This window comes from Homalodisca vitripennis, chromosome 3, assembly GCF_021130785.1.
Source record: "Homalodisca vitripennis isolate AUS2020 chromosome 3, UT_GWSS_2.1, whole genome shotgun sequence".
NCBI classification, from domain to species: domain Eukaryota; kingdom Metazoa; phylum Arthropoda; class Insecta; order Hemiptera; family Cicadellidae; genus Homalodisca; species Homalodisca vitripennis.
Window position 1 is genome coordinate 118271870 of NC_060209.1, and position 234269 is coordinate 118506138.

The following is a 234269-nucleotide window of genomic DNA, read 5'->3' on the forward strand; positions in this document are numbered from 1 at the left end:
AGGGATGGTGAAGTTGATAGTCGATCCTGAGTTGTGCGAATAAAAGTCATGTCCCCTCCTTATGCTTTGATTTAATGCATACATTGTAGTTTCAACAATATTTAGAGACAAGGTGGTTAGTATTTTTTTACTGATGAAGGCTGCTCTACACAATTCTTGGGGGCCAAGGCCTGTAAGTATGCGAATGGTTTTTTTATACATATTTTTTTAACACTTCTAGGAAGGTTTAACAAGATAAAGATTACATCATTCCTTTAGCTGGTCTTGAAGCAGCACCAGTACTTAATAGCAAGTCCTAGTGGTGACCATAAGTCATAGATTCCTCCAAAAACTTTCTTTTGGCTGTAAAGCCAGAGAAAAATACATACTGATAAATAATGTGTTGAGATGAAATTACACATGGAGACAATTATTGGTTGTACTATGCAGCAAGTCATAGGAAGATCAAGTTACATATTTCAGAAATATGAACAAATCCTATGAAATAAAATATATAGAACTAGCTGATTCAGAATATTTTGTTAAAAATACTTAGTATGTACATGAAAATAAGGTATACAATAAAATAATAGTCTGCCAACATTTTCCTATTTATTCAGCAGTGACAGTGATCTATGCAGTACGACATATCGTACTGGACAAGCCAAGCTCTGTGCAAGCCTGATTAGAAAAATAGTAACATTGCAAAATTTATATTACAGAAGATTTTTTACACTTGTAACATAATGTAAACAGCAGTTTTGACAAGTAACAGCAAGTGTATAATACATCTAACAAAACACTCTGAGAAAGTTATATATGAAAAAATCAAACAGTCTTATTAAATGTTATATAAATATGTATATTTTAAAATATTTAACGTAAGAGTAATGTCGAAGAACTCTGACGGAAAATAATACTACTTATAATACTGATAGAATAAAATAAAGAATAGTATACTAAATACAAAAATTAATATTTAATTGGCACAAAAACTGAATTATTGCAACGGATATGTTTGCTTATAAACATTAACAGCAAATCTAATTATTACATTGTAATTTGATAAAAAATGGCACCATAAAACTATATGTAGTACATCACAAAGTACAATAATTAAATAAACTTCACATAACTAATGTAGTATAAAGTAATACATTAACTCTTTGTGCTTGTTCATGAAAGACAGTATGAACTTAGACAACCATTACAGTATTTTATTACTGTACAGTTTTCTTGTAAACTCATTCTACCAAATTATTTTGTTTATTTCAAGCCACAACACCTTTAAAAGCCTTCACTGCAGAAACTGATTATGTTTTGTTTTCATATGGAGGGCAGTTGAGAGATTATGTGATCATTTATTCATACAAACTTGAGCAGATTGTTACAATGGTTGTTTCACTATTAGACTGGTAAAAATGTACAGTCCGTTAATATATATTGTTGATGGGTCTATTCCGATACTTGATACTACGTCTCTTTTTACTCGAATCTGGTAGCAATACTTTCAACGTATTTTATTACAAAATGACAAATAAACTCAACAGACATGTTTAGTATAAATTTGAAAAGTCACAATATTTTATTCATATGTCTTTAATTTGTAATAAAAAAGTACATAAAACACTAAAATCCCCTGTAGGAATAAGAACAATCATTACAACTGCACTAAGACTGCAATATAGCCAAGTTGCATTAGAAGAATAAACACTTCTCTTGTTACAACTTCTTATTTTAGGTGGCTAAAACATAAAACAAGTCTTGGCTTTCAACCCACTTTTAAAATTTCAAATATTTTGTACGTTAGGGTTAATTTTTTAGTTGATTCTACAAGAAACCCCCATTTTAAATATTCATAAACATTAGTATATGGGAACAACATAGATCATACAAATATATAACAGTTTGTACAAATTTAAAGACTAGATTTACTAGATAAAATAAATTCAGTTAATTTTTAATATATTCCACTTTAAATATAAATTATTAACTAGGTTATGATTTTCATAAGTAGTAAATGATGAAATCTATTCTGAACTGAAACAGTACGGATGGTGAAATACGTGATCAAACATATGGTAGATTAGCTGGTACCACTGTCCAAAAGCAAATGCTACAATCAGCATTATATAAGAGAATCAATGAAATGCTTTAACTCTGATTTATCAGCCAAATATCTGAGCTCATACAATCACATAACAACCACAAAAAGCTTAATGTACATTGTAAAACTAAACACAATTTAATCAACAATGAATAAACTTAAAATGAATACATAATTACAAAGTCCTGGTTGTAATTAATAATGATATTTTATTTTTTTCTACTTCCAAATATTATGCTTAATTTATTAAGCTACATATTTTTAATAACCTTTATATTATTTAAGAAAACATCTATTAATCTGATAAGAAATGATAATATAATATATTTTCTGAAAATAAAATTCTTTTGTATAAAAAACTGGTTGGAGGTAAATAAGACATGATTGTAAAAATATGCGTAGTACACATGCTCAACAACATTTAAGGTTAAAAATCATGAATCACTAAAACTAATTTTACTGTCAATTTTAAACAACTAATTGATAATATTAATAAGTAGGAATGGATTAAGTGCTTTGCTCTTCCTTAATTAAATGCATTTTTAGCTCCATGAGTGTTTGTAACCTTTAGTATGTGATAATCTTTTAAAGAAATATTCCACTTCCTCAGTTTATAAATTTGACAATTTGATGAAATCACTATATTTAATCTGATTAAGGTATGTTAACATATTAATATGAGGAAGAACTAAAAATGTGAATATAGTACCTTACATTTGAACTTACATAGCAATTATAACTGAAGAAAGTGGTTTACATAAAGATGTAATAAAAACTTAACTAGGTACAAATAAAACCATGTGAAACAGCATGATTGAAATATGAAATTCAGAACATTTTACATTTATAACAGTAAATGATCTCTGGTTAAAGATTTAACGATTAGAACAGTCACAACTTATAAACTACACACATTTTAAATAATAATATTTAACATTAAAAAGTATCAGGAAATCATTATAAACATTACCAGCTCATGATTGTATTCTTACACGTAACTGAAACTATGCTTGAAACATTGACCAGATTATACTTAACATGTCTTTGGTGTAAAATTAGAAAAATAAAAACTAGTGTATTATGAAACTGAATTATTTACACAACAGCTTTATCTAACTACTGTACTCCTACATTATATTCACCACATACTTAGCTTTGATAAAGAAAATTGGCTGCATAGAATTTTAATTGTGAATAGCCTACACTATAACAACAAACCTACGAGTGTTTGTGCTAGGTCAAGGTATGGTCGCTGTACACAGGCGTATTTACATTAGAGATTTATGATTATCAATTACTTACTTATGATTCCTCCTGACTTACTTCCTGATGTATATCTTAGTATTTATAAATATTAGATGATAACTACAGTCAACTTTTGGTAATCCAGGGTAAGCTAGTTGAGTGGAAAAATCTGTAGACACACTTTAACTTTTATTAAGAGATACTGCAGTGAATGAGAAAAAGGTTAAGTACTAAATAAATACTTAGACAACTTTAAGTACAAAACAGTAAATAACAGAACTAATCTCTCAAACCATGCGTTGTTGGTTGGTGAGTTATTATGCCAATGCAACTGAAAGATTAATGTTGGGTTTTTTTCAAGTTCATCTACTGCCAGCTGAGGTTATACCATCTGCTCCCTACTGCCACTGTCACAGTCAGACGTTATCATTTACCCACTCGCCTACTTTAAAAAATATAGACCACACACACATCTAACTGTGAAAAATAACTGAAAAACTTACTGTATATTGTTCACAACGTATAGTGGAATTGCCTGATTTTCACGATGCCTCACTCACACACTGCAGGTGAAGTACACCGACTCTGACATGCCAGTAAACCCCAGTGTCGGTGCACGGTCACCCAGTATAGGTTACCATCGACTTGCTGCTGAGAATCATAATAATTGAACATTGTTATGTCAAATCAAACATTTTGCTATCTGGCTTGTTTGCTTTAGTATTCCCATGTGGTGAATTAACACTGAGGTTGTTTTGGTGCTATAGTAAATAATTTAGTGCCATAATAATTGTCACTATACAACAAGTACTAATTATTATAGACAATACTTTAACTGTGTTTAAAAAAGGTGTCTAATACACATAAAATATTTGCAAGCCAGTGTAAACAAAACAAAGGTTATTGTGATATATCTCTACCTTTTAATTAGATCTTTAGAATAACTTTATAGAATTATTATTTAGTAATAATAATGTTCATGATATTTTAGTACTAAAATTTGTTTTTAACTGTTAAAATTGTTTAGCTTCCTTCTTGTTGTTTTCAGCATATCTACTCATACACTATGCAATCAGCATTATCAATGAATGAATATATGATGCTTGTATCAATAATTGTAAATAAACATTGCGTTGGATTCCCAAACTAATTCATTAATGATTCTTTTTACAGATCATATACTTGTTATTTTGAAAATATGCATGGCATTACCAAAATATGTTAACGAATGTTAAACATTTTAATAACAGGCGTACAATGATTTGCCTTGGTATTATATTTACAAATTTGATGTAAAAAGTTTAAGCTTTGAATACAAATAAAATTAAAATAAAAATATATAAATTTTATTACATATTTGTGGTGTTCCAGCTTTATCATCGACTATAGAAGTAGATAATATTAACCATCATGTGTTGAGGTGGGTAGCCTAGATTATCTGAGGCGCAGGTTGGGTAATGTGATTATGACCTTCATTTATTCATAGCATACGTTCAAAGCTAGACTACGAAATCTTGAACATTGACTGATTAGTATTTTGTCATGGATAACCAGCAATCCTGGATTAGCAATATTTTACTGTAATGACTGTAGAAAACCTAAAATGCATGCACATGGAATAAAGCTTTCAAAAACTGAACAAATATACAATGTCATTAAAATGCAATATTGAATTATTTTTACACTGTACTAACAAAAGACATATTGAATTATAATTAGGTTATTAAAATCATTAAAAACCTATAATTTCTAATAAATACTTAACATTCTTCTAATCTTAGTTTTAAAGTAAATAGTCAGTGTGTACCAGGGAATCAAAAGAGGAGATTGAACCATATATCCCCATTTTACGAAGGAATGTATAAACATACATATACAAGCTTGCAAGCCCATCTTTCTCATACATGTTTACAAAATCTGTGATTTTGAGAAACACCTTGAAGTTTACAAATACACCCATAAGCATTCATATCAAAACATTACACATATCTGGTTCAAGTAGAATATTGTTATAAGTTTGATCATAAGCTGTGCATTAATTCTACTTACATTGCACATTCCATCATACCTAACATAGCTAAATTATACCCTACTACAATAATAATGAGTCAATTTAAATTTACAAATTACAAATAGCAATAAATGGTGAAGCTCTCTGTAAATATGGTTCTCTTTTATTTACATCCCTAAAAACGATCATATTTACCATCAAAATGTATTCATTCTTTAAATGTTTTATTAAGAAAGAAATCAATAGTAAATTGTAAGAATCAAATTTGCATATTCAATCACAGTTTGGAATGTTGATTTTCCTCAATACAAAATGTTTTACAGTAGACAAAACGATTATTTAATTTGTAAAGAATAATTAATGCAATATAAATATAATGGATTCTTACAAAATAAATAAACATGTATGAGTTATATAAAGCAACAAAAAATTTTACAACACATTACAATTTTTAGAGTTAAAATTAACTTTTAACTTTTGGTGAAAAGAACAGTTCAGACAGACAGTCAATACTTGTTTAAAAACCGATTGTTAGGAAAATCATTCCTACAATGAATATAAAGCTGGAGTAGTGAGATTAGTACTCCCAGGGAGCAGCAGCAGCCGCGAGCTGGTGTAGTCTACGAGTATCCAATGAGGGGGACAGGAGAGACTGCAGGCTAGCCGACGGACTGGTGCCACTGCTGGGACTAAAGTAGCGCGAAGTCAGCGGTGACTGCAGGTGACGATGGGGGATCACCTCTCGCTCTGCAGACTCTGCTCCAGACCACAGTTCCTATCAACAGTTCAGGTACGGTAATAATATGGATCAGACACAAATTATCATTTTACAGTTTGGATATGGAGTGGACCTCTTACAATAAAAAATATTAACATTGTGTATGAAAAAATGTTGAAAGGTTATATTTGTATTTGACTGAAAATATTCATAGGGTAAAATAGAAATTAGGGATAATTGATTCCTCATATCCTTCTCGGTATGCTTGTGTCTATAGTAAGTAATCTGTACCACTCAGGATTGGGAGTGTCTTCTCTCATGGAGAATATTAAGTATGCGGCCACCTCTCATCTTGTTACTCTTGAGTGCAACTGTGATGAAAATTCATGAGAGCAGGATTCATGATAAAATTCTTTCTAAGGAATTTCCTCAAGTGTGTAGGTCTGTTCTGTATAAAATTATACTGTATAATCTATACAAAACTTGTCAAGAGATGAAACATGGATTTCACATATTATTACCCCTGAATCCATGTAACAGTCTATGAAATGACTGCACATAACCTTTCCTGTCAGAGTCAAAGGCAATAGCTGTTACATTACAAGATCATGGTAGCTGTGTTCTGGAACAGGTGTGGTGTTTTGCTAGTGCACTTGATGCCAAGAAAAAATGACTTAATATGGAAGCACTACTATGCAACATTTACCAAGTTTCATTGAGCAGTTCAAAACAAAAGACATGTCATGTTGAAAGAGGGGACCTTGCTTCTCCACAACAATGCAAAACCTACACTGCTGTCCAGACTCTGAAAATTATTTACTCTTTCGGCTGAAAGTTTGTGGATCATCATTTCCCTGACCTTGCAATATACCACATTTTTTGGCATCTGAAACATCATCTAGGCAAGAAGCACTTCAATGAGAATGAATAAGTGGAAGAGACAATTCACTCCTCGCTTTCAAAGCAGGTAACAAATTCCTATGGTAAGAAGAATTAAAAATTGTAATTTTCAAGTATTGCAAGTACTTAAATAAACAAGACAACTATGTGGCAATGTATAATGTATATGTAGTGTATGTATACAGTATATTTAACTATCTATATATGTAAAAGGTAAAAACAAAGCCAAATCATCTATTTGTGCGTTAGATATTTCCATGGTACAATAAACACTAGAAACAAAACCATGAAATACTCAAAGTCGAGGAACATGTAAAAAAAAAAAACACATAGTAGCTGCCTGCACTGTGCAACTACAGCGAACTCGTAAAGGTTCAATCACGACTAGGAAGTGCTAACATCTAGTAGAAAATATAATATAATAGTATGGTGTTGTACTACCAAACCTACTTGCACGACATGCTGTTGTAATATAAATTCTTCTTGCGCAATATTACTTAAACAAAAGAATAAATAATACAAGAGCAATATAATGATGCATAATATTACATCAGTAGCACTTTTACACAATCGCTACGAACATTACATTACAAAAAAAAAACTGTGAAGGAGTGCAGTGGTTCCCAAAGTATGCGCCGCGGTTGAGCGACAATTTTTTAGTAAATATCATATTGTGTGAAAAAATTTAAAATATACATTTATTATTACCTTCACGCTGGACTAGATTTATAATTTCATATTGAATTATTGAATTAACATTAATATACCTAAAGCTCCACAAATTAATTGAAATTACTTTTATATTAAAACAATTAATACCCTCAGGAATTTCAGAATTTTGATATCACTAATGGTATATACAGGATCATGTACGATCAGTACCTAGGGTTCCAAAAAATAAACTTCAGAGACAATTAAGTGTTATTAAACCTGAAACAGTTTATTGATAACTCGCCTTTGGTTGTAATTGACACACATCTACATCCACCAACAACAGAAAGATCTCGAAGTGACATTCAGATTGAATTAGATTTTGTAAAAGCGATTGCATCTCCCCAGGGAAGCAGCGGCACCACAGCTTATGTTGTTGTTGTATCTGAGCCACATTTCTCGTATGTCATTACTCGGAACATAATCAAATTCATGTAAAAACAAATAAAAAAAAACAAAAAATCAAATAAAAAATTATATTTTTTTATTATTGGGGGCAATTATTGTTTTCATGTCAGTGTAATGTATATAAGAAAGCGTGTATGGGAAGTCAGTATAAGTACACCATAGAACCACCACCACACACACACATCACTACCACCCACTACACTCTCACCACTATTTCTTGGAACGTGTTGCCTTGACACTACACATTGCTCCACTCACACAAGCCTATAAGCACGGCATTGACTGGCAAAAACGTGTTGTAATATGTAGTTTACTGATAGTGGCAGTTCAATGGCGGGTCAAAAAGGTGGCTTCAAGCTCCGTTCCAGCGAAAGCGACCATTGCGATTTGGACCCATTGCATGATTTATAGAGAAACATTAGCCACTGATCATCTCATTAAGGAACCTCACGTAAAAATCAGCAATAGTGAATAGTACATAGTTTTACATAATTTACTCGGATTTAATTGATATTTCTATAATGGCTAATATACAATAGGCATGCAGGCAAACAATTTACCGATGTCAATCAATTATTATGTGAATTATAAAGTCATATACTTAATTGTTACTCTTCATTGACTCTATTAAGATGAGCTGAGGGGGTGGGGCCCTGCAAAAAGTAGTACAGACCTAAAGGGAGCCTTGGGTCTAAAAAGTTTGGGAAACACTGGATTATTGTAAAAAAGATCCTTACATAAAAAGATGCCTTTTAAAATAACTGTCAAGAATCAGAGAAAGATTTAATCAAGTGATAGTACCTGCAGAGAGAGTGCTTCTTCTCAGGAGTCTGCGGTGCGTGGCCGGCGGCCGGTGAGCCCTGATACCAGTGACTTGATGGTGGCTCCCAGCCCCTTGCCTTGGCCAGCAGCAGTGGCAGCAGTACGACCTGGATGTGCATCCAGGCACTTCTGGTACCTCAACTGTACACAATGCATTGTAATATCAGATTAGCTAATGTTATATACATTAGTGGTAAGTAAGTTGTCACAGTAGTTTTTTTTTTTAACAATATCGTCTTTAAATTTAAAAATTGTAACTATTGCTAATCTTTTTGGATAGTTGTCCCATTTTGGTATTGCAACAGAATGAATATCTACCTCCAGAAATAGAGAAAAAAGTATAGTGTTTTATTGTATGATTTTATCTGTGATTTATGGATAAAGAATATTAAGTTTGCATCTCAATTATTATGCACCTTATCAATAAAAAATGTATTAAATTGAATAATTTTAATTAAGTGCAAGTTTATAAGTTTTTAAGAGTAAATAAATATTCTTTCACACTGTTTTATGACTGTTTTTACTGACTATTTGCAGTTGTGTAAGAATCTTTAAAAAAAAAAAAAAAAAAAAAAAAAAAAAAAAAAAAAAAAAAACAACAGATAAACAAAAGTGTAGCCTGATGCTGTAGAAGAATAGTTGGATAAAATACTCCATTTAAGGTATGATATGAAGGTGTATGAGGTCTGTTCAAAAAGTATATAATGTGAGTTGGTATAATATCTTTGCATTGTTGTTATTCTTCGTCATCAGGGCCATGGCATCCTCCAAAGAACCACACGCCAACTGTTCTTCCACATCTTAAAGCAGTCCTTGAATGTAGATTTTAGAATGGCATTCAACTCGCATGTCACATTACTTTGAATCGTCTCAATGTTGTTGAACCACTTTCCTTTGAGCCCCATTTTCAATTTTGGGAACATCCAAGTCACAGAGAGCTATGTCGGGACTGCATGGAGGCTGGTAAAGCTGTGCAATTTGTGTTTTGCCAAAAATTGCTGCATAAGATTCGATGAATGCGCTGGGGCATTATCATAGTGAAGAAGCCAATCACCGCTTGATCAGAAACTCGTCATTTTCTTCTCACAGCATCACGTAATCTTTTCAAGACTAATCTTTGTAAGTATTGTAATGTGTTAGTATTATTGTTGTTGATTTTAGTTTTTCATTTTCAATAACAATACCTATATCCATACTATTTAGAGAACTACTGTTTAGAATCCAAGCTCATTAAAAAGTTATATCTATATACATATATTGTTTCTCGGAGATAAATATTTAACTCCAATTTTGCATTGTTAACTACGTCGTGAACAGTAAAATTGTGTACTTGGTGCATGATATACGAATAATTCCACTTAAAAAATATCATAGGACCCTATCGTACTACATCACAAGTGCTTTCACTATGAAAGTTATGAACTTCGACTTTGGAATAGATTGGTCTGAAATAGTTCAAGTATTTCTGAAATCGTGGGAGCTGTTCAATCACATACACAGAATGTTGCATAGAAATTGCGGACGAAGTCACGTGTTTATGCTAGTATTAAATAAATTGTACCACAATAGTAATTGCAAAGGTATGCAAAATATAAAACTACACATCGAAAAGGCTACCTTTTAAGAGAAAAAGTTATATAGAAACAACTTTCATCTTTTATATTGTAAATAATATGAACTTTTATGAAACAAATTACACCAAAGAGTAATATAAAATGAAAGATTACCTTGCAGGCTGCCTCAATAGTCTTGCAGAGAGCCCCGGAGCTCGGTTCACAGTGGAAAACATGTGCTATGAACAAGTCCTGTGCTGTGTGCATGATGAATGCACAGTGTTTCACATTGTGGCCAATGCCAAGGAATGACAGGTACCGAACTCTGCACTCTGTCACTGGTTTACTTTCGTCCTAATAAAACAAAAAAGTATTTGAAATTAACATATGATCTTTAAGAACAATTTTGACTATAACTACATCCTGCACTTTGTTTCTGATTTTCAAATACCCTAATAAAATAAAAATATTTAAAACCAAACATTTTTTTGTGTAATTTGCTGTCTGAGAAGAAAGCTATAATATTTTTGAAATATTTTTCTTCAATTCCACAATTTAGGTAAACACAGTTTAGATGATGGATAGGTCTTTAGATTTTGCACTATATCTATTGATTATATCATTTATGTTATTGTAGTTGATGGAAGTTTAACATTGATCATATTATAAAATTAAACTAGAGCAATTATTAAAATTACAATACTGTATTTGTGATTCCTACATATATTGGTAAATACAACATTACAAAATTACATATAGTACTAATTAAAATATTGTTTAATGAGGAAACAAAATCATTGTTTAATAAGGAAACAAAGTAATTTTTATAGTTACAATATTTGTTAGTTAAGTCAAAGAACATTACATAATAACCTTATGGTTTATTTCACTTTAAGATGTTTTAATAGTGATTGGGCAATTTTTGGAATCAATCCTAAATTGGAAGTAGAAAATTATTCTATGGTCTTAGTAGTGCAGATACGTACTGTAATGAAATCGCCTAATCTGACTGTCCCACTGATAGACCGATTTACTAGTCTTCTATGCAGGAAGTTCCAAGTTCCAAATCAAAAACTTGTCTAAAGAGTACTTTCTGTCTATGATATTTTATAGGTGAAATTATTTAGATTAAAATTGTGCCATATATTAAGTTTTATATCATTAAAAATTGTTGCCTATGATGGCCTTGTTATATTGTGAGGAGATGCACTTTAAACAATGACAGACTGAAAGTAACCTACACTATACGGCAATCTGATCCATCACATCAGAGTTCTGTGCTGGAAGGAAAACTAGCCCATCATTATACTGCTCTTTTAGTTTTGTTTTTCATGCCAGCATAGCATATGATTAAAATTGTACTGATAATCTGAGGTCTAATTTACGCTATGAGTAATTTGTAAATTCAGCAAATAAATAATACTGAATTCAATTATTATATTGAATTATAGAATAGTGTTTAAATTAATTACTTTCAATACCAATCATATTGGAAAAACAGAATATATGTAGATGAAAAGTCCTGTTGTGCTAAGTTCATAAATTAACATTAAAATTATTGTTAATAAGCAAATAAAACTGTCTGACATGAAAATTTATTTAATATAATTTTTATAACAGTTGTAGGAGGTTTTAGGAAAAATGTTAATAATTAATTCAATTATGTTTTTGGTTAATTTCACAAGCCACATTTGCTAAAAAATGTAGAAATATCATTTTGTTCTTTTCGAAATATACAATGGGGACCCAAACCATGTCCCAGAATAAGCTTTCAGGAATTCTTTGGTTTGTGTAGAAATGGCAAAATACAATAGCAGATATGTAATGGTACCAAGTTTGTAACAAACTATTTATTGTGCCACTTACTTATTTTTTGTTATAAACTGCCACTATGTGTTTCTTTAGTATCATGTATTAAAGCTAACTGATACTGTATTATTGAATTATATTGGTAGAGTATGTGCAATTACTCGAATACTACAGTTGGGATGATTTCATGTTTACTACCTTGGTCATAGATAACCTACATTTATACTCAAAAAACAAAATAAGTAGTTTTTATGTGAAAGGCTGAAGTAATAAGAAAAAACCAGCACAACTATGCACAACTGTGCAACTTGGTACTAATATGATTCTTGCATAGTATTAATATCCATCATAATACTGTTCATATATATTTTTAAGCAGAGTGCATTGCTCTTTATGATTATTTATTCCTTTTGTGATACGTTATGTATGAGCTCTTTTAACAGAAGTGAAAGGGAAAACCACTCAAATAAAGTTATTTTTGTTATTAATTTACAAATTCATCCTCAGGCCTTATTTAGGTACAAACACATATTTAATATAATTTGTTACTATACTATTTGTTAATAAAACTATTCACTATACTGAGGATAACATATTAAAATATGTTTATTATTTTTAAATAATTTAATTCTTTGTAAAAATTGATAATTTAACACTGAAAACCGGGACAAAAACTGGTAAACAAACAAGTATAATTTATATATTCTGAAAAAAATTATCAGAACTTATACGAGATTGTAAAAGAGAACTACTGACATCTGCTTGTACAATGGTGATCATGGAGGGGGCAACTGCTACGTTGACAGGTCTCCACTGTTCCACGGGGACTGTGTTGACTATCTGGTCTATGGCATCATTGAGCACATCCATGCCAGCAGCTCTGGACACTTGTAGAGAACCCAGGTAGTCAGCCCGCAACACCTTCTTGGGCTCCTCCATTGGTGTCGGAAACGACTGGGCTGTCATACAAACATCATATATTAAACCTACAATCAATCATAACATTAACATATATATTTCGGTTCCATCTCATCAATAAAGGCTGAAGACTATGTCGTTCAGTAATTTTTGAATGATAGATACATGTTTTTGTTTTCCTCCAGATTGCAAAGCAATGTAGTCTGTAAAGTCTAGGAAATATATTTTATTAACTGGACTCAATTCTTATGGAATGGTTCAACTATGTAATGAAATTCATAGTTGGAAGAAACGATCGCCAAATTCAGAAGAGCCCAAAAACAGCATCTCATTGTCTGCACATGTACCATGGGTTTGATTTTTTTAAATGAAACAAATGATTTTGAATTGTTTTATTACATGGATGTGATTTTATATTGTAGATTATTGAACACCCTGCATGTATTTAATTGATTTTAATGTAGATTAGCATAATTTATATAACATAAACTGATGAGTCATATGTCTACATAAGCACTTGTTAAAATATAAACTCAAATGATTACTAATTAAATAAATAAATACATTCCTGAAGAGAAATGTTGCTTGTCTTACTGTACAAACAAAATAAAAATGTAATGTAAAAAAATCAACCTATATGAGTTTACTACTAAAATAGAATTACAGTAACAAAACATTTTTACACACAAAAGGTGTTGTCTCTTTTAGGAAAACAAAATATGGTGTATAGGTACATAATATGGTGAATTGGTTCATATAAATTAAGTAATAAAAAACTATTTAATTTAAAGTATCAATACATGCTTTATAATTATAAAACCAAATTTTAAGTGATACAATTAATTGCAATGACTTATCCCAGGAGAAGAATGTTAAGTTCGTTTTACTGGCTGTTTGAGAAGGGTGGGGGTACCATGTAGAACTAAGCCAAATGATGGGTGGAAGGAAGCACAATTAATTATAGAATTTTGTTATATAAAGGATAGGTTGGTTCCAAAAATTGTCAATTTCTATTCCAATTTCAGAATTGTATACTGTACTGCATTTTTGCTATAATAAAGTGAACTTTGATTAATTATTTAAAAAATAAACTATTAGGTATATTAACGGCTGTTAAAAAATACATACATGGCTTGACTGACCATACAGTAGTGGATAGTAGAAACAACAGCATTATAAAAAATCATTTAATAAGTTCACTGTGGCAAGAGACGGGTAAGGACAGTTTGATAGTGGGTAAGTACATTCACACAATGTTAAACACCATAAAATTAAATGCAAGAATAAAATGAATATTTCAAGAAAACAACAAGAAAAAATTCAATAATACAGTAATGAATTTAATGATACATTGACTCTAAAAATCAAAACAAAAATTACTTTTTTATACAACATCTATATGACACAAATAATGATGTGAAATAAATTGTCACTCAGTTTACTAAAAGTAGAATTTTATATTGGTGAATGTTGTAAAATTTAGATTACAGGGTGCACTATGAAAGTAATCCGCATGATTTTATTGTGATGCGACTATTTATTACAACACGCTCAGACCTGTCGGATAATGTTGTGGGAATTCTGCCCTTCCAAATTCTCAGTTCACTAAAAGGAATAGAAGTGGTAGAACATGTCTATGTCTTTGCACAAAGTCTGTTTTTCGCTTGTGTCAAGGCATGATGAAGTGCTCGCTGGAACAAGCGGTATGCGATTAAGTTTTGTGTGCAGCTTGGAAAGAATGCAATGGAAACTTATAAAATGTTTCAAGAGGCCTTTGAAATGCCCATCAACAGCGAACTGATGAAAACGTCCAGCGTGTGTGTGAAGTTTTGAGTTCAGACTGTCGGTTAAGTATACAGGTAATCGCTGACACCCTGAATTTATTAACACTTGCAGTACATGGGATAGTGATGGAGGATCTGCAAAAGGTGTTTGCAAAGCCTGTGCCAAAGGTGTTGACGGACACGCAGAAAGAAGTTCGAGTTTTGTGTAGTGAAGAATTGTTGGAATTTATTAGGAATGATCCAGACACATGTAATCTCCTAGCTGGGATGAATCTAGGATGTTCAAGTATGTTCCAAAATCTAAAAAGCAAAGTTCCAAGTAGCACGCACAATATTCTTCCAAACCCAAAGAAGGGCGTTTGAGCAAATCTTGCGTCAAAACAATGCTGATTGTCTTCTTTGACGTCTGAGGAATTATCCATTTTGAGTTTGTAACCCAAGGACACACTGTCAATGCAGCTTTTTACCTGGAGGTGCTTAAGAGACTGAAACGCCGGATCGCACGTGTCAAGCCTGAAATCACAGACGTCTTTAAGCTCCACTATGACAATGCCCCCAGTCACATGGCTTTTGTCGTTACTAACTAGTATTATTTTTTTTATTAAATGTACTGTTTCGATCAAATTTACCACACATACCAAGTTATCTAAGCTAGTGCCTGCCCTAAACCGCCGAATTTGAGTTTATAGTTTAGTAAATTAAAAGAAAGTTAAAAGTTGAATATTTGTATCAATGTATTCTATATACTTTTTTCAAGTGGTCCTCACCGACCAGTTTTGTTGAACTTGGTGAGGCCAAGACTATGTAAAACAACTGTTTATAAATAAAATAAAAAAAAATAAAAATAAAAACTACCTAACCCAGAATAAGACCCCCATGGAGCCCAATCCTCCTAACAGCCCTGAGTTGGCTCCATGTGAGTTTTATTGTTCCCCCTACTGAAGAGAGAGTTGAAGGGAATGCACTGATAGTCAGTGGAAAACACCCAAATTCACGTTACTTTCATACGCACCATGTATTTAAAAACTGTATGATATTCATTATTTTCGACACTTTTCTAATACCTAACCCCTCTCCACCCTCTGAATACTTACTGACTAGAGTCTGTCCATTACGATGGAAACGTCTGTGTTCCATGGGTAGATTGGTGGGTCTAGTAGCAAGTCCAGCTCGACTACTAATACCACTGCCATCTGTAACAATATTTACAACTGTTCAGTGATACTGATAATTTTGTGAGCAGTTCTTACTATAGGGTTACCATTAGTGGTATTGCATTATGTTTCTAGCCTCTTAGTAATAATTGTTTGTCTATAAAAATGAAGGATCGTGAAAAAATTAGTGCAATATATTTTATATGATACTAACAAAGGTTGGATTTTTGTAAATTTTATTAATATTGGATACTTGGTAAATTCAGTGTATTAAAATAGTTATATTATAATGGTGGTTAGCCCATTCGATAGTAATTGGCCAGATAGTTGTCAAGACCTTTTCCTTGTGACTAAATACATTATTAGGGATTTTGTAATGAATATTAAACTGGAGTCATTACTATCGTATTGTGATGTGTGGCCTAACTGTGTTCTAAAGTAATAGCTTTAGACTTTGATTTTTAAGAATTTAAACCTAACCCAATATAGGGGGGGGAGTGTTAAGTTGAGTAGTAGAGAGGGCTTGATAGCCCTAACTCTGCCTCTTTAATAAAGGCATTTTTCATTTTAATACAAATAAAACAAGCCTATCATGACAAAACTCATATCAGTACAGGAATCCTCATAGTGAATAAATATCTATGGAAGTGGCAACTCTTAACCGATGAACAGAAAAACTATATCACTAAACTTTAATAGTTCATAAGGTGAGTACCACTTTTTTTCAGAATAACACAAACTGTTTTTTGTGCAATCAATGAAAGGAAAGTCCCTTCAAAGGAATTTCTCTATATTCATCATAGTCTTCGCTATTATGGTGGGGTCAAAATAAGAGGATATGGAAAGGGTTAAAACTAATAAATAATAATACAGTTTACACAGATTTTTTAAAGTTGACACGTAACCATTAGACATTGCATAAAAAAGTTGTATCAGCATCAATCAACCAATATAATAAAGAGGTTGAAAGTTGCCATTTTTATTTAGTAATCCTGTGTCTTATATTAATTCACCATGCCCAGTCAATCCTAGCATCATCTAAGACAGATTATCTTATGGTTTTGTGTGAACATATGGATACAAATAAGATCATGTATAACTCTTGTTTAACCCTAGTACTAGTGAAGCAATACAAGCTTCACTTGCTAATTTAAGAAAAAACCTCTGTACAAATTTTTAGCCAAGTTTTATATTCTGCTTACCTATTACCCTATTAATAGTAAGAACAAAAGAATTAGAATATAAATTCTTTAAATGTGTTCACTAAATCCAGTATTTTTTTGTTTAGACAAGTATTCATAACATGTATTTTAGTCTTAAATTAAATAAGACACAGATGTCTGATGTTGACTTATCAATGTCTGTTACTGTGTGATTAACAAACATAACGAGAGTTGAACTAACACTGGTTCTTGTTTGTCATTAGTGTTTTTGTAATAACAACAAAACTAAAATATAATTCAACGCTAACGGAATAGTTGGTCATATTTGTTTAACCGTTGGGGCCTGTTTACAAGTAATTTAATTAATAATTTAAATATTTGACTTCAAAAGTTTTTATATAATATGAGGAGTATCCTATAAGTACAACAAATTGTAAACACAGTGTGATAAAAATACAAATATATGTATTGTACACAGCCACATATATTATATATATTTGCAAAAAATTAAGCTATTCATTGTAAATTTAGTTTCAAAATAATTCATACACATTACGGAAAAATACAAAAATATATGTATAAATAAAACAAATTATGTAAAATGGTGACACTATAGTTATCTTACTAATGAGTATGTGCTTACTAATATCAATGGGTTTTGCTAGGTTTTGTTGGAGACTGCGTTCAATCATAATCTTCTTGCAGATGTCTCGTAGTGTGTTGGCGATTGTGCGTGCCGGTATGTCACATCGGAACACGTGGCACATGTGTTTGCGTGTCGTTCGGTCACGTGCCACGTATGCAAAATCTCTGTAAAACAAAACAATTGTTTGGATGTTAAAAATGGATTTAAAAATAAAGTTATTAGCCTCATAAAAATATATGGTTAATCCAAAATATTATTAATCCAATATTACTATTGACAGCTTAAAAATGTAAACTTAATATTTATAGCTAAACTATTGTACTGTTTTAATTATCAAAAATTAAGAAATTTGTATGTCTTTTACAAACTTTTGGTGAGAAGTATAATAAAACTTACTAAATTAAAGCACTTATTTTTGAAAAGATATTGTTCCAAATTGTTAACACCATTAAAACCAAACAGCTACAGTTAGCAACATGTCAGATGGCTCAAGTGAGCTTTATACACAACAAGGACGTTATCAAAATGGCCAAACAGTTCAATGCACTATTTCTCAGATGTAGAGCAATAGTAAGTATCTGTCATAGGCTTGAGTACAGATTGTATGCTTGAGAATTCTTAGATCTAGTGCACTTGTTTAACAATCAGTAGGCAGGAATATACGAGGGCTTAGTAATAACATTGGTATATTCTTGTAAAAATGTCAAGAACACTTCTTTAATATTTTGAGTTACATATAAAAAAAAACTCTATATTTTATCGTTTTGATATTATTTGTTAAATTCATACTTACAAATAATATAACAATTTACTACACATGTCAACAGTTTAGTTTAATACTAATAGAGATTGATAAACAAATAGTACTGGCTCTGATGGGACTCGACATGTATCACTCACTTGCGAGTGAGAACATGCCCTCATTTTTTCACAACCAGTTACTTTGTATTTGGTTGTCCGTCACACATTTGTTTAAATAACCAAACTGAGATGTGACAGAACACCAAAAAATACATCTCAAATGACTTTTAATATTCATTTTTTAATATGCTTTTAGTCGTGACAACTGGCTACATTTAATATTAGTACAAATAGATTAATATCTACACATTTATTTTTAAATATCGGGTGAAAATAAAATAAAACGATAAATAATTAAAAGTTTAACACGTTCGCTACCGACTCTAAAATTGGACTTTTTAAAATAGACCGACGTCACGTATTTGTGACGCACCGATTCATACCATAGACCAACGTCACACATGTGTGACCTCTCGGGGCACAAACTATAGCCCGACGTCACGTATTTGTGACACACGGATTGTATTACTAAATGTTTTTTGGTTGGCAGTCGGTCTACTTTTTCCAACTATATTATTGCATGTTCGGTCAGTGGGAATGTCCGTCACATATATGGTCGCATGGTCTGAGCGTGGGATTTTTATTTTTGTCATGCGGGAATCGTATTGGCAAACCTGGGAATCGTATTGGCAAACCTGGTTTTTCTGTGTAATATTTCCAATCCTCGTGTGTTGTCTAACCTATAACAGTGGAAGATTTATATGTGTGCTTTTGTAGTTAAAACTGAACTGCTTTTTTGTTTTAATCGTGGGATGGGTGAAAGGAAGAGACCTTTTATGTCTGTGAGCGAAATCGATCGTGAGATGGACGAAGATGACAGTGATGAATTATTTAGTTCTGACGGTGCCTCTGAGTATGTTCCTGACTCAGACATTCCAAGTTCATCTAGTGATGAGGGTGAGCATTTTGAACCAATAAATATGTACGTTGACCTGGGCCTAAACCCAAATAGCCCTTTAGCAGATGACATAGAGGTTCAATTCGAAGAAGTACATGATGATGTAATGAATCTTGAAAACATTTCCAATGATCCAAACGTGTTGTTTGTTGTTTCAAACATCCATGATGATTATCAGAGTAAACAAGGTGTTTGGACTGACACAAAGAATGAACCTCAGGTCCACAATTTTACTGGGCAAGAACAGATACACATTCAATCGACAGATCCTGTTGAAATATTTTTAAATATATTTGATGAAGATCTGTTAAAGAAAATTGTAGCTTGGATAAATACTCGTGCCTTATTTGTTCAGGGAACTCCTACTACCAAGCATTCAAACATGCGATGGTGGAAGCCTGTAAATTTAGAGGAATTTAAGAAATTTTTAGGCCTCTCCATACTGATGGGAAACTTGCACTTCCCTTTCCATGAAGCACTGCTGGTCAACTTTGTGAGCTTTATGACCACCCCATCTTTGGTAAAACCATGTCCAGAAATAGGTTTGAGGCGATACTTAGATGTTTTATGTTTTTATAACCCTAATGTTGATTCTGCAGATGACAAACTGCATAAAATAAAAAATGTACTGCAGCATCTTTTGACGAATTTCACAAGAGCCTACAGTCCCTGGGAAGAATCTGTCACTTGATGAGGCCATGGTATTGTGGCGGGGAAGATTGTCTTTTAGACAATATATCAAAAACAAGCGCCACAAATATGGCATTAAGCTTTATGAGCTTTGCACTCCAGATGGATATATTTTAAATATTCTCGTATACACAGGCAAAGGTACGATATCAGATCCCGTAAAAGGACATTCCTTTGAAGTTGTTTACTCGCTTGATGCAGGATTACATAGGTAAGGGACATGCATTGTTCCTAGACAACTTTTACAACAGCGTGGGACCTTGCAGAGCACTTGATGCAGTGCAAAACCAATGTTTGTGGTACTTTACAAACAAATCGAGCAGGAAAATCCGCAGCAGGTCATCACGGCAAAACTGAAGAAGGGTGAATGTATAAGTCGCCAAAAAGGAAGTGTAACCGTTATGAAATGGAAGGACAAAACGCAATGTTTTGACAATTTCCACAACCCATGGACCCGGAACAGAAGAAGTAATTAACAAAAGAGGTGAAACCATAACCAAACCCTCAATGGTACTTGCATATAACAAGAACATGAGTGGCATTGATCGCTGTGATCAAATGATTTCATATTATAGTACTCCAAGGAAGTCACTTCGTTGGTATGTCAAAATATTTTTCCACCTCCTTGATGCATCTCTCTGGAATAGCAAGTACATTCTATGCAAGAACCGGGGAAGTAAGATAACCTATTTGGATTTAAGAAACACAATCAATAGCACACTTCCTTCAAGTACAGCCAAACGCCACAACGCCCTGTTCGACCTAGGCCTAATGAACAGCACAGACTCGTGAAGGGGGGACCGAAGAGTAAGATGTCGTCAGTGCTTTCAAGACTCAGAAGAAGAGGAAGGCAACGATTTACTATTGTGAAGTTTGCACAGATAACAGTGACAACAAAATTGACTTTGCGCAGCCCCATGTTTTTGGAGATTGGCATAAGGAGTAATCAAGAACTAAAAACTTGTTCTTTTTTTATTCATCTCGTTTAGCCTATATATGTAGTTTGTAAAATAAACACAAGTTTTTTGTACAATATCGTTTTTATTCAAACAACAACAAAAATAAAATAAAGATGGCAATATAGATGTGTAATAGATTTTCTAAATACACATTTTTCTTGACAGTCACACATATGTGACGGTCGGTCTGCAGCAGATTATCACAACGCTGTGGCCCGACGTCACGCATGGCGTGACGTAAAAAAAGAACCTTAGAACTAAAAAAAATGGTTAATATAGTAAATTAAGCATTTTTTAATTGACATAAATTTGAAATATAAATGAGTTTTAACAAAAAAAGAGTTTCAGTCTGAGGTTATGGTAGTTTACTTTTGCACTGGCCTGTAGTGAAACTACACGTTTCGTATTTGGTCCACTAGAAAACACCCATGCGTCACACATACGTGACACTTGGTAGCGAACGTGTTAAATTTTATTATTTTACTATGTTAACAAACAATTAATTAATATTTATACAGTTTTTGATATGATTCTTTATGTAAAATGCAAATGCATTATTCATACCAAACAAATAATATACTTTACTGGTATTCAATGCCAAAATTTGATGCTGGAATATTGTAAATACAATGGTATTCACACTATATAAATGGACATGATACAAGAGTATTATAATACTAAAATATTTAAATATATTCAAATTATATTAATAATGGTTACTTTAAAAGCAATTCAAAAATCTTAAACTCAGATGCAATAAAAACTAGTAGATTACAACAACCAAGCCATACAACATAAACAAATCAATTGACATGGAAAAACAAACTATAATTATTTTGTTAGCTGAAAAACACAAAAACACCTTAATTGTTTTTATTTCATTTATAAAATTTGTAAAACCAAATAGCATGTCACACCACTAATTCATGTATCTGCAAGTCAGGCTCTGTGTACTGCTGCAGTGAATCTGCGCTCAACCCTTGAACAGCAGAGTTTAGTGCCCTCAGTGCTACTATTGTGTTTAAACCAAATAGCATGTCACACCACTAATTCTTGTATCTGCAAGTCAGGCTCTGTGTACTGCTGCAGTGAATCTGCGCTCAACCCTTGAACAGCAGAGTTTAGTGCCCTCAGTGCTACTATTGTGTTTAAACCAAATAGCATGTCACACCACTAATTCTTGTATCTGCAAGTCAGGCTCTGTGTACTGCTGCAGTGTATCTGCTCTCAGTACTACTATTGTGTTTAAACGTTTTCATTTATAGTTAGCTATTGATTACTTTTGCTATTCCAAAGGGCATTCAATACTTCCTAGACGTGATTTTCTGTATGTACTAGGAGGACTATCTGATGTGTGTTGCACTAGTACACACCTTTATAACTATATCAAAAGAACATGTTCACAGCCAGTGATCACCATCTCTACCTCAGTTTTGTAGCACAATTTATAAATCACTCACGAACTATTAAAAAAAATACTAAAAGATAGCGATGACAAAAAAATCAAGGATTTTACATTATTATTCATACTAAACTTTACTGGCAATATTTACTATTCGAAAAAAAACAATTGAGAGTTGTGTAAATCTGCTTTTAAAGAATTAGAACTTCTGTCCTTGCCTTGTCTACATATTTTAAAAACTATATTGCATTTAAAATTTAAATGTAAATCATTTGAGGGAAATGATTACCATGATCACAGCACATGATATAATCAAATTCCTAGACCTCAGCAACACAGCTGAAATTTATTTAGAAACCCTACATCTAATTAATGTTGTATATTTTTCAGTATTTGTCAAACATATAAAAGTATTTTTTTTACACATCTATAGGTATTTCTTAACAATTTACATTTATTATACATTTGTAGGTAGTGACATCTTTTTTTTATATTTTATTTCTACTGTTTATCTATATATGCAAGGGTGTTTTAAACCAGAAATCTCACGTCTAGTAGTCAAACAGCTAACTGCAGAGGTTTAGTTTAAGCAGATTCCCCACTAAATCGATCCCAAAGAATTTGTCTAACATAATTTCTACTTTGTAAAAATACAAGATGTTCCAAAAACAGAGAATCCCATGTTTTAATCTAAAACATTTCAAATGCAAACACACGTCATGTGTACATAATTTTAAAAATTTGTGTTTCTTAAACATTTTGGTGAAAATAAAATTTAATTATTTCTATTCGTTTTAAAATGGTGGTGTAAATTGTATAAAAATAGTGTTTTTTGCTTTTTATTGCCACTCATGTGATCCACACTAAAATAAGGATTGTTTCTACACTTCATGCCACAAGCTTTTAAATAATAATAATAATAATAATAAATAAATAATAAATAATAATAATAAATAATAATAATAAATAATAATACCTTGCATGTTTTGTATCACAGAGTGGCAAAAAACACTTTGAAATGCGAGATAGTTAAATGTTTTCTTCCAATATGTTTAAAATACAAAGAGCTTTTAAATTATATACAACATGACATGTTTGCATTTACAATTTTTGAGATTTGAACAAGGGACGCCTTGTGTTTTGGACACCTTATACTTTTACAGAGTTAAAATTATAATACACACATTCTTTAGGGTAAATTCAGTAGGAAATCTGTTTAAAATAAATGTCTGCAGTTTCCCGTTTGAATGCCTTTGATCACGTTTGACTGTATATCTTTGAGATCAGTGGTCTGAAACAACTTGTATATGTTTGTATTTGTATATTTTGTTGATTTTTGCTATAGTGAAAGTAAATAATTTAAATATATTAGTATTATAGATGAGCACAAAATGTTTTTGACACAAAATGTTTTACCTTTCTTCATTTTTTTGTCTTATATTATAATAAAATATTTTATGTGTATATTAAATAAAAGAAATAAAACTATAAAATTATCTCTTGAAATAAATATGTCATGAGTTTTTAAACTACTGCATTGTAAGTAAAAATAGCACTCTTGGGTATGTCAGTAGGCCCAAGACTGTAACACTAAAAGAGTTAAAATAGCAAAACAATACTGCATGTATCAATACAGAGTATATGATCCCCAGTCCGAGATTTGATATGGGGACACTTTATATTCACATATCATGCATTCTCAATAGTTTGTAGCATTAAAAATGTACTCTCTCTATTTCACATAAACACTTGAAAGTAAAATAAACCACTCAGTTTCATATGAGTAGCATAAAATCTTTCAAAGCTGTTTTAAATAAGTTTACCAGAACTATTCTTTGCCAATATCTGTGCAAGTTGTGTTTGTTATTAAATGTTGCCACTGCTGTAAGCCAAATATACATGCAGAAGCTTGTGATTTCCCATTAGCAAAAAACAGGAGCAATCTGCAATAAATTTAAAACAGGAGCAATCTGCAATAAATTTAAAAATGTATCATGTGGTAGGGTGAGGCCTTTTTCCAAGTAATTATTTTATCATAAATAAATTAATACAATCATAATTTTTACAAAACACCAATTTTTATTGATTTTTATTTGGAAATCAATTAAAGAGCATTTTTTTTATTTATAGACACATTTATTAAATGTAGTTAAAAACCTAAAACATATTGTTTTAATTATTGAGTAGTTTTTACTTATTAGAATCATTTTCCATATATCAAAGAAAAATCCCATTTTAAATTTTGTAAATGATTACTATTTTTACTAACTAATAAAATATTACAAATTTGTGATGTGATTTGACATAAATGTATAATGATAAATTTATGTCTTATTTCTAACACGAAGTAAGGAATAAAAAAACTATTATATTTTAAATTATTTTACAACGACCAAGGTTTAGGCACTTTTTTTAACCGGTGGCCTAAATCTTCTACGAGAAACACCGGAATGCTGAAAACAGCCATATCCATATTGCATCTTCCACTCTCATATTTCATGTGCAGAGACATGTACCAGAGGGTACTAAGTCTGAGCTGTGTAGTGGGTGAGTGTACTGCACCCAACTGAACTGTTCAATTGAGTCTTTGAGAATCACCAGAAGCATGTTATGCAGAAAAATAATTCCTTTACTAAGTATTCCTCTACGTTTGTTTTGAATTGCGTACCAAAGTTTCCTCAAAATATGACAGAAACATACCACGTTAATGGTTTCACCTTTAGGAAAGAATTCAACACGCAAAACCTCTTCCTTATCCCAAAACACAATGCACATGATATTTTTGTGCTGACATAGTTGTTTTGACCTTGCATTTCCAACCTATTCTAGCACTTTCACCATAAATCTCTGCAATCTAAATGAATTTTGGCCTTCTTGATATTAAACAACCGCAGTACACGAGACTAACCAACCATATTGATGTCATTACAGGGCTGATGAACTAGTAGTGCTATGGCGAAATGGCACTTATTTCCGTAGATGCCACGTATTTGGGATTAAATTGAATCACAAAAATGGTGAGCAAAAACAGTAAATTATTTGTTAAAAACTATGAGCGATTTTTAATTAACAGTATTATGACAAGTTTTGCAGATTTGAGTGTTGAAAATATTTGGAACACTAAAATATTGCTAAAATTTATATTTTCTAGACAGTTGTAACTTGTATCTCCTTATTAATCAAGAATAATTATATAAAAAATTAAAAGTCAGATTTGTTAAACAAAAATTCCATCAAAAATTGCCCCAACTTATAAATTCTAATCCCCCCACTTTATTTTCTAACTGATCCTGTTTTACCAAATAAATATTAATTCCTTTTTATATGGAAAGTATGATTCATTTCAGAATATATCAAGTAAATTATCTTGACATTAGGTACATTTCACAGATCCCTTAGGGAGACAACAAACTAAATGACTTTTATCCTTTATAAATAGTATACAAATATTTACATACAGATATTTGGAGATGTTGGCCAACATTGGTGTTCCTGGGCAATGTTTTTCAGTTTTCAGGTATTTAATTTTCGTAATTAATTGTAAAAGGCAAAACAAAATCTAAAATCTCCAGTATTTATTGGAAAGTATTTTTGTGATTATTGCTAATGCTAATACACCTAACACAAAGACATTTTGATAAGTTATCCCACTTTAAAGATATTTTTGCAAAGTTTGTTATTTTTTAACTCCTCACATTAGGGTTATAATGCAATGAATGAGAAGCAGTCAAATTAGTGATAGTATGTACTACACCATACATACCTTCAATTATTTTATATAAAAATATATAATTCTTCATCTTAAAAACCCTCTGTCTTTAGCACTTTTATCTGCTTTAAAGAACTTCTGGTTCTTTGTAAAATTGTTATACTGTGCCAAATAAAAGCAGATTGTGTTGCAATTTGTGCTATTCCTTCATCTTTAATGATTATAGAACCAAACATTTGTAATTTTAGTTTTTACCTGGATACAAACACTTTTTAAAAGGCCTTAATTGCATACATTGATAAATGGAATAAAACTGATTAGAGGTATGTATTATGTAATACTACAAACTGTTGCTTGATCTTTAATTATTCTAGAACCTAGAAATGTGTGATTTTCCCCGCAACATAGGTAAAGCCAACTTATGAATGAGTGATTTGAACTATTTCTTCCAGGGACTTTAAGGATGTCTGTCATTACATGAGGTTACAACAGTTCACAAATCCCAACATGACAACAACATATATTACAATAGACGAACAAAAATAGTACTAGGGGGATGGATGCAAGGAGTTTGAAAGCATTGAGTGTACCATGCAGCAACCAACAATCACCATAATACAGTACAGTAGAGTGATTACCTCTCCCTGGACAGCAACCGGGCAGGGAAACAAACAACACATTAGCTACAGAAGGACAAACTAGTAACAGCAATAACTGTTCACTAATCCACTAATATAAAACAGCTAGTACTGTACATTTAATCTCACTAATATTTGTACAATCTATATAAAAAGAATTAATATATATATAATTGTAAATTAATACAAAACAACTTATCTTGTTTCTTTAACATGTGAAATATAAAACACATTTTTATTCCTGAGATACAAATTTTAGTTCCAACTTTACAACTATATTTTTAAAATTATAAATTATGGTAAAATAACTAGACGTGTCAAATGTGGATCACTGAGAAAAATATATTTATGAAATATATTATTTTAAAAGAAAGAGCTCAACTTATTATTACTGTTAGAATTTATTATTGAGAAATAATGTATTACATTTCCCTTTGTATGAGTTTTAAAAACATCATCCATGTCTTATTACCAGCAATACAGATTACCCTAACCATAAAAAATAAGCTTATGAATAATAAAACTTATATAACACAATATCAAAACTTTTTACTTGGTATTACACACTTTGATTTAAACCATTTGTGAAATAGTTAAAAATTAATTAAATATCAATAAAAAATTATTCTTTGAAAAAATGTTCAACTCATCCCATTCCACCCTATTATACCTACCAAACATCTAGCAAATGATCCTATATACTAGACTACCAGTTCTAACATGCAGTAGGGAGAGGTACTTATTCTCTGATATTGTAGTTACTCTCTACAACATAAACAAAATATTCTTTATTTACATAACTGATTTTTGTTACCTGCATCATATTTCAATAGTGACAGAGTTTGAGTACAGATATATCATCTTGGTAGTAACAAATGGTTGGTTTGTATTAATATTACAGTTTTGTTCTATGTATATTATTAAATAACTAAGCATTTTGCTGTCTACATCTAAATTGTCCCAGAACATATAGAACATTAATCACCCACCTGCCGTTGTCTCGGCCCACGCCCCACACTCGTATCGTGTGGATGGGCTGAGTGTTGAGAGTAGTCAGATTCTCTGGATCTATCAGCTTCAGGGCTCCCTCGTCCAAGTCCATGAATAGATCCTTGCCCTACAATCATGCAAACATATGAGGTCTTGAGCCACTGCAGTTTATGTTACTCATTGCAGAAGAAAAACACCTTTATGAAATTTGCAGCAAGAGTCAGAAACAATTCAAACTCTGTTAAATAGTTGAATAAAAACAATTATATAAAAAGTGTGGTATTCTTTAACCCTTTGAACCCCAGACCAAAATATTGATGGTGGAAAAAACGTACCAAAATCATTTGACCTAAGAACTACCGAGAATCCCCGGAGCAGAAACAGCTGTTTTGCATACTATTTGTAAAAAATTAATACTTTTGCTATTTTTTATGCTATTGTCTTGTATTACACACCAAAATATCCAGAATGAAATTGTATACACAGAAAAAGATTAGTCTGAAGTATAAAAAAATGTTTAACAGCATTAAAATAATTTTAAAATATATGTATATAGATTTTTAGGCAAAAAAAATTGATTTTAAGATTTTTTCATTAAAAAATAAGAAATATTTTTACTATGGGCACCCACATTTTATTTGTCTAAATTTAGTTTTGTGTATGTAAAAAAAATTATATTGATATCTCTAAAAATAAACTTTTTTTGAATTTTTATATAAAAGTATGCGACTTGTAAAAACCTCTAGGCATACAACACAAAAATCACTGATATTACCTAAATAAATAAATTAGTAAATAAAAAAATTAGTATTTTAATAAAATACATATAAATATGTATTAATACTCATAAAATAAGTATTTTACGATTTCAAATAAATATGTATTAAACGCATATACCATGGCGACGATATTACGTTGCCCGGGGATTCTCGCAACTTCATTGGCGACGATACATCGTCGCCGCGGGGATCTTCGCATATCTTCGCGGCGACGATATTTCGTCGCTTGGGGTTCAAAGGGTTAATTTGTCACGAGATTTCTTAAAAAGTGTTATGTCAATAGATATAGTTTGAGAATACTATATCACAAAAAAGCCTAGATTGGAGTGCAAGACTTAGTGCTTCGGAAGCCATGTTTATCTCACTGTTCTATAAAAGTTTTGTAGTTTCCATATTACTTTTCATAAATTGTTGATTCAAATGTATTTATAACCTAAGAATAGGGAAATTAGTTTGATACACTAAAAATAATAGAACACAGATAGAAACATGAGTTAATAATCACTAGTCACTTTCATTATTTAGATAACCATCTAAAATTATGAGCCTACATTATTTGGATATTTTTAATATATAACGGTTTCTGAATGTATCTGAAAAATAAATAAAGATCACCATTGAAACATTGAAATAAATAAAGACTAAAATAATAAACATAAATACTTAATAAACATTTATGATTTAAATCAAAATCTTTTGCTAATGCTATGTATATGTAGATAATTGAAATTGTAATGAATATTTTTTAACAATCATCTTGCAAATTTTATTAAAAACAGACTGGTTTTAAAATAGTCAGATTACAGGGTATTATCCTAGTAACTAAGATAGTATCTTCACTCACGTCTCCCCAACGGCCAACATTGTCTATGAGATCGTTGCGGCCAAGGGACAGATCTACGATGCACTTGTTGACAGCTTTACTGCTGCGCTCAGGAGTCAGATCCTCTTCTGCTATCTCCACCCAACCCAGTGAACGCACAGCAAACCGTATTGGGCGTTCCTTGCACTCAGGTTCTGCTCTAGCAGGGTAGCTCCTCCTCCTGACATAGTACACACGCATTACTACAATGTTTTAAAGTAAATGATTTGTCTTTTCATTTTCTAAACTACTGATACTAGTTTATTTGAACCAGTAAAATCATAAATAAGTAATACAAAAGTGACTAGTGGATTAAAAATTACAAATCTCCTTGAATTCCTTTTTCATATCAGAGCAAAACACTGCATGTATTGGATGTAGTGTCATATAAAAAAAGGCAACATACAAATCCACCAAGATAATTTTCATTCAAAATTGCAAAAAACAAAAGTTAAAATAGATATCTCAGAAGTGTAATTTATGGGACACTGCACTAAATACCACTGATCTGTCTTATTTTATCAATAAAACACAAGAACTTACTAAACATTTACATTTATACTGCTGTTTACAGCAGCAAAAAGTTGGAAATACAATAAAATTAGATTTAATAAATCAACTTTTTCATGTGATAAAATAAGAGAAAACAATCTAAAGTAGTGAACATTACTTATAAATAAAATTTAGCCAGATAAATCACTCTATTAGAAAGTATTGATCTATTTAGAGGCAAGGATGTGTAAAGTGAGCACTCAGGCGGGAAGTGACAGGTCAATGGTTTGCTGCTCTTCCTGTCCATGTGGCATTGTTTAATCACTTTGTTCTTGTAACAAATCTATTTATAAATATTAATATGGCTAAAATAAAACCATTTTTATAATAAAATCTGAACAGAATTCAATAATTATTGTTTGGAAGTACATATATTGCAGACACACGGATAAGCTAAAGGTAACATACTTGAAGGCCAGTTCCTCCTTCTTGCGAGTATCGAGATCCTCGAGAGCTGAGCTGGTGTTGCTCCGTGTCACCAGGCTCACAACTCCACTTTGCTGGTATGAATTTAACACCTGCAAATCAGCATTCTCTCATTCATCTTACATAACATAACTTCATTCATTACTCTTGAAAAAATAATGAGCTAAAGATGTATAAGTACAATAAAATGTGGCATTTAATAATAAAATACAGATACCAACAAACACTTACTTATTTACACAATTGAATACAGTTTTTCAAACAAATAACATTTATTTGAAACTCATTTCTCTAAGTTTGTTTGTAAGTAAATATTCCAGTGTTGCGGAAACTTTGGTCCACCCTGTAGCACTATATAACTGACTGAACTCAAGAATAACTGTATCGTGTCTATAATAGTAGCCCTTAGGAAAGAGTTTTTTTGTAATTTAGATGTTTGGAATGAAGTAAACAAGAAGGTTATTCAGATAATAGAACTATTATTATTTTATATAAGAAATATAAATTTAACTTTTGTAACCATATTCCTTATGAACAAGAATTTCTTACCCAAATTATTGATAATTTGTAATTTATAAATTAAAGCATAAATGTGCATAATTGAAACTAAAGGTAAAACATTATTCGATACATACCGTCTCAGCCTCCTTGACGAGGGGAGTGCGAGGCTCATGCTTGCCGCTTCCATCACACTCCGGCGGATCTCGTTGTATAGTTCCACTCTTGATATGCCAGTAGTAGGGCCCATCATTATCTAGAAATATGTCCATCCATTACACAGAAACTTCAACAGTTTGTTAATATTTTAACTGTGAAGAGCAAACAGAAATAACAATGATCAATTTCAAAATTAAATAATCTTCTGTATGAAATATTTTGTAGATTTTCAAATAAATCATCTGTACATAATTTACAAATTTAACCTTCTAATATAATTGTTTGGTTACTCATTGGAGGTAATATCAACTTTAAATTGGCCTGTTAACATCTACACAATATCTAAATAAGGGGCATCCAAAAAGTGTTTCACAATAATGCCTATTATGGTTGATTAGTCTTGTGTTTATTGTGGCTGTTTAGTGGTTAGGAAAGTGAATTAGAGAATTAAAAAGACCAGATGATTTACAATTTCTACAAATTTGAAGAATGGTTTTGTATGACAGAATTAACCCAATTCTTCTGGAAAAAATGTGCACTGTTTAACTATCACAAAATATAGGATGCTAAAATTGACAGGTTTTCCTCTTTAAAACCTAATGAATTCAACAACATTTAAATTATTGACATCTCTTTGACACAAAGGCAATTTACCATTCTACCCAAAATTATTTTATGAGATAACTAATAATTGTAGAAAAATAACTAAAAAACTAATTTTTTAAAAACTTTAAATAATATATAATGCACAAATACATTTTTACATTTAGGGTCTTTAAAAAATGGTTGGTTGCATTGAATGAAATCTCAATCACTTTTTACAAAACTACGCACTAAAAATGTAATAATACTCAAATGGTGTTTTACATTTAAAATTGTTTATCAGTTCACTTGTCCCTGCCACATGCTTCGTGATTGGTGGCACAACAAGTCCTTTGAATGTGATAATGATGCACAAAATAGAATACAGATAGGACTGTATTTACTGGTGGTATTGTTAGTTGTGATAAGCTTGTCAACCACTACAAGTACCTGGATAAAGGCAGAAACTATGTTGAAAAAAGTTTAAGATACAATCTTCATGTAAAAATAAAATCATCTTAAAAGACGTTAATTTATTTAATTTCACAAAGTTATTTACTTTACAGACGTATCTCATACTAATCTCAATACCTTGTCTACACAATCACTAACTCCTATAAGCATACCAACTGAATCGGTATATACAGGATGTTTATTAGATTGATATAACATTCAAAACAATATGTTGCAGTCAATTATGACACATAATAACGAATCTAATATGATATTTAGTATTTATTTTGAATCCAATAAAATATAGTATTAAGTTTTTTCCTGAAATAAATACATGTGTTTTAAAATGAAATTAAATGCAATAATTACTATAATTAGCTGAGTAACTTACCTTCATGTCTCTCCCAGCCTGCAGGCAAATCCTGGTCACAGGGGGATGGAGGAGCAGGTGCAGCCTTGGCAGGGCTAGACGGAGGTGACCGTCGCTTCACCGGTACAGCGTACAGGTCATTGTTCAGCTGCCCGGGCACATGAGGGATGGCACTTGTCTTTTCAAAAACACTAAAAGAACAATAAAAATTAATTGAAACCACACAATAATTTTGTTTATTTCACAACTAGTATATATAGTTAATGCATATGCAAGTTCTGACATGTATACACACTTGTTATGCTCTGTAGTTTCTATGAGGTCAGGCTTGGAGAGGTGTAGAGTGGCTGTAAGGTCCAGTGGTCTACCGCTGCGGTTCAAGTTCACATTCACAGAGTTGTCCAACACTGCAGAACTGCCCCTGCAACAGATTATAGCCCATTATTGTAGCTATTGACCACACAAACAGCTCCACCTAAGTTCTCAATCATTACAAAAATAATTTTTTTAATTATGATAAGTGGGCATTAATAATCTGGACATTATCTGTTCAACCCGCTAAAACATGTAAACAATATTACAATATTGAACATGAAATGACAGGTTACAAAAAGTTTTATACTAGACCAATTCCAGACACATTAGTAAATAAAATTTGAGAAAATTTTTTTGAATAATACAAATATATACAGATGTTTATTTATGTATATTCATAATTAAATAATGAAAACAACATATTATTAGAATATTAATTGAACTGCAGATTTCTCAAAATATACAAAAAGAAATACACTAGCTTGAGTTACAAAATAATTTTGTTTCAATGGTATTATTTGTGTGAACAGGTAATCAACCATATAAATTCTGGATTATATGCAATTCATTTCTGTCACATATATATATAATCATCAGTTTAAAAAATGCTTCTATGCCCATATTTAATACGACATTGCATATGGAATTAAAGTGTATGGAGGGACCACAAACCAAAACATAAATAATATTATTCTGCAAAAGAGAGCACTACGAATAATCTTGAAAATGAAGAAGAATTCTGCAAAAGAGAGCACTATGAATAATCTTGAAAATGAAGAAGGATGAATCAGTTAAAAATCATTTCACAGAACTAAATATTTTAACAGTGCATAGTCTTTATATTCTACAATATATAATGTATATCATGACTCACCAATTTAAGTTCAAAATTGTTGTGAAAAACATACATATAATACTAGGAATAAGAATGAAATAATAATACCTAAACATAATTTACAATATTAAAAAAAAACTTCTTATGCTGGAATAAATTTTAAAAATTCAATCCCAAATACAATAAGAGTTTACACAATTAAGACATTTAAATCACTGCTAAATGATTACTTAATTCAAAAGGCTTTTAATTCATTTGAAGAATTTTTATTTGATATCATGAATTATTTACGCTGTGTTGTTATATTACATGTACATATTAATTTCTAATTGGTTTTAATAGTTGTATAAACAATTTAAAAATCAGTGTTCTTTATATTATAAGAAATGATTAAGTAATTTTAATAATCCATTTTAATTGAATAACGTAACAATTAATGTTATGAAAGTTATTATTACTGTACAATTAGTATAATTTTTACATTACATAACCTAGATATAATGACACTATTTGATGTACCCATGTGCATAAAATATAACTAAAGATATTTGACTATTGCACCACTGGAGGGTTACTTTTCAAGCCATTGCCCAATACATGAATTAATATTATTCAAAATGCATCTCTAAAGGGGAACTCAAAAATATGATTAAGATTATTATACTTTATTGCAAATTAACTTCCAATACAAAATATAAGACAAAGTTTCCTATTCTACCAAGGGGTATGGGGGCATATTTAGGGTGAACTCTACAACACATTACAGCAAACAATTATCATAATATGTTTTTAAGTAAGGCTCCAATTCAACCTTATACCTCATCAATCCTTCCCACCCAACCAGTAAAACTATTGGAAATCAAGTCTGAAGCACAACCAGCAACACTTGAGACCCACTAAACTCGCCAGACTCTGGAAGAAGATTTGACTGTGAGTACTCCTTTGTGACCTGCAGACCATTATATGGAGTTCAGGGTATAATAAGCCAAGTGTGGAAATGGGTCACTCAGTCACAATACAAATGTCATATACACGCTTTGTAATAACTTACCAAAGTCATTACAAGAAAATTGATGACAAGTGTCTGCGATGTCAATACTGTACATCTGTTTACCAGACAATACATTCTAAATAATGATTATCGAATGGATCTCTCATACAAAAGGTATATATCAGACCTACAATTTCTCCTTAATACATAGTGACCATACAAAACTCAACAGGAAAACAATAAATCTATTACCGTACTATGAACTGAAGGAGCAGAAAGTCAAAACTCCATCACACATGTACTTAAACCAGTTCAGGAAATTTCTAGTCTATCCGTACATTAAAAAATATATTTAAAATTATATTACTATATTTAAAAAATATTTCCACCACAATAGTGAAGAATATAAACAGTACAACTCAATAAACTTAATCAAAGTTTATCACTACGAAGCTGGGTTAAATAACTCAATATTTTAAATAATTAATTTGTACTGACTGAATATAAAATTATTCTGTAATTATAAGAGGTGTTGTTTGTTTAAAAACTGAAAGCAAAATAACTTCCATTTTGATAATGTACATATTAAGTTTACTGAGTACATTTTTTTATTTCTTGTAGAGTTTTTAATGTTAAATAGATTCAAATAACATCCAAGACTTAACATTTGTAATTACCTTTGAGAATAAATTTTAAACAAACACAATAAAAATTTCTAAAGCTAGAACAATAATTTTAAAATGTTCAAAAAGTACATTAGAACCTCTAAAGAGTAAAGAGACTGACTGCTATGTACCTAAAAATGAGTATTGAAATAGTATTTTTATTCTTTTAAATGAGATTTAAAATATCTACATTCTTATGTAGTGAAGAATATATTTAAATCAAGTTCTTACTTGTATCAGTCAAGAGCTTTAAAAACATTATTAATAATGTTAATGGATACTTTATTTTATTTCAATTACATAATACAAAAAGTCTATTATTGGTGTTTTGAGTACGTTTGGGTAAGGGAAAGAGTAAGCAGCTGTCAGTTACCTATAGAAACACCAACACATCACCCTGACCATGGTAGCAAGACTGAGGAGGAACCAGGGTGGCAGAGGTTATAAAACTGTCACCTGGTTGCGTCAATCTCACTTCCTGGAATGTGAAATGATGACAGCCACTGTTCTCTCAAGTGTTGGAGGGTACTTACAACACAGGAGGAGGCTATTTTCACCCTACAGGTTCAACAGATACCACTAAATGAACAACGTCACACCTCTTGAGTTTGCCTTTTTAGTACCTCTAATAATAACCTATGTTGGATGATGTATTAATACACTTTATAGAGACTTTTTAATATTTAAATAATTTTTCAATTTGCATAATACATGTATATTCTTTGCTCAATACTTTGTTCATTTATAGAAAATTATATATTCTTAAATATGAAATTCTTTGCCAACAAGTACAGTATATTCGCAAAAACATTTTAGTCTTATAATTATTAGGTATTTTGAAATTTACTATTTGACTCTCTTATGTTTTATTTAAAGTTACTTGCTAAAAGTCAAAATTTAAATATTATTATTAAAATTATATACCAGGCTTTCCAAAAGTACCACAACCCAATTTTCTTAATATACTAGACTTTCACAATAAGGGGTTCATATCTGATCATTTATAATTTATAATTTCGCTTTGTTTGTAACCATGATTATACTTCTAAAACAAATTAAAATTAGTAGTAATACATATTCTCACTTCATTCAAAGTACTTTGTGACATGCAATTATAAACATGAGTCCTTTTGCAGGATATATTTTAATGATTTTAATTAACAGTTTGCTCTCTTGTTGTATGGTTTATAACTGTATTATATTCAGTTATTTACAATCTGAAATGTTCTGTATGGGTTTGGGGAATCATTATAAAAAATATGTTTTATAGAATACTTATAATATACCAAAGTTTAACAATTATTTTGTTCAAACTTATGTTTTAAAAATGGGTTTACAGGTAGCCAATAAAAAATGTAGTTTGGAATCTTTTAATAGAGTAAGAATAGATTTTTTTTCTTTTAATACATTGTAGATTTGTAAGGATACAACAGTATCGCCATTTCAGGTTTTAGTCAACCTTGGTCATAAATCAATTTTGGATTTTGATTTATTCTGTGTGTAATGGTCATAATTAAAAAGATTTTTATAAAAACTGGATTTTTAAGAGCATAATTTAGTGTGTCAAATAACATAAGAGCATAATATACAGGTGTATTACAGTTTTAATTTCAAAGTAAAAAATATCTATAATGTGTTGGAGGCTTGATTTTATACGAGATTCTTAAAAGCTTTTTTGAAATACTAGAATACCCTCCACTATTGAACAGTTTCCAAAAACAACTAACCCATACCTGACAATAGATTTAAAGTAAGTGAAATATGCTGTCGTTAGGTAATTATGGGGTGTATTATCATTAATTCTACTTAGGAGAAATATCATTCTAGAGAGCCCCCTGCATAAATAATCTATGTTGCGCTCAAGTGAAATATGCTGTCGTTAGGTAACTATGGGGTGTATTATCATTAATTCTACTTAGAAGAAATATCATTCTAGAGAGCCCCCTGCATAAATAATCTATGTTGCGCTCAAGTGAAATATGCTGTCGTTAGGTAACTATGGGGTGTATTATCATTAATTCTACTTAGGAGAAATATCATTCTAGAGAGCCCCCTGCATAAATAATCTATGTTGCGCTCAAGTGAAATATGCTGTCGTTAGGTAACTATGGGGTGTATTATCATTAATTCTACTTAGGAGAAATATCATTCTAGAGAGCCCCCTGCATAAATAATCTATGTTGCGCTCAAGTGAAATATGCTGTCGTTAGGTAACTATGGGGTGTATTATCATTAATTCTACTTAGGAGAAATATCATTCTAGAGAGCCCCCTGCATAAATAATCTATGTTGCACTCAAGTGAAATATGCTGTCGTTAGGTAACTATGGGGTGTATTATCATTAATTCTACTTAGGAGAAATATCATTCTAGAGAGCCCCCTGCATAAATAATCTATGTTGCGCTCAAGTTAGTCAGTTACAGATCAATATTTTGAAAAACTTAAGTTTTGGACAAGTCATGAATTTGTAAATTGTTACCAATATGTCTTGGTGAAATAATTATTAATGTAGTAGGAATATCACTGTCATCCTTGATCATGGCATCATTATTTTATCACCTAATATTTTTAACCAAATATTGTACTAAGGTTCGTTGAAATCATTGTCGTCAGATCCACTTGATAGACGCGTATGATTAATTTCTTCATTATTTGGACTCGTATTACACGGTTTCTAAAAGATTCAGACCTTTTGTTATTTTATTAATAATAATCGTCATCAATTGTACGTAAAATGAAATAGTTCAGGAGCCAAGAGCTAATTTGAATTATATGAGCACACATTGTTTTTTGTTGTTGTGAAACTGATAGAAAAATGTCCTGTAAGAAAGAAACTGATCGTTAGCCACATTAGTTTTGGTGGAGATTGAAATGGGGAGGGTGTTGTTAGAAATATATATTAATAATAAGACTTATATTCCAATATTCACAAAATTATTAGTAGTACATATCAAATTGGCTGTATAGAGTAAAATAAATACATGTAAATATTTCCACATTGGTTACACAATAGCAAAGTGTATTATCAAATTACAATTTATTCAAAAAGACAACACTGTCTGGCTGCATGAGAGATATTGTCTTTGATAAACTTCATAACAAATAATATATGGATTGCTAAAAGTATGAGTTTATTTTTACAGCAATAGTAATAGATTAATTAGATGAAAAAATGATATCACACATTGAAAAATGCTATAAATATTTACAGTTCTATCATAATTAATATTTTAATAAAAATGATCAAATGAGATGTTTTCAAATATAAAAACAATAACATCAAGCATCATTACCTGATCTAAATATAAATACACAGATGCAACCTGTGTTCTTATTTTCCCATTGATACAGTTTTATAGTCGATCTCTTATACCAAACCTCTACTACTTGTAATGGAAACACACTTACCCAGAACATTTGGGTGCAGTATCCATCTGGTGATAAACATCTTAAAACTGACTTTACTCATCTAACTGGGGCGAGTTTTAAAAGTTATTACAGGAAATTAAAATGTAACATGTAACTCGATGGCACCAGCCAACTGAAGGGGTACAGGCGGGACTGTGGCTTATATCCGGTGACAGATTGGCAATTATAGAGAATGTCATCAGGGTGACTGGCTCGTGATTACAGCTCAGTACCGGCACCCATCTACGGCACCAGCTGATTGGATTAATCCTCCAGGAGGAGGCATTACAAAATATATAACTCATATGTAAAAACAACTTATAGTAATAGTAAATACTTGTATATAACCAAGACATCTAATGTACTCATTGAAGCAGCAGTTACAAGATTACCTTCTAGAGAATATTGACTCATATCTTCAGAAGCTGGTGGTCTACAGTCAAGATTGCGAATAGTTAATATTGTAAAAATGTATAACAATAACATATAATAAATGAATACTTCCGGTATTTTTATTTGGATTCACACTCTTATCTGTAAACTTAAAAAATTTATCAAATTTGGTTATAAATTTGATTCTATAAATCTAAGATTAATTTATTATAAATCTCCTATATATAAATGAAAATTTGTATATACTGTATTTATTTTACTGAATTAATTTGTAAGATTTACCATTACTTGGTTGCCCACTGCATTTTCTACATTCAAGGTTTTCACTAATTTTGGTGTGTTGTTTATTTGTTGTAAATAATTACACATATACATATATTTACATTTGGTAGCCTACTATTATGAACTGTTACAATATTTAAAACATTGTGTTTGTCTACAATACAGCAATTCTTTGTATTTATGTTTGTAATGTTTCCTGTTAGTTTATTACACAATTGTTAAGTTATTGAATATTGTTTATGTCTTATAATGTAATGTATTAATGTTTTTGTTAACAAAATGATATATTATATTGTGTATTTATTTGTGAATTTTAATTATAGTGGAGTCTTGAAAAACACAAACATTTATTGGTAACTAATTCATAACTTGGAGGGTTAATTATGTGTTAAAAATTATTAACCATAACTACTAACTTCTTTGAGACAGTGAGTTTAAAATAAACATTATTTTCATACTGTCACTCAAATTAAACAGTTCTATCTTAAAAAGCTCAAACTCATTTTTAAATAAATCTGTTTTAAAAAGAGATTTGAGTTCACAGCTGTTGATAGCAAATGATTTCATGCACCACTTGTTAGGCAAATTAGATACTGTGGTATTAATTCAGCAACTAATGAGTTACATGAGAGTATCAAACACACACTGCCTCATTAGCAGCTATGGCACCGTTGCTACTTGTGCTGATTAAACTACACAGTTTAAAGTAAATTGTCATCCATCCGCATTAACGTATTTATACCGCTAGATTTAATTACGATTGCTCTACAAAACTTGCCACTAATGTAATCTACACTGTAAAAAAAGTGTATTTCTCATATAATTTCAAATGTATTCGAAAATCCCCCTTTACATGGCAAGCTCAGTTAACGAACAAGACAAAAGTATGTAAAATGTAAAAATGGTAACTGTGTTGAGTGTTAATTCTTACAGCAATTGAAGTGCCAAACGAAGATTAATTATTCCTATTATTACTTCCTGTTTTCTTTCAGCCATTCTGTGGTAGACTTGTTTTTCTATAGCGTTCTACATAGTCTGGACCTATTACAGGAAAATATTGGTATGAGAATTCTAAAGAATATCTTTTGCATGAGAATTCTGTATGAAGTTCCTATTTTATATAATGTAATCCAACATTCAGATGCACTGGGTTACATTTATGACAATTTAAATTATTTCAAAAACAACTCTGGTAAATTTTTACTGGCTGTAAAAATGAAAAATGAACTATGATTGTGTGACATAATCTCACACTAAGCTTATTTTTAGTGAGTGTCATTTTTTTTAAATATTGTATATGCTAGGGCTTCATGGCTGTTATGGGTACTTGAGAGTGCTGGGAAAACTCATAATATTTGTTATAAATTATTGAAGTTAGTTTTATGTAAAGAATATCATTTACTAATGGAAATGAAGTGTTGTACAAATATTTGTACAATCATACAAAATAATAATTTTGTATCCATAAATAAATATATTTCTGTTTAATAAATTAACAAATATTAGGATATACAAGGATTAAGGATATACAATACCAGATAGACTTCTCCTCAAATTTATTGACTCATGTTTAAAATATTCTGTTTTGTTACTGAATGGAAATTTAACTCAAGTACTCTCAATTAATCATAATAATTAGAAAAAACTTAGCACTTTTAAGTTAAACATAATTTTATTTACAAGTACCAGTTTATTAATTTATTCTCTCCTTACTTACTATTGCTAACTTACTGCTACACAAAACTTCACATTCTTTTACTATGAGAGGATTATTTCTTATATGCTTGAGTAATCTGCAAATTCATACAAGTTAACTGTGTAACCAACCAACCAAACATTCTTAGCGTAAGAAAAGTATTCTTGTAAGTATACGACACATCATACGATCTTTTAAAATTTATTTATTTATAAAACTATATTAAATAGTCCTTCCGACTCAGTTGGAAGAAGTAGGTAGATTGTGTGACAGCTGAAATATTATTGATTTATTCTCATTTCAATTTCAATTTCAATCTCAATCTTTTTATTGTTGTAAACATGTATTACATGTATGACAAAAGTCAGTAGTACATTATTAATAAATAACATATAAAAAATACAATATTTGTATGAAAGTCAAGCTGAGTAGGAACTAATTTTACATTAAATAATAAAAGAATACAAATGATTATTAAAATAGAGTTTTAGGCTAGGAAACTCCCCAACCGAATAAAAATAACCCTCTAATAGGTATTCTTTTAGTTGTTTTTTAAAAATTGTTTTTTTTTCAGTTATATTTTTTTTAAATGACTAGGGAGCTTCCAAAAAAACCTAGCCACCCGCCCGAGCCGAGCGATGTTGGGTTTGTCGCAGGTCTACTCGGGCTCGCGTGTTTGTGGTCATGTATAGCAGCTCCATCTACATTTGCACAATGAAACCTGGCATAGATAATGGTCTCGTAAAATATACAAAGATGGAAAGGTCAAAATGCTGTGCTCCTTAAATGCATTTCTGCATGAACTTCTGCGAGATATGCTAGCCACAACGCGCACAATTCGTTTCTGTAAAACGAAAACCCTTTTTAGTAAGTACTGAGGTGCCGAGCCCCAAACAAGAAGTCCATACCGCAACCGTGACTCTACCAAACCAAAGTATATTATTTTTAATAACTGAACATGGCGATATTTTGCAAACTGGGAGATCAGGAAGGACGATGAAGACAAAGAGGCACACACAAGTTTATGTGGGATCGCCAAGTCAAGTCATCGTCCACCTGAAGTCCCAAATATTTTACTGATAATTGGTGTTCTATTTTTCTTCGTTTATTTCAACACATGGAGGCTGAAGATGATTATTTTTTTTTTAATTCTGTAAATTGTGTTTTTTTTGAAATTAAGATGTAAATTCAGATTATTTAAAAAATTGATAGGCCTGTGATAAGACTACGTTACTGTTAATTTCAAGTTCTTCCTGTACTGTAATTAGAAAATATGAAGGCAATATCATCAGCGTACATAACGGTATTTTCGTGGTTTATAGTGAGCACTAAATTATTTATGTAAAGGGTTAAACAAAATTGGTCCAAGTACTGATCCTTGGGGGACTCCAAATTTAATCTCAATCAGTTCCGAGCAGTGGTTATTGAGTTTGACAAATTGTTTTCGATCCCTAAGATACGACTCTAGCCACCTCAGTATCTCATTTGCAAAAACCTAGGCGTTGCAAACCCTCCATCAGTCTGTCATGACTGACACAGTCGAACGCCTTAGTCAGATCCATCATTACACTAAGTGTCCGCTGTCTTCTCTCCAGTCCCGTGACCACATGGGATATAAAAGTCGCCAATGCCTCACCAGTGGAGCGGCCCTTGACAAAAACCGAACTGCTTGTCTGTTAGAATATTATTTGTAAGCAAGTACGGTGATAGTCTATTTAAAAAAAATAAGTTCAAATACTTTTACTTAGACTTGAAATTTTTGTAATTGGTCGGTAAACAGTCAAGAGACGTACTGTCCCCTCCTTTGAATACAGTATCACTAAACTAGTTTTTTAGTAAAGATGGAAAAGTAGCTTGCTGGAAAGAAGAGCTTATTATAACAGACAGGGGTTTACATATTGCATATGAACAAGCCTTCAATAATCTATTGGATATGTCATCAGCTCCACTTGAATTCTTATTTTTTAACATTTTGATGGCATTTACAACCTCAGCAAGGACTCACAGGATGTAAGAAGAAGGGATATTCCAATCTCGCCAAGAAATGATCATTATTAAGTGGTGGTTCAGTTGATTTTTTCATTTAAATTAGCTCCAATTGATACAAAAATGGGTTATTCAATATATTAGGATACTTTCCTGTTTATCTGATTCTATTCTGTCGTTGATACGTACAGAAATGTTATTATTAGCATTGCTACTATTTGTACTTTTCCTTTATTAGCTTCCATGCATCCTTGCTTTTATTAGTTGATTGCGATAGTATGTTTTTTAAATAGTTAGCTTTAGCCTGCTTAATTGTTTTAGAATATACGTTCTTATACTTTTTATAATGAGCTTTATTCGCTTCACTGTTATCCAATTTTAAATTTTTCATGTAATGTTTTCATTGTTTGACTTGACACTTTAATACCTGTTGTTACCCATCCTTTATCCTGGTTTCTTCGACCTTTGCGTATTTGTTTCTTAGGGCAAGCAAAATCAAGAGCATAATTAATAACACTTATGAAAGAATTAAACTGCTCATCTACTGGCTCGGTAACATCGATAGCGTCCCAAGTCTCCTGACTTAATATGAAGTTCAGAGTAGTCAAGTTACTGGATGTTAGACAGCGCCTAATACACGGAACCGCTGCGGGCTCCATTCAGGAGGTTCATGGATATGGAGACTAGCTGAGCGAAATGGTCAGATAACCCAGTACCCAAGACATCAACACTTACATCTTCGTCGACTATGCCAGTCATGACCCAGTCCAGCAATGATTGCGACCAGCAATAGGATCCACTCGAGTTGGGGAGTTAACTAGCTGTCTTAAGTTAGAGGAGGCAAGAAGGTCCTGCATCTCATCTCGCGCACTTGAACCAGCCAACCAATCAATATTTATATCGCCAGTGATAACAGTGGGGTTTATATATACTCAATATCTAGAAAACTAAAAATATAAAAAAGTATTGCTCATGAAAAAATATCTAATAAACTGATAGGCATTCTAGACAATTTTTGTTTTTCTCTAGGTTCATAAATAACAGAGTTATGAATTTTTTAGTTTGAACGACCGCCATATTGAAATGAAATGGCTTACTAAGCTGGCCAGGGAACTAGTCCAGATATTTATAAGATCAATTTTTGTACCAAGCAAGTTTAAACTTGTTTGGGCTTTTTGGGACAATTATTTTTTCCACAAGGAGCATTATTTAGCATATTATATATAGCTTTCAACTGCTGGTTTGGGTGGTGATTATGAATGGGCTGGGGATCATGTTCGGTCAAGTTATGCTGAATTTATATATAAAATCAACTTAAAATGTTATCTGAAAGCTGACACATCAAAACTGCAAAATCAAAATCTATGGGACAATCAAATACTGTACCTACATATTAAATGAATAATTCTTAAATATATATATATATATATATATATATATATATATATATATATATATATATTAAAATGGGAAATTCATGAAACTAAATCTAAGTTAGTTAATTCGCTGTTTGGAACACTGTGTGTCACACATGATCTCCAGACTGGGCCTGAATGTCACGAGGATACTTGCAACTACAAGATACACACAATATATAAAACTTAAATTCCACAGTGTTTTAAAGTTAATGTTAAAATATTACAACTTTTTTACAAATCTTCACTTTTTAAGCCTCTGGTAACAATCTGGCATACAGTATAATTATTGCTCTGGATCCTAAGGGTTACCATAGGCTACATAAAAGTTAAATCAAGATGTGTTACCAATAACATAGAATAATATTATACCTCAAGAAAACAGTTCATAAAAAAACACAAAAACTCTCACTGCCATCAAGGATTTATTAAATGTTAATTTTATATATTTAGGTGGAGCAGGAGATTTTAGTCTCAAGACAAATTAATGATGGTAAAGACTGGCAATTTTAACAAAAGTAGCACGAACATTTACCAGTTCATATAATCATAGATCATGACCAAATAAATTCCCTAAACAAAATCAATGTTCTGAGAAAGTGAGTAAGCTAATGTCCTTTTTGAGACATACAAAGTATTATAGCATATATATGCTATAAATAAGTATAAAAAGTCATAGCCAGGGTTTTTCTTTAAACCTAAGCAGACAAGAGAAAAACCTGTTCATTCTTTTATAGAGGCAGTATTGTCCTCCAGTGTAAAAAAAACATTTTAACAAAATAAAATTAACTATTAGTTCCCAATTTATGTCATAAGTATAACATTTTTATTAAAAGTTTTCAATAAATTAATGCCAATGACTGATGAATATCCTAACTTAATTTGAAGAAAGAAGCTTTAATGGTGGTTATTGGTTAATCCTTTCTACAGCCTTCAAGAGTTGTTTGGAGTAGTTAAAATTGCTTTTTGAGAATTGTTTTCTCTTTGATGTTATTAGTCTCAACTCTTTACTAGTGGTATTTCCTTGTTATTTCAAATTGTTAGTCTGTAATCTCTAGTTGTTATTTATTTGTTGTCATTGTTAGTTAATTCATAAATATTTGAGTAATTGTTGAATTTTAGTATAAATTGTTGATTAATTACACTGCTATAATAATGTTTTAATTATCATGTAATCAAAGTAATTTATTTTAACTAATTAATAGCATTGTTTTAACAACTTTTTTAACACCTTAACATACATCAAATTATAAAAGAGTATGAATTTCAAATGTAACATTTTATTTGTAATTTATAGTTATAAATACATCTAGACTTGACGTTATGCTGCAATACTGACGTTAAGACTTGTAAAAAGTCTTATAAGAATAAATTGATTGATTGATTGGTATAATCAAACAAATCTGGACCACCATAGTTAGTTAGTTACTGTATTTAATTGGATTTAAAAGACATAATGTTTTATTGTTATAACGTGTTTAAGTCAACGCATGTTGGAAACATTTTAAATAGCTTTGAAGTTATATATGTAAAAAATTACAATAATCAATTTAATTAATTCTTTAACTATTAAAAATTAAAATAGAAAGAATACATGAATGAGGTTATGGCTCCAATGTAAAGACTATTTTCATATTTTCCACGTAAGAATTAAATGAGAAGCACCTAGGAACAAACTGTCAAGGTTTAAGTTAGCATATATCAGAATGCAAATAGCAAAACGAGCTGAGAGTGAAGCTGAAGCCACATTCCAGTGTATGAGTACTATAAGGTCGAGGTCACTGCCACGCCTGCAAACCTCTCACACATAGCCAGGTAAGATTTTTACAAAATGGTGGATGTTGTTCATAAATTGGTTATTATTCCATAATGTAACTAAGATGTGCCATTAGTAAGTGACTGTAGAGCGAATTCTAATATTTTAAATGAGTAAAGAAGAGCAACAACCAAAATTACAAAGAACAAAACAAATCTTTAACTTGCATGAGCAAAAGAAATTTTAGAGTAGTCTCAATTTAATTTTAAAATTGAAAAGCTCTTTATGGTTTTGAAAATTAAGTTTTCTTCATACTGTGGTGTACACTTCAGTAAAATAGATTCATTGTATTTTCATATTCAGCAATAAAATGATGTCACTACACTAGGAAATCAAAAGCTTAGTTCCTACCCACACGCTGAAACATATTTCTTAAGCAATTAATTATGTATAAGTTTCTACACATATCACAAGTTGTGTAGACTACATCCTGATACTGTTTATGTTAATGATATTGGTGCAGAGTACTTTCAAATATTCCCAATTTAGTAATGAATTATTCTACAAGTAATGAAAAATGTAATTATCAAATATAAATTTACTTACCTGTTCTGGCTTAAATATTTGTAGCAGATTATAATATTTGTAAATTAAGACTATATTTAATTAGTTATAAAATTGATCCTTTGTGTGTGTATGGCTACTAAAATTACCACACTCAGATACAGACTAAACAATTAATACACTAAATTATCAACATAATTATATGATTCCAAAATTAAGCTACAATTCAAAAGTAGCATCCATTACAACCTAAAAGAATTAAATAATGAATTTTCAATTTTACAATGCAATATCACCAAATTTATAGAGGATTATATATCTTAAAACATAATATTTCTTAAGTGTGTGCTATAATGTAATATACCTTCTTAAAAATAGATGTACATAATTACAAAACAATACACTATTAGACAAGTTTTTTATTATAAATCTTTAATTAAAAATACAGACATAATTTCAAATAAAGATGTTTATAAAGAAAAAAATAAAACGCATTAAATTCAACAGCTGGTCAGAATTGCAAATAATTCATGCAATGCAAAAGTCTACAAACTCTTCCCCCACACCTTAACCAACCCCTGCCACAGTCTAATCCCCATCTACCCTCTTGTAATTACTTTGGGGCTGTTCCAATCCCTTCTTAATGCAATTCCAGACATGCATGTCACAGCCACGAGAAGAGACACAACTTCTTACAACACTAACATAGTTTGTACAACAAATTGCTTTTCTATACCATTCTTTATTCAAAGATTTTCTTCGTACTCCTTCAATACATTGTTTCCAATTATACAAAAAATTGTTATTCACATTTATAATTACAAAAAAGAAAAAAAATATCAGAGACTGTATCATTTCTCAGAGATTGATTAATTCTCTTCATAATGGCAATACATTTGAAATAACTAAGACAATATTATTTAATGATGTTTCTAAATAAATCAACCCAAAGTGGGTTATTTGAGATTTTTCTTGTTTTTACTAATTTTCTAAGTTAATTTTTTATAGGAACATACATTTCATTTTGTTCTTGTAGATACAAATTTCCTAACAATTATATATAATATACAGTATTTATATAAAAACCGTTATTTTTACTAAGTGCTAAACTCAAAAATTTAGTTCAGTTATCAATTTAATTTTTGCTTATACTCATGATGTCCACCAAAATATTAAAAAATAATCTTTAAAGTCTCAAAAAGCTTTTGTTTTTTTATGTCCCCACTAAATCGCATCGTGCAGTTTGATATATATGTATGTAATGGCTGATAGGACATTAATATAATTATTTTTTCTATTATATTTGTTCTATTTAATATTACTTAGATACATCATGACATCTTTGATGAGGTTATTAAAGTTAATTAATTTCAGACCTAAAAAAGTTGCAGCTTGTTAAATATATAACAGTTGTTTGAAAATAGAAAACTACAATCCCTAAAGTTTAATACATACTTTAATTATACAACTGATTACAGAAGAGAAAAAGTAATGGTGAGATAGATGGTTCTAAACTCCTTAAAAATTACAACAAACACAAATAAGTAAAGATAAGTTTTACAGAAAATTGTTAATTACCTCAAAATTGGTTTCAAAAATTTCCCAATTGACTACATGTAATCCAGAGTTAACATTAAATAAAGATAATACTTTCACAGTATGTGATGTCGAGATAGTATTAAAATTTACTAACTGGAAGCTAAAATTCATTTAGTTTTAAAATGAAACTGATACAAAATAACACAAAAAGATCAATCAATTTTGAACATACCGCTGATAACTGCAAGAAAACACAATGATAACCAAAAGTATAGAAGAAATTAGATGCAGAAATAGATGAAGGAATACAATAATAAATATGCACTTGAAAGAGGAGATATAAACACGAAGCATTGCACAGAAGAGTGTGGAGGGTGAACAGTAGTGCAGTCTCACCCCACAGTCTGAGTGACTCATGGGCCAGGGCGGTGACTGTACGAGTAATGTGAGGGTAGATAGATGAATTGATACTTTGTTACGTGTAGGAGGTTACACTTTAATTAAATATATTTACCCATTGCTGAGTAAAACAATTTACACTGAACAGTTATTACTGCTAGTAGAACTGTAGTACTTGCCACTGCTAGTTTTGCTTAGATAAATATTTTATAACTCCATAATTCTTAAGGCTAAACTCATAGTCTTTATTTAATAATTAAAAATAATTGTAAAGAAACCGTCTGTTCTTTCAAGAAAGTGATACATCTTTTCTATAATTAACCTGTATCTGACAGAAGTGAGAGTACCAGGCCTAGTATACACACTATTGTGTCCATACGGATACATTGTGCTAATATGAGTTATGATTTTATTATAAATAAACAATTTTCAATTGATTGTATAGAGATCAAATTTTCTAAGAATATGTAGCCAACAAACACACTAGATATATGTCACACTGTGTATATGTCTCACTAGATTTATAACACATAGGATGTTACACCATTTTTTTATAATAATAAAATATAACTCTACTTACATAAGCTGAAAGAGTATACTTTATTGTTGAATTACACCTTTTTAAGCAAATCAAGGAAAATCTCTATGTCAATCATTTATATATAAAAATATTTTTTAAATGACCTAAATGTAAACATGGAACACAGAACATTTGAAGACAATTGTTCCACCTGAAATATTTGTACTTGAAACAAATAAAAAATAAAATGTGTATCAAACAGCTAAATATATATTTACAAATTAAAAAATTATATATTAATACAATTATAAATGTTCAAACAAATGACAAAATGAATATAAAACTTAAGATATAAAAGAGGCAATAATATAAAAAAATGTGAAAATGAGAATGTTTGCACTTTTTGAAATTACACTGATTTTAGTTTGTAGCAGCTCCTCATAATATTTACCACATTATGCAAATAAGATAAAGTGCAAAAATGTTAAAAAAAGATATGTAGTAAAAATGGGTTTTTACGTTTATACAAGTAATTATTCAAAGTGAACAAAATAATTAAGTATTCATAATTAAAATAAATGATTTATTACATAATTTTAAGAATGTTTAGAGGTAAATTTATTTTTTCCCTTTTTAATCAGATTTGGTTTGGTTCACCTGAAGTTTTGTTGTAAGGGTCAAAATATTTCTTTATTTAGTAAATGATTAAGTTACATAAAATTGTATTACAATATAAGACCTAAAGTACATATTATACATTATATATGTATTTAATGGAAAAAAACAGGCAAAACATTTTAAATTGAAATTCTAAATGTTGATAAAACAAATAGTTCCTTTTTATGTTAGTGTATTGAACAACTATACTTACTCAATAACCATTACATACATGACTGTTGTATAAAAATGAGTTTGGCCTGCTTTTTGCTCCACTTTCAGAGCAATTTACTAACCATTCTTGACTAGTAGTTGTTCCATACAACATTCATGGCAATTTTCATCAAAACCTATTTGTCTAAAGATTAAATTGCTAACCTAGCACTTAAGATGCTTCACAACTGTTTATGGACAAATCAATATAACTCAGTGTAGTGACCTCGTTACACCTTGTCGCTAGTTTTACTTAACAGTACTTATAAAACGATTGCACATCTCGAGGTTAACTCATCTATCCCAGGCCTTCCGAATTTAACAAAAATATTTAAAACCGTCTCAACTGTATCGGTTTTATTGAATTAGTGATAAAAGGAAGGAAGCTTCAATACTTTAACAGTTTAACCCATCTAATTCAATATTATACTAAACATCATTTCAGTCAGCTAGAACTGTTTGTTTTTTTTTCTTTGATTTAAAAGATTCAGTAATTATAATAATAAATATCCCTCTTGGCACATTTAAAAGAAAGGTAGATTTTGTTTGCAGTCGTCATCTCGAATTAATAATATCAGACGAAGATGTATTAACAGTTTTGAAGGTTATCTATATAATGTTATTAGTATGATAATTTTGTAATGACTGTCATTTCAATATATCTTTAAAAAGTTTTGAAGCCCTGCAATCCTTCAAACCTTATAAATAGTAACTGCTCTAAATAACTCCTTAACATGAACACATGATAAAATTTAAGCAATTCAAATTTTATTGTTTGAAAATTTTATGTTTCAAAAAGAAAAAGGCACCAATAATAATTTTACAGATATGTGTTCTAGACTGTATATTATTCAACTACAACAGATAAACTTAACTTCACTGATGTGAAGCTTATAAAAAATGGGAACAAAATAATTAGCATATAAATTATGAAATTTTATTAGCTTTACTTAATATGTGTGTTTAAAATATACTCAAAAGTTAAACCGTGGATGGTTCATAAACAACTAAGTAGCAAAATTTTAACTTGAAACTAATAATGAAACAAATGGTTTACAAGTGACCCATAAGTACAATACTGATTTAAACTGGAGCCTTATTTTCCTGACAACAACAAGGATTTAAGAGAGAACTCTGGTCAGCTGCCTCGCTTTGAACATGGGACTAAAGTTTGAAACTGTGTTATAATAAGGAACTCGGCTCCAAATCTATAAAGGTTTCACTCCAGAAAACTTAGATTTTAGTGTTTAAATGCCAATGGATTGTTAAAAAAATACAATCATCTGTTAATATAAATGGTTCATAATTTATAATTAAATACAGTAGAGTTTCTTATGTGAAAATCCATATTGAATATAAATGATAAACAATTAGTATTAAGGTAATCATATTTTTAACAATGCATTAGCATTTAAATTTTAAAATCTAAGTTTCTATTTATGCCACAGTTTTAAACTTTTTTCTTCATGTTAATAGTGGAGCCTCAAGTGCTCGGCTGACAACTGAACAGCATTCTCTTTTAAAGCAAAAACAGTTTACAGACTCTGGATCTTCTATTTGTGATATTACAATATCTCATATTACAGTTCTGATATTGTGTTACATACAGTTCTGAAACTTAAGTTTTGTACAGATAATTAATGTTGTATGGTCAGTGTATCAGAGTAATTAATTGTCAGTATTGAAAGGTTTTTATTTCACAAAGAAATGTTTTTAGATAACGATAGTATGGATTTGAGGAGGGGAAGACAAAATGAAGATGTTAAGTGCTGGGGCTTATTGCTACATATGGGATATTACTGTTCCAAAATCCAAAGTTATCTGGTAATTATATTAACCCTTTCGGGACTCATTAAAAAGTGCTAATTTCTTTATTCTCTTGTATTTAAATGTTCAGTTAAAGTACAGTGTTGTATATTTTTTTACTATTTTGAAAAAAAAAAACATGATTTGTTTATGATTAGGCTTTAAATGTAGAGTAAAACAATGGTTTTAACCCCCGGAAAGGATTAAGCTTCAATAAGTTAAACACTCAAGTATGTCATATAGAGCTTTAGCATAATGTAAAACTCATAGGATCTAATTCAAATGCTGGTGATAATGGTTTAATAGTGATAAAAAACATGTAAGCGTGATATAATGTGCCAAAGAGCTGTGCCATACCTTCACCATAGCATAAGAGTAAAGCTGAAGAGAGGCTAACTGAGAGGTACATGTTTCAATTCCCCAGGAAGTGAATAAAAATTTACTAAAAAGTTTGAATTGTTTTCTTTGCAAAACATGTAATGCAACTGATTGAAATGCTACAGGCATAAAAAGAACCCATTAAAAATATGTCCAAAATAAAATTACTTGTGAATTCCACTGATAACATAATATTAAATTATTCATCCAAAAACTCTTTGGTTAAGTGTACAGCTTCTCCGGTCCTACCTTCAAGAGCTGTGAGATAACTATTTGATACTTACAGGGTTAACAAACAGGAGATTTATTGTTGAAATTGGGCTACTAATCTAATTCTGACTAGAAAAATCCTACCTAGGCTAGGTTTCTCAAAAAAGGACATATGAACTATAAGGAAGAGGAACCAAATAAACACAAGCTGATGCTGATGGGCCGGGGATTTGTCCAAACTATTTAATTTCTGTGGGAATCAGGTGAGGTGAAGGTCGTTACAGTGTCATTCTCAGTCAATCACATCCTCTTCATTTTATTGTATTATTTAATATTCTGAAAATGTAAACAAAACAGTAGCAGATAGAATTTTCTCTGTGTACCTGAGGTGTCTGTTGTCTGTGTCGAGAGCAGTGACAGGGCCAGTGGTGACATCCACACCCATGCTGCCGATGTCGAGGCTAGCGTACTGGCGGCGACCGGTGTGAGAGTGTTCACGCAGACCTACCACACTTCCCAGCTCTCGCAGCAGCAGCTCACTGTACAGCGGATCCTCCTCCGTGTTGGAGTTGAGGGCGTCATCCAACCTGGATGGATCCAGGTGATAATTGGGGTTCTCGTAGCTCAGCAGTCCGTTTTCTAAAAATAACAATACACCAATGTCACCATTTATAACCATAGGCACAACTCTGTACAGTGTACTATTTGTTTAAATATTTGCCACAGTTTTAGTGTTTTAACCAATAATATTTAAAATATACAGATTTACCACATTGATTGTGGATAATTTAATTTACAACAATTATATAACAATTTTGAATAAAAATGGAACAAAAAAACAGTTAATCCAGTCAGTGTGCCAAGAGATAGTAGCAGAAAAAACAGTCCAGGCACTAGTTTACATGGAGTGTGCACTAAAATAAGTAGATAATTTAACTTTTAGTTATTGTTGAGAGGTCATTAGTGAATTAAAAAAGCATGTTGTTGACAACAGGTGTTGTCGAAAACTTAAGTGTTGAGGAATAGGTCTTCAGAAATGTCATTTAGAACATTTCTAGCACTAACTCATCATTAATTGAATAACAAGATTTCTTTTTTTTAAGTTTATATAAAATTATCATCTATACAAAATTTATTTTCTTATCGGTTCTGTCGTAAATCAAGTAGCACTTAAATCTTTTTTAATTAAAAGATAAAAGAACACAAAGAAAACACAAGAAAGGGCCTCACAGAAAAGTTAAAAATTGCACACCACTGTTGGTCCGAAGAATTGGGATGAAGCCAACGTAATACATCGGGAACCACATTTTGTTAAAAGGAAATTGTAGAGGCAACACACAGTAAATTGGCAGACCAACCTTTCATTCTGTTAAAATCAGTGAACGAAACAGAACAAGATTAAGGAAAGAAATGCAATAGTACATAATCAAAACTGTTCAAACAAGAATACTAAAGTTCCTGGTACCAAAACTTTCACTATAACTAGATGATTTAGTGGCGATACTGTTAGCATGGTGAATATAAATAATGAGTTTCCATAACAGTTTAATTACAAAAGAGTGGGTATATGCCAATATAATACTGTAAACAGTGCTACAATTTTTTGTCCAGATTTTTAGCTGTTTCACCCCACTGAGCAGAGTGGTGCTGCACAAAGTGTAAAGCATATATAAACACATTAAGTAAACTACTATCTATATTGTTTTAATTTATTTTTAACTGAAAAGCATTATGTTAATAGCTAAATAAGGTTCACTTGATTCCAGTACAAATAACTCTAATACGTTTTGTGACCTCAAATAGCTACTGCTGTTGTGTATCTTCATATATTTTTTGTGAATACTGATAAATATATCAAACTTGTTTATAGAAAATTAATTTTATAAAATATTACTATAATCAATTAAAAAATTGTGTAACATGCACAACAAGAGAGCTAGAAGCATTATTCTAAACAGTGTTTTTCGCGACTCCAAACCCTTTTTTGACGACATGCCTTTTCATATTCACTAATGACACCTCAGCAATAAGAGTCAAATTCTCTGCCTCTTTCAGTGCATATTCAATGTAACAATCTAAGCTCAGACTAGGACTAGGAGGCATTCAACTCCTAACAATCAAGTTAGTTGTTAGTGTCTGCAGAGTATTCAACTTCAGTCGATTCTCATTTCACCTTGTCAGTGTTTCTGCTACTTTTGGTGAATTGTGGAATCCACCGTTAATGTCACTAACACGCGTAAAATCATTACAACCAAATAGAGTTTCTGAATAGAAAACTGTGGAAATTTAAAATTAAGTTATTCATATAAAAAAGGATGTCAGAAGTCAAGACTAAATTTTAATATAATAACATGCTACACTGTTTAATATTTTAAATTAAACTGTTTTGCCTCTAACTTTCAGCCTAACTGTTGATACAGTTTCCAAACTGAAATATGAGTGATTTAAAATGAATGCTGTTCAAAAGTAAACATTTAAGGCAACCCTAACACATCTATGTTTAAATGTTTGATAAAAAGTGTTACTAAGTTTAACATAATAATTTCCTATAGTATTATTTTGTTAGCTTTGGTGTTTACAACTTGAGTGCAAATATCTCACAAGTGTTATAACATCCCACTTATTTCTGTAGGATTTTTTGGTTACTTAAATAAAGATTCAATAGAACTTTCCAATTAAAACAAAATTAGGAAATAAAAACTAGTGTCTGACTGGCTTGATTTTTAAAGCAACATACTATTTCTGGACTCCCTTTATTGTGTTACACTAAGGACGTAATCATCCGAAGTTTATGGGACCAAACTTATTTCTGATAATCCAAATTTTCGATATGGCAAGCTGCCATTAAAAACTTGCCTCCGGTTGGTATTGATGTCCAAAAACAAAGCAGCTGTATTACGCTCTTCGCGCCTCATTACTCATAGCCTTAGAATGTAGTCAGTCAATTTGTACCGGAAAGGAAACTAATAGCGTCATATTACAAACAGCATAAGTATAATAATTCTTATAATATACTGCGGATACTCCGGAATGTCAAATAACTACGTTCGTAATAATCGAGTTCCTAGTTATCGTTCGAAAATAGTACGTAATACGCCAGCAACATTTACGTACCGTTTCATTATTTTTATTGCCTCCGGAAAGAGTATATTCGTTTAAAAGGATACGGAAATTTGCCACCTAAGTTAAAATTACCTCGTTTTTGTCATAGCATTGAATTTAAAACTGACTGCATTGTTGCTATGTTGTAAAGTCCACTGAATTCCTTTATACGTGGAAGATATAAGTAAAACTAGAAAGACAATTTAGAGAATACGTGAAGATTTCTGGTTAATCAAACTAAATTATTTTTCATTCTAATACACGGCGAACACGGTTTACTCAGGTGGTTTTTAGTTAGTATGCCAATCTGTAATATATTGTGGCGAACGTCGTCATGACGTCACACCAGTATGCACGTGATGCTAGCGGGCAGAGACAGCAGAGACAGTATAACGCCCACAAGGCGAGCAGTCGACTCACTTGTACGGCTTGAAGTTGTCAGTCTTCCTGTAAAAGTATCTGGGATTATAAACTCACCTCCCCTTCTTTTTCTTTCTTCCCTAATAAGCCCGCATAAAGCTGGTTCGGAACTCAATCTGATTACAAGCTTAGGTAGATTAAAAGATTAATATTGCGGCACAAGATTGTATCTTTTAACTACCTACATTTTTGTGTATAATTTATTGTCAGGTTTAGTTTTCGGTTTTCTGCAATTTAACAGTTGGAGGAATACTATTGCAGTCTCACGCTCTTGCTATTGTCAACGAAGATCAGCAGTGGTAAGACGGCGTTCGCGATCCTGGGCAATTATTTCGTCAATACAACTCTTCCACAGCGCCGCGCCGCTTCCTCCAGTGCCGGAACTGTGAAGCCATTGTACTCAGTACAACGTATAAATTGTACAATGTACTGTCACTGCCGCTGAGACATTTCTTAAAGTGCTGCGAAAATGATGGTTCGGGCCTACTCATACGTCTACATAAAAATATGATGTAGAGTTGTGTTTATAAGCATATGACTAGGGAAGCCGAGAATATAAGCTATTCATATCAATGAATTTTAAATATTACAGAAAATATTTTAAATATTTAACAGAAAAATTCATTGATTTGAATAGCTTTGATTATTAGATCACGTGTTTTATCAGCGAGTGTTATGGAACCTATTGAACGTTCACAATGGCTATGACATAAGCTAAAATTCTACGCAATGTTTATAAAAACACTAAATCTATCACATATAAAAGTTATGTTTTATTTTATTAAATTAAATTAACTGAAAGAAAATGGGTTTTTCGTAATTCTTAAATTACAAACGTTTAAATATTTGTTAAATTTATTTCCAAGTATTTGCATTAATTGTTAAAGCTGATAAAACAATGCGTTACACACATTTTATCGCCTTATTACGAAGCAGTCAAATCAACAAAGTCTTTAGAATAATATTTAAGATAGCGACAATTTACTATTTTTGTTATCAACAGTGGTGCTCATTGTCATAGCAGAGTGAAGTTGGTTCTACCACTGAAGTAAGTTTTTTATAACATTTTTGTAAACATTATAATAATATCCTGTCTCAAATCATTTTTACCATTTTATTTTTAGTAATAACGTTGTAGTGTTTTATTAAATTACTAGCAGTTACCGGTAGCTTTGCACGCGATCTCCTATTGAATAGCAGGTACGACTCAAGCTTTATCTTTTTAAACGGCATATTAAATACTTCTGAAAATATGCGATTTATCACTGGAAGATATTCCAATCTCCTAAACGAAGTGTTGGGGCTCTGAAGTTGGACAGTGAAACAGTTTTTATGACTACCAATGATATACACAACATTCCCTGCAACATTCCATGAATATTTGAATGAATAGCTCCAACAATGTCAACAACACTTAAACTATTTTAGGCCAAAGTGGAAAAATACGAAGTACACAGTAATCTTAGCAAGAGCACCTGTAACGTAATGTGATGGTAGCCCTATTAATCGGAATCAGAGGTACACATGTTTTAAGGTACAAATTATTTCAGTGTTCACTATTAAGGGGTTCAAAAATTAAACAATATTACCATCCCGGTGCTGTATTAGTGTTTAAGTTGTTGCCTTGTTCTACAAAATATATAAAAACACACGTTTGCAGTCTTTTTCTGTGAAAAGCGCCTATTGGTCTAAGTTATTTCGCGCGCCATAGTAGCGTTTGTCTTGTTGTCCCGATCAATACATATGTGTCTTACATACGTTGGTTGAAAAGTAACTACTTTCGACCACGGTAATCTACTTCCGGTCTGATGTATTTTCGGTACCGGTAGTCTGTTGAATGCACAATACACTGTGTCAAATTTCCACAGTTCTAAGACAGCGGAAAGTTGAAAACCAACTATAGTTCTTTCTAGTGGATTAATAACATATTTTAGTTGCTAACCTACTTCAACCTATATACCTGTATGTAGTGGATATCAATGCATTTTGTTTACTTTGACAGTTGATAGCTTAAGCAACGTGTATTTAAATTTTCAACGTTACATGCCATTGAGAGATTATAAACACAAATATGATTTTCCTGAGGAATTTAACCCTTTTAAATCCCTAAGGGTGGTCGATATCCATGAAAATCCTTGTTTTTCTTTGCAAGGTATGAAGCATGTTTGTGTCAAATTTATTTTTTGGGACATTGGAAAGTTGAAAAATACAAAAATATACTGTAATTATTCTAGAAGTTGCAACCCCATATCAATCCCTATGAGTGGGGTATCTTCATTAAAATGCTTTCGTATTCTGTTGTAAGTCACGAGGAATGTTTGTAACAAATTTCACAATTCTAGGGCATCGGGAAGTTGGAAAACAAAAATATAGTTATTCTAGGAGTTGGAACCTAATTTTAACCTCTTTGGGTGGGCGATCTTTAAAATTCTTTTAAATGCTTCAGTTTATCTTTGTAAGTCATGACGCAAGTATATGTCAAATTTAATCTCTCTCTAGGACATTGGGAAGTTGGAAAAACAAAAAGGTAGTTCTTCAAGGGTTGCAACCCTCAAAGGGGTTTTTCTGGAGCATTTCGTTACTAAATTTCACATATTATTTTTCTGTTTTTTTGACAACATGTTTAATTATTCTGTACAATTTTAGGTATTGTCACTTATGTTGTAAAACTCTCGCTCCAAAATAATTCCATATTAACGTTTTGAATATTTGTTTCAACTGCATTCAACAAGTCTCACTAAAACCCACACCAAATTTCGAGTCACAAGTTATATCGATAATTTTAGCAATATTAACATTTTCCTGTGCTTTTTATGGCAGTTTGATAATCGAAGATATGGAAAAAATTCGTTAGAAATAAATCAATGATATTCTAAGACATGATAACTGTTTTTAAATTGATGTTATTTTTCTGTCTAAATTGCACATTTACATCAAATTCGGTCCACCTTTTTAGTCCAAAATGTTCAGAACTCTTATTTAAAGATACTGGACTTGAATTGAAATGTCTTCGGAGTCACAAGAAAAAGGTACGAGATATGACGCCGTTAGATCTGCTGTCCTAACCCTTATAGATATACAGAGGAAACGGTAACAAATTCCAAAAGTTCTTCATAAAATCTCTTAAAATCCTTTTCGTGATATTGTGGCCTAAGTTGTTATGTGATAGTCTGTTAAATCCCAAACCAGCTAAGCTGAAACCCACAACACTGAAGCACACCATAAGACATGTGTCAAGTAATTGTATTAATAAATTTTAATAAAATAATAACTATACCACTGAATGATTCTGAATTTTATTAAATGAACAAACAAGCTGTCATTCCAGGATTATGATTGGATGCTTTTAATGACTTAATTGAACAGGAGGCTTGAATGAATAACTAAGAGAGACTATTTTCAATTAGCAAACGCTGATAAAAATCTTTATTTCACAAATTTATTGCTAAACACTTTTTATATTGAACAAGTAAATTATCCTTACTTTCAAGGTATCGCTGCCGCACCATTGTAATCCAAGAGGTTCACTTATACAACTGTCAGTTAAAAATTGTGTTTTCAACTCAAGCTCATCGAGCTCTGATCCACAACAATTATCAAGTATTTGACATACGTAAAAATTAAATACAGTAAAAACAAAATGTCGATTTGGTATTTTAGAAATAAATTATGGAACCCTTAAGAAAATAATACTGAACGAATAACACTATGTATACGCTTGATAGATAAGTATCCTCATATCACTCTACTCGAAAGTGGGAAATATTTAATATCGTTAGTATGAATAATTGAAAAAATAACAAATTTTGTAAAAGTAATGATTATAACATTATTTGTTATACAAAATTAAATAATGCTGATTGTAATTAAGAGGTAAATGAGTGAAATAGTTTGGAACGAACACGACAGCGCACAACACGAACACTGTCCGCGGCCCGATCACTATTAACTACACAACAGACAGACCGAGTGACTGGGGAAGGCAACAATGCGATGAATCGTGAATCAGCTGTAGCCCCTGTCCCCCTCCGGCCCGACGTCATTGGCCAGCGACTCCTGGAGGGGAGGGAGGGGGTCTTCACGTGACCTGCCAGACGGTTCCGTTTAATCGGTAACATCTGGGCTAGGGCTTCCCCGATCTGTGTCACTGCGAGAACCTCAAGAATGTCAGGGTAACATAAAAATGTTACGTTATAGAGAGACATGAGGTTCCTAAGTATTAGAGAGTTTTGAAAAGATCGGCAACGCACTAAAAAAATTAATAACACCTAATACAGTTTAAAATAAAAATTTAACGCTTTTGTTATATTTGGTCTCTATCTTAAACAATCCACAGCGCTCGTGTCTCAACCCTAACCTACAGTAATCGCCAAAGTCAAGTATCGTAATTGCAGATCTTGTTCAAAACTAGCAAAAACTATCCCTCTCATCGATATTATAAAGTTCACTTAGTGTGACATTAAATTGAGGTTTTTTACAATTACTTTAAAAATCCAAACCTTTTTGAATTTTAAAAAAGTATAAAACATTACATACGAGAAGCGCTCAAGGTTGTGTATCCCAAGTTCGTATTTTGAGGATGAGTGTACTGGCGGGGAGGGGGAGTAAGATGATGTTAGTTTTTACCGAGTGGACTGTTTCTCGAATGTTTCACGAGTACATAATTATTGTTCTCAAACAATAGTAACTGAAGTACTACACACGCTTCTTGTATTTTGTAATGACTTTAAAATACGGTTTGTATATTCAAAATATGTAATAATGTTAATATAAACATTTGTAGGGAACGAAAAATATTTAAGGGATATATTTAATATGTTCATAACCAGAGGCGCATAAATGTTCAGTGGCAAAGTTGAACAATGTATGACACATAACGTAGGTGTGACGAAAGTGAATGCTGAGTGTGTCTCCAGTTAACCTTCCGCATAGTGCAGCGTCTGAAATCTGACGCTGTGACAGACTTGACTCTTGGAATCTGGCTGGAGTCATGTATGGCTGAAGAGATCAAAAAATTGTCGGCCACAAAGAAGATTAAAACGAACTCATTTTCATCGTTTCGACAACAGAGAGACACCTAGACTACAAAATCCAGTGTAATCTAGGTGAAAAGGTGTTTTCATTACCTCATCCGATTTTGCAGTCTAGGTATCTCTCATGTCGAAACGACAATAAAGAATTCATTTTGAGCTTCTTCATCGCCGAATTGTTGGGTCTCTTTTGAATCCAGATTCCAGAAGTAAAGTTTGTAACAGAGTCAGATTTCAAACGCTACAGTAAGCAGAAGGTGAACTGGAGCTACACTTAACATTCGCAATGTGTAACAACAATTCTGACTTGTCAATATGAAAAAAAATTGTTAATTATTGAACGAACGAATCTGTTCGTTATGTACTAGAGTATATTTATTGCTTATTTGGGCAGGAATAGTAAAAATAAATAAAAAGCACTACAAACTAAGGACTCGGCCTCGACCATACCACAACTTTGTTGCGACGGCGTCACGATATGGCATAAAAGTGTAATATATTGAGTTTATACCGAGGCGACCATATTAGGTAACCTGGGACCTGCGACACAATCTGAGTGCGTCCTTGGGACTTTGGTACTGTGACTTTTACATCGGCTCGGATTGGCCGCTGGTAAATGATGAGTATGACATGAATGCTCTAGTAGTAGTTGTTGGTCGTTGTGCTAGTATGTTTGATGACGCGAGCATTTCTGTGTAACAGTCGAGGGGGGTTTACGAAAAAAATAATATCTCACTCATCCCAACTAAAATTTTACTGGCCTAGGTACTGTTTTATCACAAGACAGATCTTTATTCTATGTGAAGAAAGTCGTGTACGATCTTTACAGACATAAATTATCTCAGAACTCCCGACGTTCTAACTCCACGAGTTGATCGCGTAGTTCATTAATTAGGTGTACGAAGATTGTATCTAAAGGATATAGTAGACAAGTTTAGCAGATCTGTTCAATTATGTATACCAGACGTCATTTCAGCTAAAACCGACAGGATATTTTAAGAACGAATGTTTTTGTTTTCTCAGTAGCATCTAAAACTTGCAAGTAGCTAAATACTGTGAGGGAGTTGACGGCAACACGCGCGACAGCGGGAACTGAATGCATTGTAGGCCACTGTGCTGAGGTTAATGTCAAAGGGCGAAGGGAATAAATAAATAAAAGGAATAGTTCCCGCACGGCACGATATGCCAGCCAGACTCCTGCAGCGCATGCGGCATGCCACTTCAGTACACCTCGGACTTTCCCAACACAACTAAAAGTAGCCACAAAATCATTTCATTTTCTAATCTGCTTTACATGCAAACGAGTTTTCATTAAAATAAATGTCAAGTGCTATTTTTACAACTACTGAAGGTCTTAGAATTTCTTAATAAAATGTTATTTGTACGAGACACGAGGAAATGCTATTTTTCCGGTTCTGAATGTTTGAATCTCACACTCATATTAAGACCAAAAAAATCAAACGATCCTTTCTATAATTTGCTCTTTTTTGAATGTTTTTAAATGTCTCACCAAAGACGTGCCCGTTTTGGACTCTCATAGCAAGACGGATTTCGAAGCAGCAATTCAAGAAAAGTGATTAATTTTAAACGACTCTCTCTCTCTCTCTCTGTGCCAATAACCACGAGAGAAACCTTGCACCGATTCCTTACGAGGGCCGGTCAGCCGGGTCGGGTCGCGCAGGTCGTCAGACGCCTGCCTGTACAGTCAGTTCCGTTCGAGTTAGAAAGCCGGTCTGCAACATCATCAGCAGTGTCGTGCCGTCTGCCTACATTTGTGATTTGGACAACGTGCTGCAACATGTCCGAGGGCATGATAGATCAATAAAGAAATCAAGGCGTTTTGTATTAATACCAGCGAGGATAGAATAAGATTAATACATGCATTTCACCGACTATCTCTAAACTACTGTACTTCCGATTCTTAATAGCTGAAATCAACTGTTCCGTTAATATTGCAAGCATTCATCATAAGTTCCTATCCGCAAGATATGCATTTACTTGACTGGTTTGACATTGTTAATATTCTGGCAGCCTACAACTGGAGGTATTGTCAGTTTGTTACTGGGCCACAATATAATATCTAAGGGACACTGGGCACACATCTGTCCTTTATTTGCAAACACTTGTGTAACATAAACACAATGTTACTCGGTGATTTTTAGACGCAAATATGTGATAATTTGATATAGATGTCACTGCACAACGAGTAGAGAATCAGAATTTGACAGCTCCTTGCACTTCAGTACTGTGACATAGCTTATCAACTATTTTTCCTCTGGAAGAAGGAAGGCCTACTCCTAATAACGGGCGAGCTTCGAAAACATATTGATTTCTCGCCCGTGTCGGACGATGATGTAAATGTCACATCTATGTTATCCAATAGAGTTATGCCTGACATGGGAACCTCGCGACCCATTTCCCTCTATTGTTGAGGCCATAACGAGCGTTTCTACCACGGGAACCCTACCTCGCCATCACACTGCTTATAGTTCCCATCACGGCAGCTGTGGATGCCGCCACTTTGTATTTCTCAGAGAACCTCCAGTTTGAACAGATATAACTAACAATGTTTATGGGCGTGATTTGATTCAGTTAGTTCTGCGCCACCAAGATTTAGTCAACAATGAAATAGTAGGTTTTATCACTAAGAGTAAAGTGATAGGTTTCGGTGTGTAATTGTATTTTACAAACTAGGCGAAGGCAAGGAAGGGAATACGATTTAAAATGCCTAACGCAGTTTTGCTCTGATTAGTGAACAACGTAGTACACATCGCACGGATAACAAGATCAACATTTATACGTTTTATTTAATTTTGATTACATCATAACTCAACACAGTCGTATTGTTACGTTTACATGCCAGTTAATTGTGCAGCATGATACAAAAACAATTTCACGGACTTAAACCTGCAGTTAACAACTTCTGTCTTGGAGTAGTTATTTTTCTTTTGACCAGCCAGGCACATTGTCAACCACTAAAACGGTGTACGCAGTTTAAGTATCATAGAAAGTACATGCATGTTTACATTGTATTTTCAATCCGACATTAATACGGCGATACTAGCGACAAAACGTGAGTTCGTTTATGCCGTGTTAAATGTTTTATCGGTGGCCTTACATATTATTTGTTCGCCTTAAAACGTTTTAAACGTTTTTATTATCAACTTGTGTCCTTTAAATGAGAAAATAATGAATATTATTGTTTTTCACTTTAAGGCTTATTTAAAAAAATTCCTATTTTAAGATTCCAGGAAAGGAGCAAGACAAAATGTACTCGTCAATCGCAAAATAACAGTCATTGTGTGTGAGAGAGCCGGTTATGCATAATTCGAGAGAGAGTACTTCTTTTAGTGCAGATACAACGTTGTTTTAAAAGCAATTACGCAGAATAATTTCAGAATCATTGCTCTCACAAACCAGTAACAGTTAGCTGTAGGGAAAACGTGGCCTCCATGACACGGCACACACGAGCGTTGCCAGGTCCATAGTAGTTTAACTGCGGAGATAATGGCTAATGAATGACTAGACTATATACATCAGCAGAGAAAGTGGATGCGGGGACTGTAAGCTGGCCGGTCAGCCAGGGTGCTAGCTAGCAGGGTGCCCACGCAACTGCCGTTCTGTCAGAAGAAAGCCTGCTATTGACCATACCGAGATCCGCCAGTAAAAGTAGCGTCCCGACCTCTGCACAGACAAATCGAGCAATATTCATGTTCGCAGCCAAAAATACGAGTTAGTGGTTTTCAATTCGTTTCGACACCGGTTCTGGGTTAACGTTTCCGTTGGGAAGCGGCTCCTAAGACAAGTAATCTAGTGTTCCCTCGACACGAGAACAACCGTTGAGTGAGCAATCAAATTTCTATTTTATTAGAGTGGACGTTCAAACCGCTGGCTTAGTTTTACTTTACCGCACTACTAACATCTAGTTCATATTTCAGAAGTTTTCATTCGTGAGGTTCACTTCATATTTTTTTATTTTTGTTTAAAGCATAAGAAAAAACCTAAGTTTATAATGTCTTCGAGGGAAGTGAGCTTCGGGTCATGGCATATACCTCTTCACAGCATGTATATAAGTGTTAATTACAAAATGCAAGTTCTATGGCACTGACTTCATGTAAATTATATTTTCTTGTAATCGTCTTTAAACAATTATGCTGAAGTCTTTTAAATAACTGTTATCAACTTTGATAACAAACAATAAAATATGGACATTTTTATTTAAAGAACACTATTTTAACGTTTAAAATTATTTAACAATATTGAAGAAATATACATGGGTACTGAGTTAGGTGACTGAATGCTGAAGGAGCTTACACGCTTCTGTATATAATTGACATGGAAATTTCCCAAATTCAGAACACTACAGGATACGAGTAATTAATATATTCTAAAACTGTATTATATTGAGCAATTATTTACATAAACGACTAAGAAAATAAAATAAAATATCTAAATAATTTACCTCAAAGAAGGTAAGATAAATTAAAGTATACAATAAATGGAGAAGTATGGGGGCTACTTTGAATTTGCAAATATTAATGTTCTTAATTTCAATAATTCCGCAAGTCAAAAAATAAAACCAGAGCTAAATCAAAACTTTGCCGAAAGAAATGTCCAAGGGAAGAAGTAGCATCGTATTCGTTGATTTAAGAAGATTCCCTCAGAACTTTGTTTGTAAACTTGTTAAAACAAGCCACGAAACTGAATTTATGAAAATAAAAGGCAACTCCAGAAATATGACATACTCTTAAAAAATATTTTATCGTACTGAATAAATAACTGGTGTTTTAGAAACTTAGTTGGCCCACAGTGATTGTTTTTGTTTCCTTACAACAAACATCTGAAAAATAATATTGCGCATAGTTCAAATTTTTCACTGCGCTAACCTCAAATTTTGTTTTTGTTTCAGTAGAAGTAAATGTAAAACACAGCTGTTTTGATATATTAGGCTAACTTGACAGCAACACTATGTTGAGTTATTATGTACATCAAATTAATAAAATGTGTAAGTTTTATTTTTATTTCAAATATGATAAAACCTTTCTTCGCTGTCTCTAGCCGCTTAATCGTATTTCCAACCTGGGCTTCGCCTCGTTCGTAAAACATGACTGCACGTCGATAGCAATTACTTTTACTCGTAGTGATGAGAACTACAATGTAATGTTTGTAAATATATGTACAAATTTAGTTGAATGGATTTTGTCACTGTCATTGTAGTCTGCACTTACGATTCCCATTTCATAGTTTGTTTTTATTGAATAATAATAGTAACCTTACACTACGAACACTGGTGGTACTCAGTGAGAAGCACTGTGCATAGTTCTGTACAATGAAGCTGTGTGAATGACATCCCTACGCACGTGTAAGGCAACACCGAATGAGCATAACTCGACAGGGGACTAGTCCACGGGCAGTTAATAGTAACCTTACACTGCGAACACTGGTGGTACTCAGTGAGAAGCACTGTGCATAGTTCTGTACAATGAAGCTGTGTGAATGACTCCCTACGCACGTGGTAAGGCAACACCGAATGAGCATAACTCGACAGGGGACTAGTCCACGGGCAGTTAATAGTAACCTTACACTGCGAACACTGGTGGTACTCAATGAGAAGCACTGTGCATAGTTCTGTACAATGAAGCTGTGTGAATGACATCCCTACGCACGTGGTAAGGCAACACCGAATGAGCATAACTCGACAGGGGACTAGTCCACGGGCAGTTAATAGTAACCTTACATTAGGAACACTGGTGGTACTCAGTGAGAAGCACTGTGCATAGTTCTGTACAATGAAGCTGTGTGAATGACATCCCTACGCACGTGGTAAGGCAACACCGAATGAGCATAACTCGACAGGGGACTAGTCCACGGGCAGTTAATAGTAACCTTACACTGCGAACACTGGTGGTACTCAGTGAGAAGCACTGTGCATAGTTCTGTACAATGAAGCTGTGTGAATGACATCCCTACGCACGTGGTAAGGCAACACCGAATGAGCATAACTCGACAGGGGACTAGTCCACGGGCAGTTAATAGTAACCTTACATTAGGAACACTGGTGGTACTCAGTGAGAAGCACTGTGCATAGTTCTGTACAATGAAGCTGTGTGAATGACATCCCTACGCACGTGGTAAGGCAACACCGAATGAGCATAACTCGACAGGGGACTAGTCCACGGGCAGTTAATAGTAACCTTACACTGCGAACACTGGTGGTACTCAATGAGAAGCACTGTGCATAGTTCTGTACAATGAAGCTGTGTGAATGACATCCCTACGCACGTGGTAAGGCAACACCGAATGAGCATAACTCGACAGGGGACTAGTCCACGGGCAGTTAATAGTAACCTTACATTAGGAACACTGGTGGTACTCAGTGAGAAGCACTGTGCATAGTTCTGTACAATGAAGCTGTGTGAATGACATCCCTACGCACGTGGTAAGGCAACACCGAATGAGCATAACTCGACAGGGGACTAGTCCACGGGCAGTTAATAGTAACCTTACACTGCGAACACTGGTGGTACTCAATGAGAAGCACTGTGCATAGTTCTGTACAATGAAGCTGAGTGAATGACTCCCTACGCACGTGGTAAGGCAACACCGAATGAGCATAACTCGACAGGGGACTAGTCCACGGGCAGTTAATAGTAACCTTACATTAGGAACACTGGTGGTACTCAGTGAGAAGCACTGTGCATAGTTTTGTACAATGAAGCTGTGTGAATGACATCCCTACGCACGTGGTAAGGCAACACCGAATGAGCATAACTCGACAGGGGACTAGTCCACGGGCAGTTAATAGTAACCTTACATTAGGAACACTGGTGGTACTCAGTGAGAAGCACTGTGCATAGTTTTGTACAATGAAGCTGTGTGAATGACATCCCTACGCACGTGGTAAGGCAACACCGAATGAGCATAACTCGACAGGGGACTAGTCCACGGGCAGTTAATAGTAACCTTACATTAGGAACACTGGTGGTACTCAGTGAGAAGCACTGTGCATAGTTTTGTACAATGAAGCTGTGTGAATGACATCCCTACGCACGTGGTAAGGCAACACCGAATGAGCATAACTCGACAGGGGACTAGTCCACGGGCAGTTAATAGTAACCTTACATTAGGAACACTGGTGGTACTCAGTGAGAAGCACTGTGCATAGTTTTGTACAATGAAGCTGTGTGAATGACATCCCTACGCACGTGGTAAGGCAACACCGAATGAGCATAACTCGACAGGGGACTAGTCCACGGGCAGTTAATAGTAACCTTACATTAGGAACACTGGTGGTACTCAGTGAGAAGCACTGTGCATAGTTCTGTACAATGAAGCTGTGTGAATGACATCCCTACGCACGTGGTAAGGCAACACCGAATTAGCATAACTCGACAGGGGACTAGTCCACGGGCAGTTAATAGCTGGTGTCATATCTTTCGAATGGGTTTACTTTCTGTCAGTCCGGCTTTCACTGACCAGACCACATTTCACGCATCACTACTTATCCCATTTGCCTTTTTCGTGCCGCCGGAAATACTCACTGAACATTTAGTATCAAACAATGGTTTGCAGAGTATTTAAACAGTATTGATGTAATTAATTAACTAACACACCTCGTGAACATCCATCGTCATGCGAAGATTTTCTAATTGAAATTAATTTCACCGTTAAATGACTCAAGAGGGCGGTCCCGGCCACCCCTCCCACAATCTCGGCCAACAGTGTATCGATCATGGCGGCCGCGGCCGGGTGGTTATGTTAAAGGCCATGTACTGTCTGATGTACTAGGCCTTGAGTCAGTTGACTGCGTTGTCAGGATCGCTTTTCATGGAAAAAAAACTCTAACGTTTAACATATAAGTAATATCATTCGGAGCGGTTAATTTTTACATCCCCTGTCAGACAAAAATTCTATCAGCCTACCGAGTAAATAGGCTTCAAGGCCCGTCAGCCAGTTTCCTTGATTAGAAATGCGTCATCATATAACTCAGTGTAGCCTTAAAGTGTACCGATGACATCTTTCTCAGGATATCTTGCGACACGGTACATTCACATTTTTGTCCATCGAGTTAGATTTCATAAGCGTGTTTTATATAAGAAAAGTCCCGGTGATGTAGGGAAGAGGGTACTACAATGAAAAAGTGCGCTGAAATAAATTTCTCACCGACTTATACTATTCATTTTCCACTCTAATGAGTTTTCTTTTTACCGTATGAATAAGCTGTAGTAATATGTCAGTTGTTAAAATCTTATATGGTCGTACTCAGCTCGTTTACACATTTATTTACTCTACGTTTTCCTTCTTGCAATCATGGTTAACCATAAGAGCAATGTAATTGTATTAACTGTTGTTCTGCCAAAACCAAATCAGCGAGCTCAGTGTTGCCTGTGACAACTGTGCGGACAATCACAGAATGAAATTTGTCCAACCCCTCGAGTGATAGATAGGCTTCACTAACTCTGCTAATATTATGAAATCATATATATTGTTAGTATTGAGTGTAAAAGCTATACTAGTGTTAAAATTTCTGTAATTGAACTAACTTTTTAGTAAATAGTGCTATATTTAAATATGGCTAAAAATATTTGCTGTTGTAGACAATAACAATACTATCAAATGCAGTTTAGGATAAGCATACTATGATTATTGTCACTAATTATTACGTAACCTAACACTTGTAACTCATACAAATGCTTTCATATAAAAACTAATTAATATAGATGTAAAAACACAGTATCCTCAAATTTCGTAGATTATTACACTAAGCTTTCTATATGTCAATTAATAAAGTATAGACTTACAATAAAGTTAATACAAAGGACCCACGACCCCCTTTAGAAAATATTAACATAAGATATACATGCAGATTTAATATACATAACATAATATTAACAGATTTCTATACATGCATGGTGTTTCGTGAGAGATTGACAAAACTTATAAAAATGTATTTCACATACAAAAATATCCAACGATTTCTTTAACACAATTGTTTTTAGGTTTGTTAAATTTAACGTTTATGTTTTCTATTAATTCTTTGTTTAATCTAACCTATTCATAATGATAAATACTGATCGCCAGTAAACTGAGACACACAAAGCAGCGCCTACCGTAGTCTATTATTGAACTACATCACTACGGATCTATACAAAGAGATACTGATCGTCAGTAAACGAAGGTAATCTGAGACACACCAAACAACACCTACTGTAGTCTTGTATTGAACTACATCACTACGGATCTATACAGAGAGATACTGATCGTCAGTAAACGGAGGTAATCTGAGACACACCAAACAACACCTACTGTAGTCTTGTATTGAACTACATCACTACGGATCTATACAGAGAGATACTGATCGTCAGTAAACGGACGTAATCTGAGACACACCAAACAACACCTACTGTAGTCTTGTATTGAACTACATCACTACGGATCTATACAGAGAGATACTGATCGTCAGTAAACGGAGGTAATCTGAGACACACCAAACAACACCTACTGTAGTCTTGTATTGAACTACATCACTACGGATCTATACAGAGAGATACTGATCGTCAGTAAACGGAGGTAATCTGAGACACACCAAACAACACCTACTGTAGTCTTGTATTGAACTACATCACTACGGATCTATACAGAGAGATACTGATCGTCAGTAAACGGAGGTAATCTGAGACACACCAAACAACACCTACTGTAGTCTTGTATTGAACTACATCACTACGGATCTATACAGAGAGATACTGATCGTCAGTAAACGGAGGTAATCTGAGACACACCAAACAACACCTACTGTAGTCTTGTATTGAACTACATCACTACGGATCTATACAGAGAGATACTGATCGTCAGTAAACGGAGGTAATCTGAGACACACCAAACAACACCTACTGTAGTCTTGTATTGAACTACATCACTACGGATCTATACAGAGAGATACTGATCGTCAGTAAACGGAGGTAATCTGAGACACACCAAACAACACCTACTGTAGTCTTGTATTGAACTACATCACTACGGATCTATACAGAGAGATACTGATCGTCAGTAAACGGAGGTAATCTGAGACACACCAAACAACACCTACTGTAGTCTTGTATTGAACTACATCACTACGGATCTATACAGAGAGATACTGATCGTCAGTAAACGGAGGTAATCTGAGACACACCAAACAACACCTACTGTAGTCTTGTATTGAACTACATCACTACGGATCTATACAGAGAGATACTGATCGTCAGTAAACGGAGGTAATCTGAGACACACCAAACAACACCTACTGTAGTCTTGTATTGAACTACATCACTACGGATCTATACAGAGAGATACTGATCGTCAGTAAACGGAGGTAATCTGAGACACACCAAACAACACCTACTGTAGTCTTGTATTGAACTACATCACTACGGATCTATACAGAGAGATACTGATCGTCAGTAAACGGAGGTAATCTGAGACACACCAAACAACACCTACTGTAGTCTTGTATTGAACTACATCACTACGGATCTATACAGAGATACTGATCGTCAGTAAACGGAGGTAATCTGAGACACACCAAACAACACCTACTGTAGTCTTGTATTGAACTACATCACTACGGATCTATACAGAGATACTGATCGTCAGTAAACGGAGGTAATCTGAGACACACCAAACAACACCTACTGTAGTCTTGTATTGAACTACATCACTACGGATCTATACAGAGAGATACTGATCGTCAGTAAACGGAAGGTAATCTGAGACACACCAAACAACACCTACTGTAGTCTTGTATTGAACTACATCACTACGGATCTATACAGAGAGATACTGATCGTCAGTAAACGGAGGTAATCTGAGACACACCAAACAACACCTACTGTAGTCTTGTATTGAACTACATCACTACGGATCTATACAGAGAGATACTGATCGTCAGTAAACGGAGGTAATCTGAGACACACCAAACAACACCTACTGTAGTCTTGTATTGAACTACATCACTACGGATCTATACAGAGAGATACTGATCGTCAGTAAACGGAGGTAATCTGAGACACACCAAACAACACCTACTGTAGTCTTGTATTGAACTACATCACTACGGATCTATACAGAGAGATACTGATCGTCAGTAAACGGAGGTAATCTGAGACACACCAAACAACACCTACTGTAGTCTTGTATTGAACTACATCACTACGGATCTATACAGAGAGATACTGATCGTCAGTAAACGGAGGTAATCTGAGACACACCAAACAACACCTACTGTAGTCTTGTATTGAACTACATCACTACGGATCTATACAGAGAGATACTGATCGTCAGTAAACGGAGGTAATCTGAGACACACCAAACAACACCTACTGTAGTCTTGTATTGAACTACATCACTACGGATCTATACAGAGAGATACTGATCGTCAGTAAACGGAGGTAATCTGAGACACACCAAACAACACCTACTGTAGTCTTGTATTGAACTACATCACTACGGATCTATACAGAGATACTGATCGTCAGTAAACGGAGGTAATCTGAGACACACCAAACAACACCTACTGTAGTCTTGTATTGAACTACATCACTACGGATCTATACAGAGAGATACTGATCGTCAGTAAACGGACATAATCTGAGACACACCAAACAACACCTACTGTAGTCTTGTATTGAACTACATCACTACGGATCTATACAGAGAGATACTGATCGTCAGTAAACGGAGGTAATCTGAGACACACCAAACAACACCTACTGTAGTCTTGTATTGAACTACATCACTACGGATCTATACAGAGAGATACTGATCGTCAGTAAACGGACATAATCTGAGACACACCAAACAACACCTACTGTAGTCTTGTATTGAACTACATCACTACGGATCTATACAGAGAGATACTGATCGTCAGTAAACGGAGGTAATCTGAGACACACCAAACAACACCTACTGTAGTCTTGTATTGAACTACATCACTACGGATCTATACAGAGAGATACTGATCGTCAGTAAACGGAGGTAATCTGAGACACACCAAACAACACCTACTGTAGTCTTGTATTGAACTACATCACTACGGATCTATACAGAGAGATACTGATCGTCAGTAAACGGAGGTAATCTGAGACACACCAAACAACACCTACTGTAGTCTTGTATTGAACTACATCACTACGGATCTATACAGAGAGATACTGATCGTCAGTAAACGGAGGTAATCTGAGACACACCAAACAACACCTACTGTAGTCTTGTATTGAACTACATCACTACGGATCTATACAGAGAGATACTGATCGTCAGTAAACGGAGGTAATCTGAGACACACCAAACAACACCTACTGTAGTCTTGTATTGAACTACATCACTACGGATCTATACAGAGAGATACTGATCGTCAGTAAACGGAGGTAATCTGAGACACACCAAACAACACCTACTGTAGTCTTGTATTGAACTACATCACTACGGATCTATACAGAGAGATACTGATCGTCAGTAAACGGAGGTAATCTGAGACACACCAAACAACACCTACTGTAGTCTTGTATTGAACTACATCACTACGGATCTATACAGAGAGATACTGATCGTCAGTAAACGGAGGTAATCTGAGACACACCAAACAACACCTACTGTAGTCTTGTATTGAACTACATCACTACGGATCTATACAGAGAGATACTGATCGTCAGTAAACGGAGGTAATCTGAGACACACCAAACAACACCTACTGTAGTCTTGTATTGAACTACATCACTACGGATCTATACAGAGAGATACTGATCGTCAGTAAACGGAGGTAATCTGAGACACACCAAACAACACCTACTGTAGTCTTGTATTGAACTACATCACTACGGATCTATACAGAGAGATACTGATCGTCAGTAAACGGAGGTAATCTGAGACACACCAAACAACACCTACTGTAGTCTTGTATTGAACTACATCACTACGGATCTATACAGAGAGATACTGATCGTCAGTAAACGGAGGTAATCTGAGACACACCAAACAACACCTACTGTAGTCTTGTATTGAACTACATCACTACGGATCTATACAGAGAGATACTGATCGTCAGTAAACGGAGGTAATCTGAGACACACCAAACAACACCTACTGTAGTCTTGTATTGAACTACATCACTACGGATCTATACAGAGAGATACTGATCGTCAGTAAACGGAGGTAATCTGAGACACACCAAACAACACCTACTGTAGTCTTGTATTGAACTACATCACTACGGATCTATACAGAGAGATACTGATCGTCAGTAAACGGAGGTAATCTGAGACACACCAAACAACACCTACTGTAGTCTTGTATTGAACTACATCACTACGGATCTATACAGAGAGATACTGATCGTCAGTAAACGGACGTAATCTGAGACACACCAAACAACACCTACTGTAGTCTTGTATTGAACTACATCACTACGGATCTATACAGAGAGATACTGATCGTCAGTAAACGGAGGTAATCTGAGACACACCAAACAACACCTACTGTAGTCTTGTATTGAACTACATCACTACGGATCTATACAGAGATACTGATCGTCAGTAAACGGACGTAATCTGAGACACACCAAACAACACCTACTGTAGTCTTGTATTGAACTACATCACTACGGATCTATACAGAGAGATACTGATCGTCAGTAAACGGACGTAATCTGAGACACACCAAACAACACCTACTGTAGTCTTGTATTGAACTACATCACTACGGATCTATACAGAGAGATACTGATCGTCAGTAAACGGACGTAATCTGAGACACACCAAACAACACCTACTGTAGTCTTGTATTGAACTACATCACTACGGATCTATACAGAGAGATACTGATCGTCAGTAAACGGACGTAATCTGAGACACACCAAACAACACCTACTGTAGTCTTGTATTGAACTACATCACTACGGATCTATACAGAGAGATACTGATCGTCAGTAAACGGAGGTAATCTGAGACACACCAAACAACACCTACTGTAGTCTTGTATTGAACTACATCACTACGGATCTATACAGAGAGATACTGATCGTCAGTAAACGGAGGTAATCTGAGACACACCAAACAACACCTACTGTAGTCTTGTATTGAACTACATCACTACGGATCTATACAGAGAGATACTGATCGTCAGTAAACGGAGGTAATCTGAGACACACCAAACAACACCTACTGTAGTCTTGTATTGAACTACATCACTACGGATCTATACAGAGAGATACTGATCGTCAGTAAACGGACGTAATCTGAGACACACCAAACAACACCTACTGTAGTCTTGTATTGAACTACATCACTACGGATCTATACAGAGAGATACTGATCGTCAGTAAACGGAGGTAATCTGAGACACACCAAACAACACCTACTGTAGTCTTGTATTGAACTACATCACTACGGATCTATACAGAGAGATACTGATCGTCAGTAAACGGACGTAATCTGAGACACACCAAACAACACCTACTGTAGTCTTGTATTGAACTACATCACTACGGATCTATACAGAGAGATACTGATCGTCAGTAAACGGAGGTAATCTGAGACACACCAAACAACACCTACTGTAGTCTTGTATTGAACTACATCACTACGGATCTATACAGAGAGATACTGATCGTCAGTAAACGGACGTAATCTGAGACACACCAAACAACACCTACTGTAGTCTTGTATTGAACTACATCACTACGGATCTATACAGAGAGATACTGATCGTCAGTAAACGGACGTAATCTGAGACACACCAAACAACACCTACTGTAGTCTTGTATTGAACTACATCACTACGGATCTATACAGAGAGATACTGATCGTCAGTAAACGGAGGTAATCTGAGACACACCAAACAACACCTACTGTAGTCTTGTATTGAACTACATCACTACGGATCTATACAGAGAGATACTGATCGTCAGTAAACGGAGGTAATCTGAGACACACCAAACAACACCTACTGTAGTCTTGTATTGAACTACATCACTACGGATCTATACAGAGAGATACTGATCGTCAGTAAACGGAGGTAATCTGAGACACACCAAACAACACCTACTGTAGTCTTGTATTGAACTACATCACTACGGATCTATACAGAGAGATACTGATCGTCAGTAAACGGAGGTAATCTGAGACACACCAAACAACACCTACTGTAGTCTTGTATTGAACTACATCACTACGGATCTATACAGAGAGATACTGATCGTCAGTAAACGGACATAATCTGAGACACACCAAACAACACCTACTGTAGTCTTGTATTGAACTACATCACTACGGATCTATACAGAGAGATACTGATCGTCAGTAAACGGACATAATCTGAGACACACCAAACAACACCTACTGTAGTCTTGTATTGAACTACATCACTACGGATCTATACAGAGATACTGATCGTCAGTAAACGGAGGTAATCTGAGACACACCAAACAACACCTACTGTAGTCTTGTATTGAACTACATCACTACGGATCTATACAGAGAGATACTGATCGTCAGTAAACGGAGGTAATCTGAGACACACCAAACAACACCTACTGTAGTCTTGTATTGAACTACATCACTACGGATCTATACAGAGAAATACTGATCGTCAGTAAACGGAGGTAATCTGAGACACACCAAACAACACCTACTGTAGTCTTGTATTGAACTACATCACTACGGATCTATACAGAGAGATACTGATCGTCAGTAAACGGAGGTAATCTGAGACACACCAAACAACACCTACTGTAGTCTTGTATTGAACTACACCACTACGGATCTATACAGAGAGATACTGATCGTCAGTAAACGGACGTAAGCTGAGACACACCAAACAACACCTACTGTAAGTCTTGTATTGAACTACACCACTACGGATCTATACAGAGAGATACTGATCGTCAGTAAACGGACGTAATCTGAGACACACAAACAACACCTACTGTAGTCTTGTATTGAACTACACCACTACGGAAACAGAGAGATACTGATCGTCAGTAAACGGACGTAAGTCTGAGACACACCAAACACCTACTGTAGTCTTGTATTGAACTACATCACTACGGATCTATACAGAGAAATACTGATCGTCAGTAAACGGAGGTAATCTGAGACACACCAAACAACACCTACTGTAGTCTTGTATTGAACTACATCACTACGGATCTATACAGAGAGATACTGATCGTCAGTAAACGGACGTAATCTGAGACACACCAAACAACACCTACTATACTCGCTATATATATTATAATAAAATACAATACTTAATACTCGTAAACATAGGAACAATGTAATATTTTTAAAACTGAACACTGTAAAATATCGATTATATCATGTCGTAATTTAGTTAAAGACAAATTCAATGTCATTTAATTATTCATTTAATAACAATAAGTAAAATTGCCATTTTTATACTTCCTTCCGATCTTAACTGATAAACAAAACTAATAAAGCATTTTTATTATTTCTATCCATCCACAATTAACCAAACGCCCTTGCACTTGGGAATTTGACGCTGTCACAGACTTGGCTCCAGGATCTGGAGTTTTCATCCGTCTGTAGAGATAAAAAAGTCGTTAACGAAGAAACTTTCTTTAATTTTCTTGATCTTACTAAAACTTTTGACAGATTGGTAGACAGATTGAAACTCGTTATAAAATAAGTTTGACTAGAATTAAATGTAAAGCTTTAGAATGGTTCATTATTTTATCAATCGTAAACAAACTGTGTAGGCCTAAATAATAGAGAAGCAGGCAACATCGATTATGGTGTTCGACGTGGCAGCACACTGGACCCCATACTTTTCTTATTTATATAAATAACACAGAGTTAATATATCTAGCAAAATTATAATTTTTATTGATAACAAAGCTGTAGTTACGACTGGTCACACGTGAGATGATTTGGTTAGGCATCGGAGGACTTCACGAAACTTATAAGTCTGGTTTGACCAAAATGAACTAATAAAGATTCAATTGTTCAAAGTGTTCAGTAGAGACGGAAGTAGGATTCAATCGCTATATACATGATTATTTACGTTGTAATATTAATACTTGCTATCTATTCTGAGCGTGATGAGCTAATATTATAGATTTTGTTTATATTAGTTGTTATAATGATTGTTGTTTTATGTATATTTTTCACCATATAACATGTATATGCTAGGTTTAGGTTAAACAGGCGAACGATACCTTTTATTCCATACAAACAATTAGAACTCTTTCCACACTCAGACTTTTTTTTTTTTTTTTTTTTTTTTTTTTTTTTGAGAATATACAAGTTTTGATCTGATCTGATAGTTTGTCATCAGAGACACCTAGACTAGAAACTCAAGTGTAATCTAGAACTGGTGTTCTCATTGTCTCAGTCTCTAATCAAACTAGCTTAATCAGTAACTAATAATTAATAATCAAAATCAAATAATGCATTTTTGACATTTCTATCTGATTACAACTTATAAAAACCAATTTTAAGTAACGTCACTCATTTTGTACTTATCATTACCGTTCAAAATATGTTTTGTGTAATGTGATAACATTTGGAATCAACATTTCCCGATCCGCAATTATTTATAAACTGGCAACAATAACTGTATGTTGATGTACAGTAAGTTAGTCAAGTTACATTAGGTGTATTGGTGAATTTGCATGCAAAATAAAATCACTGCAATTTAAATTATTTTAAAGGCAGAAGACATTTATATCTGATCAGAACTAATCAGAAATCGATAATACATTTTGTATATTATTTCTACTCAATCATAACTAATGAAATACCTACCATCATTAAATTTTTTATATTTCTATCCGATTATAGCTTATCAAAACCAATTTTGAGACACGTCACACATATTTTTTTTAGTTATTATTACTTTTTGAAATATTTTTACCTCATGTCGTACGTCATAACACGTTTAATACAAATTTCCAGATCCGCAATTATTTAGAAACCGACAACAATAAACTGTAGGTTGATGTGCAGTAAGTTAGCCAAGTATATTGTGTGCATTGGCAAATGTGCGTGTAAAATCACTTCGCTACAATTTAAATTATTTTAAAGGCATTACACATTTTTAGCGGAAGAATAATAATTACAGGCATGCTTAAACTAAGCGACAATAGGATTTGTTTTGATTTCTTGTGTTTAATATAATCTTCCACAGTTGGGCAACCTCTAGCGGAACACCTGTACAATGTGAACCCAGGCCCCGGTGCCTCCAGTACCGTACCTATTAGGAGAGTAAACCCTCGAGTGTGTAGGCTACATATCCTGTATGTATGACGACGACGCGACACACTGTCAGCTCGCACTGCACGACACTGCCTGTCAGCCCGTACTGTGCGGTATGGTGTAGCGGCGCGGCGGGTCGATGGCGTACCAGCAGTACACAGTGCTCGGGGTCACCTCAGCAACCGACGGACGGCGCCACACCTCCTTCTGTTCTCTCTACAGTTACGTCGATAGTAAACTAATTGCATAGCTGTGACGGAAGTACGTATGTTCCGTCACATCTCGACGTCAAATGCACAATGTCATATCACAACACGTGACAATATGGATTTGTCCCCATCTCCGGTTAGTATTGAGCGGGTCAGCCTGGAAGTATGTCGTTTCAAAGTAGTACTGAACCACATTACAAACTGGTTTCATAACGATCTGATTGTTATCACAAACCGAAAGCAGCCATCTCGTTTTTACTTTACTTACCGTGCATAACAATTATTATCAACCAGATTGACCAAAAGAATGTAATCATAAAACACGACTACAATACTTAATAACTACGTGGTGATTGTTGATCCTAGATTTCATAAAAAGGAAGTGAATTGATGGTTGTTTTATTTTTACTAAAAAGTAAACTGCATTACAAAATATAATAATTTTGATTTTTATATTATTTGTTAATGCTTGCTTTTATCTATTAGTTATTTAAATGGTTTACGTGTTACATAACCCTAGCACCGTTACGGTTGCATTGCTACTCTTTCTCCACATTAAGGTACTTACAGTTATAAACGCCAGTTGAATACGATTTTAATAAACATATGCCAAATTTATGAAAAGTCAACCAGCCATCGCGACCTCAATATGTTGTTCTTACTAAATCCAGCGTCCACGATGTGTCACCTTCCGGATGACAAGGTTAATTGAAAATATGTGTACCTTGTACGTAGCGACAAACTCCTAATTTGTCGAACGACTTCAGGCGGTTGTAGTTCCCACAGGAGAGTGGCGTAACCAAACTAAACTTTCGGGAGAAGGAATAGAATATCCTGGTTTAGAACTAGTTCTCCCCCGGAAGATTTAGAATTGAAAAATTCCAAATTTTAAACAAAATTAAATTAAAGAGGATATTTTGTATTTTTATGAGTAAAGTAATTGAATTTGAAGTAAACAATTTGTATATCAAGTTAATAACTCATTTAAGTTGATTTAGAATATTGTAGGAAATTCTCAAAAACAAGAAGTCAAAACACAATCATGTAAAAAGTTCAAAATAAAAAACAAGTTTACTTATATTTAAAATATATTACGAAGCAGAAGTTGAAAACTCGACTAACCAATTTTCGCGAAGCTTGACACAAGCAATGTCAAATGGGGGAGGAGGAATGAGGGATATATCCTAAGATTCCATTTGGCCACACCAATATCAAGCATGCAATTGCAGGCACGTGTTCATATAAGAAAAAGCCTCAAAACTTGACTCAAAGAATACGCCCTGATAATCCCTGCAATCAATTTTAGCACGCCCGATGTAGAAATAATATAATCTTCGTTCAACTGTAAACGCAAATTTCTGTATCGCCGATGTGTAGGAGTATATTTTTATTGTTGAAAATATTCTATCGACATCAAATATATTTGAACCCAAATCCGGAGTAAATGTGTATATAAAGCATTAGCTCCATAGTTACGGTAGCAATAATCTTGTATTCCTGGGAACAAACAAATGACATTTCAGAGCGTAGTATTAAATCTTTTAGCGACTTGTCGATATAAGAACTGCGTGGTAAATCGAAACAGAACGATTCCAATATGGAGAATGTTTATCTTATAAGATGACGTCAACTCCGCCTTGCGAGTATTGACGATTCGCGGCGGGACATTTGATTGCTGGCGTCGACTGTTGGAATCCTTCCAGACGTACTATCCTAGACCAGATTGTACCCCGTCAGACAAACAGCGTTGTTTATCAGCTGCGATCGACTGTTGGAATCCTTCCAGACGTACTATCCTGGACCATACTGTGCCCTGTTAGAAAAACAGCGTTGTTTATCAGCTGCGATAGACTGTTGGAATCCTTCCAGACGTACTATCCTAGACCAGACTGTGCCCTGTTACACAAACAGCGTTGTTTATCAGCTGCGATAGACTGTTGGAATCCTTCCAGACGTACTATCCTAGACCAGATTGTGCCCTGTTAGACAAACAGCCTTGTTTATCAGCTGCGATAGACTGTTGGAATCCTTCCAGACATACTATCCTAGACAAGATTGTACCCCGTAGGACAAACAGCGTTGTTTATCAGCTGTAATCGACTGTTGGAATCCTTCCAGACGTACTATCCTAGACAAGATTGTACCCCGTCAGACAATCAGCGTTGTTTATAAGCTGCGATCGACTGTTGGAATCCTTCCAGACGTACTAACAGACGTACATCCTAGACCAGATTGTGCCCTGTTAGACAAACAGCGTTGTTTATCAGTTGCGATAGACTGTTGGAATCCTTCCAGACGTACTATCCTAGACCAGACTGTGCCCTGTTAGAAAAACAGCGTTGTTTATCAGCTGTAATCGACAGTTGGAATCCTTCCAGACGTACTATCCTAGACAAGATTGTACCTCGTAGGACAAACAGCGTTGTTTATCAGCTGAGATCGACTGTTGGAATCCTTCCAGACGTACTATCCTAGACCAGGTTGTACCCCGTAGGACAAACAGCGTTGTTTATCAGCTGTAATCGACTGTTGGAATCCTTCCAGACGTACTATCCGAGACCAGATTGTACCCCGTAGGACAAACAGCGTTGTTTATCAGCTGAGATCGACTGTTGGAATCCTTCCAGACGTACTATCCTAGACCAGATTGTACTCCGTAGGAAAAAACAGCGTTGTTTATCAGCTGTAATCGACTGTTGGAATCCTTCCAGACGTACTATCCTAGACCAGATTGTACCCCGTAGGACAAACAGCGTTGTTTATCAGCTGAGATCGACTGCTGGAATCCTTCCAGACGTACTATCCTAGACCAGATTGTACCCCGTCAGACAATCAGCGTTTTTTATCAGTTGTAATCGACTGTTGGAATTCTTCCAGACGTACTATCCTTGATCAGATTGTACCCCGTCAGACTAAACAGCGTTGTTTATAAGCTGCGATCGACTGTTGAAATCCTTCCAGACGTACTATCCTGGACCAGACTGTGCTCTGTTAGACGAACAACGTTGTTTATCAGCTGAGATCGACTGTTGGAATCCTTCCAGACGTACTATCCGAGACCAGATTGTACCCCGTAGGACAAACAGCGTTGTTTATCAGCTGAGATCGACTGTTGGAATCCTTCCATCCTTCCAGACGTACTATCCTAGACCAGATTGTACTCCGTAGGAAAAACAGCGTTGTTTATCAGCTGTAATCGACTGTTGGAATCCTTCCAGACGTACTATCCTAGACCAGATTGTACCCCGTAGGACAAACAGCGTTGTTTATCAGCTGAGATCGACTGCTGGAATCCTTCCAGACGTACTATCCTAGACCAGATTGTACCCCGTCAGACAATCAGCGTTTTTTATCAGTTGTAATCGACTGTTGGAATTCTTCCAGACGTACTATCCTTGATCAGATTGTACCCCGTCAGACTAAAAGCGTTGTTTATAAGCTGCGATCGACTGTTGAAATCCTTCCAGACGTACTATCCTGGACCAGACTGTGCCCTGTTAGACGAACAACGTTTTTTATCAGCTGAGATCGACTGTTGGAATCTTTCCAGACGTACTATCCTGGACCTGACTGTGCCCTGTTAGACATACAGGGTGTTGTTTATCAGCTGCGATCGACTGTTGGAATCCTTCCAGACGTACTAACAGACCAGACTGTCTTCTTAGACAAACATTGTGTTGTTTATCAGCTGAGATCGATTGATAGTTGTGACTAATAGGAGATGTGGGATGAAAAAGAACTACATTTTTCGTGTTCACTTGTTTTTGTACTACATATAAGGTAGGATTACGCCACACCACGTGTTGCATAAGAGGCTTCGCTGAGGTTCATGGAAAGTTTTAAATGTCCCATGTTATAATGCTACATTACTGAACTTAATTTTCTAAAATTAATATGTTTTGTGATTTTCTCGTTGTAATCTTGGTTAACCCTGAGACGAATATAAAAATATATACTAACGCTAAGACAAATCCCGCTGAATGACATTACCAATTCGATATCATTGAATTCGATTTCCGTCATATATAATTATTATTGAAGCATCATAAAAAGTTTCGAATTTGTAGGTGAATTCGATATCGAGATAACGTGCGGACAGGTTGACAGACAGACAAAAGACAATCAGAAATAACATTTTTCCAGACCCACGAGTGGATAAGCTTCGCTCTGCTACTCCTCAGCCAAACACATTTCCATCTTCAAATTGAACTATTAATGTTGATTCGAGTTTGGAAAACGAGTACATTATTTTTCCGGTCTCACATTAATGTTAGCCATAGTATTATAGGCGGTCGTTCGAAATCATACAGCTAGTGTCCGTGGATATTACATAGTATGTCACATCGATACTCTCACACCTAACATAAGCTATATTTAATTGTAGGCGCGTAAACTTAAAATATCCTTTGAAAGGGGCTCTGATTATAAATTTGGTTATAAACGCGTGTCTGTAAATTATACAACGCAATATACGACTAAACTTGGAATTACCTGTTAGGATGTTCATGCTATAGATATTAACAATTTATTAAAATAAAACTGTTGAATAATAAAACAGTTGTTAATAATAACTACAGCACAGAATAATAACCAATGAAGATAAAGTTTACGTCATGGTCTATGAGTTATTTTGGTTCCAAACATAATAATTAGAATGGAACTGCTTTAATATTTAACAATATATAACTAGAAAAATAAATATAAAATATATAAATACGTTCAACACTTAGAAAGAAAGATATGTTTGAATTAGAATGTATTTATGTTGTGACATTTTGGGATTTGATTTTGTTTTATCCCACTGTTACGTTTGTTCGATGTATATAAACTATGAGCCTACAATTTTTTTTTTTTTAAGTTTAACAGTTATAGGAGTCTATAAAGAACGCCAAGTGGAGGACTGCTGTAAAGATAGTAATTTACAGCTCGATGGAAAGTTTTCTAGATATGGATTTATTGTTAGTTTTTTGGGTTACCTAAGTAAAATTGTTAATTATTATTAATGATAAGTCAGCAGATCTATTTTCAACATTTCTCGGATCTTAACTCATATGAAGTATCATATAGAATTAATTAGCCAAACAGTCACAATCCAACCTCGATGCATTTCAAGGATTTCGACCAATAGATAAGTTCTTAAAAGTATGAAATGAGACGAATCTCGTGGGTGTTTGTTTGGTTACCTAGGAAGATGTCCTGGTCGTCTCCAGGCGCAGGCGCAGTGATAGCGGCCATCCCCTGACACAGGGCCAGTAGAGCTACGTAGGGGCTGCGCGGCGACGAGTGAAAACTGAGCGGGGATCTGACCAACTCCCCACACAACATCAGACCTGCACACAAACACACATTAATACTCTAAACAATGACCTCATCATATGTAGTCTATGTGAATGCGAACCAATAAAAACATACATAAAAACATCATACAGTACTATGTTTCCTATTAAAATATGGCTTACTATAATGTTCTAGCTGAGAAAAATTAATGTACTAATATTGTCGTCCATCCTAACCACGGTAAGATAAATCAGTCAGTTTTATAATTAGAGGTTTATGTGATTATTGAAATTTGTGTGGATTTCAATGAACTAGGAAAGTGATTGTCTAAAAGGCGGAGTATGTAACACTGTTCTACGAGACCAGTCCTGGTGATGTACATGTGTACCACCACCCACCCTATTTGAACGTTATCCGAGGATATAGCCTATGTCATGTGATTCCTACGGCAATGTGGATACTACACAACAGTTTGATGGTGTCATTTGGAAAACGTGATTGATCAAAGCATATCAAATAATCTCAAGATCATTTAATTGGTTAATTAATTTATTAAGATATTACTATTTTTTATAATACCACGCATATAGATTTAACGATGAATCGTACTGGAAATGCATCATATTACGAAACCCAACTTTATATATTTCATTTTTATCAATAACATTTTAAGTTTAATAATGGTTGCTTAATTTTAATATAGAGGATTTGAACTTTCATGGATTTTTTCACTTTTAAACATATAAAACCCAATTAAATTTCAAATTAACCGGGCCCGGATTTATTTTTCAGTCGGGTAAAAGTATGTAACACAACAGAACATCAAGTAAATAAGTTAAAACAATGCACTCTAACGCTTCTAAAAGTTGATAATCTCTCGTCACCTAAATATGTACAAATAACACCACCAATTACAACACATAAGTTCACTATTCGTAGAACTTATCCGAATAGAGAAAAATCAGAGTGTTGCCCTGGTGTACTTATGTACTTCCTTTTTCCGTGGTAAGTATATAGGTAAGTAAATTTTGACATCAATGATACAATATCTTACAGGTTTATAATGCATTAATGAAAATTGTAATAAATAATAATTACGTATAGCCTATGTTTGGCACTTACGCAAGTTACAAAACCTCCAGGTTCGAGCCATTTCTTAAAATTATTTACCCTTAAAAAACTTCTTACGAAAAAGATACTTGCTCAGGGAAAAGACATGTTTTATTTACATGTTATATAAATTGTTAACTCATGTTGTAGTAAAAATAAGTACTATAGAAATAATTTTGCACGCAACATAGAGTGAAGTAAGCTGGTCGCGGAACAAATGACACAGTACGTATGATAACATCGGGAATCTTACTGAATGCTCCTACTAACAGAGTAAGCCTTACTGGCTTTTAGGGTTGTTTATCTCGTCAAGTTTCACGAGTAAGCCGTTAACCATCCGTAAACTTGATTTTTGTTGATAATTTTAAAAGTAATATCGTATAGTGGGACAACATTATGATGATGTAATGTTCCTTGAGGACGTCGTTAACTTGACGTAGAATGTGAAGTATCTTCTGCCTGCTACAGTACATTAGGGTTACATAAGCTGTCAACTTACTAGGGTATAGAAATGTGTTATGTGTACAATAATAATTATGCTACTATATTTATTTATTAATTATATATTCAGTGATTCCAAAATAAGCCAACAAAGTACAGAAAATTGTTAAACATGTTACAAAAAGAGAACGTTAAAAAAAACTTATTCTTGATCTATTAAAAAAAATAATTTGCCTTGACAAAACACAGAACAGCGGCTCTTTAATAACTTCAATGTTACATTTTCAAAACCACAAAAATTACAAGGATGATTAAGTATATTTTTCATTTTACTCTTAAACCAGATTAACTTTATATTTTCAGTCAATTAAAAAATAAAAAAGTTTAACAATTCTAAATACATGTGAGCTAGTTGCATATGTATATAATTACATAAGTTAAAATGTGACATTTACATAAACATCTTAACCAAGCAGCACAATCACATCTTTCTTATATCTTTTAGATACTGTATACAACGAAAACGTTTAATTGTTGTAATAGCAGTATAAAACGTATACAATAACTAACCTTTTGAAACCTATGGGTAAGACTATCCACAGAGCATTTTAAAGTTAATGCAAGCCATGTGTTGCTATCCTACGCGTTAAGGGCAATTTACCGTACGCCTAAATAAACGCATTATAGGCGAGATCAGTGGTCGGGTTCAGATTTAAAAGAGTACAATGATAGAAATGTTTCTTTTCATAAAAGCTCTAATCAAGACAAAATCCCGATTGATCTGTTTGTTACTGGAATTCATTCATTGGTGAAACCAACCGAATTGAAGAATAACACTAGAATGTAAAAATGCAAATAAGTCTTCGTTAGCCTGGTCCATGATAAGAAGTAATTTTCATCAATATGTAGAAGATGTTCAGTCACCCAGATTTATCGTAACATACTAAAACATGTAAAGTTTGAACATACATTAAAAACACTGTCTAGTGGGGATATGAGAACGTGATATCAGCCTACACTTCTGGATAGCTTTACGTGGAATCAAAGTGGGACGCATCCTATGTCCAGTCCGGTTATTTATGGGATAGCCAATAACATTAGAGTGACATGCGAACGGCGAGCGGAGATCGCAAAGCCCCCCGTGCCGTATCCGTATACCGCCACGTGCCTTGTTTACAACGCAAACATCTGCTGTGTGCTATAGTCTCGGCACTCGTGTATAGCTTTACGTGGAAACAAAGTGGGTCGCGTCCAATGTCCAGTCCGGTTATTTATGGGATAGCCAATAACATTAGAGTGACATGCGAACGGCGAGCGGAGATCGCAAAGCCCCCCGTGCCGTATCCGTATACCGCCACGTGCCTTGTTTACAACGCAAACATCTGCTGTGTGCTATAGTCTCGGCACTCGTGTATAGCTTTTACGTGGAAACAAAGTGGGTCGCGTCCAATGTCCAGTCCGGTTATTTATGGGATAGCCAATAACATTAGAGTGACACGCGAACGGCGATCGTACAGCCCCGTGCCGTATCCGTGTACCGCCACGTGCCTTGTTTACAACGCAAACATCTGCTGTGTGCCATAGTCTCGGCACTCGTGTATATCTTTACGTGGAAACAAAGTGGGTCGCGTCCAATGTCCAGTCCGGTTATTTATGGGATAGCCAATAACATTAGAGTGACACGCGAACGGCGATCGTACAGCCCCGTGCCGTATCCGTGTACCGCCACGTGCCTTGTGTACATCGCAAACCTCTGCTGTGTGCTATAGTCTCGGCACTCGTGTATAGCTTTACGTGGAAACAAAGTGGGTCGCGTCCAATGTCCAGTCCGGTTATTTATGGGATAGCCAATAACATTAGAGTGACACGCGAACGGCGAGCGGAGATCGTACAGCCCCGTGCCGTATCCGTGTACCGCCACGTGCCTTGTTTACAACGCAAACATCTGCTGTGTGCTATAGTCTCGGCACTCGTGTATAGCTTTACGTGGAAACAAAGTGGGTCGCGTCCAATGTCCAGTCCGGTTATTTATGGGATAGCCAATAACATTAGAGTGACACGCGAACGGCGAGCGGAGATCGCAAAGCCCCCTGTGCCGTATCCGTGTACCGCCACGTGCCTTGCTTACACTACAAATAATAATTAGTCTCAACACTTTATTCCAAATTAAATTAATTGTATCTTAAAAATGATAAAATACGTGTTTAAGTTTTTATAATTGGGTACCGCTTGTAACAGTGCACTCTTGTATTGCCCCTCTCTCTGCTTTAGCGATGATGGAATGTATGTGTGGGAACTTGTGATCTGAAGTCAATTGTACAAAATGGATGAATTTTGCGTCAGTGAACGAACCACGAACTTCTGTCACTTTTATCAAAAGCGTTCGGATCACCAGCAGTTCCAGTTAGCTGAATTGAATCATCTCGATGAATACCTGAAAATAACTTCAACAATATCCGATGAAAAGTTTGAGAAACCGCGGATTGAATACGTTACGAGCCAGTTTGTTCATAATATGAATACATAAACGGATATGAGAAAGAAATAAGACAAATTGTTGCCTCTGTGATACGTGTCGCCCCTCTCCCACATGCCCGGATAATATTTCAGTGCTCACGTAACTTTACCGCTCTCTGGTGACTAATTTTAACACTACGCTCACTGCCGTCCCCACGGGACACAGCGACTTCATCCTGTTATTGGTCTTGTATACTCTGGAACAGTATTTCACTTTCAAACGTAATACGCTAAATAAATATTAATTAAAAACTGTCCCTGGATAACTGCTGAAGTACTAGGTCGTTATCCCGTACATCTTTATGTTAGAGCGAAACACGGGGAGGTACATCTCTACTGACCCAGTTCCTGAACTTTCGACCGTACCTGTTCAAGATGGGCAAGTTTGAAAGCTCGGAGTGTCCCTATGGGGACGCGGTGTAAGACGACGCTAACCATACATTCTTCTTCTGCAAGCGTCGGGAAAACAAGAGAACGGGGTCTCGAGATTGCCATAGGTCAATTCTCACCATACACCATTGTTTGGAAAATGGTCTCTGACATACAGAAATGTAAGTTAGTTAACTCTTTAATAAATTACACTGGTTTAAAGTTTGAAACATTTGCAATGTATGTCCTGTTCTAGGTGGTTTAATATTCTTGTCTTGGCTCAAGTTGTGAAAGTTAAACTTAGTAAATGAACACTGGACTTCAGAAATAGTTTTTAAGGTAGTTACTGACTCTTCACATCCCATGGAGAATGGTCTACAATGTATTCGGCAAAAGAATTAAACGTGTGAGCATAACTCAACGTGTTCATTATTTTAAACTAGCAATATTTGATGTGAAGCGTCAATAACTATTTCTTAGGTCCAGTGTCCATTTACTAAGTTTAACTTTCATAACTTGAGCCAAGACAAGAATATTAAACCACATAGAACAGAACCTACATTTTAAATGTTTCAAACTTTAAACCAGCGTATTTTTTGTAAGAGTTAACCTTTTCAGGTCGGATTTGCGGCATTGTACTCATTAATAGAGACCTTTAATTTAATGTACTACTCGACCTATGCTCTCATTTAAGATTTCCTTTTGACTCCTTGCAGCCCATTCCCTGGCATGACAAAAAATGGTAGTTACTTCAAGAAGTAGATTTATAGGAGCAGTAATGATGTACCAAGTTTAATTGCTTTACCTGTAATCGTTTGGGAATTATCAACCCCATGCGGGACTTTATTACACCCCGTATATTAATGCGTATATATTAAGAGTTATGCCATCCTTACAAAGGATTATGTGTGAATTAAATATCCATAACATGTTATACATCTTAGCCCATTCATTAGTAGCCTACTTGCTCGGTTACAAGATAAGCCATACTGTATTGCATTACATGAATCTACAAAGGATGGGAATTTTCAATGTCGAGTATAGGTACATACAACATCCTTGCAAGAAGCCTGAGTGGGCCAGAAGAACGGGGCAGTAAAGTCGCTGTGTGCTGCGGGTTGCATGTTTAGTGCGGCGGGCGGCAGACTGTCTGGAGCCTCGAGCCCCTCCCCACTACAAACACCCACCACCCACGCCAGTGTTTCACCACGATAACAACGACACCGGAGACCGGACACAATCAGATATCACTCTGCCACCGCCACATAAACTCTCTCAGATTCAACATTTCAAACTATGAGTTACCACATTATGACGCAGAATCCCATCACAACTAGATTGTCTGGATCCTAGAGCCTCTCCTCTCCTCCACAAACACCCACCACCCACGCCAATGTTTCACCACGATAACAATGACACCGGAGACCGGACACAATCAGATATCACTCTGCCACCGCCACGTAAACTCTCTCAGATTCAACATTTCAAACTATGAGTTACCACATTATGACGCAGAATGCCATCACAACTAGATTGTCTGGATCCTAGAGCCTCTCCTCTCCTCCACAAACACCCACCACCCACGCCAATGTTTCACCACGATAACAATGACACCGGAGACCGGACACAATCAGATATCACTCTGCCACCGCCACATAAACTCTCTCAGATTCAACATTTCAAACTATGAGTTACCACATTATGACGCAGAATCCCATCACAACTAGATTGTCTGGATCCTAGAGCCTCTCCTCTCCTCCACAAACACCCACCACCCACGCCAGTGTTTCACCACGATAACAATGACACCGGAGACCGGACACAATCAGATATCACTCTGCCACGTAAACTCTCTCAGATTCAACATTTCAAACTATGAGTTACCACATTATGACGCAGAATCTCATCACAACTAGATTGTCTGGAGCCAGAGGCCCTCCTCTTCTCCACACAATCCTGTAGTCCAACACAATGACTCTGTTGTTAGTCGGGGAATGTAAACAGATTTTTCTTGTATTAATCTAACATACTGTCTATACAGATATATCTGTCTGCAAGACATCTTGAGGAGAATAATATGAGCTATAGGTTTGAAATTGTACAATCTCAGTGAAGATCTATAACGCGAAACGTGGTGTGGCGTACTCTTGTATGACTATTATGCTGTATAAAAATACATTTATCTATAACATTCAATAAGCAGTTTTCAAAAAGTTGTAGCTGTGGCATTTCTCTCTGTCAATACGGGCAAGGTCCAATCGCCAAGGTCGTTACTTAAATTGATCTATTCGGCATTACGTTCTTCTAAACATAACATCATGGTTTGTTCATTAGAACGTCTCTGATACTTCGTCCTTTATTATATTGCATTGCATATTATTTTATCGTTCTATGCCATTCATATACTCAAGAGTTACTGTAATCAAGTAAGAAGTTAATGTAATCACGTTGACAAAAATTTTCTTAATCTATTTTCAAGTATGCAAATGCTTTTTCTCTTTTTAATAACTAATTCTCTAAATCAATAAACGAATAGTTGTTTTATTTTGTTTTGGTATCTGTATAGAATTAGCAGAGTTGCACGTTTCAACTGATGAAAAAAGCACAAAACTTATAGATGCTTTATATTGAGAAAACATAGGTTGTTTGAAACTCTGCAAAACATTAGGGGTAGAACAAAATTTCTTCACTATTACTAAACTTTCTTTCATTACAGTTTTCGATTCATTTATAAACCAGCCTAATGTTGCAAACGTAATCCGCTTAAAAGGGCACGACAATTCAAAACCTAAAACTACTGTCTAAAATTAATTACATGCAAAATCACTAGGAAACATAGTTTTCTATTAGTCTCAGTAATACGAAAAATAATTACGAGTATATACATTAGTGAAATAACACATGGCACCAATCAACACTGGTGATAAAAACGATACTTTATAGAGGAAAAATTTGGCAAATGCATATTTGAACTGCTTGAATAATGTTATATATCTTCGAGTATATTTGAGCAGTTTTAAAAGACATCTGTAAAACTACAGTAATAGTAAATATGGAGGAAGTTATGAATTCCCGGGATTGCAACGATTCTACTATTTCAATCTTCTGGTATAGGAACGATACTATATAATATTGTTTCTCTATTTTTTTTTTTTTTTTTTTTTTTTTTTTTTTTTTTTTTTTTTTTATAAGGGGCAAAAAACGCTGAGGTTATCATTGCCCTCAAGAAAGAATTGACACCTACTCGTATTTGGTGGTGTCAATTAGGTACATAAAGATTACATTGTATATAACAAAAATAGGAATTACAACAAGTAGTTGAGTAAAAATAATTTATACTTAAAACTAGGTAACAATAAATGTAACAAGGGAAAGACTGTAGAGAGGTCTTAACATATATAAAGTCTAAAGTTAAATGGAACATAAATAAGGACAAGGAACATAACATAAATTAAATAAACTGTAAAAACTTAACACAATATACTGCCACCAGGAGTAGCTGTAAAGGGGCTAATTAGGCAGCTGTCAAAATAATGATAAATAAAAATTAAATAACAAAATTTATAAATATTAACACCAATAGATAGTCTGAATAAATAAGTTTAACATTAAATTATATTGTACTAGTTCATCGTAATTTTTTTTCTTTGTTTAGATTACAGGGACGGAAGTTACCTTGAACAGTTTGGAACTCTGTCTGCATCTCCAAAGGGTCCTCAACCATATCATCATCAAGTGATAATTGGGAGGATCTGGACGAGGATGGATTAGTCTTTTTCACTAAGAATTTGGATCTATTTTCTGATTTTGCTTGTATGTTCTTTTTTAGTTTATCAGCGAGTTTTTTCCTCTCTTCCAAAGATAGGGCGGGTTTCGTATTTTGTTGCACCCTATCTCTGAAAGTAGGAGTAACTGTTGGGCGAGCTTGAATCTGTGTGTTGGACTTTGTATGGGGCGTGTGGACCTGCTTGGGAAGGGTTACTGGTGGATGCCAACGGATGTTGTCCAGTACCAGCTGCAAGCTGCTTAACTAAAGCGGCAACCTGTTCTGCTAAATTGCGTACCATACCCTCCAAGGCGGTACATGACGGGGCACTGTGCGGATTGGACTGGGGCTGAAGCAGCTTCGGAGTACGAGGACTCCCTTTTTAGGGGTTGGAGCGATTCTTCTCCTGTACTCTTTGCGGGCTTCGTTAAAGGAGAGTTTGTTAAGAGTAACGATCTTCAATACTTCCTTTTCCTCTAAGTAAACTCTACACTCCTTCGAAGTGGCCGCGTGTTTGCCCTTACAGTTCACGCATCTGACGTCATTCTTGCAACCTTCCTCTTGGTGGCCTTCATCGCCGCAACGAGAACAAGTCTCAGGTCCCGAGCACGTCTTACTAGAGTGCCCGAATCTCTGACAACGGAAACACCGCTGCGGATTTTTAAAATATGGCCGTACAGTCAGGGACAAGTACCCAGCCTTAATAGTTTTTGGGGGTTGGGGAAAAGCAAAGGTCAGAATTAGACCAGGAGTAGGAACCTTTTTCCCATTCTCCGTCCGAAGCATCCTGACCACATCGGTTACCATTTCACACTGCAGCTCGTCCTTGATATCCTCCTCACTACACTCCATCAGGTCACGGCAGAGAAGACGATCCCCTTAGAGGTATTCAGTGAGGAGTGCGGTTGAACAAACGACTTCCACCTGATCAAAAAAGCTTGTCATCTGAAGGAACTTCCTGGCTTTGGATGTAATTCGCAGCCTCCACCAGGATAGTTCCATTTCTCAGTTTGCTTACAGATTTAGGCTGACCGCTGAGGAAACAAAAGCTTTGTTTATAAGGAAAGGACTAAACCTTTGTTAGAGTTTTGCCCTCATCCTTATGACTCACGATTAGGTATAGTGGAGTTGGAACGTTCATATATTTCTGCGTTTACTTTTTCTTCCACTTTCCTTTGTTTTATATACGATTCATTTTCAGAATCTGACAACTGTCGTTTTTTCTCTGGATCATTAAGATCTCTTCCTCCGAATTCTTGCCCTAAGGGTGGTGTGGTTTCAATATCCATATATAGGGTAACCAGCGCATCGTGTTTAGTAGTGCGGGCCAATTCACCGGGAGCGGGCATGCCCTCGGGTGTCCCACAAACCGTAGCTTGGGGGACAACCCTACCTCAGTTCCCCGAGGCCCGGTTTCCATCGATTACCAAGTCGGGAAATACGCGCACAACTTGGACTCGCACGTGGCAAAACAGGGGCTCCGACACCCCTGCCTACTGAACACTTCCTGACCAAGGACCGAAGTGGCTGGCTTCTGAACCAGTACATGACTTACGCCTCGGCAGAGACAAGCTCACATCAGCTCTCACCGACACCAGATAGGGCACCTAGTGCCAGCTTAAGCACTCCCCGCGAGCCATGTACTGGAACGGTCAGAGGACGGGTACTTAAAAGACCCTGGAGGGGGATTTGGTAGGAATTAGGAAATGGGTAGGTGGGAAGAGGCAGTTTAACGTCATACCCAGGGACGGTATTGTTTCTCTATACTTCCGATCTCTTTCTTCATAACAAAAACGAATACAATCCAAAAACCTTGGAAACAGTTTTCATAAATTTTAACACATCATGCATGGGAAGTTTATGTATCGCTATAAAATTATTGCCGTAACAATACAATACATTTACATTACAATTTTATTTGTAAAAAAGTGCAATAGTATTTTATATTCAGTTGCATAGTCATCGGCTTTATTCTCGGTAATGTAAAAGTAAAGATGGATAACACCTGAAAAATTATTCCCAGATTATTAAAATCGAATTCATTTTCTGTATTAGTTTACAAAGTTTGAGACAAATTGCAAGCAACTCAATATCGGAGACGATTATGTAGTCAATAAGAATACCTCTTCACCTAGACTAAACTATATATTGTAGTCTAGGTGTCTCTGATATCGAAACTATGAAGATAGTTCGTTTTGAGCTTCTTCGTCGCCGATTTGTTTATGATCTCTTCAGACGAACGTAACTCCCGATTCCAGACGCTCATGCTAGAGGAAGATGAACTGGAGCTAAACTCAACATGCATACTGTATTTATGTTTCACACTATAATTCAAAGTGTGTTTCAATACCAAGAATGAATTTTAGTTTACGTAATGGATGTAGACAGTGGCGCTGCTAATCAGTTAATTAATTGAATGCTTTGAAAGAGTGTCAGTAATAACGTGGATATTTTGGTTGGTTAATTGATCACAACTAGACGATACTTTATTAACGTGTAATCAAAACTTTTAAGCTTACATTTTTGGAAATAGTAGTGTTTCCCAACCCTTATCTTTTAATCTACGTGTTTGTCTCTATTCAGTTCAGGATATTTTGGTTGGTTAATTATTGATCACAACTAAACAGTACTTTATTAACGTGTAATTAAAACTTTTAAGCTTACATTTTTGGAAATAGTAGTGTTTCCAACCCTTATCTTTTAATCTACGTGTTTGTCTCTATTCAGTTCAGGATATTTTGGTTGGTTAATTATTGATCACAACTAAACAGTACTTTATTAACGTGTAATTAAAACTTTTAAGCTTACATTTTTGGAAAAGAGTAGTGTTTCCCAATCCTTATCTTTTAATCTACGTGTTTTGCCTCTATTCAGTTCAGGATATTTTGGTTGGTTAATTATTGATCACAACTAAACAGTACTTTATTAACGTGTAATTAAAACTTTTAAGCTTACATTTTTGGAAAGAGTAGTGTTTCCCAACCCTTATCTTTTAATCTACGTGTTTGCCTCTATTCAGTTCAGGATATTTTGGTTGGTTAATTATTGATCACAACTAAACGGTACTTTATTAACGTGCAATTAAAACTTTTAAGCTTACATTTTTGGAAAGAGTAGTGTTTCCCAACACTTTTCTTTTAATCTACGTGTTTATCTCTATTCAGTTCAATGCAATAACAGTTACAGTTGATAAGATAGTTAATAATTTTACCAAGAAAATAAAATTTAATATTCACTCCTATTTATCGATAGTTATGCCAAATTTGTACAATTATGCTAATACCTGAAGACTAATTATCTACTTTTACATCAGTAATTTTAGTGTAAGCTTAATTTGACTGGGATCATTTAGTTTAAAGTTCAATTTAAGAAAGTGAACATAATAATTAATATTGTTTACTGCTGCTTAAAGCAATAGTCTCTTATTCCACAAAAACACTATAATATATTTTTCATTCATAGACGAATTTAAATTTTAAATACATTTAAATGTAGATATTTACTTAACATATAGAACGGCTAAATAAAAAAAAGAAAGTTCTTATTAACTTATATGACTTATATGAGTTGTATGTAGAAAACTCAGTTGCTCCAACGTGCTCAGACATCGTGTCTAAAACATCGTAGTACACGAATTGTACACCTGATAAGACAATAAGAATACCTCTTCAACAAGATTACACTATATTTTGTAGTTTATGTGTCTCTGATGTCGAAACTATGTAAAGAGTTCATTTTGAGCTTCTTCGTTTCCGATTTTAATTCGGATCTCTTCAGACGAACGCTGTCTCCAGATTCCAGGAGTCCAGTCTGTGACATCGCGAGATTCCAGATGCTGCACACAAGAGGAAGGTGAGCTTCAGCTAAACTCAACATTCACTCAGAATCAACCCTTCTTACCACAACTGAGTTATGTGTACAAATACAATATATTATGTGCGAGAGCTGATAGGGCTGTGGAAAGGTTTCATAAAGTGGACCGGCGAGTAAACAAAGCAGTAGAATGTGTTACCAGCAGACTGGCGGCTCGGGACCCAATTAACCCCTACGGAAATGCAATTTTATCCCCTCTCTTAGCCACCCACCCCTGGACCCTAGAGCTGCCCACTCTAGTCTACTGCCAACAATACAGCGACGCCTTTTGTTCGCTCTTTGTACTGGGTTATGAACGGGAAAACCCATTATTATATAAGCTTCTCCTTCTATAAAATCATTAGAATTCACAGCATAAAACAAAAATGTTACAAACAAAGTAATGCAAACAGGACATATTTTGGAAAGATTTTGTTTGACCTCGTATTTCACGTATCAATAAACTATTTAAGTAGTTTTACTACTCGCAATTTACTGATATCTCCTTTACTAGTTTGTTCTGTATGATGCAAGTTACATATTTTTGTGATCGATTCATTGTTTAATCATTAATGCATTAGTTAAAACTAAAAATTCCTCAATTCCCTACAAATTTCAAATCACACAATTAAATACAATAGTAAAGTAATATTTTATCATGTTATTTTATAAAAGGGAAAATGGTTTTATAGTTACAATATAATAGTATGATTTGAGCCTTACAAAATTAAAATGTGTGGTTGAAAGAACAACTGTTAATTAGACGATTCTCGTGACAGTTGTAAATTTTTGTTACATTAAAAGTACTCCAGAAACTTTACTATAGACTTAGATCCTAAATCTCAGAGTACCATCTCAAGGCTATCATGCTGCCCAAGTTTTCCTCTCGGCTGTAGTCGTTCGGATCTTAGATTCTATCAGTCCTCGAAAATCTTAAATCTATATACATCTTCAGTTCAGCATTGACTAACAATTTTGTACTTGCCCAATATATACTTCAGTCCTGGTGAACCCCTGAACGTTTACGCCAGTCTTCTTGATTTCTTGCTGTTCATCACCGATCAGTCAAAGTCTTACGTAAGTTTATACGTGTATAAGTCTGTAAGTACCCTCAGTTAAGTATATACTATACGAGTACAATGGTAAGCATCCATCCTCTTCTTGTTCGTTACGTCTAACGTAACATACATCATTGACAGTAAAACACGCTCGAACATAAATTAATTGTTTATATTTTAAGCTGTTTTATTTTGGCCTAAGTTTTATTTCATTTTAAAATCTACCTTTCTTAAGGCTGCGCCGTAAAGAATTTTTTCTAGGATTGCAATACAGTTCGTCCACATTTTATAGCACAATCTTATATTTTCTTATATTACGAGGTTTATATTTACAAAATGTTATTCAATGTAACACCCACTAGGATAGCGTTTCGTATTTATTATTATAAAATGTAATTGCTAACGTCAAGCCTGCTTTGCACGCGAAAACATGTCGACGGGCTACCAGAATATCAATGCTCTCGCCAGAATGAGAAGGAGGAACTCATTGGATCCCCCTTTATTGAAACCTGATACTGTGATGCCGGCACGTACCACTCGGTATTGTCTTCCATACCAGTGAGTACTCAACTACATCATGGTCTCCTTACATCACGGCATTCACTGTCCATACTGTACTGACACAGCCTCCACAGAACATACCAGCTATTAAGTGTTTTCTTCCGTACACGGCGTTGAACGGCAAAATACATACAGCTGTGTCACACACGAATTGCCTAAACAAAAAAGGAAGGCTCGTTAGAATGTTCTCTAATAGTTTAGTAGTTGCTCTAATCGGAAGAATTTCCAATAAAGTGAAATAACGGTAAAATTGTGTGTGAAAATCAAATCTGAACAATTAATTTTATACACAATTAAAAAGCAGACATGTTTCCGACGTCAGTGCAGTTCATTGATTCTAATATTTATAAAGTAACGTGCAAATTATTTATTTTAACTTTTAATAATAAAATAATTATAAAACTAAGTTTTGATATCATTATTTTTTTATTTTAGGTTTTATTTTCAATTAATTATTAGAATAATCTGGTGATAATAAATGAGACGCATTTAAAATACAGCGCTGAATTGTTGAAGATATACACATAGTCGCAAGTAACTACTCCAATCGAGTATTTAATGCAAACACATTAGGTTCTTTATTCCCAAATATCACAAAAAAATTAAAACTAGGCAAACTGTGTTTTAGAGTACATTAGGGAAACTTGATTCTTCATGTTTCACCATATTCTGGATAACCATAACGTGAAAATACATGAAGCGTTTTGACTACAAGTTTCAATCCTATCAAAGTTCTTATGCCGGACCAAAAGTATTTACAACTATTACAGTGTTCATATAAAATATGATCGAAGCGAGTGATATGTTCTTTTTTATAAAAAGTGTAATTTCTTTACATTATAACACGTTACTATTAATATTTATTTTTTAAAATTACATTTCATTAAAAGCTACTACATGTCATAAGTCCCTGACTCCCTGAGCCACATACGTACTGGAAAACATCATATTTGCGTCTACAGTTATTCCCTTGTGTCCAATTTCAAAAATTCCCAAAATTACCACTGAAGTACCTAAATATCCGTGTGGACTGATGTAAAAAAGTTATAATTCTCTGTATCAAGTGAACATGGCATATCTTAAATGAAAATGACTGAATAAAACATAACTCAATCAAAAGCCAAGTCCACTACGACCAGTCACATGTGAGCGTGTCTAATATTAAATTAAATTTTAAAGTATTGGTAATCACTTTATATTGAAGAGAAATTGCACGATTTTAAATTCATTTAATGCCACCGCCAGTTAAGTTTGCCGTACACTGTGCTGAAGCATGCACGACCGTATACCGTAATACTTACTGAGGCTGAGCTATTAGGCTACTTGTTAGACAGCAGCTTGACCGCAAGTTCCGTGCTATGGTTGGGCTCGCATGTTTCAACATAATACATTCTCATTATAATGTAGCAATACACATGAGCGGGGGTGTAAGTTGAAAAGGCACAAAGGTACAAAGTACGTTTTAGTGTAACGTCGGAAACACTAATATTTAAGATTTGAGCAGAATTTAGAAGGAATGCTACAAGAACTACGTAATGACAAATTGGAAACTCTTTTAAATAAAAAATACTACACGAAAAAGTTATTTGGATAGCGTATGTATTGAGGCTTTTCCAACTTAATTCAACGTAAACATCACCAGTACATGATAAATTACTATACTATAAGTAGTAGAGGAGGAAAGCGTATGAAAATGCTTCCATTAGTAAAAAATACTCATACATTCTAATATTATTATTAAGGACACAATTAAGAAACTTATGCTCTAAAAAATAACACAGCAACAAAACAAAAACACAAATTGTATTACGAATAACTGCAGCTATTAAGAAATCAACCTTTTTCGAGACAAAAATATCACCATGTCATTGAAAAATCAGAAACATTACAAGGTTAACTGTGAAAAAAGAAACTGCGGACATGCAACATGCGCGGTGTCTCGCAGCACGTGATGCATTTAACATGACAGGAATGTCGGCTATGTCGACCCTGACCCTGCTGACAGTTGACGATTAACATGCTTGTCTGCTAACAGGTCCAACATTATTTCTAAAAAATCAAACAAGATATGTTTCTTACAGACCGTTTAGCTGTAATCACTTAATACTGGACATTGAGTGCTTTTCATTTCACAATTTACACACTTTACAAATCATATCTTGAATGAATTCCCGGGCTTAAATTTACATAACCACGCTTAATTACTATCAACTTTTAAAAGCATAATTAGCTAACAAGAACCTAATTACCAATAAATTATGCTTATTTTTCGCTAATTAAGCGTTCAAGCTGTTACATGCGTAATGAAGGGGTTTGTGATATATGGTGTATCTGCCTTCAAACATTCGATTTTAAGCTGTAACAAACCGGTGACGTAAGGCGAGTGATAAGTGTCGCATATACATTGTCTATATTGGTGAGTTAAGGGGATTGATAATGTTTTAGTGTTGAGTGTATTGAAATTGCTGGGCTACCTGACGAACTGTGAATAATCGTTTTGAACTCGGAGAGCACAAATGTTATATCCTAAATTAAGGTGGGTTTACACGTAGTCTGTCGTGCTTCTGCCGTGCGATTTTGGCAACCGGTGACCGGTCGCTGCCGTGCCCCCGCCATACCACATTTTACGTGCCGATGCTCTAAAGCAGGGGTTCTCAACCGGTGGGTCGCGACCCCCAGGGGGGTCGCGGGACGGGTCTGGGGGGTCGCGAGATAGGTGATAAATGAAAAAAAACTAAAAAACTCAGGCCATATATACCATATGAGCGGCGAATATCAAATGAAGCGACCATGTACTTATTTAGAAACTGAGTTGAGTCCGTTTAATCAACTTTAAGTTTAAGTTAAGTTTAATTTAAGTTTGAGTTAAATACAATAAGTATATTTAATCAATTTACAATTAAACAATACTATTTTAAAATACAACTATAATTAACAAAAAGGAACAAATGGAGCTTTAAATGACTCTACATCGCTGCTAAAAATGATGGTGCCTGACGAGACGCTTGTATCGTAACGTAGGCCTTATTGTTGTGAGACAAAATTTGTTTATTCTAAAAAAGGCACACTACACAAAATACATTGCAAAAAATATTTTTTTTTTAAGTCCAGCAGAATGACTTAATGAGAAACTTGAGCTTGGTTTGAATTAACTAACTGTAGAATGTCTGGGTTGATTTTTGTCAAACACAAAATAATATCATTTTCCAGTGCCAAACGATTTCTTGATTTGGTTTTTAAATTCACCATTGTGGAAAATCCTTTTTCACAATATTGTATGAAGTAGAAAAAAGGTATCAAAATCTTCAATGCTACTTTGGTCAATTCTGTGTGTTGCTTCTTTATACTTAGCCAAAACTTGTCGGGACAAACATCGTCAAGAGGTAGTTTCAATGACTGATCACTTGATATATCTATCAGTTCATCGTGGAGGCCAGCATTCAATTCAGCTTTTTGAACAGCTTTTTCGGAAAATGGTTTTGTTATCCACACAGATCCACTTGTATCTTTAACAGGAATATAATCATTCAACTGCTTTATCAAGGCTTCAAGGTGTGATGATATGAGTAATGAGAGAGATGATGTGTCAATGGATGTGTCACCAATACTTGAGACATACTCCTTGAATTCTTGTGTAAGTTGGAAATTTTCAAAGTCTTCATCTTTTATTCTTGTATTCCAAAGAGTAAGTTTTCTTACAAATGCATTTACTCGATCTTGAGCATACAAAATAGTTGTTTCTGGTCCTTGTAGGAATGAGTTCAAAATGTTGAGATGAGAAAAAATATCAGCTAAGTAGGCCTAAGCAAGCTTTATTAACCATTTTTCATCGCTGAAAAAATGGGAAAGTTCATGTTTACTGTCCATTAAAAAAAGCAACATTTCTGATCTCAATTAAAACAGCCTACTCAACACGTTACCCTGGGACAGCCATCTCACTTCGGTGTGGAATAGCAAATGTTTGTGCAGGGCTCCTACCTCTTCACACAAGTTTTCAAGTAATTTACTCTGCAATGGTCGACTCTTGGCGTAGGTAACAACTTTGATAGCCTCAGCCAAAACTTGACGCAAGTCATCCGGCATTCCTTTAGCTGCCAAAGCTTGTCTACGTAAAAAACAATGCACCCAGTTTGCATTTGGCATTAACGTTTTCAACCTGGCAATCAATCCACTGTGTTTACCCGAAAGGTCTCTTGCACCATCACTACAAATTGAAACACATTTGTTCCAATCAATTTCAAATGGTTCAGTTGCCTCAATGAACACTTTAAAAAGACTTTCATCTGTGGCATGGTCTGGCTGTCTTTTTGCATACAAAGGCTTACTTTACGATGTTACAAGAAGGGGGTCGCCAAAATTCTCAACCTAAAAAGGGGGTCGCAGCGTTGAAAAGGTTGAGAACCACTGCTCTAAAGGATTCAGATGTGAAATTGGACAGAGACGAGGTGGTCGTTGTGATCGCAACAGCTGCTTATGTCGCGTTACGTAAACGAAAAAGTAAAATTAAACGAAAAAAGACGTATCGGGTACACAAAGTATTTCGGGTGGGAGACGAGGAGGGAGAGTTCCGCACTTATTTTCGAAGATTGAAGGATGGCCCGCTTTATTTTATGAGATACTATCGGATGGGATTTCAAAAGTTCAAGTATTTGATCGACCTACTTCCAAGGTCGAAGAAAAACACTAAATGGAGGAAATGTATATCTAACGAAGAAAGACCTGGCTTGATCCTTAGGTCACTGTAATTTCTTTATTATTAATATTAATATATTAGTTTTATATATTGTTTATATTATAATTATATAAAACACCCTGTCTGGTGACAAAATAACCGGTGAGGCGCCGGCTGAGCGCCGCATGAGCGCCCAACAGGTCATCTTTGTAACACGTTCCCTGCCCCTACCATGCCCTTGCCGTGCTCCTGCCGTGCCACTGCCGCCAACCGGCCACATGCCGCGGATCGCCCTCGCGAGCGATCGGATGAAAACGGAAGAGGCGCGTAGGAGCACGGCAGGAGCATGGCAGGCCATATGTAAATCGTGCATCTGCCGTCTCATGTAAACTAAATGGCAAATACAAAATAACTATTTTGACTAAAACGGCATGGCAGGGAGATAGCAGGCTATGTGTAAGTTTTGCTCAAATCTCGTGACGGTATAATGTTCACTTCGTTCTCGTCCGAATAAACTATTTACCACAAAAAGACAGCGTATATATTTCAACTACTGGAGCTGTAACTTTTTATTGGATGCACACGTGTACCACTACGTTGCCATTTCTGTATCCATGGTGGTTGTTTTGAGCTGTTATAAGACTTGCAACCATGCGATCTACCGCACAGTGTATTACTTGTGCATAAAACACAGTGAAAAAGGTAACACTCATAATTTGCTTCACACTATTAAAACATTGTTATCGTTGTACGTCTCACTGGCGCGTCTCAGTATTTATAAACGGTCTCATAACTTTTACCTGTCAATTGTCAGGTGTTAGTAGCAGTGTAGTGATTTTCTTCAGCTTTCTTAATATTGTTCATAGATAATTTCTCACGAATAAAATAAGGCTCGATTGTTGAGTTTTTACCTGACTTTTAAGAAGGCGCGTAACAGTAATTTCTTTGTTTATTTATTTTGTTATATAAACTATCTAATGTTTGTAAAACTACAATTTTTATAGAAAGTACTTTATAATTAGTTTAAATTTTCTTTTAACCCGCTGTAAGTTTTAAGCAGTAGTGAATGTCTTTTCTGAACTTGCTATTGCATGACATTTTCATACTAAACAATTTTTTTAATGTAGCAGTGTAAATAATATTTTCCGTATATTCTCGCAGCCCCTTATAAAGAGTTTTGGTCATCAGGCTTGACCAATACTGGTCCAGCTTTCGATTTTTTTATCAGACGTGTAATTTCATAGAATTTATGTTGAGTAACTAATTTTACGTTACAACAAAAGTTACAAACGAAACTATATAACCCGAATGTATGTACAATGACGAGTGAACATAAATACACTGAAATTCTTGTAAAGTTAAATCAGTGACTTGTGGGTGCTCCTCACAAGTCACCGGTGGAGACGCGTCACCAAAACCTGTGCCCTTAAAAGCCCGGATATAACGACCACGGTTTTCATTTTAATTCAGCATTACGTTTATGGTTGTAAATGTCAATGGACAATGAGACGCCAACAGTGGGGGTTACTGTTATTTGTCACAATGTTTACATTTACAATTATGACTAATTATTAGATTTATGCTGCCTAAACTTGGAACAAAGTATTTCATTAACTTATTAACATAAAACAAATAACAAGGTACCAATTGAGCCTTGCAAAATCAAAATGTGTGGTCGAAAGAACAACAACTGTTAATTAAACGATTCTTGTTGTAAAAATCTTTTTTATGTTCAAAAGTACTCCAGAAATTTGACTATAGACTTAGATCCTAAATCTCCGAGTACCATCTCAAGACTCTCATGCTGTCCAAGTTTTCGTAACCTAGGAAAACGTAACAGCTCTAGTCGTTCATCAAATCTTGGATTCTACCGGTTATTGGCACCTTCAATTTTATATTTATATCTTCAGCACTGACTAACATTTTGATTCTTGTTCATTGTATACTTCAGTCCTGGTGAACCCCTGAACTTTTACATCGGCCTTCTTGATTTCTCGCTGTTCATCTCCGATCAGTCAAAGCCTTAGGTAAGTTTATACGTGTATAAGTCTGTAAGTACCCTCAGCAAGTATATGCTATACGAGTACAGTGGTAGGCATCCATCCTCTTCTTGTTCGTTACGTCTAAAGTAACACACATCATTGACGCAAATCACACTCGAAAATGAATGAACTGTGTATAATTATAACGGGTTTGTTTTGGCTCCGAATTTCGCTTTATTTTTAAATCTACCTTTCTTTAGCAAGCATCATAGGGAATGTCTTCTACGATTTCAATACAGTTCGTCCCAAAGTTGATAACCCAATCTTATAGTTTCTTCTATGTGTAAATATATTACGAGGTTTATATTTACAAAATGTTATTCAATGGAAATCATATCTTATTAATGTCTCTAATATTCACTTTACAACACATAACATACAAAATAAAAACATGATTTATTTTAATTTACATTCGTTATTATTCAAATGAAAGCATGCCTTATCAAGGTCTCTACGGTTCACTTTATTATACATAACATACAACATAGTAATTTAAAATTCGATTTGTCAACCCGATTAGCCAAACCACATGATTGGTGCCGATACATCAGACTTGATACAAATATCGTTAATATTTTGTCTTAACTACCTTACTAGTCACTATTCAGTGTTCACGGCATAAACATGCATGTAAGATTAGTGTAGTACATGCAGCGTAGGAGGAACGACCTGTGGCTGTCAGGACTACGTCCGCATTCACTTCAATTTCACACAAGAGTCATTTTATCCAATTAATGCTTTGATTAATACGATGAACTTCCCGGATTCTCATATTTCGCTTCCAGTCTCGTAATATGCTAAATATAATTAAATACTATTTAGTTTCCATTTTACATACAATATAACGTTATACAGTTATAGTCTTGTCATATGGGTTTAATTGGTTTCATTTTTGATTACGTTCCTATTATAAACAATACAGCGTGAATCTTAAATATATCACACATTTTTGGTATAATTCTCACATATATCTATGACAGGCAATATTACTAGAACCAATTTTAAAACGGTTAGTGTATCTACCATTATTGTTTTTTGTTTGTAAAGATTAACACTCGAATGTTAATATAATTGCAAGCAATCATTACAGCTATGCATGTAAGTACAATACAAAATGTAATACATCTAACATTAATACTTATCCTTACAGTGTGTATGAGTGCATAATAAAAGGGATGCTTCAATATCGTGAGTGTTCAGTCCACGATCACTTATATAAACTACGTGTATGTCTAATAGTCATGAACTTTAGTTACTAATATACATTCAAGTATGAAGTGAAGGTAATTTTACTTGTTACACATCCTTAGTCTTAAAGTTATGATACAAACTAATAAAATATAAGCTTCCTAGACAGACTAAGTAAACTACCGAGACCATGTAAACTCACAGACCATGAGCTCATGCGACAAATTTAAATTAATTTCGTTGTCTTGAAATTGATGTAGCACATACCTTTACAGGATTCGCCCGATGTGGGACGTACAAGACATTAGAAACCCCGAAAAATTCACAGATAAACTATAGCAGAAGAAATCGACTAGGGAGGGCCCGCTACTAGCGCTCGGCGGCGACTAGCCAAACTAGAGCTATTGATTGAGGGGTTGAGGGTTGAGGGTACACGGCGGTCTGCCCTTGCCTTGGCGCGATCAGCGATACAGTACTACAGTTCCCGACACCAATTAGGCAATCGATTCTAGTGCTAACACTTACATCAATACGTGTACTGCTATTAAAATAAAATCAAAATAAAGCGCGCTGTACAACATATGTAAGTCGAGATTGTATGATTCTACACAACGTTGACTGTAAGATAATTAATGAGACATGCAAAAAGTTACATCGTTGAAAAAACTGCCATCCCGTTATAACCCGAAAGATCGTTAGTGACGGTGGAAATCATCTACAGTTCTTCAATTAGGCGAGTCATTAAGCGTGACACCGCTTTCGCGAATCTGTCACGATGGTATTTCCTGTGATGGTATTATATTGTGTCAAAGTGACGTAATACTACTCGGGAGTGCATTCTGCATTTAAATTATCACTCACTAATATAAAGCCATACCATTATAACATATAAACGGTCTTAAGGTCCAAAGCCGTCCCAAAAATCATCAAATCGTGTTCCTTGTCTCCGAACTGAAGTAGTAAGGGAAGTCGATGTGGCTTCACCGAGTCACCCGGCTCATGGAGACCCAGTGCCTCTGTAACCTAGAAAGGGAACGGATGTGATGTTCATGTCTGGTGGTTCTAACCGACAAGTTTTGACAAATGATCTAATGAATGTCAACTGCGCGGCAAGTACAAGCGATCTTTATAAGAACCAACAACAAATTGGTCAAGTTGTTGACCCCTCTACTTATTTGTTATATAAATGTTGAGAGTTTAACTGAATATTCTACTTCAGAACGGTTCATTTCTGGATGGTTTATATTTCAGAGTTGAACATTATACTGGGTCCAATAAAAACCGATTTGTCACTCGTATATCTGGGAATCCCCGTAGTGTCCAGGAGTAGCACATCACTAACCGCAAATGTACAGCTATTGGGGTTAATATGGGGTCTAGTGTACTGCGGAGGATGACGGTTTTCTGATGAAGCTCCCTTAGTGGTAAAGGGTTCCCGCTTGTTTGAACTGGATAAGGTTGGTAACCTTTCCTTCTTCAAAATTGATATGACTAAATATAATGCCCGCTTTCCTTTGTTTTAAGATGCCTTTATTATTGTAGCGGTTCTGGCCTGTTAAAATTGCAGTGTCATATATTAAGAACCAGGCAGTTCAAAAAGATGAGGCATGACCACATTCCCAATTGAATAATTTTATCCATATCCTAGATGAGGGATTTCAACTGGCCGCACATATCTATGTAGCTCCTACATACAGCCACCTCATACCACACGCTAATTTATTCTTTGAACCTTTAGACTTTTATTGCAATGTATCAAGACGTTTTGCCACACCCTGTATATTCGTCTGCGGCCCACGAAGGATATACCAATAACATTTTTACACAAGCACTTTTTTACAAAGGTCAAAATCTTAATGTAAACGATCGTCACCACATTACTTTAAGAGAGTGTACACCAATGAATCAATAGAGTTTGGCACCCTCACTGTAAAGACACGGATCCAACCATATCCACCAGAAACCACTTCTAAACAATTGAATTCAGCGAAATTTGTGTTATGTCTACCTGGAGATCGCTTACTTTGTAAAAATGATTATGAAATTAAAGACGAGGAGAAGGTGTGATACATTATGTAATTAAAGACGGCAGGCTATTCAGGAGGTCGAGTTTACAAACGCTCTGAGCAAGCCGCCAGCAGAGCTCGGTTACTCGGTCGCCAGTATTTGTCCCACCCCCTGAAGGAAGAGAAGGTGTGATACATTATGTAATTAAAGACGGCGGGCTATTCAGGAGGTCGAGTTTACAAACGCTCTGAGCAAGCCGTCAGCAGAGCTCGGTTACTCGGTCGCCAGTATTTGTCCCACCCCCTGAAGGAGGAGAATTGAATTCAGAGAAATTTGTGTTATGTCTACCTGGAGATCCCTTACTTTGTAAAAATGATTATGAAATTAAAGACGATGTGGTTTTCAGGAAGGCGAGTTTGCAAACGCTCTGAGCAAGATATCAGCAGAGATCGATTACTTGGCCGCCAGTATTTGTCTCACCCCCTGAAGGAGGAGAAGATGTGTTACATTATGTAATTAAAGACGGCGGGCTATTCAGGAGGTCGAGTTTACAAACGCTCTGAGCAAGCCGTCAGCAGGGCTCGGTTACTCGGTCGTCAGTATTTGTCTCACCCCCTGAAGGAGGAGAAGGTGTGATACATTATATAATTAAAGATGGCGGGCTATTCAGGAGGTCGAGTTTACAAACGCTCTGAGTAAGCCGTCAGCAGAGCTCGGTTACTCGGTCGCCAGTATTTGTCTCACCCCCTGAAGGAGGAGAAGGTGTGATACATTATGTAATTAAAGACGGCAGGCTATTCAGGAGGTCGAGTTTACAAACGCTCTGAGCAAGCCGCCAGCAGAGCTCGGTTACTCGGTCGCCAGTATTTGTCTTACCCCCTGAAGGAGGAGAAGGTGTGATACATTATGTAATTAAAGACGGCAGGCTATTCAGGAGGTCGAGTTTACAAACGCTCTGAGCAAGCCGCCAGCAGAGCTCGGTTACTCGGTCGCCAGTATTTGTCTCACCCCCTGAAGGAGGATAATGTGTGATACATTATATAATTAAAGACGGCGGGCTATTCAGGAGTTTAACTTGTTGCCACGATCACTAAAATCTGTAAAAAAGTGTAGTATATTTAAGGCCATTGCACTTTACTCAGTTCTCATTATTTTTCGTTCCATACTTGATTTTGCCTTGTTTCCCGATAAAGAAAGCTCATATACATACACAAGTCTCAGAAGCCTACTTCTGTCAAAACACAAATAATATGGGTTTTATAACACTCTTTAAATTTATAGTAAAATTCAGATAGTAATTTTGTCTTTTACATTTATATTACCTGTATACTCAATATTTGCTAAAAGTATATAGTTAAAAATATATTTTTAAAACAACTTTTAATTTTCTTATCTGGATTTTTTGTACTCTATGTTAGTGTTTTCAAGCTTATTCTATGCTTTTACACTATAAATGTAAGCAAATTGAAAATAGCGGTTAAATTAATTAAACATATGGTTGTGCTGTCATAAAACAATATATACACAGAACAGTTGATTACATATTTTAACAGCTCTTTCAATTAATATTTCGCAACTTTAGAGACCAAGATGAGATTTTTAACTGCTTTAGAAACCTGTGGGGCGTAGCCAGGAAGGATTTTCGAAATAAAAATAGGCCTACATTCATCCTAGGAACGTTAAGAATGTCCATGTAAAATTTCAGTACAATCGGCTGCATAGTTTATGCGTGAAAGCAAAACAAACAAACAACGGCACTTTCGCATTTATATTATTATTAGTATTAGAATTGTAATTATAATAAACATATCGAAGAGAGCTTGATCAAACAATTATATTAGTTAATTCTGAGTAGTGTGGCATATACATTTTCAAAGCCACGAAACAAAAAGGATTTCTTCACAAAATATAAGTTTTACTACCATATTTACAGTACTCAGAATGTAACTTTGACTTAATTAGTACTTAGCATCATTGTTACACGATTAAATATTCAGTTTTTAGATATACACTTTAGTAAACAGGAAATATAATTGGTTGCGCCTGTAGCGAACGTCTGTACGTTCGGCTGTATGCTCTTCTGTGTCACCTCCAGATGTGCAGTAGCATGCTGTTGGTACCGTTATATGTCGACGTCGTTATGTTCCGAGCACCTATAGCCAGCCGTAAGTATATTCCGAGTTTTGAACATATAACCTCAAAAATCCCCAAGACCGATGAATGTGATGGGTGTGGAGTAGACATTTATCGCGTTGTGTTCCTGATATAATATCTCTCTTGACCAATTTGGTAGTCCAACAACCTCTCGCCTCTTCAAAAGGTAACAGGACCGTACATTTTCTATCGTTATATATAAACTTTATGTTTTGCATCTGGTATCTTCTCTCTTCTTAAGGTCCATGACTGACGTAACCCAAGACATAAGATTTATAGCATGCACAATAATTAACAAATCAATAAAACACGATAATAAACTCGTTAAAATTTACACCAGTAATGTTTGTCATAAACATCAATTATACCCGAGACTCAACACCAAATTCGAAAGAAACACAAACAAAATACCACAAAACATGTCATAAGCACAATTGCAACACCGACGACAGCAGGTCAGAGGGGACTACTTCCGGAAAATATTATACAGTAGATAGTAGAGTCTGAATGTTGACCACAAACAAACTACTTGAGCTAAAACTACTAGAGTTGTATTCAAATTTGGCTTCTTTATTTCTGTGTTTAGATACAAATAGAAAATTATTTACAAACAATTATTTCCAAGTTTTAATGTCGGTAAGTACGAAAAAAGATACAGGGTTTGGGCGGTTTTCAACCAAACCGCAACTTTGAAAACTCATAACTCGGAAACTTTTGATCTTATAAAATCCAAATTTGTATACAAGAAAGTATGTAACTTTAGTTATGACAATTTCCTCTTGCTATTCAGACCATAGGAACGAGAGTAATAACATCGCCCTGGGCAGTCTGGCGGTCTGAGCGTTTCAACGAGCAGGTGAATTAACAAAATCTTTTTCAATTAAATCGATGTTAAAAATTAAAGTCTTAAATAGTGGTTTACAAAATTACACGTCTAAAATAATGACTAAGAGCTCAATGACGTGACCAATGCCGAATTTCTTGAGCTGCCCAGTGAGTAATAAAAATGGTAATTTGACAACACAACTTATTTAACAAAATTCTAAAATAACATACTCAAAATCAGTACATTTGTATACAAATGTGGTTTTTATATGATCACAAGTTTCAATGTTATGAATATTCAAATTTGCAGTTTGGTTAAAAACCGCAAAATATCGGTTTTTAACCAAACTGAACTTTTTTCGTTCTTAACTAATAATTTACTTAACACTATCAACATTTGTCAATAGTATGACATAACCTATAAACTCAGTTTCTCAACTTGTGTGTGTCAATCTAACAATTAATCAATCAATCATAGTTTACGATAATTAAATATCAGTGTACAATTATTTACCTTTATTGTTGTAGTTGTTGTAAATGACGAATCTAAGCACTCCACATTTTCACGAATAAACATAGTTATCTGCTTTATCCCGTGCGGCGGACCCACAGTTATCTGCTTTATCCCGTGCGGCGGACCCGTAAGTAATTGTTTTTGACGTGACAACGTCTTAAATTAGGTTGCGGCTCGGAGTCACTCATGAAAAAGTGTAACGCCCGGTAACGTTACGATGCCCGTCCAGTGGGTCCGCCGCACGGGATCCGCACGGGATAAAGCAGATAACTGTGGGTCCGCCGCACGGGATAAAGCAGATAACTATGTTTATTCGTGAAAATGTGGAGTGCTTAGATTCGTCATTTACAACAACTACAACAATAAAGGTAAATAATTGTACACTGATATTTCATTATCGTAAACTATGATTGATTGATTAATTGTTAGATTGACACAAAAGTTGAGAAACTGAGTTTATAGGTTATGTCATACTATTGACAAATGTTGATAGTGTTAAGTAAATTATTAGTTTAAATCACTCTGCAATCAATCGTAATTCAGTCGATTGAGAAGAAACAGCGCGTATTGCTAGTCAAACATTTAAAATAACAAATTATAACCTCTAACCTGTCATAACAGTGCGACCAAACAAACGAACTAAACCGACCAATCACCACGCGCGGAGTTAGAATTTAACTGTGTTTAGCAAGAATTTCAAATTCCAATTTTAGTAAATGTTTTATTCAACTTTACCATTTACAATAACAAATTTTAATTAATTTCAAATTATGTACAATGTTTTAGTAAACAAAATATATTTCTATAGTTAAAATTTGTGCAATTCTTATTTTCATTCAATTCCTTGTTCCTATTGTGCAATTTAATAATATTCATATCAATAAATATTCTACCGAGAAAAAGACGTTGTCACGTAAAATCTTCGCCCGTAAAACCGACTTTACAGGCAACCATAATTTTTTTTGCATAATTCATTTTATATTTTTAAAAGCGGAAATAAACAAGCTGTATTTTAATGAAACTTACGTAATTTTAGCTCAAATAGTTCAGCTTTGTGGTCAACATTCAAACTTGAGCATCTATACTTTTTGATAGAAAAGTGGGTACAAATTAACTCTACTTGTTAATAATTTGTGGTGACCGTTCAAACCAGAATATCTATACTTTTTGACACGAGAGTAAGCAGGAAATTTCATCCCAGCCCCATTGGGAGGGAAATAATAAGCAGACGCATTTGGCTTTTCCTTTTTTTCCCAACCTTCGCTGTTCTGTTACTTCGTCTGCCTAGGATTGGGTCACCATGATGCTGAAGGTGCTTAGTCCCCACTTATAGTTAGTAAAGACATTATTTTACCACGTCTATAACCTGGGGACCAACGGCTTAAAGGTGGCTACCGAACCACCACCAATGGTCGGACAGACGGGTCACTTGCTAGGACAGTATCGCTCCGCGGTCAAGGAGCAGCCACTCTCGACAATCCTTGATTCGGTATCATGCGATAACCGCCGTACCCGCCGGTATTTGCAGCGGTATAATGATACACTTATAATTAATAAGAGTTTGTAATTAATATGATTTTATAATTATACCTCGAAGAGCGTCTTTACGTTCTTTAAGTAATTGGGGTGAAATGTTTCAGGTAAATAAATGTTTCCCGTGTACACACGTCTCTGTGATGTAACAAATGCAACTGCCATCGGCACATGTAAAACGTTTAACTTGTATTTTTAGGGCGTTTCCAGTAAATATATTACAAAGAATGTAAGCAAGAGGATCTTGGGTGATACAATCTTGAAGCTGTCTGAAACCACGACTCTTGGCCAAGGTAAACGAATTGAGTTAAAAGTAAAACAAAATGTACTCTAATAGTAAAATATACAAACAAAGAGTTACAGTTTTAACAATTGACACCGGCTCAGCAAGTCAAGGGTTCAAATGTTCAGAATTTCAGAGTCTAGAACTTTACAATATTTTGGTGTGTATAAGGAGGCAAAAACCCGGGTCCGGCGGTCGCGGGTTTACGACACAAACCACTGAGTTTTTTGAGAATTATAATCCTCAATAAATAGTATTGCTGTTGTGTTGACATCAGTTGCTTTCCGCCATTTATATGAACCATTTGTGACTCAACTTTTTTCTAAATTTATTAGTAGGACTACTGAAGTTTTCTGTTACAATTTAATTTAGTTATTAAAAAGTTTATAACACTTTCTGTTTGCACCAAGATGCATATTTTGTTACCTTTTAAATATTTTTCCAGAAACTAAGCAACACCGTTATCAGGCGGTTAGTTGGTATAATATTATTATATACATTTAAGAGTGTAATAACTGGAGACCAATGTTTTATGCTTTATCTTTTATATAGATTGCACCTTTAATACAAAACGTGTACTGGTAAGTTAAATAAAAACTAACAATAAGAAAGCTGATTTTAAAAATTGCAAAATTTTTCTCTCGTGAATTCTTTAAAATATCTATGCCTGGCTTTACATCTTTTCAGTTAGTGAGTTAAAGGGTTTTTACTGTTATTGTTTTGCATATGAAGGACATTAACGCTCACTACTTTAGATAATCCACCTTGCTTTACTCACTGACCCTACCAGGATGACCAATGATAACTATGCTATGGTAAGGAGTTTAAAAACAGTTCATAATAGGCAAAAGTAAACCCTAATCTTTAGCTCAACCCGTGTTTCATAAATCTGTGACTGCCAAACCCATGCAGATATAATGAAACTCTAAAACATCATAAATCTCTTGACTCACAAAGTGAAATAGTAAACTGCAAAGTTTACCTAATGCTGTAAACCCTACAGTTTATTTCAATCCCAGAGTTTTACAGCGCCCAGACTGTCAATATCATTTCATAAAATTCTGGGTTAAAACCGGTTATTTTATACCGGTTATTAGTTAAACCTAGAATTTAACTAAACCCCTGACTGCCGAACCAGCTCTTGTATTTTAACAAAATCAATACACAAAACCGTTTGAAAAGTATAAAATAACTGGCTCCTCTGACTTGTATGCATGACCGACTTGCTACAGAAATGATTTACTATAAAAAATTTAAATTATTACGAAAAATGTTAAGTGAATTTTTTTATTTTTTAGATTGATACCTTTGCTGTAGCAGGCAAAATCCAAAGTCACTTTGTATAAAAAAAGTTGTATGCACATTCAGAACATGTATCGCCATCAAACTATCATGATTTTATTGTCAAGCAGCCTTAGCAAAATTGGTTCATAATGTAGAACATATTATTCTCCCTTGATTGTTGACTTAATTTGAGTCCAAACCATAAAAATTACACAACACATTGTAATAATTGAAAATACAAATTATTTGAGTTTATACAATAATACAGATAATTTTATGTAAAAAAAAAACGAAAAAAAACATTGTCTTCAAACAAAATGAAAAGTACGAGTATATTACCTAACATAAGATAATTTTCTTAGTCAATATTCCCCCTAGGTAAATATGTAAAATGCACACAATTCGTTTGAACACTAATAAAAAAACTATATAAAAATAAAATAACAAAAAACAGAGAAGTAATAATTGTTTAGTGTTACCTGGTAAATATTGACTTAGAGAAGGGAGGTGGGAGGGAGACAATAAGAGAAAAGCATTGTAAGAGCAGGTGGCTCAGCCTCATACAAGTTTAATATTTCATTTGGTCTCATGCCAACAGAAACAGAACATCATTGCTCTTCAGGAGAACAAGTCAATACTGACTTCAAGATGAGAGTACTACGATACTGAGTAAAAATCATTCTGTTGCCAGGAGCTCCATTTTAAATTTATTTCAGACGTCTAATTACACTAATTTTATTGGAAATACACGCATAAAGGTGGCGTTCATTTAACATTATATAATAATGTCGTTATACTGTACAACTTATTTATTTCACCAGTCAACTATTCCAAATCAATTTTGGAAACAACAATATATAATTTCATTATTTTATCAGTTTTTAATATAAAATCACCATACACTAAAATAAAACATCAATATTTAAATAAACAAAATAACATGAAATATAAGTATTTATGAAATTCTGCTGCTAAACTCTTCAACAACTTTCAAGAGTTCAAACAGAAATAAAATTCATCCATATTTACTGTTTTAGGATATTTTTACATAACAGTATTGTCTAGGGCTCAAAGGGTTAATATTCTGTAATTTGGCTTTACAGATAATTTATAAACGTCTAGACACAGAGAGACGATTATATATGAGTAAAACAGCGAAATTAGTTCTCCTGTCACACTAGATCGTCGGCTAGAGCTCAAAAGATTGTTATTCTGTACTTTAGCTTTTCAGATAATATCATATCACCATCTAGACCCAAAGTGAGGATTATATATAATACAGTAAATGAGTTTCTACTGTCACACTTAATCTTTGTATAGGTTTGACATTCCTGATTTTAGCTGATAGTGTTATATCTATAATATAAAAATGAATCGCAAAATGTGTTGGTAAGCGAAAATATTGATAATGGCTGGACCAATTCGGTTAATTCTTTTTGTAAAATGTCCATTAAAATCCGAAGAAGGTTTTTATGAAGACAAAGTTAAGAAAAGTTACCTGGAATATTTTAATTCAGAATAAATTGTAGTTTTTACGTTTCATAATTCAAATTAAACTGGCACTAAACAGCTGTTGACAGCTATAGTTCAACAAACTTTCTGGAACATCTGTTTACATTTAAATTTTATCAATAATAAGTAAACAGTGCTTGATCGGTAGTGTAATTGAGATAGTAAATAAAACATTAATATATAAATTTTACTCCAGATTGCGGCATTGACGAATTAAAATTATCTAATGCATTAAATACTGTTATAAAACTAATCTTAATGAACAAGACTTCCTTGACAATGTGATATGGCATTTTAACAGTGGCTTTTGGAAAAACAGAGAAATGAACACTAAAATGCCTCAACGATTCTTTCTTTCCCTGGCTACAATCCAAAAAACAAGTGTAACTCAAAACTTTAATAACGATTATTTTGGAATGTTGCATAACCTTAATAAGGATTTCCCCCTTATACCGAAAGTACATAAGAAGTAGGTAGGACTTCCCCCTAGGTCGTAATAGGCTTTTCAGTCCTACTTATGTGTGTATTTTCTTCATCAGGACAAGGCAAACTCAACTATGTCAACACGATTTTGACTAAAATAGATTTCCGAGAACTAGATAATCGAACGTATATAGTATTTTGGTCGAGGCAATATGGCAAGCTAAACTGTGACATAATAGGTAAGTGAATTTAAACGGTCTTAAGTAGGCACTTTTTAACCGAAGTAGGCATCTCAGTCCTACGTAAGTATATATATTTTTTCTTCGTCAGAACAACAAGGCAAACTCTACTATGGTACTGGAAATATCTTAGGCCTGAAATATACAACAAGGACTGGAAATATACGCTTTTTGACCGAAGTAAGTTTCCGAGACCTGTGTGATCCGAGATTTGTGTTTTTAAGTGAAACTCTGATACTATTTACTATGTACTTATATAATATCTGCCTGATGTATGTCTACTTACGTTTTAAAATTTTTATAGGACTCCCATCATATTACATCATAATTGCTTTTACTAAGTAATATAAGGACTTTGGTTCTAAATATTGCATGCGAAGCCGCGGGTAACAGCTAGTATGTATATATATATATATATATATATATATAATTCATCCTGGAAAATTTTTAGTGTCTCAGTGACTACATTATCTCTAGATCCAAGGTGACATTTTATACTAAATAAATGCAGTTCTCCCTTTAATCTAGATCATTGCCTCTGGCTCTCAGAGGATTGACACTTAAGGATACAAAACTAACACTTGTCTACCAAGTGTCCAGTTAGCGGCAATGTTGGGAGGTGTATAAACCCACTTCTAGAAGATGTGGCAGTGAATGAAGTAATAACAATGCTGTAATACAAATTATACATTGTTTTACAGTTATCTTTTTTAGACTATTAGTATCCCTGGATCACTAGATATTTTTGTAATGGAGAAAGGGATAGCAGCAGTAGATATAAAGTGTACCATCACATATTCACAGTACAATATAATACTTTTATTGTTGCTAATAAGCAACATAATTGGTTATCACAAGGATCAAAACATCACAAATACACATAGGATAGTCTGTAATTAAATAAATACCAATTGTCAAGAAAAATATAAAATATAAAATCACTGCTATGGCAAACCCAGTCAACATAAATAATAATTAACAACAAAAATAAAAAATATTATTCCAACAACACGCCAATTAAGTAAAACATGAACTATTTAATATTTTTCAAATGAGTTTTAAAGCAGTTATAAGCAGTTTATATTGTAAGTTTTCCATCAATCCTAGAAACAGAATTTTGAGGGAAACCGGTGTCAAGACATGTTGGGTGCAGACTGTTATCAGCAGCAGTGTTTGAATACACAGACTTACGTATACTGTGCATTTGCAATTGTGTAAAGTACTTCATTTGCACTGTTAAATTCTATATAAAATAGTGTTATAATAATATGTGTACAACAATTAGAGAGTTAAAATGCTGTATTTTTTTATACCATCCTGACAAGCGCATCTTAGTTTTAGGCCAGTTATTATTTACATTGTATTGTTGTTATTTACAATTTTGTATAAACACCTATAGTAATAACCGAAGATCTAAAATTCAAACACGAAGACCTTAAAAATACCTAAAAAAGTACTACCTTTGAGATACATTCATTTCAGAAAACGATTATGACAATAATGGAGATATTTAATGCATAATGTAAGAAAATAGAGACTGTAAAAGAAATTTCTAAATTAACGTGAGATTTTTAAGTCAAATCATCATCTATTACGTAGACATACACACATACATGTATCATGTTCTACAGATTTTCCACAGTTTATTTAGTTCATTATGTGACTAACGAAACACATCAACAATTCTGTGAGCTGGCATCCCATCTGGGACTTTCTGATCTTTGGACTTGAGGGAGTAACAGCAGTGCCCAATAAATGTCATATAATTGGACTTCAGGAATTTCTATACAATTCATGAAAATTGCATTTCTGGTCTCACACAAATAGTGCACTAACAGTGCAGTTCACTTTGTCAGAACGTGCCGACACTGCTACAGCTACATGTAGCTCATGCTACTGTGGTAAGGTAGTCATCAAACATTATCAACTTCCTTGCCAATCGTGTTCCAGTGGTCGTCTTGCTCACTAGAGAGGGGTTTTCTCTTTAATCTGAGTTGAGATACACTTCCCAGAGTTAAAACGGATTGTTCCCTTAAAAAACCAAGCTCTATTACTCTTAGTTGGTTGCTAAGGTCAACCACTTGCTATGCAACTTCGGCTCTCTAGGGAAACGTAGGTTGAACAAAGGAGTAAATAGTCCTAGTGAAGCTGTTTCAACGTTCTCTTCAGACAACTATCTGTCTCTTCTGACACAGATAGCAGATTTCACCTGTTATTGTGCTACAGCATACTCAGTTGAAGATCGAGAGATTAGATTTGTATGAATACAAAGTAACAGAAAGATTTGTAAATAAACAATTACTTATCACACTTACCTCAGAAGGAATTGAGATCATATCTTCTCCTGTAAAATAGAAAAAATCTTTTAGAAAAGGCAATGCATATTTTTTAAATAAAAATATAATTTTCTTAAATTAATAGAAATTTATTTCAATCAACAGTCAATTTAGTTATAAAAATAAACAATATCTTTAGTTTCAAAATTCTGCAATAGGAAATATAAACATATTTTAACATCCACCAAAGCTCTCTACAGGGTGGTTCAAAGTTAAAAGAATGTAGTGAGTTTCAACTGTAAGTCTTGTTAGAACGTAATTAGCAGCAGCAAGGCTGTGTAGAATATCAAACACTTAGTGTCTACTCTAGGAATCAATAACTTGTCATTTCTTTAATGTTGCTAGTTTCAACTGTAAGTATTGTTAGAATGTAATCATCAGCAGCAAGGCTGTGTAGAATATCAAACACTTAGTGTCTGCTATTCTAGTCTGCTATTTTTTCAGATCATGTACCACTTTTATTTTACATGTATTTGGTTGTGAGCCCTTCAGGAACTCAAAAAACCAATTCTGGATTCAAATATGTTTAGATTACAAAAAAAAGAACATGTTGATTTGTTTAAAATCTAGTTTAGAAAGAGAAAATTGGCAGATGATAAATGATTTTCAACTGAACAAAATTAATGTACAAACACTATTTGACAATTTTTTTTAAGACCTATGTAAATCTATGGCACTTTTGCTCTCCTTTTAATTAAAATTTTCTAACAAAACTAGCTCTAAAGGGTCTAACTGGTAGATTGGTATACTCCTGCCTTGAGAGAAACAAAAACTAAAATGTTAACTCTCTATACAATTTACAAAAATTCACTTAAGCGGGGGTCTGAGCACTATCAGACTGCCTATAACATTTACTTACAGCAAAAAAGAATTTACCATAAAGAATTGGAGCAAGCAAAAAGATTAGCAGTTGAAGGAGTATATTGGAAATTCCACTAACCCCTGCAAGGCAGCGTGGAAGGTGATCAGCAATGAATATTCTCCAACCCATAGTAGTGAGGTCAATCTTGATCCTAGATGAATTAAATACTTTTTTTTTTCTGGACTCTATTAATCAGTTATCTAACAGAATAGATCAAAGCCCCAACAATCCAGAACAACTATTGGGAAATATGGCAGGAAATCAACTGTCGTTCACTTGGTCAGAAATATCTTCATCTGATGTAATAAAAGTGGTTTCAAAATTCTCAAATTCAAAATCAACAGATTATTATTGGCTTCTAATTCTATCATTAAACAAACAATTCATCTGATTAGTGAACCACTTGCTTTTGTTTTCAACAAATGCCTGTGTGAGGGATATTTTGCACCCTCGCTCAAAATTTCAAAAATAACCCCAGTTTACAAAAAAGGAGATAAAAACTTGCCCCAAAATTACAGACCTATTTCAATTATTCCTATATTTTCAAAAAATATTTGAATCACTAATGTACAACCAGCTTAGTTATTTTTTTGAATCAAATAATTTACTTTCCACAAATCAACATGGTTTTCGGCAGGGTAAATCTACCACCTCTGCAGTACTTAATTTAATTGATTTATCTTTGGACGCTTTTGAAAAAAAAGAGTCAGTTTCTATAGTTTTATGTGACCTTACTAAAGCGTTTTTGATAGCGTTCCATTTAATATTCTGCTAAATAAACTCAAATTTTATGGCATCGAGGATAACTCCTTAAAAATAATTCCAATCTTATCTATTCAGTAGGAGTCAATTTGTTTCAATAAAAAATAAATGTTCAACTGTAAAGCCTGTCGAGAAAGGCGTGCCTCAAGGCTCAGTTCTCGGACCTTTCTTTTTTCTAGTATATATAAATGATCTACCTCAAATTTAAATGTTCATTCCATTATTTATGCTGATGACACCACTTTAGTGGCCCGTCACAAACGATCTTAATTACTTAAAACAGATTACTGAACTAGCAGAAGAGCAGGCTCTTTCCTGGTTTTCTTCTAATAAATTATCTTCTAATCCTGAAAAAACACAATACCTAACTTTAAGCCTTAAACAAGAAATTAATCTGGAATCTGTTAAGCTTCTGGGATTTATATAGATTCTAAGTTACAATGGTCCCTGCATATCGAAACAGTTTGTAAAAAAAATATCAAGAGTTAATTATCTACTATGGAAATTGAAAAACTTTGTAAGCTTAGAATATTTAAGAATGTCATATTTCGGTCTGTTTCAATCACATATACTATATGGTATACTAGCTTGGGGCCATTCTCCCCATATAAATAATATTCTTTTATTACAGAAAAAGGTAGTTCGTAATATTGCAGGAGTTGGTTCACTAGATCACTGTAAGCCACTTTTCATTGAACTTAAGATTCCCACAGTTGTCAATTTGTATATTTTTCAAGTACTATTATACACTAAATCAAACCTACAGAATTTTCCAATTAGGAATAATATTCATCATTATAACACTAGAGGGGGGAATAAACTCAATATACTTCCTCATAGACTGGCTAAAACTGGCACCTCTTTCAAGCTAAATTGTATTAATTTTTTCAATAGGCTGCCTGATGGTGCAAAGTCTGTTAGTTTTAGACCTTTTAAACATAAAATATACAATTGGCTTCTTCAAAACCCATTTTATAGTATAAATGAATTTTTAAATTGTAACATAGATGTTCAATTTTAACTAAATAACTTAATTTACTGTGCCTAAGATTGAATTTTATATTTTATTGTTACTATTATAATAATTTTTTTTTTCTTTTTTCTCTCTTTTTTATATATATCTATAAACTATCAAAGGGATGTCTAGGTTAACTGTTTCGTAATAGTTATATTTATAATGATATCTCATTCTGTACTTTCTCATTATTATTCTTGCAATATTTATATAACTACAAACTAGGTTGACTTTGCCTATTCAATGTAAATTGTCAATGGCAATAAAATTCTTGATTCTTGATTCTTGCTCCAGCAATTGATAACTTGTCATTTCTTGAATTTTGAGAGTTTCAACTGTAAGTCTTGTTAGAATTTAATTAGCAACAGCAAGGCTGTGTAGAATATCTAACACTTAGTGTCTGCTCTAGCAACCAATAACTTGTCATTTCTTTTAATGTTGCGAGTTTCAACTGTAAGTCTTGTTAGAACGTAATTAGCAGCAGCAAGGCTGTGTAGAATATCAAACACTTAGTGTCTACTCTAGGAATCAATAACTTGTCATTTCTTTAATGTTGAGAGTTTCAACTGTAAGTCTTGTTAGAATGTAATTAGCAACAGCAAGGCTGTGTAGAATATCTAACACTTATTGTCTGCTCTAGCAACCAATAACTTGTCATTTCTTTTAATGTTGCGAGTTTCAACTGTAAGTCTTGTTAGAACGTAATTAGCAGCAGCAAGGCTGTGTAGAATATCAAACACTTAGTGTCTACTCTAGGAATCAATAACTTGTCATTTCTTTAATGTTGAGAGTTTCAACTGTAAGTCTTGTTAGAATGTAATTAGCAGCAGCAAGGCTGTGTAGAATATCTAACACTTATTGTCTGCTCAAGCAACCAATAACTTGTCATTTATTTAATGTTGCGAGTTTCAACCGAGTTTACTCTAATATATACTGTAATAATACATTTAGCAATACATAAATTCTGTATATAAAACCAACTTAGATAAGTAAATTAAATGTTTTTCCAATACAATTATTTTAGGAATTTGCAGTGAATTTGTTTTACCAATATCAATATTATAAAACAAAGTTAATGACAAAATGTTTTCTTTGTACAAAACTTAAAAATGTTTAATGGTAATAAAAAGTTCAAAGAAGAACATGCTCAGTCAATGTACATACTAACATTAAAATAAAACAATAAAGTTTTACTTTTCACAACACAAAAACCATATAATCCAGTCAATTTATGGTTTTAAAGGAAACATTTATTATAAAACTAATGTTTCTCCCATTGATTACTCCCATGTAGACAAGTGTCTGGCAAAGTACCCTAACTCTCTTGCTCACTGTTCTATCCACTGTAAAAGATTGTGTTTGAAAACATTTAATTTACAACCAATATTTTTGTAAATTTTCATATTAGAAGTAAGATCTTGATCTATTATTCTCAAAACTTCTCTAAAAATAATAAGTTTTTTGTTTACTTAGGACAAGAAGGTGAGAAACATCTCATTGGACATAGTCCTAAAAGCTTCAGGACTGACAGGATATAGTACAGGATGAGTAGGGGCTAACTGCTCTCGAGATCCTATGAGTAGGGATAACAGGCTATATATCAGTCTTAATGTCACCTTAAAATAAGGGAAAGCCAGCTCTATTCTAGCATCTCCAATCTAAGCAGGCAGGGTACAACACTCCCTCATCTCCAGTCTAGTGACAATCTTTAACACTAAGGGAGCAACACCAACTCTGTCATCCTCCACACTAGACTAGACCTATCGATCCAGCCCAATATCTCAACATTTGTGGTTAATGATGTGCTGCTTCTAGATATCCATAGGGTTGCCCAGATACAAGTAACATCGGTTTTTGCTGTACACATTGTAGGTTAAAATAATATGTTATATTAATTATTTTGTTAAACATGATAATAACGCATAATTACCAAACAGTTAATATTTGAGTTTGCATTGTTTCTTTTTTTCATTGCACTAGCCTATAACCTTTTTTTATTTTGTATAGCAACTAAACTCTTAAACAATTTTTTAGCTATCCATACATACTAGTATTAATATAGTTTTATATGCTATTAAGTTTGTAAGATGCTTGACAGTAAATGAAGTATGTCTCAAACCTCTTTCTGAAAAATTTAACGTCTAAGTTTAAACGTTTCTATCTAGATTAAAAAAAGTTCTGAACATTAGACATTTGTATCTTTTAAAATATACAAATTTGAAAAAAGTATGACAAAATACACTTTACTAAAGGTTCATGGAAAAGCTCTAGAGCCTATGTCAACGTTTAATTGGATACTGTTAATATTTTTCATGATTTTTATAAAATATTCTTGCAAAACCAGGAAAAATATCCATTCAATCGAAGTTATCCAGTTAACAGTCAGCTATGTGTTTAGTATTATTTTTTTTTTAAGTCAAAAACCGCCAATTTATGAAAATTTTAACTTTTAGACAGTAGCCTACAAAATTTTATTTAAATTTAATATTCATAATAGAACTAATTTTAAAACATGAAATTCATATGTTATGTGATTTCTAACCATCACACTATGACAAAATTAGGTTAGTTTACAAGAGCAATAACAATAATTCTGTTTTCAGTCAGCTGACTAAAAACAGGGAAATCATTGTTTTCTTTACTTTTTAGTAAGACAATTGGTATATGAAATTTTCGCATAAGTTTGAAACAAAATACAAATTGATTGTAGTGACAGTCTCTCCTGTCCTTAACAGAAAAGGTAAAAAAGTTTAATTATACTCAAAATTAAAATAAGTAATTAAAACAAAGCATGGTGTATAAACTAATAACATATGATACAACCAAACCTGAAACTATAAACAGCTAGATGGCTTTTAATTTTTTATAACATAGGTATGTAACACTACCAAATTTGTCCTGTCCATAACAGTTACCTTTGAAAGATATGATATGTTCTAAATCTTTATCTTAAATCATTCTTAAATCTCAATGCTAGTCCAATAAATTGCAGGCCCAATATATTATGCGTTACTTATGTATATTAGTAATCTGCATATATGTTGATAGTTTATGCATAATTAGCCTATACTTTTATTGGGGATACTTTAATAAGCGGCATACATTCGTTATTCAATTGCTATTATCGAACAGTCCGATATATTATCAAAATTTGATACGTAAAAATCGTACACAATACGAATTACAATATACTACCGTAACAAGAAGAATATCGTACATTACAATTTTAAAAACTTAAATTTACCAACCACATTACAAAACAACAAAACTAACTATGGCCTAGACTTTATAACTTGCCCACCTTGATATCAATGAGAAACCGCCTTTGCAAAATGGAGGAAAGTATTCTCCCCATGTCTATTTACCAGGAGCCAAACCCACATGTTGAAGCCACTTAAACAAATTTCAAGTCTTCATTTTCAAAGTCTTAAAATATTAGTTACTTCTTGTTGTTTATTGTTTACATTAAAATTACTATAGTAAAAAAAAATACTATAGTAAAAATTACTACACTAAGTGTATGAAAATGTGTCATCTAAATCAGAAATATTACTGTAATTTTTCTATAATTTCAATAATTCATATTTTTAAAATTACAAGTATTCTAAAATTATTATACGTGAGCATTTGAACTGATGAATACTATGGGCAGTCTATTCTGTTAAAAGTTTCAGTACGAACTTTTTTTATAAAATGGTACAACATTACATATTTTTTGCTTTCTGATTTAGGAACTTATTACTATTATTCCTCACTAAACTATTTTTCTAAAAAACTATTACGATATAATCAAACATAAATTGGGTAAAATACACTAACCTATAAATTGACGACTAGGCCTACTGTATTGATATTATGGAATACTTTATTTCTCTTTCTCAAGACCTTACTAAACGTATAAAAAACACAGAGAGTTTTAATCAGACCACAAACTTTACAATAAGTACTAATTAAAATATTTCATTTTTTAAATTAAATCATAACCATCCCTACAAACTTTTGTACTTTTTTGTTTATGTAGTCGAGTTCGAATAATAAAGCATAGCATAACAAACTTTTTTTCAAACATGATTTTATTCACTTCAAAACACAAAGAGAAAATACAAGGCTACGCCTCGCTGTTTTACATTAATGAATATGTATAACTCTAGTTTTAAACCTTTTAATTTTGTACACTTCTTTAGACACCGTGAAAAAAATAGCACAACAAATAATAGTTCCAAGAAAATATTACAAACATAAACCGTGAATACTCCAAATAAATTTGATGGTGAACACATTGTGGACATACAGCATTCAGTGTTAGGTTTTTTCTTAGTTAACAAGATGAAAGCATTATGAAATATCAATTGAAGTGTAATGTATGTAATAGACATGCAATACTGTATCACCAGGAATTAGCATGACGCAAATTTACATTCGAATTCAAGCGGTATCACGTTAGTCGAGTTACTAGTGAACCGTCACTAATCATTATCATAGCTGATGGCAATTAGGACAACTAGTACAATTATCTTGAGTGCGAGCTTAAAACTTAAGAAAATATGCCATGCATCTATATGGGGATTTTGTGGGCACAAATTTTGTTTGGAATAGCTACTGTAAAATGACGCATAGATAGCGTCCCATGCTAAATTTTGTATTTTGAGTTATAATCTATTTTAATTTTCTAGTAATGGCCTTTATTATTATGATGAATCAAATAAAAATATTGAGTATGTTTCATAATTATCACAATTTACTCAATATAACATGTTTAAACGTTTGTAATATATTTATAACCACTCTTACTCTAGTTTGTCACTATATAGCACGCAACCGCGTTTCAAAAGACAACAAGCGTCAGCATTGGATACAATAATAATAATATCCTTTATTGCGTGAAACAATTACAATATTGCATGGCATGCGTCAACGTAACTATATAAAGTAGATAAGTACATCAGATAAATGATATTGGTCAAGGTAAATACATACAATGCAATACGATTCTTGTATGTACCAGAACCGGGGATTTCGTGGTTGTTAATTTCAAAAATTTTCATCCCAGCGGCCTATCATGAACTCATCAGTTGAGTAAAATGCCTTTGACATAAAAAAATGTTTTAGTCGAGTTTTGAATTTTTTTATTTCATTGAGTTGTTTGATGCCTTCAGGGAGCCTATTGATTAGTCCGACTCCAACTTGAGATGGTAAGTGTTCGAAAGCTGCCGTTCTGTGCTGTTCGACTCGAAAGTTATTCCTGCCTCTAGTCCCATATTGGTGGACATCCCTACCCTGCACCAACTCGCATTTAAATCGGCAGTACAAGGCCACCTCGAGAATATAGAGACAGGGAAGGGTCAGCAATCCAAGCTCCCTAAAGGCATATTTGCACGACTCTCTGGGGTTTAATTTTGAAAGGATTCTTACGGCTTTCTTTTGAGATCTGAAAACTCTTTCAAATCTGTATTTGGAACAGCTTCCCCCACAATCTCAAGCCATATGTCAAATGTGGATGTATCAGACCGAAATAGGCCATTTTTAATACATCCAACGAACAAAATTTTGCAAGATTGCGCAGGACATAAATTCCCGAAGCAACCTTAGAGCAAACGTTTTCAATGTGATCGTCCCATGTCAGCCCCCGATCAAGGTACATTCCAAGGAACTTAATGGAGTCTGTTTCTTCCAGAAGGAAATCGTCCACCATCACCGCGGGTCGAAGCTCTTGCTCTTGTTGTTGCCGAAGGCAAAAATGTATGACGTTTGATTTTGAACTGTTTGTTTTCAGATTGATTCTGGAGAAATATTCGATGCATGAATTCAACTCAATGAATGACTCCATTTCAAGTTCGTTTTTTTGATTTTGATCTGATGCAGAGAGTCGTGTCGTCAGCATATTGAATCAATTTTCCATTCTGGATTGCAGAATTCAATCTGTTGACGTAAATTAGAAAAAGGACTGGCCCTAATATTGATCCCTGTGGGACACCGTAGGGCATTTTAACAATGTCTTCTCATGGGCTGTTTAATAATCAAAAGTGGTATTAGAAGTTGTGTGCGCTGCGCGTAGGCAAGGCTACTTTACTGGTCACGACCCTCGCGAAACTGCAACGTCAGATTGTAACTTAAATTGATCGAGTCAAGCGATATAAATAAAATTGAGAACATAGTTGGAAAAGTACAGGTAGGTCGATAATGTGTTTTTCTTCAATAACCAAAAGTTGTAAACTAAACATTTTATATTTGTTAGCTTTTCAGAACATGTTTACAACAGGTACCATGTAGCGCTTCATCTAGCAGGGAAGTGTAACACTGTCATACAAAAACTCTCACAAACCCTACAACAAATCACCCATTATGTTGTATTAAAATGACGACTTTTTCGGAGAGAAGAGAAAGTGAATTTTTTGAAACTCTTTCCAAAAATAAGCAACCACAAGGAACAACGGTAACATAGTCCCTAAATTAACAGTTTCCCGACAAATAATATTCCTCTTTGGTAAGCGGTGAGCCGGTTCAGTCTTGAGCCCAGTTATCTTCCCGGCTCATGTATGTGTCTTTATATAGTACTTGTAAGTGTTGTTCGTTGTGGCTGGAGAAGGCACTGACTGTACTGTCTCAGAGCGCTCTGCACATCCCTTTCAGAGAGGCAAAGAATTTCTGATGTTCTTGCTTGTTAGAGGAAATACATGAAGTAAATTTTTGCTTTTCAAATTATTTATGTTATTTACTTTTTAATTATCCCACTAACATGCTGGCGTAAGTTCTACGTTTCTCACTGACGAGGTCCAGGAGAGGAACTCTTGCCTCCTGCTGCCTTTTTCATCATGGGTAGTCGCAGACACCAGATTCCAGGGTTTTCCTGCTCTGTCAAAAAACTGGCCTCCATGATGAGATGAATATACCATTAGTCAACATCTTTGATACCCTGATATTTGTTTAATTTATTTATCCTGTTATTGATGCCAGTTATTATAGTTTACATTTTGTTATTAAGTTTTTAGGTTTAGTTTAAATGCTATTTAGTTTTATTTCTTGGTTTTTATTATAGGAGCCCGCCCTTAGCCGAAGGACACCGGGTGGAATTGGCAGTTCTTGTTTTAAATTATGGCTGTTCCTAATTTTTTTAATTTATCCAGGTACACCTCAGACACATGAGTATTTTTACAAGTATTATTTCTAGAAACTGGTCTTACACGGAAGTTCTAGATATAAGATTTACAAACCATACTTTAATACCTACAATATGCTTACCGCATCACCGAGTATAATAATACAAAATGAACATAGTTTAAATAGAATAATATTAAATAGTGTAATCATTGTCCGAAGTTTGATTTTGACGATATAAGGATTGTGAAGGAAACAGGAGTTTCCGGACATTTGCCAATACACATTATTAAAGAATTTTGGAGCAATTGGAAATTTTTTAAATAGTACTAAATGATAAAAAAAACAAATGATATTCCAAATAATTTATTTTTTGGACGAAGCCTTTCGAAATCAAAGGTTTCATCAACAGGTGACCCCACTAATAAAAACATAGACACTATGTTTCGAGATCTGCAATCTGATCTCTTCTTCAGGTAAATGACTAAACTAATGCATGACTACAATCTAGGTTACATTAACCAAACATACCAGAGCGTTGTGAGCGTCAGGACCACAACGGAAATGTTTTTTTGTCTATTCGATGCAAAATAACTCTAAAAACATGCACTAATGCGATTCAGTCAGGAAATGCAGTGTGGAGTTATTATAGGCTTCTAGCTTTTTCCTGATCCGAAGCAGATGTTGTAGAGTACTAAGCAGTTGCAGCGTAGGTAACGAATTGACGAATGATTGCCCTAGACTACAGCAGTTTAGTCTTCTGAGAAAGGGGAGAGGTAGGCTTTAGCAGCGAGGAGACCGTTGCAAGAGGCTTACCTCCATTGCGATGCGAGCGAAAGCAGCCGATGTGATAGTCAGGGTATGTTTTAACACTATTCCCAAATATTAGGTTTTAGTGATCCAACATGCCCTTTCGCTGTGAAGCATATAGCCTCACATTTGGCAGTGTTAAACTTTATTCTCCACTTCTTGAGCCATGGTTCCAGGAGTTCGAGTTGTTCCTGCATAAACATGCACGATTGACGAAGATGTGCTGACCGCACGAAGAATAACGCATCGTCGGCGTAAAGTGCGAGGTCCATTCTAAAAGTCAGCGGGATGTCATTGGCGTACCACAGCTGTATCGGTTCCAAGGACTGATCCCTACGGTACACCGACACAGACTGGTCGTAACTTGAGATGGTCGGTCGCAACGATACAGCGAAACGACGGTCTTGAATATATGACGCAGTTGGAATATACGCCAAGAGAGAGGATTATGCGCGAGCTAGCCTGATGGAGCTCTGAACTCTGAAAAGGAATCCAAAATGGCTACCTGCCAACAACTACAGTGAAAAGTGTCTCAAGAAACAGTAAAATAGTGATGGTTTTAGGTTGACAACAATAAATAATCTATAATCAACACCTTACCGGAGTACCGTGAGTAAATTCACTAAAAAAACAAACAATTTCAACTAAAGATTAACAAGAAAATATATTTTTTTTAAACACTACTAGCTGACCTACATTTCAAAGGCAGCAATACGTTGTAAATCAGATTTTTACAACTAATCACTGATTTAAACCATGAGAATAATGCTCTAAGATAAAAATTATTTATTTGCAACACAAAGAAAGAGAGAAATTTTATATAACATATAACTGTGACGTCACAAAATAGTTTGACTACATAAGCTAGTGACGTCACTAACACTACGTATAATTCTTCTCAATAACAAGACAGCTACTAAGCCACCTTTGAGCTAGGCCGCTGACCTAGATAACAGAGTCAGCATTCCTCTAATCAGCATAACTCCTCACAGCTGGCAATAGTGCTATCACAGACTGTATTATATCTCTATCCTGATACAAATGCACAATTACATTACAAACCTGACCACACTTTCTGACCACTAAGAGTCTGACAAACTTAGTATAAATAAACAGTTTCTGAATGACATTACCCTATTTTTGACCACTAAGAGTCTGACCTGAGTTATCCAATTTTACCTTTAGTAAAAATCAGATATCTAGTACAAAACATATATAGACACATACAATATGGACCTCCAGAATAAATCAAATTTTACCTTAGGAGAATATGAGGTTGCAGCAGATGAAATCACTTCAGGATCATTCTAAAATTTTAGATTCATTGTGCCTGGCCAAATCATCTGAGACAAATGAGATAAATTCCATAGTAATGGAGAAACTATCCCACACCACTTAGTACAAGATTTTACTAAAAACCCCAATGAGGACTTGACCGGGAGAGTCAGTCAAACTCCAACAAAAAAAAAAAAAAAAAAAAACTGAACCCATTACAAACAGGGAGAGTTACACAAACTCCGACTAAAAAACTGAAAAACATGTTAACAAACCCCACTGCTTCATTTACAAACACAAACGCCAACAAAATGAGGAGGGATAATATGTTTAGCGTGTCACTGCAGGTTGCCAAAAGTAAAGCGCAAGTAAGTATACTCGCGCTTTACTTTTCCGCTGAGTACAGCGATGGTGCCAACCCCTCCAGTACTGGAAGTTAACATAACACACCCAGTATATCCTCATTTGGGCCAAAACACACAAATAAAGTCGCTTCTCGGCTTTCCAAGATCTCCACCAGCCTGGGCCAAGATCCGAGAGGAAGGGGAAAGTGTTCAGGAGTTTTTCAACCGGTACATAGAAGAGTACAAAATAATTTCTTTGGGAACCCAGCCTAAACATGAGGCTACATCAGGACAAGAACATTGCCCAGGAAAGGCCCACCTGTCTACAACAGCTGAAAACTCCAACTCCAATACAGAAAATGACAACTATCCTGACATCCCCGTTTGAGTTCAACACAACCAGGCCGATAGCCATCAGCCACACTTAGATGGGAACGACACCTCTCAAAGCACAAATCCACAAATATACTCTGACATCTCTACAGACATGAGCACTTTTTTAGATCTCAGCCCCAAGAAACAGGAAAAGCAAACAATTTAACAATCCTCCACCAGAGCACAAGAGGACTGGCACAAGAAGTTGACAGGCTAAATCATTTACTGCATGAAGTGTGCCCCAGCCTTATAGTATTAACAGAACACGGTCTCAAACAAGAGGAAGTCAAAATTACAGCAATTCAAGGATATACACTGGTGACTGAATTATGCCGGAAAAATCTCAGGCTGGGAGGTGTTGCCATTTACTGCAGGGAAAGTTTCCTGAATGACATAGAAGCTATAGAAATAGCTCACCTCTGCGAAGAACTTCAACTGGAGGCAGCTATGGTTCGCATTAAAGCTCAAGGAAAACACTTTCACATACTTGGAGTTTATCGACCACCTGGAGGAAACACAAGAACTAGTATGGACATATTATCACACATCCTGGATCATAATCAAGCTCAAAATAAATTATTTATACTTATTGGGGATAAAAATATTGACAATTTAAAAGAAAATAGCCCAGAGAGCCTGATTTTTAACACTGAACTAGCTACACATAATATGAAAGATTACCCCTCCCTCCAACCCGTATTACATCTGGGACATCAACATCTATTGACTGGGTTTGCACTAATTTTATTGACACAGACATTACTGCAACAGTTATAGTCTGGTCTGTCAGACCATACGGCTCAAATGTGCAAGCTTGGCTGCCACACAGATAAAAACTTGACCCAAACCCTTATACGACAACTGAGCAGAAAAAACCTCGATACTCTCAAGTCCTTGTTCTCGATCAAAAACTGGGATGCTGTATATCATGCAGTGGATACGGAAACAGCTTTTACCACATTCCAAGAGGTATTACAAATAGCCTTAGACATTTCCTGCCCACAAAGAAAGACCAAGAAAAGGAATAAAAGGAGACCAAGAAATTATTATGACAAGGAAACAGCTGACTTAAAATCCTCCTATTTAAATGCCCTAAAAAAATGAAGCTACAGGAAGTGTACAAGACAAAGTTACAATGGTGAGCAGAAAAATATTGTATGACCAAAAACTACGGAGCCTACAACAAAATGCAAATGCTTCGCTTATAGAAACATCTAATAGTAAGTCTAAAGCATTATCGAACCTAAATTAATTCAGAGAAACAATCAAGACAACCCAGCCAATTCTGTCTTAAACTTAACATTAACAATAAAACTGTATACAACCCAGTGGAAGTAGCTGAATATCTAAATACATACTTTGCCCAGATAGCAGAAATTACTCTATAGAAGAACAATCAACAACAGAGAGATAACGGACTACAAGAAAAACAAGCTCTCATAGTTTCTCCTATAACACACCCATTTCATTTGACTCCCACAACTATAAATGAGGTAAAATCTGTAATCTGCAGTCTAAAAAATAAAAAATCCAAGGCATAGACGAGTACGCACTGAAAATAGTTAAACATTGTACTGAAGAATTAGTCACACCTCTCACAGCAATTATAAACCAGTCATTTGCTCAAGGTCACTTTCCATCTGGACTGAAGGTTTCTAAAGTATACCCTAAACATAAAAAAGGATCACCATCAGAACCTGAAAATTACAGACCCATATCACTGATTTCTTCATTTCCCCAAATCATTGAGAAATTAGTTCTGACAAGACTAATGAAACATCTCAAACACCATAGCCTACTCACTGACTGCCGACACGGATTTCAGAAACAGAGGTCAACAACCTCTGCTACCATCAGCCTTGTTGATGAAAAATATGTTACAGCTCTATTTTTGGATTATAGCAAGGCTTTTGACTGCTTGGGGTACAGTCTGATCTCAAAAAACTTTTAACCCTGGGAATTAGAGACATTTCAAAAAAATGGTTTGTAAGCTATCTACATGGAAGATCTCAAGTTGTGGAGTTACAATCTACCACATCTGGTGTCACAAGCACAGTCAGATCTAATCTGCAACCAATTACCAGAGGGGTTCATCAGGGATCTGTGCTAAGCCCTATATTGTTCATCCTGTTTACTAACGACTTTCCGTCATTTCTTAAAAACAACAGCACTCACTGTCTAATATATGCGGATGACACAACCCTTTTAATAAAAGATGACTCAGCAGAAGAACTTTATGTAAACTCTTTAACATCACTGCAAAATGCTCTCATGTATAGCAAACTCAATGACCTAGCAAACCGCGACAAAACAACTCAAGTGCATTTCAGTAGGAAAAAAGACCAAACACCAAGTCTACCCAATACATCAGTAGGTAATCAGGTCAAGTTTTTGGGTATCACAATAGATAACAGGCTTTCATGGACAGAACAAGTAAATAACATCTGTAAAAAAGTGAGCACAGGACTCTATGTAGTAAAACGTCTCAAATGGATTGGAACTTTAGAAGCTGCAAAAACTGCCTATTACACATTAGTGGAATCACATATCAGATATGGACTGGTTGTCTGGGGCAGCTCTGCTGGAAACTTTAATAGAGTACTCCAGTAGCGTAGCCAGAAATTTCGTTAGGGGGGGTCCGAAACCGGGGGACGTTTTGTGTGTTATTTGCCAATGAGTTCACTGGTAAAAGGTAAATACCAAAAATATGGAGCTTTAGTAACTACGCCTTATAGAAAGTGGAAAGATGTAATAGGCAAATTCAACTCTTACAGCAACTCTAGTACCACAAATTTTCTTGTATAGCTACAGAAACTTTACGAAGTTCAATTCTGGCCGAAAAGAAGGCACCAAAGTGATGTTGGATTCACTGGATAAAAAAGAAAAAGAACAAAACAGAGCTTCACTCAAGCGTATAATTGACACAACTATATTCTGTGGAGAAAATTAAATACCCCTTCGGGGTCATTGGGCCAATGACGGCTTAAAAACCCTTTAGAAAAGGAGGGCAATTTTCGAGCGTTGCTCGGGTACAGATCAAACTAACGGTCGGAAAATGCACCGGAAAACTCTACTGATTAGAAGTTCGGCTACTTTGGATTTCACTGATTGAGGTTATTATGAATGAGTTATAATGACGATTTTTTGTATCATTACACTGTAGTCGAGTATATAATTATCGGAAAAAATCACTTTCGGTCGGAAATAAAATTCACTTGAAAAACTCTAATGATTAGAACTCCAGTTATTGAGGTAACGTGGTATTTTTTATTTAGTTAGGACGACTATTTTTGTTATCATTAAACTGTACTCGACTACCTATATAATTATCTAGAAAAAAATCAATTTCGGTCGGTAAATACCGAAGAAAAGCTCTCTACGGATTCAAGTTTTGTGGATCAAGTGAAATCCAAAATCGTCAAAACTTGAATCTGTAGAGAGCTTTTCTTCGGTACCTATTTACCGACCGGAAGTGATTTTTTTCTCGATAATAACATAGGTACATTGTACAGTTTAATGATAACAAAAATCGTCGCCCTAACTCAATCGAAAATACCACATTTACCTCAATCACTGAAGTCCAAATTAGTTGAAGTTCTAATTAGTAGAGTTTTTCAAGTGTATTTTCCGACCGAAAGTGATGTTTTATATTTTTTTCGATAATTATATACACGTCTACAATATAATGGCACCTAAAATCAACGTCGTAACTTAATTCTAAGCAGTCATTTTACGTCCTCAAGACGAATTTGAACGAAGTGGTCGCTAATTTAAACTGTTCCCTGTGTTACGGTTCAGGTTACTTTGCGACGTCACGTGACCGCGCCCTATAGAAATACCGTGATTACACTAGACTACTTTAGATACTTTATGATTTAAACTAAGGGACAATTATATTTTTAACAACGACCACTTTAATCAATTAAATCAATCAATTTAATGTTTGTAGACAAGAGTAATGATAACTCTCCTTTTTTTCTCCTGCTCCATGCTTTATTTTTTAATGTCTTAAAATTTCGGAGGGGGAGTCCGGACCCCCCCTTCGCTACGCCACTGGAGTACTCATTTTACAAAAGAAAGCAGTTAGTTGGAACCACTTCAAAGCTGCCGACAAGCCTTCCAGTCTCTGGGTATACTAACAGTAACGGCTCTCTACATATTTGAAAAAATCATACATGTTGACAGACTAAACCTCCAGACCAACAGTGACGTCCACACCTACCATACCCGTAATGCTTCCAGATACATATTGCCTCAACACTGCACTGCTCTTTTTGGTAAAAAAAAACCATCATACATTGGTTGAAAACTCAAAAATATGCTCCCAGAAAACATCAGAAACCTATCAGGAAATCGGCTCAAGAAAGGACTTCAAGACTACCTAGTGAAAAGACCAATATACACCCTTGAAGGGTTCCTGACAACGCCAAGCTGAGAAAGTACTGCACTAATATTGAATGACATAAAATATATTAACATTTTTACTTGTGTCATGACATACTCTCTTTGAATTTTGTATGACACTATTACTGTACTTCATGTTCATGTAATAAAGGAGAGAGAAAAAAAACTTGGTCTCGTTGAGGAGGAGGGTCAGGGCTTTATTCAGCTTTGGGGTACTTGGGAGGCCTACCACGAGGCTCTTGCACTGTACAACCGCAAGGTCCGTATGGCTAAGAGACTATAGCCTGGTAGAAACTCTGCACCGATATCGATAGTGTGCAGGGTTGTGCAAGGCTTCAGAAGTTATTAGCTAAAACTCCTATCTCGCCACTTGGTAGTCTCAAGGTGTTTACATTACTGAACCGGAAAGAGGTCTAAAAGTTATGATGGGAACACACTTTCCGGACTATATTGTCCATGACAGTGATCAACCATTCGACATTGAGGGGACACCTACGGGGCACGCCACTCATTTGCAATGGAGTCTGGCGCACTGTGTCGTAACCTTCAGAAGGATCGAGTGGGCGATCAACTCTTTCAGTCCCTACAAAGCTCCCGGGGAGGACGGGGTGAGACCGGTTTGCTTGCAGCGGGGGCTGGATATTCTCCTTCCCCAGCTGTGCAGACTGTTCAGAGCCTCCGTGGCCCTCAGGTACATTCCACTATCCTGGAGAGTGTCCAGATTAGTGGTTATACCGAAGCAGGGGAGGGCTGGCATGGATCGGCCGAAGTCTTTCAGGCCGATATGCCTGTCCTCCTTTCTTCTCAAAACCATGGAGAAGATGGGTGCTAGGTTTGTTTGGGAGGGATTTCTTTTGGAGCGACATCTACATCCAAATCAGCATGCCTACACTCCAGGAAGGCCATGCAACTCGGCCCTGCATCAATTGGTATGCAGGATTGAGAAGACGCTGGCAGCAAAGGAGGTAGCCATAGGTGTCTTTCTAGACATCGAAGGAACCTTTGACAACACAGCCACTCAGGCGATTATAAATGCGGTCTCTAGACGTGGTATTGATGGTCAAATATGTGATTGGATAAGGGCCTTGCTAACAGACAGGGTGGTTGTTACAACTCTCCTGGGAGCAAGTGTCAGTGTGAGGACTATGAGGGGCTGTCCGCAGAGTGGCGTCTCCTCTTCTTTGGAACCTAGTTTTGGACGACCTGCTAATTTCTTTGAATAGTAGCGGTGTCTGCACAGGGGTACGCAGATGATATTGTGATTTTTGTGAGTGGAAAGTTCAAAACAACAGTCACGGAACTGACCAATGCTGCTCTGAACATGGTGGGAAATTAGTGCGATGAGGTGGGCCTTACTGTCAACCTCACCAAGGCTGCTGTGGTTGCTTTTACCAGGAGGCGACAGATGGAGGGCATTGGCCCATTTCTATTCAGAGGCTCTTCCATTGAGCTGAAGTCCGAGGCCAGGTACCTAGGCGTGATCCTAGATAGGGTTTTAAACTGGGGACCTCATCTACAAAGGGTCATCGCCAAGGGGAAATGGCCTTTAATTCAATGCAGACGCGTGATAGGTGGGTCTTGGGGACTGAAGCCGAGGCTCTTGTACTGATTTTGTTTCCATAGTCAGACCTGCACTAATGTATGGAGCTGTTGTCTGGTGGCCAAAAACGGAAGCCAAGATGGTGGTAGCTCGTCTGGCGGGTATCCAAAGGATGGCCTGCCTTGCTATTACTGGAGCTTTTCCTAGTGCGCCAGGTGCAGCTCTAGACTGTTGTCTCAACCTCGCCCCCCTGGACATTGTTATTCGGGCTATGGCCAGGAGGAGTGCCTACTGTCTTCCGCAGATGGGACTCTGGTCGGGCTGCAGCAGTGGGCACTGTAGAATTAGCATCCTGATTCAGGATGATGTTCTGCACATGATCTCTGATCAGATGCCACAAAAGTTTTCCTTTGACAAACCCTTTCGGATTGTTATACCTTCTAGGGATAATTGGTCGGAGGGAAGGAAACCTCTTCCACCAGTGGATCTTGATGGGTTAACAGACGGCTCTAAAACAAAAAGCGGCACAGGCTCTGGAATTGTGGGAGTGCGACCATGCTGGGAGCTGGTGGTCCCTTTGGGTCCATATCCGACAGTTTTTCAGGCGGAGGTCGCAGCCATTATGGAATGTGCTCATGAGAATCTTCGTCTGCGATATAGGAGGAAGACGATTAATATTTTCACACAGATAGTCAGGCAGCACTGATGGCGCTGGACTCTTGTGTGATCAAATCCAAACTAGTTTGGGATTGCTATCAAGCCGTTTCCTCCCTTGCCAGAATCTACAATGTGACCGTTTGTTGGGTTCCTGGTCATGGGGGGGATCCCTGGGAACAAAAGAGCTGATGCCCTGGCCAACCAGGGCTCAGCATCAATTATGACGGGCCCTCAACCGTTCTGTGGTGTTCCATCCATCCTTTGTGCGGAACATGAGAGAAGGTGGAGGCTGTCAATGAACCCGTAACACTCAAAAATGGTAAAAACAATATTTACACTTAAACCAAGGATATAGTTATGATTTAACTATATCCTTAATTTAGTCAAAACACTTATACCAGCAATAAAGAATGTGCTGTATAATATAATAGTGAGTAAGGCATCATAAATGGCTCAATCTAATCTCTAATTCATTCAAAATTTAACCACTCTTAATTGAAATTCAAACGGTTGAAATGAAGGAAAAATGGTTTTTTAATCTTTCATGACCTGGCATAATATAGATATCACTGAAACTCAAATCATTTAACATCAAAATGAACGTATTAATATTCCAGGCTAATTTAAATACAGGAAATACAAAACTGTTCCTCATACATACGGGGTTTTGCAATTTTTGTTAATAGGCCTAAAAAAAAAAATTAGTCCTCACAGTATAGTTTTACCAAGACCTTTTTTAATTGAAGCAGTTGGAATCCCGCTTAATTTAGGTAATGGCCATAACGTCAACATTATTTCTACATACGTCACCAAATCGACGCTTATACCAGCAAGATCTTTTGAATTTATGTCATGGACATACCACAACTCTTATTCTAGGTGATCTTAATTGTAAACACAGTTTTGGGTCTGTAGAATCAATAACCAAGGGGGAGTACGGCTCCTTTGTGTCATTAATGATAATAATTTAACTATTTCTGCACCATCGGATCCTACACAATACCTATAGTAAAACAATTTTCATCCAGACATACTCGACATCATGCTTTATTTCATTATATAAGGTTATTTTCATTTATACAAATGTAATGATGATTTTATAATTTATACATATATTCGTAGTACGCATAGTTACATTGGCATATTAAGTGCCATCTCTTGATATAAAAAACTAAAAACTGAAAAAACAACTAACAGACAAAATAGTAACTCAAGTGGAACTAGAAAGTAACACTGACCTTGGAATAATATAGACTCTGAGCAACAAAGGATTTTTAACTCTAAACACAACACGAAAGTGCAAGACACCCTTAAGGCAGCCCCACATAGAGGACTTTCAAACAACCATTATCCTTCAGGAGTTGAAGTCTTGTAAAGAAGAAATAAAGAACTTGAACACTGTCCATAACAGTACTGGAACAAGATAAAGAAACTTTACAATACAAAGTAGCTGATTTACAAGCTCAAAGTTCCAGATGCTTAAACTGTTATCCAGTCTTAAAAAATACTACAGGTAACAAATGGCAGCAGAAAGTGCATATAAAACCCAACATTAATAAGTCAAGCAACATACAAATATTAAACAAGGTAATAAGAGAACCTGACTTCATCTCCGAGAATCGTTACAATCTGTTGCAAAATGACTGTGCATCTGACGACTCTGAAATTGAGGATTTTACTGATAAACCTAGTACTCCACTTAACTCTAAATTGAGACAAGCTTCCAACTTAGAGAAGCAAGAAACTAAAGAATTCTCTGAAATAAAGGAAAAAACTCTCCATAGTCATAAAAGGACAGAAACTATAAAAAAAGCCTAAAATGCTCATATGTGCTGACAGTCATGGTCGTGACTTAGCTTTTCATTTTGAACAAATGTCAAGATTCATTTGAAGCGGTTGGTTTTTTTGAAGCGGTTGGTTTTGTGAGGCCTGGAGGTTTGGCTGGGCAAGTATTAAACTACAAAAAACATTGACGGAGAGGACCTGAGTTCTGAGGATGTTCTTGTTATTGCATGTGGGTCTAACGACATAGCTCATAATGAAGCTGAGGAAATCAATAACTTTGATCAATGAATCTTTAAATAAATATAAAAAAAACAGAATAGTCTTAGTTGATTTTCCTGTTAGATATGACTTGAAAGATTGGTCCTGCATAAACCAAGAAATTAAATCATCTAACGAATCACTGGAGGCTTTGAGTAAAAAATATTCTAGTATGTCTTTGGTGAAAATTAGTACAGCTAACAGACAATTACACACTCAGCACGGTTTACATTTAAATTACAGGGGGGAAACAATGGCTAGCTAGAAGTATCTACAAAGTACTACATGAAAGCACTGAGCCTCAAGTCCCGTTGACCAGAAGTGCATGCAACACTCCGGTGACAGAGTTGAAATCACCTTCAACACAAAATGAAAGTAAAGGTTATGTAGAGCAACTCACTGCTGCACGATGTATCTGAACTCCATCGAGATGACCTGTGTCACTGTCCCTACTCCAAGCTCAGAGTCACTGGAAGGTGTAGTAATGAAACAGAAATCACAGAGTGAGTTTTCCAGTGTACTTATGATGGTGAATCCAGTTCTTTAAAAAACCGGGAGGTTTTGACCCTTTAATACAGAAATGACTCAACGGCTTAGTTTTTGTAGATGTTGATAACGTAGCTTCAGCCAGTGCAAACAAGTTCCGAAGTAAAATTCAACACAATCTACCGAGGTTACCTAGTAACGTTATAAATTACAGGCCTAATTTTAAACTATTATTTTGGAATGTTTGCAGTATTTCCAACAAGCTTCCTTTTATTGACATTCTAAATAACCAATACAGGACTGATGTACTTTGTATTGCGGAACACTGGTTATCCTCATCGGACATGAAGAAACTTGGTGATACCTGGATATGAAGTTGCTGATTTCTTTGCAAGAGAGAAACCATTCTCACGGTGGGATTTTTATTTGTGTTAAAAGTGGTACTGAAGTCATCAAATTTGACAAATTATCTTGTTTCTCGGAAGAACTTACCTGTGAGTTAGCAGCGATTGTATTGCCTACTTTCAACACAGTAGTGGTAGCTTTTTATAGATCTCAGCAAGTAGCTTTTGTCTATTTTATGATAAACTCCATGATATTTTTTCCCTTCTTGAATGGCAAAAAAATGAACCTAATTATTGCTGGTGATTTTAATGTAAACTTTCTCAGTAACCATGTGGAAACAAAAAGAACTCCTCAACTTGATCAATAGCTTTGGACTTAATATCACTGTCTCAGAAATAACTAGACCAGGGCTTGGTGATAGTGAAAACCTTGGGTAGCTGTATTGACAATCTACTGACTACTGTTCACCCAGACAGAGTACACTCGTCAGTAATTCACACGGCTGCTTCCGATCATCTGGCCATCCTCTTCGAGGCGTTCTTGGAGTATAAAATACCACAGACTTGTCTCAGAAAAGTCAATAATTAGACCCATTTGTGCCATTGGTACCTCATTTTTGTTATCCATATCTTAAGCTTATAAATTGGAATGATGTATACCGTTTGGAATCTGATATAAATTCTAAGTTCAAGCTCTTTCTAGATCTGTTTATGTGGGCACTAAACTGTTCTATGCCTCTTAAGACTAAAAAACTTAAAAGTAAGAATATTAATGTTTCCTGGTACCATGATAGCCTAGTTAAAATAAAATCTGAATTAGATAAGCTACATTATATAATTAATAACACCAACTCTGAGAGAGTAACATTGAATTCAAAACTAGGTACAAGAAACTTAAAACAGTGTATAAGAATGAAATTCGAAAGGCCAAACTTAATTATAATAATGGTGTAATTGACAAAAGCTGTAAATAAGAGTAAAGCTGCTTGGGGTTTAATAAATCAAACAGCCAGACCTAATAGTAAATCAGTGAGTTCTTCTGTGACACTGGAACCCAATAGTTTTAATAATTATTTTGTTTGTTCAGTTGAAGATACATGTAATAATATCCCCACTAGTGATAATACATTTTCTTTTTATCTTAACAGTTATTCCAAACTTGACCCTTCCATATGTTGATTTTAATTTTGTTGAATTTAAAGTTGAAGATGTCTATGCAGCTATAATTAGTTTAAATAACAGTTACATGCTTAGACTGTTTTGGTGTAAATGCTCCAATCTTGAAATTATGTGCTGCCTATATTTTGTGAAGTATTAACTTACCTATTTTAATGAATGTATTAAGTCTGGCATTTTTCCTGATGTATTGAAAGTTAATAAAGTTTATTCCTGTACATAAGAAGGGGCCTAAAGATCAAATCTGTAACTATAGACCGATTTCGATAATTCCAGTTGTGTCAAAGGTTTTTGGAACGCCTACTTCACAAGCAGGTAGTTTATTATCTGGAAAACTAATGGGTTTAATTAGTAACTGTCAGTTTGGGTTTCGGGCTAAACGGGAGCACTAATGATGCAGTTCAGTCTTTTGTAAATGATTGTTTTGAGGGTTTGGAACTGAAAAATGCTGTTAATTTTAGATCGTATGACCTTTCCAAGGCCTTTGACACGGTCGAACCATAGGATCCTAATAAGTAAGTTGAGCTACTATGGTTTCAGTCAACTTGCTGTAAATTTTTTTCAAGTCATATCTCTCCAATAGGAGTCAATATGTTTACTTAAATGGTTTCTATTTCTGAAACTCGCCCCTGTTAATTATGGAGTTCCACAAGGCTCCATTTTAGGTCCTACTCTATTTATTGCATATATAAATGACTTGCCTTCTAATCTGGGCGAGAGCGGTGTTGTAAGCACTTATTTATTTGCTGATGACCTGGGCTTACAGTCAGCTCTAAATCAGACGTTGAATGTAAAAGTATCGTTGGTTCTAAGACTTCGATTATAAACGATTGGTGTGCAGCTAACAAGTTATGTGTTAATAATAAAAAAAAATCCAGGATTTACAAATAACACTAGCTCATTAGGCCCAATGAAAATGATTTCAGTCTCAAGTTTCTTGGAGTACACATCCAGTCTAATCTTAAATGGCAAACTCACATTGATTATGCTGCTTCAAAGATTGCTCGGGGCATTTTCTTAATTAGATCTCTAAAGGGTGTTATTTCCTCAGACCTTCAGCTGCAGATATACTATGTTTATGTCCACAGTTGTCTAACCTATGGGATTGTTTTGTGGGGTTACTCACAAGCTGCAAGCAAGCTATTTATTCTACAAAAAGAGCTGTAAGGCTGCTATGTAATGTAGGAAACCGCGAACACTGTAAACCTCTTTTTATAAAACTTAATATTTTAACACTGCCTTCTATTTATATATTATATGTGCTCCTGTATGTAAAAGATAATTTTTAACTACCTCTCTAACCATAGTAATATCCATAGTTACTATACACGTAATAGAAATAACCTAGTATTAACAAAATGTAATTTTTCAAGCACCCAATCCAGTTTTAAGTATCAAGGAATTAAGCTGTTACAATGCATTGCCTTTTAGATATAAAAAGAATTAAGTAGAACTAATTTTAAGAACTGTGTTAAAAAAAATTGTTACTCAAATCTTGCCTGTACAGTGTCAATGATTTTTATACTGTATTAAGAGAAAATTTAGAATAGACTATTTTAGCCTAATATTTGACGTTGTTATATGTATGTACATTACATCTTGACAATAAATGATTTGATTTGATTTGATTTGATTAAAAACAAAAATGATAGAATGTAATAAACATATATTCTTAGTACGCATAGTTACATTGGCATATTAAAAACAAAAATGATAGAATGTAATAAGTATTATATTCATAAGAGAATAATACTCAAATATAATACTTGATTTTAAACTAAATGCCTAATTAGTTAAAGTGGATACAAATACTTCATTTCATATAATTTAAATTTTTAATTTTAGTTTGAATCATTATGTTTATTCTAGTGGGTGAAATGTAATTGTAATTTATATAATATAACAATAAATCATAATTAAAAAATAAATTTATTGAAATATTTACATTTTAACAAATTTTTAATACAATATGCACTATAATAATAATATGTTATTAATTTTTTAATAACTAAGGATACAACAAACCTTGCCAGGCTCAACAGATACAGCAAATTTATTTCATAGAATTAATATTACAGTCATCACTGAAACTCAACAAATTTTGTATTAACCCCTTGTGTACTAATGCTGGATATTCGGATATGTGAAGAAATACTGAAAAATTTTAATGTCCTGTTATATAGATTTGCCTGTAACTACTGAAAAATACTAGTTGATGTCTGGATATTAACATGTTTCCAATATTATTTTTGTATTTTTTTACTTTTCAATTAAATTAATTATATATACTTCATATGCATACATATTTGTGATTGTGAATATATTTCAAATTGTCTACATAAAAAATGTATGAAATATAAAACTTACACAATATTTTTAAAGTATCATAAATATTATACTTATAATGTAAAACCAATAAAAAATGGTGATTGTGTACAGTTTTATCAGCAGTGTCTAATGCAATAAAACATTTTGCATCTGAAATTGTTGTAAAGAACGTTCTTCTTACAAAAAAAAAGGTAAATCTATTTTTTATCTTTGGTAAGTACATGTCTAATTATTACTTTTAATTTTACATTTGTTGTATAAAAAAGAATCGTTAATTTTTACCAAAAAAATAAGGCTGTTACAGGCAAAAATGTAAAATAGTGCAAAACAGACTAAAAAGAGCCCATTATTATTCGGTAATCACTGGGTAAAAGTCTCTGGTATTCCTCAGACACAAAGACAAATTTTTTCTTGTAACCAGAGTGTTAAACATTATGTTGGTATATTAAACTTAGGTATATCGTATAGTTAGATGTAAGATAGTATGAGAAGTAGAATTTTAAGCAGCATTAGTGAGAATGTTGGAAAGCTGTTCCCATCATAGAATCCCATTTTCGTTAACAGGTGACAACTCCATAATTTTAGAGAATCTACTGTAAGAGTAAAAGTAAGATCATCTGTGGTTATGAAGACTCACTATCAAAGTGGCAATGATCTCTGATTGTTTCTCAAATGTCGTCAAATGTTAGATCCGTACCCATTTTTATGAGGACCATAACATTATTACTATTATTAAACTTAATTTTAAAATGGCACACATTGTGAATAAGTTTGACTGTAGCGATTAATATATCACTGCACAATGTTGCTGATTCATCATTATTTCAATTTATGAAATTAAAATAGTCTAATAATAAAATATATGATATTTGTGCATTTAAACTATATAAATACAGTAGTTTTAGTATTATTAACCATTCCTTATTTCTGGCATTGGTCTAGTATGAAATATGCACTTGTATATGACTATAATTATGTATAACCACTGTATGTATATATGACATATGACGCATATGTGACAGATACGGCCAAATACAAAATAATTGAATCGGAAAAAGTAAGCGCTCTGTGGTGTAATGGTAGCACATTCACCCGGCAAGTGAGAGATCCGGGTTCGACTCCCGGCGGAGCAAGTACTTTTTTCGATTCAATATATATTATATATATAACATATATAATAATATTATATATATAAATAATATATATAGATATATATCATAATAAATTTAGTAAATGATATGTTTTTGTATCTCATGAGGACATTGTTTTCATTTATATTTAGCTTTTAAAAATGACTATGCACTTTATGGACTCCAGATTGTACCCAAATTTCAGTGTTATAACCAAATTGTCATTTATTCGTATAAAAACAAAAGAATAAATATATTCACGAAATTAAAACTTATAGAAGAAGAAATTGTGTATTTTAGAAATCTGTTATTCTGGACATTATTACACCTTTGCACAACCAAGCTGTTCCCTGAAGGATACCAGGTAATGATTATACAAATATTTTTGTTTTTGATTATACAATTGTTATGAAAATATAACTTATTTTTAACGTAAATATAAAACATTTAAAAAAAGTTTACTGAACAATGTTTCCTATTGGTATAAATTTACCATTTTTTGTACGATTCATGGTCTTAATTTACAGTTTTATTGAATTTTTCTTCCATACAATATAGCATTATTAATTTTCTAAAACTAAATAAAATTTAAAACATTATGGCTATTTTAGATATATATTTTTATTAGTAGGTTGATTACCACATACATCATATATGTTTCATGGCAAATTTTCATTGAACTAAGTGAACGTCATCTATAGTCTGAGGCTGAAAAAGCACTTATCAATTAACTACTATCAATACATATAGGCATATTAAATATGTAGTCCTAATCTTTTGCTGTTATCAGAGATCAGTCAGACTAGTACGGGGTAAAAAATCGTATATATGATTGATGGTAGTTGAAACATACTTATTTCATGAGCACATTTTGAAACTATAAGTGTACATAACTTATGTAATATACAAGTACTTCCAAATTAATCTTCAATAATTTATCTGAATCTTAACCTTTTACATTATCATTTTTTGAGAAATACACACCATCTCTTAAACACATTTTTCAAAACATTTAACTAGGCAAATACTGATTTATAATATATAATGTTTTATACATCATAGCTATGTATAAGTGCTTGTGAAACAATTATTTCTAATACATCTAAATTTTAAGTAAATATATATTTTTTTAAATAAAAAAAAAATACTTTTGAAAAACGATAGAAAATGGCTCTTTATATCAGGCACTTTCAATTGGCACTTGAAGGGTTGAATGATACTACTTCACTAGGTACGAGGGTGTGATGTTAATTTTCTGAATTCTTGACGATAATGATACATAGAGAAGATGTTACATTTTCACCAGGGATTCAGGTAGTTAAATCAGCAAAATTTATTTAATCTGCAACAAATAATCAAGTTTGGAGACAAAAATTAGAGTGTGAGAGCACCCATTTTTATAATTTAATGTTTCTTACAGTATGTACAAAGACTAATGTATGGATAGACTCACCAACCATTAAAAATCATTTACGAAGTAAGATGCCACTCAAGATTTCCTTCATATTACTCGAATTATTCATGATGTTGCAAAATAGTTGTGGCGTGCTGACACAATAGCAATGATGCTTTGGTTTGAAGTAGTGGGTACTGATAGCACAAAAACATGTGTGTTTGCCGAGTTTCCACTTATTTGCATTAAACTTTTGTGAACCCAAAAATCTGGAAAATGATTAAAGGAATAACGTTTAGCATGATTTGTAATAATATACTTGTTAACTATACAGGTATGTCACTAACATACATGTGTATATTAATAAAGCAATTAATATTGTGTAAGTTTACCAGACAGTAAGGAATATGTGGATGTGATTCAGATGCACAGATACAAACAATTACGTTGTAATTAACACTTGAATGAGATGGACATAAAATTTAAAAATTATATAATTTTTATTTGATATAACGAACATTTTGATTTTATACAGATAAATATGGAATGAAACCTGAAAAATGTAGGTATATGTGTCTTTTATACCAGGCAAAAGTAATGCACAAATTGGAGTACATATACATTTTTCTTGATAGTAGTGATTGTGGTGTTGTCATCATCTGGCAATTCTCAGTATTGTTGTGCACCCTCTCACTTTGACACACCGTTACCAATCCACATCCCCCCTCCCTCACCCTATCCCTTTCCGAACATAGACTGACAGTTGGCAAGGGGGGAATGGAACTGGAGAGAGAGGAAAGTGGTAGTAGCGGCTGTTATCGTGTATGCAAACCTTATGCATCCACACAAATGATCCATTCTTACTGTCCCACTACTCTTCTTATGTATCCTTTTCTAACATCTATATTCTAAACTGTAAAATGTAGCTGAACTCAACATTCGCACTCTGTATATATCTGGTGCAGCAGTCTCCAACTAAGCTTTACTTACCTGTAGTACAGTAGAATACATTAACAGTTGAAGTAAGAACGGTAAACAAACAAAATACGGTGTTGCACATTTATGATACAAATATTGCTACTTTATTTTATATACAATATATTGCACATTCTGAAATCCATATTCTCTATGATGTTATTATTTTAGTATGTTTCATTTTTGTCATATAAATAAAGCAATAAAAAGGGACAAAATCTTCCTTTGGTTTATCTGAAACCAGAAATCTCACTTTAACTCCCATAATCTCAGGAAACACTGGCCAAAGAAAACGCTCTTATTCTGAAAATAAATTTCTTTTGTTATATCAATTTAATTTGTTAATGTGTACAAAATGTATGTTACACCATTTCAAACCAAAAAATCTTTCAAGGAGGACAAGAAGGGTGGTTAAGTCAACATTTTTCTAAGACTTATTTTAGCTAACATTAGCATAAGGTTTATAGTGTTTAATTTCTATTAAACAAACATTTTACAAAAAACATTATGTTTACTTATTTAATATACAATGTAAATCCTTCTAGATAATACAATACAATCTGAGAACATTTTTGTTAGTTTCAGAAACTTCCACTCGAAAAACAACTCAGTTTGCCTTTAACAAGTAACACATTAAGAGTCACACTGTAAGAAACAGCTCAGTAACTGATTGTATATACCATAAGACTCAATGGCTGTCATCCGTATCATCTGTACTAGGCTGTCTCTCCACCAGTTCCATCAGTGTGGAACAGATTTCCTCACTCATCTCTAGCGAGTTGGGAGCTTCACTCATCACCCATGCTTCATCGTTGTTCGCCTCCTCACGGCATATCGGACAAGTCTTGTGGTTCACAGACCTGGACACATGACTGCGCTCAAAAAACTGTTTTTGGTCAAAATTTTTGAACTGTCACAGCTCTTGTACTTATAATGGAACGGTTTTCACATGACATCCGCATGAAATTTCTTCTAGACTTTAACTATTATAATGAAAAATTTGTCAAGACCAGCAAGCAGGAGTTGTAGAGTTTAAGTGAAATTTTTTAACGCAACAACTCATTTTATACATAATCAAAAGAAAGTAGATATTTTAATGATTTCAAATGTACCATATATACTTTACTTGTGGGTTTCATCCAATAATTAATAAAAAACCTGTTTTTGTAAGGTTGTTTGAAGGGAATTTTAATATACTATTCAGATGGTTGGTAAACCCGACTGATATTACACTGCACGTAGTGTTGGAATCAGCTGTTTAGTGAAACATATAAATTATATGACAAGGTCGGTCTAAAAAATAATATTACTGACATTTTGTGACTGATTAGGTATGTTAGTTTAAAATTGTATCATATTTTATAAACTTATAAAAAATAAAAATCACTATATAAAAATAATTAAACTACCTAATTAAATTTGTAGTGCAACTTAAGTTTATCTAACTAAAAAAGAATATAATAAGTAACTTAATTGTTTTATGTACTAAAAATTTAAACATAAAGACAGTTTTTAAGTAGCTTTTAATTTACAAGTTTTGAATATGGCCCATACTCTGCATTACACTGATCCTACAATCTGAACACTGCGTATTGCTCTGCACATATTAACTTTGTTAGCACATTTTCCCCCAAAAACATCCAATGTACGTCAAGCCTATAAAGGTACGGGCAGCGGAAATTTCGGTACTTTGGGATTATACCGACCACACCCAGACATGAATCGTTATTTGACATTTTGCTTCTACTGATTACTAGATTAGCGTAGAACAATATTTCGTCAATATAAAACAGGAATTGTCTTATTGCAAACCCCTCCCCATCCTCAGACAGAGGTCAAAGTCGAGCGGTCTAGTAGATAACGTGATTGCAGAGTCTCGCCGCCCGTTCAGCTGGTTCGTCGCTTTGTTGTACTTCCGTGTTTTACCTCTACATTTCTCCAAACACAAAAATTCAACAAAAACAAACATTACCAAACTAAAACTAAACTCTTTATTGAAAAAACACTCAAAACTTTATTCTTGATCACATTCCGCCACCCAAAATGCGAGTGCCTCCGGCCATCAGCGCGGGGCAGCACCGAAGGAAAGAAAAACATCCCTCGAGATAGTACCTATCAGTAAAATATCAAATTCTAGAGGGGCTGATCAGAAATATAAATTGAATTGTAATGGAAAGGCAATTATGTACAGTGCAAATCATGTGATGCCGCGCGGCCTGCCGTAATCCGTAATCGGGATTCTCGAGAGAGATAAGATAACAGCGACATAAATACCGATCACAATACCTGGAAATGCTTGTAAGTTTGTAATTTTGCAATTAAAGAGTTGTTTTTTCGTTCTATCATGTCTATTTCTATAAATTTATATTTTTGTGTTCTTCATACTGGTGTGGTCGGTATAATCCCAAAGTACCGAAATTTCTAGTTGTTTAGTTATTTTTATTTTTTGTATCAATTTGCTGAATTTTATATTAAGTTCAAGACAAACTGATGGTCACTAAGACATAAATATATTTGTATGAAGTTCTGGCATGATTTTGAAAATGCCAAAAACTTATCTAACAATAATAATTCCATTTCTAGAAATAATTAAATCTGGATCCATCCTTAAAAATTGTTACATATATAAAGAGTGTTCAATAAGAATACTGACCACTGTTCGATACAAGGACGGCAGTACGCATGAGCGCAAGGTAACAGCATGTCTGGTCTCCGCTCCAGACAGATGCAACACTCAGCAGCTGAGTCAGATGTCTGGCCTGACACGTGCCTCAGCAGCACTGAGGTTGTCAGTTGTTTGATATCACTGGTAGATGGGTCAGCAGTAGAACCTTCTTGTGCTGCTGCACACTGACTGCTCATTGACTTGTACACCTTTATAAAATTAAAGTAATACAATATTAAAAGTACTTAGTCCACTATAGTTCAACGTATAGTGATTTAATTCACAAGTTTGTTCACCACAATTTCTAGAAGATGCATATTACTTGACTACGTGAACTTTTTCTGCGGCTCCTTGCCGTCCTTCAAAAGAGCTCTTCTCACCTTGTAATAAAGTGCTGCACAAAGATGATATCACCTGCCACTGTTGATAATTGTTTGTTTGTTTATTTTTATCTTGTTACTATTACCTGTCACTTATTTGTTTACTAATGTTAACTTATTTACTAATTTGCTGAAATGGTTTTTATCCATTGGAAATAAATGAAAATGAAAGATACAACCCAACCACAGTAAGATTAATAGGTGTTTCAACATCGTCTTACCTTGAATTTACTTACACATAATTTTAAAACATACAATCAGTGCGGATGGTCCGCATCAGGGCTGGTAACGATGACGTTAGAACCACAAAGCCTCAGGGTTATCTCACAACTCGCACTAAACAGTTTGTTCTCTGCCTGACTCTAGCAACACTTTTATTGTGTTTTTTGCATTTAGAGTATTTGTTTCCTTGTTATTGTATATGTTTTTATTTATATTTTTTTACAAAAATGGATATCGCTCAGCCTAGTACTTGCAGTTACAGCTGTACTGTGATTGTAGAAGAATATGACAGTGACGGATGTGTGGACTCAATACAATGGATTGTCAATGATTACTCTTTAGAATCATTATTTGATGAAGATATGAGCGAGGTTGAGGCTGATATTGAAGTTCAATGTCCTACAATGAGTATTTCTATCACTGACCTGTACATGAGCCAGTGCTTTGATGCATTTTAAAATAGTTTGGTATATATAAAGGCAAGTATTGGGTGGTTAGTACGGCTGTATATTATATGTAAAATGTATCATTATAATAAGTAATAAGAAATATTATTTGGTTACATTCAGTGGATCAGTGACACTAAATAAAATCTAATTATATACATAATAATTTAAACAAATAATTCTTGAAATATTTTTAAAATATTCAAAACAAAAATACAACTTCTTTATAAGAGTGATATTAATTTTATTTTAAATGTTCATAAATTTCACAGATTTTATTACGGATATTATGGTTATATTTTGAAATTCTTGGAGAATGCTTTTTCATTGTTTATCTTCAATTTCCACATCCATGTCTAGAAATTTGTTGGTTTGAGCAAAAAACTTTTTATTATTTTTGTAGAACTCTTTCATAGTATCAAGGGGAAGCCTGACAACAAGTTCTTGAAGAGCAATGTACTGGCTGAAATTTGGAGTTCCCTTAAGTAACACGGCTTGAGATAAATTCTGCACTGTATCTTCAATATCCCCTTCTAACAGGGACTTTTTGCATTTTTGTATCATAAGATCAAAATCTTTATCACCGGATAGCTTGAACAAAAACATTATATTTGTTGTTTGAAGGTTATAGTATTGAGTGTTAATTATATAAATGATAAAAATTAAAGTGATTGTGAAAAAATCAATTTTTGAAACATATGGTCATTATACTTGTGATAGTTCAGTCTAAAACACATGTACTATTGTACTTATTTACCAAAACAGTAATTGAAAAATTGTGGTAAGTAACATTGTATATAAATACTACACCTCACACAAATACTGCCAAGGAAAATTCTATAATAGTAGTTGACAAAACAGATTTCTCAGATTTCTACAAAGGACCTTATTATTTTCTAGGAAAAAATATTGAAAAAAGTTAACTTAAGGGTTTATATGACATTAGACAGTTATAGTATAGATGAAATTTAGTATGCAACAAAACTTAATAAATATAGTTAAAGTGCAGGTAGTTGAATGATTCTTAAAATGGTAGACAAATTATCTCATAGATAGACGATAACTTAAATAAAAAAATCAATAAATTTGATGATTTTATGTACCATTTGTAACTTATGAGGCATGTTTTTTTAAGTAATTACTGTTTTGATATATAATAAATCAAGTAAAATTTTTGTAACAAATTTATTTTTATATGAAAGCCTACACTTTTATCTACTTTTCTACATAATTTCTACCAACATCAACGACCCTTAAATGTCACTTAATTAACACCTGCAACCTGCTTTTGCAGTCAACTGCCATGCCCGTACTTTTGTCTGCTTACATAATGCCAGACTGCTGGACTGATTGAACATTTAATTGAATCTAGTGGTGTTTCTTTGTACTAAGTTAAACCCATGGTAATGCTGTTTGATTGCTATTATACTCTAGTGGCAAATTTAGGAACAATTACAAAGCCAAGTTGCAAATTTTATAACCTGTTTGTCAACAGAAGTGTTGTTGTTTGCTGCACGTTTTCAATTTGAAATCATGAGTTGAGTGTTTAACATTTTGATTGTATTTCAGTATGGTAGGAACTGCTCTAACTATTGGAAAGAAACCTTGAAACTCAGTTCAGACCCCAGAATAAAAGAGGAAGTCCATCACCTGGAGAAATGCCTCTGAGACTGTCTTAAAGCATTTCACTTTGCTTATACCGCAAACAGAAAAAAGCAGTACTTTGTAGACAGTGTAATGTTTTCCAAAAACATAACCAGGCGGGAATCAAAGAGGCGGTTGCTGAATCAATTATGTGCGCTGAGTGTAAAGTAGCTCTGTGCACAGTGCCTTGCTTCACTGACTACCACTTCCTCAAAAACTACTAAGAAGAGTGAATTTGTTGTAAGTAACGTTTATAGTATAAAGTAATAATACAAAAACTTCAATTTCGAATTTAATAGATTGTAAGATTACAAAGGTAAGAGAAATAAATATTTTTATTATTCCTCCTTCTGCTACCACTCACCATATATTTCCCTCCCCAAATTACAGTAACCACTCAGTCATGTATAATCATTTCTAATATACTTTCATGTGTTCATTGTTAGTAAATACCTCAAACAATACAAGTAGATTGTTTTTAATAGATCATAAAATAAACTTGTCAGAGAGCCATTGCACTACAGCTAAAACTTGGGAGTTACAGAGTTAAGGCACTTCTCATATCTAAAAGCAATATTTGTATAATATTGTCATAGAAAATTGCCATCTGATTTAAGAGCAACTGCAATACGACCATTTTGAAGCTACTATAGACTCTCACTAATCCGGCTGATACCAGACCATGGTATTGCCAGATTAGTAAAAATACCAGATTATTGGAAGGCCATCAATAAAAATGCTTAAAATGTCCAAAATGTGTCTTTTATTACATCGAACATTACTCAAAATTACTATTACAGTACTTGTGTACTAAATTTGAATGAAGGGCACTAACATTTTCTTTGAATATTCTTTTAAATATGTAATAATTGGTTTTTATCAGTGCTGTATCAAACTAGAAGTAAACATAACCTTAACTTAACAGTGCAGTAGGTCTATTCCATTAGATCAAAAGAACTTTGGATTTTCTTTTGTTTCTTGGCTTAAAAATAAACTTTCAATACTTTTTCTTGAAGCCTCTTTAAAAGAAGAATATCACTAGCAGACATGCCATTTTCTTCTGCCCACTTCACAGAAATTGCAAAAGTGTTCATCGCAGCACTGGGAAAAAGTTGGTAATATAAACCACTCTCATCAATGTTATAGATTTGATCAGAGTTAGGTCTAGTTCCTCAATGATTTGCTTAAAATTTCCTTGAATAGTTCAACTACAGCAACATCACATGATAGTTTTTTGCCCAACGTCCTTAACAACCAAATTCCGAAATGCTTTTTGAATTTTTCTAACCATCCTTCACTTGCTTTAAAATAGTTTTTCTCCATTATTTTCTCATAGAATAACTTTGCCTTTTAATTAAGAACTTCCCTTGAAATTGGCGTATTTTTCATTTCATTCTTTAAGAAACCAAGCATATCGGCTATCCTTAACCTGAGGAAATTCACCCTTTTTCATCGTTTTCCTGGCATTTTTTATATTGTCACTGCTTTTGAAAAAGGACTTAATCTTTTCACTGTTCTTCCATACGTCATGTATCGTTGCGCGACCAACACCATATTCATTTGCGAGGTTAGCAAGCATATCGCCTTTATCAAGTTCTTCTGAAGCAAAGCTAAGGTTTTGTTTTCGTTTACACTGAGACATTTTTCACTTACCGTCTTGAAATATAAATAAAGCATAAACTACAACACTAAGCACAGTAGCAATAACACGGATAACACTGGCACTGTTAATGTGAACAGTGAGTAAACCACTGAGTGATCGTAAGTTGTTTTTTAACACAGTTTTCATTAACATTTCTCAGCTTAAATCTCCCACTCCACACCCGTCAAAATACGCCTGATTACTAGAGTGCCGAACTGGCGCAGTGCTGGATTATAGAAGGTCTACTGTATTTTGTCGTAGCAGCGCTAAACTTCAAGTTGCTTCTTCTGATAACAAAATACACGATGATCACTGGACACTAAACTGGGACATTATCAAACTATTCCTAGTAAAATGATGTTATGAGATCTTGAATTGTGGACTGACATTGTCTTATAGTAAAACATGTGTCTTGATAAAAATGTCATAGAAAGCACTTGCGGAAACTCTTCTGATAACGAGGCAATTGTGAGATGTATGTTTCACTTCATCATTCACTTTCTACACGAAATTGTTGGTGATCACTGAGCGTGGAAGAAGGAAACACACCAACCGCAATTCTATTTGATTTCAGCAAAGCATTTGACTGCTTAGATCATACACAATTGTGTAACAAGTTGAGAAAAATTGGGATTAGTGGGAAAACTGCAGATTGGTTCAAGAGCTATTTAACTGGAAGAAGTCAGATGGTTGAACTTAAATACACTGAAAAGGGATCTACACAAACAGTAAGATCAAAGTCATTGCCTGTAGTGAGGGGAGTTCCACAGGGCTCTGTGCTGGGCCCCATCCTTTTCATCCTGTTTACAAATGATCTCCCTCGCTATTTGGAAGACTACAGCAGGACTCTAATGTATGCGGATGACACCGTACTCCTCCTTGGAGAAAAAACCCCTGAAGCCCTTGAAATCAGCTCGTTTGTTTCCATTAACATGGCAATACAATACTGCCAAAACAACAGCCTAGTAGTTAATGAAGAAAAAACACAACAACTGGTCTTTGGCAGGAGAAATGGTGGGGTAAGCAGGATCCCAGACATCGAAGGCCCAGAAGAAACCAAGTATTTAGGTTTAATAATAGACCAGAAACTGACATGGACCCCCCACATTGACAGCCTGTGTAGTAAGCTGAGTAGCAGCATCTACGTGATAAGGAGGATAAAAACCATAAGTGACACCAGCATAGCCAAGATTGCGTACCACTCACTGTTTGAATCACATCTTCGATATGGCCTTGAAGTATGGGGGAACTCGTCAGTAACCAACATCAGACGTGTGCTTATCCACCAGAAAAAAGCAATAAGAATATTAGCAGATATTGGAAAGAGAGACAGTTGCAGACCAAAATTCCGTGAACTAAAAATCCTAACGATTACAAGTCTGTACATCCTAGCTGTGACTACTTACGCAAGCAGGCTACAGCTCCAACGAGGTATGGATAGGCACGGCCACAACACCCGACAGGCTATGAATTACACACTTCCAGTCCATCATCTAACTCTTTTTGAAGAAAAGCCTTCCTACATGGGAGCGAAGTTCCTGAACCTGCTACCAGAGACAATAAAAGGCCCCAGCATCAGCAGCACCAGACAACGCTTAACGGCTTGGCTTGTGGAGAGACCATTTTACACAGTTGAGGAGTTCATGAACTGGAGAACATCACCGGTATTCCAGTGAGAGCTACACAACCCTCGTAGTCGTAACCATTACCACCGACAGCGCCTTAAAGCTCAACAACTATATATGCTTTTATTTAAAATCTCTGTAATGTTTTGACGCCTATTCTGTACTCTATGTTCATGAATAAAGTATTCTGATTCTGATTCTTGTTTCTCATCATGAACATTATTTGGGCGATCTCACCCCAAGAATTCTTACCCATTTGAATGTCATTCCATCACTCATAATATGTTTTCCATACACTTAACAATTATGACATGAATCTCAACTGCTTTCACGCCTTTAGCACCAAGAAAAAAAATAACAGCACTTACTTCACAGTCAACGGAATTTCAGAACGGTACTTACTTAAAAAAAACATGCCTCATATTCTAGTAATTAGAGAATCTAATTTAATATTTAGTTTTAAAAATATTTGAATATTAAGCTGAGAAACAAATATAGTAAGGTAAGGAACTAAAAATAACGACAATTTCAAATTTGTATGTTTATTATTGTTTAGTGAATGTTAAAGAATCATTATGTAATTTTTTAACTAGAAAGGAAATGCATAGTTATTTTACCAGAAAAAACCATATTCTAGATTTACCTACTGTCAAAGTTGAAAAAAGTAAGAGCAGCCACATATATATATGAAAATTAAGCCATTTAACAAATTACCAGAAACAGCTTGGTCTGTACCTATATAAAGATTTAAAATAGTAATGGAAAGCTGGTTAAAAGAGAATGCATTTTATTCTGTTGATAGTTTTTTAGCCTGTGATACTAGCACTATAAATTATTAACTACATTGATATATTGTTTTTTATTTTATTTATTTCTGTTTGTGTATTAAGTGTACATATGTGTTATTGTTATCATAGTTTTAGTATAGATTATTTATATATTTATTTAATTATTATAACTACATTGTTACCTGTTATCACCTTAAAGGTAACTACAGAGCATTTGACAACTGTCCTTTAGACAGAAATTTATATTTATATTAAGACAATGTTAATTGTAAATCTGACTTTTTCAATTGCACAATGTGTTTAAAGACAGTAAAAATTCTTGATTCTAGTACACATTTGTAAAAAACGTACTCACCTTTAAAAACTGATTGAGGTTCAAAAGGCGATACGTTTCAACATTCTTAGTTGCTGGATCAATTTTAACACAAGCTATTCGGATCGTGCCTTTCCATAAAACAGAGGCATCAGAACCTTCTTTCACAGCAAACACCAACTGCTTGCCTTCAGAGTCCATGCACTTCTGGGATCTGCCACAAACAACATCTCTGCAGTGAAAAAGCTCTTAAAATGGTATATTATGGAATTTTTACTCCTAGTTGGTTTACAGTATTAAAATATGGGGATATTAATACTAAAAAACGGTATATTATATCTCTGGCATTGGTTATAAAGATTCATGAAAACAAACATTTAAAGAACTCTGTATTATGATAGTCCCTTGAACTGTTGCTTTATATGGCTACGTCAAACAACTTGTCAAAACATCCACCAATATAACACGGGGTCCAATATAACATCCACAAAGGGTCCATAAAATATTGTAACTACTATATATTGTAAGCTAACTTCCAAACAATAATCATTAGCAAAATTATCTTTTGGACCAAAATATCAAAATATGGGATTCCCTGCTAAATAGTTTAAGATCACTGGCGTATACTATATTCAAATGACAAATTGGCTTTTTCCTCTTGGATCATCTATTTTACGAAATAGATTACTTTTTTGAGATTACTGATGGTGAAACTATTATTTTTAATCTTGTTAAAAGTTATTTTATCTGTATTATAAGAGGTTTGAATTCATAGATTTAATTTATTGCTTCTTTTAGAAAACTTGGACGAACTGGGGGATTGCATTGATAAATAATGTGTGTTACAAATTTTTAATCTTACCAGTAATAAACAAGTATTATTGCGTATCATTGAGATTATCTGCCAACAATGTGTCTTTAATACACTATCGAGTTATAACTACCATGTGTCTAAGTTTAAAATAAAACTAGATTAAAAATGAATGTAACTTAAATGAAAATAAAGCTTCCTGACTTTAACCAGATATTAATACGCTCATATAGACAGCAAAATTTACAATTTAAAACTTATTTTATATAACCTGTTAATGTTATAATAATGTATCTTTGATTGAATTGGTGCTATTCATTTCTTGTATTTTTGTTTAAGCTCCTCTATATTCTGCTGATCCTTCCCCAAGAAAAATGAAGTTATACAAACGCAAACATAATTATTTAATCACACATAATTTTACATTCTGCATAATAATTAATACTACAAAACTAATAAACGGCTTATAATGAGCAACAAAAGTCAAAGAATTGATGGCTTACAATCTCAAAACCCTTGAAACAATATCCAAGCCAATAAGGTAAAACTAAATCTAACTGAGATAAAACCCATTATCAGTTCAAGTCTGCCAGTTTGAACTGTTGAACTTCACTACAGAGACTCATCACCCATTCTCAAAATCAGGCATTGTCAGATCAGAATATCTTCATAGTCATCTTCAGCTCCAGATATCTCATATTTGTTCTTTAATACACATTATATTGGCTGAAAATCACTTTCTCCTATTCATGTTTATATAAGAGACTTAAAAAAAGTCTTTTATATACATCTCTGTATCAATCAAAATTTTTTTCATTGAGATACCATAAAGAATTAATACAAATATTTAATTTTTATTAGAAGTTTGACAGTTATAACATATAGTACTAGTTATTTAGAACAATAAATTTAAATTCTCATGAATTTTATCATATTTTAGTCTACAACACAGATAAATTATTGTATATTGTATAAACAATTAGAATAATGAATATTTAAAACTAAGATTAAAAACAAAATGTAATAGTTAAACATTTATTTACTGCATTAAATGTGTCTTATACACAAATGATCCCTGTGGAAATTAACAGCTCTTAAAAATTAATTTAATAATTTATGATTGAAATAGAATATGAATTAAAACTTTTAAATAGTTTAACTTATTGAAGTTTTTGTACATCATTTAAATACAATTCTTAATGTATACTCTATTATTTTGTAATCCATTAATCTTGATAAGATTAATAGGTAGATAATTAATAGATTATCAACCATTATAAATCGTAAAAATAAAACGTAAAATAACACTTTTGGCTTTCATTTAAAATAGGTCCAAGTGAAGACTCACATGTAAACCCTCTGTTAGACAAAGATATTTCATTCCCTCACAGTTCTATATCTGTATACTAACTTCTATTATAGATCTGCTCCTATAGGTATTTTGAACTAAAATAGAGAAGCTTACTTTCATTCAGGAAGTAGACACTAACCAAACTTACAATTCATTTAACTGCTTGAGATATTCTTGGAATTCTTCGTATGTTAGAGTAGCAACCTCTGATAAATGTCTGGCTTGGCGGAATAGCTCATCTGGTAGATTATCAACTGAATCAAGATCACTGCTCAAACTCTGGCCCATCACATCTGTCAACAATATTTTCTAGTGAGAAATGAAATGAAATGAAAAATGTCTTTATTAGAGGCGAAGTTAGGACTATAAAGTCCTCTCTACCATTTAACCTCATAAAAAATTAAACTAAGATATACTATATACATTTATAACTAAAATAAATCCATCTTTTTAAATTATATATTAAATGAACGTTAGCTTAAAAAACAAGCACCAATAATTAATGTAACTTTATATATATTTACACTACTACAAGACACACTTGCATTCATTCAACTTGCATTTCATTGCCCTAAATACCACACTCCAAAGCCGCCAACCGCTCTAACCCCTGAGCCCCCAGCATCAAGACCCTGACATCCGCCCCAGAGCGAGCACGCTTATCGATGGCTCTGATGTTTACAGGTAAATCATTCCACAATCAACAGGCAGAAACTGTAAACAACTTATGGAAGGTAGTTATTCAATGAATCGGGATAGATAATAAGGATGTACCCCTCCTTGTACTTCGTTCACTTATTTCAGACATAAATTGAAAGTTGAAAGATAAGTGGGACAATTTGTATTTAAAAGAGCGTGCAACAGAATGAGTGAGTGATAGCCTCAAAGATCTTGTAATTTTAAGATAGATAATTGTTTGAAGAAAGGTGTTACGTGATCATCATGCCTGAGATTGAAAATGAACCTAACGCAAAAGTTCTGAGCATGCTGGAGTTTATTTGAAAGCTCCATAGTTATGTCATTAATGACTATGTCACAGTAGTTGAAATGAGGCAGTACAAGAGTCTTTATCAACATTATTTTAACTTGCTGTGGTAGATATGAACCCAGCCGCTTGAGGCTGTGAACTCCGGCAAAAACCCTATTACATATCAAGGTAGCCTGAGTGAGTGGAGTAAAATTAATGTCATTCTTTACATTGACAATGATTTCAAATATAATTTCAGATAAACATTTCATTTAAAATAGATGTAATAAATTATTCAAAATAAATAAAAATGCTTTTATTTAACCAGCATATTTCAACTTACAAATTGCTTTCAAATCAACTGTTGACCAGTAAACTACAAATACATACACAGAAATTAAACCAAACTTAACTTAATAGATACAGAAATTGTTATGGTATTATAGTGAGAAAAAATTAATTAAAAAATTACATTATTCTTACTTAAGACATACAGTTTCTTGTGAGTGTATCTCTCAACTTACGTTTTAAAGTTCTCACACAAAACTATACTTCTGACTTATATTTGTTCAAGAGGAGGTTATTGAACAATTGGGGGGCGAAGTATGAAAAGCCCTTCCTCGCGATCTCAAGCTTCACTTTGGGAAAATGATTACGGTTTTGTTGAGTGATGCGTTCGGAGACCTCCTCTTGGTACAAGAGCCTTTCACTTAAGTAACTGTGGCTCTTAAAGAATAAGAAATTTGTGAATTATGCAACATGTCAGCATTCTGCATACCACTTCCATGACAGTATTTTGGCAGTCTCGAAAGGAGGAAACACAATCAAAGCGTTTCAAATTGAAAATGAACATTATCACTGAGTTTTGATTTCTTTGAAGTTTATTTATATCCACCCTTGAGATGTTGCTTCCAATATGGAGGACAGCAGTAGCAAAGAACCAACAGAAATAATGAATGCACGAGCTTAAGCTTTGCAGTCTCAAGCAATAGTGTTCTGAATCTATAAAAGGCCTCTACCTGCCAAGAGCAACGCTGGGAAACGTGGGTGACATGGTCAGAAAACGTACGATCACAGTCAAGTGCGACACCCAGAGTCTTCACCTTGTCACAAACAGCCAAACCCTCACCATCGAACATGGCAGCAAACCTACTCAGGCAAGGGCCTGGCCCGCATCAGATTGTGTGAAGCAACATACAGGACTGTACATTTGCTCATGTTGAGTTTCAGACCATTGTTAACGAACCAAGTGAATATGTCTTAGAAAAAATCGTAATACATGTACAGCCATCACAAATTTTCTTAGTGATACAATTGAGGCAAAAGAAAATGGTAAGTGTAGTATTTTGGAGATGTTCAATTATTTCCAAGCATTCAACTCAATCAATCATGATATGTTGCTAGCAAACATCAATAATTATGGTTTTGGTAAGGAGGCAGTAATGTGGATCAGATCTTATCTAGCTGAAAAGAAATGTGTATTTCTTTCCCAATAAAAAGAGCTTTTCCTTCAGTTAACCAACCTATTTTTCACATGACCCAAGGATAGTGTGAGATAATGAGAAAACACAAAAGATTTACTGATCATATGAATATAAACAATATGAACCTTAAAATAGCTTTGCATAATGTTCAGTGCTACTATATAATCTTCAATGTGGTGGGGCTGAACCTGATAAAGAATGATAATATAATATAATTTAAACTCTGAAATAGTCAAAACATTCTATATTTTATCTAGTTTCAGTAAATGTGTGATAATAATTTTTATTTGCTAAAAAAAATGCACAACATTATTGACAAAGTAATGTTATACATCTTATTAACATAGTAAAGGCAATGAATTTAAAATAGTAAAGAAATGAAAGTAGATACATCAAAAAATTGTTAATGATTAAAAATCCTAATTTTAGAAGTTGAAGAGTTCATTTAAAATGTAAAATTGAATTTCTAACAACCTAGAATAGAACTTATTTTAAAAAATATCAAAGGGATATAAACAAATCTATTTGTCCAAAAAGTTATTACCTCTTAAAGATACTGCAATATGACTTGTTAGGGTTTTGCTTAAATAATAGAGTCCAATTCCAGCACTGTTTCAATAATTACGAGTGTGTTTTTAATGAATTTTGTGTTTAAAATTTATATATATATATATACAAATATATATATATATATATATATATATATATATATATATACAAATATATATATATATATATATATATATATATATATATATATATGATGTAAGTGTGTAACACTATGACTGAAGTGAGGTTCTCTTGAGTCAAACATTTTAAGAGCCCTAATTACCTTCTTTTGTAATACTAATTTTTCTGAAATTCTGGTACTGTTACCGTGATTTTTTGTTTTGTCCTTATTTGGCATTTGTATAAAACCAATTTGATGCATTTTCTGATGTATCATTTTCTAACAATTCCAGATCATGCACACTTTGACTGACATTGAAAAGTTAATATCATCAGCAGATAATGTCGTTTTGAATTAATAAATAATTCCAAATCATTTATGTAGATTAAAAAGGGTGGGGGCCAAGAGCGGAGCACTTTGGAACTCCCCATTCCACAGGAGGTTCTTCTGACCATATACCATTACTACAAACCAATTGTTTGTGATTATTGAGCTGCAATTTAAATTAGGCCTATAAAATCCATAATGTTTTAATTTTGAAGTAAAAATGTTATTAACACACAATCAAAGGTCCTGCTCGGGACACAGACAGTGTCCTGAGCAAAGCCTTTGTCCTCAAAAGATGAGTAAATTAGTCTAAACAGCTGACCTAATGTATTAAAAGTTGCTTTAGCCTTTTCTAAACCAGAATTGTAAAGAATTTAAAACTTTATTACTTTCCCAGATAGAGGTAATTTGCTTAAAAACTAATGACTCAATTAATTTACCTAGTACACGAAACACAGTAGCTTCGAGGTTGATTCTGGGCCCCTTTAAAAAATTGGAAGTACTCGCTCGTGAGATTTTAAGTTGATTGGGGAAAATACCTCCATGGAACAGATGGTTAATGGACACTGCCAGAGGTTCAGCAACACTATCAATAATACTTTTCAGTAAATAGTCTAGACATACTATATGTATATGTCTAGACTATCAGAACCACTCATTCCCGGGCTTAGAACATATCTGTAGTTACAATTAACCACCACCACTTAAAGAGTACTAAACCATCATTAGAACTTAAATCTGTAAAATCATCAAAAGTAAAAGTAAAACTGGAATTAACAACCTTAATATTTATTTATTCTACCGATTCAAGAAAAATTGTATTAAATACATCAGGCTCAATGTTAAAAATATCTTGTTTGCTATTTGCTATATTATATCTGATTACATCCCACATTTGTTTTTACTATTTTTAATGTAATAAACATTTTTAGCATGTTTAGCCTCATTTATAGTGCTTGTATTTATATTACCTCTAATTTATATTTGTATTATTTTTGTCAACAGTACATTTTCTTAATTCATCCAAAAACAGCAGCCTTTCCTTCATGGTAGCTAATTCATGTGTGTACCAATTCGGTTTATTTTTGTGTTCTGTTCTTTCTTTATTTACCTTTGCAACAACTTTGTAATGATTTCAACTTTTCAGAATAACATAAAAAATCTTAGTAAACAGTATTGCAGAACAGCTTTCAGTATAAGCAAGGATGATCTATCATAAGACCCATGCTTTAAATGCTTTTTACACGTTGTGAGATATTTCTTCAATCAACCGATTTAGCTTTTTGAAACGTATTAACATGTATCTCCTCATAGTCTGAATAAGGAAATGACAAAATAATTACAGTAGAAACATACATTTTGATTAAAGATACAAACATTGTCAAGGTAATTTTCCCCTCTAGTTGCAATTTTATTTGAAGGGAAAAAGTTAAACAATCTTAAAATGTTAAGAATGTCTTTTGCAGTTTTGGTATCTTTTTTAATATCAAACTTGCTATTGCAAATTGTAATATTTCCAACTAATACAATTTATTTTTAATTTGCAAATAAAAATTCCTGTGGATTGCCATCGGGAGAGTGATACACTGAAACTACAACAGTTTTATATTCATCTAGAACTGTCGCTACTGCTTCAAATAAAATCTAATCAAAATATTCTTTATTCATCAGTATTACAAAAAATACAGTTGAATGATGTCATATCGTACAAATTAAAACCATGTATTTACGATCTTTTACTAAATTAAAATACAGTACCTTACATTATCCTCATAGTTCATTAAATGAATAAAGGGTTTTATTTATTAAATACATTTTTAGTTTTATTTTAGTTTTGAAGAAGAAGTTTCTGATTTTATATTTTTGGGTATTTTATTGTAAAAGTTAATTTCAGCATATTGTGTGATTTTCAACATTTTGTTTAATTAAATTCCTTTGCCTTTATTTTATTTTTAACAAATATGCAAGTTCCACCTCTTATTTGTTTCAATTTAGAAAACCAAGCATCATAGTAAAACCAAATTACGCAAGAAGTAATAACTTCAATTTATGACATCCTGATAAGCAGACCACTGAAACGTTTAAATCCAGTAAGAAGCTTTCCAAAACAAAAACTTTATTCTTTAGCCTTTGAATGTTTAAGAAAATTATATTAACACTAGCAAATTGTTTGTTTGTACATTTTGGTTTTGTACAACTAGGTGATAGGCTAAATTGTACATTGTCCTATTGAATCAGGAGACATAGATAAATTAATTTGACTTATATTAGTAATACCATTTACGGTTGTATTTACATTAATATAGATGCATCTCCACGGACTTTATCAAGCACGCACACAACACTTTAGCAGCTATATTTTCAGCTCCACTACAACTCTCAATTCCATTTTGAAGCACTGAGTTTGTTGATAGTGGCAGAGGAGTCATGGTCTTCACAGGTGTCGTTCTCAGTTCGGAGTCTCCTATGTCTTTTGTAGTTACATGTATTGTAAAGAGTGTTGCAAGTTTTTGTTGGCCTCATAATGTGACATACAATTATATAATTATCCAGGTTCTTCATCAAAAGATACAACTTTAATTATTGCTCCAGTGCGGTGCTGAAAATCCGCCAGCTTTTTAGCAAAATGTTCTACTCGAATATTGTCCCACACATAGCCCATTGGGGAGCAAGTGAACTGTTTCAATGTTTTTGATTGGAATCCTGCAGGAACTGGTCAAAGCTTGCATAATAGTACAAAAAATTTGGCTTTTGGTAATATCTAGTTTTAGTCACGAGACCACAAATAGTTGCTCCTTCACTTTTTTGACATATCAGGTGATTATAATAAAATCATTAGGTTGTGATTTATTAAATTTTCCCCTTGAGACCACTGTCACATCCTGACTCATTTGAACATCAGCTGAAATGCAGTGTGAGAAAGCTGCGGTTTATTCTTCTATGACATCAAACATATTTCTTTCAAGTAAACTAATTGGCAAATCTGACTATTTTTTTCTTTTAATTTTATCAGCTGCTTTATTGTGTTTGTGTTGAAATGTAGATACTGAATGTTGTAGACCAAGAAGGCAAGCTGTGCCCTCTTTTATATTAGCTTTTGACAAAGGGAAAAGAACTTCTTCATCAAGGTGACAAAGAAAAGCACTCCTTAGACATTTTGAAATTATAATATCAGTTTTCAAGAACATATGGATACCATAATCATGGTTAGTGGTTTGTTTTGGTGTTTGAATATTTTCAATTGAGGCTTTCCTAAATGTATTTATTTATTAGTTTTAACAGCCATGTTCTCTGCATATAGTAAGTTGTAGTCACCTTTGGAGTAAAAATGGCAAAATCAGTTACCAAATTTATCCTATAGTGATAAACTCCAGTATCATCCAGACTCTCCAATCTGTTGAACTTCAAATTGAATCATTGACAGGGAAAAATATAATTTTTTATTTTGCAACTGCAGAGGTTTTATAAAACTTTCATGGTCATCAATTAATTTTACATCCAGTGTCATTACTGGGTAAATAAAATAAATATCTCTTTAGACTTGGTTATAGTTCATAATGTTGGAGTAAATATTGATTATATCATCAGTAACCCATTTTGCTCCTATGAGAAACATAGGTTTGTTTTCTTTAATTCCTATCTCTATGTTTGGAGATCTAACTTTGTTTGATTCATCATTTAAGGCTAGCTTTTCAAGAGTCACTGAAATATTTCTCTTTGCAGAGTGTACAAGTATGATGTCGTAGTGTTGTACATATCTTATGGAAAAACGTTGGAATTGGTCCACAATTGCAAATAACATTTAAAAGACTAAAATTGTTACCATGAATACTTTAATTGGCTGAGGATTTACAGAGCCTATTATTACTCAGGGGGCTGGTAAAATTCCATACAATGTCTTGGAGAATGAACTGACCTATACTGCGAGCCTGTTATTCTGTACTTGCTCCAACTAACCATCTTGTTTGATGTAAGCTTAAGGCTTGGATCATCTGCATATATTACTACTTGGCTGAGGGCTAATGAAGTCTATAACTCGAGGGGCTATCACAAGAACAATTAACCTCTAGACTTGAAATTTTGTTTCAATTTATATTGACAACACTGTTTGGATTGAGTTTAACATTGATGCATGTTATTCCATGGTATTAATATATTTTGCTTTATCTTACTATCTGCAAGATATCTTGTGAAACAGTTAATCTGTAGACTATATGATACTTTATTTCTACAAGACATGAATAAGTTTGATGATGATGGTGCAGTACATCCATGAGATTTAGCTGAGTGTCATTGAAGCCTCCATAAGCTTGCAAAATTTCTTTTCTCTCTGTTTGGGGGCTGTAAACAATTCTTAAAGACATGTGATCTGGTTTAAATAATATTTTACTTTAATTTAATTTTTGAAATATAAATATGTAACTTACACGAAAATTTAAAGGGCAATACACGTTCCAAATAAAAAAACGTTATAAATCATAACTAACATTTAAAGACAGTAAAAACACTCCACTAGCCTAGATTATCAATAGCACACTACTCACTGAATTTTTTCTTCACAACGATAACTAATAAAAATAATAATTTCCAATAAAACCAAACAAAATACACCACTAAAATCAGTAATTCTTTCTGATTTCAGTTATATAAATCATAAAGGTATTGACTAATGCACTAGCTATAACAGATCTCTCAAACAAATGCATCTCTGATAATATTACTTAAGCGAATCCCACTTGGTGTTACACTCAGGTCAATATTATGAATCTAGGTGATCACCAATTGAAGGGTGTCACAAAATATCTCCTCAAAGGCCTACATGATGCAGACTATGACAAATTCTCATCACATACAATCTTTCAAATACCTATCTCCAAGCAGGCTACATCTCATTTAAATTCTAAACCTAGATTAACAGTAAACCTAACTTGATTATTGTTCATGGTACATGTTTACAAGTCCCATTTTTATAGATTTAAAACCTTCTAATAATATGAAACTGTCAAAGTATTTAGCCTAATCTAAGTTACAAATTATTATGAGCGAGGACTAATTATTTCTTTAAATTATCCAAATATTTCATTAGGGGTAGTTTGTATAGTTTTAATAGTTAGCCTATATGCCTTACCTGAATTTGATATCTGCACAAAAATACACCAAATTAAAATGATTCTAACTCAATAACTTAGTATATTAAAATCTCTAATAACAAACACTGAAATACTTCAATCAATTAAATATCGTAATCGAGAATAATTGTGAAATAAGATTAACATTAAAAATGTACGTGGTACTTTAAATGTATACACTAAAATGACAGAAAAATAGTAAATGCAGACGACGCAACGCGACGTGGTATTGTCAGCGATAGAACTCACAGCTGACAGTCATATGTTTCAAACATTGAATTCTTCTATTGGTCGATCTACAGAACAGACGTAGAAAAAAAGATTAGTTCGTTCAAGTCAAGTTTGTCTTTCAAGAAGGAGAGAAAAATGGCCGTCGTTGTTTTGCAGAGTAGTCTGCAGTCTGCAAGTAAGTTTCTTTGGTGTTAAAAATAGCTTAAAGGTTATTTGTGCAACTTTTATGCTATTTAGTTTAAATTTTAGAATTTCAGGATGGTATCTTTTAAATTACATGATTTGATCAAGATGTGTATATCATCTCTGGATAGGTTAGGATTTAGGATTTATAAAAAAAAAACAACTAAATTTATTTTATTAATTTGATTACACATCGATTTATTAATGCTATTCTTATTTTTAACACCAGTAATAATCTAAGGACAATGTGCTACATTAAAATACAGGATATTTTCTATTTTACCACTTGAATACTCTCCATACTTCATAATCATAACTTTTTATTCTCTATGGTAGACCAATGAAATCAAATTTAAATGTAGATGGTACATGTAACTTGTAATGTGCTCTTAAAATCATCATGTAAATTTACCCAACCTTAGGCTGTAGGATTGCAGTGGTGGCCTCTTATTATACTGCAGCCCAAATTACAGTATAGTTCAACTATTATTATATTCTAAGAAAGTAATGGGCAGTATAATAAGCGTCCAACACTCAAGTGATAGATAATTTTGAATCATCAATATTCATGAGCAAAGAATCCTCAAAACAACTACTTAAACCAAATTACGTTATATTTTAATTACGTAGTCGTTCAAATTACAATATAAAAAGTAATAATGTTAAGGTGAATAAAAAACAAATTATGATATGTGTATTAAGAATAACTGCTTTAGTAACACGTGTGTTCTAGTAATCAGCTGATTTAAACTTAAAAACTACTCTCATAAGATTAACATTAATTAGAACTTTATAAGCCTGTGGGGCGGAGTTCCTTTCAGGACTACAAGCAGAGACAAGTTCTTTCCCTGTATAACAAAAATTTTAAAAAATAGATAGGTTTAATTCGAAGTAAAACGTATTAAAGCTGTTTTTCAAAAGTAAGTTTGATCACTGTTATATGAATTGTTTTTATGTTTAGGGCTTTTGAAAGAGTTTTATCCCCCTCATCCTTTGTATGGTTATTCCACTGCAGCAAATGAAACAAAAATTAAATGTATCACTTTTTACAACAGTGTAGATATAAAGTATACTGTACATTCATGACACATAGGTTGACCTTGTTGACTTTTCTGACTCAAATTAATTTTGGGAGATATTCAAAATCCCTTTAACTTGTCATAATAAGCCAGAGTGGCGTATGTACTATATTAGAAAACTATAAAGAAATGGAGCAAGTTCAGAGGAAGCATTAAAGGAAATGAGAAGTTGGACTTACTTACAAAAAATGGGTCAGATATCTATAAATTTATTGTTGTTTAAAATGCAAACGGACAAAAACGTGAGTTACAAGTTTATTTTTTCTATTTTCATTAAATTTCAAATTTGATAAATAAATGTAGGCCTAACACGTAGGTTTATAACATTAAAATCAAGTATTAAATATAGGTGACAGTTGATATGTCTGTCAATTGAATAATCTACATTTTATTGATTGGTCTGTAGTGTGGTAAATATCTGTAACATTTGAATGAGCCTTGTCGAATGATCAATTTGGTGTATGGAGTTCTGGAAATGTAATTACATAAAACATATTTTTATTTTGCATAAAAAAACAGCTCGAATAATAGTTTATTTAAAACCAATGGATTTTTGCTAACAGTTATTCAACTCATTAAAAATCCTTACCTTTCCCTCAATTTAAATTTTTCATATCCTACTTTACTTTAAACAAACAAAACTCTGGACTTTTTCAACACCTTATGCCACAATCTAAATATCAGATCAGAAACAAAAACAAATTTAACATTCCACGTCAAAAAACTTCTTTTCTCAAATACCAAATGTTATTAATTCTGCTATATTTTTCAACCCCTTCCCTGACTATCTCAGGATGGAAATGACTATCAATATGTTTTAAAGTCTTATTATCGTGTTAAGGAATTTATCAATGCGTTTTAATTGTTCAAATTATGTTATATATTGGATAAAGTATAAATTATTGGCTCATGCCGATGCTTGTAATATGTTGAATGGCAGTAAATGATGATTTGATTTGATCAAAATATCAATTGATTGATAGGTTGTTAAACATTTTTTAAACCTGACCGTGTATTTGATATAATAATAATAATAAATTCGTTACATGTTACATGCATTGACAAAGTCTAATTCAGCTACAGACTAAATAGCATTGTCACTAAATAATATTTAATAAATATAATACAAAAATATTATATATATATATATATATATATATATATATATATATATATATATATATAATAATTTAAGACTGTAGTTCTCTAGTTGAGAATTATACTAATTATATCATGAATTTAACTTAAAACAGTCTATTTTGTTAATAGAAAAAAAAAACATCAATATTATAGAAAGGGTAAACTAGATAAACTATAAAGTAAAATTCCTGAATGCGATGGATTATAATATTATGTGTTGTAAGTTTTGTTTATCTAATAAACAAATTTATCTAAGGAAAGAATATTTCCTAAATAAAGAAGCGTAGGTGCAAATAAAGCATCTACTTCAGTTCATTGAATACTACGATATACAATTTTATAACTATTTTTTTTATATAACACTCTTTTTTAACTTATTTAAGTGTACTACTGGTGTAATTCCATTGGAAGAATAAATAAATGAATAACAAGTAACTTTATATAACCAAGATTTGAATGAACCCAAAGTCTTAAGCTCTATGAAATGTATATACATTGCTTTGAACTGATTTCAACAGGAAGCAGTATATTGCCAGCATTGACAGCAGGTGTTCAAAATGCCTCATATAGTACAGACAGTGATGTTCACCCCATCAAGAATGCAAGTCTGCCAGCTCTTAAAAGAGGAACTGGAGGCCGCAGTAGTTTCAACGGTGTAGTAGCCACTGTGTTTGGAGCAAGTGGATTTCTAGGACGCTACGTCTGTAACAAATTGGGAAAGGTTGGCAGCCAGGTAAGAACATACTTAAAAATATAAAATCATAGGATAGATCTATTATAGAGTTTCTTGCTTGATTTAAGTCATATAAACTTTATCCTTCTAGTTTTGTTAATCATGTAAGTACTTCATTTCACTAAATCTGATAGTTTTAATGCCCTTTATTATAATGTAGGTTCTATAATAATAAAGTATAAGCTACGATATACAAATGGTCCCAACACTATCTTCGCCTAATACCTCGTAAATAGTTCCCTATAGTAACTGAATAATTATTTGCTTGTAGGTACCTCAGTCATAAAAAAAAAAAAAAAAAAAAAAAAAAAAAAAAAAAAAAAAAAAAAAAAAAAAAAAAAAACTGAGCCAACAAGTGATCTGTTTAGTCCTGATGCTTAGGAGTTGAATTAAGCTTTCACTATGCTTTCAAAACAAAAATGACAACAGCTATGAGGTGAGACGAATTATCCATTAAATGGGTCACTTTCCATCACAGAAAACCATGCAGTAATTTCATCATTAGAATAAATTATCCAAGACAAATAAAATCGCATCAGCTTATTATATTATCAAATATTCTTATGGCTAAATCTGTGGTTAAATATTCTAATCCACAATCATGATACAAAATTTATAAAATTAATGTTCCCATCTACACATTTTTCTTAAGTTTGTAACAGGGTCAATCATATAACTTGCTGTGTGTGATAAGGACATTCCAATTGGTTGAAATCATATTAGGTACTGTACATGATTTGTCATAATTAGCAGTTAATATCTTAGATTGGTTCCTCTTGTGGCTAAAATTTGGTTAATACCCAATCGATAAACATTTAATTAAAGTGGAAGTGAAAACACTTACACAGTTTCAGAACAGCTATTCAAGAAGGAAAATATATTAATTGAAATAAACAAGTAGCTATACAATCTTACTTTTATATGTTCCTTCCAATCTCATTTGAATAGGATTCAATGGATATTATGAAGAATGTGTAAAGTAAAACTCTTAGAAATAGCTTTTACCAAATACATCTGATACCTAAAAAATACATCAGAAGTTTCAATAAAAAGCTTAAAGGGTTAGATTGTGATCTTTTACCTCTGGAGTGTTTAATTAAACATATCTAAATTATATTAATATGCTCAGAATACAAATGTGTTTCAGTTGATCATCCCGTATCGAGGAGACCACTATGATGTGCTTCGGCTCAAGCTGTGTGGAGATTTGGGACAGGTTCTCTTCCAAACTTTTGACCCCAAGGACATGGACTCCTATCGCAAATGTATTAAATACTCTAATGTAGTAATTAATCTTATTGGGCGAGATTGGGAAACCAAGAACTACACGTATCATGATGTCAATGTCAAAATTCCACGTACATTGGCTAAACTATGCAAAGAAGCTGGTGTTGAAAAATTCATCCACATCTCTCATCTGAATGCTGCTGAAAGACCAGAGGTAGGTTAAAGAGTATGATTTATTTATTGTAAATAAAAAGTTTTGAATGTCATAAATAAAAAAAATAATAATGACCATAAAATGTTTGAGAGTTTTTTTTTTATAAATAATTTGTTTTAAGGAGTCTTTACCAGATGCTTAGCTAAGAAAATACTTGATATAAAATACTAAAGACAAGCAGTGCTATCTGGTTTGAAAAATAAATTTAGCAGTATCGATACAAGAGTTATAACTACAGTATAACTATAAAGCTAACACTTGCAATATTGATTTGTGTAGACGAATCTATTCAAATGGAGCTGAGGAGAGGAAGCCTCTCGACTGGAAATTTAACAGACCGGCAATAAGCCGGGATCTGCTGTAGAACGGGAAAAATCTCAAAAACAATTTTAATGTTTCTAAGGACTTATGAAACCAAGAAATAATTTAATACCTCCTTGAATAATACCTGGTTAATCTCAAAACAACGTATTTTAGACAATGTGGTTCGTGAAATTGTGAATGATGATCAACATATTTTCACGAGCCCCATCTGACGCTGGTCGCTTCCACTAGTGCAGTGGAGTTTTATCTTAGTTAGTTCTACCCCTGTATCACAGCAAGCCCTTAAGCACTTGACAAATAAAGTAAGCCGACCGATCATATTGGGCCTTGGCCACTATACGAGTGATTACAGTATTATAATTGTTTGGTTTGAAAATGAACTAGACAATCGGAAATTTTAGACCGGGAAAACTGGGAATTTGAAAATAGGTTTTGAGTGGCCACCCTGTATATAGTCTAACATGTCTTTATTCAAAGAAAGGCCAAAATGTTGGTTGATTCTGGAGAGCCCTTGTAAGTCTATATTGTGACTATATTCATTGCATTTATTAAAAAATGTCTGAAGACTAATGAAAGTCTCAATTCTGTATGAAACAATATTTTGTTGTGTAATGTAATGAAAAGTGTTTTCTCTCATGACTTTTTGTTTGCATCTAATAAATATAAATATAAGCTTAGACAAATTCTGATGTAATAAAATCAGTTAAATGTGTTGTCAATCAAGTTTAATCCTTATTCACTTTTATTATTGAAAGTGTATTTTCAGCCACACATGCTAAAAGAAGGCTCAAAGTTCCTTGCAACCAAATGGGAAGGAGAGCAAGCTGTAAGGGAGGAATTCCCTGGAGCAATAATCTTCAAGCCATCAGACATCTATGGTTCTGAAGATCGATTTTTGAGGTGATTTATTTTTAACTGAAGTTTAAATTGATTAAATTATATCTATAATAAATAAATTTATTTATGTTACAGTGTAAAACTTATTTATATTTTATCATTGTTACTCTGCTGATAATTCACATATCATGATATAATTATGTGGCCTATCCAGAAAACAGATTACATTTTGCTTTGTGCCAGGGGCGGGATTATCGCGACTGTTTTGATGTCAGAGTGTTTCTCCATTCAGTTGCTATCAAACTGTGCTAGTGAGAGGTTGCTGTCGCCCTGTTGTTTTTTATGTGTTGACGTAGTTTAAAATGTGTGACGCAATTGAAAATCCCACTAGTTGTGAAGTGTGGTCAGTAATACGGTTTTTGTTGGTTAAGCACAATAAACCAATTGAGATTTATCGCCAACTCAGTGAAGTTTATGGGAATGATGTGATTAATGAAGGTAGAGTGCGTCGGTAAGTGCATTAGGCTTAAAAATGACCGAACTAATGTGCATGCCGACGAACCATGTGGACAGCCAAGCATTGTGACCGATGAAATTGTCTCTAAAGTAGATGAGAAGATTTAAAGTCTGCCGATTCACAATAACAGAACTCTCACTTAGTCTTCCTCAAATTTCAAGTTCATTATATAAAATTGTTACATAGCAGTTAGGTAACCATAAATTATGTGCAAGATGGGACTGAAAATATTAACAGAAACTCATAAAAATCAGTGTATGGATGCTCCATTGACATTTTAGAACACTTACAAAAAAGATGGTGACTCGCTGCTTGATCAAATCATTGCAGGAGACGGGACTACTACCTGTTTCCAGCAATGAACACCTGGCTTGTGACGCAGTGCTTCAATGACGACGTTGAACTGCAGGAGGGTGTGACTACCTGGTTGGTCTCAGACAGCAGAATTGTATAACGCTGAAATTTAAAAACTAGTTCACCGCTATGATAAGTGCCTAAATTTGTATGGTGACTATGTTGAAAAATAGTATTTTGGTGTCACATTCAAATGTATATAAAACAATTTTTTCTTGTACTTTGTTTTTGTTTATATCAAAACTCAATCTTCATTCTGGATAGCTCTTGTACAATATGTTTTCTGAAATTTTTATTTGATTTTGAAGTACATATACTGCAGGGATATTTCTGTTGACTAATAAAAGAACAAAACATAGTGGTGTGCTGTGTTCAAAAATCATGTTCTTGTGGTGTTTTATAATTCTATAAACATTTTAATTTGTTTTTATAAAGCACAAAATATGATTTCTATAAATTATTTACAGTTTAAAACTATAAAAATATGAGAACTTATTTTTGAAGAACGTACCATTTTAATGATAAAAAAAATTAAGTACACTTTTTGTAACAATTTTGTTTTTATATGAAATGTCACACTTTTATCTACTTTCTACATAATTTGCATCAATATAAGGCCCTTATCATATTATTAGAAACAACCTTTCATAGAAGATTACGCCTGATTTAACAATGATCTTTTTGACGCTATTGTCATCGTTGCGGCACTAACCTTAAGCCCTCCACGCTGTTGGATGGATATATTAGAATGGTAGTCTTCGACTGAAACGCCAAATACAGTTATATCCGATATTCTAGATTATGTCTCTTGGAGAGTTTTTTAGTTCACAAAAGGCCTTAGAAATGCCTGTTGTATGTTCCATGCTTATCACGGTTGCCAATAAAGTATTTATAAACGACCTTCACTCTATGATAGGGGGAAGGGAGTGCCCTTTGTCTAACTCCGACCACGTGCTCGTCAGTTCTGCATCTCCTAAAGAGCCATAACCAAACATATCCGTGACGTGTATTACTGCTTTCTTGGTTGTCACGAGCGCGCGTCTACTACATATCTCATTATTACTCTTCATCAAGTGGTAGTGTCGTGATTAGTTTGAAATATTTATCTTGTTTGATAGTAAAATGTAATTAAACTTTTCTGTTTGATTACATTTTAAAATGAAATTGAATTGAAATAAACAATTTTGTAAAGAGTTCTTTTTATTTTTATCAATAAGTAAGCTAATTGTAAGTAAAATGCTCCGTTTTATACCTTTTTTCTTTTACCTTTTATAATTTAGTTATAAGAAAAATTAGCTTTGAACTTAAAGAAACAACATTTTTTACTTGTCTTGGTGTTATAGGAAAGTTAATGGATTTATTAGTGGTGTGCGAAAGATTAAGATGCTTCTATAATGGGGCTAGTTAACAAATTGTTCCTTGTAAAATGCTGTGATGAGACCTTGAGTTTGTTTTGCCGTATGTGGAAGGATATTGTCATACAGCGGAACATGTCATAGAGAACACTGAAAACATAAGGAAACTCCTCTGACAGCAAAGAAATTTTGAAATGTCAGTTTTTTCTTTTTTTACACCAACATATTGGTGATCATTGAGGGTCGTTTACTCCATGAACATTCTTTCGGCCATCTTTTAAAGCTCTTACCCATTAGAATGCCGTTTCATCACTCATAATGTTTTGTCCATACACATCACAATTCTAATAGTGAAACTGCTTTCATGCTTTAAGTGCAAAAAGAAAACAATAACAGGTGAGTTCTCAATTGATGAAGGCATTCGAAATATGCATTAACATATGTAAAAAACGATCAATTTTTGCAATTCTAACATGTAATATCTGTAATTGTATATGTGACTTGCTAACAGAAGTGCGCGAGCACAGGACATCGACCACAGTATTGCAGCGGTGGAATTTCAAAATGGTACTTACTTAAAAAACCACGCCTCATAGCATTTACATTTTAGATCACTAGTGGTAATGTTAACTAGTGGATTAATTAGATTCAAAACTAGAAATTTTGGTTGATAATTTTCATATGTATGATTAATATTGTAATATTTATTAATCTTTTTCTGTTGACTTATTCAAAATTGATTTGTGTATATCAGATCATACGCCCATTTCTGGAGGCATACAATTCACTGGTTGCCTATGTGGAAGAAAGGTGAACACACAATCAAACAACCAGTGTTTGTGTCTGATGTGGCAGCTGGAATATCAGCAGTCTGCAAAGAGCGAGACACAATTGGTCAGACCTATCAAGCTGTTGGGTAAGAATCCATGCATTAACAAAGTTACATTTTATTCCTGTTTTCGTTGTGTGTACTTTTTTTCTGATCCTGAATATATTGTAAACTATTAAAACTAAGTTCTATTAACTATTAAAAAAGGCTTCAATTTTTACATAGTGTCAAAATACTTTGTTCAATCTGTATGGTTCTTTAACCCCTTCATGGTTTTTGACGTAATATTACGTTCTTAGTGATTGCGTAAAAGTGTGCTACTGATGTAATATTGCACATAGTTTTATTGTTCCTATTTTATTCTTTAGTCAGCTGTAATACTGCACAAGAAACATCTCAGAGACAAACGGGCTTCGGGCATGTAGTTATAAGGACTTCCTTGGTCCTCTGTCGTGAGTGTTTTCACCTTGGTGTGTTTGCTGCAGTCACACAGTGTAGACAGTTACTGTGTGTTTGCTGCAGTCACACAGTGTAGACAGTTACTGTGTGTTTGCTGCAGTCACACAGTGTAGACAGTTACTGTGTGTTTGCTGCAGTCACACAGTGTAGACAGTTACTGTGTGTTTGCTGCAGTCACACAGTGTAGACAGTTACTGTGTGTTTGCTGCAGTCACACAGTGTAGACAGTTACTGTGTGTTTGCTGCAGTCACACAGTGTAGACAGTTACTGTGTTGTTGCATGTCACCCGTCCTGGAGTATTTGATGGTTTTATTTCTATTGTTTATACCATGGAATTATCCGTTGCACAAAGAGACAATTGGCTTATTTACGTGATGACACGAACACAGATGGTGAAAATAACTTAGTGAAAAATATAATAAAAAAATAACAAAAATTTGAAAAAAAGACTTATTGCATGAAAAAGTACATATTTAAAACTCTACAAACCTCTGTAAAAAGAGAAAAAATAGTTTAGGGTTTAAGAATAAAACCAGTAAAGGATTAATAGATCATTAGTACGATTTTGGAAACCAAAATATATTGGTAAAAACAGGCCTATAGTGATAAAATTCTAGTTATTGTTAGCCTGATAACCATGTGTTGGTATCAAATGAATAAAGTTGCCTAGATCATTTGGAGGGTGTTGGCCTTAACTGAATTGGTAGGTAGCTAAAAATTTAGTTTCTTATTTAAAAGAGTATTCAATAGTTGATATATTCACAATCAGCATTTTATGGACCTTTGATATTTAGCCCTCGATCTTAAGCAAAATTAACATTTTATTCACCTTTTCCACTTTGATATAGGCTCTTTTGTCATGATACTTGAAACTTCTTATACAGGGTGTATATTATGTCTGGAAACACCCAAATATATCCTTTAATAATTTAAATATAAATTTGAAACCTCTTACAATCGTGATAGAGATTGGGCATCTACTTTTTGGAACAATGTTTTGTTATGTCACACAACGGGGGACGTCCTGCCGAGGGTATCGTGAATATTCTTAATGGAAGCCTATACCTTGTGATACATAATTTTAAAGGTAATAGCTTACTGAATTGAATGCCACAAACCGCATCTCAAAGGAATTATTTCTATCAGAAAATAGAGCATTTTTAGTATTGAAAATTTACTGATGTTCAACAATGTAATTTTAACATGGTTCTTGCCACAAAATGTGTTACACTAATTTTTTAGCATTTTTTAAATGTTCAATTAAAATAAAATAAACAATTTATTTTTAAGCTAGTTTCATTAGTACAAATTTACCAGTTTTTATTACAATGAATAAAAACTTATGAGTCACTTTCTCTGATTACTTATGAATCTGTACTTGGTGTTTTCCAGTCAGCAGGAAGGTTTAAAGAGACAAAGGTCACTAGCCTATGAGAAACATTATTGTGTTATTAATCATCTGGTCTACAGGTTTCAGTTTGTTGAGCATGGAGCTTTCACTAGGACAGGTCTAAGCTTGGGAATTACAAATGGACAAAGGTCATATCATTCCTGTCGAGTTAATCAGTGTCTCTGAAGCATTGCTGTCAACAAGTTATCTAATTACAGTAGTTCAGTTTTTTATTTGGCATTTTAATGGAATTGTTCTGAAAGAGAACGAATTACTCTGTTGATGATGCGAGGATATGGCGATCGTCAAAGATCTTATCGGGAAGTTTGTAATTTGTTTAATGACACTTTCCCAGAAAGGAATCCCATAAGTGTTTCAACAATATCAAAAACTATTGAGCGTTTTGAAATGACAGGGAGTGTACTTAATCGGCCAAATTCGGGTAGGATACAATCTGCAACAGATGAAGAACATGCACTAGATGTTTTGCAAACATTTTATTGAAGACCCACATACATCGCTCAGAAAAGCTGCACAGCAACATGATATGCACCCTATGTCTGTGAGTAAGATTTGAAAATTAATAAATACAAAACCATTTAAAGTTCATTTAGTCCAACAGTTAAGTGAGGATGATTACGACAGAAGAGTTGAGTTTTGTGAACTTGTGATGCGCAAATGTGATGACAATAGAGATTTTCTGACCAACATACTATTTTCTGATGAGGCAACTTTTTTCCTAAATGGCAATGTTAACAGGCACAATTGCCGTTACTGGGCTAGTGAAAACCCACATTGGATTACTGAGTCCCATTCACAGCAACCACAAAAACTGAACGTATGGTGTGGAATTTTAGGTAACAAAATTGTTGGACCCTTTTTCATCAATGGAAATTTAAATGCCGAACTTTACTACAATATGCTCCAAAATGAAATAATCCCAGCTATTCAAATTGCATCAGGAGAATACTTTGATAATGTATGGTTTTCAGCAGGATGGTGCTCCACCCCATTATGGGAGACAGGTAAGAGAGTATTTGGATTTAAGGTTTCCTCATAAATGGATTGGCCGAAGAGGAGAAATCGACATGGCCTCCAAGATCTCTGGATTTGTCACCAATCGATTATTTCCTATGGGGTCATTTAAAATCCAATGTTTATAGAAGAAAGCCTCATAATTTGGAAGACCTAAGAAACAGGATTATAGAGGAGATTGCTTTGATAACTGAAGAAATGTTAGGCAACTCTGTCGAATCATTTTACACAAGATTGGCTCATTGTCAAACCGTAGAAGGAACACAGTTCGAACAATTGCTTTGACACCAAATGCAGGTAAAACGTTTTGTTGTAAGTCTTTTCTAACAGCATACATTATTTTTTATTTGTAATAAGAAATCAATAACATAAGTATTTCCATAATTGTACTGTAATAAAAACTGGCAAATTTTGTGCTAATAGAAACCAGCTTAAAATGAAATTTTTGTTTTATTTAATTGAACATTTAAAAAAATGCTAAAAAATTAGTGTAACACATTTTGTGGCAAGAACCATGTTAAAAATTACATTGTTGAACATCAGTAAATTTTCAATACTAAAAATGCTCTATTTTCTGATAGAATAATTCCCTTGAGATGCGGTTTGTGGCATTCAATTCAGTAAGCTATTACCTTTAAAATTATGTATCACAAGGTATAGGCTTCCATTAAGAATATTCACGATACCTCGGCAGGACGTCCCCCGTTGGTGTGACATAAACAAAACATTGTTCCAAAAAGTAGATGCCCAATCTCTATCACGTTGTAAGAGGTTTCAAATTTATATTTAAATTATTAAAGGATATATTTGGGTGTTTCCAGACATAATATACACCCTGTATTTTCCTAGGGGTTATAGTTTGTGAAATGAATTGTAAATGACAGAATAAGAGATCGTACACACATATTTAAAATGTTAGGCTCTTAATTTGGCATGCAAATTCTAAACATTATCCAGTATTTTCATTTGTAAATACCCTAGAACATAATAATCTGTATAATGTTTGTCTCTCATTGTTGCTTTTTTTCTACTGTCAGGCCAAAACGCTATCTGTTGTCCGACTTGGTGGACTACTTCCACAGTGTGATGAGGAAGGACAAAAAGAATTGGGGCTATTGGAGGTACGACATGAGGTTCGACCCTTTCTTCAAGATGAGGGTGATGGCCACAGAGATGATGCCAGGCACACCGATAGCATCACTTGGATTTGACAAGCTTGAGAGGGTAAGTAATCACATAGTTAATTTTTCTGACTCTTGAAAGAGATGTAAATTCATCTTGAAAATAGAAATTGTACAATAAGATCGTTTACAGGTTGTTATAAATGGTTGTAGTTGGTTCATATGTTATTAAAATGTTGCCTAAATATATATATTTTTTTAAATATAAAGAATAATTCATATATTTGGTAATCAAACATTATTATTCTCAAATTATATTCAAGATCAATGCAGATAGACTTATTTTGTGTCAGTTAACAGTGTTATACTCAGTTATAATGTAGACAGACAATCTTGATGCAGTTGTATGTCAACTAATGATGTTTAGGTTAGTAGGGCCTCTCCCCCGTCCCTTGTGTCAGTTAACAGTGTTATACTCAGTTATAATGTAGACAGACAATCTTGATGCAGTTGTATGTCAACTAATGATGTTCAGGTTAGTAGGGCCTCTCCCCCGTCCCTTGTGTCAGTTAACAGTGTTATACTCAGTTATAATGTAGACAGACAATCTTGATGCAGTTGTATGTCAACTAATGATGTTCAGGTTAGTAGGGCCTCTCCCCCGTCCCTTGTGTCAGTTAACAGTGTTATACTCAGTTATAATGTAGACAGACAATCTTGATGCAGTTGTATGTCAACTAATGATGTTTAGGTTAGTAGGGCCTCTCCCCCTGTCCCTTGTGTCAGTTAACAGTGTTATACTCAGGTGTAATGCAACCAGATTATCTTCTTGCAGTTGTTCGAAGTCTGTTCAAAAAATATCACAACTTTTTAATTTCTGCGGGTTACGTATATTGCCAACAAGTTCGGCCATTTTGAATTTTCAGTTAATTTTTGATACCTGATTTGCTTGAATGTGTCATGGCTCGTGTTCGATTTGTGCCTATTCAAAAAAATGGATCAAAGAATCTGTATCAAATTATGTTGTTTTAAAAACAAAATTAAGTTTATCGGTGGTACAAAACGTTCTCAGAGGGCAGAGAAGATGTGAACGACGAACAGCGTGCTGGACGCCTCAGCATGTCAAAAACAGATGAAAACATTGATGAAGTGACGAAAATAGTTTTGGCCAATCGTCGAATCACCTAAGTTGTCAAGGACCTGAACATGTCGATTGGCTAGTGCCATTCGATTTTTACTAATGATTTGGGCATGAGATGGGTTATCATGAAATTCGTACTGAAATGACTCAATTTCGACCAAAACAGTGTATTACCATTGCTAATGAGCTGTTGGATTTCGTCTGCGATGAACCAAATTTTTCTCCATAGAGTCATAACCAGTGATGAATCATGGGTTTATGGTTATGACGTAGAAACCAAAGCTCAATCATCCCAATGGAAGCTGCCGCATGAGCAAGACCAAAAGAAGTGCTCCAATTTCGGTTGAATGTGAAAGTTTTGCTTTCAGTTTTATTCGATTGCAGGGGCGTGGTGCATCATGAGTTCTTGTCACAGGGTGGAACTGTCAATAAGGAATATTATCTGGAACTTATGAGCGATTTGCACTAAGCAATCTGCCAGAAACACCCGGATTTGTGGAAGAACAAAAATTAGCTTTTGCACCACGATAACACCCTTCTCACACATTGTTACTTGTGCATGATTTTTTTGGACAAAACAAACATACTAATAATGCCGCTGCCACCGTATTCTCCAGATCTGGCCGTTCGTGGCTTTTTTTTTCCTGAAACTGAAGAGGCCTATGATAGGAAGATGCTACGCTACAATTGACGAGATAAAGACGAAGGAGGAGCTGAACAAGATCACGAAAAATTACTTTTTGAAGTGCTTCGAGGATTGGAAGAAACGTTGGCACAAGTTTATAATATTTAATGGAGATTACTTTGAAGGAGATCAAATTGAGATTGATGATTAAATAAATTAGTTTTGAAAAAATAACAAAAGTTGCGATAATTTTTGAACACACTTCATATGTCAACTAATGCTGTTCAAGTTGTTAATTTCTGCTGATGGCAGACATATACATGTTTTATCTAGTTTATTATGTGTGTCAGTTGTATGCTTATACATTTATTTTAGGCATATTATTGTATTAAACTGATTAGTATTTAGTTCTCTCTCTCAGTTTAATACTTGACTGTCACCTGTTGATTTAGGCTGTATAATTATTTTACTTTATTTGAAATGTTCTATAGGAGTGCATAAGTGACTGTGTCATGCCCGGAGTGCCCACACTGGAGGACCTAGGAGTAACTCTGACTCAACTGGAAGACCAAGTCCCTTGGGAACTCAAGATGTACCGAGCATTTAACTACTATGAGGAGCAAGAGGGAGAGTTTGAAACCCCCATCCCACCACCTGCTGTGCCATAAACGCACATATTCAACACAGTAGTATATTCCTGTACATAACCTGTTTTGTGCTCATTTCTGCTTGGGGTCTGTGTATTTCTTAATTTTTCCTGATTTAATTTGTGTATTCAACTTGTTTGTTACATTAAATTATTACCCTAATCTGAATAATGCAATGTCATCTTGGATGATTAATAAAGTTGTTAGTTATATCTGAATAATTTTTTTACCTTAAATTTAACCTAAACTATAGAATTTTTACCTCAAAACATAAATCTGTTTATTAGGCTATGGTATGGTACAGAGTGTTATTATTTATTTCTGTTGTTTTCCTTTACATTTGTTTCTCTTAATCTTTATTTTTAGATCTACACACATGATAAATGATCTTGAACAGATGACTAGACTCCAACCTCAGTACTTGATAGGAATATGAATATATCAAGCCATTATATTTGATAGAGAAATATAATTCATAAATATTATACAGGGTGTTTGAAAAGTATGGGTACGGCTTAATATTTAAAAAACCATAGGAGATAACATCTATAAACTTTGCACAGTGTCATATGGCTATGTAAACTATTTTTCCTTGCTATTACCATGACATGCCAACCATGGGGGGACGGCCCACAGAGGAAAACATGGAAATCTTAAATTGAAGCATGGGTCGAGTGATACCTCATTTGAAAGAGCTCACTTAGTAGAGTTGAATTCCGCAAACCGCATCTCAAAAGGTTTATCCAATCAGAAATGGCGGCTTGTTTTAGGTACACATTGTGAAGTACATTATGCGCTGCCATTTCTGACTGGATCGTCGTATTCTGATGCGGTAGGCGGCGTTCACTCTACTAACCAATGTGTTTTCTGACTTTTAATTTATAGCAAATTATGTCATAAATTTATAACACAATAAATAAAACTAAAAAACAATTGGTATTTATTGGTATTTATTTTTATGTTTAAATTTATAATAGATTTTTGTTTCTTGTTAGCTTGGGGAGACTTATGTTAAGATTCAATTAAAGAGTTATAGAAACTTATGTCATATACATTTGAGATTGAAATAAAGTTCCTGAATCTTAGTATCAGGATCTTACATCTTCTGAAATAGAAAATCTTTTGTCTATTGCCATAGCAGTGAAATTTTTGATAAGAATACGAGGGGGTACCCAAAAGTTCCCGGAATTCTCACCGCTTGGCTCTTGTAGCGCTGCTTTTTGCCAGCTCAGTGCCCCCTGTTGCATTGACCTGACGTGTTCTGTCCCCGTGCAGTAATAGTTTTTGCTAGTGCTGTTTTGTGATTGTGCCGTTTTTTTCGATGACAAGTTTGAGTGAACAGCGTGCAGCTGTGAAATTTTGTTTTCTGCTTGGCAAAAACGCCGCTGAAACAGTTGAAATGTTGAAGACAGCCTACAAAGACGACGCTATGGGGAAAACCCAAGTGTACGAATGGTTATCTCGGTTTAAAAATGGTAACATGTCAATTCAGGACAAACCTCGTTCTGGACGACCATCAACTTCCTGAACAGACGAAAATTTTGTGAAAGTGAAAGAAATTGTGCTTGTAGACCAACGACAGACTATCGAGCAAATACCAGAGGCTAGTGGGCTGTCCTGAAGCTCAGTTCAACGAATTTTAACCGAAGACTTGAACATGAAAAGGGTTGCCGCCAAGTTTGTGCCTCGTGCTCTCACTGACTTTCAAAAGGAACGTCGATTTGAAGCAGCAACTTAAAGCCGATCCAGATTTCTTGTAAAAAATAACTACAAGTGACGAATCTAGTGCTATGGGTACGACCCAGAAACCAAACAACAATCCAGCCAATGGAAACAGCATCATCACCCAGACAAAAAAAAATGCTGTCAAGTCAGATCGAGTGTCAAAACAATGCTCATTTGTTTTTTTTATGTAAAGGGGATTGTCCATTCATAATTCTTCCACCAGGCCAGACAGTAAATCAAGTGTTTTATCCTGAAGTCTTAAGAAGACTACGGAACAGCATTCGTCGCAAAAAACCTGGTTTGTGGCAAACAGAGTACTGGTTTTTTTTCACCACGACAACGCGCCTGCGCTCACAGCAATCTCTGTCACCCAGTTTTTGGCCAAAAATGGCATGGTTTCGCTACCACACCCACCTTACTCACCAGATCTGGCTCCGTGCGACTTCTTTTTATTTCCACGAATGAAAAGGGGCATGAAGGTCTTCGATTTGACAGTGTGGATGACGTCAAGAAAAAAACAACGGAGGAACTGGCAGCCATCACTGACGAGGAGTACAAAACATGTTTCGAACAGTGGAAAAACGATGGGATAAGTGTATAAAGTGCAATGGAGAATACTTTAAAGGCGATAAGTTTGTTTTGTAAAAAAAATAAATATATGTATATTTAAAAGAAAATTCCGGTTTTTTTTTTTTGGGTACCCCCTCGTATAAATAAGTTTAATTCTGTCTAAACATGGACAACAGGTAAAATATTAAAACATATTTCAATATATATTTTTATTTTTTACATAGAATGATCTAAATATATAAAATTAAAACATAAAATATTCCTAATTACATATTATGAAAGCTCAAACAAAACAAAATGTATTACCTTATTTAACATTTAATTTATGACAAATTACAATGTATTCCCTAACCTACTTTTCATCACATCAAGCAAACACTATTTTACAACATTTATACGCAATAATTACGGTTTTAAACTAACTATCATTAATGCTTGAATATCACTATTTTAGCTTATTTTATTACACATTATTTTTAAGGTTAGACATTTTTTAATTTTTTACTAAACATAACTTAGTACACAACAAAAGTAAAGAAACAAATGATATAAATCTATGTAACCAACAGAAAATGGCAAATACATTTTAAAAGTAATGAAACCCAAATTAAACGTATAAAAACTGTTTATATTTTAAATTTGAACTCTAATTAAAATATTTTATTTGTAAATTATTTTTATTTTTAGAATAATTTAATATCTTTATGATTTTTAAAAATTCTTTGGCAAATTTAGAAACAAAGTTGAATATACAAAAATCATATTATTCAATTTGATTTTAATTACAGAGCCGTATTTCTTTTAATGGTGCATGGACCTTTAAGTACTGGGATACTTGGTGCTTTCTATGCATAAAACACTGCTACAGTATGTGTAGTGGGGGAGAGGGGTTTACTCAATTAAATGCTATAGGAAACGAATCACTGAATCCACTGGGGCACTTAAAGTGCATTTCTTTAAACTGTGTCTACCGATTTTAGCCACAGTTCTCTTTAACATGTTCACAGCTAGCATGGTCTTCTGTTTACATTAAATTTGTTCTATCTTTCATTTATTAATTTTAAAATATTCTAGTTATATTTCAGATTTTTCCTATTCATACACAAAAAGATACTTCAGGAACATAGAAGGTGGTTGGTTCAAAGTAACACCAATGGCCAGCACGTTCCCATTACAATGACTGACACTGTAATATACGATAGATTTCATTATATTGACTGGTAATATCATTTCAGCTGATCTTACAATAAGTATGTTTGTCTACCCTACTATTAGGGATATATTTGTCCCTCTGACAAGAATAATTACACAGTAGAAAGTATGTGGATTGTCTATAGAGTAAACATCCATAAACATATTCACACTCTCAACTCAGTTATAATATGAACAAATTTATGTTTCATAACATCTTAAAAAATCCAATTGCAAACAAAATTTGTTTTTTGTGCTTACAGCATATTGCTGTAGCAGTGATAAATGTTGCAATAGTTTATATTGGTAGGCTATATACAATATGTAAATAATACAACTCTCGAAGAGCCTTTTACAGCCCTAAGGGCCAAAGCATACAATACTTGCAAATTTAACATCTTGAATGAAGCTGAATTTAAAAGTTAGTTATATAGTTATTTTCACACTTTGTAAAAGTCATTTGACCTTGACAAAGTCATTACCATAATAGTTCATCATCAAATACTCCTCCATGATATCACCCAATGACTCCCCCATGTATCTTAATACTTTAGAGCCCACTGTAATATGTAATTAGGGCTTTGAATCATAACTGTGAAATAATTCTTAGGTTATCATATTCACTCCATCAGACTACCAAGAAAAAATAGAAGCAAAGGGCAAATATAGAAGTGATTTGCATCATGAAATAACTTTCTGAACTCAACGTCAATTTTAAAGATACCAACAACTTGTGTATTTTTCCTACCACACACCACTTTCATTTTTTTACTTCATTTTGTGTACATCCTACTACTTTCTTGAACAAAAATTTCTTTTCACAGTAGATCTGGCAAACAACGAAAAACTCAATTTTAAAGTAATGCTTAATAGATGGACAATAATTTTTAAATGATAACATTTGTAAGGGAAAAATATTTAATTTTATTTTTAACAATCTCTTGCTAAAACCGTTCTCAATAGGTGTTTTGTTAACTGCAACACCTAAACTGAACTAGATTAGTGAGTTAAACAATAACTCAAATAATTAGCTTTTTCACATTGAGGCTCTGTAAATATTCTTCTGTTCTCAACAAAGCTCATCTTGCCCACCACTTTCTCATCACAGAGTGTTGCTCTGTCCTGTGATGTGACTGCCAATAATGATGCAATATTTAAAATGGACTTAAAGGATAGACCAAAAATAAATATGGAACAAGATATTGAAGAGGAAATGAACAACGATATCCAATTAGCCTTGGCCATAATCTGTAGATAAGTTTATTATGAAAATAGAGTGTACTTTCAACCAACATAATATAGTAATAACTTTGGTAAGTGTTATTATTATTGGTTTATTATTATCATTAGTTGTAAAATAAAACCATGTATATTAAAAAAAAGACACACCTAATCCTAGGGCCCTCGCTGTCCCATACACAGTCTTAATGAGTTATATTTTATTTAATTTTCATAGGACATTTTAGATTTCTAAGAATGTACACAACATATGATGTATCAAACAGAGCATTTAATTAATGTAGTGTTAAGTATAATAACCATGAAAATTTAAGACCATTTTGGATTTGAAGTGGCTGAAAGTAAATTAAGGAATTAAACCTTTGCACTTGTAAGGCCCTTACTGATCTCTTGCTCAGCTCCAATTAAATCTCAGGTAGTAGTTTCTTCAGCCCACTGGGTCACAGCGAGTGGCTGACAGGGTTCAGGGTTCACTATCTCCACTCAGCAATTGTGTAACCTTGTATGTCTCTTTGACTCGTTTTTAAATAGCAGTATTTAAATTTCAACCCTTTAAGTAACTGGGATTTAAATACAATTCTCAAACACAATGTTATTAACTTAAGTTTAAATATTTATTGAATTCTTTTATTATTTTCTTGTAAACAAACCAAGTAGTATGTATATAAAGTTATATACATACACAGAATACACCCATTACCATATTTTGATTTTTGGCTCCACCAAATGCAATAATATTTGCTACAGTGGTACTGACACTCCGGGGGGGAAAAAAAAAAAAAAAAATGTGTATAATGGTTTGTGCTGCAAATAGTAAAATATTAATTTAGTTACTTATTTGGCCGAGAGATTGCAACACATTACCGCCACACCTGTATAAGGATTGAATTTTATAACTGTGTAATACAGTGGGCCACATGTAATGCCCTGACAAACTGAAGAGGAAAAGAAAGAGGGCCATTAAGAGTGGCTCGGTGAGGTGAGGGGCAGGACGTGTCATAAGTTTCCAGCTGACACAGAAAACGGCCATGGTCACGCATAACAGCACCGCGAGCTGCTAGTAAAGAGTTTACTCATTTTTTGATTCATCTCATAACCATGGTTTAACTCAAATCAATTTGAGAACAACTCTGTAACTATTACCCTTGATTATGAACCATTCTGAGAAGATATATCATCCCTACGAGGCAGCTGTGAACAGCCAATGTACCCGGTTTTACGCGGCTCGCATACTCGCCATCAGAGTCACAATCATCGCTTGCTTCACCCATCAGCCCCGATGGGTTTGTCAGTGGTAGTCGGAACTGCTCGACTCTGTCTACTTGCTCTTTTGCTGCTCGCCGATCACTAATAGCGTGCTTCTAGCATTAGCCGCTAGGTGGCACATATGTTGAGAGATTTCAAATGGAAACAACTTATAGCATTGAAAGAATCTTCTCAGAATTATTCATAATCAAGGCTTATTACTAATAACTATAACTTTATCAATTTAATAAGCCGTCTAACGATACCGGAAAATATGTATGAGGGGTATTAGAAAAATAAGGTTCCCAATGCCGCCGAGACAGAATGCGATATGTTGGGAGAAATCTGGCAACACTGTCTTACTCATCAAATGTCCCTCTCTCTATCCATACCACTCGCACCTCGCTACGTCCAACAGCGCCGGCCTAGCTGCCTTCGAAGATGTAGCTCCCTGTCGTTGTTACCGCCAGATGCAAAATTCGTGCTGTGATACGTTTTTTAAATGCAAAACAGATTTCATCTATTGAAATTCATCGTCAGTTAATCAAAGTTTATGGGGAAAACGGCATATCTGTTCAACACGTTCGGAAATGGTGTAGAGAATTCAGTGAAGGCCGCATGAAAATTCACAATGAAAACCGAAGTGGATGGCCTTCAGTTTCAGATGGAGTTGTTGAAAAAGTTGAGACAATACTGCTTGAAGATCGGAGAATCACCATTCACAGGAACAACAGTAAACTCTAACAGATTTTGCGACACATTACGAAAACTGAGGCGCGCGATCCAGGATTGGATTGTCGGAGAGGAAGATTGTCCAGTGGTGTGAGGCTTCTCCATGACAACGCTCGACCTCATGTCTCACGTCGAACTCAAGAACTGCTGACAAATTTTGGCTGGAATATTGTGCCCCATCCCCCCTACAGCCCAGACCTAGCCCCAAGTGATTATCACTTATTCCCAAAATTAAAGGAACACTTGGGTGGCCAACGCTTCATTACCGATGATGAAGTCAAGGAAGAGGTTACTCAAAGGATTGGCGGCAGAATTCTACACATGGGGATAGAAAAGTTGGAGCATCGTCTACAAAAGTGTTTGGACAGAAACGGTGATTATGTGGAAAAATAGCTAAACTTTTACGTGTTAAATTGATGTATAACACTAAGTAGAAATATAGAGCTGTCTATTTAAAAAAATCATGGGAACCTTATTTTTCTAATACCCCTCGTACATATCAATCTAAAGACTAATATATTCAACCTAATCAATAGACAGGCAAACTGAAGATTAAAAATATTAAATTTAAAACCAATTCTAATTAAAGAGCAGCATATACTACTAGAACCAGGTTTTATCTGGATATAACTGTGGTTTAATCAATCCAAGGGAGTTCTAGTTTTAATAAATAACAAAGTATACTGTATGTATAATAGTTACTAAAATTTTTCTGTACTCCTTCTATATATCCCTCACTAATAAAAATAACATATACAAGTGCCGCAGTTTTCTGTTTGTTATCTTGTTTAACTAAAAGAAAGTACATGAGAACACTAAAATTGTCTAAGAAAATAAAATATGAACAATAAGCATTCAATTAAAATATTACATAGTTTGTGTTCAATGGCATTGCTTCTTATTTTACAGCACAATCTTTTATTGTGTTTGATTGTATTAAACTATGCATTGGGCATTTCTTAGATTTAACTACACAATACTAATGTATATGGTTAGTATGAAGTACATGAACGGTTTCACTGGTGTTTAATTCAGAAGTATGTCTGCTAACTTTGTAATAGCATATATAATTATATGATTTGCCAGACCTAAAGTTTTTTAACCCAATAAAAAAATTGTATTTATTTATACACAATATAATTACAAGTTTTGTTTCCTTATAATATTATTTTATTTAGTAAATTATTAAAAAAATGTCTACTGCTAATTTTATTTGTATACTTTTTTATGCAAATGTATACATTTACCTCTCTTTGATTCTCCCTGACAAAAATTACAATGACAATGAATTAATATGAACTACAATATAAATGCAGTTTGATATGAGATGTCACTTACACTATGTTACGTAAACTCTATTGTCACGCATAATAATACTCATCTAAGTGAGGGATGCTAACATAGCACAAAGCCAGCCACCGACAATGGCAAGTATACAACACCATAGAACTTACTAGAATCTACCACTATGTTACATAAGAAGTGTGCGAGCATACAGGGTTAATTCAATTGATCCAGTTTACTTATTTTATCAAGTATTAAATGAGAGAAATACCATAAATCCTTCACAGTTATACCGTTACTGAATTGCACACTCGCTACAACATTTTAATACTCTTTAAGACTTAAAAATTGGTAGCAAATTCTGACTAAAACACGAAATTGTTCAGCTAACTGATTTTAAAGTAATTTTGAATCATATAACAACTATATTTAGGTTACCAAAAAAGTTTAAAGGTTATCGTAATTCAAATTTTTAGCTAGTATGTTCGGTGTTTAAACAACCAATATTAATTTTAATATACTTTAATCTATATGCCAGACTATAATACAGATTGGAGTCCTGATACTGTAACGTCACAACACCCGCCCGACCGCTCCGTTTCATTCAATGGGAATAAGTGAACGCTTGACCAATTGTTAATATTTTATGGTTTTTCTTATCCAATTGACGATTAAGATAATTAAATGCCATACTTGCTGGAGAACATTTTGACTTTTTGAGAGTAGGTTTTTTTAATTAAATAGGTTACAATTTATTTTAACATTAGATTTAAAAAAGACACACACTTTATACAAGAGTTTGTAGCAGATGACTAATAACAGATGATTCGCATGCTTATAATCAATCAGCGTGATAAATACGTGGGAGTATAAGGCCGGCCAGCCAGATAGTGTGTCGTGGCAACTGGAGTGGGGAGCAGAGCACACCAGCCTGGACCCACCCCTACTCTTATTGTGTGAACGGGGCATCATGACATCTTATGCTAAACTCATTTAACTTTTCCTATACATTATATTAGTTACACATGTATTATATTCTTCACACTTTAAATGCGTTAAAGGGTAAAAAAATACACCCAAGTATGCATGTAAAGAATAAACACATCCTGAATGTCCACAACAAATAGCTTTTACTTCTTAAATATCAGTTTAAATCTGAACAAATTGAATACACAAACAATTTTTTATCAATACAGTGACCAAATGTATTTTATTATATAATGTAAAATTTGCTACGCCAAGTCATCCAAGTTAATTCATATTTTTATGTGTTCTTAGATTTAATAGTTAGTAACGTTTTTAAGATAAAATCAAGAAGCTGGATCAAGTCAAGTAGACAACATATGGCTCACAACTTAAGACATTCAATCTACAATGTAATACATAGCTAAGCGTATCAATTTGATTGTTCGTAAAGCATATTCATTACAGTACTTGAGAAGAGAGTGACAAGGGAGTCAATACAATTGTTACAGATTTTATTTATTAACAAATTATAACAGATAAATAACAACTTAATTTACAACCAAATTTCACATTCACTATAAGTAACTAAACAGCAAGATTAAAAGTATAGTGAAATGGCACATAATATTGAGATTATTTATTAACCATTGGTCCCTTAAAATATTATTACTTACATTAAACTTACACATTCTTGGCAGCATATTACAAAGTAATCATTGTTTCAATTTAGTTTCACAAAACTGAAGGTTATAAAAAAATACTGTTCCTTTACTTACTCACTTCCACTGATGTAGGGCTTTATTATACTAGGCAACGTGTGTGACGGATGGCATGGACGTGTTAACCAACAACCAGTGACAAAAAAAGTATTTGCAAATCTCAACCACAAATCAAAATTAAATTCAAGAGAAAATGTCATTGAATAAATAACTTAAAATGCTTTGTCGCTGAAGAAAATCACGTTATCATTTTTCATATTCGCTATTTCACAATTTTCAACGGTTACAATACTATTATTTTTGCTGTCCATCATTGATTAGATACAACTATTCTTATAAAACAAAACACAAACTATGTTGCACCTGTAAAACATTATGATATACTAAACATACATGTTTATTCTTGATTCTTATCTCGTGTATGAAAGATAGGATCAAAAAGTTCCCGGAATTATTCTGTACATTGAAAAAGGGGTTTGCTAAAAGAAGAATTTTTCTTTCAGGTTGGATGCCCTGCTTGTTAAAGTAACAAACTATCTGACATTTTATCAATTAGTGCCATCAAAACATCAGTTCATATCTTATAAATCGTTAAATATTTTTTTTTTCTGTATTTAATTTCCATTCAGATGATATTTTGTTTTAAGGTTAAAAAAAGAAAGCACTATGCCATTACCATCACAATTTTCTTCAACAAACTCTCTACTTATATGCCAATATATAACTTTGACTGCGGCAGAGACCCTTACAGTAAGGACCATGAAAGAGTACATAAGTCAAATGCTGCCTGGCACAGCGAGTTGCGGCTGTCACAGTATTGTACTGTTCAAACCTCAAACTAACGTAGTTAATTAGTTAGCTCAATCCTTGTTGGATTCTCCAAGGTCACATATCTAATAGTCTCCTCCCTTAACTGCACTCTCTGGTGGTGTCCCTACTATAGTGCACTTGCTGCTTATAAGATTACTTATCACTCAGTACAGACCAGCAAGCAGTGAAGATGTTAACATAGACACTCCTATGTGAAATTTCAACTTTATGTAATAGCATCCACAGTTGTCCTTTCCTACAATCTCTTAACATAATATAATTGTTATTTGCAGAGGAAGTGCAAAGTTCATATTCAATGTAATTGTTATCTTAAAAAAAACATTTATGTTTTATGCATAATCCCTTTCATGTACTGCATTTTCTTTCTTTGCTTTATAAGTAATCTCAAGAAATATTACCTAGTGTGTTGCTATAAAAGGGCAAAATGTTTTAATCCGATCAATTTTAAAAAAATGGAAAGGCAGTGCGAAACTGACCAACAGGAATGACTACTTCTTATAACGGACTGTGAGTATACATATCTTGAAAAAGTATGTTTCCTACTTATTAAATGGTTATTTTTTATAATTTAAAATAATGTGACACTTAATTTTTTAACATAACAATTTTTATATTTTATATTAATTTGATACATATTTTTGTAACACTTTTTACATTACAAGACTCATTTCTAAATATTAAAGTAATAAATAATTATACATTTCCATAATTATCGTTTGTATCAGTACAACAATTTAGTCAGTATCACTTTCACTACAATCTTGCATTTCAGAAATAATTACTTTATTTTCATTGTCACTATATACAAAAAATGAAATTAAGGGTTTATATAATGAAATAGGAAATAAAAATTCTGTAATAGAATTTTGCTAAATATCTTGTAAACACAGCATTGTTGTTCCATCTTGTTGCATTTATGTTTTTATCATTTTAAATAGTTAAATTTAATTTATCTTTTAAAAAGTTAATTAATGATTTTCCGTTTTTTTTTTTTTCAGCAAAATTTGTATTAAAATCTGTTTTTACGTAATTTATTTTTAAGTGAATGTAAAGGAAGGCCTAATATAATTGAGTGTAAAGGTTATAATTATAATCAACAGAAAAACTCATTTCCTTCCAGGATTAAATTACACTATGGCTTTGTTAGCTAGAAGAGATCTAATCAATTTATTTTAAATTATTTTTTTAAATCTCATCTAAATTTAAATACTTATTTAGTAAGTTAATTTAGATCCGATGAGCTTTAAATACTGTTATTAAACGGTGAAGTAAGTTAATAAATTTTACATTGGGTTCATTAAGAAATAAGTTAGTAGTTTGTAGATTTATTCAAACCGGTATTTTACCATATGTTTTTGTCTCTTTGCAAACAATTGTTTGGCATTAGAAGTGTTTTAGTGTATTAAAGTCAATATAGCTACTAATAGTAGAGTATAGATTGATTTTGTAAATTTTTACAGGTTTTCAATTGGAGCTTATATAACCTAACCTGAAAAATTCCATAACAAAGGAAAGAATGTAGAAGCAGGGATAGATCCAGATGATGCAATATTTCTGACAACATTTACGTCAATGACTAACTGATTGAATCGTTAGAAAACAAATCATTGTAAAACAGTACTAGACTAGAGAATCATTTCTTTATTTTCCTTATCACATATGACGCTGTATATTATTGTGGTTTCTATTTCCCTTTTAATCTTTCCTATCAGATTTTTCATTAATTTCAACTTTTGTTAAATTTAGTTCAGATCAGATGTTTTATAATGGTTTGTTTACGTTTCACGTTACATTGTTTACATTGATAAAAGGAAACTGTCAATTGTTTATGTCAATAACTTTATTCTTTGTTGAATTATTTTAATGTCTTATTATGAGACCCGTCCCTTCCTTTTGCAACTGACTATAACTAATAAACTACACTTATGAACACAATAAGTTGCATTCTCCACTATAAGTTTATTGTGTTTTATTAAAATAAAATTGAAATCAAAAATAAAATTAGCTTATTTTAGGTTATCTAAATTCTAATAATGCATAATTGCTAAAAATGGTGATAATTAATGCAATAGGGCTTAAAAAAATAAGTTACATTTTAAAAGATATAATACAACTGCTTGTCAATACTATTTGTTTTTTTTTTTGTGTGTGAATTAATTACATACTACCAAACAATTATTAACATACTTCATTATATTTTATGATGTAGAAGGGCTGTTACATTTTGATTTTAAGATAACTAATACCCTAAAACATTTATTAAAAACCACTGGTCTAAGCATAAGTATAAACTTTTTAATCATGATATTTGGGCAGGTGAGTATTGGTGAACTTCTGCTGTCACCCACACCAAAATTAATTACTATTGACTAGCTCATTGCAGGGGGCAGATTTAGCATGAAGTTTGGGAAAGAAGTTACAACTAGGGGATGTGGGGTCCTCCCCATGATAATGAAAAAATACACATCTTAAAACACATTTTGGGGTCTAAAATTAACTTTTATACATAATAAAAATTAAAAAGATTAATATTTGGCGAGGGACCCTGACTCCTGGGAACTCAACCCCCCCCCCACCCTTATTCCGCCACAAGTGCTATTTATAATCAATATTAAACCAGTTTTTTGTGCTTAAACCTGTTTTAAAATTAAATTTTAAATTCAGATTTTTTCAATTATTGTGACTTGGATAATTTTATTCAGGCATTAAAAATTGGTACTGAAAATTGTCACATCCTTAATTTAATTGGTAAAAATCAGGAATGATATGAATGGCTACGTAAATACAGTAGTACATTTTATTGTTATGTAAATAATGTGTAACTTTTCTTCTTAAATAATGCAGTGAGATTAGTTATACAATTTTACATCTGTGTAGGCAAAAATATTTAATAAATTACGAACACTGTAATGTATTAATGAGTTTTAGACACTGTTTTAGGAAAAGTTTAAAACTAAAGTAACCTTTAAAAACTGATTTAATTTAACTAGGATAATAAAAATGAATATGGTTTTGGCTTTTGACAGCAAATATTTAAAAAAAAACTGTAAACATTACATGACATGTAACAAGTGTTTTACATAGCTTCTTTGTCTCACGAAATAAAAATCATAATGTTTATTTTTAAAATTAAAAAATAAAGAGACTAAAACTATATAAATCAAAAAGTTGCTTACGGGTATTCAGTCAAAAGAAAAGAAGAAATATACATATATTAACTAAATATATAAATGGAAGTGAGTGGGCTGGTGTAAATGAATTCTTTGTAGTAGCTTAAGTGCTCATCGTGCAATGAAAGCAGTAACTGACCAATATCTGTGTTGTCATCAGTTCATAAAGGTTACATGAACATTTGTGGCATGCATTGATAATAAGCCCAAGGGTTAATACTGAAAGATATTCTTCAAATAAAAAATAAATACAAAACACAAGTCATGTTGTAGGGCTCCACTCTACTGTAGACTTAGTGAATTGACACAAAAATATCTTCTGTATGTTTTTTTTATTTAATGACATGTACATTATAACTAACCATTGAATACATATTTCAGGAAAATTTTAATTGCAATTTTGTAGCACGAGTTGTGCTCTTATGTTTTAAAATAGCCATAATGATGGCTGCTGTTTGATAAATTATCAGGATTTTAATATACATACATTAGGTTAACCCATTGCAGAAATAGTATAAAGCTGGCCATGGTAACTTCAGTCTACAGTTAATGAGTGAATTTGTAGGCTTAAAACTAACAGATTTATTATCATTAACTATTTGTATTCATAAAAACATAATAAATAAATATGGGAGTGATCTAGTAGGTTCTCATAAAACTAGGGGAAGTTGCAGTGTTTTGGAGCTTGGAATAAGTGGGTCTGTCATGCCACACCTGCACTAGTAATGCTTGTAAGTTGTTGCCAATGGGTTAAACTATTGTATTATTAAAATAACTATAAATAATAAAATTTCATTTGGTTACTACTCGTAAATATTTTTTAATATAAACAAGAACAAGAGTTAAAAGCCTAAATTAATTCTCCACTCCTCCAATATAAAATGTGTAAGTTGAGCATTCTATTTAATTATTTTACTATTAACACATTCACTACCGAAGGTTATACAGTAGCTGTGTGTGTGTACTGTATCACTCGGTAGTCAAAGGGGTTAACATAATATATTATAGCTACAGTAGTGTTGACATATAAATTAGTTAAATTAAGTAGGTTAAACATGATATAGATATAATATGTTTGCTAAATGCACTATAAAAACTATAAAAGAGTATTTGAATAATAGGCAAAGAGTTTATTATACACTTTTTTAAAAAAATACTACTAATTTGAATGATACCAGCACTATGCTGACAAGTATATTTAAATACAAACCTTTTAAGAGTTTATTTCATGATCAGAAATAATTCGAAATATTTTATTTTACAATGTAGTACATTAACCCAAATATTTTATTTTACAATGCAATACACTAGCCAAGTGAATATTTATGAGCTGTATTGCAGCTACAATAAATACGCTTATTCTCAAAATTTTTCTTACAAAAATGACCTCATCAAATCATGCAATGTATAAAGCACAAACAAAGAGAAACTCTGTGATACTTGAAAGCAATATACATTCTCTCAATGGGAATCACGATTTCTAATTTTATTCGATACACAAGTCTATCTCTAATCTGTGGCAGCAATCTAAAATCAATTCCCTACTTATTACAATCCCTCTGTTTGTAAATTTATAACTAAATAGGCCTACGCAACTAACCTACTGATATACACATATATTAACAGACAAAGGAAATCTGCATTGCACCACAAGTTCAGTTCAGCACGGTACAATATAAAAACCGTCATAGGTTGAGAAGAAAATTATTGCCGGTACAGTCAGTACAACACAACCAAAATATTAAAGCAGTAATTTTCATCTGAATTCCACTTAGTTTTTAACTATGTTAAAGAAATTATAGTTACAAATTTGAGTAAATAATATCAAAACCTATCTTACTTGAAGGTACATGACGGGCTGTATGTGTACGCTTGCATGGTAATGCCATACAAAGTAATTTTTAAAATATTCTACTTTTAAATTCTGAGTGTAGAACCTAATTGTACCGAGAACCAATCTACAAAATATTGTACCAAACCGAACAGTTTCATATATTCTGTGCAATAGATTTCAAATTCATAGTGCATTATACAGGCTTTTCATTCTTTCTTTCATCCTTAGTCTGATATTGTAGCCGCTGCCCAAAAAAAGTGTTAAATGTGGGCCAAAATAGGTATTCATATAAGTCTCATCTCACTTCATTTAGCATCAATTAGTCAATCTGTTTATGTGTGTGTGTTTTAAAACCAAACATTCACAAGTCATTAATGATTTTTTACAAGTTTACTGAGGTAATGCACTCAAATAGTTGTAAGCACAAGTCTGTTGTCCACAGCAGTAAACATGATAAATTACATCTTTGTTGATTGTCATGATTAATGGAACCTAAAAAGGCAACGTGACAAGTAAGACAAATGAGATATTGATTGTATAAAGGTATTTTCAGTTAGTAACATTTCTTGGAGGAGCTGACACCAATTTTCACCCAAATTGAATTATTACTGTGTATCTAACACTCGGTTTGAATCATGCTGGTTTACAAGTTCACAAATTAGGCATTCGTTTCCGCAGTTTAATACTAGATTGAACAAACTCTCTTTCCAGCCAGCTAGATTTTTATATTTGGGGATTGATGGTAATTAGAGTGAAACAAAATATATAGAATGTGGAAATTTGGATTGTGTGGGGTTCCTGTCTGTCTTTTTGAGGCTAAACCTCCAATGGGGAAAGAGCTAACGTGTTTTTATGATGGAACAGAAATTTTTCATGAACAAATCACAGCTCTTTTCTTTAAACTCTTTTTCAATCAGCGTAATAATAACATAATATACAACTGTTGTTGTTTGTCACTTTCCAAATAATCAAAAGTTAGTCCTGAAACTTCCAAAAAAGAGTCTCCTCATGTGAAGAAGGCTTTCTTTTTCTTTTTCATACAAACTCTTCACTGTTTGGACTTTTGTTGTTTAAAGTGTAAAGTAGTAGATCCATGTTACATCTATAGATTATGGAAGATCTCCAACTGAAACATTTGTAAACTCTTCTTGGAACACACTACAAGATTATTTTAACAACATCGATTTATGATAACTATTTAACTTGCATGTTACAATACATTGCTAAACATGGATCTGCAATCCAATATGGTTACACACTGATCTAAGTTACTTCAATAAATGTTACTTATTGAAACTTATTAGACTTCTTTAGGTACATTTGTAGATTAATACATTTTTTTTGCAATGACAGCTGTCTTGAAATAACATTAAATTTTAGTGTTCTAAATTTAAGAACAACACTACAAAAAGACATTTATTTGCTTGTTGTTTTAATTAAGAACAACATTAAGCAAAAATGGTTGGTACTTTATTTGTTAGGATTACTTTTAAAATAACTAGAATATTTCACTTTAAAAATAATTAACATGTTCACTCCCGCAATGCGAAAAATGTTTTATGGCATGCCTGTGTGCTTGGTTTCATAGATGTATTCATTACATAGATGTATGTATAGTAAAAATAATTTTCAAAGGTGTAGACCTGTTGCTTTAATTTTCAATGCAGCATTCGGACTCTAGTTTTGAAAGTAAAGTTAACATAAAATATACAGCAAGGTGTTTCGTTTAATGATTTATTTATCTGTAGGGTTTTGAAACAGTTAGGATATTAGAACATAGTTTTTAACACTTTAACAAAATGATTTTCTGTAACAAATAGGATTCATTTCACTCGGCATATAATGTGCCGCTTGGGATTGAACACGTGTTTCTTCACTTATCATGGTTAAACAAAATCAGAAAAATAATTTTGGACTTGATTTTAAAGAGATTCATTCTCCACAATATGAAAAAATCCAGTTAATATTTTTAAATTTGTTTCTATTTCCTATGTATTTCTGGACAAACAAATGCTATATATATTTTGAAATATTTTTAGAGTGCATATGTATATTATGCAAGATGTAACAATATTTTACATTTAAATTGTTGTTATATTTAGTTACCTTATAATATTAATTGAACATTAAAATATTAATTATGATTAATTAGAAAAAGTGTGTATGCATTCTATTTATAAAAACTGAATAAATAAACAGGAATTGTAAATCAAATGAACTAATAAAATAACAAGATTTTAAGGAGTAATTGTTACTACAAAACTAACTTCAATTTTCAGCAAATTATTTTTTTTCTATTTTCTGATTTATTTGGCAATATTTTAAAAATATATTTGAATCTGAAAATTTTTGAAGTCACAACAAAGAAACTCTTGTATTAAAATAATTCTTCTGGCTTAGTCGAAATAGTAGGTAGATTTTGTGAAAACTGGTAAATTACCTAGAATATAACAATTAAGACTTATTTTCTTATTAATTTATTGAGATTCATTAAACTAACATTTTTACATACATCTCTAAAATTATATATGTGCATATCTATATATGTACGTGTATTTTAAAAATATTCATATTTAAACTTTTCAGGTAATTAGAATACATGATTGTATTCTGAAAATAACATAGTTGATATCTTTGGTTTTTTCATATATTTTGAAGCCCAGTCTCTTTAACAAATAAATTACTGAGCTTTGAGAATGTTCTAGGGCTTTTTATATACTCTTATAATGAATGTAGTGAAATTTAAACATCACACATGTTAGATGAGCCCAGTTTATAAATATATAAAATTAATAGGCTATTTTATGTTTAACTCTAAGTTGGACCTTGGTAAGATAACTGGTCACTAATAACTAGAATGCACGACTTAATCCAAATTAACAGTAATGAATGTACCGTTAATAGTCACAGACCTATCATATCATGTCATGGTCATGAGGCCCAAAAACAAATATGGTTACAAGACTTAGGAAAAACAATTAATGATCATTTTATTGAAGACACTAAATGAAGCGGAATTGGCACATAGTTTAAAGAACCTACGCTTTATTATGATTACAATAAGCTGCAATTACAGACTCATTATTACCTGGTTTTAGATTTTAATATGGTAATTAGTATTCTAAAATTGAAAATAATATATGAGAATGGTTTTAAAATTGTTGAGTAGTATACACATAAAAAACATGAATATTATTGCTATTCTTGACTTGTCTTGATAAAGCCTCACTTGTTGGCTACATGTATTCTTCATATTATAATAAATCAAATGACACATTTAAAATATCAAAGGATTTTTTTTAACAGAGCTGCTCAAAATCATGTAATTGTTGAAAATAGGGATTTACGTTTCCAAGGATTCATTGAAAATAGCCACATTTTCAGAACCATAAATTAAGTTTAGATTAAATCATATAAATGTGAAAAAATGTTGTATAGGATAATTTCATCAAAATGTTTGCCTAACTCTTCTCTTCACATTCAATATTTTCACCTCTTCCTTCTATCTAAACCCCCCATGTATTGGTGCATGCACAGTTTCCAATTTGTACATCAGTAAATTATTCTTTGGAAGGAAATGTACAGCTTCACACTTACAGATATCTTGTGATAAAAGATACTAAACTAAAATGGCTTACAGCAGTATCTACTAATCACATTGACAGTCAGATCTAATGTTGTGACGCTGACCATGCTCTGTTTGTTGTCTCAGTCTCTGTCTAGTATAGAGACAAGTTTCAGTCTACATCATCTGTTCGGGCTCCACCGCCCACCTGTTGCCGTGGCAACTCTTCCTGCAACTCCATGATGTGGCTCACGGGTTCAGGTCGGCCGTCCTCCCCAATACGGCATGGGTTGATTATCCCTTGTCTGAACAGGCACATTTGTTAATAATAACACTGAATAATGCTTATACATACAATAAAGGAAAAATTTACTGAACAATGTTTTTTTAACACATATTTACACATCTGGGTCTATGTTGAGCACAATTATTTAATTACATATATGGTGTTTGAGCATGAATCGGCTACATCTTTTGCTATCTGTTTTATCAATTTATTTTAATGATCTCCAAGTGCCATCTGGATCATAATATAGGTTGGTTTCAAAACAAATCTGGGAATTACACAACATCAAATCATTTAGGTTATTTTTTGTTGATTCTTGTTCCTTTGTTATAGTCTGTTTGCTAACAACAACAAATTAATATAATTTCAGAACCATATTAACATTACAAAAAATAATCCAACAACAATTTAACAAAATTACACAGTGCAATTTTTGAACATGATATGAGTGGATAGTAACACAGACAAGCACATTAACTAGCCAAGCAGAACCCCTTTATCTTCTGACAAATTTTTCACAGTAATGTTCAGCAGTGAAGTTTTGTTTTTTTTTTTAATTCTTCTTTCACATAGAACCACAATTGGTAGCTGCATATCAAGGAGCTAAAGCCCTGATCTCATAATCTCCAGGAAGCAGAAGTCTCTAGTATTCCCCCTTCAGATTTTACTAAAAAGTGTAGTTTATGCCTTTTATTTGTACTTTTGCAAATGGGATAGTTTCACCAGCGAATACTTCCTTCACATAACCTTTAATTCCCCAGTCCCAGAGAGCAACTAAATCATGAGTAAAGAAATCAAGGAATCCTTGTTGTCTTTTGAATACTATGGTAAATCTGAGACATTTGTATATTTAAAGCATCTAAACTCAAACATAACCTCAAAACAGCTAGAGTTAACACCTTGCATATCGCCTTTTACTTCATACCAAAATGCTCCATTAGTTATTCCATCTGTAAAGTTGTCAGTCTCACAAGAGTTTCCTGCATGCATTAGGGGATATTTAGTCGCATATTTAAGAGCAAGAGCTTTGAAAACTGCATCATCTTCAGTTTTGCTCTTGTGAAAGCATTTGTATCCAACACTGGAATCATCATATGGATAGCTAGCAACAATAGCTCCATCATGCAAGTTCCCAAATAGAACAAATGGAGTTTTTCTTATCCATGACATCAGAGCCTATGTCTTAGATTGATGACCAACATCCCATGAAATGTGATCACATGGATCAGGGAAATCTCTGTTCAGGTCCACATTATTTGCGTTATTTCTACCTCTAGAAATTATCAGATTCACATGATCCTTAGATACAGCAAATCCATCAGGATTCATAGATGGCATGAGAAATACATCACTGGAATCAAGAAGGGTTTTAACTTTCAAGTCTACATTATAATTTATTTTTTTGACGGAAAACCCATTTTATTTTTTACAATGTCAAAAACATTATCAAAAACATGATAGATAAGAATAATATAATTGATAACAAACTTCACATGCTCTAATAACAAGAGATCAAAAATGAAAGATGACAAACAATATATACAACAATTTGAAAAAAAAACGTCAGTATTTGACCAACCAAACAAAAAAATACATGTATATAATAATAAATATAAAATACCAAAAAATTATATATTATAAAAACTGAGTGTCAAATAAATGGCTCTATTTTAACCCATACAGATGTTTTTACAATATATTCCATCTTTGTCCAAATGTGAACTATTATACGTCAGTTTATTCACAACTATAAGGCATACATTATAATAACAATAACTTATCATTTCCATATAAATATATATATTTTTGTTTCTACAAAATGTTAGAAAAGTGTTTTTCAGAAATGATTTTTGTAAATATTCTGTTGTGTAACTGCATAGCAATAAGCTTTTACATCAAAACTGTAAATGTATAACTTATTATATAAATCTTTTGCTGACTCCAAAAATATATAGTTTATCTTAACTTTTTCCCCAAAACTTATTTGTTACATGACTTTGTATGAATAAGCACATGCAGTTACTTATTTTTCAAAAATAGGTTGATCTCTAAATAAATATTTTTCCATGGTTAAACGTAATCTCATGACTGCACTTATACCTACATAAGTAAGACAGAAAAAACAAAAATAAAATGAAATAATAAATTTTAATACTACCTTATTTACATATGTAATCATAATCATAATCATAAATCTTTATTACATATTCATTGAGAACAGTAATGAGTCAATCTTAACCTAATCATTTTTGTTTGTCATTAAGTGAAATTATACATTAATAAGAACAATAATTAAAGAATCCATCAAATTAGGTCAATTTAAACTAATTCAAGTTCATTGCTGCCTGATTCAAACTCCTCCAGACTGTAGAAGGGGCGTTTCAGGAGCCACTTGTAGACGCTCTTCCTTAGTTGATGGTTAGTGTGTGCCTTGACTTCATCTGGGAGAATGTTCCAGTATTTTGCACCTATGTAGGATGGTTGTTTCTCATAGATGTTTAGCCGATGGACAGGCAAAGCATAATTGTTGGCTCTTCTTGTTGCAAAGTTGTGGGTGTCAGCTCCTCTTGCCAGCTTTTGAATTACTTGCATAGGTAACTGCCATGATAAAGAGTCCGACTACCGTAAGATGTTTAAGATTTCTAAATGAGTTCCTGCAGGAAATCCTGTGGTCCAAGATTGCAGAGAATACGTATAGCCTTCTTCTGGAGTACCAAAACTCTTTTAAGATTTCCTTTGGAGGAGCTTCCCCAAACAGCCAGACCATATCGCAGATGGCTCTCAAACAGAGCATAGTATGCTGTTTTAGCCGTGTTGGCAGGGTCACCTGCTTAAGTCTTCTCAAGACATATATTGAAGAGCTTAATTTTATGCAAAGTTGGTCGACATGCGAGTTCCATGACAGTTTATCATCTATGATCACTCCAAGGTATTTAGCCTGTTGCACTCTGTTTAGCTCTGGTATTTCAGCTACCTCATTTATTTTTCTTCCTAGGAAGATCTGCTGACTCTTACTCTCATTGAGGACCAGATCATTAGCATAGCAGTACTCTTGGGCCATGCTGACTGCGATGTAAGATTCTATCTCCAGGGTTTCAGGTGTTTGGTTCTGGAGGAGGAGTACTGTATCATCTGCATACATAAGTGACCCGCAGTAACCACGAAGGTACCTAGGCAGATCACTAACATATATAATGAAGAGTATCGGTCCTAGGATAGATCCTTGTGGGACTCCCTCTTGACATGGCCTTCTTGTTAGATGTGATGTTTAGAATTCTGCAGTTTGTGGTAGTTGTTATTTCTAACGGCTTGGGGTCCGGTTGAATAGATAGCTCTTAAAACCATTTTAACGCATTTGCTCTAATGCCAATATTTTTCCATCTTATGTAACAATATATCATGGTTTAAGCTGTCAAAAGCCTTACTGTAATCCAAAAAAGATGGCAGAAGCTGTATCTCCTCGTTCTAAGGTTTTTATGAGGGATTCAGTGATGCTTATGATAGCAGTTAATGTGGAGCGTCCTGCTATAAATCCATGCTGTTCTTCTGGCAATAGATTGTTGGTAATCAAGTAATGCATCAATCTTGCAAGCGCTATTTTTTCAACAAGTTTAGAGAGCGTAGGTAGAACTGATATAGGCCTGTAATTTTCCTTGTTTGTTCGTTTCCCCTCCTTTGAACTTTGGGTAGACTTTAGCGCTTTTCAGCATGCTTGGGAAAATTCCTTGAGCAAAGGATTTGTTGATTATGTTGGCTAAAGGATGGGCTAGCTCATTCCTACATGCTTTTATTATCTTTGAGGATATTTCATCAAAGCTGGCTGACGATTTTGTTTTTTAAGGACTTGATGGAGTTTAAGTACTTCTTCTTGGTTGGTAGGCCAGAGCACAAAGTTTTGATCGAAGTCGTGAGGGGTTTCAGGCGTTCTTGAAGTTCCCAGAGCTGTGTTAGAAAAGGATGGATCAGCAGCGTTTACAAAGTATGTGTTTGAATTGTTCAGCAATTTTAGAAGGGTCAGTTGTGTCTGTGCCATTGATGCATAGTTTGTGTTGTCCTTTGAGATGTTGTTTAGGCCTTCTTTCACCATTTATCAGACTCCAAGCTGCCCTACTTTTATTGTCTGACTCTTGTATGAAGTTTGAGTTTTGCTGTTTTCGTAAGGCTTTAATGTGGAGGTCATATTCTTTTTTCTTTAGAGCAGCATAAGCTTTGATCTCCGCATTTCCTGTCAGTTGATGTGCATTAAAGGCCTGTTTAAAGATTTCTTTCTTTTTGAATGGTTTCTTGATCATTAGGCCTGATGTTGCATTTTTTATTTTTATTGCGCATTTTCCTTTTAGGACACACTACATCCAGATGGGTAGGATATTATAGAAGAGAACACACAATATGCCCTCCTCAGCACTGGCAATGTCGTAAACCTCATTCCAGGACTCCTTTCCAAGCTGGAGTCTCAGAATCCCCAGAGATTGGTCGCAAATATGTCTTCGTTCAGTTGTTGCAAGAGTAGCAATATTGGAAGATGTAGAGAAAGTGCATATCTGTCCAGTATGGTCCTGAGATGTGATTGTTTACTATTGCTACTGAAAGTTCATTTGGACCAAAGTTAGTAGCAACAAGGTCAATTGAAGTCCTGTTATTGGGAGTTATCCTAGTTGGAGGTAGGTTAAAGCGTGAAAGGTTGTAGCTAAGGAGGAGTTCCTGGGAGTTCTTGATCCCGTTTTTCATTCTTCCTGGTGCTGGGTTTGAGACAGTCCACATTAATATCTCCCATTATGACAACAGGGTCATTCCATGTCGGTATGGTTTCCAGGAAGTTAGAAATAGCTTCTAAAGCAACTTGAAAGTTGCGGTCAGGTCTATAGACTCCTAGGATGTAAAACTTTTCTTTCTTCAGGATGAGTTTTTGATTGCTGCTAACTCACACACAAGTTCTATTCCATGCCGGGATGCGTTTAGATTAGCTATTTCAGCATTTAGGTTTTCATTACAATAAATAGCAACACCCCCCTTTAAGTGTTCTTTTTCTATAGAAGTCAGCAACAAGTCTGTAACCTTTAATAATTGTATTTTCTAGATTTGTTTGGTTAAGGACATGTTCACTTAAAATGACTACATCAGGATTTATGTCTTGAAGGTGGTTGACAACCAATCAATCTTGTTTGACAGACGATCCATATTTTTGGTGAAAGAATCTTTAACTGGTTAACTTTCCTTGGTTTTATTTTATTCCTTGACCGAGTTGCGTTGAAAAAAGTGCCTGGTTTTGTATTTTGTATTGATCATCTTGGTATGAGCTAAAAAAGATTCCCGATGATTTTCTTGGGCACTCAGACCATTTCTGTAGATTCTGGGTTGTGTTGGTTTGGGATTTTTTTCATTACCGGTTGTCCTGTCAGAGTTAGCATATGTAGTGTTTTTGGTATTTTTCTTAAGCTGCCTTGAGTAATCAAGTTTACTGGCTTTGATAGTGTCAATGTGTTTGTTTAAAAAGTCCTCAAGCGTCTCATTTATACTGAGTAACTTCGCTGTAACTGGAGGTTGCTTTAAAATTTGCTGGGCTGTGTCTGCGTTTCCATTTTGTTTGTCAATGGAATTTTTAATTTTCACTCTATCTAAATGGGTTTCAGTGGTTTTGGAATTATTCAGAGTCGGTAAAGATCCATCTTCATATCGATGAATAAGAGGAGCAGTGACTAGTTTAGTAGGTTTGTCTTCATCAGATGATTCTAATGTGTCATCAAACTTCCTATTTATGTTTAGCGCCTGTAGCTTTAGATTTGTTTCTTGACTCTTTACCACTTTGGAGAGATACACTAAATGCATTTCGTTTTTTATTTCTTCTTTTAGTCTTAATGGTGAGCTCATTTTCTTGTAGACTAGTATAAGAAGAAGGGTTGGCCTTATTACTGTATTTAGTTGTGAATGGTGTAGTAGGACTAACAGGTATACTTTCAAGCTCCTTGCAACATTTATGTTGAATGTTTTTCTGACAGTGTTTTGACCAACTGTTCCAATTTGTCTTGCCAACTTTTTAGTAGCACAAGCTCCGTGTGAGTTGATACGGGTTTTGTGTAGCTGGAAGTGTGCTTTCTTCAGAGGTTTGAGTGGCAGGATTTTTATTGTTTCTAGTTTATTTAAACTTTCCATTTTATTCCTCTGAAGTTTATCAACAGTCAATTCAGATTTTTTATTTTGTTCAAGTTTAAGTCTATAGTATGTTGTGACTTTTTGTCTTGTTCTTCAAAAATATTTTGCATTTTCAATTTGAAATTCTTTTCTTTACGCAGTTGGGATTGGCAGTGTATCAGCTCTTCAGTAAGGGTTTCAATCCTGCTTAGATGTTTTAGTTCACTATTTTTCTATTTTCTCCTCCATACTTAATATTGTGGCTGCTAGTCTAAGATTTTCTTCTTCTAGGTGCTTATTTTTTTCTAAGAGAGTTGAACCTATCTTAGCAGCTATTTCTAGTTTTTCATCGTTATTAGTAGTTTCTAAGAGATTATTTTCTACCAGACTTTTTTCTATTTCAACTAGTGAGTCAATTTAAGATTTTTGTTCTACTATTGAAAAAGAGGAGTTTAAGAGTTCATTCCCACGGGTGCTGTTGACTTCCTGTGGGGAAGTGATAGAAATTTTGAAGGACCTCTTGTATATTTTTAGTCTTTATTTCTGAGGTGTTACAGGCAGCATGTTCTAGTTCAGTTTTAGACTGGACACATGAGCTGAGACAGTTAGTGCATTGCCATTTTCCAATTTCAACTTTTGTCCATTTTTTAAAGTTCTTTTCCAGAATGTTTTGGCATCCTACATGGTACCATTTTTTACAAAGTCCTGTGCACAAAATCCCTGAGAATTTCACTCCAATGTCACAGTTGCCACAGGGAAATTTTGAGGGCATTGTGGTCTTATTTTGGAGTCAATGTTTAAAGATTGTAAGTCTAGACTGTTCAGCTTTTTTTAAACTAGGCTTGTCCAACCCCTTGTCTAACCCCTGATAAGGTCTGATAAGCAGTACATATATAAACAAACCAGCCAACAGTCTCACAATAGTCAGATTGCCCAATATCAAAGAATGTGTGCAGGTGTTCACTGGTGCTCCAGCTTATCTTATCTGCTGGTCAAAGGTCAGCTCTTGGCACCAATGTATCCTTATCTGAGAGCCTATCCTATCAAACTGGTTAGAAACACTCACTTATATTCAAATTTTGACAAATAAATTGAATTTTATCTCTTATTGTAAGTCAAACCTGTTTGTTATAGTTCTTAAAATCTTCACAACAAAAAACTGCTAATTCAGGTACCAATTATTAGAATAAAAAGCATACTAAAAAACTGTATAAAAATTGCACAAAATTGAAGAGCTGACTTGCACATGGACTGTAGCAACAGGGGCGTCCCCCACTCTCCTGTACAATATATACAAAGATTCATCTTTCACTCAGTCACTGGATTCTACACTGCATTTGCGGCCTCCCTGTCAACTGGTCTAGCATAGTATCCAAGCAGATGATAGCACTTAGAGTGAACTCCATAATTACATCCAAGGCAAAAGAAATTTGTTTTCTTTTTCAAATTCTTACATTCACATACGGCATACGAGCGACAGTTCGTATTGGGGAGTTTGACGAGTTCATGAATAGGGCCAAGGACATCACCAGGTGGAACTACAACTTCTCTGTCTGACTCACACAATTGTGAGTGAACACTTACTAAGAAATCACGTCTGTTACATGGTCTGTCAATATTGTTTTTATACAAAACGTATGCATTGTGTAATGACATGACTAGGTAGTTGGTTAATATTTTTTTCCAATATTTTCTAGTATCTCTAGAACATATAACATGATAGATAGATATATCTTTGACATTTACCCCTCCCATGTACTGATTGTATTTTTATGAGAAGAAGCTTTGATGCTTCATTTCCATTCCTACTATGCACTTGCACATTTTCAGCAAGACAACCAGTTGTAGGACATTAAACAGTTTATAGTTTCTTGTTGTCTTTAAAACCAACCAAGGGAAGTTCATTTTTGCAAAAACAAAAACTAATTTCAATTTGACATTAGACTTTTGGATAGGCCTTTGGAATTATCCCTAGTAGTACCAGTCAGAAATGTGTTTCTCTCCAAAATTCTTTTCAGCTAAAGGGACTTTTGTGTACCAGTTGTCTGCTAACAAGTCTTGGACAAAAGGTGAAGAACAGCCTTTTGGGCCAAAGGGGTCATTACCATCAGAGATAAATTGTGAACCAGAATAAATTTCTGATTATAACACATAACTATATTCACTGTCACAAACTTCAAACTTTTTCAAGCTGCAACAGCAGTGTCTTTTGTTGGTTAGGTATTGGATATACAAAGCCCTATTTTTCATTCCAATTAGACTCTTGTCTATAGATATATATATATATATTTGTTTAGGCATAAAATGTGCAGTGAAATTTTTATTTAGCTCATCAATATATGGTTTTACTTTGTTCCAAGAGTCATGACCAGGATGTTCCACCAGTGGGTTTGGAGTTGAGTTGAGATTTAGCATAGAATTAATAAGTTGAAAATGTCTCAATGTCTTGGTTTTTGGATAAAAAGGAATGTACTGATAAGGCTATGTATCCAAATAGTCTTCAGTGTTCTTTCTTGGTGTAGTTTCCATATTTATGAGAATTCCAATAATTTTTTTCATTTCTTGGACTATCACATCCATCCTGTGTCACTTCATTTTCTCTGGTTCCCTGGTGTCAAGTATGGGTGTTTCTGCATATTTATTACTTTCCCTTGCAACAAGGTGCCAAATAGTGTTTGTAAAGAATAGGAAAAGATAATGTATAAAACTAGAGCTCCTAGGTGGACAGTTTTGAGGGCCAGTACAAGAATCCTTGACCAAAAATGGTGTTTATTTCTGATTCGGGTGGGAAAATATATATCCATCTTGGGCCTACATCAGTAGAATCTGAAGCATTGTTGGTAGGCCTACTAGGAATTGCAGCATTTGGACTATGACATAAATTAGGATTAGAACTAACATTGGATGGTCCAAGAAGATCTAGGCCTATGTTAGATTGTGTACTGTCAAATTCACTGTTATGTTAATCTCTCCATTGAGAAAGTTCTTCTTCTCTATCAGGTTCGTAAATATTTCCACCGCGAGAGAAAAAGTCAGTCAAACTGTCATCACTATCATAGTTTACATTATTATTATTATTATTGTGGTTTATCTCAATGTTAGAATAAACATCATCATCACTAGAAATAGGATGTTCCAAAACGAGCTCTCTAAGATCACTTGATTGGTCTCTGAAGTTTTCACCCAAACTGAACAACTAAAACTTAACCTAAACTAAACAACAATAATAACAACACATTTTCCCACAAATACTATTGGATTCGTAACTCCAAACACAAAACTCGGCACTTGTTTAGTTTCACAATAACATGGCAGACGCTTATTACATTCACATCAGCTGTCCATAGAGAACGATGTTTTACGGTAAACAAGGAAGACAATAATCAAAATGAGAACAATAAATCGGTACTATAGTTAATGCTCTGCCAGAATATATAAAACAATATCATTAATATGACCTTACATGTCTAAAATTTAAATAACTGTACATGTCTACTTTGGTAATGAATATTCGTCTTTGCCCCATCTTACAGGCCTTTGGTGACAAAAATTTGTTTCATGCTAGTTGGAGGGATAAGCTATATAGTTCACATTTTTTATGTATTAATAACTTTATTAACCCTCGCGGTGGGAGAAGGTGGAGGTTGCATCCGGGTTTGAGAGTGAGTAGAATGGTATTACAGTCACCTTCCCCCAAGGTGGCTTCGGACCTCCTCTCATTAAACAGATCAATGTCTTCTAAGGTCATTGGTCTCATTACGGGGGCATGGTCACCTGAAGAAGCATCTACACAGAGTTGGCATCCTTCAGGAGGATCCGCTCTGTGGAAGGTGTAATGAGCAGGAGGAGACTGCTGAGCACCTGCTCTTTGATTGCCCTGCAATAGCAAGAGAGCGGTATGCCATCTTTGGTAGCTTGAACAGGGGTGGTGAGTTTTCGCAGGAGGACTTGATAGGTTGTTTTCGGCGGTTTGTTGAACTGCTGAAGTTGTAGACTGGTAGGCCTCATGGTGTTTTCCGGGGTGCGCAAAAGGCCCTTGAGGCTTAAGTGCATGGCAGTAGGCCGCCCCAAGGAAAAAAAAACCCTCGTGGTGATAATAGTATCGGCCGCGACGATTATATCGTCCGCCCCGGGTGATATCGTCGCGAGCGCTACTATTATGTAAGCGCTTTTTGCAACGCTAATTCCTTCAACAATTCTCGTTGAAATCTAATGTTTCATACAGTGCCGTAATCATGAAATTCTGGAGTTTCTTTTATATTCTCTATGGAATCTAATAGATTGTTTTGGCGGTAGATATATCGATGATTTCAACCAGCTGTTTTCTGCTGTTGTTACACCCATACAGTAATGGTGTCTACTGTGTTATTGTTTTGAATTGTGCTGTATTTAGTGGCAATGGATAACAATTTAGGCTCAGATCAAATCAGAGATGTTTTTAGATGATGAAATAAGTGATTTGGAAGATACTAGTGATATAGATGTGATATAGATCTGAATTTGATTCAGATGTGTCATTAGATTATTATTCTTCTGACAGCGGTAAGGAATACGTAAGGAAACTTTGAAGACTTAGAATCTTCTGAAGTAGATATTTCTCATCATACTGTAAATAATAGTGATAGTGATGAAGATGATACACCTAATCTAAATAGGCCTATTCAAGAATTTTCCAATCCCGTGTGGTTGAGAACTTATACACCAGAAGATGTCATTGATATTGAATCACAGTGAAGTTTGCTCAGAAAAAGAGGTGTACATAGTCATTATTATATATATAGATTGAGTTTTTTTATGAATTGAGCCATACATGTGTAGTTTTTCTGAATGTACATAAAAAGGCGAACACAATGGCTATTCCACATTTTTTTATTTTTATTTGTATAATAAAGTACTGGTTGTGAGAATTTGAAAAAAATTTTTTGCAAAAGTAAATTTGAACATTCAGCAGAGTACAGTGGGTCATCATATTAGCGCAAGTTCACTTATAGTATTATTTTCTGATTCCTTAGAATGTACAGAATAAAATGATATGCAACACAATATATTACAACACAGTTTTTGCTTTTAAAAAAATGTTTTTTTTAACATGCGCACATTTAATCAAAATATACCCATCACCATAGGTAAAAACATGTATCACCCGGAGGGTTAAAAATTAATGTATTTTTAAAACATGCTATTATGAAATATTTTTGTAAATTGATTCACTCAGTTAAATTTCTTTGCAGCTATATATTTTATGCAAATCATACATCAAGGTAAGTGTCTGATCACAAGTAAATGGCTCCTTTATAAAAAGAAGCTCATTTCCATCTGGTGGCTGGCAAGATTGCAGACACAGAATAAACAAATATTCTGTAAAGATATAAAGTACAGTACCTGTGGAGTTTGTCCATCATATTGACAAGTTGCATGGCCTCATACTCCTTCTGTTCCTCAGTCATGTGGGCAGTGGGATCAGGGCGTGGAGGCTCGTAACACCCCACCACTGGGTTGATACTGCAACATAAGTCACCAATACAGAATAACGATCTAAAGTATCACAAAATAAATCCATTATTTATTATCATGTATACAGTCAAATCTTTCCCAAACTTCTGAATAATTCGTGTACTGACCCGTGTTTGTACATGGAGTACTCATCGGTCTCACTGTCACTATCGGAGCTGTACTGTCCATGTGGTTGGCAGCTTTGGTGTTGGGCCAACAGGCCGCGGTTGGCAAACTGTCCGGCAGCATTGCCGTAGCCTGTGTACTTGATCATTCGTGACACTGGAACAATTAATTGATTAAATTTTAAACATTAATAGTATAAATATTAATACTGCGGCTTTAAAATTTAAAAAAAAATACTAAGAATAATATTGCAAACATGTTTTGCAGTGTTATACAATTTCAAATAAAATTAGATATCTTTCTATCTTTGTATCTCCTATGGGGATGGTTTGATACCTGAATACCCCAATGTATATTGGTGTCAAGGAATAAAGAATATCATGGACTCTTTTCACTCAATTCCGATACTAATATTTTCAATTTATACTATTAAAATAATTAATATCAACAGTTATGCTTAAAATACATCTAAAGGTGACTATTAATTTTATTTAGATGTTTTCACTCTGTAATAAATCAAATACTTAAAGGATATAAATATATAAGTATAAATCAAATACTTAATTAAAGATAACACAGGAATCTTTGCAAAATTCAGAGTTGAGATCACAATTTTGATATCAGTATCAGAATTTGAATAAAAGTTTTTCAACAGTCTATCCCTAATCTTACATTTCTTCATATTTTAGTTGGTTTTGGTTTTGAAGATTGGTTAGTGAAAAGTTATAGTCAATGAGATCTGTACTCAACACACTAGACCTTATAGAATAGTCGCATGTGAGGCAAAGTGTCGTATCATACCACTTTCTTTGCAGAGTACAAACAGCAGCTCAGCAACCAAATCACGCACGTTGGTGACAGGAGACGTGAGTAGACGACACAGTTTGTTACGCAACGTTGTTCCTTCCTCAGGTCTTGTATGCACATCTCGCAGGGGTGGCAAGATACGCCACCGTAGGTACTTGCGTAACAGGCGATGATTTATTGCACATTCCAATAACACCGTCACTATTGGCGATAATCTTTCTTGTAGACTCTGCACCACCTAGTACCATCAAATTATTATTGTTATCAGCTATATATTCACTTGTATAAACCACATTTGGTGATCTTGACAATTTCCAAAATTTTCTTGTTCACAGCAGATAAAAACATTGGTAAGATAGTTAACTGTTATGGTCATAGTCATAAAAATATTTATTTAAATATCATTCAGAACAACAATTGCATCAAATAAAATATGAATAAAACTATTTTTGGTATATGACTATAACATTTTATAAATACATTATTCAATTATAATTTATACTTCAAAACTATACATATATATATATATATATATATATATATATATATATATATTTGCGATTCAATGTTTATTGAAATTAAAACTATATATATATATATATGTATAGTTTTAATTTCAATAAACATTGAATCGCAAAAAGTACTTGCTCCGCCGGGACTCAAACCCGGATCTCTCACTTGCCGGATGAATGTGCTACCATTACACCACAGAGCCCTCACTTTTTACGATATAAATATAAACTTTTATGTAAAAAAAGTATATCAGTACAAATAATTATACTTTTTTGTACTTATTTGCAATAAACACAATTATCAATTCAGGTGACAATACGTTCAACCATTGTCTGTTGTCAGAAGAAAATTCATCACAATGATACAGCGATTCACACACCAAATAGAAAGAAAACCTATCAAATAGTTTGGAACCTATCAAATACATGATACGGTTAAATGACTAAAATAAAAAAAGTAGAACATTAAACCATTGCGGATCGTATTGTTTTGGCGCGTGGGTACGACTCAACTCATCTTAGGAAAAAAAAAGCAGAAGTATCCGGCCCGCCCAATGTTCAGATTGTGGACTCTACCAAGCACTTGGGCCTAATTCTCGACACCTGTCTCTCATGGAATCTGCATAAATAGACTCTCTGTGCCTTAAACTTGGTTCTGCCATTTTTGCACTAAAAAGAGTGAACTCCGTCTGTACAGAGAAAGCAGTGAAAATGTCATACCACGCTTTATTCGAATCCCACCTTAGATATGGCATCATACTTTGGGGTGAATCCTCATGCCAAAACATGCAACGTGTTTTTCTAATGCAAAAGCGGGCAATACGAGCTATGACAGGACTCCCACCTAGAGAAAGCTGCAGGGAAAGATTTCGAGATCTACAGATATTCACTGTTTTCTCCCTGTACATATATGAGGTTATGCTTTATGCCTCTCAACAGAACCTGACCAGAAATATGGATATCTATAATCACCAAACAAGATTTGCCAGGAACTTCAATATCCCTGCCCACCGCACTGTACTTTACACTAAGAAACCATCCTACGCCGGCGCCAGGCTTCTCAATCTTCTTCCGGCAAGTACCACGGATGTTCCAGCAAGAACCTTTAAGAAATGGCTGCGGAGTTGGTTGCTGGAAGGTCCAGTCTACAGTATGGAGGAATTCTTTGAACGAGCTCGTGTTCTTAGAGAAGAATGAAATTGACTTTATTGTAGAAGAATAACGAAATGTATTTTTTTAACACCATTCTGTTCTCAATGATCACGAATAAAAGCATTCTGTATTCTGTACCAGCGGGCACAAATTAATTTACGGTCAGCGGCCGAACGAACAGCAATGGTGCACCACATCGTATCGCTCGCTATTGTATACTCACCTCAAATCCACGTTGAACTGGATTCCAGTTTATAAAAATATGTCCATCTATATTCTTAAAAGCAAAATAATTAAATACAATACTAATGAACTATTGTAATAAATATCTCTAATAAATATCGATCAAGTTCAGACGATCATAAGTTTTCTATTTCGATCAGCTCATATTGACACGCAAATTATACCATAAAATACGATGCTAGTTACTAGTATAATAACACCTGAGAAAAACAACCAATCAGAAGCGCTAAAAAGCAGAGAGTAAACTCATGAATGATTTTTCAACTTCAACATACAGCTGCGATCTGTAGGATATTTATAAAACTGGAAAACTCTGAACGAAGACCGTTGTTAAACACTCTTAGTTGACAAGTGAAAACGATCGCCCAATCTATCAGACATTAATAGAACTATTAGGAGGGAAACATAAAAGCAGACCGCTTTTGTGACCTGAGGTCGTCATCGTGCCGTTAGGCCCGGCCGCTGCGTGACGAGCACAGCTCGTCAGTGATCCGCAATGGGTTAACAATTATTAAAAATATAAAAGTCGATGTTTGTACTTTATGACCATCTTTTACACCATCAACATAGAAAATAATGCTAATAAATAAATAATTTTATGAAAATTAATTTCACAGCAATTTTTTCCTCAGTTAGAACATTAAATACAAGTGTAATTCTTTTAAATTAAAATCTGTTTATTCTCCAATTGCTCTAGCAATCAGTTTCTCTGGTAAACCAAACATTGGAATTGATTTAAAATTCAATAATTACCAGTTCATTATGAGTTATGGGAGTTTGTATTTCTTAAAGATAACTAGACTTTAAAAACATTTTGAAACCACATGTCACATTTTCAAAGACTTTAAATTACTGATTTGAAAAATATCTTTTTTTAAGCTTAAACAAAAAAGTCGTGCTAAAATTTTAAAAACATACTTCTTTTTATTCAAAAAAGTAAACTATGTGAATGTACCACTGGTATTCTCCTGGGACAGTTTGAAAATCTTATTTATTGTTATTTTCTACTCGTACAGTATTTTAGTCCTTTAGGAAGTGATAATGTGGACTTTAGATTTATACTTTTTATAACCTTAAGTATTCTGTCAACGGTAATGTCCAGAATTTAGAATAATTGTAAAGATTAAAGTTTTGGGAAAATCTTCATAGAGCAAGCAGCATTTTTCAAGGTAAGATCTTCATTACACTTTTTATTATTATATTTGAGACATGATTTCAATGTGGGTAAGTAAAATAAAAATATGATTCAAATCTAATGAAAAATAACTAAAATAGCATACCTTTTCTTAATTACACATGGCAAACATTTCTAACCCATTCTAACAACATTTCTAACATTTTTCAGTCAATCTTGGCTAATACAATTAAAAAAAATCTAGATAACAGCAAAACCTGAGAAAAGCTGTTACTGACCGGATTTTGGTCAAGCCGAGTATTGAGGAAGGTGACAAGGACTGCCATAGCCTCCATGTTGTAGCCTTCAAACTCTGCCTCCTTGGAGACATCTTTGGTAAGAGGTGCCATCAGCTCTTGATGGCATCGACCCGGCATTGTCGTTAACAGATTCACTACATGGCTACAAAATATTTATAATAATCATTTCAAAATTCTATTTAACAATTACTGTAAAACTATTTGATTTTTTGTTAAAAATTTTCATTTCTCACTATATTTATATACCTTGAAAGCATAGAAACATTATAAGGATCTTAAAGAAATATACCTTATATTTATATCTCCTTATTATATGGAGAATAACTCTATGGTAAGAAATGGTACAAGATTCTATAAATTTGAAAAGAACACATTGACATTCTCTTTAGGTAAAATGGTGTCACTGTGTTTATATAATGGAAGCATTATTAAATAAGTAATATCTGTAAATAAACTCTTGTAACTTTTTTATTTATTTTTTTAGTATTATATGTTTTTATTGAAATGCATCAATTAAAGAAATATGTTAGGTAAAATTTTAAAACTAAAACCTATAATTTATTTATTGTAATAATATATTGACAGTATTTCATTAATATGTTTGGTGATAAGTGTGTTTAGCTGACAGTAATTTTATGTGAAATAAAACAGAATGGTGTAGAATTTCAATAGAAAACTGTTAAACTAAAATATCACATATTAATTTAGACCTATAAAAAGTAATAAATTAACACACTGTCATATTTACAATGCTCAGGTTTATACAGATCAACAATAAAAATTGAACACACAGACAATAATAAAATCTGGCAAAAGATTACGATTTGGTTGTGACTAAGTTATGAGAAGTCCATATCGTGATCTTTAATATTTGGGAAAATTAAATGTGTGTTTGTGCATGTGCTCAGAGGCTTTTTTCTTTATTTCATGTAAAGAAGTTCAAACCACACCCCAAGAGTGAATTAAATATCTTGTATCTAAGGATAAAATGCTATACAACATCAAAACCATTGCATTTTGTGTTTTGAAATTACACTTATCTAAGCATAATGGAAATAAACAAGTGCACCAACTACAGTAAATGCACTTTTCTTATAAATAATTTATTGTTATTTGACTAATTATAAATCAATACAAACATACAAGATGTTCTGATCCTACTACAATCCTTAGCAACAAATTAAAATAGTGAATAATAACGATTACCTCTGTAACTGTTCCTTGTTAGACGGGGGATCAGTGTCACACAACAACAACTCCTTCAGTATGGACTCTAGCCTGAGTAGCTGAGCATCCTCCTCCTCGTCCGGCACTCCAGGCTTGCAGGTCAGGTTGAACAACACCTTCAGCACCTCACTGGCTAGCTGCACTTGATTGTCCTGATAAACCAATATGACTATTATTAAATATTGATTTTTCATTTCCAATTTAGTTTATGTTTGCCAAACTTTTATGTATGATCAATTTTAAGTCTTCGAATAGATATGATTGAAATTGACACCTGGGTTCAAATAAAAGTTGGATTAAGTTCTCGAGTACACAGCAAAAAAAAAAATACTAAACATGTAAATGCAGTAGCATTATTTTAAGACTGAGGAGAATTATTATACCACAAGAACTGGAGTGGAATTTTGTGGACGATCTTCTTCCTCAGAAGCATCTTTGATAATGAGATCCAATATTTCCATGAGATAAGTCAGGCCATGTAACTCTTCTTTAAGCCTTGGCCTGAAATATTAAAAACACTTTAGTATTAAAACATGTTAAATTTACCATATTAACTCAAATAATCAGTGATAAATAGAATGCATTTCTAGACAGATTAAAATAAAATATTATTTTAGAGTTTGTTCTAATGAAAACACACAGAAAACAATTGTACCTGATATCAGGCTGAAATGCTGTCATGACAAACAACATTCTCATATCAAAGAATTTGATCTCATGAGGCAGTAGAGGATCCCGATATGTGCGCAGTCTCATCATAATAGCCTCTATGGCATGGTTGTGACCACACAGTTTGCGGGCATGTTCACAGTTGAACACCAGGTTACATAGACACTTCATGGCCTCAAGTACCACTGAAACAAAAGCATGATCACTGCTATTTTGATCTAGTGAAATACTAGAGGGAAGGTGACTCATAATAGCCTTTGGAGTGGAGAGAAGTAAGTATAAAAATTAACAAAAATGCTCATTTTTTGTTTACTAATTACCTAATCATGACACTAATATAATTTTTAAAGGTACTCTAAATAATAATATTCTATACTATTATAACAAAGCAACTAAACAGTTTTAAGACATTTTGAAAAAACTCAATTTCTCAATTATAGAAATTAGCAATTAATTAGGCCTTGACTAATTGGCTGAAAATTTGTTTTGGAACTACATTGACTATGGATTACTCTAGAATAGTACTGAGACTGATGTTAAGCTTTCCAATGTTCTCTAGAAACTGCCTTTAACTGAAGTCTAAATTTCATTTCCTGGTTATTGTAATAAGATATGTAAGCCATAAGGGGTGACAAAACTATTAACGAGAAATAAATTGAAAGTTATCTAGCTTTAATAGGAAATATAATAGAATAAGTACAGTAAACACAGGAGATAATATTATATATTATTTCCAATCATTATCACGAAATACAGTTCTAGCACTCTACTGGATATGCTTGGCATACAACCCTCCCTAGGCAGGCAACCCCATCCTGGCAACAACAAGCTATTGGCTACATAACACTTTCCAGTTTCTAGTATATTATAATTTACGATCCTGATCCTTATTTAAGATGTGTGCAGTAAGTCCTTGCAGATTAATAACTACACAATAAATGGTTCCAAGGAAAGCAAAGAAAAAGGATATAAGTTAGAGAAGTAAAATGAATTATTGTAGTTACTGGTGGTATGTAAAGGTAACAGATGGTACACATTAACTGATTGCAACAACCCGAGTAGTATACTGTACTTGCTTGAAGATTGGTTCCTAGAGTAATAATACTACAAAACTGTAAATAAATAGCTGTTAATATTATTAATCCAACTGTTACATTGAAAAAGTAGTTTTAAAACAATCATATGGTAAGTGCTTATTTATCTTTATTTCTAAGTCAAAGCAACGAATTATTATTATAATCTTATTCTTAACTATTTATACTACTTTTTTTTCCTAATAAATGAACCAAATATCACAAGATTTTTGTTAGAGAAGACACTTAAGTCTTAAAGTGACTTTTTAAAGAGCTCAATCAGATCTCTACTACAGTTACAGAAGGTTAAGATTCTTCTTATTTCAGTATTTTTCAGAATAAAAACCAGCAGAAGACAAACAATATAATAAACAAGTAAAATACCATTAACTTAAAAACATCTGAAAACTTTTAAAATGTTATATTTAAAAAAAAATACTAAACATTACTTTATATTTTAAATGTATAATATTGTTACTTACATTAAATTTAATGTGTGCATGTTGATACTATTAGTTTCTAGACTGTAAAGGTAATGAATAAAGAATTATTTCATTTAATTTCAAAGCAACTATGTTATTGCTTCTTGAACGTGTAAATGACTTACCATCAAAGTTATCAAATGGTTGATTGGTCATTAACATAGCCTGTTCCTGAGGTACCAGTCCAGCATGATACAACAGTATGTTCATCCACTTCTCACAACAAAGATCATCCAGGTCTGTCTTTTCTCGGCTGTGAAAAAGAAAAATGTATAATATTGACATAGTTTGAAAGTGTTAATATTATTTCATACGTACAAAATCTTTTATTTGAGAACAGCATAAAAACCTTGTAAATTAATTGTGACATCATTTTCTATTAACAATTTAGTTTGTAGTAAATTAATTGTGACATCACCTTTTAGTAACAATATAGTTTGTAATAATAGACTAGGGTTCACTTTTCAGTTATTGTGAGACAAATCTTATTACATTACTGATTTCCAATTAACAATTAACATCTAAAACTATCTAAATCTAATTAACATTATCAAAACAAATAACAAAAATTGTATTGTGAACAAAAAATATCTGAATTATATATGTGACTTGTGTATATTCATCATTGCCAATTTAGTGAATATGTATATTCGTATATATATATATATATATATATATATATATATATATATATATACATATATATATATATATACATAATAACAGCCTTCAATCACTTACTCACTAATTCTTTAACTTCTCAATATGCCGAAAGTTGAAATTTATTTTTATCCTATTATTTTTTTATGTTGTCACATAACAACACGTACAGTAAGTAGTCCTTGAAAGATGAAATTAGACATACACGTGCCTCATGACTAAAATGGAAAAACAAAAACATTTTCATAATGGTCAACCTCCCACAGAGGTTTAAATAGGGATGCAATCATACAAGAATTATTTATTGTTTTTCAACTTATCGATGTCCAACAACAAAGAAATTTAAAATACGTTTTTATTAGCCTCCCAACAGAAAAATAACAGTGCTTTTCATCAATGGGAGCAAAAGTGGTTGTTTTCAATGAGCAATCGTGTTTTATGAACAAAGCGAAGCTGAGTGTGCATGTTTGATTAAGCACTTAAGAACACCCTTGCTCCATGGGGTGAAGAACAGTTTTTTCAAATGGAAAACAAAATTAAAACTTATTTATTTTATTTTCATTACGTAATGGCTTAACATAGTAATATTATCAAGTTTGCGTATAAAACATCTGTATTTTTTGCATTTACTTATTCTGAAACAATTAACGTTTGAGGTTAACGCACTGATAAAACTTAAGTAGTGCACCAGCTGATTTTAAGATCTGTGTTATTAGGTGATGGAAAACAATGACTTCATGGACTAACTGAAATATAAATAACAGCTATTATTTGTGCAGTACAATAAAAAGAGATTTTTCATACAGATCAATCACTCATAGTGATTAAAATATGGCGTTGGAACTCTTAGGATAACTATAGTTTAATTTTTCAACTTTCCGCTGTCTAGAAAGGTGAAATTTGAACCACACTTATATTATGGCCTCAACAGATAACCAGAAGTAGACACTTTTTAGCGCAAGAACACTTTTCGGATGAACGTATGTGCATATTTTCTTAACCAGGTGAACAATAAAAAAGCTACTACAGAATCAAAATTCTTTAGACCAGAAAAAAATTACAATGACTGGAAGTAAACACTGACTGAAGTAGGCTTCTCAGGCTGAGTATGCATATCTTTTTTCAATACTGGCAACAAGAGCCTATCTATGGAATGTAAAATATAATTTATTTAAACCAGATATGCTTCTTCAAATGCTAAACCTCAAATACAAGCCAGTGGCAATTTTGTTTAGTTTTTTAACCTCTTAACCATGAACACTGAAATAATACGTACCATAGTCTAACATCCAATTCAAAATTGCTCTAACTTAGTAGATCTGTAATATTATTTAAAATAATCCTCAGTTTATACCAAGTTTAAGTGCCTCTAATTTTATGCACAAATGTTGGAAACACTGTGTTTGTTATGCTTACCTTAAAATCCGAACACATGCTAGACACTCCTTATGGCATATTGCTGATGATGGTTTATCCAAATGTGAAAATAGTAAAGTCCAAAGTTTTTTACGGCGATCATCTAAGTTCAGTTCAGGAAAGGCAAAAGCTTGTTTGTGCTGAAAGAAAACATTAACTAGTATCATATTTGACTTCCAATTAACAATTGACCAGCAATAAAATAAAAATTGAGAACAAGATAAAAAAAAACAAGGGATAAAGAGAGAAAACATGAATAACACACTGGAGTGTTCACAGTTCAGGAAAACTAAAAATCAAGTCAGAAAATTTACAAAAGCACAAATTGAAACAAATTTCAGGTATTAAATAGAATTACAAAATATTAAGTCAGAACAAATGCAATTATTGGTCTGAGTTAATATGCAAAACTGCCGGAAAAATCAAATAGGCCAATTATACTAACATGTAAATAATGTAGAATAAAAAAAATAAGCTTAAAAAATATACATTAATTTATGATATCTGGGATTCCCACCACTTAACTTTCCATACCAAACTTATTTTTATATAAAAAATGAATTGTAAAATAAGAAAATGTTAACCGTAGCCAAATGGACTATTATGAACTATTAACTTATTTTCATACCATATTCTTAAATATAATATGTCAATCAATCAACCCTTTATTAACATTTTCTTAAAGAAAAGCAATACAGTAATAATTTTTACAAAACAGTAAATCATTGTACCAGCTAGCGTACATACAGTCATATTTTACAAAACAAAACAATAAAAAAAAACAAGTGATTTATAAAAGTGAATAAATGAAGGCAAAGTTGATGAATTGTTCTTCCAGACCAAGAAATCCTTCACTGAGCAGAATGAATTTTGCAGGAGCCATTTGTTCCTGGCAGTCTTCAGTCTATTCACCGGAAGTCTCTTCAAGTGGTCATGTAGTGAGTTAAATAAAGCTGCACCTTTCTATGCAGGCTTTTTTCATGGAGGCTGAGATGGTATGATCCAGGAGAAAGTTGGGCCTCTTTCAAAGTGTAGTATTGGTGTTGGTCCACTAGTCTTGTTTGAATAGAGCTAACAGCTTACATCATTATCTCGAGACCGTACAACGATGCTACTGTCATGATCTTGTGCGCTCTGAATGCTTCCTTGCAGCTATCATGATAGTTCAGTCTTGCCCTAATAGCTTTTTTTTGTATGACTAATATTTTGTAAGTTCTGGGCCATTGTTTCACTCTAGACCACTAAGCCATATCTTGAGTGCGACTTAAACTGGGCAAAGTAAGCAATTTTGCTGTTTGAGAACCACTTATTTGGTTCATTTGCCTGATGCTATCCATGCTGGTGCTTAGGTTTTAGTGAGTTGATCTATATAAAATGTCCATAAAATAGTACTGTTGGTGGTTAACCCGAGGTATTGGAAGATAATGGAAAGATTAGAAAGTGGTTGTTTTTAGCTGCAGTGAAAATTGTGTTTTGTTTTCATTTAAGACCAGATTGTTCATGTCACAGTGATGCTTTGTCATTTTAAAGTCAATAAAACAGAATGTCAAGGTGATCTCTGTTTCTGTTGGCCCTATCTGCTATTTGTTATTAGGCTAAAAAGTAGGTAAACACATACAAACATACAAATACAATAAGTTAACAAACATTCATGTGAACTGAACTTGAATTTATGTACTATCTCAAGGGATTTTTCGCCAGAAGTGCAGAATGGTGCTGAAAACCACGCTGATGGCCAGAGAAATTTCCGATCTGAAGTATTTTCTCAACCTCAGATCACGTGCCAGATCATCCAACATGATCTGCCATCAGAAAATTTGGACGATTTGGGACATAGTATGAGGTCGGAAAAGTACCAATCGGAAATGCCATTGGCCATCAGTGTGGGCTTCAGAGGCACCCCGGTGCCACTCCACACTTCTGGCAGAAAAACAAAAACATCCCTCGAAATATTACCCAAATTCAAGCTCAGATCATATGAACATTCCTAAAGGTTATTTTTAATACTAGTAACTTGTTTATGAAAAAACTAATCTAAACCTACTTTTATCACGTAATAACAAGTAGTAGATAGGGTCGGAGTGGCCTCCTTCTTGCCGACCCTCTAATATTGCCATACTAGTACATTAATGTTTTAATAAACAATAGAGAAATTAAAGCTTAGTATAATAATTACGTAATTTTTCGATCTTTAAAACATTGAAAACAAAAATGTGTTTATTTCTAACAAGGAGGTTAAGTCCAGATCCAAAAACCTAAACCTATATCCAAGTAATTTATTTTTAATTTTAAATAGAAAGTAAGAATGCACAAATAAGCAACAAAAAGGTATGAAAATAAAAAATTAATTAAGTTAATCATAAACCATGGTTTAGCTCATAAGAATAAATTAATTATAATTAAGTTTAATGCTGCCATTTTTTTGCTAGATCAAACTTGGATTTATCTGATGTTTTTATTCTATTAATAATAATGTTGTTTAATATGTGTTTGGGTTTTATTTATCACAGTTATCACATTGACATATTAATTTGAGTGATTTTGCTTTAAAATGATAAATTCCCAGGAATTTTATTCAATTATAATTTTATTTTAAAATATATTTCACTTTTTGAGTTCGGCTTAACCATATATTTAATGCTTTTATCTGTTAATTTAAAGTTGTTTTAGCTTTATTGCTAATTAATTATAAATTTCCAGGAAGATTTTATTTTTTGTGATATTGCCAGCAATATCCCCTGAAAATAATTTCTTGATTTTAAATTCCTGGAAATTTTACATCACTATTCATCAGTATATGTTTTATTAAAAATGTCTTATGAATATTTATGAGTTGCAACTTAAACCTATTACTAATAACATTATACTGTTCAAAATATAATTTTTGTATTATAGGTAAACCGCTTATAAAAAAACCTTTGTTGATTTGAGTTCACGCAGGGTGGGGTAAATACCCCTCCGCCACCCCTCTATTTGATCAGCTGACTAATCCGGCTCAGTTGGTATCGTTCACTGCTGCGACCCGTTCAGTTGAACCGGTCAGTACAGAATTTCTGAGCCTTCCCGCTAGAGCGTGTTATACCGGTCATCATATTGACTAAACAAAATGAACGAATGAGCGACCGGATGTAATGACCAAGTGAACGAATGGAAGTAAAGTAGTAAAGAAGTATTCGAATAGAGGAAGAAACAGCATATCGTATGTAAATGGATAGATATATAACAATAAATGTAGCCTATTATTTCAGGAAGCTATTAAATGCAAATATATCTATTAAAACTTATTTAAAAATGTAATTGTAAGTTACCAGATACATTGCTAAATATTTTAAAAGTTAATACTTACAATCAATGGACTTGGTTGATTGATATGCATTTGATTTATCATAAGTAAGGTTATTCCCTACAAATGGGGAGACTCCCTAGTCCCCCTGTTGAGTTATACGACTACGGTTTTATTCTTAATCGGTTAGCAGTGAACGAAAGTAACGACTGAACAATTTTGAGGACCTAGTTTAACCTAATGCATAAACTCTATATTTTTGTAGTTATTTCCATATGATGTTAAGCTATTTTTCATGGATAAGAGTTTTTAAATGAACTTAATAATAGTATTATAAATTTTAACAATCATTAAAAGTAACATATCTGGTTTGAAAGAAATATTAAACTTATTCAGTTGACAGGAAAAAGTGAACGAAACATTCTAGGTGAACGGGTCTTTTGAAACACTCTGATCCGGATCACTTCTTCACTTGACTGACCCGTTCGAATTGAACGACATGTCTAATGGCCACTGCCACTACATGGCAAACCTTAAAACAAAATACAAGCTTCCTGGATCTATGGCTACATTAATTTGTTCAATTAATATTTTACGCTTAGACTGCGACACCTGTATATGCCTACACAAAAAGATATATAGTTATAAAACAGGTAAAGTAGCTGCAGTGTAAACAAAACTATGAGAGCGAGATGATCCACACAGCTGATAAACAGATACAAGAAGGTGCTGGTCCCACTCCCCACCACAATTCCCCGAAAGAGGGGCCCCTCCTGCGTGGTACTGCTCAGAAATTTGCTTCTGCGCAGGTTTCTTTAATAGCGGTTGACCTATAGTAGTTACTGGCATACAAAATCATTAATATTATTCAACACTCCTTTTAAATAGGTTTAATTGATCTTGTGATCAGATTACCATTTACTGATAATAATAAAACAATTACAAACGAAGCACTCTGAGTTAGTCCTTTAATCAAAACATCCTCTCTTGAAAAAATTTAAATCATTACAATAAGTATAAATCAATTTCCAGACAGTTACGGCATCAAATAAACTTGTTTGGTAAAAAGACTTAAAGGGTAGAGTACAATAAGTGGACCCTGTTATTTTATATCAAAATTATAAAACAATATTTAATTATTATACACATTGATATAATCAACCAATAGTAATTAATCTGAACAATAAATAAATCGGATAGGGTACGATAAGCAGACCCGGTTTTTTGTATCGAAATTGGCAAACTATATTACTTAATCATAACCACCAATATAGTCAATCAATACTGATTAATTATTTTGAACAAATAACTTAAATAATCTATATCAACAGCTGTAAACACTTTCAGATAATGCATGTAAGGTAATATTTCAATTTTACATATTTAAGTAACATTTGATTATTAAAAATGGCAGTCAATTTTAGAAAACTACACGACATTGCTTTGAAAGATGATAAGACATGTTTTACGTGGCTTCAACATGTTGGACTCGTACTGAAAAATACATTATGTGAAATTTGTGAGAAAGAAACAACTGTAACTGTAAGAGGAGCAAATATGGTCGTCTTCAGTTTTCCTAATTTTGCTTATAATAGTTTGTTTCATCACTAAATAAATCCATATTTTAACTTAAAACATATGATTGTTATTGAGGACTATAGATACTTTTATATCAACTGATGGTCTAGGATTTGTGATGTGAATATTAGGAATCGATGATTACATTCTTCAATATAAAAAACCGGGTCCGCTTATCGTACCCTACCCAATAAATCATTTGTATCAACTGTATAGGCCTACACATTTTCATATTCTAAACACAATTTTTATCTATAAGTAACTTCTTAAAAAAAATATATACTTTAGAGAACTAAACAAAATAACACTTAAAGGTGATTTACTGTGTTTTTCTCGGTTTCAAGATGTTTGTTTTGTTGTTACATTTTCTTTATTATTTAAATGACATTTTTCCTGTCACTTTTCTTAATTTTATCATTTTGTTAATGGGTATGATTCCTTAGTATTTATGACATTACATAATTCTTTAAACTATTTCGATTAACTTGAAACATGTGATTTTGGTAATTATCATATTAACGGCCGGGGCGGAAAAATACGAGTTTTGCATTATAAACTTATTGGAATCGTCATATAGAAAAAAAAGTATAAGGTTTGATGGGGTGGAAATGAGAAATAACGAAGTTCTAGAAAATGAAAAATTAAATAACTTTTCAGTAATATCTCCATGTTCTACATCCACGTCTAGCGTCACGTGACCTTTTGTGGCCAATGATTGAACCTCGTGATGACATCATCGGTTGCGCCGCCATCTTTGCAAACGTAAATGAAAAATAATACAGAAATGAGCAGAATTTTGATCAAAATTAATAATGTTTTTCTTAATTTCGAGAAAAAAAATAATTACGAGTGCCTCCGGCCGAAGGTGCTGCCGAAGCCCGCGCTGATGTCAATAAAAGAAAAACATCCCTTGAGATAGTACCTATCAGTAAAATATAAAATTCTAGAGGGGCTGATCCAAAATATAAATTGAAATGTAATGCAAAGGCAATTATGTAAAGTTAAAAAACTAAATAAATCATGAAAAACTCAAATATATAGATGGATATTAACAGAGAACACTTACCATTAGTGTGTTGGCGGATATAGCTAAACAGCAGCAACAAAAAAGTTGTCTATTACAACGAAACGACAAAGTCTCCCGGTTTAAAAACACCACTCGATCGCACGACGAACACATACACTCATTTTTAAAAATTCCATGTTCAATTAAAAAAGAGATAATTTCGTTTCGGTTAAAACGTAAACTCTTTACGTGCCCTACGAAACACTCCGACACACACAATTCACTAAGGTTGGTTGAACTTGTGGATGGTTGATTCATCATTGTAAATGCTCTCACTCAATCCGACCTACTGAACACGATATCTTGTGTAGAACTGACCCATGCCCCGGAGAACTCAGATAACAGGTACGTTATCAGGCTGCTATCAGTCCCGGCCGCAGATAATATTCAAGTAAACAGATTATCCAGACACAGCACACAAACTGAACATTAAAACATTAGGAACTTAACCACTTATCAATATACCCCCTAAAATCATGTTATTTGTCATTTGCACCCCCTAGTACTATATATATATTTTTTGTTCAGGAGAGTGAGCAGAATACGTTGGTAACGTCAAATTCGTGATTTGCCGCCCCGGCGTTTAATCTTACTGGTACGGTGATTTTAATGTAGTATTTTAGATAGATTGATAGTTCGTTTATTCGATATATAAAGTATCGATGAGATAAAATAAGAAAGATAAGAACCGTTATCGACTCTGCCTGACTTAAATATATCAATTTCCTATGTTCATGGCAGAAAATGAAGTGAAATTTCTAAAACCGAATTCTGGAACTTACAACTGTTCTGAGACAATGTTGTGGGACACCGTATATCATGATAAATTACTGGGTAAATTCCAGTTTTCCGGACGTTTGGTCAGATTTAGCTAGGCACAAAAAAAAGAGAAATATCTGATCAGGATAAAAAATAAAATATTTGGCCTAATGTTTGAAGAAATAGAATACAGTCATTAGGCCATTAGAACTATTATTCATTTTGGTCTTGTAATTTCAAGCTTTTTATACATTTCTAGATCAATATAAATATTACAGGACGAACACCGTTAAAACTTTAACACTTACCTGTTCAATGAAATTTTTCAAAATATTTTTAACATCATCAAGTCCCCCGTTTTCGAGACGAAGTAATGTAATGTTGTCTATTACAATAACCATGATAAATCACTAACTCAAACTAAGACCTTAAACAAGAGAACTTTGTCTGAAAATGCCTGACTACTAAACTTAGTACCATGGAATATAAAACAACAAACATTAATTGATTTTGGAAATCCTTTTTGACAGTACACAAGATGTCAATATCAGTCCTATAAAAGTAGCAGACGAAATCATATAAGAAGAAGAAATCTAGAAATAAATATATGGAGGATTTTGTTGTGGTGTTCAAACGTCAAAGAGAAATAGCATTCCAGCATGTTAACTAAACACAGAATACTAACTTTGATTGTATATAAAATGACACTATACAGGCACAACACTCTTATTATCCCCATATTTACATATCAATCAATATAAATAATTAATATATTAAATATCATATATGATATTATAAGTAATCATTTATTAAATATTATGAGTAATACTTATTCCCTTTGCGTTTATAATTTTCTATACCACATGGATTTTCATGGGAATGTCTGTTTGAATACTAGCTTATTTATTTTGGGAGTGACATGAATAATAAAACATTTGTGTCAAATCATTTGTGATTTTAGTAAAATTATTTGAATAAATGAACAGTAAGCGACTAACTGTGTAAACAAATATTACTGTATTTTGTGAAACTAAGGAAATATAACTAATCATAGCCCTACAAAGAATTATCAAGTCTAAAAGTATTTTTATTTTTAATATCGTTTAATTATACAAATTAAAATTAATTCAACATCATTCTTAAAAAAACACCTTTGTTTTATAAATATATGAAACGTTCAAAGTTCAGAAAGAGGTATGAGGTTGAAGTTTTGAGTTTCAACATTTTTCTATTTTACGAAAATAACTATTTTATTATTATGTTTAGACAAAGGGTTCAGTATTGCAGAATTTATTAAATTTGCTTTGATTAGGCTATGGTAAATCAACTTTTGAAATGTTTATATTACCCAGATGAGCCAGGCCTCTAAAAACATATAAATTCATGACCACCTTAGTTGTTAAAGATTTTCAATGTGGCTGTTACACTTAAAGGAGACTTCAAAAGCACTGAAAGTACCCATTCAGCCTTGTCAATGTAATGCTCATATGAGACCACACCAACATTGTTGTACCTGTGGTCCTACGTGATAGAGGATTACGGTTTTACGCTGTTCAGTTTGAAGTAGACAAAACTTAGAGGTGCCATTAAAATGTATGCCTCGTACATAAACAATGATAAATATCATACACCAACTAGTTTTAGTTGTCTATTTTCCAATGTTAAGGGAAGATTAATCATATACAGTTTATTACTACACCTAGCAATTACTTGCAAATTGAGGTATCAACACAGTCAGACATCTTTGACAGGTCTATAAAGCGTCCGATTCAACCTGTGCTATTTTTGCCATACATTTTTGGTTGAAATTATTTAATATGAATTTTATTGAACTTGGATGAGTATTTTTCTGAAGAAGGCTTCCATAAATTTAGTTTTGGACGTATAAAAACCAGATATTTTTTCAAATTTCTGAACATGGAAATTATTAATATAAAACAAACACTCCAATAACTGATATATTAATAACTAATTTCCAACAAGAAGAGAGCTTCAAGAATGTATGAAATAGAATTAAGAGGAAATCAAATCTAATATTTATAAATTTTTTGATGTTAGTGCATGAAGAAAGAAAGATTTTAATTAGAGAAAGCTGCCAGATAAAAAAACAATAGTTTTTATGAT

At 33.6% G+C, this 234269-nt stretch overlaps 4 protein-coding genes across 11 annotated transcripts; 1 reads left to right on the forward strand and 3 right to left on the reverse strand.

The window, feature by feature from the left end:
- Nucleotides 1-572: 572 nt before the first annotated feature.
- Nucleotides 573-126421, reverse strand: LOC124357398 (protein Fe65 homolog). 4 transcript variants are annotated; one of them, XM_046809159.1, is made up of 17 exons: nucleotides 126218-126421; nucleotides 119739-119767; nucleotides 84980-85126; nucleotides 53168-53423; nucleotides 33052-33177; nucleotides 32778-32947; nucleotides 31330-31448; nucleotides 30677-30786; nucleotides 29699-29897; nucleotides 28075-28202; nucleotides 27086-27091; nucleotides 17926-18092; nucleotides 16060-16158; nucleotides 13020-13222; nucleotides 10629-10808; nucleotides 8881-9042; nucleotides 573-6117 (listed from the first exon to the last, which is right to left on the reverse strand). In XM_046809159.1, exons 3-16 carry the CDS (start codon nucleotides 85119-85121, stop codon nucleotides 8902-8904), a joined length of 2046 nt encoding a protein of 681 aa, XP_046665115.1. In that variant the 5' UTR covers nucleotides 85122-85126; nucleotides 119739-119767; nucleotides 126218-126421; the 3' UTR covers nucleotides 573-6117; nucleotides 8881-8901. The 4 variants fall into 4 exon arrangements, with proteins under 4 accessions (XP_046665115.1, XP_046665117.1, XP_046665116.1 ...); XM_046809161.1 differs by lacking the exon at nucleotides 27086-27091; XM_046809160.1 differs by lacking the exons at nucleotides 119739-119767; nucleotides 126218-126421 and adding an exon at nucleotides 106917-107044.
- An 18436-nt stretch (nucleotides 126422-144857) lies between these two features.
- LOC124357402 (RING finger protein 141-like) lies at nucleotides 144858-169453 on the reverse strand. 5 transcript variants are annotated; one of them, XR_006921941.1, is made up of 7 exons: nucleotides 169237-169453; nucleotides 160809-160953; nucleotides 158541-158712; nucleotides 151427-151647; nucleotides 149454-149633; nucleotides 147863-148067; nucleotides 144858-147747 (listed from the first exon to the last, which is right to left on the reverse strand). XR_006921941.1 is itself a non-coding variant. In XM_046809166.1 (6 exons), the coding sequence occupies exons 2-5, from the start codon at nucleotides 160946-160948 to the stop codon at nucleotides 149462-149464; spliced, it is 705 nt and encodes a 234-aa protein (XP_046665122.1). In that variant the 5' UTR covers nucleotides 160949-160953; nucleotides 169237-169453; the 3' UTR covers nucleotides 144858-147747; nucleotides 149454-149461. The 5 variants fall into 5 exon arrangements, 3 of the variants coding, with proteins under 3 accessions (XP_046665122.1, XP_046665121.1, XP_046665120.1); XR_006921940.1 differs by having other exon boundaries at nucleotides 147859-148067; XM_046809166.1 differs by lacking the exon at nucleotides 147863-148067.
- Nucleotides 169454-169503: 50 nt separating this feature from the next.
- On the forward strand, nucleotides 169504-184891 carry LOC124357400 (NADH dehydrogenase [ubiquinone] 1 alpha subcomplex subunit 9, mitochondrial). Its single transcript, XM_046809163.1, has 7 exons — nucleotides 169504-169643; nucleotides 172389-172603; nucleotides 173751-174044; nucleotides 175135-175268; nucleotides 178186-178347; nucleotides 182183-182369; nucleotides 184524-184891. Exons 1-7 carry the CDS (start codon nucleotides 169604-169606, stop codon nucleotides 184698-184700), a joined length of 1209 nt encoding a protein of 402 aa, XP_046665119.1. The 5' UTR covers nucleotides 169504-169603; the 3' UTR covers nucleotides 184701-184891.
- An 18259-nt stretch (nucleotides 184892-203150) lies between these two features.
- Nucleotides 203151-232707, reverse strand: LOC124357403 (synembryn-A). The gene is made up of 11 exons (XM_046809168.1): nucleotides 232454-232707; nucleotides 225460-225599; nucleotides 223509-223636; nucleotides 221815-222013; nucleotides 221543-221660; nucleotides 221139-221311; nucleotides 219912-220074; nucleotides 216586-216829; nucleotides 215787-215940; nucleotides 215548-215667; nucleotides 203151-204055 (listed from the first exon to the last, which is right to left on the reverse strand). The coding sequence occupies exons 1-11, from the start codon at nucleotides 232544-232546 to the stop codon at nucleotides 203923-203925; spliced, it is 1665 nt and encodes a 554-aa protein (XP_046665124.1). The 5' UTR covers nucleotides 232547-232707; the 3' UTR covers nucleotides 203151-203922.
- Nucleotides 232708-234269: the final 1562 nt, after the last annotated feature.

Bases quoted from the DNA above. Each gene is read 5' to 3' on its own strand.
- LOC124357398 (XM_046809159.1), bottom strand. From the start codon at position 85,121: ATGTTGTGTGGGGAGTTGGTCAGATCCCCGCTCAGTTTTCACTCGTCG. The intron at 31,449-32,777 runs GTAAGTTACTCA...ACATATTTCTAG, and splicing joins AGGCTGGGAGAGACATGAAG to ATAATGATGGGCCCTACTAC. The intron at 28,203-29,698 runs GTGAGTGAAGAT...GCATGATTGTAG, and splicing joins ATGTTGGCCGTTGGGGAGAC to GGCAAGGATCTATTCATGGA.
- LOC124357402 (XM_046809166.1), bottom strand. From the start codon at position 160,948: ATGGGCCAGAGTTTGAGCAGTGATCTTGATTCAGTTGATAATCTACCA. The intron at 151,648-158,540 runs GTGAGTACGTTT...AATTTTATAAAG, and splicing joins ACCTCAATCAGTTTTTAAAG to GTGTACAAGTCAATGAGCAG. The intron at 149,634-151,426 runs GTCAGTATTCTT...TCATGTGTCCAG, and splicing joins CGTCCTTGTATCGAACAGTG to GTCTGTGAACCACAAGACTT.
- LOC124357400 (XM_046809163.1), top strand. From the start codon at position 169,604: ATGGCCGTCGTTGTTTTGCAGAGTAGTCTGCAGTCTGCAA. The intron at 174,045-175,134 runs GTAGGTTAAAGA...GTGTATTTTCAG, and splicing joins ATGCTGCTGAAAGACCAGAG to CCACACATGCTAAAAGAAGG. The intron at 175,269-178,185 runs GTGATTTATTTT...TGTGTATATCAG, and splicing joins TCTGAAGATCGATTTTTGAG to ATCATACGCCCATTTCTGGA.
- LOC124357403 (XM_046809168.1), bottom strand. From the start codon at position 232,546: ATGGTTATTGTAATAGACAACATTACATTACTTCGTCTCGAAAACGGG. The intron at 215,668-215,786 runs GTCAGTACACGA...CTTATGTTGCAG, and splicing joins TACTCCATGTACAAACACGG to TATCAACCCAGTGGTGGGGT. The intron at 204,056-215,547 runs GTACTGTACTTT...GTGCCTGTTCAG, and splicing joins ATGATGGACAAACTCCACAG to ACAAGGGATAATCAACCCAT.